Genomic DNA, 281340 nt, shown 5'->3' with positions numbered 1-281340 from the left:
GGGAGGGAGGGAGGGAGGGAGGGAGGGAGGGAGGGAGGGAGGGAGGGAGGGAGGGAGGGAGGGAGGGAGGGGCAAACTGGGATGGATGGAGGTACCAGTGAGGGTGTGGGGAGGGAGGGAGGGTGTGGGGAGGGAGGGAGGGTGTGGGGAGGGAGGGATTAGGGTTTATTAGTGGAATGCTGCACACTCTGTAAGTGCTCTCTTGTGTCCTTACTGTAAATGAAGGGTTCCACCTTAGGCTGGTTCAATCTCAGGCTGGCTGGGGACCTGTGCTGCTGGGTGGTACGCCCAACGCTCAAAACAGATATACTTTCATTACTTGTCCATGTTTGTTTGCTCTTTGCTGTGTCGCAAGCGCTTGTGTTGTCCACAATGTCTGTTGTATTTTTTCCAATGGATTTACGTGTGGATCACTGTGGAAGGATGCTTTATCAACCCTCTGTGATTTTCAATGTGAAACTTTAAGTACAAATAGATCCTCCTACGCACATTTTATATGAATCCAGATTAGCCATTTCAAATGAATGCTCAAAGACTGAGAACATGCAAACCACAATTTAAAGGCAAGTTGTCAAAACAAATGGTAAAGTCCTGACAGGTACAATATCTCTCTCTCTCCCACTCTCTCTCACACAAGCAAATCACTTAGGTTAGGGGAGCCGTGTGTTTGAAGTGACAAACTACTAGTACTTTCCTGTCATCTGACCAGTGACAGTAATCTGTCAGGAAGACATTGGCCTAAACTGACATGGACTGTACAGTTTGTGAGATGACTTTAAACTGGCCCAAAATGATGGCTGTTGAACGTTTGAATGAACACAGACTGAACACAACCAAAGCTCTTAAGTAAACATGGCTTCCATGTAGTTTATCCCTGCAACACTGAAAGCAAGCTAAGCTTATTGTGAGGGCTTTTTGTATGAGCTGCTATGGTTGTTGTTACTGGTCTAAGCTTTTTGCCCTGCTTTTTACAAACATGAGCAGTGTCAAGCTGGTTAGAACAAGATTACAGGAACAAGTGTACACAGACATACAGACTGCTTATCACCTCAATGCCCCTGTCAAATGTTTTCCCTGTCAAACTAGTTTCACAGTGATAAGAGAATAAAAAAGCAGGGGAAATGGATTAAAGAGACTTTTCCATGTGGATTTATGCGTCCTTTTTCAGTGGTATTTAGCTATTTATTTGTTTTCATTGTTTCATAAGCCCTGTTATATTAAGTCTAACTCTCCTGTAACCAAGGGAGATAATGTTTATATCCGATGTTGGTTCTTTGAAAAAAGACTAAACTGAGAAGACAAAGCGTTGTCGAGATCAGTAGGAGTCATACATATTTTTCAGAATTAAATATTTAACTTAATATAACTTTGTGTCTGTTCCTCCCCTTCCATTTTCTCTTTACCTTTTATGTTGCCTTCAACTGTCAGGTCGAGGCACATACTGTAATTTGATGTGAATATACACAGTTGAAGGTTTAATGACCGATGTGTATGTCATAAGGCTGGAAAGTAAAGCACGGAAGGCTGCATGTATGTTTTGATTAGGGTGACCTACTTGGTAATTGACTTGAAATGGTGTAGAAACACTGTAATACCTAAGTAAACTCTGCTTTGGATTAAACTTCATGGAAACAGAGAGATGGAGAGTTCACAGTCATTATGTCATGATGTTGTTATCGAGTCGGGAGTGATTTTCTATGGGAAGTAAAACGAATTCTGCCTGATCTGGCCCTAATGCATCTTGAAAATCGGTCGACTTAAATTTAATGGGCTTAAGTATTTTGAGAAATGGAGAGAGGGAGAGAGAGAGAGAGAGAGAGAGAGAGAGAGAGAGAGAGAGAGAGAGAGAGAGAGAGAGAGAGAGAGAGAGAAAGAAAGAAAGAAAGAAAGAAAGAAAGAAAGAAAGAAAGAAAGAAAGAAAGAAAGAGAAGGTAGGGTGGCCGAGACAAGCTGATTGAGAAAGAGCCAGATTGAGACAGACAGAGAGACAGGTATCTGCAGATGTGTGTGTAATGGCTGGAGATGGACATGTTAGTGTACCATCCATTCTCATCCCAGTCAATGGTCTCAATGAATCAGCATGCAGCTCAATAATGAGCGCTGAGGTCATCTAACTGGGCCTCCCCTCATGATCCCAGCCCCCAACCCCCTGTCCTCCACCCCCTCAGCCCCTTCCTGGCCTCACCACACCACTTACTGACCGGAACCTTCTAGGTGAGCCTGTCCTCACCTATGGTCTGATATCACCCTCCTGTCCAGTCCTAACAGAGATAGATGAAGTCAGGCCTATCTCGCCACTGAATCTTTTTTGTTGTTGTCTGATCGACAATAGACCAATTTAACACCCAGTGTTTTTGGAGACGCAGAGGTTAGAGCAAAACTGACTTTTGATCGAAGTGTTGTGGAATCTGGCGTAAGTGTGTGTGTGTGTGCGAGTGTCATACAGGGCTTTGGGTCGATGAGGTATTGCACCACAAGACCTCACGCACACCCACACAGATACACACTCGAGTTTCGCATTCATTCATAGAACACAAATATGCCGACAGTGTGGTAAGAAAAGTTGCAGATGTCTCCACTGTTGACAGGTGGAAGTGGAGGTCATTAGTCCACATAGAGCAGCTGTGATGAGAGGTACTGAGAGAGCTACACAATCCTCCTTTCTCATTCTCTTTCTCTGTCTCTCTCTCTTTCTATCACTCTCTCCCTCTCTCTTACACATTCTCTCTTACAGTTGGTTTCTCTCTCTCCCAGCTCTGTCCAGCCAGTGTGTGTGTGTGTGTGTGTGTGTGTGTGTGTGTGTGTGTGTGGCAGGGGGGGAGGGGTTAAGGCAGAAGATGGCTTACCCTCCTCAGGGGTTATTGAACGTATCAATGACAGATCCTCTCATCCCCACACCTCCTAACTACTCCCCCCCCCCCCCACCCACACACACACACACTATTAAGCTGTGTGAGAGGTGCTCGACTGGACATCAGGCAGTTTGTTACGAGGTCAGCTCCAAATCACCTCTGTACCAAGTACACTGTCAAAATTAAATCTGAAGCTCAAACAGGCAAAGACTTGATGCTGATTAAATTGTATCAAAAGCCCATTCAAAGTGAAATAACTCTGAATCTAATGAGTACGATCGTCTGTCAGTGATTCAAGATATAAGACCTTACCAGTGCTTCATCCACGCTGCTCTCGGTGCTTGATCACCACCAACACGTGCTTTACTGTAAATGCTCCCCCACTAAAACTGTCACATGTGTACCGGGAACTGGGTTCCTACCCCCTTGAGAAAACTACAGACGGCCATGCTAGAAGAGAGTGGGCTTCAACCGAATCAGTGGGAGAGAACTTACTGGTGTTGTGTTACATGTGTCACCGCGGAGACCGACACAACCAAAACAATAACAACAAACAACTGTGTTTCCCCCACGCCCCTCCATCCACCACTACCCCAAGGGTTTCATAGCTGTGAATGCTACCAGTCAATTGACCAGTCCCTTTCCATGGCCACCTGGCAGTCGGTCAGGCAGGAGAGCGGCTGATGTAATATCCTTAATGTAGCCATAAATCCTATTATTGCTGTTTGGGACACTTTGCCTCGCTGGCGATGGGCGAAGTGCAGAGCGACTCTTGCCCCTTGACCCGAAGCTAAATGGTCACACACATACACACACAGTCACGCCCTCCCCCACACACATGCACTTACAAAGTTCGCACACTTGAACACACACACATGACACAAAGCTGTAGTTACATAACAGTGGTGACAGATGTGGTTATTCATCATATTTAACATTTATCATATTTAGGCCTGTGTTTATTGTCTTACATACTGTATTCATATCCTCTAATACTATGGAGAGGGGAGATAGACTATTGGCTACTCCATATGTCTGTGTATTGTATAATCTAGGGGGTTTTGCTGATTGAAATCTTGAGTGTTTGCACTCCTTCCGGGGTCAGATATGAATCCTATTGTTGTCATGCAAATGTTCCGGAGAGCTTTGTCCCAGAAAATTTTTTATCTGACTCATATCATTCCGTGACATTAAATTCAAGGAGGCAATCAGTTTCAAATGACCCACGTTGTAGGAGTGTGTTGTTCACCGATCAGACCCGTCTTTAGTTCTCCCCCTCTCTGACTCCGTATCCCTCCGTCCATCTCTCCTTTCACTCTCTCCATCCTTCTCTCTCTATTTCTCTCTTTTTATCATTTTTGTCACTCTTATCTCTCTCTCTCTTTCTCACTCCCTCGCTGTTCCCTCCTCCTCGTCCCCCACTTCCATCTCTCCATGTGGTAATGAGTGACAGTGACTGGATGGGTGATTTGCTGCATGGCTGATGGCAGCTGGAGCTGGAGTTGTATCAGAGGATGGTCTGTCTGTCAGCGGGGCGTCGGCCGGACAGGGACGCCTGGATAGCGATGTGTTTGTGTCGCCTACAGGTCTGTTCTGTCATAACTGGGGTCTTTCCTGATCGAAAGTAATCTCCCAAACTTTTCCAAGCTGTAGCTTTAGCCAAACTGTATATTCTTATAAGGCTACGTCATGGTAGTCCGTGGGGGGAAACCCAGGATTCAAAAGTGACATGGAAGAGGAGGAGAGAAACGGGAGCAGAGAAGAAGAGGAGGAGAGGCGGACAAGGGAGAGGAGAAGAAGAGGGAGAGGGGAGGAAGGTTACACATATGCCGATAGTGCATGTCCATCTCCACAGCAGAGTGTGATCAGGGAGAGCTGACATTCGGGAGACAGACATCTTTATCCCTACATCTCTCCAGGAAGACAGGAGGAGAGAGCAGCAGTCTGCTTCTCCTAATCCTCAGCTCCAACCTCTGGTTTGATGGGAGGGAGGTTTTCTCCTTCACACCTAATTTGTTTGATGGAAATAGAGACAAGAGCTCCATGCCTGTCAGTTCCATATATGATTTACACACACACACACGCACACACACACACACACACCAACCAACTCTGTCAAAGAGCACACCGGTGCTTAAGCAGGGCTTTGTGGCCTGTGGCTACGGTGGCCTAGAGGGCCCATATCCCTGCTTATCGCTGTTCGGGGCAGAGACCTGGTGGCCACAACACACTGAGGTGTGGTGAATAGAATCGCTCCCTGACAGATGTCTTGTGGGTCCCTGACCGCTCTGTCATCTCCAGCCCTGCAGGAGGCGGTGTGTACGCGTTGGAGGGCCATGTCCAGAGCCTGCTGCTGTCAGGGGATTTCACTGTGTCCACGTCGTTTGTTCGAGCAAGGTTACATGTACATGCGTGGTATGAGGCTAAGACAACATATGGGCCACACCACAGTGGGAAATGACAGGTTTGATTTCGGAGGGCTGCACAAAGACCCAGACCCAGGGCAGCGTGCCAGGTGAACAGTGCCAGTACAAAATCACATTGCATAGTGCAGAATTTTTGTCTAAAGGCCATGGTTGTTTTTCACGTTGGACGAGGGAATAAAGATAGCATGTTGTTAGTGGCAACTGTCATCTCTCCTCCATCTCTCTCTCCTCCATCTCTCTCTCTCTCTCTCTCTCTCTCTCTCTCTCTCTCTCTCTCTCTCTCTCTCTCTCTCTCTCTCCCTCTCTCTCTCCCCATCTGTGGTCTGCTGTGATGAATGGTAGTCATTCATTAGCTTGATCAACCACTTGAGCTTCTCAGGGAGATTCTTAATCAGATGCTTATTTAAATGTCAGCAGGCAGCCTCTGAGAGAAAACGATGCCGCTGGGAAATGCAGCTTTCTGTGGCACATGCATGTGCAATGGATCCCCTCCCACACTGTCTCATGCCACCTCTGTAATGAGTGTGTCTTTATACCTAAAGCAGGTGAATTCTGGGTAGGTTAATCATCTAATGTCCTATTCTGTATGGGACATATTGTTTATTCTTTGTGAGTGTGCGAGTCATGGGAACATATTGTTTGTCTTCTCAATAAAACATGTTGTTTATGCCTCACACAATACAAGTGTGATGCAATCGTGATTCATACCATGGAGACTGCACACTTATTAGAAATTTAAGTGTCTGTTTGCAGATTCATAAAATGTGTATTCTACTTGTGTCTGCAGTGTGAATTGTATATGTTGCATCAAATGTCTGTAGAATTTCATTGTTTACGTGTTTATGTTGAGGTGCTTGAGCACTGTAGAACAGTTTGTTTGCCTGCATATAAGCTAAGTTGTCCTTTAAGACTATATTCTGTCTGGCTGTGAACTCGACATTCAGGGCCTCATTTACTGACATTGCGACCGCAGCTTAATCTGCGCCTTTGCCCAACCGCAAATAGCGGACGGTGTATGTCCGCATTTTGCGTGGTATTTATTAAACCAGATCCTCGTCGGGCAATCAGCGGCCATTAGTGTTAAATAGGGCGCCTTTTAAAAGACGGGGAGAATCGCCTGCATTTTACTGCCATCATGGGTGATTAGAGAGAAAAAAAAAAAAAAGTTCAGCGAACAGGAGCTACACTCTCTTTCCCTTATACCCTCCCAGCAGCGGTAATCTGCGTATTTACTCAAGTGCGCTGCCTTTGTAAATACGGTGTTTTGTCTTTACCCGCTATTTCACGACTGAAATGCGCGCAATCCTGTTAGTAAATGAGGCCCTCAGTGTTGTAAAGGGTAAAATTGCAGCATGATCTGACAATTACCCTCCAAGTCTGCGTCTACAGTAGAAGCTGAGCTATAGGAGGTTGGGCTCAGAATTCAGCTCACACGTGAAAGCCGTTTATGCCATGATGAACAGAGCAGAAATACAATATAGTACTCCAGAACTCCTTCTGTGTTTTAACTCAGAATACAAGACCCAAAGAGTCGTTGACATTCCTTCCTTGCATCTTGTCCTCACTGGCATTTGTCAGTGAAGAATGATGAAAGGTATGTTTTCTAACAGACAGCATACAGGTGACAGACTCTGAAATATGCTCTGGTGGAAATGAAATCATCTTGTAATGTATTACGATTCCCGGGTTACACCCCTTGCAATTGATGACACTGTAACTGCGTTTATGAATTATCAAATGGAATCACGCCGATCAATCAAGAAGAGGAGATGTGGAGAGGAAAAGGGGGGATTCATGGCGTCTGGCATGGAGCACATCTGCTTGGGATTCAACAGGAAGTCTAGAGAGGTCGACATGAGGCAAGGGGGTTACATGTCTATGGGGATGTCATACCCTAGATACTGTGACATGTTGGTGTTTACAGGTAGAGGGAGAAAGACACTATTGTTGGCATGGAAATGGTGATGTTTCGGAAATAGATTCATGGATAGATAGATGGATGGAATATATGGACAGGTGGAAGGGTCAATGGAAGAATGGATGGATGAATGGGGAAAAGAGAAGTTCAAACTGAAATGCCCTTCTATTTTCTCATCCTTCCCAGATCACAAACAGGTGCAGTGACCTGGCTTGTTACCATGTTGTTAAGACAGCACCCTTCCTTGCCCTCTGCAGTGTTTCCTTCAACTACAAAGAGAATGCGCGTTGACTAATGACCCTTGAGCTTGAAACAGGGTGTGTGTGTGTGTGTGTGGGTGTGTGTGTGTGTGTGTGTGAGTCCTTGCGGCAGCATGGCCTTGTGTTTGGATGTTAGGTTAATTGATGCCAAAGCCCAAGAATAAATCTCAGCTGTAACCAGCTCACTCTGACCCGAAGGTTGCTCTTTCATTAACTGTCTTGACACTTTGATTCCACTATTCCCCCTTACCCAGGTACAACACACATGTCAGAATGGTTCAACAAGGAAGCACACACGCACACACACACACGGTGAATACATCCACTCTTATCGATTCCTTCCCTGATTACATTTTTCCATTGACGTACTGGACATCTTAATCACAGCTGTCACGGCAGTTGTTTTATCATTCAACGCTGAGTGGTGGTTGTATCCCTCATTTGACCTTCATCTGAGCATCCTCCTCTTCTCCTCCTCACCTTCGCTCCATCGGCTCGGATATGACAATGTTGGGATGGGAAAAATCAAGATGGCCTATTTGGCTGGTTCAGCTCAAATCCCTTTAGAGCCTTAAGAGGGCAGATTAAGCTACTCCTCAATCAAAGTCTGGTCAAGGCTGTTTAAAAAAACCTCCCTGCTCTCTCAAAGGGCTGCCAGTGTCACACACACACACACACACACCAATACATCTGATAAAGGCTGCACTAGACTTTTTTCTTTGTGAGCGGACAGAATGTTCACACCCCAGACCTCTGATGCAATCTGGGATATGAGAGGAGGGTGCGTGACCCTGATAAGACGGACATCTGGGTCCACGGTCAAGCCCCTCTCAGAGTAGAATCAGGGCACTACAATTTGTGCTCCCGGGGGGGGGGGGGGGCTGTTGACACATTTCGCCATACATAGGACACCGGATGTGCTAGGACCGGTACTGCTGTAGACTCATTCAAACATCACAGCTGATTCTAGGTCAGCTCCTGGACTCTTGAACCAGTCCTGGTCTCCGTACAGTGGCGATGATCTGTTCTGGCCAGAGCATTGGCTCATTTAGCTCAATCTCCTGACTGTTTAAATCTGCCAACCTGTGTGATGGTCAGAGACATGACCTGCCTCATAGTCCATCTCTGCCTTAGTTTAAAGCAGGTCAAGGAAGTTGGACAGTGTGTAAGTGTGTGCCTGGGTATTCCTGAGCATGTGAGTGTGCTTGTGTCTACTACATGTCCATCTATGTCTGTCTGTGTACACACTCGTCTGTGTTTGTGCGTTCATTGTGAATGCAAATATGGAACTCCTGTCCCACTACACTCTCCCCTCTATTCTTTAATCAGCGATCATATCCCCTGTCTGCCAGCTACTACCGTTTGATGTCAATCAAATCAAATTATATTTTTATAGTCCACTAAGCAATGTCACAGAGGGCTTCACATATGCTCATAAAACTGTCCCTCAACCACCCTAAACCCCTCAATGAAGACAAGGAAAAACTCCCATAAAAACTCACTTGAGGAGAAAAAATGAAAGAAACCTTGGGAAGGGCAATTCAGTGAGGGAACCCCTCCTCCAGAGACGGTTAGTGAAAGAGAGGAGAAGAACAACTTGGGTTAGTTGGTCAGTGTCAGTATACGCAGAGGTAGCCACAGGGCTGGGGATCGGCACAGCATCACAGGCCGGGGGGTGAAGAAAGGGATGTAGCAAGTTAGTAAGCTCTGTCTTCCTGCCTCTCTCTCTCTCTCTCTCTCTCTCTCTCTCTCTCTCTCTCTCTCTCTCTCTCTATCTCTCTCTCTCTCTCTCTCTCTCTCTCTCTCTCTCTCTCTCTCTCTCTCTCTCTCTCTCTCTCTCTCTCTCTCTCTCCATCTCTCTTTCTGATACATCCTGGTTTCTATGAAAATGACGAAATGCAGAAAAAAAGACAAAGAAAAATGTTACCAAGGTCAGATGCTCACGCTGTGCAATCAATCCCGTTTTCAGCAGACCTAGCAGCCAGTGTCTGGTTGGCTGGCTGTAGTACTGGCCAATCAGGACCATGTCCTCGCTGCAAGCGGGCTCTCTGCACATCCTTGAGAAAAGAAACACGGTGTCATCAGCCAAAACAGGATAGAAGAAAAGGTTGTGTTTCTCGTGTAGCTGGCACAAAAAAAAGAAGAAAGAATGTCACAGTAAGAACCAACACCATGGTGATGTGAGGTCACATTTTGAGTATGACTAAAGATAACTTGTAACACTTCCTCTTGAAAGTCCAGTGGGGAAGAACACGGATAGCCGGAAGCTATGCTGGATGACTCTGATGTCCCTGTCCTTACCTAGCCTTGGCATGGTGACTCGGACAAAAGGATTTGTATTCCAAAGTGCTCGCCGAAGGAAATGTCACATCAATATGTACTTTTTCATTGATTGGATTATCAGTGCGGTTTTCACATCTTGTTTTTGATCTTTGCTATCATATTTGCGTATGTTCATTTCAGTTCTAAAAGGATGAACTGGAGTGAGGCACTGTGGGGCAAAGCAACATTATTTTCTTCGTTTGCACTATGAAACTGAAACTCAGTTAGTTGTAAAGTTGTTGGCAGCAGGCCAAGATCTGAAGGAGTACATTTGTACAAACAAACATTTTGTACTAGAAACAAACTATGAATTACATCAATAAGTAAGTCTCCCTCTCTTTATCTCTCGCAGACGTGTATGACAATTCACACATACACACGTGGGCCCACACACACACGTAAAAAAAAAGTGATAGAGTGGTATTGTTTCAAGAATCCATTTCAGCAGCCTGTGGAGTTAACTGAGGAGTGTGATTGAGTCAGTAACGGTGTGCAGTCTGGGGCTCAGCACAGTGTGACACCAGCCCCCCACACACAGCTAACCAAGACTCCAGCTCCACCTACAACCATCCACACACCCACACCCACAATGGTCCCCATTTAAATGACTGATTCCAAGTGTTTGCATCTCCCTCCCTCCCTCCCTCCCTCCCTCCCTCCCTCCCTCCCTCCCTCCCTCCCTCCCTCCCTCCCTCCCTCCCTCCCTCCCTCCCTCCCTCCCTCCCTCCCTCCCTCCCTCCCTCCCTCCCTCCCTCCCTCCCTCCCTCCCTCCCTCCCTCCCTCCCTCCCTCCCTCCCTCCCTCCCTCCCTCTCTCTCAGAGGATTTCACTTTAGCTTGAGGAAGATAATGGAATGTCTGAGTATTGGACGTTTTTTTTTGCTTTGGTTGTGAAGACATGGTGTTTAGTTCTGTATGAAAAATAAATAAGCCCCCCTCTGTTGTCTTTCTCTTCCCAGATCCGGACTTTGCAGACCAGGGAGTACCTGCACCTCTACCCTGTAGGTATACTCCCTCCCTCCCTCTCTCCTCCTTTTCCCCCTCAGTTTCTCTTTACCCCTACTTTTCTTTCCCTTCTGTATCTCTTTTTTCTCTCGCTTTTTCTCTCCCCATGTCATTTTTTCATTCTTCCCTTCTCACTCCCCCACCTCTCTCCCTATCTTAGTCTCTCCTTTTCTCTCTCCTCTCTCCCTCTTTTCCTGTCTCCCTTCTATCTCTCTCTATCCATCGTTCAATCATTCTCTTGGATTGTGCTGTGTCATGTCTGCTATATGTTTTGCGGATGTCTTTCATCCTACCAAATGTACACACTTGTGTTGAACGCTGCTCACGTGCGTGTCGTCACTCCAGTCTGTGAGTTCAACATGGGCGGACCGGAGGGCATCGTGGAGTCTCACCAGATCGTGAGAGACGGTAAAGCCCTAGCTTCGGAAGCCGTGGACTGCAAATGGTACATCCGCGCTCCGCCGCGCTCCAAGGTTAGTGACAATCACACACACCCACACCAACATTCTTGATCAAGTTCAAGTCTTTTATTGTCAGATGCACAGAACAACACAGGGTCGGACTGGGCACTGAAATTCTTGTCACAAGACAACGCAAAGCAACCTGGCATAACATGACATATAAGTACACAGAACATATATTACATCTATGATAAGATAAAATATAGTAAACTTAATATACAAATAAAATACAATATTCAATACAGTATACTAAACCTCTCAATATCAATGTCAATTCAGAGGCCTGTTGGCCCTTGGGTAGATACTGTTGTCCTGTCTGCGTGTGCGAGACCGAATGCTTTGGTATCGCCTGCCAGAAGGCAACGGGGTAAAAAGACTGAAGGATGGGTGGTAACAGTCTCTTAGAACCCTGTCAGCTTTCTTGAGGCATCGTGTGTGGTAGGTGTCCTGTAGGGCTGGGAGCTTCCTGCCGATGATGAACTCAGGAGAACGGACCACACTACGTAGGGCCTTGCAGTCACACTTTACTATGCACATTCACACATCATTATAAAAAAGCACACACCAATATTAAAACACACACTCCACCTTAGTAACACTAACCAATACACAATACACAAACACCACTCATAATCCTCAGTGTGTTATGATCAAACCTATTTCTGTTGCATGGTAGCACACTCCAACCCTTTCATACAAATTATCCTCTCACCCCGTTCTGCTATAGACTGCAGCACCTGTACACTGATTCGAGACCCTTGTTCAGTGTGTGTGCATGTAGGTGTGTGTGTGTGTTCCTGAATTGCCTTGTTATTGTTGTTGTCAGTGTGGTAGAGTTATGACTTCTCCTCCGGCCCACAGCAGGTCTGTGGTTCCTATCTGGAACCCTGCATTACGTCCTCTCACCACACCTAAACAAAGATAGCTGCGGGACACAGACTCACACACACACACACACCGCCACCTCAGGTTGTAGACAGATGTGTGCTCTGGTAATGGCGAGGGGGGGGGGGTAGAGAGACTGGAATGAGAGGGGGGGAAGAGGAATCATAGAGAGGGGGGTGGAGGCATATAGAGAGATAGAGAGAGTAATCAGAGAGAGACAGAGAGAGAGAGTAGGGTCCTGGCAAAGGTCAGTCATAGAGCAGTAGGGTTTATTTGGGGTCAAGCCCATTTTTTAATCAGCGAGTTGTTGCCAAGGGAGATAAGGAAAGGAGGGGGGCAGAGGTAGAGAGAGAGAAAGTAAGAGAGGGAGGAGGGAGGGAGGGATACACTGAAAGCTTTAGTGCTGATGAAATAGTGCTGCTGTGTAGTTTGACCCTGAGGCCTGCAACAGCCCACATTTGTTTTCTTTGCCAGTGTTCTCTACACTTCCCTGCAAAACTCTCACACACATTCACACACACACACGCACACACACACACACAGGTACACACACACACACAGGTACAAACACACACACACAGGTACAAACACAGGCACACATCACACCGCATACACAAACTCAGAATGCCACACATACATACATGCATTTAGAACAGCGCACAGTACGTCAGCACCATCAAAATGCCAAATTGAGTCCATAATGTCTCTTCCGGTTCTGTTTGGCGGTTAAGCCTGCATGTCCAGCCCATAACAAGACCAGAATACTTGTGCTATTCCTCAGAGACACAGACGCGACACGGTACTAACGACATCACCATTTGCCTCTCTAAATGAGCTCCCCTTAGCGTCACTGTCCACAGGAGAGGACTGTCCTACTGCAGACCATGTGGCCACTGGACAGCTTTCTGGGTTAGGAGACCATTCAACCGAGTACCATCACTGATGAAAAGCACTGGTTGGTTGGCGGTACTTACGATCCTATCTGTTCTGCCTAGAAAGAGCTGTTAACGGTCTTTTCACACAGCCTGACTTCGGCTAGGCCGGGGTCTTACACAATGTACACACACACACACACCCTCGCATGCATGCAAACTCCCTCCCATGTGTGGGTAATGAATGCTGGGCACGCCTTTCGTTCTGGAGCAGTGTGATTATGGCATGGCTGGCTGGTGATATGTGTGCTAAACGTGATTCATCGCCACGGCAATTGATTTGGGTGTTATCTGATGTCCTCCAAGACTCGCAAATCAGAAGCGTATGTCCTTGTCTCCCGTCAAACGCCCTTTTTCGGACTCAGACACTAAACCAGGTCATAACTGCACCGGCTACTCCATCCAGATCCAGTTCAGGGAGTGGCGCACTGGACCTCTTATCCACTGTTTCCTGTGTAACCTTATAGGAGAGGTGTTATGGAGAAATGTGCCCTCTTTTAAACGCTTTTCTCTGTTCAACACAGCTTCATTGATTTCCTCCATTCTCTGTGAGTGGAACACTGCCTGCAAGCACCGCAGTGCTTCCAAGGAGAACTCTAAGTCACCGTGAGAGCAGGATGGCGTGTGTTTTCACGTAATTGTGTATTTGTGTTTGGGCACATGCATGTTTGCCTGTGTGTGTGTGTGTGTGTGTGTGTATGGATGTGTGTCAAGGGGATTGAGGGGGGGTGGGGGGAATAGAGAGCGAGGGAGAGACATGTATCTAGCTTGCTTCAAGTCCATGTCATATTTCTCTCTGCGGGACTGCCTTACAAGGCAGGTCATAGGCTGACAGCTGTTGACATTGACAGACAGGCCACCAGTTAGATCAGCTATGGCACCAATCTGTCGACCTCCCACATAAATACACCCACTTACATTTTATACTCTCCAGCTTTCCTTTACCCTCACGCACCCACATCAACACCCCCCCAACCCTTCCACACAAACACACTCTCTTGTTCTTCCTCTCTCTCTGTTTCTCTCTATACTGTAACATGCTAACACATACACACACACCCTACACACATACACACACTTGAACACACACAGAGACAAGGGGAAAGTGGCATGGTTGTACGGGGATGGTTAGCGTGTGGGTGTGTGTGTGTGTGGGGGGGGGGTTGTGTGAGGGTAACGTAAAATACCTAAAACTCTATAGATAGTCTTCTATAGTTAAATAGTGTTAGCACCTGGTGCGGTATTTTAATTGTTTAATAAAACCTTAGTGGAACCACACATTTAATCTCCTACTTGATTGCTTTGGCCTTCTCATTAATAGCATATTCAGTGTGGGACTCTGGCTCCTCTATCCTGTTCTGGTCCTGCTTCACTTGGTCAGACTAAAAGCTCTCTTGCCCATGTGCTGGACATGTCTGGAACACGTGTGTTGTCTGGAACACGTGTGTTGTCTGGAACACGTGTGTTGTCTGGAACACGTGTGTTGTCTGGAACACGTGTGTTGTCTGGAACATGTGTGTTGTCTGGGCATAACACAATGCCTCTTTCCATGGCCAAAATGGCAGAACAATAAGCATTCATTCACGTTCAAATGTCTGGAGGTATAGAGGCAGGGGGTGGGGGGGGCTGTGACTGTGGGGTTCTGATGCTCCGCCCCTTCCCTCCGGCAGAGTAGCCCAGTGATGGATGCAGTGTCTTTAACAGGTGCTGCGGAATCGATGAGGTTCCATTTTTCCGCCACGGGAGCTTTCCCTGATTGTATCAGCCTGATCTACGTCTCCCGCTTGGTTTCACAATGCGGCCCATTGACTCATACCTCTTCCCCATAGGCTGTTCAGTGAGATACCTGCTATTGTTATTCTGTGTGTGTGTGTGTGTGTGTGTGTGTGTGTGTGTGTGTGTGTGCGTGTGCATGTCAGTAATAAATGCTCATCCACGGAACGTTCACACAGACATGCAGATAGCCAGAAGATCCACAATAGACACACTGCACAGCTTCAGTGTTTAATAAACCTTTCCACCCGGGATGTTCCTAGACACCAGGCGATTGAACCGATTCCTGAAAATGAGGGTAACAGGAAGTGCTGTAGGACAGTGACGGAGGTGGATGTGCGGAGTTCGCTTCCTCATTTGGCATCATCCGCATGTCTTCCTGTCGGGGCCGTGCTGACATTGCAAGGTCCATTAGGCACCTCTCCCTGCTGCATGGGTGCTCTGCAGTTTAGGTGTCACTGTCTCCACGTCAGGGAGCTGAGCAGGCCAGCTCGTTAGCAGTGAGGATGGCATGTGTCAGCATGCAGATCGGAACATGAATGGGCCAAACTCAGCTTGATGAACGAGTGACAAGCCCCGGTGTTTGAAGCGAGTGTCCGTTTCACTGGGAGAGCCTGCTGGGAGAGAGAGTGAAAATGTGGTCGATTTTTTTAAAGGTTGAGTATATAACTAATGTTAACATGTGGTTGAGCTGTTTTAAAATGTACATGTAAAAAAGGTATAGTGTAAAATGCCCTCTGGTTAACACACTGATTAACAAACTCCTTATGTGTCAGGCCAAACCCCCTCAGCCTTCAATGAAAGCAGTTTACTTAGACCCTGTTTTGATAGTACATGTAGATAAGCGTTTTATCTCCCAGACAACAGCAGAAGGGAATGATCAGTGAGCAAACTCAACAGCCTCTCTCTCCTTTCCCCTTCTGTTCCAGTGAGTCATCTTTTCATACGTTTCCTGTAATGGCTTTGTACACATGTTGTCGCCAGCATAGCACTGCTGTTCCTTATTGGTGAATCAGAGGCTGAGGAGCTGACAGAGATATCCACACAGTCATGATGAATGACTAAAAAAGCTCCTCTCCCTCTCTTTTCTTCATCGTTCATTCAATCGTTTCCCCGCTGCCATCCTCACTGCTCCGTTTCCCATCGATCACATGTCCGTCTCTTTCCCTCCTTATCCTTCCTGACTCCCTATTCCTCCCTGCTTTTCTTTCCGCCATCTTGCCTTTTCCCCCGCTCTCTCCCTCGCCCACCGTATCCCTCCTCTCCCTCTCTTGAACTCCTCTCCATCACCCCCCCCCCCCTCCCGCGCCTCCTATCGTACAACCTCACCCCGCAGATCTACCTGCGTTTCCTGGACTACGAGATGGCCAACTCCAATGAGTGCAAGCGGAACTTTGTGGCGGTGTACGACGGCAGCAGCTCCGTGGAGGACCTGAAGAACAAGTTCTGCTCCACGGTGGCCAACGACGTGATGCTGGTGTCCACGCTGGGCGTGGTCCGGATGTGGGCCGACGAGGGCAGCCGCAGGAGTCGCTTCCGCATCCTCTTCACCACCTACCAAGAACGTGAGGGGCCGCTGCCACTTCACTCACACGCACGCACACCACATTTACATGTATTCATTTAGCAGACGCTTTCATCCAAAGCGACTTCCAAGAGAGAGCTTTACAAAGTGCACAGGTCACTGATAACAACAAGATTGCCCCAAAAACATTGCGGGTAGCCAAAACATGAAGCACACATTGTGAACAACCAAAATAAGTGCCAAAGGGAAGAACCATAAGAGTAGTTAAAGATGTGGTTAAACAAGTTACAATTAAACAACATGAATCACTATAAGTGCAAGTGTATCTGTGGAAAAGCAAGTAACAGTAAAATAAAATATTTCACAGCGAGTACAACAATTGAAATCGTTTACCACTAACCAACAAGAGTAACAAGTCTCTAAGCAAGAGTCATTGTGATCCTTGAGGAATCTAAAATCGGGTCCAGCAAACCATTCCTAAGTACCGTTGTTCTCCCAGAACAAGTGCGTCTTTTCTTGAAGGTGTGGAGACAGTCACACTAACACCCAAAACACCCAAAACACACACACATACACACACTCGCACACACACAGTCAACAACGTGGAATTCCAGTACACATACGTGAACTCACACATATCCCCAGATTTGATGTACACACATGCATATCAGTGAGCCTAACGATCATGAAGAGAAGAACGGGCATGGGGAGTCAGGTGGCTGAGCGGTGAGGGAGTCGGGCTAGTAATCAGAAGGTTGCCGGATCGATTCCCAGCCGTGCCAAATGACGTTGTGTGCTTGGGCAAGGCGCTTCACCCTACTTGCCTCAGGGGAAATGTCCCTGTACTTACTGTAAGTTGCTCTGGATAAGAGCGTCTGCTAACTAAATGTAAGGTTCCAGCAACACTGGATACGCCAACCTAGCTTAGAGCCCAGCTGTAAACACATTTATTGGAACATGACCTGTCTAGTGAGGGGTACAGATGGGGTACATTAACACCTCTTCCCCCCTTCCCCCGTCCTGCCCCTGCCTAACATGACCACCCAGCCTTAAAGGGAAAATAAAAACAACCCAGCCGGAAGGTTCTCTTTAGAGGTGGCCATTAAAGAAATCTGGGGCGGGCCCCGACGGTTCATTGGTGCCGGTTTACGGCTCGGAGACGTAGCAAGTGTGCCGGTGGCGAGGGGGTGGCCTCGGGATCACATTGAATTTTACAGCCATTTAAATGATTACTGGTGACAGGAAACAAGGTTTCCATTAGAGGAGAGTGCACCCCCCAACAGTGCATACTTACTAGGTTAGTCATGCAGCTCTACAAACCTGTCTCCATCGTGTTACAGTACAATGGCTATTAAATCACTTTTTGACTTCAGAAGCAACCATTTGTTGAAGGGAACCGTTCCCAACATCAACACCAATCCACCAGCACTAGAGTGTTGCTGTAGAACAAGAATAGAAAATCAAGACCATTTTAAGATGTACTCGTTTCCCCAGAGACTAATGTGTTCACGCACTCCAATTCTCTTGAGGACTGTCACACCAGAGAAGGAAAGAAAGGGAGAAGGAAAGAGAGAAATGGTGAAAAAGTGAGGGGAGACAAAGGAAAAAGGGGGAAAGAAACAGAAAAGAAGGAGAAAGCGAGTGACGGACTGGCAGAAATAGAGACAAAGAAAGAAGGAGGGCGAGATAGTGTAGATGCATAATCGCACATGCTCCCATTGGACGGAGTGGTTGGGGGCTGACAGAGATGGGAGGTTTGCACCCAGCGAGGAGGGTGAGTCTGCAGAGGATCAGAGAGAGCGTCTGGGGAGAGGATACTCAGTAGCTCAGGGTGAATGAAACACATTCAATATTAATCTCCTGTCAAAGCTACACACACGCACATACACACATACTGTTAGCCACCAACCAGTCAATAGGAGTATAAGGGGAGGTGTGTATAACTTGAATGTATGTGTTTGTGAATGTGTACATGTCTGTTTGTGCTGGAATGTGCAAGTGCTTCCCTGCCACTCTCCTAAGATGCGTGAGTGTGTCTGTGCATGTATACGTGAGCGTGCGTGCACTTGCATGCAAAGGAGAGAGTACTGTAGGAGGGTCTGTGTGCACGCTCTCTTGAATAGACAGCAGTTGTTTGTGTTGAAGTCAGTGTCGTCTTTGTGAGGCCTATCCAGTGAATGAAGCCTGGATGTGCTGTTGCCCGGGCAACACTCTTGCCTAAGTCACTAAGGCGATACCCAGCTAGACCCTACGCCTTTTGAGCTGCGCTTACAACCGCCATCACCACACTGCAGCATCCCTGTCAACACAGCCGCAAACATGCACATTCACCCAGAAGATCTACATAAAGCCCCACAGAGCGACAAGAACAGTGTTACTGGGTCACTGTTTGGACTGGGGGTAGATTTGAACTGAGCATAGAGATCTGAACATGATCTAAACTCGGGCACACTCATTTTCACACACGCATGCACCCTCAAAGGCAGGCGAACAGAACAGACCCTAGCAGCATTGTGAGTGACAACAGACAAAGCTCTATCATAACCCAGAATGCAATTATGGCCCGAGTGCTTGAGTGACACCTCAGCTGCCAGGAAGTCGCCGCACCTCGTCAATACCCCTGTTCCCTCGGGTCGGACATTGAAGTCGTCCATGACTCCACTTCACGCAATCCATACAGAGATTTCCTGTATGGATCCACCCTGTCTTGTTAACTGTCTTGTTAGCTATGAGGGCCATATGGATTGTGGTTGTGCCTGGGTATCTGAGGTTATCTGTGGGCTATCAGCTTTAATATGCAAGGCATATAAGTTCTCTAGTTGCATTTTCGCCGGGTGGATTATTTGTGCGCGCTAGCAGCTGTGTGGAGCTCGTTAGGTATGCTGGTGGGTTTAGATGTGTTGGTTCTCATTTGTGCTCAAGTCAATACTGAATATTAGCATTTTTTTACGAGGGGAAATTGTGCATGTACTGTATAGACATGAGCTTTAGCCTGATTTAATACAGTTTCGCCGCAGTAGACTTCATAGAGAAGTCATCACTGTCTGTTTAAAATCCAGAGTATCTAAGCCAGTCTAGCAAGAGAGGGAGACAGAGAAAGAGAGTGTCTGTCTGTATACAGGTCTGTGTGGGAAAAAGGGCACTTTATTACCAAATGTCCCAAAATTAATTTAGCTGGAGATTAATGTGGATCTAGCTCTTAATAAAGTCTGTGGCACTCTGGTGTTCTGACTGGAGACAAGAGACTGCTTTCCCTCTTAGCCTGACGAGGAGGAACAAGAGCTCTCTCCGGTGGCGAATACCGGAACAGCATCCAAAGACAGAGGACAAGAAAGGTGAGATGAGCAGAAGAGAAGAGAGAGGGGGCAGGGCGAGTAGAGTGATAGGGAAGAGAGGGAAGTGGGGAAGTGGTGGGGGGAGGAGGTAGGTTTGTAGGGAGGGAGAGTGAGGAAAGAGAAAATGATACAGAAGGAGAGAAGGAAAGGAGAGAAAGAGGGGGTGTAGATAGATGGAGAGTGGGAGAGAGAGAGACAGAGAGAGATAAGTCATTCTAATTCAGGCTTTTATTATTCACCTGGGATGAGTGCAGAGATGAAAACAGTCATACATCATTGAGGTAATGCTGCCCAAGCCTGGCCACTGGGCTCTCCCTGGCAGCTGGCTCTGTAAACCAGGAAATGTGAAACCTGTGTGTGGGGGTGTGTCTGTGGTTGTGTGGGTAGGGAACATTCCCTTAACAACTACTGTAAATGACCATTATTATCATTATTGACTAACCACCAGTCCTTAAATACTGTCATCCATTATGTTCCCTTGTCCAACAGCATAATTATAACGTTTGACAGAGTTTGAATTGTCTACTAGTCTTAATTTCAAAATGTAAAATTTCTACTGTACATTCCATAATATAGTATGTCCTTAAAATTCATAATGTATTATCAAATCAAATGAAATGTCATTCAAACTCAAGCTGGTTTTGTCTATGTGGGTGGTTGCTCATTTACTCAAATTTGATTGGTCATTGATAGCTGAGCTGTAGTTGGTCAGTAGGCCAGTTAAGTACATTAGTCTGATTGGTTACAGAGGAGATGAGCCTGTTTCTGTGGAAGTCACCTTGGTTTTTAATGAGTTCTCTATGGCTGGGCTACCTACATTACCACAGGGTTTTTAATTGGATAACTTCCTACTATACCACCCTGTTCCAACATCTGTCACTTATATGACCTTGTCACTATCGTCATTCCTTCAAGCTTATGATTGGCTTCTGGAGATCTGGCTTGTTCAAGGCCTTTCTTGGGTTGGAACGAGATCTTTTTTTTCTGGTAAACAAAGGGCTTTGGAGTGTGGCTTGTGTGGCTTACAATATTGACTGGGTTTTATGGTTGTGTAAATAACATCAATATTGTCTATGTTCTGGTCTCCCTGAGCCCGGAAGTGGTTTAGGCAGAGGAGAAGTGCTCTCCTAACCATTCCCTCACAAGGCCCTGCAGTCTAGGCAAATGTTTGAAGAGGACGATGAAAATTCATGAGCAGATGGGGGCAGGCCAGAAGTCTGATTTGAGTAATGCTCTTCCAAATTCAAATCTGTAGCAGCACAACAGCTCTTCAGATTTGTCTCAAACATTGGGTCATGTCGCCTCATATTTTGATGTTTGCCTGGTGCGTCGGATTTCCGACCACGGGAACACACATTGCCTGGGCGGTCAGCTTGTCGGTTCAACAGAAATAATCCCATTTCATGTTTGATGTATTACCTTTTGTTGAGTTTTGTGTTTATTGAAGTTTCTGTCTGTTTCAGCTCCGTGTGAAGCAGACACGTTTTTCTGCCACAGCAACATGTGCATCAACAACACACTGGTGTGTAACGGGATGCAGAACTGTGTCTATCCCTGGGACGAGAACCACTGCAAAGGTGAGAGGTCAAATCCCAGCTCAGACATGCCCCATACTTAGCTAGATTTATCTTCTTAATCTAAGTCATACTCAACATGTATATAGTCCATATCATCAAACCAGATCATGTTTCGTCTCATGTTTTCATCCAATAGTGACCTTTCCTGACCTGGTCAATTTTCTTCATTACCTCTTTCGGAGTCTTGTGTTTATATCTGTAAATCCCTGTCCAATTATCCTGTCACGTGATTTCAACCATCACCGGCTAAACAGCCCTCTTACTGCGATGCTCATTCAGGCCTTCCCCAGACTCTCAGCTCCAGGGTCAATCAATAAAGCCTGTGTTTCCACTGACGACTGCGAGGAGTGTGTGTAGTTGTGTTTTCTAGACCAGATCACAGATGCCATACATAGACAAGCTGGAGGAATAAAGACTCGGCCCTCTCTGGTCACTCTCCATGTGCCCTTGTACATCTGTTCCTCAGGTTAAACTCTGGGCTCTACTGGCCTCTACTCAAATATTGGCTTCCACTTCTGCTCAAACACTTGCCTCCCCAGACTCCCCATGATTGAAAACAACCTGTAACTTTAATTAGCATTGATGACCATTTCCAAGAAAAGGTAGTGGCTTTCTCCCCAGAAATGTGTAGGTGTTTGATAAGCAATCAAGGCGAAATGCTTCAAAATACCTCTACCTCTTTCTTCTGCCTGCACTCAATAATTAGTAATGACCCTTAAGGTAACAACACCACAACTGGGTCAGTGCATGCAAGGAGAAGGAAAGACAAGGCAGTTATACGTTTGTCTAAAATGACCTAACCGATGATAAATGACAGCCAGTAAGTTTGCCGTGTGTGGGCTTATTCCTCAGCCATGCTAAGCCACTTGTACCTTTCCCATCAACAAGCTAGGGTTGAGAACCTGCATTTGTGTACTTCTGCTGCTCAGCTTGTTTGCAGCGTCTTCTCCTCGTCTGGCAATGCACGGAGATTCCGCAGTGGCTACATCTGTCCTCATTAGTGGTGGAAATGTCTTTTAGTTTTTTTTGTTCCTCCACACACTTCTCTTCCGTTCTCATCTCTCTGAGCGTTAGCGCTGGCTGCTGGAGGGAGGAGACAGCAATGGAGCAACAGAGCTCCGGCTACATCCACACCCGGTGTTTAAATGCCAGATTTCTCCCTGTAGGCAGGTCCTGTACACACTGCTAGTTCTCTCTGCTCTTTGTGACTTCCCCAGTGAAAGAGCTGTAATTCATGGTGACCTTTGGATACCAGATGCTGTGTATCCCTGGACTAATGGAACAACATCCTGCTCATGACAGTTTTTTTTACATGTTAGGAATCATCTTTACACACAAACTGTATTTCGCCCATCTGTTTGAGGTACACAAGTGTCACTGTAGCAATACGCTAGGATCTTTGGTTGAATCTGTGCATCTGTTTCCTGCGTTTGTGTTCTTTGGAAGACAGCACCACAAAGTGGCGGAACTTGAGAACTGCAGAACGTCTGATATTTACCAAATTAAGTTTCTCCACAGCACTTACTTACTCACCACCTATCTCTCTTTCTCTGGCTCCTCTTCTCTGTTCTGTCTCTCCCTTGCTCTGAGCAGAGAAGAGGAAAGCCAACATACTGGACAACCTGAACAACACCAACGGCACCATCATCGGTGTCACGTGCTGCATCGTCCTCCTCCTCCTCATCGTCTCCGTCATTGTCCAGATCAAACAGCCCAGGAAGAAGTACATCCTGCGTCGCGAGGACTTCGACCCCACCATGTTCCAGGAGGTCTTCGAGCCCCCCCACTATGAGCTGTGCACCTTGCGGAGCGCCACGGCCGCCGCGGCCTCGGCCGACCTTGTCGACCTGGCGGAGGACTTTGAGAACTACCACGCCCTGCGGCGTTCCTCATCCCGCTGCGTGCACGACCACCACTGCGGCTCAGCCTCAAACCCGGGCTCCGCCCACCTGTCCCAGCTGTCGCTGAGCGGGCGGGGCAGCCGGGGCAACCTCAGCGCGCGGGAGGCCGCCGCCCTCCTCACAGACCTCCCCCCACAGCAGCCAATGGCGGTGCGGCCGCTGCTCCCGACAAGTGGCAACCGTCGCAGTATCCTAGTGATGAAGCACAGCTACTCGCAGGAGGCGGCGGACAACGGCTGTGACCTGGACGATGACCTGGATGAAGTTCCAACCACCAGCCACCGGCTAGCACGCCACGAGAAGGCAGTACAGCGGTCAGTATCCATAGATTTCTGAGGGAAGACAACCTTAGGTTTTTGGGGAAGGTTCCGGGGAGTTCTTTTGTCACCAAAACATTAATTAATTTATTTTTAGTCTTTTTTTTTACCCCAATTTTTTTTTTTTGCTATGTCATTCGTCTGATGATTTATTATCCTTAGCTTCCTCTTCCTCTTCTTCTTTGCTTTGATATTTGATATTTGTCCTCCTCCTATCACTGAAATCTCTGTGATTGTTCTGCAAGGGCTATGATAGTGAGGCCTAACCATGACCCCCCAGCCTCTACCTCCACCCAACCATGCATGCATAGTCCCCATGAACACCCCACGAAAATATCCAGTTAGATGCCTGGCTAGGTCATCTAAAACCCCTACTGGTTGATGGTCTGCTACCACATATAGAACTATGCATTGCTTGAGGTTTGTTGTACTTGAGACTTTCATACAGACCTCTTTTTTTGTAGAGGTTTCTATGTTTCCTATTAGTCTATTTAAGGACTTAAAAAAGGGCTGAACTTGGTGCCTGCCACTGATGAAGAGAAAATATTTCATCAATATGAATGCAAATGCAGTAATTCTAAGTAATTTTACCAACTCAAAATGCTAGTTTTAAATTTTAGCAATCAACATTCACTGGGACATTTGATAATGTTCAATGTTTTGGCATGAACAAGAACAAAAAAATACAATTTTATTATGTACCTGCACCTTGACTGCTTGAATTAAATGTTTACACGAAACACTGAGGTATTAAAATATACACTTTTGGAAATATACCTCCATTATATACGTCCTTTATGTGCATGCACTATGTGCTTGATTCAGAATGTCCTGTATACCAGGTTTGACTATTAATACCAACATCAGCAATTTTTTATCTAAGTCTGCATGCAAGACTCCCAGAGCAACAATTTGCTCTGTTTACATGAAATTAGGTTTGATGTAGCACATACTACAATACAAATATGCATTACAAATTACGAAACAAATATGCATTATATGACTTCTCTATGCAAAAGTTTGATATTAAACGAAAGAGCGATGACATTGCAGGTTCTGCCTCATTGGCTCATTGAGCAAACATGAATCAGAGTACAACACAACTAGGGTCTAAAAGGCAATCTCAAGGTAAGCACCCTTATCCGACAATAAACATGTTTCCATGTATTTGTGTAGTTATCGTTTGCCCATGTAAGTCAGTGTATCAGCCATGAAAAATGTATTGTGAATTACTTTCTCGTGAATTTTGCTCTTGGTTTTCTGTTTGTTTTGACTTTTTACTTTGGTCATTTTCATCAAGATGGTAGCCCTTGCTTGCGTCCATCTTGCCCTTGTGGTGGATTTCTGTGAAGTGTGTCTGTGTTTTTTTGACACAAGTTATGTCCTCTTATTCCTGAGAACATAACGTGATTCACTAGTATTCATTAAAGCATGGACTTCAATCATATTTTGTTGAAACTTTGATGAATAAGAATGTGTCTAACCTTATGACCTTTTATCTCTTCTAGCCTCAGAGCACAAACATGTACCTCATGTTTACAGTATTAACTTCATCATGAAAACACACTGATAGGTTTTGTTCAAAGCACATATATTATGGAGATACTGTAGTATAAATTACACGTAAATATCATGAGTTACGGTAATTCCCAGAGTAAGATACTTGTAATATTATTGGCATAGGCATTTTTGGGATTGTACTCAACTTGAACTGAATTAGTCTGAATCTAACTGACCCAGGATTTTCAATTGTAGTCATTTGTTTTATGTTGTGTTAAATGTAAAGCATATTATTTCTTGTCTCTGTGGTGTAGCGCTTTATTTGAATGTTCAACCATCATGCCAACGCAAAGTCTGCCATAGTACAACGACACTTCAATTACTGACACTGTTTAAGGGTTAAAGTTGCAGACCATTATGGCAACCCTAAAGAGGTATTATGAGAGAGCATTCAAATGCTACAGCTGCAAATGCTTTTGAGAAATATGGTGTTCTGTTGTTTGTTTGTGTGTTTGCTTATGTTCTGCGTTATGTTGCATTGTTTCCATCATGTAGACTTCTTGAGAATAGTGCAATCCTGGATCAGTACGAACGGGCTTCAATGAAATATGAAAATACGGAGCTGAAATTTACACCAGCATGATTCTGAGGGGGGTGAACGGACAATGTGACAAAAGGATAACGGATAATGTTTTCACACACAAAGAACAATGTGTACATGGATACACTATAGCAGCATTGCAACATACTGACTGTCTTTGATTAATGTCTACGATGATTCAGAAGTATTGAACCTTGAATTCTAGCTGGCTACTTTCCACAGATGTTGTCAAGAAGGACATTTAGAGTGAACATTATCATTGGAATTTAAATTTTGTCACAAAGCACCTTTACTACTTAGATACATCAGCCTTCACCAAGGATTAAATTGATCAAATGTTTTTAATTACATTATCCCAGCATGCTGTTGGTGCTTGCATTATGTGATAGTAAATAAATAACAATTAGCTTAATTTTTAGTTACTAACACCGGCTAAAAATATATATTTTCGAATAAACCAAAGCAGATTATTTTCTATGACAATTGATGATACTATGGTATGACTTGTGCATGCTTTTCAATAGCCACTGAAACATTACAGTAACTAACATCTGAATTGAATATGAATTATCCACTAATGCATTCATTATATACCCTTGAACTGGTACAAAGAAATCCCATAATATTGTCCTTGCAGTATTAATTGATTAATTTGTTAAATGCATGTTAGCTTGACTAAATTAATAGGCAGATTCTATGCTACATTTTGGCATTTACATTTTCAAGATTGTTCCCTTTCACAACGTTAATTAAATACTTTTTTGTTTGTCACAACCTCTCTTATAGTAGCCTAAAATCTTTGTACAAAACTGATTTTCTAACCATAATGTTGACAGGAGGGGCATTTTTAAAGACATTGTGGAATATCTTTCAAGGCAGATTTTATTGATGCTTTGTAAGAGAAAAGTAACAATAAAGCAAAAACTTTTTTTTCCTTTGAAAGTTTAAATCAATGTTCCCTCTCTTCATCTATGCTCAATCAAATGATTAATGATACCAGTGAGGAGAACAATGTAAGTCCTGCACACAAAGGTAAACACATGGCCATGGATACACACATTGAAAGCACAGTTTGGAGGACCACTGTCTGTTTAGATCAGACACAGTATAGCAACAGTATGAAACAATTATTTTATTTTACATATACTGTATAAACAGTAAATATACTATATATATACTATATACTATATACTGTATTTTGTATTGATATATATATATATATATATATATATATATATTATTATACAAATTCTTATGAAGATGTAAAAACACAAGCACTGGGTAAAAATGACTGAGTTATTGACTACACACATACACACCGAGTTATATCATCCACTACAACCACAATAATTATTGTCAAATGTATTGTATTTAATGGATATGTCTGATCATATCTTATATTCAGCTTCTTTTTCGCTTTAGTTATTGTTCATTTGTTTGTCTTTTTATTTACAATATGCAAATCTGTGTCCAGTCATATTCCATATTGTACTTATTATTTAATTAATTTGATGCTGCAGTATACCCACCTAGTCACCTTCATGTTTAACACACACACGCACATACCCACACACGTTATACATTTATAAACAGCACAGTGCACATCCTAGTTTCATCATGCTGCAGAAAAATGTTGGGGGGAAGAATGTCTGGGTCTCCCAACCTGAACTAATGGTGTTTTCATCTCTCTACAGATACACCAGACAGAAGCATCCCTCCTCTACATTTTGCCAGGTCTGACAACATTCGGAACGCAGTATTTCTCTCCCCCATGCATCCCAAGAGAACTCTTGCACTGAGAAACATTATCAACATAGAGTGGTGTGATGAGTTTTTTCCTGTGCACGCATTTTTTTATTTATTTTTTTGTTGTGGATTACTAAGGTGCCCTCTACTGCTGTTCCTTAAGAGACTTGGATTATGAAGCCATGGAACAGATAGACTTATCTCAGATACTGGACTGGGACACTTTTTGAAAAAGATTAAAATAAATACCTTTAATGTACATTTGTTTGTAGAATGAAAAACCATTTGTCGTTTAAACCTTTTAATTGACATAATACGTGAGGATGCAATTTTGCTTGCCAGGATCATCTTTAAGCCTCGATGCTTGTTAATTAGCATCCCATCCTCTATGGAATTTTACAAATTCCTGAATATCACAAACGTATTTGAGGGTGCAAGGTGGTGCACGCACCAAGTAAATAAAAGCATTATTAGTCTCAAAGCCAGGCTAGTTCAATGTCCCAGGAGCAGCTGCAATCCCTTTAACCATGAGGTTGGTTATCCACATCAATATTATACATTATATCAAACCAGTAAAAAAAAAACCCAAAGATTAAAAAAGAAAACTTAAACCATATATTGGAAATAAGTCTGTCTGCAATTGAACCAAAGACAGAGTTGTCGTTTATTATATTTGATATTTGGCATATCATAGTGAACATACATTGAGTTCCACATTAACTCTTGTATTTTTATTTGTCTGTCAAAACTCAACGTGTATGTCTGACACCCCTGTTTGTTGAAATATATTTTCTTTGGTAACAACAAATTAAGAAAATACCGTTAAAAAAAATACTGTATGTTTTCAATAAACTTTAAACTACTGATTCTGTGTTTATTGCTCATTTTTGTACTGTAGGTTCTCTATGCATATCAATGCATGAATTCAAAGCATAAGGTTGTAAGGTTGCTGCTGTAGTTGTTCTCAACTTCTTCCAGAGGCAATTTCGTTTTCTATCAAAACATATTCTTACGTTTTAACCACTTGGATAACGGCGTTAAGTTGAACGCTCAAGTCCACCAATCACGTTTTGGCACTTCCCACTGTACGCAATGACGAACATGGCGTGCGCCACTTCGCTCAGACAGGCTTTTAAGTAGCTTGCAAAATCATTAGCTATTTGCGTGTGATGTTGCAGATAGCTAAATGTTTAGCTTAAGTCACACATTTATGTTGTATCATATTTAAAGTTCTTCATAACGCGGAAGGTTGTACCATTACTGCATTAAAGTTATTACAAAATATCTGCAGCATACGTTAGCTGCAAAGAGGTAAACGAGACTGGAGACTAGTCACGTATCTTATAATCTAGCTAGCAACCATTGACTTACCAGCTTTAATAGAGGACATCATGATCTATTCGTTCGTACTAAAAAGTATGCATCGCAATTTGCAACAGGCAGTATGGATTTATAACCCTCTGCAAATCTGCAAACGCACACAGAGCAACTTGATTATGCAGAGACGGTGCAACTTTGTGTCGACATCCACACCTTTTTTTCACGGTATTGAGGGTCAATCTTCGATTCAAGGGATTGTCTTGTGTACACAAAAACGAAATATTTATTTCCACACAAGCCTAAGAAATAAAATCAAACCTGAAGAAACGGAGAGTGGACAGCTGTCAACCTCGAGGCTGGGAACAGCGCCGAATCTCTCGGCAGCTCAAAAAGGTAAACCCTTGCCAGTATCTGTTTTACCCAGCTCGAGGTAGCGAGGCATATCCAACAGCATCATATCAGACTGGTAATACGATTTATAATTCTAAAACACAAAATGGTGCAGGCAATTTAAAGTGTTTTATGTTGTTTTGTTCTTGCACAGTGAAAGAGGCAGGCAAAGATTTCACCTACTTGATCGTTGTGCTCATTGGACTTGGGGTGACAGGTAACATTACTCAATTGTCTAAATCAATCTATCATGCCCAATAAGATCACACTATTAACATACATGTTTTTATTATTATCAGGGGGGTTGTTATATGTGGTGTTCCAAGAGTTGTTCTCCACCTCAAGTCCAAGCAAAATATATGGGAAAGCTTTTGACAAAACCAGGTTGAACCCAGAGGTAAGCTGGAAGGAAGTACTGTAACTGTGGTGATATTTGTGCAATGAGAAAATGTATCAGTCTTTTGCTCTTTCTGTAAACGTATAGATCAGTTGACTTATTTAAAATCACTGGACAACATTTGGTTCTAGTCTCTGGATATTATTTCCCACTCCTTATTTATATCGCAGGTGATAGGGGCATTTGGGGAGCCAATCAAATGCTACGGTGAGACCACTCGCAGAGGCAGGAGACAGCAAGTCAGGTCAGCTTAATGTTCTTTCTACAGGAATAACTTCTATCTAATGACCATCTGTAAACTGAAAGGGTAAAATAGTAACGTATGTGTCACTATGTTTTCATTCACCAGCCATGCTGAGTTTATGAAGGATGGACTGAAACATATGAGACTGAAGTTTTACATTGAGGGGGACGAGCCTGGACGGAAAGGGACTGTTCATTCAGAATCAAAAGAGGTCATTCTTTTAACTTCACTTTCCCTAGTCATCTTGTTGATGTCATTGTGTTTACTGAAACAGGATTTCCACTGGGAACTAGTTTTGGAGACTGAGGCGAAACCACGTGTTATGTACTCAGATGTACTATCTCACTTTTGGCAGAAGTAATTGTTGTCTCAGTGGAGGGTTTAACACTAAAGTGTATACATATTATATATTTTTTGTTCTTTTAACAGAACCCTGAAACTGGGAAGTATGAGTTCCGTTACATATTTGTGGAGGTCGACACCTACCCAAGGAGAACCATCGTCGTAGAAGATAACAGATAATATGGTGTATTTCTGTCTGACGAAGTGGAACTTCACAGACAATGGCCAAATACGTGTGGTAATTTTCCCTGATCACTAATAATGTTTTCAGGGAGTGTGAATGTTTTTTTGCCATGTCCTTAGACTGATGAAAGGTTGAATGGGGTTACCTATTCGTAGGAGAAATGGCAGCATTTTGACACAAGGTGCAATATTTTAGTAAGTATTACAACGGATAATTGAAAGCAAGCAGCATTTCTATGCTCCATAGATCAGTACAACAAATGTATGGTTGCTTTGATGAGATGTATGTGTTGGCCGTTTACTGGAATAGGCCAATAAGCACTTACTACTGGTGAACGGTGATTGTTCAACTTTGCTGCTTTTACTATATTATACAGTGTTGTAACAGTAAACATTACGGTAACATACTTTTTGGGGATGTCTGACTTGAACATGAGATGGCCCAATGTCGATTGCAGTTTAACATTTTAAACAATTATGGAATATTACTGTATATTAAGTGAAGATGCTACTGCAGTGTTTCAATAATGTTTACTTAACAAATTCTGTAGATTCTGCTATTTCTCTGCAACTTCCCTAAGAACATTGTTGGTAAAAGTTTTTTTCTAATAAATTTAACAAGATCAGAAATATTGTGTTATGCTAAACTTATCTCTATTCAGAGGCGTTGCTTTGCAACTTCTGCAGTATGCTCCTCCGAGATTGGATATGTACAGTATCTGCATATTTTAAGATGATTGAAGATGTCACAGTTTTACATTCTAGATCGATTTAGTCCAATTACTAAAAGGAAACGGGCAACAATGTATATGGAATCTCAAGACCTGTATCCTTGGTTGATGCAAAAACTATAATTGTCGCTAGATGGAGACAAACGCGTGTCGTAAATACAGTTTGTATACTGGGTATATTTGTGGAAAACCGAAACCCCACACTTTCTAAAGAACGTATACAAATCAATGTGGAGCATGTGTTCATACCAGAGGAGTATGCTTTGCAATTCATAGGATTCCAAGATTTTCTCAGCACGTAGGCTACCACTAGTGGGTTCCCTGAGCGCGCCGCAGTGAGATTTAGGGCTGCAAACATAGGTAGCGCTCACCAGGAAAACGAGCTCAACGTGAACATTTAGCTACGGAAGTCAAACACACTGCTGCTTCCAGACTCGAGGTGTTGAGCTCCTTGACCAGACTGAAACAAAAGCCATTCCGTCTCGAGGATTTGGTAGCGTGAGCAAGCGTAAATGCTCTGTTACAATACAGTAAATCGAAATTATTAAACGGAGATAGTATCGAATTATTTCAGCGCAATTTGTACGTTGAGTCTGACGCTAAGCGTATTTTGTTTACAGTTTAGCTAGCATTGCTTGTATAAGTTGCTATATAGCTAACGTGCTATCTCTAAACAGCCTGCTTGCATGCTAGCAACATTTTAGCTTGCTAGTAATACAAGTAGCCCAGCGAACATATAACCTGGAAGAGTAAATATAATGACAGGTTTGGCAGACGGTTCCATATGACATTCCTCGTCGACACGGTAAGTTAGCTAGCTACCATATTGTCTTTGTTACCCAACTTGCTATATTTATAGTTGGCGTCTGTTACTAACTTGGGTAGTCTAGTTTACCTGTAATTAACTCGTGCTAGTTGCTATAGTTGCTTGTTTAAACTCTTGTGAAAACGTTTTTGTTATGTTACCATGCAAAACAGATCACCTAATGTTAGGTGGATAGACTACCAACAACCTGACATGTGGTGGATTTTTAAGTATGGATTGTAGTAGCCAGATACGAGGTAGCCAGACACCCATGTCTGTATGCATTCTAGACAGGTGCTGTTCAGTCAACTTTACGAGTTACAACATGGTAGCCAGCAGTGGGGTTTACCCTAGGCCAGTCTGCCAATGCAATGGATCTGTCCTATTGTTTTACAGGGACGATTTGCCATACTATGAGATATTTCCTCAAGTAGTATCTCACAATGGAATTATACTGGTACATGTAAGTTAAAGTCTACCCTTGGAAATGTTATGCAATTGAGTCTGAATGTCACTCAACCCATTTGTTGGAATCCCCCACCCTCTCCGAACACGACCTAATTGTGTCTTGTCTCTGGTGTTGTAGAGTCGTCATCATCTTCATTATCATCAAGATCTTCTTCTATGTGTGCTGGTACCGCTCACGTCAGAGACAGCTGGCTGCCTACCTTAGTAACCCTCGCAACGCACAGATCGTCATCGTTGGAGGAAGGGCCTACCTCCATCAGATGTGCGAGCGACAAAATGTAAGCACATGCATGCCTCCCGTCTAGCCACACTTTAAGTTGTTTTAGCCATCAATCATTTGGGGTCCTAGATTGAAATGAAGCTTTCTTTTAAACAACTTCATTGCAAGAGACAAGCTATGCTTTTTCGTTGTGAAAAAGGAAGGATGTAGGAAAGCCACTGACTCACAATTTCAACAGAACGCCACACAACAAGAACCTTGTCACCCTGGCTTTGTTCCTAGTCATGCATAAAAGAAAGACACAGAATGACTCGTTTTGGCAAAAGACCCAGGAGAGTGTCGGTCAACAGTGGCCTTTCAGAGGTCCGTGGAGGTGATTTCCCTCCTGAGGGTGATTCAGCAGTTGTTTAGTCAGTTTGAAAGGAATTGTCCAATCACGTTAAGTTATTCAATGTTGTGCCTCAACACTAGAATTCAGGTATCATGTTTTGGGATAAATTGGCCTTTTCTTTGCTTGTGTGGGGTAGTTAGGGGACCTGTCTGTGTTTATGTGCATCAACCGCGATACCTAGTATGCAGGTTTCCTTTATACACGTGTGTGACCTTCATAGCATCAGTGCTGTCGGAGACTCTTACTAAACAGAAGTCATGTGTGAGCGACCCAGCGTCGGGCCTAACTGGGAGTATCCCCTACTTGTCAAATCTAACCCATGCTTGTGAAAGCCTCTGAGCCAAAAGGAAGAACCCAAACGGACAACAGAGCATGAATAACTCTCTTGAGAGACTACAATCCTCACCCTTCTTTTGGAGAGTGTAAAAATGACATCTACACAGTAGGTTTCATCTCCCATACTTCTGTTCCAGGTTGTTTGTGCACTGGCAGGCCCCGTTAGCTAGTGTCGAACGGTCTGCTCCATAGCTTTGATCAGTGACTTGCCAATGTTTCCATTGACAAGGTGAGGTGTATTTTTTCTTTTTATGCTTCCCCATGGGGCTGCTGTTCCTGTAGCCTTCAAAGTCTTGAGTCACCCCTCCAATATCTGCCTCCTCTGAGTTCCATAGCCACTCCTACAACACCTGGAAACAATCTCCCCAAATCAAAACTTCAAGCTCTTCAGAAATCATTCAGTTATTGAGATTCTTAGGCTATTATATCCTCCTTCTTTCCACCCAACTTCACTCTTCTATATACTTTAATATATATTAATACAATCTAATGTCTAATATTTTTTCTTTGAATTCTATAAATACTCTCTTGTCCAGTAGCTTACCATGTTCCCCTATGATGAAATAAACAGTCTGCTCTTTGCATGGAATACTGCATGGCTGAATGTGCTTGCACGCCCAGATGAGCATCTCTCTTTTTCTCCTTTTATTTGTATTTTTTACTGCCACACAGACCCAACTCCCAGAGCGCTCTGCTAACGAGCTGGCCATGGCAACTCCACCCCCCTAATGAATACTCTTTACATTCCCTGCCCACAACCCCCTCCTCACACTTCCAAGTACTATGAGTCTCCCTTGTTTTCCAGATGTGCAGTCCTGAGAAAAAAAGGTTTATATTTAACTCTTGTGAGGGGACTGTTGCTCAACAGGAAAGGCTGTCAGTTTTGGCAGCCGTCCTCTGGAGATTCCAGTCCAAGAGAGATTCCAATTCTGTGCTCTCAACAGTGAAGTGCTCTTTATCAAAACTACAATTGTCAGTTAGCTTTTGTATCAGACTTTTTGATCAAAACAAGGAATTCATTTTGATGTGCATGGATAAGACTATTTTGAACAAGCTTTTCTGGAAACTTGAGTGTTAAGTGTAGTTAAATACCAGTTCACACAAAGATCTCCTCTCCCCACCTGGTCAGTCTCAGCCACACCCTAACCTTTGAGGCTGATGACCGCCCAGACCCCACACCCCTAACCCACCAGCCCCGTTCTGCTCCGCCAGTCAGCTGCTCGCCTGGATCTCCTCCACCTCCCTTCTCTCTGTCTCGTTATCTATACTGAACATCTCTCTCTAACCCACGGTTCCTGTCCTCTCTCCCACCCTGTGGTCCATGATGATTCGTGTATAAATGTGAGTGGAATGTGCTTCAACGAGACCCCCGAGCCATCCATAACCCAGGGCTGGCTGTCTGTCTTTAAGATCTCTGGAGGGAGGCCAAGAGCAGGCCGGCTTGACGGGGAAGTACACAGGGTGGGGGGCAGTGAAAGGGGTGATGCTGGAGATATAGGCCAGCGGGGGCAAAGATTCTGTTTGCTTCCGTTGTTACTCTTGAGAGAGTGCCAGGGGGGGTTGTTGTCTTTGCACTGTAGGATTATGGGTAACGTAGTCATGGCTCTCAGACATTTTAGTTGGTGTCATAAAAGAGCTCCAGTCATAAAAGACCTGGAGACACTGACAGCTGACAGAATGATTCCATTTGACGCAACTTTATTAGTTCCCCCATGGCTGTCCCGTTGGTCCAGCAGTCTGCAGATCCTAAATCCTGTGCAGACTGGTTTCTGCTGGTTAATACAGGAGCAAGTAGAGTCAAGAGCAGAAATCACTGAAGCAGGCCTGTTTCCATGACACTCACTGTGTCTGAACCCGCAGCTCACCGTGTGTGTGTGTGTGTGTGTGTGCACGCGCGCACGGACACGTACTAATCCCCCTCACCTGTTCACAGCAATGTGCCCAGTCGTTATGTTGTGTGTGTGTGTGTGTGCGTGTGTGTAGGCTACAGCCTTGCTGTTGGTGTAGTAAGGTCATGGTCCAAAATCCAGTTCCTCTTTAAATTGTTCTCTTGCTCCCAACACCACCCCACCACACCGCTCCCTCAAGTTCCTCCTGACGCGTGTGTTCCTCTTCCACAGTCCTCCTCCATCTGGCCCAGTTGGTACGGCGTCCAGGATGAGGGCTCTGTTGGGGAGCCCTCCGCCTCCCTCCCCCCAGCCGCCTCCTTCTCTCAACTGGACATGCCCCCTCCCTATGAGGCGGTCTCTGGAGGTAAGGCACACTTCCTCACGCACAACCTTGTACACATGCTCTCTCCCCCTCACATTTCCTTTCTCACACGTGTACGTGCATCACCATTGTCTCGATATAGACATCAGGAGGATGCGGTGAGCCCAGCGCTTCTGACTGCAGAACAGAGTATGTGACCTATAGACGTGTCACTCTGTCTAGTCTAGATCATGAACTTAGATGACCTAGCTTAGACACTGCAACATGAACCTAATACCCCAAAGTGGAATGATCATAAAATAAATATCACAGCCTAGGTACTGAAACAAAACAATGTGCAGCCTGTTCAGCACTTCTCCCCTGACACCCCCCCCCCCCCCTCCCATGGTACAATACGAGCCCTTGGCAGCCTGTCAAACCTCTAGTCTATGCCTATGCCTATCCCCATTCCAACAACACCACCAATACTGCCACCCCGCTCCCCCACTGCCAACTTGTGTAGTGGGGTCCACCAGTGTGACACCACCACTCTAAAGCCATGAGAATCAGTGGTGGAGCTTGCAGGGAGTTTAAAGGTTCTGAGAAACAGCCCCACAGATCCCTGCTCTGACAGGCTTATTCATCCGATATGTGCTTCTGGTGTGAGATTCCCCTCGTTCCACAGCGGTGACCCGTCTGATCGGCACATTGTCATTCATATTTCGACACAATAGCTCAAAAGTTAAATGAATCAAAGGGTTGTCGCGAGTTTCCTTGGAAACATCGGAAGTGACGACATGTGGCGTGTGCGCGAGTTCGCGCCACATGTGATCGTGGAAACTTGTCGTGTACAGGATGTGGTTGTCAGGGACGGTGCAGCTACCATGAGTCACAACCTCCCACTGGGTTCTTCCCGCCTCCAGACAACTTTGTCATAAAAACACCAGTTTCTCTATTCAATCAAGGTCTATTATTGTTAAGGACTCATTTTGACGACAATGTTTCAGCCATCGTCAATAAAAAAGGATCAGTGGTGGCGAGCATGATCTGAAGTAGGCACGTCTGAGGCCGATGTTTCCTTATACTGCTTCACTGACCCTCTGACCTCCCTCCCCCAGCGGATGACCTGAAGCCACCTCCGTACAGCGAGTGTGCCCACATCAATGAGACCGACGCCCCCCACTCTTCCCGCCACGCCCCCCCGGCGCTCGATGAGGGAGAGGACTCCGGCAGCATGAGTGAAGCCCCGCCCCCCTACACGCCCAGCCCCCTCACACTGCCTAGCCAGCGAGAGGGTACTGTCCGCCTCAACCAATCGCAGCCCTCCGAGGGCAGATCCATGTAGAACAGTAGCGACTTACCAACACGCCTTTTCAAATGTTGCCTTCCTCCCCTTGACCTCAGCGATCACTGCCGATCACATCTCTCTCTCATCTGAGGGGAGAGGATGAGGTATATATATATATGTGTGTGTGTGTGTGTGTTTGTTGGTTTTCTAACCACACTTTTTTCTATTTTGTACTGAGGAGTGGTTTCTGTTGAGTCATGATAACAGATGATTGCATGGAGCCTGTGTGCCTCTGGATCACTTCCACACCTGTAGCGTCCAAACCAATCAGACAGTGAAGGAGGGTGATTTACACACACACACACACACACACATACAGTAGGCCAGTGGACGGGAGCTAGCGCTCCAATGATGGCCTCTTTTATTACTGCTATGACTAGTCCACTATTATTAAGTTCATTTATATACTATACAGATGATCCACCTGATTTTAAAGGTGTTCATTTTCTTCCACACCCAACAGAAAGGCTTTTTTAGACCGAGGTGGAGTCAAGGTCTGAAATGGGAATGGTGATGTGATTTCTAAGAAAGTCCTTCATATGAAATGTAGCTTGAAACAGCCAGAGGCTGGTAACACATTAATGTACAACCTTTAACAGTTTTTTAACATTGGCCTGTGCCATGCAAAACCTCACCCTTCTCTCACTCGTCTCAGGCTGCTATTGGAAGTCAGCTATATTTGTTTATAATCTTAAATTTGTAATTGTATGGTTGTATTGTGTCATCTCTACATATTGGAGACTGGCATAGATGTTGTTCCATTGTTAATGTCTCTCAGAATCCCCCCTCCCTCACATGTAGGGGAATGGTCCCCAATGTTTGGTCCCCACTGTATGGATGACCTGATACACTTGTTGAGTTTCTGTGTGGAGATGTCCCCAAAGAGTATATAAGAAGTATGGGGTCAAAATATGTGTTTGTGGACGGTGGAGAAAATATATGAATCCAAACTATAGAGAGACTCAGTCATTACCCTCAAGTAGAAAATAGGCTGGGGGTTCTGCGAATCATGTTACTATTGCGTCCTCCATTTTGTGATGACAAATCCCAGGTCTTCTTCGTCAAGTGGGATGTGTACTGACGAGCCCTCGCTTAGTCACAACTCAGAGTCCTGCTTCAAGTAAACCAGCTAATGAGCATCACAACAAAATGGTTCAGGTTGTTGATGTGGCCATGTTTATTCCCATGTCTTAAATGCTTGACACATCAAACCACTCAAATCAAGGCCTTATGCATTCTGTGGATTGAATTGTTTATTTTGTTGCGTTCATATTTTTAGCAGTTGGGGTTACTTCTTCAATAAACACATGTTCATAATTTTGTCTGAATTATTTGTTTGATATTTTTCCCACGCGACTTGGCAAAAATAAAATATTGTGTCAAGTTTCACAAATATGTTTTGCTCTTATTGTAGATACTGACAAGAAACTGCAAAACTTCCAGAAAAAGTTTGTTGAGAAAATGTTAATTTAAAAAAAGAGAACCAGTGATTACTTCTCTGTAAGGCATAACACCATCTACATTATTTTATTTTGTTCAGAAGTTAGCCAACCTATGTGTGCTTGTTAATAACATCAAAATGACAACCTGAGGTCAGTTGTATCCTTTTAATTAGTATTCGCCTGTAGTGTTAGCCTGTAGTATTCGCCTGTAGCGTTAGCCTGTAGTATTAGCCTGTAGTGTTAGCCTGCAGTATTAGCCTGTAGTGTTAGCCTGTAATGTAAGCCTGCAGTGTCAGACTGTAGTATTAGCCTGTAGTGTTAACCTGTAGTGTATCTGTCAGCCACTTGGGGGAACTGTTGCTCTGTTTTATAACTTCTCATTCTAAGGTACAGGCATCACATGTTGCTGATCATGTACTTTTGATTTGTTTATACAACCGCAGGCCTACATTATCATTGTTTTCCTTCACAATCAGGCATCGTTTTCCTAAAGTGGTGTTGAGCAGGAGGCTATTGATGTTTATAGTCAAACTTGCAGCTTGGTTTTGTTATTGAGGAGTAAACATAATTGGGTTTGTAAAGACTCCAAATCAATATGTGCCGTCATGTTTTGGAATGAGTAGTGAGGTCTCAGGGCCATCCGTTTCCTGTGTCTGTGGTTTTGTCTCATACTCTGCAACTTTTAAGATACATTTACTTCCATTACAAGGAGAACTGAAATGTAGATTGTAGAACTGTTTTTGCCTCAGGGCTTCTACCAAGCCTTAGGTAAGACTAAAATGTCAAGTATCCTTGAAGTGGTATGTGAGATGGAAAATATCACTACTTGTGTTTTTCAGGTCAGCAAAAAAGCACATTCCAGTGTTGGGTGAAGATGGATTAGGTGTCAATATTTCTGCTATTTTCCCCACCCCAGAGTCATTTAAGTTGGGGACGCCCTTTTAAACTATGACTAAAGACATTATTCTAATTGTTTTAAGACTTTATCATACTTCAAATTAATGTTGTCCTTGTGTAATAACAGTATACTATTTCACCTCTCATAACAAACCGAAATTATAGTTAATGACTAGTGTTTAGATCAGGTAACTGCTTTCTTGCCAAATGAGTACCTTACTGTTCAAACAGGCAGTTCAACTGGATTTCTGGCTTGTCTTCACCAGATGTAAGGTACAGCACTACAGTATGTAGGTCTTTTTTTTTCTTCAAATATACACACACATTTACACTGCTTAGAGCTGAAATGGATTGTCATCTGTCCCTTTATCTCGTAGAGTTGTTTTAACAGCTTCAGCGGTTTATCAGAGTCTGCACACAGACTTATCTGGTCACTATTATCGTGTGTTCATTAGGGGTGCCGCTACCGGATTAAACATGAAAGTCAGAGTTTCTCCATGGAGGGTGTGGCACTGGGGGGTGCAGATGAGATAGGAAACACCGTCTGGGGATTCAATCTTAATTACTTTTGGGGCGTATGTGTTAATGGGTCCAAAATAAATGTAAAAAAAGTACTGAAAATATCAGAAAGAGAGAGCTAGAGACATGGTTGGGTAGAATAAGAACAATTTAATTGAGCAAGAAAAAGTTAAAGACAGGCTGAGGTGGAGATTGATGTGTTATTCTGTTCCAGTATATTTTGGAAAACCTTTGTTTGCCATTCACTGAACATGTCACATGCAGATGTATACACTCACACACCCTGTTGTCTGACCAGGGGTTTGGAAACGCCACTGGTGAGCAGTAGCTTAATAGATCTTTTAATAACCGGTTTCATCTCAACCAATGACAGAGTAGATAATAGCTGGGAAGCAGGATAAGGAGTGTCGCATTGGCTTATGAGTGACAACAGAAGTGACTTGTAAGGAAGGGCTTTGGAAAAAGTAGACAGAGCCCAATGCGACAAAAGGAGGGACTATAAAAAATGGAAATTCCGTTTTTGAAGCAGCATCTTGAGAAGAGATCATCAAAGTGTTTCATGAGAAGACAGACGCAGTTTTTTCCGAGAAGGATCAATGATCTTCGCCGGTTTTCTCTCCAAGCTAGTTGAGCATTCCGGCTGCTCTTCAACAATAAGACAGGCTGTCTGAACCACATGCTAATCACTGAGATGAGAACAGACCCTTCCGTGAAAGCACATAGGGACCAGGGACTTGGCAGAGTTCACTTAATTGATCCTTTTATGTGATCATTAGATGCTATCTATTCTCATCAGCCCTGTCCTCTGATCTCCCAGGTAGCACGGTTTGATGAAAGGCTTCGCTGAGAACGCCTGCCTATGTGTTGTCATACAGGCGGTGCTGTAAGCTATATAAACCCTAAAGCAATTTGTTGGCCAGTGTAGTCCATGTAAATCACTTGAATGCATCCTCAAAAAAATCCTCAAAATGGGGAGTCAATTGAATCCCAACCGATTCAATTGAGGATATTCCTGAGTTGCAGACAACCTCTTTCGCATGCCAGGAGTGTACTTTCATCCCTACTGCAGCCTCCCCGAATAGGGTAGGACACTGACGGGGGTCTAGAGACTGACTGTAAAAGGTCCAAGGACATCTCTCAGATAGGCATGAAAGTGACCACATGTGAGAGCTGGATGTCAGAGTGCTGGCCGTGCACACGAGTACCCAAACGTCAGGTCGAAGACGGCACCTGCTCTGCCGCCGTTCTCTCCAGACCACATCCAAACAACATTCATGCTCAATCGTTTTGTGTTGTCGCCGGGCTGCCCGCAGTCAGACAAAGAACTCTGTCGACTCAGAACTGCGCCTGACGATAAGACTTTCTGAACGGGGAGAGAAGCGACCTGGAAAATAGCAGAGGGCCAAAGATCACCTGCTAATTCAAGGGAACACTCATATCTGGGCTCTGCAATCCCCCCCCCTCCCTCCACCTCTTCCTGAATGCCAACAACGCCTGACCTTATGCAAATGTAACCTTTGCTGAGGGGATCTCAGTGTTCACCTCCACCGCTACAGAATGGCGTCTGTAAAACACACCTCCCTGTCCGTCCCTCCTCCAGCTGAACTCAAGAGACGTTGTTTTCAGTTATCGGCGGAATGTGAATATCCATCTTAATTGAACCATGATGGTTGGAGTCAAACTACACTTTGTGCGTAAGCTCCAGGAGCTCCAGAGAGAACCTTCTAGAGACTCATAGCAGTGGAGCAGTGAGGTTGACAGGCAGGGAGCCCAACTCTCATTACCCATGCAGAAAACACATTTGCCAAAAGCACTCATGCCAGGATCACTTACACCATCCCTGGAATGTGAGGATAAGATAATAACAACATCACAGAATACTGTGTGTATGGGTGTGGTTTTGTTATGCGCTTGCACTGTATTTATGTGTGGTGTGTACAGATTGTTTGGGAACTCTTGCATAAGCATCTTGATATACTATGTGTGGGGGTGGGGGGAGGTGACCTCAGATTCCTTCTCATACATCAGCTGCCGGACATTTGATTGACACAGAAGCATCCACTCCTACTGTCTTTGATCACCCATCTCAATAGGTTCTGCTGATGTGAAAGATTGCTGTAATAAGATGCAAGATGAGATAAAAAGATCTGATTTGTCAGCATCGATGTCTGGTTGCATTGAGTTGACAGCCTTGTCTGAAATTAAACACGCATACATACATACACACACACACACACTGAGGGAGGGCCCTCTGTTGACTTCCCAAATCCCATTTGGTGAGTCAGCACTCTAGCTGCTACTATACTTGTTTTGGGAGTTGTGGAAGATGTCTATGTGATTTGAATGCACAGCAAGGAGAGTTTAAGTGCTACAGTTGATTTGTGTTCCATCTTTAATCATGTGTCTGGACTATTGATTTAAATTCCCTTTGAAACTTTAGTTAGAGAATGTATCCAAATTATTTTAAAAGGGAGCCACACTGGTCTAGTCTAGTCTTTGAAGGTGCCAGCCTCGGGCTATCTGCCTCCATCCAGCCCAGTTGCCTCTCTGCCTCCATCCAGCCTAGTTACCTCTCTGCCTCCATCCAGCCTAGTTACCTCTCTGCCTCCATCCGGCCCAGTTGCCTCTCTGCCTCCATTCTGCTTCTCCACCTCGCAGTCAGTGTTCTAACCAGTCTCAAAAAACAGCTGTTTCCACTGCCTCATCTGACGACCACAGATGGAGCCAGATTCAGTTCTGCTCTGCCGTTGATTGGCTGAATGCTGATAGCTGCTGTTGGAACCTGAATGGATAATTGTTGGAATGAGGTAAATAAAATGTGAGCCATGAACAGAAGCACTCTTGCACCGCAGGACCAGGGATGGCAAAAGGGGTTTATTCCTTTTTCCCCCTAAGAAGGAGCGATGTTGATGAAACTCACTCAGGCGGAAATAAAGAAAGGGAGAGTTTTGTGTGAGAGAGTATGTGTGTGTGTGTGAGAGAGTATGTGTGTGTTTGTGTGTCCATAGGCACGTGGCCTATTCAGCTTAAGTCAAAGCAAGAATTGACGTAAAATGAAGGCCACCTATGCCACAGACACCTCTATTTCAATATGGTCATTACGATTCTCAGTAAGTAGATCCTGACATTCAACACTCATAACTTCAACCAGAACTAACCTTTACACTGTCCTCAATGTGGACCTAATGATGGATGTTTGGTTGTTAATGGCAGCACTGGTACATGAATTGAACTGAAGTAGATTACAGTTATTTTTCACTTTTAAAGGTGTTATTATTGTTGCATCGTTGCAGATAGCAGTTAATTAACTGATAATGTGCTTCCATTCTGCAAGATAAAAGACAATGAATGCAAGCAAAAGGGCGAGAATGAAAGAGAAAAATTGACAGTTGGGAATTCAAAGAGCGTCCGTTCAATTAAACCCCATGATTGACATTCTGCATGGCTGCCCCCACTACAATGAGCCTAACTCGCGGTGTGAATTTTAATGTGTCCACCCTGATGGAAGTCAAACAAGTTCCTGGAAATATCTACATGTTGGCTCCTTGATCCTTTGACCTCAGTCAGTCATGTTCTCCCTTGAAAGTTCACAGAACAGAAGCAACAGAAAAAAGGAAATTATGTTCTATTTAAGTTAAACAATTTGTCTGTGAGTGGAAGAAAAGCAGCTTGTGTTTCCTGTATGTAATGCTTTTGATCCTCTTTCCAGTCAGATGAGCAGGCGTTTTAGCGTTTTGTTGCACCTCTCACACACCGAAACAATGAGCTTTATTCCGTGACACTGTAAATCCAATCTCATGCTTCATGGTCTGCAGAAGAGTCCTTGAGAGGGGAACAAATGAGAAGGCGGAGATGGGGAGAATATTGACGCAAAGCCCACAATCCCTTGGGTGGCACCCACAGGCCACTGGGGCACAGATCAGGGATTCCAAGCAATTAGCTAATCAATGAAGGAGTTAATAGAAAGCAGAACTATTAGGGTAATATGTGCTTTGGGACTGATGTAACAAGCCTACTGGCCAATCAGTGCAGACATGTTTTTTTTTTATGAGAAAGAGCTTGAAAAGAACATTCCTACTTTAACTGAAAGCAACGCTCAAACTCTAACCCTAACTCAGAACACAGGACCACGTACAATATTTGCTGCAAAGATAAAATATTTAAGTAGTGAACTGTCCTGTGTTTTGACTGTCTATAAACATTCTGGAACCAGTCATGAATATTGTTTGGTTATTTCACAAGCCAAGCGATGACAGAGATACAATGTTTTTATGAAAAAATTAAGTTTTGTCAGTTGGCTTATGGAATCTACTTCCATCTCCAGCCTGCTTAGCCTACAGCTAACTATTCTCTAACGAGGATGTTGACTCTTATGGAAAACTGTTGAATACATGAATTAATCATGAACAAATAAACATTTAATTCATGTGTTCCAATTAAAATAAAAAACATGTGAATTAAATTAATAAATCTTTACAGGTCAGGACCGAAGCATATTCAAGCCCTCATTGTTGGCAACGTGTTGTTGTTGTATCTGCATCTTGCTCCCTGCTTACACCATTACAGACCTGTTTCACACACAGCCCTGGACATGAGAGAATTGACTGCTATGTAAAGGCAACTTCTCAAATTAGCACTTATTATTAGCTATAAACCCCAGTGGTTGATAATGGGACACTGAATCTAACCAACAACCAATTTACATCCCCTTAACTCTAACCATATTCCATGTCTACTTTACTGCTATGTGAGCCCTTTGGGTTTCAGTTCATCTTCTAAAGCTTCTTAGACAAAATGTCATTTTTATAGCAGAGCTGAAAACCAATTACTATGGTCTGTCTCTGGTAACCATTGGTTTTTTATAACAGCATATCTTACACTTTTGCACATCATTCTTTCACAGTCTTCTCGTCCTTGTTAAAAAGATTTAATGGCAGCCCTTGTGGCCCGCCAATCGTGTAGGTTACAGTTATATTACGAGGAAACTGGTAATGCTTCTGCCAAGTACCCTAAGTGCACTATTGAAGAAGCATGTGTTACCAGTTGAATGTGGTTGCGAACTGTTTTACCTATGACCTGCAGCCACAATTGATATGTGAGGGTCTGTCCAATATAAACATAGCAGCTAGCCTCAGACTAGATTCAGTATAACGATCAGAGACTCTCGTTGATAATGCCAGATACAAGCGACAACAAACCGTAATCCATTTCTAGTTCCGTCTGGTCCGACGCTCCCCATGACCTTGAGCGAAGGGACGCCACTAATTAAAATGAATTAACTTGTCTGCAGAGAAGAAAAAAACAATTATCTGAGTCCTCGCTCGCTTGTCAACAAAGTGTTTTGCTTGGCAAGAGGTATGGCCAGCTTGTTAAAGCACTGTGCAGTTGGCCCCTGCTGGAGAGAGATGATGGATGTCTGCTTCCGCAACAGACCCTTACTTTTAATGAGTTCCTCCACTATATTGCTGGACATTACTGGAGATGATAAGATATGATAATATCCTCATAATGACTGTGATTATTATCAGTTTGTGCTGTTTTGGCGTTTGCCGCTTAATATTTGTAGTCTTCTAAGGATAGGTCACAGTATTGTTTTTAGGAAAGTAAATGACTTCATGAAAATAATGATGGATATTTATGATGAAAATAATATTTATTGTGAAATAACTGCTGCTTAAAAACCCTTTTCCACCATCTCAAAGGACAGCTAAAGCACCCATAACATCATTTTTGTGTGCCTCCCCAGACTCCCCAAATCCCCATAAATCTATTTGTTAAACTACAAGCTACAAACTCAGTGCAGAGGAAGGCTCTGTCTTGATTTGCTTTGAACAACTGCTCAAGGAGCATCAGGGTTCAGACACAGACACACCATCACACACAGACACACAAACATACAGAAATCACATACAAAGGCTAGTACACGTGTGTGTGTGTGTGTGTGTGTGTGTGTGTGTGTGCGTGCGTGCGTGCATGTGTGTTGCACGCCCCTCAGAGCCACAGAGGACACAGGCTTGTGAGTGTTAGGGACCACAATAAGAACTGGTGAAAACCAAGAGTGCAGGGCAGGGAGAGGCCAGGGATGACTCCCTGAAACACAAGATGATGTTGAGAGAAACACCATGGTGTTTGATGGTGTTGAGTTGAGGGGGAAGGATGAATGCAGGATATCCATGTTGTCTTTAGTACGTGACAATAAGAAAACACTAACTCTGTGTGGTCTGTCTCAGGAAACTGAAACCTTATTGGCTCGGGCATAATTTGAGGCATGCATTAAGTATGAGTTGTATGTTAATGCTGTAAGGAATTTTAAAGATTTTGGAGATTTGATGGACTGTAAATTATTGCCACATGAAAATGAAATCCTACACAGTCCATTCACGGATGTATTCAAGTCAGGTGCAAATTACTAGAGGACAGCTTCCATCACCCTGGAAAGTCATATAGATAATCGTATAGCTTTGACCATTGGCTATGACATTAATTAGTTTGCAGTCATTTCCAGGCACTCCACATTGAGACCTCACGCCTCCAAAGCTTCAACTCTCATGATTACATTTCATGAAGTTCATCTCAATGGCTCTTAACTTTTCCACATCACTAACGCTGACAAAAATAAAATAAAAAGACTCGGAAAAGGCAGACTATGAGCTTTATTCTCATTGCCATCCATCATGTGGGATACAGGGGAGGACAGTGACAAATACAGTGAGCTGCTATCTGAGACGAGGCGAGAGAGATGACCCCATGGACTTCACAGTGCACTTCATTATCTCCTTCTGTCCATTCATTCTCGGTCTGCTAATCTCTCTGGGGCTGCAGACTCTCCATCTCGGGATATGCTGGCCCCTGGTTCCTGGTCCTTGATTTGTAGCCCCTGGTCACTGGACCATGGTCCTTGGCCATTTCATAACGGTGTATGTTGTTATTAGCAATTGGGATTCAGGTATATGGTACAATGTGATTGGTCCAGTAGATGGGTATCAGATTTGTGGAACTAGGACATTGGCTCGTGGAAGTTGTTGTTGGTATGGTCTTCTCTAAACCTATGTTATTTCAAACTCCATTAAGTGCTTTTGCTGTTGACATTATATGTATATATATATATATATATATATATATATATATATATATATATATATATATATATATATATATATATATATATATATATATATATATATATATATATATATATATATATATATATATATATACAGAGAGAGAGAGAGAGAGAGAGAGAGAGAGAGAGAGAGAGAGTGAGAGAGAGAGATGCCTCAGGTGTGTAGCCCATCAGGGACTCACAAGGTCCACTCGCCTCACTGGCTTCCACTCTCTTTGGCTTCCTCTGCAGAAATACTTCCTGGATTATTGTGACAGATGATCAATCCCCCTTCCTGCCGACCATGTCATTTATGGTGGACGTACTGGTGATGTAGAGCTACAGGGTCCACCACTCGTTCCCAGCAGGGGCCCTGCAAGCCTGAGTGAGTGTGAGGAATGACCTGGCCCCAGCCCCAGTGCTGCGTGGTACACCTCATGGTGCCTATAGGTACAGTGCACAGGGTGTGGGATGACTGCAGTCTCTCTCTCTATTTATCTCTCTCTCTATCTCTCACTCTGCCCTCCCACATCCCTCAGTTTTCTCTACCACTCTTTAACTTCCTTCCTTTTGGGAACTGGCTCATCACACCTCACACACCGCCACTTCCTCACTTTTGACCTATTCCAGCTGAAACTATATGTTTCAGCTGGAACATATATATATATATATATATATATATATGCATGCATATATATAAAACATGTGCAAACACATACGACCCCTCACCACTGTCTGCTGATGTTGACTGAGTCAAATATGTGTGTGTGTTTGTGTGTGTACTTAGGCTCCCAGTGGCTAGCTGGTCTGGGCCTGTGCTGACCTCAGGCAATGTAAATTGACAGTATGACAAATCACTTGTTGAACCAAATGGATTTGTGAGCTCTGCTCTGCTTGTGGTGACTCTCCTGTTGATTGTTACTATAACACACAGGGGGTGATTCCTCATCACCCCGCCCCTAACCAACACACATACATGCTCGGACACACACACACACACATACATTCCAACCACTCCTCCCTGTCACACACACACCTACACCATAAACAAAGTTATTTCTGGTGAAGAGACCCTAAACCCCATCAACTGAATTTTTGATGTTGGTTGCTTGGCAACTTGGGGTTATTAGGCTGACTTCTGCTCTCGAGGAGAGGAACAGAGGAGGGACATGCACACACATTCTCACCCACACACACTCAGGCACAAAGGACCAAACACACAAGGACACACATCTAGAATTGGAATGCCACCAGGTCTGGTTCATACCCCCCCCCCCCCCCTAATTTACTAATGAGCATCCATCATCATTATGATTTTTTTCATCAAAGACTCATTTTAACCTCTAATGAATCGGATTTAAAGCACAGAAGCAGCTTAAACAGCTTTCTCCCTCCGTCTGGTGGTTTGGTTGTGGTCCAGTAGTTGGAGGACAGCCTCAATCCAATGGCATGTCTAATCACGTTGACGGGGAGTGCAGAGATAATCCTTTATAGGATTTGGATGTCATACACATTACCATGTCACATAGATGTCTTCAACTGTGGATTCAACTATAGGGCTATTTGCTCCATTGTCTCGTTGCAATTGCTTTGTTCAAAACTTCAACGAACTTCGAATGGCATTTTTAGTACAATCGTATAATCCAATACCATATTTATTGTCAAACTCCGTGCAGGCAAGCCGTCTACGACCAACCTGACACATTGCGTTGTTTTCTCAACTTCACGGTGTGAGTTTCGCTGCTCAGTCTGCCTCCCCCTGGGAACAGGAAAGGCCACGTTTCGCAGATCAATGCCGACCGAGAATTTTGCTTTCGTCCATTGTGGGCGTTTTTTTTTACTGCGTTTTTACACGAAAATCTGATCTGTATGTAGATGTGGGTGCCAGGATCTTTGCAGTCAGCCTTCCACCTTTCTGAAAATGCAGAGGCGCATTATCAGTGTTTTGTTGACTCAACTAAATGCATCTGTCAAAGTGTTGACACATACACTCTGTTACAGTGCCTTTAGGCAATGTTTTGAGTTTAGAATTTGACAGCTAGCTATGTTCCACTGGTCAGGGACAAACAAGTGATGTTCACAATGACAAGTTTGACTTGACATATACAGGATGGCATTTTTTGTTCGAAAAATCGAATGAAGACCATAAGTAGAAGCCTGTATTGTTCTTCAACTGTATGATTGTGCTTTTTAAAATTCCGTCTCTTAGCTGTTAAAGATGTTTTTGGTCACAGAATACATTTTGGGCTTCAGCCTGGTCTTCATTAGTTATGACCACCCCAACTCACACACACACATACACACTCAAAACTATAAGAAAAAACAACATGTATAAACATCCAAACAAATGTTGAGATGGTGTAAATAGTTCTAATGCTGTGCCTAGCCATGAGGTCAGACATTTCTTATGGTGGTTTATGGGGACTCAGGTGCCGTATGGCTTCCAGCTGGACAGATGTGCTGTGCTGCCACGTTCGGCACATCGGTGATGCTGCTGCCATGGACAAGTGAAAAGCGCTGTGAAGTGGGGGCGCACTCCTCCTACTTCAGATTAAAAAACTGCTGCTAACCCAATACACCACTATCAGCGGGTGCTTGCAAGCTGCAATTCACAGAGATCTTAACTTCGGCGCTTGCTTCATCTCATTGTTATTTCACCAGTTTTAGCAAAGTTTTAAAGCTGTCCTTGCACACTTGTCCGTTTCTGAGCGACAGGAGCCATTGTCTGCGGTACAGCGCGACTGTGAGGTGTCCTATTACAGCCCGTGCGCTTCACAGGCTCAGGGACAGAAATATTTAACTCCGAAGGGACCCCGGCGAGAGTAAAGAGGAGAACTGAGAAATCGGTTCCGAGATATAGGCTGTGCGGACTTACTGACAGTTCACTGGTTGTGGATGGTACATGAGCTGGAAATACTTTATATATTTGTCCTGGTCTTGCGTTTGTTTTGAGCAACATTCTCACTGGATAAGACTTGAGGCTTCGTTCCCGCTAGATGAACGGGAGTTGGACATTTCACTTAGTAAGTGCATTCTTTCTCCAATACCTGACTGAACACCTAAGCAGTCAGTTCTCTTCTAAGCAGCACATTTTAACACGTAAAATGTCTGAATCTGAATGTTATGAAGAACTATTTTATTTATGTTGCTAACATGACCAATATGGTTGTTTTGGGTGCGTGCCGCTGTGCCAACACATACAAATAAATAATAAAAAACATTAAATTATAATTAACATTTTAGGAGGTGTATAGTGATGTTTATCTGTCTGTTATTTTGTTATTTAGGCTACACGGTGAAGGAAAATCGTATGCTTCCGAAGTTTTGGGGGGTATTTAGAATTCCACTTGGTGGTGCTGACACAGACAGAGACCGGTCACTGTTTCTTCCACATATCATTATGCAGCTTTCTATTAATTCATATACATTTAAATGACTTCCCTTTCCGATGTCGAGCAGTCTTTCCCCTGTTGGTCTTAAATTATTCCCAAAGCATATACTTCTCTTTTCAGGTGCGTGAAAGCAATTACGCACTAAAAAGAGATGCGATACAGAACGATGCTGAACTCCCCACACCTTCACCATTAATTAAATCTGTCGGAACCCAGATGAGGAACCACATTCGTAATTAACAGTGTGATCTTCAAGGAACAGCAATCTTGATTGAAATTCAATATGTGCAACAAGCTTAAATGCATGCACTACGCTACAATAACTTTTGACCCCTTTGCAATACCTTTATCTACTATATTTGTGGTTGGATGGATCTACCAAACCAAATAATACTTGGACATATTATATAAGTCCATGTACATCCCCGCTGGTGACCGGCCATGCTTGAGGGTTAGTTTGTATTATTGGCTGTGTGAATCTCAGGGGAATACTGTCCTCCCTGGAACCCACTAATATCAACAACACATCAGCATCAATTCCAAGGATGAAAACCATTCTCACTGGTACATTTTCGAGGGATAAAAGTCTATTTTCATTTCTTAAAAGCTAGGGGTTTATTTCTCCACATGCCATGTAATATAATTTACAAAAAATAACTAATAACAAAAAAGCTAAATGATTGATCTGCCTCAAATGTCTTCAGCGGCCTATCTCAGGGAGCTAGTATCACATTCTCCGTTTATCAATACTCCTGGCATCCTTTGGTATCCTTGACTGGAGATCGGTTGAGTCTTAAATGCCAGTTATCACTGCCTTGAATGGGAAATGATTACCCCTTCAAGATACTGCCTCATTCGCTAACTTATCCTCAAAGGTGTTTACATGCCTGTGATGATGAACATCACAAGCCCTTTCAAAGAATCACTTAGCCATGCATGAAAATGACTAACCAGATCTTATATCTGTTCGTTTCTCAAGCAATTCAGAGTGGGTGGAATCTTCTAGATTTTGCCCCACTGAGTTTTTGGTTTTGTCCTTCTATAATCTATGTGCATTCTAGCCATCTCTGGATGCACAGCATGTGCCCCCCCACCCCCATACTGTGTGTCCCCCTGTGGAAGAAAGTGACCCCATCCAGATGGTTAGATTACTGTGAGCTTCCAGCAGACTCAGTTCTCTGACTTCATCCTGCTCCAGAGCTCCGTCCGTGACGATCCCTGAGGGACAAGAAGGAAAGAGAGCGATGGAAGGGAAGAACACAGAGAGGGATGAGCGTGAGGAAAAAGTGCTGAATTGAGAAACGGCATGACGTGATGACTTACGGCAAAGAAACTGATTAATGCTACGGCTGAACTTCAATAAAGGCATTTTACTGCATAGATTGAGAAAAAAAAAACAACAACAGCAGAATGAGAATGACCTCTACATTCAAAAACATCAGGACAGAGATGACAAATAAAACGTGAAGTCTTTACTAATGAATGAATAGGATAGGCCAAGCAGATTCCCTCATTGTCTGACCGATAAAACATTCCGGGACTAGCTGCGTATAATTAGTGTGATTGATATTTGGGTTGTGTTGGGAATTTGCCCGTGCAGTGACACGGAACACCAGCACAAACACAGCAATTAGTCCAAGCCTGGAGAATTCTGGAATGAAAGTGACCCTAATGGCCCCTGCGATCTCTATGGTCACCATGGTGACAGATTGAGTGACAAGCCCATTGTTGACCAGCTTTGTGATTCTGCGTCCCCGCTTGAGACCGTGGGGTGGAATGCTGTTGGGACTCAAACCGCTATTGTCATGCGCGTGTAACTAAACAGCCATTAGCCCTGTCCCCCAGCACTCTTAAAAAGCCTTTAGTTACTCATTTGACACAGGCCAGATCGGGCTTAGAGAATGTTTACCCTCACATAGTAAACCTCTCACCAGACAATACATGCTCTTATATTCATGGGTTTCCAGTCAGTTTTGAAAGTCAGAAGGAAATTGTCTAAGCTGTTTGATTTACTGCATACAAGAGATAAACATTCAAATCCAAACAGTTGAGTTGTCATCACTTCCTGGGTTAGGGTTTTCTTCCGAGGGTGTCCAGATCTGCTATTTATACCTTCTTTCTTTCTTTCTTTCTTTCTTTCTGTCTTTCTCTTTCCTCCCTTTTGGAGGGGTTGACACCTCTCCCAAGAGAAGTACTGCAGACTTTAGTCGGATGAGTAGACAATATCAAATCTGACCTAACTGTCTGGTGGTCCTAAATACCTGACGTTTGTAAGGATGTTAAACAGTTTATGTGAAATTGACTGTGCACAGTTTTTACGTTCTTACAGAAATCCTACAGTTTGTGTTTGATGGGGAAGTTATCTGACGTTGGAAAGTGGGTGTTATTTTCCCTCTTTCTCTGCCTCTTCTCCCTCACACATTCCCTCTCTTTCTCTCTTTCTCTTCATCCCCTTTCTTCCCTTTTCTTCACTTCAATCTTGCCTGGGTTATTTATCTAGATGGGGATGTTGCCATAGTGACTCCTGCATTGCCAAGAGCCCGCTGAAGTGTCGGTCAGATACGACGCAAAGGCAAAACGAAACTTTATCATCCGGCATTCGTCAGTGGCCGGGGGTTGTCGGCCGGGTTGCCATAGCGACCGGAGCAGCAATGCAGAACGCTGTGTCTTCTTGGAAAAGGTTTCCATTGTCGAAATCCTGGCGGTGTAACGTATTGTGCAAACACATCAATATTTGTTCAGCGTTTGCATTTTATGCTTTGCAGCTGTTGTCAAATGGAGGGAATGTTGTCAGATGTCCCCTACAGTCAGGTTCTGTTTGTCCCAGGTTCAGAGAGTCACTTGAGATGACAAGCTTGTCAAGCTGTACTTACAGATAGAGGGTCGTTGATTACAAATTCTCTCGGGCCCTTTTCTATGCTAAGTATAATATAGTCCACTGTCTCTAACAAGGAATACTAACACACACACACACACACAAACACTCTCCCAAGACAGATGGTTGTTAAAGAAGCAGCAGGCTGTATTACTGTAATTTCACACTGCATGCCAAACAGCAGCAGCGTCACACGGGAGGGATGTACAGGGAGCTGTTTGAGGTGATGTGAAATCACACCAGAGAGGCGGAGCCCAGACTTATTACTGCATCTCTTCTTATTCTCTGCTCTGTTCTCCTCTCAGAGAGAATGCCTGTGGGTGCCGTGCCATGTCCGCACGTCAAGCGGAATTAGAACCGGCAAATCGGCGTTCCGTCACCAGCACGGCTACGGCACATTAGCTGTCCTCTGCCTCTTCCCTGTACCCAAACCTCAAATCACATACACACACACACACACACACATACACACGCACACAAACACATACGGCACACCAGTAATCCATCTTCAAACCAGGACTCCCAAACGGAATGCTGAGTAAATCTGAAACTTAATTCAGAAATCCCTCAAGCCTGCATCCTCAGTTGGTACGTCATCAGTGGATGTAGAATAAATAAAGATGAGCAGACAGGCTGGAGTGTGGAGACTGTAGTAAAGCTTGCTTGCATTGGAATGAGTCCGATGATGGTTAGCCATAGGAATGGAGAGAGAAGGTTAGAGAGAAGCAAATAAATAGAGAGAGGGAGTGTTGGCACAATATGTGACATGATCAAGGATGGAGGACTGAGGCGTATGAATGTGAGATGACTTGAGGGGATCGTCTCAGACAGGTGATCAACAAGTCATGTCTGCTCATGGTTTCAGAGTTCACCCCCCCCACACACACATCAGAGTTCACCCCCCACACACACACTTCCCTATGCTACCTCCAATCTAGTTCTCGAAAATTGTTTTTACTGAAGCTAATTTCCTTGCTTCTCTCATCGTATATTTCCCTCCTCTCTTTCTCTCTGTCTCTCTCTCTTTCTCTCTCTCTTTCTCTCTCTCCCTCCTTCTCTCTCTCTGTCTCTCTCTCTCTTTCTCTCAGCTGTCTGGGCTTTTAAAGAATCATCTAGAAAGGAGATCTCCGTGTTCACCATCACTAACAACTAAATACATTTGAATCAGCCCACAATTGTTTACGTATTATGGGTTACAAATTATTCTTATTCCCCAGAGATATGGTATTTACATATCACAGAACAGTGTTCTGAGATAAATTACATTAATGGCAGTCGTTTGGGTTCATAAGCCTCCATGGATTCTAGATGTACCATTCCCCAAAGACAGACTCTTAATTTGATCAGTGAGTAGATGTGAATATGGAGACTCCTCTGTGACTAAAGACATTCTTATCTGTTCTGTTTTATCTGTGGGTAGGTGGGGGAGTGGGGATTATCTTCACAATGACTGCTGAAGAAAATTGCTTTAAATTGTAATGATTTCCTATTTCTAATATAGATGCAATAGTGCAGATAATATATTCTGTCCTAGGGTTTATGAAATCATATGATAATATCTAATATGTAAAGCCCTACTACTTGTGGAGTGCTCAAACAAAAAGTAGAAAAGACGAAATAAATAGGGAGAGAAAACTTACTGACGATGGGAGATAAAAAAAAAAATGCTGAGAAAAACACTGATAAATGGTCAAGGCTTTGCATGGTGAGTAAAAAAAACGACAAACCAATATAATGAAAAAAGATAAGAAGAAAAGATAAGGATAAGGGATGGGGACAAAGTGAGTTGGGAGAGAGAGATGAAAAGAAAGGGGGAGAGAGAGAGTTCATGTGAGTGTAATGCTGTGATGGCCAGAAATACAGAGTGATAGACAGACGGAAACAAGAGGTAGGAGAAGGAGTTTCGAAGGCCAGTGGAGAGAGGACAAGAGGAAGAGAGGAATGGAGGGTAGAAGACAAACTCATTCATTTGAGAGAGCGAGGGAGGACGGCAGGGGAGGAAGGGAGAGGTGGAGGAAAGTATGAAGTGTTTAATAAGGGACCTTGGTAGGTGGTCCTCTGACTATAGTCTTCACACACTTCTCATTTAAACGGTGCAAGCTCATTGCGACACGCACACACAAACCCCCCCACACACACACACACACACACTCACACACATAGGCAGACTGAGGCTCCCTTGAGTCATGCCCTTTATTGGTCTTTGTCTGCACACAGCACAGTGTGTGTGCGTGCGTGTGTGTGTGTGCACGTGTGCCACAGACACAATGCTGTCTCAGTTTTAAAGGTGCACCACGCAGAGGATGTGCGGTTTGAGCCATTGGCCCTGAATAACACAGGCTCTCTATCCTGCCCTCGCTGCACCAGCAGGAAGAATACCCCTCTCATTCAGCAGCCCATGTGGTCAGTGGGTTAACAGTGGAGAAACACACGGTGCTGAACGCACCTTTTGCTGACTGTGTGTGTGGCCATGATAAATGACCATTTGGAGTTGAATGCTGTTATTGTATGAGTGGGTTTGAAGTTACTCGCTCAGTCGTGCTGTTTCCTAGGATATTTTGTTATGGGACAGTAGAAAGGGCTCCCTTCCTTATTATACCTCCCTCTAGTGTTTTGTGTTTAAAGGTTGTTCTGACTCTATTGAGGTGGGAGGTATCAGGTGTCCTTAAAGACAACTGAGAAACAGTATTGTTTTGGCTAGGAGTGTCCTTTTTGCAGACACTATTAGTTACAGATGCAGCATTCTGGTTCTGCCCTTTGTAAAAACAAGAAAATAGGATATCTCCCCCCCCCCCCCCACCAGGACTCTCCACTCCCCAGTCCTGTTGGCCATGAGGGATGACGTGAGTAAAGCACACAGTTTTAGACTCTATTCAAATGCAAACACACACAAAAAATAAGCTGTTTTGTGGACTGGTGAAGGCATCAAACGTCTTTTCAACAAGAGGATGCAGGCTGAGATCTGAAAGAGAAGGTGTGGGAGGGGGTGGGGGGGGTGGGGGCGTTGAAGGGAAACAAAGTGAGACAGCCAAAGAGAGAGATTAAGAGATAGACACAAGGATGGGGGGGGGGTGTTGACGAAAAGCAGACTATTTATAGTTCATTTGTTTCCCACAGGCCTGCAGTTTCAGAAGTATGTTGGCTTTGCAGGGGTCACACAGCCAATGGAAACACAGGCTCAGGTTTCATCAGGCCATGTTTTCCTTCCGGAGGCTGACACACTCTCCATCCTTCCCCATTCTCACAGCGCTGACCCTGACCCTTGCCCTAAGCCCAACCCTGATCCTGACCCTAACCCTCAGTTGCCCTGGTAAACAGGTGGCAGTGTGCCCAAGCACCGTGTGTGATTTCATCGTCAAGCTACACCATCACCCATAAAGATGGAAATACAACCCAAATAACTACACAAATAACTACTATCAGGACAAGGCCCATGAACGTATTCAACTTCGGATTCAGCTGATGGTAATTTGGGGATTGCTGTCCTACTTGAACACAGTCCTCACAGAACAAAGAAGGGTGCACCGTCAGCAGATAAACATCTGCAGGGATGTGGGGGGGGTTGCCACCTGGACGTGTCACTAGAAATGGCGGCCGGGCCCGATGACCAGCCCTGTGTCTCACCTGGCTGCTGGCTGCTGGCTGCTGGGTTTCTCCTTTGTTCTTTTGTCTTCTTGTGGTCGGGCATGTGTGATCGCGCTCCACCCTGCTCCTCCTCCCCCCCCCCCTCCCTCACACACACCTCAGCCCCCCTGAGGTTAAGGAGAGGAAGCGTTTTTTGTTCACTTCCTAACATCTTTCTATTGACTTAAGAACAGAGAGATTAGAAAAGGGAGAGAGCAATATCAGACTGACACACCATGCAGCTTGGGGCTATCGCTGATGAAGCTGATAATCAAGTTGCCCATCATGTACTGTATAGGGTTATTGTGTTGGTAAAGGACTCTATATTACTTAATATCTCCTCATGGGGAGATTAGATAAGAATTTGTGTAAGGAATATTCCCCTAATAGTTTCTGGACAGCCAAGATTTTGAGCCTTGAGTAAAGCTTATAAAAGTCATTTTAAAGATGACTCTTCCTGTCTCTCTCTACCCGTCTGTTACCTCCCCCTATCACTGTGTCTGTGCCCCCCCCCCCCCTCCAACCCCTTGAAGGGTGTAGGGTAATTAAAGACAACCCCACAGGTCAAACGTCAGAGGCAGTAGCGGTCATGATGTGCTCTGCCCTCACCAGCGAGGTTGGCCCCCCCGGTCTTCTCATGCTGGCAGGCTGCCTAACCCTGGTTTCAGTATCATCAGTGGATCGAGAGACAGGGAGAGAGAGTCGCACCCTGCTCATCGTAATTATAACGTATTTGCCCAGGCAAATACAGGTTCCACTGTACCCCTGTCCTTGTTTGATGAAAGAGAGACCTTTGGGACCAATGGATAGCTTTTATTAGGTTGGTGGTGTCTTTGTGAGTCACTCCATCAAAAAGAAGACGCTTGTCTGGGTTACTGTGGGTAATTGCTGTAATCAGTGAGTTTGGCTTCTCGCACTCTCCACTGCTGATGCTTGATACTTTTGTACTTGTTGCTCCCCGTTGATCTCTGAATATAATAGGCATCTTGAGCATGCACGTTCTATGGAGTGAAATTTCCCAAATGACGGGCTGTTGGGAGAACCTTTCCTGTAGGATTGGTGTTAACGAGTGCTCGTCCAAGAAGTGGTGGAAGCAATTATGATAGTTCTGGAGAGTCCTGGACTGCAGACTGTTAATTAGGTGGGCGGGGCAGAGAGGGGCTATGGGCTCGAGGTGGGGGGCTTGGAAGGGTGCTAACGAGGGTGAGAGAGGTAACAGGGGTTGAGTTCACAATGGCTGCCTTTGTACCAGGTCAATGGAGACAGGAGTTGTGCCGTTTGGGAAGTAGTCACTGTTATTTCTGCTCCAGCAGTCCTGGTTGGTGCCAAGGTATGTTTTAGACTTTACAGTGAACACAGATCTGGTGGACAAGAGCTGACTGGGTAGGAAGGATAGACAGGAGCGGAGCGCACCTGGCAAACACATGTTCCCCCCCCCCCCCCCCATGCATACCCACCCAACTCGCCTTACAACCCCTGCCCCCTTGCTGGGCCTACTGAAAGTGCATGTGGAAACTCTGCCTTCATCAGTAACAAGCAGGGTGGAGTGGCTCATGAGGCTGATATTGAGGTTCCCTCTGCAGGTTTATTGATCATCTCCAGACCTACGGCTACAGCCCAGTTTAGACTCCACATACACCACTGGAGCAGAAGATTTTATTCAGGCGCTGGTGCCACCTCCCCAAATCCACTGATAGATATACTTTGGGTGTTGATTATACCAGCTTTTTGTTTATGTCTGCTGTTAATGCCTGCAACCAAATTAACGCCCTGCCATCCACCTAAAATTGGGTAGAATTACATACACAGCAGCCACTCGCAAAGTTTTACAGCCCATTTCCTCATTATAAGGCTCGCTGTTTGATTAGCGCCGAGACCAGTCCAAAACAGACGGCTGTGAATGCTGGCTCACAACTCAATATGGGGTGTTTCATCCCGTTGGTTCCAGCCCTTATGAGAGACAGAATGGTTTAGCGCTTTCACAGCTAAATGCTTTCTTATTGAGACAAAATTGAACAGACACAGCCTGTTTTAATGAGGGCACTAGTTCACTTTGCTTACATTTTTGGAGGACAATTGGATTATTACTGACGCGTCCTATTAGGGATTAGGTATTATACATTTCTTGGGATGTTTGTTTCTGTAAATTTAGAATATTTACCCCTTTGTTGGAACATTTCAGATCTTTTCAACGTGAAAAAACTGAAGAAATAGACTCATGGAGGAGCCCTGGAGAGTCAGGGACTGTGATCGTCCTGGGGTTTAAGCGTCCCAGGTCAAGCCTTTTCCAAAGTCTCCTTTCTCCCCTGGAGGTTTTCCATTCCCTTGAGCCAAGACATTTGTGCTTTTCCAGCTGCTTCTGTCCACCTCAATCCTTGCTCTGCTATGTTTTCCTCTCCCGATTCAATTACCACGTGGACGGATGTTAGGTGACCACACTTTGACACGTACATGCACACACAAGCGCACACACACATACCCTCGTGGGGAGGTTTGAGGGGCTTGTGTTATGGCATGTGTTCTTTGTAATTTTATGGGCGTCCCAGGTGCTCTTTATAGGAAGGCCACCTCTCCCAGCCTCTCCTCTCCCTCTCCCAGCCTCCCCTCACACTCCCCTCTCCCTCTCCCTCTCTTCTCCTCTCCCATACTCTCCTCTATCCTCCTCCCCTCTCCCTCTCCCTCCCCTCCCCTCCCCTCCCCTCTCCTCTCCTCTCCTCTCCTCTCCTCTCCTCTCCTCTCCTCTCCTCTCCTCTCCCTCTCCCTCTCCCTCTCCTCTCCTCTCCTCTCCTCTCCTCTCCCTCTCCCTCTCCCTCTCCCTCTCCCTCTCCCTCTCCCTCTCCCTCTCCCTCTCCGTCTCCCTCTCCTCACCCTCTCCTCTCCTCTCCCTCTCCGTCTCCGTCTCCGTCTCCGTCTCCGTCTCCGTCTCCCTCTCCCTCTCCTCTCCTTTCCTTTCCTTTCCTCTCCTCTCCTCTCCTCTCCTCTCCTCTCCTCTCCTCTCCCTCTCCTCTCCTCTCCTCTCCTCTCCTCCCCTCCCTTCCCCTCCCCTCTCCTCTCCTCTCCTCTCCTCTCCTCTCCTCTCTTTTCCTCTCGTCTCCTCTCCCTCTCCCTCTTCCTCCCCTCTCCTCTCCTCTCCTCTTTTTCTTCTCCTCTCCCTCACCTCTCCCTCTCCTAACCTCTCCCTCTCCCAGCCTCTCCTCTCCCAGCCTCTCCTCTCCCTCTTCACATCATTAAGCTCTCTTCTCCTTTCACCTCTTCTGTTTCTTTCTCTCACCATTCTCTCAACTTTCTTCCCTCTTCCCCTTCTCACCCCTCCTTTCTTCTCCACTCACCTCTCCCCCTTCCATCTCCTCAACTTTCTGCTCTTTTTTTACACTTCTTTTAATTCCCACACTCCTTTTCTTCTCATCGAACCTCTTTATTCTCCACCTCTGCCTTCCACACACCCCTTTCTTTTTAATTACCCTGTATGGCCCTTGCCCTCTCTTCATCTTCTCCTCCTTTCCCCTGGCCCTCCCTCTCTACTCTGCCCTCCTCCCTTCTCTCCGGAGTTGGACGGAAAGAAAGCAAGAGAAAAGCAGAGAGAGAGAGTGGGTCAACGTGTGTCTGTAAGTCATTACTCCGTATAATGTCTGCCCAGACAGCCCGACCGTCACGGCAGCTCCTAAAATACAGCCCCAGACGTGCGGCAGGTCGCAGCTTGTGAATCACCCTGCAGCAGCGCAGCAGTTACGAGACATGGCCGGGCTCACGCACTCATAAATCTCCTCCACGTCTTTGTCCCTGTGCCTTTTAAGAGTACAGTACAGCTCGGAGCCGTCACCCTCCTGTATTCATTACTGTCACGGCATGTGGAACACCTTGATGGTCTGTTCTAGCTTTTGGTAATATCATAATGACCTGCATCTGTGCTTGGTTAATGTCAGTATGTCTTCATTTACATGTAGGTTGTTGCCATCTATAGCTATAGGGAAGGGGGGAGTAGATCACTTTAGTATCAATTGAATCACAGTGATACAATTGATACTAAAGTGATCTACTCCCCCCTGCCACACACACACACACACACAACACACACACACACACACTCCAGGGTTGTTGAATACTGACAAAGAGGAAGACGCACACACACGGCAGAAACATCTGCTCCAGATGGACTTAGTACTGTAGCCGACAGGAGAAGAGGGACCACACATCCAGACAGGTCAGAGGTGAAGGGGTTAACAGAACAGGCCGACCCATAATCATTATCATAAGGCGGCACTGTGAACAACAAATTAATTTATGGCATAATTTAGGCCTATTTAGGTCAGTCGAACAGGCAGGGTTGGCAGAATCTTGAGACTTACTTAGGTGTGTTGTTGCTAGATGAATATGCATTGTCGGTTGGAAAATTGTTGTTTTTCTACGTTTTCTCCAAGGGAATATAGGGCATGGAGAGCTAAAGATAGCTGGTGAATTAATCCTTCAAAGTTAAAAGTGATGGCATCCTCCTTTGAAGCAAGCCCATCAAAGACATAGCTGATTAGGTCAGCTGGACAGTTCTGTATATTTAGCTGGGAGCCCAATTTAGACATGTCAGACTATATAGAAACCCCCCCCCACACACACACACACACACACATACATATACGCACCCACACAGCACGCCAACATAGTTGTTCTGTTCGGTGAAATTCTGTTGATGTACTGTGGAGTGACTGAGTAATAGGATTAGACCATGTGTTTCTGTATGTGTGTGAACGCGTGCGCACCCCAACGCCTGGAGACTGCTATGGGGCACGGCCTATCAAATGCATCTGTCGGATGTGGATCCTCAGCGAGGAAGTTGTTCGCTGCCCACCTGATCCCAGACTGCTCCGGGTGACTGGCCTGCAGCTCAGAGTCCTGGTGTGGCTTTACACACTGCTGTCTGGTAGGTCAGAGGAAGAGACCCTTCACAGCCTATAAGCTGGGATGCTCCACCCTGTCATTAAAGCAGGACCCAAGCCTGCAGCTGCCCAAACCTGGAGTGTGCCTCCGCACCTTGTAACATGCTGTAGCGCATGTCTGTGTAAGTTGTCGGACCATAAATGTCTGTGTGTGCGTGTGGATGTGCGTGTGTGGGCATGTCTGTGTGTGTTTGATCCATCATCGAGCAGCCTTTGTTGTCTGCCGTTGTTGCCGGAATGTAAAACACACACTAACAGTCAGGGGTAGTTCTTCCCAGTCATCCACAGCTGTACGGTCTGGCTTGATACGACTCTGTGGCAGGTCCCCCCTCGGCAGATAGAGTGCCTGTCATCCGTTTTGTTCAGGTCTTAGTGGAGCTTGTTATTCTGACAGACAGACAGGGAGGCAAAACAAACGCCCAGCCTGTCTTCCCTCTCCTCCCTGTTGACTTGTCTCAGTGTCAGACGGAACATTACCACCGAGCTCTGTTTCTGATAAAAGCTCATTTTGGTTCAATTAGTATCGTCTCGTTTCCTCTGCCTGCGTTTTGGGGAAGGAGCACTTCACCCCTGAAGACTAACAATTAGTTGTCTGTTGTTTAAAAAAGGTTTAATATTCACAAACGATGTGATTTTGAAAGCACTGAATGAAGGCACAGTCATATTTTGTACGCTGTCTGTATGCATGTGTCTGTCTATCTACCTCACTGTCTCCCTATGTGATATACGGTACTGTATGTTTAATACACTGTATGAAATAAAGACAACATAGTCTTTACAGAGTAGAAACCAAAGAGGAGTCCAGCTAGTGTGGCTGTGAGGAACTAAAACCTGTTTGTGGTAAAAAACGTAAGTACACTCAGTGCTAAAGTCTCCTCCAGGGCATAGACCCCCACTGCAGGCATGTTAAACCCCATTCCAACCTCCCCGGCTTCCCTGTCACCTCGTTTACTTCCGAAACCCCTCCACGCTCCCCAATAACCCCCCACCCTCCTCTATTGACCTTCTCTCTGACATTTCCAATGACACACCTGCTGGCTAACCAGGACGACCTTCTCCCACACCACCAGCTCTGCGGCACTGAGCCCCTAATGAGCTCTGTAAGGAACATGTCATTATAGCCTGGGTCCTGGACCTGTCACTAATGACAGCTATTAATGAAGCATGTGTGTGTGGTGCAGCTTTCAGCTTCCGACCACCAATAACTGCCTGGATGGATGGATGGAAGGATGGATGTGGGGTGTCAGTCGTGATATAGACTGTTGAAGGGGCTAATCAGCTTGACTGTAGAGCCAAGCAAGGATAAACTCAGCCATTAGGTTCTATATCGATGTTTGGGGCCTGAGAAGAATCTCTCAGAGAGGATTAAAGACACCATGTCTGGAGGAAATACTGAGATGGATCACAGCTCGACGTGGTGGTACATTAATACCAAGTCCACCAAAGCAGTTATCAGGACTCGGATGTATGAGTGGAACCCATTCATCTGGACCTATGTGCACACCGTTCCTTAGAGACCTTCTTCCCCTCCATGTTCTCCTGTGTAGTCTTTATTCTCCCCAGCATTGGTGGAAGAAGAAACATTGGGTTGTTGTGCTACTTCAAACACAGCTTTTCCTCTCCCTCCTGGGGAAAAATCGCAGATGCAATTTACTGCTTCTCAACAGAAGCCTAATCACCCGGTCCTGCCATTAAAGAAGACGCTGTTTAAATGGGTTGAATTTCAAAGATGCTGCACGAATGATCTAGTTAGCTTCACTCTTCCCTGCCTTGCTAGATGTAAATAAGCCCAACAGTCGGTCATTTTTTATGTGAAAAATCATAGACCATGGATGAAACAGAGGAAAAATAATTGGTTTCGTTATTTGGATGAAGTAGGCTATCTACTGATGACATAGTGTACATTTGTGTCAGGAGAAACATTGTACTGCAGACCCATCTTTTCTGCCAAAGAAAAGACCAGTAAGCAAAAGTGAAAAAAATCTTGCTTGAATGAGAGGGACTCAAGAGAATGTGTGTGTGAGACACGCAGAGAAGGACAGACACGGAGAGACAGTGACACTGAAGGAGAGAGAGAGACAGAGTGAGAGAGAGAGATAGAGCCCCACATCTGTTTGGTCTAGTTGGGACCTGATCATATCGGATGCCTTCAGGCTCTGTCTGGTTTCACCAGAACCAGCCCTCTTCATCTGTTGTTCTAACGAGCCCTTGGGACACAAACACACGCACAATCACCACTTTTTCTGTGCTTTTCTGTCCTGTTAAGACAGCGCCCATCCCTACTCTCCCTCTCATTACAGCCATAACTCTCTGCCATTGTACACAGACATCCTGAGGTGATTAATTGGTTCCAGAGGAGCCAAGTGCTTATTTACGATCCCACTCTCGCGTCGCCTGGAACTCGATGCGATGGCTCTTCTCAGGTTTTCAGAGTCTGCCTCCCAGGCCGTCTGCGGGTCCTGAGGGCTCAGAGAGGCTGCCGTGGACACGCGTCATTAATGCATATAGGAGTTGGGATTGGTTTGTTTTTTGTCTGTGTATGTGTATGTTTTCTTCATATCCTGGGAACTCCTACGATCCTAAGATCACCTACGTTTTTGGGATTGGTTGTTTCAGATACAAACAATGCCAAAAGCACACAACAGATTCTGGTCTAGTATTGGGAATGAAGTATCTTCCCTTTGTTGTAGGGCAGACATGGAGCTCACATCCTGCAAAAAGGGCAAAATTACTTTGAGGTCCTTCGACTTGCAATGTGTGTTCAGGCCAAATTTAAATATAGCTAAATCCAGAAGGAATTCCTTGCCTTCCGGGATCATTCATGAATCACTTAGATTGCCCCTCTAATCTCAACCTTTACACTTCCAATTATTGACCAGACTCTTGGCCTCTGGTCTTATCCTACTTGTATCTTCTCATTTCGACAGCAGGCTTGGTGGCAGGCAGGATCTCATGGAGGGAAAGAGCAGGGGGATCTGGTCGGAAGCTACTTCCTGTATGCAGCTGCGGCCTGTGATAATGTAATTTCCTGCTGTGGAGACACTCGGAACACGCTAGCCAAGCATGTAATTAAAGCTTTTAAAATGTCACCATCCCTCCACACCGGGGTTTACAGCCCTTATCACTGTATGACCAGGTGTGTGTGGGTGCCTTCATGTGTGTGTGTGAGTGTTTGTGTGTGTTTGTTTGATAGCTTTGTCCAAGTTATGGACTCTTCACGTCAAGCTTTAATTGGCAAATGATTTGGTACGCAAGACAATCTTTACGGTGTGTGTGCGTAGCTCCTCCTTGATCAGATGTCTGTCACTCTCCTGGTGTCACATTGTTTCAACACCCCACAGAGAACACAAGTCTTTGATGTACCAGAAATCTTTTGATACTTTGGGCATTAGCATCCTAATGTTAGTGAAACGCCAAAAAGATGGGGAATTTGACTTCAAACCCAAGTCAGACATAATTTTGAGCTTTTTCTCGCAGCCAAAGCATGACACATTGAATCAATGCAATTGTTGTTTCACTTTTATCCCTCGATAACGATCCCTTGATATATTAAGATGGTTTCATTATTTAACACATGAAACACAAACCCAACAAAAACGAAAAAAAAAATCTATAACCCATATTCGTGATCACCCCCAGAGAACCTTAAACGTGTTTGAAAGTTCACACCTTCTGCCCGAGGCTGTCCTTTTGTACCGTACTTCCCGGTCCTCCCTGTGTTTTCTGTCTCACCTTGAACTGGTGTGGAGGCCTGATCCTGAGCCTGGTGTCGTTCAGCATGGATCGTTATTCAGCCAACAGCTCCTGCAGGGCCTGCTGTAATGGGTTTGAGTCCCGCCTTGTGTTGGAGCAACTCCAGTCACCTTGGAGGTAGGGAGCGAGGGCAAGGTTACTGTGGTAATTGCTTACACTGTATCGCATTTAGAGCGCGCGTGTCAATGTTTTGGCAGAATGGGATTTCTGTGTCTTGTGACAGTGATGTTTTTTTCTGTCATTTTAACATGCATGCAGACACACACAGGTGCTGTTTATACACACACACTGTACACGCACACAAACACAGGCACTGTAAGCGAAAAATAACAGCTGGATTTTGGGAACCTCTGGAGAGTTAGGGTGGGACAGCTCTGAAATTGCTATTTGTGTGTCTCTGCATGTGTGTGTGTGCATGTGTGTGTGTGTGTGTGTGTGTGTGCGCGCGCGTGTGTGTGCTCGCTCCAATGTAACCAAAGTTGTGGTTGTGGTCAAGAAACCCAAGGTTGGTCCAGAAAAGCCCTTCAAGTCCTCAGTCTCAGTACACAGGCTACAGCTCTACAATATGTGTGTTAGAATACATTAGTTTTACCCATCAAGAAAATGAAGGAAAAATGTCAGCAGAGATCTGCCCCAAAATGTGAAAAGTGTTTTTACTGCAAGTGTTGAGTGAAATGTTCCATATATTTGACCAAACATAAGCATTTTTTCTCTATATCTAGACCCCCATCCATCTCAACATGTTTGCACACACATGCATATACCTGCACACACACACACATGTTCATTCCGAGTTTTCCTACATTGTCCCTCTCCGCCCACACACCCAGAGCAGAGCAAAATCAGCCCAGTGTCTCAGTGCCAGAGACTGGAGCGTAGCGGGCGCAAGCCAAACAGATTGGAATCTGGGAGCCATCCTGAGAGTGGGCCGTCACTTCGCGTCCGCTCCCATGTTTATTCCGCCCCGGCGCTGTTTGTGGAACAGATTGAGAACCGGCGGCCCTGAAAGTCAGCATTAGAAAATGTTATGGGAAGTATTCAATCTCACAGTGGGGATATATCCACACATACACAAACATATACACATGAGCACACACAGGGACACAGTGTAAACACACCCACATATTTGCAGCATACACAGGCACGGCGTTCTGTCTGAGCAAGTATACACCTTAGCTGGGGATAAAGAGTTTGGTAGCAGTGAAATATATTCTGGGCCAGAGGACCAGTAAATGTTTACTCTGTGACACCAACGCAGAACACCTGGGTAAGGATGCTGGGATGGATGTTTACTTAACGCACTGAAGATCACTTTAACGGTGTGTGTATGTGTACGTGCCTGTGTGTGCGTTTGTATAATCCATGCTACCGGCTATTGTGTTCAGATCCAAATTGAAATGACTGTTTCTGTGTACCAGAGTTGTGATGAGAATCTGCCCTCTCCACTCTGAACAGGCTTTTGGAAAAGGCAGGTTGGTATTGTCCGACAAATTCTTCTACAAAGCAAAGTCTGGTCTTGTTTTACAGACAGTCTGGTCAACCAGAGTGGACAGAGTAGATGTGTGTGTGTGTGTGTGTGTGTGTTTGAACAGATGGAGTAGTGTTATGCTGCTCACATTTGACTGATGAGCATTTGTGTGTGTGTGTGGGGGGGGGGGAGTGGGAGCAGTGTGTGTGTGTGAATACAAAGTCGTTGCTTGTTTCAGAGCCAATTCATTGTAGAGTGTGATGCAGTCATCATGGAGTTCTCCTCAGACACAATCAATAGCAGTGTTAATATGATCCTCTCTCTTTATTTCTGAAGGGACACTTCCATTGATTAGCTTACTGACACCAAAGACCACCCTCAATGAAGAAAAGTGGATGGCTCTGTGTGTGTGTGTGTGTGTTTGTGTGTGTGTGTGTGTGTGTGTGTGCATTTATACATTTGTTTGTGTATGTGTATGTTTACTTTGTCTGTGCTTGTTGATGTAGTACATGTACAGTACTGTGTGTTGACAGGGTGACCAGCCTCTCCACTCTACTCTGCGTTATTCATGCGTGTAGCGTCATGTCATAGACACAGTAGTACATTCATTGAGACACTGTGTCTGCTTGCTGGAGATGGGCCCCCACATTTATACACGGACTGTGAACACAGTTAAGTGACAGTATTGTTTAGAGCCATGTTTAGTTTGGGAACACTGTGTGTGGTATGGTGTCCATGTCTGGCTAATGGCTTGTTATAGTAGATGTTGCTATTGAAACCATGAGGGAGTATTGGTGTGTCTGTGGTTCAAAAAGAGAGAAAGACGGAGAGTAATATACAACATAAAGAGAGATTGTTGAGGGAGCGCGCGAGAAAGGGAGCGAGGGAGGAAAATAGAAAAAGAAAGAGAGAGAGGTGTGACAGTGTGTGAGACAGAGTGGTGGTGATTCACCTTCAGTGTTGATGCAGACTGACAGACTCTCCTCTCTCTGTACCTGCTCTCGCCGCCCTGCCTGGGCCTCCTGCACTGCAAGCCAAATACCAAAGTTAGGAACCTGGGCACACCCTGGCAGCAGACCGTGGGGATCTTGGGCTGGTGGTCTCTTGGGCGGGGAGGTCGCGGGGTGTGGGGGTGAGGCAGGGTGGTGGGGGGCTAGTTTGACAGGAGGTCACGGGTGGAGCAGCCAGCAGTGGGAGTACGGTCAGTAGCAGGGGCTCAATTTGACGGCCTTGGCTCCGGACCCTGTCTGCTATGCTGGTGTGTGTGTGTGTGTGTACGTTTGTGAGTGTGCTCAAAATATCCGGTGGGACCATGGTATGCTGCCATTAGGATATCTGTGTGCATGCCTCAGACATAAGTCTCCACCCAACCGATACCATCTAAGCACAGACACACACAGAGATACAGTCAGCTCACACAGACTGTCATGGCAGAATAGAGCCATGGCAATAATCAATATTCTGTCTACATGCTGATTTTCCACGGCATGCTGCCTCTGTGTGTTTCAGTAGAAAGACTTGGCTGGGAGATAATTACATTCAGACATGCAGTTCTCAATGCATGTGCCTGATAAACAACATACCGATTGTCAGAATAATAACAATACTGAGATAAAACAATAACTCAACGGCCTTCATACAAGGGAGGCAAGCCCCCTTTGGAAGCACAAAGACTGTCAGACAGAATAGCAAGGTCGGAGATAAACAGCAGGCGAAACTGTCAACTTCATGAAAGAGCGAGAAGAGTGGGAGAGAAGACTGACATGTGGCAAGTCATGCAGAAGTAAAAGGAGAGGAAGGTTGTGCGAGATGACAGGTGCTTTCCATTACACAGAGAGGAGCTCTCTTTCTGTTTGGTGCCTGGGTCGACGCCAAACACATCCAATCGTTTTGCAGCACAGAGTCAGGGAATTCCTGCTTTTATGAGCTCCACGTTTTTCAGTGGCCCCATGAGGACAAGCGTGTGTGACTGTACACACCCGCGCGTGCGCACACGCGCAGATGTGTGTTGCAAGTGTGGGAATGCGGAGACCAGTTTGATTCATGTGCGTGGGTTCAAAGGGGAGAGGTGTGAGGTGAGGGTGGGTCATCGGGAGGTAGACGGCAGCTGCACCAGCTCAACATGAGCTCTAACCATCTCTCTCTCTTTTCCCTCTCCCTATCTCTCTCTAGGTGTGTCTCTCTTGGCCTCTGGCCTGAGGAGGAGTGAGTGAAGCCCACCCCTCCCCCCATGGTACGCCCCCTTACCCAGCATGCACTGCTGCTGCTGCAGTGCATGCTGGTCCTGCGGGCTGGAGGCGTTGCTGGCAGGAGAGGGCCGGTGCTGCTGCCTGAGTCGCCCTGCCACAAAGCAGAACACCCGCTCATCTCCCACTCAGGTGAGTGTCCTCACACACACACACACACACACATCCTCACAAACACAGCTCCATGTCCTCACACACATGCAAGAACACAAGCACATCCTCACAAACACAGGGGTCAGTCATCACAAAAACACACACACACACATACAGCACACTCTTACCCATCTGGACCTCCTCAGTGTACTGCTGGTGTGGACTGTCTCACTGACTCTCCTTCAAGGCCCTTTCATGGCATAAACAGACAAACTCCTCCTCTACAGTTTTTTCATTCCACTTAATTTTGAGAAGATTCTGAAGTCTTCCATCATATCCAGAGGCCCTGTAATCAATATCTTGCTTTGAAGTCACTGTTTATTTATTGTATTGATCAGTTAAGCTACAATGTCACTCTGAAAATCTCACCAAAAATAAAAAGTCAATAGTTAATCCATGCCATTCTCTCCACCAGCAACAAAGCTTAATTCACAGAGACCATCCCTGATACCACCACCTCCGCCCCCTGGAGCTTAAGTCACCTAATCATATAGCACTCTGTCTGGGGTGTAATTGAGTGGAAGGGCAAGGTCACTGCACACACACACACACACACACACACTTACACACACTTACACATATGGGTGTGTCTTCACAGGCTCACAGACACACAGGCGCACACACACTCACAGTCCTGTTAGATCATGGCTAGTTGGGTTACCCTCTGCAAAGTCTATTGAGCGTGGTGATGTTCACTAACTGGCCGGGTAAGGCCTAACACGCACTCCACGCTCCAGATGATAGGACGGCACCCCACCAACCGCATCATCTGCAGCCCACCGCTTCCCTTCCTCCTCGCTTCATTAGGCTCCACTAGCCAGAGCATGGTTGGAAGTCCAGGACAGTTAATTAAGTGCAGATAAGACATTTTGGGGACTGATCAGCCATGCAAAGGGATCACAGAGCGAGGAGATTACGATAAATCTCAGACTGGAGAGTATGTCTTCAAAAAAAAAGTATCTTCATTAGATGTACTTGTTCATCATAACAATGTGAACTCAGTTTACCACAGAAAGACAGCTCTCTGGTTTCTCTGAGATATTGTATTGCACAAGTATTGAGGTCCTAACCTCCTTGCCAATGTTTTAATAAGTCAGCTATTATGACGGAGTGTTAGAGCAGCTGGAGTCTCCCAGCTTAGGCGAGCATAATGTACACTAAGGCCTTGTTATCCGAGCTGTATTTAAAGCTGAAGATTTTCATTACCAGCCAGACTCAGCCTTTTTTCTTGAGATAATGAACACTGAATCCATGAGTCATCGTTTGGATGCCGCCGCTGGACACAGACGTACACACAGTCCTGCACAACCACACGAGCATGCACACACCCACCATCAGGCACGCACACATCAAGTATACAAACACAGACATGCATAGGCTCATACAGACCCCCCCCCCGAGGCATCGTACCGCCACCCACCTTCCCCTACCATCCTTCCCCCACCCACCATCCTTCCCCCACCATCCTTCCCCCACCATCCTTCCCCCACCATCCTTCCCCCACCATCCTTCCCCCACCATTCTTCCCCATCATCCTTCCCCCACCATCCTTCCCCCACCTTCCCCCACCCACCATCTCCCACCATCCTTCCCCCACCATCCTTCCCCATCATCCTTCCCCCACCCACCATCTCCCACCATCCTTCCCCCATCATCCTTCCCCATCATCCTTCCCCAACTTTCTCCCACCTGCCTCATGGCTTTAAGGTTGCATTATTGTCTGTTTTAGACCAAAATGACTATTTTTGAACAATCCTGTTAATAAATAGCTTCTGGACTTGGAGTGAACAGGTCCCCGATAGTGTGCAATACCACTGACACACACAGTGCAACACCGCTAGGCCCCGGCCCCCCTCTCCCCCTTCTCGCCCAGCCTCTCCCCTTAGAAGGCGCTGCCTGTGGCCTAGGTCAGGGAAGGGTGTGCCCCACATGAGGCTGAGCCCAGCGAGGGTGGTGGTTTTCAGACTGGGCTGAAATAACTGCCACTATACAGTACCACCGCGTGTCGTACTGTACTTCGTATTCTACAAAGCTCAGACTCTGAGGCTCCTGCTGCTTTGTCAGCGTGTGGTCCACAGAAGGTTGCTCTTTAGAATAAGTACATGCTCTGTAGCTGCAGAGCGCCCTCAAGTCACAGTCAGGGTAGAATTTATGCCTGTGGAAAAACAATATAACGTATGTTCACGCATAAAACCAGTCGACAGTAAAACATTTTACAAACAGGACCTAATCCCTGTATCTGAGATGCTTTTAACGTTGTTGGATCTGAACGGGGAATAGTCAAGTTATCCAAGGCACAAATCTCCGGAGAGAACTGAAGAAAGTCTATTTAACAGCCATTCCTGTGTGTGTGTGTGTTTTTCAGTAGTGTTTAACGTGGGTGTGAACACTGTTATCACACAGGCGTGTGAGTGAGAATGAGACAGGAGGTCTGGTCTCCGAGGACCCCGGCCAATCAGGCGCTCTGCTTCTAGAGCACCAAGCAGACTTAAACTTTCATCGTCCCTGACGGACAGCCACATCATTAGAGAGAGGCAGCAGTGAGAGGAGGAGGAACATAAACAAATGGCCACATCAAAAAGACCGCTAGCTGATAACATCTGCTCGATGAGACCGTGGTGCTTTAATTGGTCCTGTGGGGGCTTGTTTTTCATAGCCTCGCTAAGTCCATTGTTAAATGCCTACGTAAACATCAGCATTTTGTGTGCCTAGTCCTCGGCTCCTTGTCGAGTAACTCCTGTGTCCCTGGCTCTGTTGTGTTTTAGAATGTATTTTGTTCACCTCCGCAATTTAAAGCTCTTCCTGTGCTTTCTCCGGGACGCTTTTATCCCTTCTCCTACACTGCAAACTGAGAACATTAGGTCATCTTGTTAAATGTTTGTCTTTTTCCCTCTTAAACGGTAAAGCTCTTAAGTGCACGTTACATTTAAATATTTTATTGCATACTTATTTGCGGCTTCGGAGTGGCTTGTCTCTCATGGTTCTCTCTCTGCCTTGAGGTCTTTCTCTGCCACAACACTGTCATTTGAGTCACTGGACCAGGACAATAAAATATGCTTTTTTTTCCATTTCTCAAAATAACCCAAAAGGGCACAGCCTTCAAGTCAGGAAAACCTCACCCCATCTAGTCAACATGGTTTCCATTTCACAGCTAGTTTGCCCAGTTGAACAGGTGTTTATTTTCTGAGCAAACAACCAAATCATTTCCTCCAATCAACTTGACAGAATAGCTGTCATTCTTACTTTCTCTTTTTTTAACCACAAGGCTACATTTAGACTACAGGCTATACATGTATGCGTGCACACCCTGTGGTACTCTCTATTTAATCCTGAAAGTTCAGTCACAGCTCACAATTGGTACCACATGTTACCATTGTCCCCGCTCTGACTGTACTGTAGTATACTGTTCTGCTTTCTTTGAGGGCTCTTACAGTACAGAGGGATGTGGGCTCCGATGCCTGGTGTAAATATTTATGTATGCTGTCTTTTTGTGTTTGTGTCAAACTCAGTGTCGAAACCCTGAAAAAACAACGCAAGCCTGAGTGATGAGGCCAGACAAGGAAGAAAACCTGTTTCTATTTTAGTGGGGGGTTGAGGTGGTGTAGGGCGGGGGGCGGGGCGGGGGTGGCTTCTGCTGTGTGGGTTTAAACTTGGCACTCTGCCACACAACCACACACCTAACTCCTTGATTCTCTCCTCCAAGTGTGTGTGTGTGTGTGTGTGTGTGTGTGTGTGTGTGTGTGTGTGTGAGCCACCCCTTGTCCCCCCATTGCACTTTATCCCTGGCCAAGCCCCCCTCACCCAGGCCTCAGTACAAGCATGATTAGGATTACTCAAGCGTACACGCATTCAAGTCATGAGGGATACGCACTATTAAAAGGCAGGAGAGAGACATGAGGAGAGTGAGACATACTGTACTCAAGAGATACTGTACTCAAGAGTTTTTTCTTAAGCCCATTTATGACATAGTAAAACTGGAACTAGTCTCAATGGTGTTTTTAATGGAGGTTAAAAGGAAGGTTTATTTCAGAGCTGACAGTCCTAAAATCCTTCTTAAATGTTATTTCTCATCCCCCACAATGTTGCCCCTCAACAGAAAAATCGGAAATTAGAACATTCTCAGGTGACCCGTGAAGCCTCCTGTATTTCACAATCCTCCTTTATACAAACTCTTACTGTTCTACCAAAGCAGCCTTCCTATGGGCTGTTCTCTGTGTCACCAAAGCTGACCGAACGTTCCCGCTGTCCTCCTTATTCAACTCAAGCTGTTTCTCATTAAAGCCACGGAGCCTTGGGAAAGTCATCTGTCCCAGGTATGAATGAATATGACTGCGTCCTAGTCCTTTGTCTCAGTATAGCTGCCATCAATTCTCTCAGTGGGTTGGCTTCACTTCACAAAATTTGCCTTACTCCCTGTCATAACCTTGTCTTACTCCTGTCATAACCCTGCCTTAGCTCTGTCATAACCCTGCCTTAGCTCTGTCATAACCCTGGATTAGCCCCTGTCATAACCCTGCCTTAGCCCCTGTCATAACCCTGCCTTACCCCTGTCATAACCCTGCCTTAGCCCCTGTCATAACCCTGCCTTAGCCCATGTCATGACCCTGCCTTGCCCCTGTCATAACCCAGCCATTAAGCAAAATGCAATCAGAGGGGTGAAATTTATCCTGATCCCCCCCCAAATATATTTTTCACTGAGGCTGATGAAAATGAATAAGCTGTGAACCTGAGAGTCAGAATGTTTTTTTTAACTTAAACTTGTTCTTTTGGTTAATCCCTTGAAAGTGAGGATAGAAGAGGAGGAGAGAGAAAGGCCTTGTCAGGCCGGAGAGCTCCTGAGCTGTTCTCTAACATAGCCACACACAGCGATGATAGTCCTGTTTGTTCCATGATGAAATTGAGCTGCGGAGCCCGGCTCTTCGCTCTGCAGGGGTGCAGTCCCCATAGCTTTACCCTCAGAGCCTGTGTTTGCAGGAGAAAAATCATTGCTCTCTCTTTAATGTGGTCAAGGGAGCATGTGGTTTGTCATATAAGAAGACTTTCTGACGGCTGGATATCTCTTTGTTTGACAGTTTGGGTTTGGGGGAAGTGTGTGTGTGTTTGTTTGTGTGTGTGTGTGTGTGGGGGGGGGTTCTGACTCGGGCCTACCTAGAAGTTCTCTGATGTGTGATATATTTAGGGAAGACCTTTAACAGAACAACACGATCTAACCAAACATGCCTGCGAGGGGAAAGCTCTGGAAGTATTAAGGGTTTTAGACTTCCAAAACTGAACACCATTGAAGTCTCAAATTTGTTTTGAAACTAAAGAGCAGGTATGTGTTGCATAGTAGAGAATATGCATCCCCGTAACAATTCACTAGCCTGACCTATCAGATAACTGAAGAGAAAACTCATCGTCGCTCAGCAACCCTAGAGGCTTACGATTCTATTGGTCAAGGGTTAATAGGTAGGGCGCAATGGCGACAGGCATTTTGAGTGTATGTACAGTAAGTGGATATTTTTAAGGTTAGGGGCAAAGTCATGGCACCGACACCCCCTAGCTCCATCAATCACTGCCGACAACCCTCACATTTTGACATTTAAGCACAGACACACACTCCCAGACACACACGCACACAATCACCCAGAACCCCTCTAAAGCAAACATTCTCGTAAGTGTGTTCCACTCTCACCCACCCTAAGTGGACCAGACACATCAATGGGAGCTACAGAAGTGATTAAGGAAATGGGCCGGAAGGGCGCTGCTTGAAAGCGCAGGTGGAGCGTAACATCACTGTGCCCTTCAGATGAGCATTTAACTGCAGACACCCGACGAGCACACCTCCATCTGAGGACAGGCAGCCACGAGGTCACCGCCAGCTGTGTACGCGTGTGTGAGCAGAGTTCTAAGTCAAATTCATTTCTCCAGTCGACACTTCCAGGATCATCCACTCCAAATATCCATGCAACCTCTTCCCCAGGTTAACACCACTGGGAAACACAACAGTACATTACCAGATTCAACAGGTCTCATGTCTATTCAACACGCTCAAATATTTAAAAAAATTGACATTTATAACATGTTTGGCTTTTTTACAACAGGTCTCTTTTAGCTTCCGTTAATCATTGACTTTGTTACTAATGCTTTACTGTTAGAGACTATAAGAATGCCCCAGTCACTGATTGGCTAACATGTGTTTTGCTGTCCTCTGATTGGCAGAGATGGAGCCGTGGCTGTTCCGGTTCAAGGCAGAAGGCACGGTGGATTATTCCCAGCTAGCATTTGACCCAGGACAGAATGAACTGATAGTGGGAGCCAGGTAAGGTTGGACCTCCATCTCTCTTCCCCTCTGTCTTGCTCTCTCTCTCTCTCTCTCTCTCTCTCTCTCTCTCTCTCTCTCTCTCTCTCTCTCTCTCTCTCTCTCTCTCTCTTTCTCTTTCTCTCTCTCTCTCTCTCTCTCTCTATCTCTTTCTCTTTCTCTCTCTTTCTCTCTCTCTTTCTCTCTCCTTCTTTTCTCTCTTTCTTTCACTCACTCACTCTCTTTCTCCTTTTCGCACATGCTCATCTCTGAGCTTAGAAAGTGACCAGAGATTTTATTTGTTCCCCACTTCTGCTAATGGCCCTGGTTGTCAATACAAACTCTCCACTTAAAAGAGACAAGCTGAGAGAGCAGGCTGGAGGGACAAGGCTGAGAGAGGAGGAGAGCAGAGCTTTGGGAGTGTCCTAATGCAGCTGGGAGAGAGGAGATGGAGGGAGAGGAGAACCGGGAACACTGACAGATGAGAAGATGAAAAACGATCTGAACTGCGTGTGTGTGTGTGTGTGTGTGAGAGAGAGAGTTTGTGTGTGTGTGTGCACGCATCATCACCTAGTGTCCTTAGCAGTGTTCCTGCCCGCGAGCCTTAGTCTTATGATCCTGTCCAGACTGATTGCATTTATGTGGCATTACAGCACTCAGAAATCAGACAGAGTGTCCGGGTGACGCTTCTAGAAATCCTGTTAAATCCAGTTTGCCAGAGCTCACGTATGGAGGGCTGTGGTCTGGGACAGAGTTGTGAGGGGGTGATTGAAGGAAGAGGAGATCGATAAGAATGTCAATAACATAAAGTGTCCTTGCTGGATAGAGCTCTGTGTGATAGGCACTTTTCAGAAGATAGATCGGCACATTGCACGTCTGTGTGTCTGTGTGTTGTCTGTCGGTCTGTCTGTATTCATGTGGCCTTCTGTCCATGCATTCATTGTATTGCATTTAACGCTTTCCTCAGATAACCCCCGGTTAGCTCAGGATGTCGCTCTGCCCTGAACAGCTCCAGCTGGCCCCATGTGACCAGACCCTTCACGCTGAACAGATTATATATGAGCCAGAGGATGCTGTTTCGGTGATGTCTGGAACTTCCTCAGAAGTCTGAACCACTGTTTCAGACAAGGTCTCTGCAGTTCATTACAGAGATGAATCATTGTCAGGCACTATCAGATTTTTGCCCCAAATCCATGTCTTGCTTAAAAATGTAAAAAAAATAGTCACCTGAATCAAAGATGTACTGCTGAAATATGTTTGTCAGACATTGCAGGATTGAGACTTTAAGTCTAGTCTTAAGATTTGTATTCCCATAGTAGATGTTCATGTTTCATGTTCTACTCCACAATGATTGAGGCTAGACTGATACAAGGGCATCTTGGAGAGTATAGATGTTTATGGTGATGTAGGCTAACACGTTGTATCTGAAAGGTTTGTTGTATCTGAAAGGTTTTCAAAGTCATCAGAGAGGACGTCTGCTGTTTTTGTTAAGTATTGGAACCTAATATATGTACTTGGGGGTTCAGGTTTCAGCAGCCTTGAAGGGTAAGAAAACATGAAAGAACAGAAGATGGAAAGAAAATGACAAAAGTGGAGTCCAAATGACGCAGAGACAGCTCTGGACAGCTCCTGGCCACAGTGCTCATCTGTTCACTCCTCATCTTCTCAAGCTTGTCCTTTTACAGAAAATGCTCCCATCAACACCTTCATATGTCCTCTCTTTCTCTTCCCTCTCTTTCAGAAATCACCTATTCAGGCTCAATTTGGAAGACCTCACCTTGATACAGGTGAGTCTTTAGCAGTCAATCTCTCCTCCACTCATTCCCACTCCTTACCTCCACTATCCTCACCGTCTTTCTCTCCTCATCTCGCTCTCTCGCTCTCCTCCTCACCTTCATCTCACAATCTCTCTCTCTCTCCATACCCCCTGCCCATCGCTTATCTCTTCTGTCCTCCTTGGTGTGTCTGAATCACTGTTTGTTGGAAGTGAAGCCACAGTCATGTGCTGCAAGATTTGTCTGCAGATGCAGCAATAACAGAAACACTGGAACAGCACCGATTGCATAAACTCCATCCCAAACACCTGACACAGCACCAGTCACAGGGCACCGTGACAACACAGCCCTTGACTCAAGCCTTCCTAGTTAAAGAAGTTTATTGTTACAATTACTCGCATCATGACACTCTAAACTGATGCTAAAAGCAACAAAGTGCATGTGTGTCAACTCTTGCTATCATCAATGCAGGTTGGCAAAGGATTGGGAATTGGCTACCCTTGCCAACCAATTTATTCGTGAAAATAGTGAAATTGTTTAGTATTAGCTTCATTATTACCTACAAGGCTGGCTTCCCGCTGCAATGTTCTGTAACAGCCGAGAGCAAGCCCTATGGACTAGTGCTGTCGGCTACAGAGGTAGGGTAAGAGCAAGCCCTATGGACTAGTGCTGTCGGCTACAGAGGTAGGGTAAGAGCAAGCCCTATGGACTAGCGCTGTCGGCTATAGAGGTAGGGTAAGCAGCAAACAGCTAGCCGCAGCCAGCATTAATGCATGATCCTAAGTTCGGCCAGCCTTAGCAAAAGCGCATGTGACATTCCCCTTGGCTGTGTGTGACATTCCTGTGGTCCACAGCCCCTGGTATTTCTCTGCGGTTATTTTATTTCACAGGCTATTTACACCTCGAGTTCCTTGTTCATCCAGGGGAAAAGAAGACAATCATGTCTTATCTGCAACTTAACACTGAATCAAATCAAGAGCCTTGAACTGGAACATTCTATAAGCTGGATTGTGATGGAGCAGATCCACGCTATTGAATATGTACATACAGAAAACTGTTAAACAGAAAACTCCTCTCATCTAGAATTAGCACAATATATACTAGTGTAAGATTGTACAATATATATTCAGTATTTTTTCCTCCTCCCGCTCCATCCTTTCTCACTTGTCACTTTAAGTCATACAGGAGTGACAGTTATGCAGCATTGGCTCCTTGCTTCTTCTTTTTCTTCGTCCATGAATGTGTGTATATCCTCCCCGCGAAGCCAAGCATCTTGCAGCCCAGTGAGTAACCAGGCAAACACTGACACCTTGGGGGGTTTGTCTTGAGCTTTTTCCTGGAGAGAAGCAGCGAGCTCCTCTTTGATAGCTGGGACGAGGCCTGTTCGACACAGGCAGTCAATACCAAAGAAGACCAGATAAGAGAGCCAAAACAAGGGTGAGAGAGGGAAAAGATAGGGGGAAGGAGGGAGGGAGTACGGAGGGCGGGAGGGAGTGAAGGAGGGTACTGAAGATTGAGGAGAAAGGGAGAGAGAATAAAAAGATTGATTGTCGGGAGGAAAGAGATTCCCACATTGAAGGATGTGTAAGAGAGATGAAATGAAGGAATAAATGAAAGGAGAGAGAGGTAGAGAGAGAGAGAGGAAGACCCCCATAGAGAGAAACTGGGCTCCATGGGGAGTCTCCCCTTTGTCTGGGTTTAGCGGGACAGAGCAGGTTATTAAAAGATCTCGTCCTCTCATCCCCCTCATCCAATCACCCCATTCTCTTTTTTTCTCCTCATCCCTCGCTCCACTACCGCCGTAGAATCGGAGGCTAGATTCTTCTGTTCAAGTCAACCCCCCAGGCCTTAGCCCCCCACTCTGGGAAGATTAGGTCCTGGTAATCTCTAAAACAGCCACCCGCCAATTGAACCTGTCCCCGGGCCCTGGGCTTCCGCCCTGCTTTGCATCTCACAGGGCTTGGGCCTGGTACCATGGAGCTGAATCCTAGCTCCAAGGACTGGGCTGGTAAAGGGTCTGTCCACAACATTTCCAATGTAGATGGGGGTGGTGTGTGTGTGTGTGTGTGTGTGTGTGTGTGTGTGTGTGTGTGTGTGTGTGTGTGTGTGTGTGTGTGTGTGTGTGTGTGTGTGTGTGTGTGTGTGTGGTGGTGAGGGGGGAGTAATTACAGTGAGAGGTGGTTGCTATCGGAGTTGTTTTATGTTTTTCATTTTCTTCTTGTTTTCCTTTCTTAAACTCCCATGACATTACTGCTCAGCTTCAATTAAGAGCATCACTCACAGATCAAGCTGGTTTGGAGTGGGACTACTTTTCTCTTGTTTGCTTTTTTTAAATCTGTGAAAGAACAGTGTGAACAAAGACAGTTTAAGTCTTTACAGGCATCCAGATTAGGGTGAGGCTTTTTTCCAGGCTGCCTAGATGTTGAAAAGAGAAGCGTTTACTCAAGGAATCATTCCCCGGAGCGTGAAAAACCTACAAACCACACCCACGCACACATCTAAACCATACCACACTGCCGTTACACCGCACGGCGCGGCTGGCGCACGCCCTTCGGGCTGTGATTTATTTCGTATCACACGCGGCGTTAGCATAAATAACAGATGATAAAAGAAAGTGTTTGTGTGGTTTGTTTTCGATGAGGCAGAGTGCTGGGAGCTCTTCTGGTCCTGTACAAGGCTGAACTAATAAACGAGTGTGGGGGTTATAATTACCATATGATCGATGCCTCTGCTCAGTCCCGTATGCACACAATACATAAAACATTTATGCAAACGGCATAACAGCCCACCAAGGTCACGCAGGGAGAAATCAAATGGATCTGGCTTTTTGTGCACTTTCAATCATACTTTTTACTTGAAAGTGGCCAGACTGAAACCTGGAGAGTCTAGTGGAATCCTGACATTGTTGTGGAACTTGAAGAGGGAGCAGTTGGGCTTGTAGCGGCAGCTAAATGCCCTCAGTCTATCCTGGGCTATAGCGGATATCATGTTCAGCCCCAGCGATCGATGCAGGCTAAGCCTTGGTATAATAATCTCCATGGTAGATTCCCCTGCAAGACTGCCAGTAATGAAAACATTTGAAAACTGTAGAACAAGAAAAGATGAAGTTCCCTGTAAGAGGATGAGATGAAGTTTTAACCGCCCCTGAACTCTTTTTGGCGTCTCTCAGTGCATCTCTTCTCTGGATTTCGCACCGATTGTTCTACTCCAGACGTTGCCATAGACCCGAGATATAGGATTGTGTCTGTGAAAATGTTTACAGCACACAAAAAGAAGACAATGTGAGATTGTTCAAGAGGATTTGGAAGTGAAAAGTACCAGTGCAGTTTCAATGGTATCCTGTGGAGTTAGAACTTCAAGGACAGATGATGTCACTCTCTAAAAGCGGAAGTGAATTGTGAAAGACTTGGCTGAGACAGTGTCGGTACCTCAGCGTCGCTTGGCTGCATCAGAATTTTTGAAGGAGCTCTCTCTCCTTGTAACCCCCCGCCCCCTTCCATTAAAGCTTAAAAAACAACAGGTCTTCGTAGAGATGCATTTAGATAACTATCTACATATCGATGTTCCGCCTGTATCCAGTCCGCTTCACCCCCACCTCTTTGCTCTCTCACCCTCTCATTCCCAATCATTCTCACCCTCACTCCTTCACCCCTTTACTCCCCTAAAACATATGTCACCTCCCTCCACCCCCTTGCCAAACCGCACTCAGCTGAATCATCCTTGGCACAGGCTCAGTCAGACTCCCATGAGCCTTTGCACACCATACCCACTGTAGCGTGAGACATTGATTAATTGTCTCCCGGCTATTTGCATTGTGTTCACATCCCATTGTGTTGCTGTGCGTGATAAATGATCACCTGGGCTTGGCGCCTGGCGTTGCTTCCCGTCACCCTGTGAGCCCGCTCTGTGGTTTATAGAGCTCCTCGCAAAAAAACACCCTGCTTATAGATCCATCATCATGGAGCCGTTTCCTCCGACACAGGAAGTGGGAATCGGACTACAAAGAGAGGCTTGATGGTTCGACGGGGGCTTTTGATCATAGTATCTGGAGCTTATTGTTGAAAGTGGTGGCTATACGCCTCAGTGTTTGTTTTTGAATGGGACTGCAGAGGCTGATATAACAGTTTACCCCTCCTGCTAACAGCAAGTTACTGTCACAGGGTTTTGGACTCAACACCTGTCAATGCGAACAGTTGTGCTATGGTGTTTCGATGGATCTCGCACCCCCATGTCATCCGTCTCCACAGGGCTGTGGTTTTGTGTGTGGCAGATAGACCAGACAGGAAGTAATCAGGCTTGGTGCTAGAGGCTCCCGGACCCATTCTATTCGACTCTGTTCCATTAGCTTGTCTCTGACAATTAAGCTCTGTCAGAGAGACAATTACCCTCCGCTAATCAGTGGCTAACGAAACACTGCCGCTAATACCGGAAGCAGTGGTTAATTCAGTTAGTGAATGGGAATAACAGGGCTATTTAAATGCATAGAATACAGAGTTTGTTTGGAATGGGGACACACTGAGGTCCCACTTGATTGCAAGGTGTAGATCATCAAAGGCCTTGGGAGTTTAATCCAATGGCACGCCTTCCCACAGGGGTTGGTAGCATGGATAGAGCTTTGTTTCTGTCATGTATTTCATGTGTCTGTGCCTTATCCTGGTGTGAGGTTCTTGTTTGTGGGGATTTTGATTGACAAGTGTGCTGTTTTCCCTTATCAGAAATGACTGGAAACAGACACAGATTTTGAAAGTGACACAAAGACCTAATTTTGTGTCGAAACCTTTCAACACCTCGCGTCAGCAGACATCAGTGTGAATTTGAAATGTCGAAGAGCTCATCAAAAGGCCAGTTATTCAGGGCAGGTGACATTGATCTGTAGCCTAATCTGTCCCTCTGTTTCTGCAAAATCAGAGAGGGAAAAATGCCCCTGCATCGTCTTTTAAGCAAGTTTCTCACTAGCCAGTGTTTTCTAACCCTCTTTATACAACATATTCCCTGTCATTTCTGTGGACAACAATGTTTTTGAATGCTCCAGTCTCAACCCTCTGCCCACTCTTCTCCCTCACTCTCTGTGAACCCTCTCTGTCTCTGCCTCCGTCTGCCTCCGTCTGCCTCTGTCTGCCTCCGTCTGCCTCTGTCATTTTGCCCTCCTTGTTATTCTGTCTCTCCCCTCCTCTCTCTTCCTGCCCACACTCTCTCCTTCCCCTCCGTCTCTCTCCTGACCACCCCCACCCCCCACCCCCCTGGCGTTGGCTTGACAATAGCCCCTCAGTGGGTAAAGGCAGATACACACTCGCTTATACAATGGACCATCTCTGGGATTCCAGGAATAGTCAGACCCAGTGGAGAGAGCGTGGACACATGGAACACTTACACTTCAAGATTTTATTCAAAACTCTCTATGCTGTACATGAGCAGAACTTGTCAAAGGTTTTCTATGAATGTCTTTATAACCTGATTCCCGAGGAACCATCCCCTTCCCCAAGGACATTTTTGAGAATGTCAGCACATCATGGACATTACATTTAAATTTAGCACCCATTCATCCTAGAAGTACATTGAGACTGACAGTTAATATTAAAATTGTCTTTTAATGTGTTTTAATGACACTGATGGCTTTGGAAGGCGTTGAAATGACAGTTAGCTTAGTATTATGCTCCATTTGACATCCTGCTAGCTGTTAGAGACTATGGCTTTAACTGGTAAATGATGCTAGCACTTAACAGCCAACGAGATTATGAATATCCATTCAATATCTTCTGCATCTGGAACAATCATTTCTCTTTCGAACAATGTTGCACATTATAGCAATAAGCTCATGCTGCTGAATGATGGCATGATTTATCTCGCACTCTTGCAAACGCACTTCTTTGAATTGATGACATTTATAGCACTGTTCATTTCACATAATTTACAGTTGTGGCTTTCCCACTGGGAGGGGGTGATATTTTTCCAGGTGCTCTAACCTGGTGTGTCACCCTGTGTGCATGTTGAGCGAGCGCGCACACACTTCTCCAGCAGGGCAGGCAGGCATGTTGAGGAGGTGGGGGAGCTTACTGTGTCTTCAGGCTGCGCTCGCAGTGACGGCTCCCTAAAATAGCCAGCTTTGCCCTGGCATGTGAACTGGCACCCTGACAGACAGAAAAAGAGGGGCAGGGTGTGTGGCGAGGGGGGGGGGGGGTGGAGGGGTCGCAATTGGAGAAAGACATAAAGCTGATGGTGGTTGCCAACCCCTGCCATCCCACCTCTCTGTGCCAGTACAGTAGATTGCAGCCATAGGCGATACCCCTCATCTCTTCCTCTCATGCACTTATGTATGTGTGTGTGTGCTTGTGTGACGGTTGTTTCATTGTGTGCATATATGTGTGTGTGTGTGTGTGCTTGTGCCAATGTGTACAGTCTGTGTGTGTTGGTGTGTGTGCTTACGTGAGTTTGATAGCACGATTTTCTGCCCCTCCTCAGGGCCATTGAGACTAATTTAAGGAAGCCTCATAAAGCAGACTAAACAGTCTCTCTGTGCCTTCCCTCAAAGGAAATGAAAGGAACTTTCTCCTGAGCACTGAAGGGGATTTAACTCACTTTGTCTGCTGAGAAACACCAGTTAGAACTTAGAGTTAGAACTTGAAATTGAATGTTAGGTTTTTCAGAGAGATTCATAACCCTGTATTCACTGCTCAGCCATTTTTAAGCTATTAGTTAAATAAGTAATTGTTGACAAATAGAAGTCTCTTGAAATTACTCACATTTAAATAATCAAAGTTTCATAGTTGGGACAAAAACATGTACCATGGGAAGAAGCACATGGTAGTAGACCGTTCCATGCTGTAGACGTTTAGAGGTTACTGTGCAGTAGCACATACACTGTTACAGTGGACTGTGTTCTGGGAGTGGGAGAGAGAGACTCTGGCTTTGAGCCACCAACCTGGTCATGAACAGCAAACTTCCATCAATGAGCTCCTGTGGAGGTGGAGTTGAAATAAACAACAACAATTGAAGTGTACTCGGTCCTGCCAGTTCTGCTCTTTTCGGAGGACAGCCCCAGCGTTGCAGTGTCTCCTAATTCTTCTCAGGCAGCAAAAATCTAAAAGCATCCCTCCCTTTCCCTCCATGTAAATCACTTTGGCATTCAGCTCTGTGCTCGCCTTTCATGTCTAAAGATCCCTAATTTTTGCTCATATGAATCACTTTGGCATTCAGCTCTGTGCTTGCCTCATGTCTAGAACCCTGGTTGAGGTGCTCCTTAATTGGCATCTGTATCCAAATTTAGCATGACTTGTAGACCAACGCGTCTGTGTAATCATGCAGACAGTGTCTTCACTCTGGTCCAGTTCACTTAGCTTCTGTGTCAATCGATCCAACCTCAAGCAAATGAATGGGAAACATAGTAGTCAATACTACCACTGACAACTGATGTGACAAAACAGCGCTTTCTTGCCGATGAGAATCTCACTCTCTCTCTCGTCACGTTTCAGTCGGTCCAGTCGGTTGATGTTTGCACCCCCCCTCCTTCAAGCAAAGCGTTAAAGGTTACAGTATGTGTAGGACACACAACACTGCTAGCTGCCGGTGCTCTTTCAGTGTCTTATTGCTTGGTGCAATCTGTGAGATTGAGGGTTTCGAACATGGTTTCCTTCTGTTTGTGACGCTGGGTTCATTGTGTGTTTAACGCTGTTCTCTCCTTCTCCGCAATCTCTCCCTACATCTTCCCCTCTGTCTTGCTCTCTCTCTCTCTCTCTCTCTCTCTCTCTCTCTCTCTCTCTCTCTCTCTCTCTCTCTCTCTCTCTCTCTCTCTCTCTCTCTCTCTCTCTCGTTCTCCCTTTATCTTTCTGTCTCTCTCTGTCAGGAGGCAGAGTGGCACTGTGATGAATTCACCAAGGGAGCCTGCTTCAGCCGGGGCAAGTCTGAGGTAAGTAAAGAGGCCTAAGAAAACACATACCAACGTAAGACTCACCAAGCCCAACACACTGTGTACAAAACTGTGTGCAACTCCCCAACTCGCCAAACTCAAATCCCTAGATGTTGTCAATATGTGATTCATGGAACAGGTAGGATTGAGGTCTTCTAAGGAAGGATCCCTTGGTAAGGCAGTAGTCCTACCTCCACCTGTGCTGATTTCCTTCAGCCCTTTCTCAACCAGCTGGCTTATAAAGGAACCTGACCCTTCTCTGAACTGCAAGGGCCACGGTGGACATTTGGGCTTGTGGTTTGAAAGTGTGTGTGTGTGGACCTCTCTGTTATGGTCCCCATGAAAAAGGTGGTTAGAGCTCCATAATAGGCGGGCTGGCCGATGGATGATTGTCATTGTGAATTACAGGCTGAAGCTACCTTAGTCCTGGGGAGTTGGACCAGGCAAGCGGGGTGGTGTTTTTGTAGGCAGTTCTCTACAGAGGATCAGCTAGTGTGATGCACGCTAAGAATAACATTTAAAGCCTTCATTATTCTCTCTCTCCCTCTCTCTCACTCTTTCTATTTCTCACAACACTCTCTCTCTTTCCCTCGCTCTCACTCTCTGTCTATCTTTCCCAGAAGACAAACTGGGTGTTTTATTACGTAGCTCAGCACAGAGCAATAACGCTGTTCCTTAACTTATTTCACAGAAACACTGTCCTCGGCCCTGAGCGAATTTACAAGCGATTGTGTTCTTTAATGCAGCCGTCTGCCTTTCCTACTGCCTTTAATTTATTTCCCAATGGAAAAGAAACAAAGGACTAAATTGACATGACTATATTGGATTGGTTCTTCTCTTCGGTTAAAATGTGCTAGCCATGCATAACATCAACCACACATTACTATGCAATTCCGGAATATTTGTCCGAAATATTTGTCAGAAAGTTTACATAAACTGTGTCAACATTATGTTGAAAGGACACATTAATCTGCCTTTATTTACTAACTAAAAAAACATGACGAGCTGACTTACACTCACACCGCCATACACGAGGACAAACGCTCACATGGAACAGCCACACACACACTCACAAACTGTGCTTAGCACAGGGAAATGAATCGTTTTACGAGTTAACCTCCATCTTGATAGGGGGAAATAAAACTGGCCCCCTGACGGGCCCAGCAACACCCCTAAATCAGCCTGGCCGTGAGACAACAGAAAGAGGGAGAAGAAGGAAGGAGAGAGAGAAGGTTGAAAAGAGAGAGAGAGAGAAAGAGGACTGAAGCACCTCAAGTGGCCCAGACAAAGGCTGATTTAATGGGCCCTAAATCTCAATGAGGGCCCCTCACCAGTACAAGTGCTGGATCACAGTCTGAAGAGAACTTATGAGAGCTTTACGACCCCAGCCAGTCCAAAAACCAACACGGCACTCAGACACGACAACTAAACAGCTTCTACTTCTGATGAAGAACATCTACCGTCTGCCGATAATAGTGTTTGGAAACACAAAGAAATCTTGTTGTTCCACTGTTGGGATCGTTCAATCAATTTGGCACGTTTATTTGTTTATTTTTCTATGTTATTTTACTAATCGATTTGTCGAGGGTCCTGGATGTGACTAGCCTTGGTAACAACTAACAACCAAGGCCACAGCAGTGTTGATGCTCCCCTCACTATTTCTGTCCCTGCATGTGTTCCTCCAAAATGTGACAGCTCTAACATTACCACCAGTATTGGTACTATCAGTAGCTCTGATTTCCATCTCCTTGTCAAGCTTCCCTACTGGGGACAGGTGCTGTTAGATAGCTGAATGGAGATAAATGCCAGTTTCTAACTATTATCTCTCCATCTCTATCTCTTTGTCTGTCTCTCACACACGCTCACCCTACCTCTTTCTTTTTCTCTCTTTCTCTCCCGTTCTCTGTCTTTTTTTAAAATTCTGCCTGTCACTCTTGCTCTTTCTTGTTCTGTGTAAACAGGAGGAGTGCCAGAACTACATCCGCGTGCTCCTGGTGAACGGAAACAGGCTGTTCACCTGCGGCACCAATGCCTTCACACCGATCTGCACCAACCGCACGGTGAGAACCCACAACTCTCACACTCATTCACTTGAGCACACACTCACGCTTGCTGACACGCTGATGGACTCACCAAAGGACTGAGTCAGAACACCAGAAAAAAAAAAGAAGACAAAAAAAAACACTGAGCTCAGTAGCTCAGCAAGTCTGCCCCTCCACCCCCACCCTTCCCCGTGGCCCCCGTTCTGCAGACATAAGCTGAGCAGTGAGGGAGGGTTATTCCTGGTGTGTGTTTGTGTTGCTGGGTGTGTGTGTGTGTGGGGGGGGGGGGTTCTGCAGAGCCAGCTTGTATTGCCGGTGAGCTCACCTTTGTAGCGATATTTGTTTTTCTCAAAAAGGCACGGAATTCAAAGGTCACTACCTCATAAGAACTGTTTATCTCCGCGGAAATACATATAGTTTAAATGTCAAGACATTATTATGGGGAGTGCTTCATCAGTCTTGTCACATTTACGCTGTGGCGGGGTAGGGGTTGGGGGTTCATCTGAAATTTTCCCTCCCTGTAACAACAGCCCACACTGGGGTGTGTCGCTCCCTGTCAGCAGAGATGTATGAGCTAATAACAAGAGGAATGGCCCTTTAATTACCTAGCCACTATCCCAACAGGCAGGTGCTTCTAATAGACTAGGGGTTTCTAATTAAAGTTTTGTCCTATGACGGTATAAGGTTCCATGTCAATTCCATTAATGATGATGAAGAGAATGATGCTGGTAATGACAATAGACGGAATGAAGAAGATGATGATGACAATGTTCAGCCTTTCTGGTCCGTCTGTCCTTGATCACGTGGGTTTCGTCTGAAAAAAAAAAGGAAATGCACGAAACCGAAACGTGAAAGATCCAAAAGAACGTTGAACGAGGTTGGCCAATCCGCCCAGGTGCACAGCGGTCAGCTGGCCTCAGCAGCGGCCAGGGTGGCCTCGGAGACACGTCTTCCTGTCAGGTGGCTATCAGGGCTCTCAGGTCCAGACCCAGCTGCTGGGCTGCCCACAGAGAGAGGCTTTCACGCCCTGAACTTAGTATGCTACACGCTCATCCTGGCCTGTCTGGTCTCTCTCCTCTCCAGCTTCTCATAATGGAACCCGAATGATCCTAAACACAGATGCCTCGGAACCGCAGAATGAGTTCTGTCAATACCGTCCTTTCATCCTGGGCCAGACAGAGACAAGGCTGCTCTGTTGGGTTCTGAGCAGAGGTAGCTCCGCCAAACGGAACCATTGATCCACTTCGACCCGTTGTGAAGAACTCTGGGCCTCGGTAGCCAGTTTCTCAGTGTTCTCGTTCAATACACCCGACGGATGCGTGGCCTTAGGAGAAGAAGGTTGCTTAGGAAACCTCGAATAGGGATCCAAATGGAAACGATTAATTTATAATGGGGTTAATCAAACTCGGAAGTAAGTAGAGAGGCATTCTCACATTCACTAACCTGGAAACTGAACACTTGAGACCTGACTGCTTCAGAGTGTATTGAGAAGGCCCTGACTAGGAGGCCATGACGACTGATAGTCTTGACAGTGTTATGGTGTAAAGGTTAATGATGAGTTCAAATCGATACACCTTAAATATGGTGCTGGGTCTACTTCAAGATTTTAATTGAGAGAAAGAACGTTTTTACTTTTGTATTTTCTCAAAATACTGTATTCCCAAATTTTCTGCTCATACTTCATGAGTTATAATTACATTTTGGCCCGAATATGCGAATTACAGTTCTGGAACATATTCCCAACTGACTTAGTTTATGTTGTGTGTTGTTGTTTTTTTTGTCATCAGAAACAAGTGTATGGTTCGTGTGCCAAGTAGTCCGGCTGTAAAGTATTTATAAAAGCAGCGAGCTGCATTTGGACCCTCTTCTGAGGGACCCAGGCTTAGCGTCAAGCCTCCAATGAAAACAGAGAAGCCCAGCACTATGATGTGGGTTGATAATGGTTTAGCCAGGGGAACAGATGGACTGGAGTCCACTACAGCGGTTCTATTGGAAGTGCTTGAGTTGTGCGTATGTGGTGTGCGTGTGCGTGTGTGAGATCTGCATATTTATTGTTCAACTCTCCCTTCCTCTTTCCGTCCCATCTCTCCTTATCCTAACTCCACCTTCTTTCTTCCCTCCACCCCTCCCTTCCTCCAGCTCACGAACCTGACGGAGATTCACGACCAGATCAGTGGCATGGCTCGTTGTCCCTACAACCCGCTCCACAACTCCACGGCGCTCATCACCTCCAGCGGCGAGCTGTACGCCGCCACTGCCATGGACTTCTCGGGGCGCGACCCGGCCATCTACCGCAGTCTGGGCGGGCTGCCGCCCCTACGCACCGCCCAGTACAACTCCAAATGGCTCAACGGTGGGCGTGGCCTCAGTGTGGGGGAGGGACAGGGAGTACAGGGGGTCATGGGAGTTTTGGGGAAAGAGTTTTGGTTTGTCTTCACAGCCTGCCAAGCTGTGTATACGGTCTGTCTATGTGACAGTGGTTACAAGTTGGCGAAGGTTTGTGAAAAAGGGTCAAGAAAAGAAAAGAAGAAACTGTCCAAGCTGTCTTTGTGATGTTTCTATTCTCCTGTGTACAGTAAAGTCAGGTTAAAAACATCAAATAGTTTCCTCACTTTCAGACCTCAGTCCCAGTTTGAAAAGTACCTGGAAGATGCGTGCTTATTGAATGTCAAGCTTTAATCGTTCAAACTCCAGGAGCAGGTCACTCACTATCTTGTCACTGACAGGTTTTATCTGATTCACATTAAAGCAAAAAATTGAAAACATAAATGAAAAGCCATCACATACTCATACTGCCCCACCTCTGAGAAAAGGTTTAATAACTAATTTTATGGCAAATCGATTTTTTTCCTCCTCTCCTCCTGTGAAGTTGTACAAAGGAGCAGAGGGGTGAGAGAATGGGAAAAAAAAAGAAGTTTAATTTAAAAGTGAATTAAATCACTGTCAGAGAAAATAGACGTGCACAGGTTAAGTCCTATCATGTCATACATAAAAATGAACACTTTCACGGTGACAACCCTGTGCTGTTCCTAGCTTAAGATGAGGGGAGTTTTATTGCCGTAGGCCCGTTTGGCACTTTCCTCACGCCAACCTTTTCGTTTTGAGAATGAATAATGGCTTTTCCTAATAGAGCACAAAGCCATTAATATAAATGGCACCAGTTATTAATACTGGTCACCTGCTGGTGCCCCTAACACTCGCCCCCATGGGCTCCAAGTCAATCAGTCATTGTCGCTCATTGTCTTATCCCCCCTCCATCCTCTCTCCTCCTCTGTCTTTTTTTCCTCCCTCTCTCTGTCTCCCTCTGTCTCTCTGTCTCCCCTCTAACCTTCCCTCTCTTTCAATCACTTTCTCCACATATCTCTCCCTACATATCCCTCCCTCCCCGTCCCCTCCTCCCTATCTCCATCGCCCTCGCAGAGCCCAACTTTGTGTCGTCCTATGACATCGGCAACTTCACCTACTTCTTCTTCCGAGAGAACGCCGTGGAGCACGACTGCGGCAGGACGGTGTTCTCCCGCGCCGGCCGCGTCTGCAAGAACGACATCGGGGGGCGCTTCCTGCTGGAGGACACTTGGACCACCTTCATGAAGGCCCGGCTCAACTGCTCCAGGCCTGGGGAGATCCCCTTCAACTACAACGAACTGCAGGGGACCTTCTACCTGCCTGAGCTGGAGCTGCTCTACGGGATCTTCACCACCAACGTGTGAGTGGCAGGTGCATGCTCTGGACTGGACACACACACACACGCTCTGTACTGGACACACACACACACTCTGTACTGGACACACAAACACACTCTGTACTGGACACACACACACACACTCTGTACTGGACACACAAACACACTCTGTACTGGACACACACACACACACACACATGCAATGCAAGTAGAAATACACAAATGCATGCATACAAGCACATATATACACAAACAGTATATGGACTTGCATGCACACACACATACTGTATATACTGTGTATATATATACTGTGCACACAAACACACAAAGTTATCTCTCACATGCTGTAGTCTAAAAGGTATTATTCTTGACCAAAGAACATTTTAAACCCACATGCACAAGAAATGCCCACACATAAAAAATAACAATTTATCGTCAGTGGTACATGGTTGTTAATATATAGTGCCCTCAGGCTGTCCGGTTGTAACAAGGAGAAGCATTACATGAACATTCCCACCAGTTCAGTTTCACCCTTTCAGCCTTTCATATCAGTCCTCTCATCTGTTATTTTGTTCTCTGCATAGAGGAGAAACATGTTTAATCAAGCCAAATACAGATGATCTAGTCAAGAAGGATGAGCTTTGTGATGGCAACCCAGTTGTAGATGTATTACACTTTGACCACTATCATTCATAGTGTAATGTCTGTGTGTATCAAAATATGATATAGATATATTTGTTCTTGTCTGGTGTTTCTACTACAATGTACAGTACGCTCCTCCACTCCGTTTGGTTCATTTTGTCTCTCTCTCTTTCTTTCACCTTCCAGGAACAGCATTGCTGCCTCAGCTGTGTGTGCCTTCAACCTCAGTGCTGTCACCCAGGTGTTTAGCGGCCCCTTCAAGTACCAGGAGAACTCCCGCTCCGCCTGGCTGCCCTACCCCAACCCCAACCCTGACTTCCAGGTAATAGCCCTACCCCAACCCTGACTTACAGGTAATAGCCCTACCCCAACCCTGACTTCCAGGTGATTGCCCTACCCCAACCCTGACTTCCAGGTAATAGCCCTACCCCAACCCTGACTTCCAGGTAATAGCCCTACCCCAACCCTGACAGTGTGACCATGTCAATTGAAAGTAATCCAATACATTTGCAGCCGGACAATAGGTTTTACATAGGCATTGTTTTCTAAGGCAGATGTTACCTGAAGTGACTCTCCAGGCCAGTAACCTCAGGCTGTAATGACCTGGAGGATTTATAGCTGCTGTTTTCCTCCGGGCTAGACTAAAGTAAACATGCAAGGTTAGGTTTTATCACCTCAACACTGGCTAATCAACCCTACCACACAAAACTGTGTGTTTGTGTGTCTGCAAATGTTCCCAGATTCCCAGCACACTGTCTACTCTCATTAAACCTCCCTGTTCCTCCTCCACCTCTCAGACGTATTCCTAATGACCTCTCGTTATTAGGACCGGCGACGGGGCATTAAACAGTGGTACAATCAGGCCCTTCGAGGGAAACGCCAGCACATTCCTTGAGACCGTTCCTGCTCCTAATAAAGCACTAAGGTCTTCTTAGTGTCACTTAATCTTTTGCTCTCCTCCCTAACACCCCTTGGCCAGCCAACACAGGGGGGTGGGGGGGTGGGGGGGTGGTTAGTGAGGTGGAATGGGGGGCGGGGGCTCGGAAGAAGGCCCCACAGAAACGCTTCATGACTGAGAGCACCGGCAGTCATCGGTGGGCAGCTTAGAAGATAGCAGGCTTGGCAGGTTAATCCACAATACAGCGTGACTGGGATTTCATACCCTGCGAGGTCGAGTTGCAGAACAGAGGAAATACACACACACCTTTACACACACGCATCTTTACACACACACACACACACTTTTACACACACACGTTCCTCATGACGGGGTCTCTGCTCTTATTACAGTATGAGCCTCAGGTGGAGTGGAGTCAGCTTTCTACATTCCATATCACACACACACACACTGACTCACAACAACTCAACCAACAACCAAACAATCAACCAAAATCAGCATTTTCGAGAGAGAGAGAGAGAGAGAGAGAGAGAGAGAGAGAGAGAGAGAGTGAAATTTCAAGACATGAAATAAGATGACTAAAAGCCCAATTCCCTCTCAGTGGTAAGATTGGACCGTAGTCGGCAGGTTTCTGAGAGGGGATCAACATGGCCCGCCAGCCCGTCTCCCCAGCCCCTCTCCTGGGGAGTCACACGGAGCGGCCACTCCTCACCGCTGGAGCGGAGAACACTTTATCTAGGTCGCAGTGACATCTTCATCAAGCATTTGTCAATGTTGGAGGATTAGATTTATGAGCCAGGGATTTATGGTGCCGCTGCATTGATGCAAAATGGCTCGCTCGTACGGCCAGTTCTTCCCACCTAAAGGGGCGCGCGCACACATTCACACACACACACACGCGTGCTGTGTCTCTCATCTATTTTTTGCTCTCTCACACACACATACGCACGTGCTGTCTCTCACTCTATTTTAGCCCTCTGGCTCTTTCTCTCTCTCTCACAAACATGTGTCTCTGCCCTTCCACTTTGTGCCCATGGAATCATCACTCACACTCTCTGGTCCATTGATCGAGTGCTGAATTCTCTATCTGTCTGGAAACCCCCCACCCCCCATTTCTTAAACCCTATGGATCGATCTAGCTGGGTTTGTTCAGGAAATGAATCACAGCCGCGTATTAGCAGCTAATACCACCTGTGCAGGAGGGGGGTGTCCTCAAGAAGGTTCCCTGCTGTTCTCATGCATGAGTCATGTGACCACCCCTGACGTCACAGTGCACACACAAAGATGATGACACCAACATGTCATCACTATCTTCCGGTTCATGGTTTCAGTAGGATGTGCCGAGAAGAAATTTGACACGTTGCGAGTGTTCAGTATTCAATGTTGGCTGAATGTTTGCCTGCTACAGTATAGTAGGCCATGTTGCTGAGAGAGACAGCAGAGTGTCTCTGGGCCCCTTGCCAAATGATTGCTCTGTCCTTAACCTTCACTCCTCAGAGGAAATCACACGTCAATCATTGAAATGGCCAATGCAACTCCATGTAACATATACTGTCACATTCACACACCCTTGCATCCACGGCATACACGCATGCACACGCATGCGCGTGCACATTCATGCACACTGGAACATACGTTTTTCTCAATCTTTCACAAACACACACAGAGAGGGAGAAGCCCCGTCTCCCTGTCCTTCAGGGGGCTTGATTTTCCCATCTCCCTCGGCAGAGAAGGTTCTGATCCAGCCCGCGTATCAGGGAAGCGTTCCATACAGCGATGCTGTCACTTGCAGAAGGCCAGGGATTGATTCGTATAAAGCGTGTGTGTGCTGAAGGAAATCCATCCCGAGACGGCACAGCCCCCAGCATGCAGCCAACCCCAACCTCCTCCCTCCCAACACTGCAGCCGGCAGCCATGACAAGAGATAAGAGAGAGAGGAGGAGGATAGAGGAAGAGGGAGATGGGTTCTTTATCGCTTTGTCGATCACCTTGGTGAAAAGTGATGTTTTTTCTCCCCCCTAGCAGTATTGATGTCCTGCCTGCGTGGTAATGGACACTAATGGTCAACATTAGCTCTGTGGAGTTTTAATATTTAACAATGTCTGATCCACTCTCGCTCTCTTTTTTTTTCTCTCGCCCCCTTTCTATTTGGTGTTCTCTATTTCCATTTCTGTGTCTTTGTTTCTCTCTTTGTATCTCTCTCTCTTCCTCCCTCTATCCCTCTGTCCCTCTCTACTTTTCTTTATCTCAACTCTCTCTCTCTCTCTCTCTCTCTCTCTCTCTCTCTCTCTCTCTCTCTCTCTCTCTCTCTCTCTCTCTCTCTCTCTCTCTCTCTCTCTCTCTCTCTCTCTCTCTCTCTCTCTCTCTCTCTCTCTCTCTCTGTCTCCCCCTCCCCGCAGTGTGGCACCATAGACTACGGCTCCTACGTAAACCTGACTGAGAGGAACCTGCAGGACGCCCAGAAGTTCCTGCTGATGCACGAGGTGGTCCAGCCGCTGGTCCCCGTGCCGTACTTCATGGAGGACAACGTCCGCTTCTCCCACCTGGCTGTGGACGTGGTGCAGGGCAAAGACATGCTCTTCCACATCATCTACCTGGCAACTGGTACGCCCTGTCACGGTCTGGGGGGGGGGGGGGGGGGGGGTGAGAGAGAGTGCATCTGCATGTGTGTGCTTTGGGGAGAGGGTATAGGTGGCTTTCTGTGTATTTGTGCGTGTACGGTGTGTCTGTTTGTGTGTGTGTCTGTCTGCTTTACCCCCCTTGGACTCCCACAGTAAAGTGGGACAGGAAGGCGACTGAAGCCATTGAGTCTGTAGCCATGAGAAGACATCAAAGCATTCTGCTGATGAATGCGATTTCAGCGACCCACTCCATGTGCCCTCCATATGCCAACATACACACGCACACTATCCCTCGCTCACACGCACACTATCCCTCGCTCACACGCACACTATTAGTCCCTCTCACGCACACACATGCACACACATACTCCCAATCCCTCTTCCACACACACACAGACACACTATCAGTCCCTCTCTCGCACACACATACACACACACAAACACAGACACACAATCCCCCCCTCTCTCTCTCACACACACACACACACACAAACATGCCACACTTGGACAGACACACACCTCACAGGCAGTCCCTGAGTGATGCATGGTAAACACCATGAAATTGCAGCCAGCGGGCTGTCAAAGCAAGGCAGACAGGTAATGAAAAACACACAGGGTACAGTATGTACCATAACAGCTCCACGCTCTGTCAGTTTCGGTTTCCTGGTAATGTTTCTGGTTACGCCCACCTTTTCCAGATCACCAGTTTGAGCCTTTGCGTGCCTAAAATAATTCCTCTCTCATTGTTTGCAAGTGAGTGTGAGTAATGCGGCTTAGAGGCCGAGCCGTCCACAACCAAGAGCTCTGGATGCTAACCAGACACTAATGAAAACACCTGAAACAATGCCAAGGCCATTAGCGTCGGCTAGCGCACATGGCTAATCACAGCCTATTAGCTTTTAAGTGCACTCCACTGATTGCGGTCATTTCGTGGTACCTGTTAGCTTTACTTAAAGGTCAGAGATGGCAAGGCTCTATAGCGCCTGTGTTTCAGACATCTCTCCCAAACCCACACGTGTTCACCAGACTCCTTCCCCTTCTCAGTAACCCCAAGCAGAGCAGGCATTTTTTTGTCCTCAGAAAAGTACTGGTTCCCACAACAACTTCAGGAACTTGAGCACAACAGTTCAACTTCCAGGAAGCCAGAATGTTGTCATCAGTACTGCTCTACCTATCTGCATTGCCTCTGTGTCCACAGGGTCTCATTCCAAGCTTTATCAATATGCTATCATGCAATTAGACCCCAAATCCATCGGAGGCAAAACCAAGCTCCCTCTGGTCAACACTGTTCTGAGTGAACCACCCTGAAACAGTAATAACTGTCAATGTTATTGCACCTTCCTGTCTTATAGTGCTGTTTCCGGGAGACTAATTTTTTCCTCGCCGAGGGGGTGGACATGTATAATTGATGACGTTTGTCGAGTTTCATCCCAAAACATCTCTTGTTACCTCCTCGCATCAGGGCCCATGCTACTGTAGCATGAGATGAACTGTGAGGCGTCTGGCAGGGTGTCACCGATACTCTCCGTTGATGTCATGTCCCTCAGGGCGACCCTATCTGTGGCTCAGAGCTCTGTCCCATGGTAGAATGACCGTGGAGAAAGCAGCCTGTCACACGGTCTGATGATGGTCTGCTTGAGGCGTCAGGCCGCCTGTCTATCTCAAGTTCCTGTTTGGAGCAGTAGTTTTACGTGTCTGCGTTGCTGTTGGCGGGACGTTTCACGTAGATGTGTTGTGTGTGTCTGGGTTTGTGAGCTGTAACTGCCTTCTTTGATTAACATTCTTCTTCATCATCCTCTCGGCTTATTCGTCATCCCATCCACTGCTGTCAACCTCCTCTCTTCCTCTCCATCCTCTTTTCCCCTCTTCCTCATCCTTCCTTTACCGGCACCCCAGACCCCCTCAATCCCTCTCTCCTCTCTTACCAGTCCTTGTTCCCCACTTCCCTCCTATAGACTATGGAACCATCCGGAAGGTCCTGTCTCCAATGAACCAGACCATGGGCAGCTGCCTATTGGAGGAGATTGAGTTGTTCCCCCCCAGGAAGAGGCAGCCTATCAGGAGCCTGTTGATCCTCCACAGCCGCAGTGAGCTGTACGTGGGCGTCAGGGATCAGGTCATCAAGATCCCTCTGATGAGATGTAACTTCCACAAGACCAGAGAGTGAGTACTGAGCACGCACATACACACAAGTACACACACGCACACATGCTTGTGCACACACGTACACACACGCACACACACAATGACAGACTTTTGCCAAAGGTTCTCCCCTTAGTGTGTGTGCGAGTGCGTTCTTCACGATGTATTGAGTTTCCTTATCAGCAGACAATGACTCTCAACCTCTTGTGCGTGTGTGTGTCTTGTGTGTGTCTTCCTGTATGGGGGTGTGTGCGTGCATGTAAAGAGAACGATGAAATGATCTCGTTAATCTCAGAGCAGAGAACAGGGATCATTCACAGCTGTGTCTGTCCCGCCTCGACACCTGGGACACCTCCCAGACTCCCAGCACCTGGAGAGATGACACCAAGCCTGAGGATTATTACTGCCCCAAATCTATCTGGGCCTGACGACTGGTCTGCTCACCTGTTGTCTCATTCATCATTCATTCATAGTATAGTTTTATTTAGATGAGCTTCACTTGGGCTAGAGGTTACTCACCTTTGCCCCCAGTGTTTGGGTCCTGTGTGGCTGTGTTGAGAGTGATAGGCAGAGTCTGTTGTGCTGTGTGTCTCTAGGATATATTACAGCCTGGTGCTTCTTTCTCTCTAATTCTTTCCTGAAGTCAGTACAGACGGCTCATAACCCCAAGACTATTGTCTCTCTTCCAGACATCACGTCATTGTGTGTGTGCGTGTGTCTGTTTTTTTGTGTGTTTGTGTGTGTTGGAAGTGCGTGTGGGTGTGTGGGACACGTGTGTGTTGGATAATTCTGGGCTGGGCGTGCATAATGATGCACTGGGGGCATGCAAGGTTGTCTGTGTGGCTCTGAGATTTGTCTCGGTTTCAAGCTGTTCTCATTTGCACTAAAGAGGAGCAACATCAGGGGCTTTTTTCTGGGTGTACAAAAACTCCAAACACAAACCGATCCAAGGGAGAAACGCAGGTATTGATCTAGTCCCGCGGTCAACATTTGTTGTGAGAAGACAGTAAGCTTTTATTGAAAACACAAAAATGCAAACATCCAGGTGGTTGGCAGAGGAAGGGCTGATGTTTGTGCTCCCTGCTCATTTCAGGTCAGTCCCCCAGAGGAGGGAGGGGTGTGTGGGGGGGGGGGGGGTTGTCGGTGGGTTAGACCACTGATACTGTAAACATGGCAACACTACACCAAAGGCAGCTGCATGCATCATTGTACAGTATACTTAGAAATGCATCATCTCTCTCCCTGCTCCTTCCCGCCTTATTTTCCCTCCCCCCCCCCCCCGGCCAGGGCATGCGTGGGGGCCAGGGACCCCTACTGTGGCTGGGACATGGTGCTGAAGAAGTGCACCACCCTGGAGGAGAGCCTGAGCATGAGCCAGTGGGAGCAGAGCATAACAAAGTGTCCCGTGAGTACTGTCACCATTGAACCCCCTACGGTCACCATTGAACCCCCTACGGTCACCATTGAACCCCCTACGGTCACCATTGAACCCCCTACGGTCACCATTGAACCCCCTACGGTCACCATTGAACCCCCTACTGTCACCATTGAACCCCCTACGGTCACCATTGAACCCCCTACGGTCACCATTGAACCCTCTCCCTGATCCACACAAAAATACAGGTGTGACAGTCTGTCAATCAATCTTCCCTCTCTGTTTGATCACCAGCACTATCTGTCCTTTCAGTTAATTCCCTCGTCTTAGTTTGTGGAGTGTAGCAAGGGGCTCAGTTTCAAGGCTAAATCAAACAGTAACTGTTTAGTTTCTGACAGAGAGCCTTTCTAGGTCAGTGGCCAGAAGCAGTGTTAAAAGTGTTGAAAAGTTGCCATATCCTTTTATGCGGTTTCATGTTCAACAGGTTATTTGGCAGTACGAGACACCCCACGGCATCTGTCACTGTACCCAAAAAACACACACAGACACACACAGAGAGACTGTCACACGCACACAAATATGTCACAATGCAGCGTTAACAATGACTTATGCACCTTATGAAGCTCACTATCCATAGACATATATCTATGTCACTATCCACCTAAGTGGTAGTCTGGGATCAGAGTGCTGTTGGATGACATCACTGTAAACACAAGGCTTGTTAAGAGTTCCTAGTTGTTATGTACTCTTTCTCCTGGTTGTTTGCTACTGCATGGTGCAAAATAGCCAAATTGTATTTGATCTGAGCTTCATCCAGTCTGGTTATAATCATTGTAAATGAGAATAAATCTATTTTACAATAACAACCTTAAGGCTAAGAGGACAATGTTGCCAGAAAAGCAACACTGAATCAATTCTTCACGACGGTGCTTTGCCCTGACTGCTAAACAGTCTGATGTCTGACTGTGCAGACCCACTCAGCTTGGAGTGGAACACTCGAAAGGTCAAAGTCATCGCTGGTTGTTAGGTTGTTGCGGGTCCATCGCATAGCTATGGCTCCTTTTCTGAGGTCAGAGAGAAGGTAAAGTCTGTTGTTTTCAGAAAAGTTAAAGTCCAGGTTGAAAGTGTTAGGCATGTTATACTCCGCCTAATGTGTGGGTGGACACAAGATGCCATCTGGAACTTGCAAATGAAAATAAGCAAAGAAGGAAAGTTTCGTTTTTTTTAAGGTGTATTCAAGGTGAAACTGAACCGCCTTATTCACGGTATGTTTTTGTTAAGACTTCCACTAAGGTAATATGTAACTTAATCAGCTCCTAAATATACTTTTGCTGAGGATTCTACTGATTAAAATTGGTCCGTGTGTAGCTTTTCAGTCTCACCGTCTTCCATTTAGGAAATCCATGTGCTTGAACAAGAGGAGTCTGCTGTTAGATAAAAAGCAGCTTGTGAAATGAAGACTGATTGTTGAGATGCCACTTTTCATCTGACAAAAACATTCTCTGTCAGAAACATTGTCCCCCTGTTTGTCTGTCTCTCTATACCATCATGTAATTAACTCATATTATTCTCCATCTCATTTTGAATGAAAGAAAATATGAAAGCAAAGTAAAATATTTTTTTAAGCCTGTGTTTCTTTTCTTCTGTCACCTTGTCACTGCATTCATAAGAACATTGGTCCCTTGGCAAAGTTCTTCAATTTGAATATGTGACAAGGTTTAATTATCTATGAGAGATGGCCAGTTTAGAGGGCGAGTTTATTTCTACCCCCGTCGAATCAGTAACAGAGTTTTCCTCTTTTGTTGATAAAATGCTTATTGCATTTTGAAATTACCCTGAAATATAACTGTTCGGTGAGTCGAATCACCTCCAGTTTGGAATTTCACGCTATTGCTTTTTCATATTAGTCTGTCTGGACATCAGAGGTAATGTATTGCTTCCATGAAACAGAACCCATTTTCTGTTTTGTTAGAGATTTTAGTAGATATTCACTTCTTGTTTATTTATGCTTATGGCTTAGGCTTTTATCATCTTTTGTATTCTTATAATGCACATAGAGGGCACAGTTTTTTTTCTTTCAACCACGTTCTGTCTCTTTATATCCTGCATTTTTGTTAAAGTTATCTTTTTTTAATATTGATGACATCACCATACATTTTTTGTTAAATCACTTCCTGTTTGCGTCCAGTTCCGAGCTCGTCTACCCCTTCCTGTGTTGTCACCAGGTGCGTAACGTGACTGTGGATGGAGGCTTTGGAGTCTGGTCAGGCTGGGGGACTTGTAGCCATAACGACGGGGGCAGTGCTGGGTCATGTTTGTGCCGAACGCGAGCCTGCGACAGCCCTGCCCCGCAGTGTGGAGGTCAGCAGTGTCATGGCATCAGCGTTGAGGTCGCCAACTGCTCCAGGTATCCATCTTTCCATCCATCCATCCATCCAGCACCTTCTAGGCTGTAACCACGGTAACCCTGTGATGTGTGTTTCCATAGGAACGGGGCATGGACCCCCTGGACCTCCTGGTCTCCCTGCAGCACCAGCTGTGGGATTGGGTTCCAGGTCCGCCAGCGTTCCTGCAGCAACCCAACCCCTCGCCACGGGGGGCGTGTGTGTGTGGGGCAGAACCGGGAGGAGAGGTAGGCCCATACAGGGATGTACACATCAACACACACTTTCTACACAACATTAGCATGAGCCTAAAACTCTGAGGGGGAACAAAAAAAAACTTCAAAAATATCGAACCACATCCACAAGGACAAACTGGACTCAGACAGACATGTATTCATGCAAACACACCTTCTCACAGTGTCACTGCAGACCTGGTCTCTCACCATTTAAAACCTTGGGAGTTGGGAAATATTTCTTTGTATTCTAAATTGCTCCAGCACAACTACACAACTCCCCATTAAGAACAAGTGGGGAGCCCGGGCTCAGTAATTATCTGGCTTTAACACATAGACCAGCCAGCGTTTTGAAGCTTTGCAGCTTTAGCAGAAATAATCACCTCTAAAAGATGTTTGTATGGTTCCCAAGCAACATCAAAAGCCCTCAATTTGGTAATGTGAAAAGAAAGTGAAAGGAGAAAAGGAATACCACATGAAAAGCTCAGGTAGAGGAAGGTCAGCATCTGTTAGAAGGGTTTTCATCTTACCAAGTTCACTTTTCTGCAAAGTTGTTCTGTGACGATGCCCGAGTCCTTCATGTCTATGAATCGACTGCAGCTTTTAAAACGTACTTCTGTGGCGAGAGATCTTAACGGAGCTGGACATTCTTTATCTGCGTCTTGGCTGTGTCTTGGTTACACAGATGTCATGCTGTCATCACTTCAATTCACCCCCTGTGGTCGGTGATGGAGGGAGGGAGGGAGGGAGGGAGGGAGGGAGGGAGGGAGGGAGGGAGGGAGGGAGGGAGGGAGGGAGGGAGGGAGGGAGGGAGGGAGGGAGGGAGGGAGGGAGGGAGGGAGGGAGGGAGGGAGGGAGGGAGGGAGGGAGGGAGGGAGGGAGGGAGGGAGGGAGGGGGTGTGATGGAATGAAAGGTAGGGAGGTATAGATATATGTTAAGATGGCAAGCATTGAAGATGGACAGAAAGAGAGACGGCTAACTGGCTTTTCCGTGGGTTTCCGTGGCAACGGAGCCGGCATGTTCAATTTTAGGGTTTAAAACTAACTTTGCTGTCTCTCTGACTTTCTCTCACTCGCTCTGCCTCTCTCTATCAATCTCTCTCTCTCTCACGGTCTCTTTCTTTCTCTCACTGTTTGTTTCTCTCTCTGTGTCAGCCCCTCTCGTATTCCCACCCCCCCTCCCCCTCTTTTTTCAAACCGTTCACTCGTTACAGGAGTCCGGATGACCCTAGCAGGTCTGAGCAGGCCTGCACAGGAATCTGTCTTTCTCTCCAGCTCCTCTTCCACACTATCTCACCCTTCATGTTTTCAGCTCCCCACACACCTCTGACAGGCCCCGTGGCTGAGCACAGGGCTGTGTGGAGGCTGCCAGGGGATGGCCTTGGTTGGTTGGCAGGGTTTTGTAAGGGAGGTTGGACGCCAACTGCACCATAGTAAACACAGAGTCTATATTAGGGTACAAGTGTGCTTGTGTAATCTGTTCCGTTTGCACATCCTCGACATTTCTGAGCATGCATCTACTGTACAGGCTTTGATCCTCAATAAAAAGGCCTGGCATTCTTAGTAAGGTTTAGGAGAAGGAATCTTTCCTTTAATGTTGGGAGTGTCCCTTTAATGGCTGGAGATGGACTGGGCCCCTGCTCCTGTCCTGCAGCACGCTTCACACTTTGTTCTGGCATCCTCCCTCCCTGCGTGCAGTGCTGATGCCAGATGGCTGTGGTTACAGCTATGGAGAGGCCTCACACACACACACACACATATTCATTCCAAGGCCAGCAAGTCCAGTACTTTTCACACCTAACTTTTTGGAGTGCTTGGCTGGAAGTACTTTAGAAGTCTGGCCTTCATTGTTCGCTGGAGGAAAAGAAGTTAAATGTTGATCTCAACCAGGCGATGCTTCGAAGCTGAAAATCCGTCTGGCAAATGCACGGCTTACATTTATGTTCTCCATGTACAGCGTTCTCCAGAGCACATTAACACTGGACCCTTGCTTAGTCAGCCTTTAGGAAGTAATTAGCAGCATTTTGCTTTTGATATTCAGGCCAGGCTTGTGAGATTGTGGGGTGGGGGTAGTACTGTAGAGCGACGGTGCATTAAACAAAGGCTAATCTCATCTGGACCAAAGCAATTTGCATGCATGGATTGACAACAAGTTTAGCCTGGCTGTAAATCTCTTTACTATGGATCTGTACAGGTTGGCTCCCCACTCTGGCACAGTGGGGGGGGGATGCAAAATGTCAGTCAATGTGTATGTGGCTTTCTCACAGTCCCCCCCCCCCTCTCTCTCTCTCTCTCTCTCTCTCTCTCTCTCTCTCTCTCTCTCTCTCTCTCTCTCTCTCTCTCTCTCTCTCTAAGGAATGTCCATCATATCCCATTACCACCTCTCTCCTTTCCTCCCTTCATCGACCCCTTTCTCCCCCTCCATCAAACCCTCCTCCCTCCCCTCCCCTCTCCCTCCATCGCCCCCCCCCTTCCCTCATCGGCTGACAAAGCACAGGCGATGTAATGCATAAGGACTCAAAAATGCACCACAGTTATTTCTCAAGTTACTGATATGCTTCGAACAATAACACAAAAATATTTTATAAATGGTCCCTTATCCCTGCCAAGTTTCAGAGAACATGGAGTAGACTATCTTTATATATAGAACTCAACAAAGGACTGCTCTGCTTTTTCTTTCCACAAAAAGCAGTTTTTATGCCTCAAAAACAACAGAAAAACCCCATAGCAGTTGGGGCCGAGGTACTTTTATCATGTGTAAAAGCTCTAAATAAATGATAGTCTCCAATAAGACTGTCTATAGAATATTGCTTTGGATAATAAGCTCTGAGTAATTAACCAATGGTGCCATGCAGTAATCCTGTCTTGTAAATGATCTAATTAAAGATGATAAATGTGACCGCATGGCTGCTTCATAGACTGTGTCGTTAAGATACGTAGAGTGCCCACACACACACACACAGAGACTCATTAAGATCTGAGATGAAGTTGTCATAGATGGGATTTCCATGCCCGCCCATGCCCACGTTGTCCCTTGTGTTGTGATTCCATCAATAAGTCTTCTTTCATGATGTGTCATGCCTGCTGACAGATGCATAAAAGAGATGTATCTGCTGTGTAAATGGCTGCATAAACGGGCCGCTCCCACCCAAACTGTCATCTCTGTGAAGGAGGTTCAGCCCGTCTCCTGGCATGATCCCAACTTCTTTGATGCTATTTCAGGCCAATGCCAAAGATCCAAATATGATCAGTCCTGGGAAGCCTTGGGGTATACATTGAGCCCTGTCTGTATCTCAAGTCCAAGAAACCACTCATTTACTGCAGACCAGTGAGAAACTAGACGGAGATGGTGCTGCCAGTGCTCCGCTAATTTAATATTTCCCCTTCAATAGACACACACAGACACACACGCTCACACACATTCTCCCTCTATCTAATCTCAGTCCGTCTCCTTCTTTCACACACTCAAATACTCACACAACCTCTCCTTCTCTCTGTCTCCTCACACACGGATACACACTCACGCTCTGCGGCCTGTGTCTTTCCCAGGTACTGTAACGAGCACCTGCCCTGTCCCCCTCATGTTTATTGGTCAGCCTGGTCGTCATGGGAACGCTGCACCGTGCCCTGTGGAGGTGGCATCCAATCACGACACAGGACCTGTGAGAACGGCAACGAGTGTCCCGGGTGTGGCCAGGTAGGACGTTCGAGTAACAACATGCCATGTACATCCTCTCTCTCCCCAACTCTCTTCACCTCCGTCCTCTCTCCCTTACTCTCACTACACCCTCCTCCATCTCTCTCTCTCTTTCTCCATGTCCCTCCTTCTCTCTCCTTCCCCTCTCTCCTTGACTCTTTCACTATAACCCCCCCCCCCCCCCCTCCATTTAATTTACAGCATGTTGGCCTTTTAAGGTCCTGAGTCTAAAATACTGCCCTGAATGCCAGAGGGCCGCTCCACACTCTTGTCTATAATAACCTTTACCAGGCAGATCCATTACTGAGGCCTATCTATGTCCACAAGTACAGTCATCCTTCCATGTATGAATGTACAGGACACTTTGATGGCGTAAGGACAAGGATGGAACGTGAGTCACACGGAAATGATAGTTGTGATCATGTTGTTCCCCCTCTATTTTCAACCACACGCGCCTGTCCGCAACGCTGGTGTATAAAAGGAAAGCGCTTGATGTCTTCCAGGAAATGAATTATGGGATGTAAGTCAGGGAGTATCCGATGCACAGAATATATTTTCTTAATTGAAGTTTGTGTGCGTGTGTGTGTGTGTGTCCCTGTGTCGGGAGCTGTAGTTGTCATGCCCTTCAGTAACCCACATCCAGGCATCAGCAGCCTCACTGCATGTGAGTGAACTAGATGTGCAGCAGCAGTTCAATGGAAGAGACTGTCACCCCACAGTGAGGGCAGGACACATGACAAGATGAGCGACCTGGTCATCTGAGAGAGTGGGCCTCCCTCACAGGAGCAGCCACACAGCGGGTCTGAGTCATCTGGCCACTGGGCCGTCCTGGGCCCTGTTCTAAGAGGGAACCCACGGCTCCCGTCTGGATATGAAAGGGATCTTCAAGAGCTCTTTAGATTCCATGGCTATAGTGGAAGCCAGCCTTTTCCTGTTGTGTGTGTGTGTGTGTGTGTGTCTGTGTGTCTGTGTGTGATAGAGAGGTGTGTGTGTGGTAAAGCTGTCTCTTGGAAGTCGCTCTGGATAAAAGTGTCTGCTAAATGAATAAATGTAAATGTATCCTCTAGGTGTATTCCCAGTGTGGGGTTAGGGGGTGGTGGGTTATAGCACTGGGTTAGGTACTGTGCTGTAGGGGACTATTTTTACCAGCATTGGGGTGAAGTGCTACCCAGAGGAGATTACAGACAAGGAAGTAACAAATTAGAGGGGTAAGAGGTCAATTACACCACTCTCTCTTTCTCTCGATCTCTCTTCCTCTCTCTCCCCTTGGCTGCATTATTTTCTTCTCATCTTAAACCTTTATCTTTCTTTCTCATCCGTTTCTCACTCCCTACCCCCTCCCGCACACACACACACACACACACACACTGCCCCAGGTAAATTGGATCCTACAGCCTTTTCATTGACTCGTAATCTTTCAGCAGCACAACAAAAGGATAATCACAGATTTCTCGCAGCCAGCTGTGTTGTGAATGTGTCTTTACCAGGACACCAGACACCCCCTGCTCCCTGAGCTGTCACCTGGAGGCTTCCGGAAGAACAACTTAGTTAATTAGTGTCACTGCGACATCTGAACCCTAATCACAGAAGCATTTATTTTAGTTCTTCAGTAACTCGGAACAGTTCTTTTAGCACTGCTACTACAAATTGCCATTGAGTTGTAGTAGGAGTGTATTTAATATGCGACTGTCTCAGCTGCAGTAAGTTGGATGTCTCATGTCCTAGTTTTCTCATGCTTTCTATTTCAAGAAAAGTTGTGGAAACATGTCAGGTATTGTGGCATTTGTACTCACCACCACAGAGAAGGGCTGTGGATGATGAGAATATCTATCACCTTTATTCTGGCGAAGCCTAGAAAGTCTTACCGGTGATGGAGTGCGGTTTTATGAGCCATCTGTCAGTGTTTTCTCCCCCGGATAGACCCATGTTTAATTAAGACAGGCAGGGACACAACAGTGTCATCAGCTCACATACAGTACACACACACACACACACACACACACACACACACACACACACACACACATACATTTGTACTCAGCACCCCAGCACCCCCGTATTCCATTTGCCCCCCTGTGGGGCCAATTGAACACAAACATGTGTGTGTGTGTTTGTGTAATGCATCTCTCCTTGCATGTGTGTCTCTGTGTGTGTGTGTGTGTGTGTGTTATGTAGGCACCATGCTGTGTATCTCCCTCTGTCTTAGCGTGTTTTCGCCCTAGTCTTTGTCTGCTAGAATTGATATTGCTCTGACCACCTGTGGTCCGTCACCAGCATTAGTTAGACATTAATCGACAGCGCAGCGCAAGCATCTGTTAGCTGCTTCGGAGACTTAATTCTCTCCGAGGAGAGATTTCACTAGGACCTGCAAGAGTCTGGCTTCGTTAAGATGGCTACGTTTCAAGTCCTCATCCCTCCCCTTCTCTGGGAAAAGTGTTCACACAGAACCTGTTGTCAAGGCTCCATGGTGCTAGTCTCCAACTCAGTTTACCTATTTCCTGAATGGAATTCCGTTTGCAAGGCATGATTATTTCTACAGTGACTTAGTTGGCTAATCCATTCCAGTCAATAATAATAATTATAGTGACATCAATAGCAGTAACTTTCTTTGTGCTAAGCTTTGCATATATTTCACTCACTAAAGCATTTATCTAAAGCTTAGTGGAGCGAGGGGGTGGGATGGCGGAGGTAATTGTGTCAAGTCTGTGATCAAGCAGGTCTTATCTATCTGGAGCATGTGTGGTCTATTTCTATGATGCATCATTTGGCTAATTCTTTTAGCCATTTATGCCTGTTATTCAGTTCATCCTTTGTAGCTTGTTGATGTGTAAGCCAAATCCTGGGACCGTTGTCTTTGTGTGTCTCTTGTCTTGTCATACGTTACAAGTGTGTGTTGAGGTCAAGTGTGTGTCGTGGTTGGGTTCCGTACTAGACCTACTTTATGTGGTTGACAGAGTCAGCTGTGAACGGCTCCTGAGTATAGTCTAATAACTTGAGTGCTCTTTTCTTCGAGAAACTTCAATAATGCAGCAACATTGGATGATCTTGTTTGAGAGAACCCACACGTGTGTGCATTTGTCCAGCCTAAGTGTGTGTGTGCATGTGTGTGTGTGTGTGTGTGTGTGTGTGTGTGTGTGTGTGTGTTTGAGTCTCCGGAGGCGCAGTGAGATCTCCAGTACAGGCTGACAGCAGGCCCCATTACAGGGGCAGAGAGGCTGAGTGGGCTGGAGAGAGAGGCGGCCATGGGCCTTGCCTTGACAGAGTGTGGCTGGGCCCACGCTGCTAATTGAACTGATTTGTCATGGAGTCCCATAGTGCATTAGGCTTCTGTCTCCGTTGACTCAGCTAAGATAGATGGAGAGCTTTGGGATTACTGCTTAGCTGCGTACACACACACTCATAATTACAGAGACACACACTTAAACTAGCCTGTTTGCACTTACAGAGAGAGAGTGTGTTTGATTATATGCACACATTGCAAACACACACACACACACGCACACAACCCTCACAGTTCTCTCAGCCACACAAGAACACATATTGATCAACAACACAAACACATAAAAATACATACAAAAATACAAAACATTCATTTCTACACACATAGTGTACAACTTTGTGCCGTTCTTTGGACAGGAAGAATAACATTTCAAGTAATTAACACTAATGTAGCCCTCTGACATTGCACATCAAAAGTTTTTTATCACTGCAGCATTTGATAACTCAATTACAGGCATACTGGAGAACACAAAACACACTTACACAACCACACTCACATGCACGCACATAATCATCTAGAGATCCTTGAAGTATATTAACGGCTGACTGAGTCTAGTGATGTAGTAATCCTCCAGAGACCAACCCTGTTGTATATATGGGTTCTGTGCCAGCTTGTGACTGCCTCCACACACACAATCATAAAAAAGAGGCAAGGTTTAGTGTCATGGTTTAGGTGATCTTTTCCTAAGGCAGTATAACACTCCCTAGACAAACACCCCCTTCCTGTTCCCCACCTGCACCCCTCCAATTCTCTACTGCACCCCTCACCCCCTGCCTGCACCCCTCACCCCCTGCCTGCATCCCTCTCACCCCCCACCTGCACCCCTCTCACCCCCCACCTGCACCCCTCTCACCCCCCACCTGCACCCCTCTCACCCCCCACCTGGACCCCTCTCAACCCTCCGCATGCACCCCCCCAAGCCCCAATCCACCCCCCTCATGTCCCTCTCCTACCATCCCTCCACCCTGCCTGCCCCTCCCACCCCCCTGCTGCACCCCCACCCTCCCGACCCTGCCCAGACTGAAACACTCACAAAAATAAACAGTGTCGTCTGGGGATGGAGAATGAATGACACCCCCCAGTTCCATTGCTCACACACACACACACACACACAAACATGCAGACACACACACTGACAGACAGACATAAACACTCTGTGGAAACCTGGCCTGTGTAGATCCCCAACTCTGTGTTGAGGTAGTCAGGTTTGTAGTATACCAAACAGCACATTCTCCAGCCCAGACGCTGAGGCAGGAACACATTACTTTGCTCCCCTTCCATGGGCAGCTGCCTAATCGAGGTGTTGTGTGTAAACAAGGTTCTCAGCAGAAATGCTTCTCCGTCGTTCGTAATGCATATGGATGGGAACGGCAGGGTGGCCGCGTCGCATCCAGTGCCTAATTGAATCCAATTTTGAGTTCCACATGCTACTTGTCACGTCTGGCTGCGTTCTGCTGCGGTTTCACTTTCACTTAATTTTCCTGGAATAGAGACGTGGAGCTCCTCTGTCGCTGGGCTGGAGACGAGGAGCCGAGGAGACGAGGCGATGATTCCTGTTTTTCATCACTAATGTTGCAATTAGCTTGTCGCGCTCTGGACGTAGACAAACTCTAAGTCACAGGGGTGCATCAGCGTTGATTTCAGATCTTTCCATCTCTCTGTTCAGACCTCTGGATCTGGGTACTAATCCAAGCAATGATTATGGATTATACATTTCCAGTTTGTACCAGTTTTATTGATTTGTTTTGACCTTCTGGCCTGTGGTCACATTGCCTTATCAAAGTGAGATCTCCAAAGTTCACTTTGTGGTATTCTAAGTGGCTCTCTTACTAGCATGTACAGGATGAATAGGACTAGCCTGCATAGGCAGCTTCATTTTAAACAAGAGATTTGCCAGTGGAAACACTGTGAGGCTTAGGTTTAAACCTTGCCAAGATCTCCTCTGCCCTGTGCAAAAAAAAACACCTGTGCAGAAACACTCGCGTGCAGAAACACTCCAGTGCAGAAACACTCATGTGCACAAACACTCCTGTGCGGAAACTCTCGGGTGCAGAAACACTCCTGTGAGGAGAGGAAACGCTTACTAGACACTCATGAAGTATTGACTGTGTTTGGCCACGGCTCCGCCACATCAAACACCCCTTACCGTTCACAGACGGCCTCTGGGTGTTGATTTCATCATTGTGGCGTGGGGGTGTGGAGGAAGTCCTGTTGGTTGGCATCCTTTTTTTGGACTGGGCCAGTCGCTCCTCCAACGCGTAGCGGCGTTAAATATTAACGCGGCGGAATGATCACCAAGCGAGGCGTGAGTTGGGGGTGTAGGGTGTGAGGGACTAGGATGACACCCTCATTCATCATCTCTGTAACTCAATCTGAATCTGTCCAGTGTCTTTAACCTTGGCCACCTGCTTTGGGAAACAAGTGAGTGGAAGGGGAGAGAGATAAGAGGGGAGGGGGGGGGGAATACACAGACTCAAAGAGAGAGATGGGTTGACTTTAAGCCTAAAGCCTAAACTCCCCTGTCCTAAGCCCGAGGGCGTGTGACAAGCTGACGGATGACGGATGAACAAAAGGAATTTTTATCTTATTTCGTCAAGGTCTGGCAGTCCCTCAAGCCCTACTCAGCATGAATAACTAAGAGGGGAGAGAATGGAGTTTGTATCGCCTTCCCTCCTCAATTACAGTGTCATTTACCCTTGTTCACATCGCTATTCAGTCTCCTCTCTGTTTGTTTGGCTTGTCATAAGCCGCAGCTAGAGTGAGCAGCCTGCTTGTTGCACACGGTGAAGTCTTGTCCATACATCATCACAAACTGCCCACCGGAAAGCATATATTTAACTCTGGCTCTCTCAGTCCAAGACGAGAGACGGCACGAGAGAAGAGAGGCGTTAGTTTAAGGGAGGCGAACAGAACGGCAGAATTGAAACACTAACACATGAGCCAACCAGACGGGGGTAGAGAGGTGCTCAACGCCCGTGGCTTGTTTCTCAACGTCTAACACCCATGCAATAGCAAGGTGTCAAACTGAAATGTCACTGTGAGTTATGCATCCCCACTGTTGCGTTTTGTCTACATATCACACTATCCCTCTTTCTCCCTCATCCACGCTCTGACCTCATCCCCCCCCCCTCCACCCCTCTCTTTTGCTTTCCCACCTCTCATCATTGGTCTTGCCATGCACGTCCTCACACCCTCCTCCTCCTCCTGGGTCTCCATCCATCCTTCCTTCGCCTCTTCCCTCTCCTCCCTCAGTTCAAACTCTAACTTGATCAATGACCTTTCTTGCCTGGCTTATTTGCCTCATGTCCGGTTCAGCGTTTGGCCTAATGGGAATGTTCCCTGTTTGATGGGTTCCATTCGCCTGGCAGGCAGGAAGGATGGGACAGGGGAGGGAGGAAGAGGGAGGAACAGAGGAATTATGACCTCGTATTGACAGTGATCGGATTTACTGAAGACTTTCATTGTCGTTATTGTGTGGACTGATTGTATTGACTGCTTGTTCCAACTGATATGGAAATCTAAATATAGCTGGTAGTGGCTCCTTTCAACTCACACTCCCAACAACAGAGACAGCTCTTCAATGATTGTAAAACCCAGTTTTAGTGGGTGGTCTCTTAATATAGCCCTGTGGCTACGTTGTAGCTAGCTGTTGAGTGGTTGTGTTTGCTAAGTGGCTGTTGTAATCACCCTGTATGCTCCTGTGTGTCTGCAGGAGTACCAGTCCTGTAACACCCTCCCATGCCCTGACCTGAAGAAGACCACACCCTGGACCCCCTGGACGCCCGTCAACATCTCCGACAACGGCGGCCACTACGAGCAGCGCTTCCGCTACACGTGCAAGGCCCGCGTGCCGGACCCCGCCCTCCTGGAGGTGGGCCGTCAGAGGATCGAGATGCGCTACTGCTCCAGCGACGGCTCCACCGGCTGCTCCACAGATGGTGAGGAGCGAGCCTGTCACACCTGCCCTCTGCGTCTCTCGCTGACGACCGTTTGGTTTCTCCGTTTTTCTTGTCTCTTGTTTTGTATCTCTCCCTCTCTCCCCGCCTTTCTATCCCTGCAGGCTCTTTTGTCAGGCTGCAAATTCCCTTCAATTGAATCTCTCTCTCTTTCACGCTTCTCTTTCTCTTTTTTTTCTCACTCCTTCTTAAACTCCGTCCACAACGACTGCTCGAATTGCCTGGAGATCCTCCCAGTAGCACCACTTAAGAGCCACAGAAAGCAACGTATTTGGTGTCAATTTGACACGTCTGGCCTACAGAACGACACCTAGATGGTTCTCGCTCCCAGATCCCTGTTCCCTGCCCCTCCGGCCCCATCTACTGTACCCCATACGTCCACCAGAACCAGACACAACCCCGCTACAGGCTGTTAACAGTCAAACAAACAGGCCACTAATTGACATGTTGTTTGTGTTGCTGAGTGGGAGGTGCTGGTGGGTTTGTGGGACTGAGGGGGGTGGCAGAGGAGGAGGTGATAAAAGGGTTGTGGACACAGATGTAGCTGTTAAATATGTTTATTGAGTCGCTTGCAGGTCGAGAGAGAGACAGTTTCTTGTTACGAAGCATTAGCCTGATCTGCCAATCCTTTGAGGGTCTGGTATCTCTGGGTGGGCCTCGAGAGCTCAGCCCGTGCCAAGCTAAGAGCTAGATGAGGGCTTCTCTTTGGTCTCTCTCAACTTTCTTTCTCTCTTTTACTTTTGCTCTCTCCCGCTCGGTCACTCTCTGCTTGTTTGGTTGCTCTCTCTCTCTCTCTCTCTCTCTCTCTCTCTCTCTCTCTCTCTCTCTCTCTCTCTCTCTCTCTCTCTCTCTCTCTCTCTCACTCTCTCTCTCGGTTCTTTGTACTGACAGAGATTGGAGGTGGTATCAGAAACAAAGTGTTTCATTAAAGACTTGGCACTGCCACCCTGAAGTGAGACTAGCTCCTGTTACGTGTTAATTAAATAGTTTCAAAGGGACCAAACATGTGCTTTCACACAGTTGTAAAGAAAGGTCTCTGTTGTAGAGAAAAGTGATGTAAAAACAGCAGATGGTAAAGTTGTGCTGGTTGGCTTGTTAACTGCTAACTGTGTTCCTGCTGTATTTCTGCTTTAAAGCCAGCCTCAAACATGGTCAAACTTCACCCTTTCCCTCCTCCACCAGTGCTGAGAGTTTAAGCTTCTTAGTTTAAGACCTAGTAGACACTGCACTAGTAAAAGTGACAGAGAGAGGCTGGCGTCATGTGGCTGTCTCCAGAGATAACCCCTGTCCTCTGCAGGCTGTTCGTCACAGTCCTGGAGAGAGAGGCAGGGATGCCAGGAGTGGGGTATCATAACAGGCAGAGAGGATCTGCGTCTTTGTATCTATTGTTAGCACTCGGGCTGTCCAAAGAGTGGTGTGTGTGTGTGTGTGACACCCCCCCCCCCCCCGATCCCCAGCAGCCAACCCAGTGATAGATACTTTCACAGGCCCTGCACAGGGACAGCAGTTAACTTATATCAAACCAAGAGGCTATTCCAAGATAATTACCACCTCTCTGAAGGTGTGTATTGATGTCCACGATCGGGGGAAAAGTCCTGGATATCTTCCTGAGATGATGAGCGCCCAGAAGGAATGGTCTGTCACCTGATGAAGATTTAGAGTTAGCATCGGCCTGCTCACCATTGATCCAGCCTACATGACCGGCCAACCCCCTCCCCCCCCCCCCAGCCTCCTCCCAACCCACCTCCTTCTGAAGAAGGCAGTAAAGCAGGGCAGCACATTGTGTGTGTGTGTGCGTGTTCATTTTTGTGCATCCACACATTTTGTGTGCCCACGAGTGTGTGTGTTTGTGGGCGAGTTTGTGCGTGTGTGTGTGTGTGCCTGTATCCCAGCAGTGACTCTGATCAGCACGGTAAACCATACCGCAAGATTGTGTGTCACTGGAGATGGCAGATAGACACAGTGCTTTACACTTGCACAAAGCAACTAATAAACTACGACACTCCTCACCGTCTGCAAACCAGATAACGACATCAATAAACACACACTGCGTGTTTCTGCACGTTTACACAAGGTAAGCTGCTCCTAAGGCACATTTAAAAGGCCCTTTTCGAAAACGGACTCGGTTCCTCAACAGTCCTTGATAGCAGAAAGTATATTTTGTCAGCCTCTTGAGGCGTTGTCCTCCTCTGTTGCAGACTGTCAACAGACCGGTAGCTGGTCCCCAAGTCTCCAGGTATGGTTGACAGTTTCATGATTTTCAATTCCCTTCTCGAGATAGATCCTTCTCCCCGGTGGACGTGATTGACAACGTGTGAGACGGTGTGGATTCGTCGGTCTCTGGGTAGCTGTTTTTCTGTATTTGCTGAAATAAATCATGCAGATCTGATTTATCTGAGCAGTGAGGTGGAGCCGTCATGGACATGCAGAGCCGATTCCTTCCAGCGATCCAAGTTTAATGGCGGTGATTAGCTAACGACTCAGGACCCAAAGTGATTAAGAGATGTATCTTGTCTTTAATACGCAGTGATTGTTCTTGTCATCTTTTTGCCGCTCACATCTCTCTCCAGAAACGCTTCTTTTTACAACATCGTTTCACCTTGCTGTGGACACAGACAGATCTAGGTCTAGCTCTTCCTCTTTTTGTCTGTGTGTAGGCCCATGCTTCGATTTGACAAAGAAAAATGCTGAGAACTTTCTTTTCTCCGATGTTCAATGAAATATCTCCTTTCCCATAGTATGTCCACAGGACACATTCCCTTCATTACATGTTGTATAGAACAGACAGGTAATAATGTTGTTGGAGCAATGCAGTGCGTGAAATGCACTGGAATGGTCACAGTAACACCCAGTAAATTCTCAGCACAGGAGGAAAATGAGAAAAGGGTGCAGGAGTGGGTTTTTATGATTTGGAATGACGCCAGTCTGTCAAAATGGAGGATTGAAAGCCATCTATACTTGAGGTTTATTTGACTACACATTAAACAGAAAGAGATGGGGATGGAGGGAGAAAGTGTTTACTATACCATTTTGTACATGTTGATTAGAATGGTCTCTACTTTTCTGTCCTCTGTTCCAATGGCAATGTTAAAGAGGGAAGAGAGAGAGAAATCGGATATATAGTGTGAGGATAGTGTGAGTGTGTAGTTCTCTTTTGAGAGTTATGGCTCCATTTCTCTTAAAAGAGCCAGTGAAATGTCAGGTTGGGTGATGTGTTTCATCACAGATACACTCTGTGCAAGGCCAGGCCCTCTTATAGACCATGCATTATATTCCTCTTACCGAGCACACATCACTAGCCGACAACCCACCGCTCATATGAACCTGAGCCACGTGTCTGATGAATGAGAACATAACTGTATCCTTGTCCCTTTCTCTCTCTCTCTCTCTCTCTCTCTCTCTCTCTCTCTCTCTCTCTCTCTCTCTCTCTCTCTCTCTCTCTCTCTCTCTCTCTCTCTCTCTCTCTCTCTCTCTCTCTCTCTCTCTCTCTCTCTCTCTCTCTCTCTCTCTCTCTCATTATCTGTCTCCATCACTACCTCTCTCTAACATTCTCTTTCTCCCTCTTCCTCCCTCGCTCTCTCTTCCTCCCCCGTGTTGATTAATCCCTGTCTATGTAAGACCTTGTCCACTTCTCCGGCCCTGCTCGTGATGGTTGTCACTAGATGATATACATGGTGTAAACACAGATCAGCGGGATTCTAACAAAACAAAATGGTTTCCGAACAGCAAGAGGCTTCCCCTCAGTCAACCTAAACCTCCCTATAGGCAGCATCTCTTCTTAATCACCACTTTGTTCATGTGCGTGTAAGAGACCGTGTGTTTACGGATGCGTGTGTGTTCTGTGTGGAATTTTTAATTGCCCTCGCTCTAACTTTTAATAAGCGGATCCCAGAGCGGGTCCCTGGAGCTGGAGGCTTGACAGGTTTGATGACAGCTCCGGGAATAGACCCTCGGTCACAGCCCTGCTCCCTAATCCAGCAGAGCTACTCCGTCTCTGGATTATATATGGATTTACACACGCACACACACACAGACATACTACAAACAAGTCACACAGACACAAACACACACACCTCATGCAGACTTGTGCTCACACACACGTACTATTTCCCCAAACTAACACTCCTTATAGCTCCTCTGATGGAAGACAGGAGTTACCCGGATGTGTTTATCTCTGGGGTTGGGGGACTTGTCAGAGAATCTAGGCTAGAGGAGAGAAACATCCCCCCTTCCCTGTTCTGCTCTCCCTCTCTCCTCTCTCTTTCTGTTTTGGGACTTGACATGGCAATTATTAGCCAACAGTTTCACTCTCTCTGTCTTTGTGTGTCTCTCTCTTTTGGGGGGGGGGGGGGGGGGTTCAAGGATGTTGTCTGCCTCTGTTAACACATCTCCTGCATCTATTTGTTGTTCCTATTTGTTGTTGTTTATCCTGCGCCTCACTTCCTATCAAAGTTCTGTTTTCCAACTTGACTATATGTACTTCAGACCCCAGTCTGTGTTCCTGCAGTACTAGCTGTTGGGATTGCATTTTTGCCCGTCTGTTCTGGCCCAGATTGTTGGTGGCTGGGGTCTCCAGAGACGTCATTCTCTCCGGTTGTGCGTGTTCTTTCACCGAATCGATAGAACCAGTCAGCCCTCATTTGAAAGAGGGAACTGCTCCGTGTTGGTTTTGGCGACCACCGTGGCTTCTGTGATCCTGAATGTACACACGGGCACACACACTCATAGTGGAGCGCATACGCACTCCCGCACACGCATATACGCTCTCTCTGTCTTGCCCACGCACAAAGGGCAGGGCAGAGTTGTGAGTAGCCTACAAAACTGGGCTGCCTTCGGAGAGCAGTCGGCATCGCCCTGGGCGTGAGCGGGCCTTGATAAAGAGTACAGGTCACATTGGCAGCCAGAGCTGTTCGTGGCACTGCCTGCTCAGAATCGATAAAGAGTGGGGGCCTCAGCGGACCTGTCAGGGGCCCTGGCAGCTCGGGGTAGAGGGAGCCGCCGTGTCGGCTCCCAAGGTCGTCGCTCGCTCAGAGGATGTGCGATGAGCGAGGGAGACACGCCGTGTTTCCGCTGAGGGCTGCATACCAAGCGAACCACTGAAGGATCAGCGCCCGTCCACCGCACTCTCAGAACAAAGAACGAGAGGAAGAAGGAAAAGCGGTCAAGAAAGAAACAAACAACAAAGACTGAAATAGGCATACAGTGTTGTGAGTCAAATGGCTCATAACAGCACAATGGGTTGAGTGACTGAATAATCTCAAAAGTGTGTGTAGCCACATTATTATTTGATTTGAGGTGATTTTTTCTCCCTCAAAGAGAGTTCTACAATCTCTTGAACTGTAAAAGCCAGCAATCAAAAAGTCTTATTTTCACAGCTGCATTGATTAATGTCCTCTGTAATTGGAGTTTAATTGAAATGACTGTTTCATATTTCATTAGGAGTCATCAACTAACACGTTTCTGATGAGAGAGCACAGTTTAGTCCAACACTGGTGTAGTACTTAATGATAGAGGCGTGTGTGCGCACGCGCATGTGTTTGTGTGCATGCGTGCGTGTGTAGGATGGATGTAGGATCTCCTCAGCTCTCAGCAAGCCCCATTCATGATGAAGATTAAACCTTTTAGCGCCCCATGTAAAGAGCTTCTGGTTCCAGCCTGACCCCCCTCTCTCTCCCCGCTCTCCCCAGGGGAGCTGCTCCGGTCGGGCAGAGTGTCGGGCCACACGGTGAATGGAGGCTGGTCGTCCTGGAGCTCGTGGTCCCAGTGCAGCAGGGACTGCAGCCGGGGGGTCCGGAGCCGCAAGCGCACCTGCACCAGCCCGGAGCCTCGCTACGGGGGCCAGGCCTGCCTGGGGCCCCCGCAGGAGTACCAGGAGTGCAACGTCACCCCCTGTCCAGGTCACGCATTTACATTTACATTTACATTTATTATGTATTCATTTAGCAGATACTTTCTCCCAAAGCCACTTACGAGAAAGAGCTTTAAAATAAGTGCCTAGGTCAATGATCATCAACAACGAGATAGCCCCAAAAACATTGCGGGTAGCCAAAACATGAAGCATACATCGTGAAAAGCAAATAAGTGCCAATGGGTAGAACCAGAAGAACATTACCATTAAACAACATGATCCTCGAGAGTGCTGGAGTGTACCTGGAGGAAAGCAAGCAACAATAATATAATCACAGCGAGTACAAGTTGTTAAATCAGTTAGAACTAATCAACAAGTGCAACAAGTCCCTCAATAAGTGTCATTGTGTCCCTGAGTGACAGACACAAACACACACACACGCACACACACCCTGCAACGCGGACACCCAAGCACACACACACACTCAACATTTCGCACGGTGTGTATATATATATTACACACAGACACTCACCTCCTTCACTTACCTGTCGTGCACACACATCCGGTTTCAACGAGCGAGCTATTAAGAGAATTGCTCTGATGCAGCCGTTTTCCTTCATATCTGTGGCGACATCACAGGGCGGCAGCAAGAAACAAGGGAAAGAAAGCAGGAACGTCTGCGTGAGCTCAAAGCAGAGATAGACACAAAGGAAATCAGCCTCAGATGCACTGCGTGACAAACGGCCCCAATTTGCAGCTGGAATATCGGGCGTCATCCCCCGGGTGTCTGACTGTGTAATTACATCGTAGGGTAATTATTCTGGCAGCTATTGGGAGCCGAGCTCTGTTGTGAAGAAAGAGACACACGGAACGAGAGAGTCAGAGAACGAGGGGGGAGAGAGAGAGAGGCTGAGACAATGTGTCCCCTTCTCTGTTCTGTTGCTAGCGGTGGGAGGAAGCATTCTAATTAAATCAGTGTTCCTGTCTGACAAGGTAAGTAATGTGCTGTCTAAATGGAAATCTGACGCTTACCTCCTTACAAAGCACACCTGATTGCCCCCCATCAGCCCCCAAACACATAAAGAGGATTATTCCATGATTTTGATTCATCCACAGGCTGTTTGTGAAGGAGTGGGTCATTTTAGTTAGCTCTTAATCTTCTGGTGTCATACGCAAGCTGCCACTGCAGCAGACCAGGGGAGGGTAAAGGTGGGATGTTTCTGCAGCCTGCTGGATCCTGTGGTGGAGGAACTTTGAGAACTAGAACGTGGAGGTAGCTACGTAGTGTATGAGGAGTCAGGTGGCTGAGCGGTTACGCTACGTTGTCTATGCTATGTCGTTAATTTAGAGTATGTTTATGTTTATTTAATTAAAGGAGAGAAAATGCACATTAATTAACTTGAGCACTTGTGTCCATCATATAAATGTGCTCGATTTATGGCCATACAGGCTCATTTTCATCTGCAGTACCCTGTGGCAGGTTAATGGCAAATAAAACATGAACATGTACATAAGCATAGACAAATAATAAAACAATGGCATACACTTTAGCTGCTGTAGCTACACTGGCCAGGCCCTAGCAGTGTCCGCTCAGTCTCACACTCAGTCTCTGCAGTATCTTGGAGTGACCTGCACTGGAGGGTATTTTATCTTCATTTGCCAGATTCCATTATCGTTCACTTCCATTTGTACAAAGGCTGGATTTGAAGAGATGAACGCAAAAGTAGCATATCATCGTCTGAGACTGTTGATGCAGACAATTGGCTTAACTCCGTCACTTGACATCTCGACTTTTCATCTCGACTTTGCATGTATGAATACTTATGAATGGTGATGCAGCCTAAATTAGAACTTGCCAAGAGAGATGTGGTGGGGTTATTTTGACGCCGGTTCTAGTTCTCTGAGACGTAATCCATCTGCTGTGTGAGGCACTGCTTTTAAATTGCATCAGTGTGCAGTGAGAAGGAGGGATGAAGAGGAAGAAGGGTAGACGGGGGGGGGGGGGGGGCGGGGGGGGCGGGGTAGAAGGAAAGGTTGCCATGTCTGCTGTCCGTCTGGTTTGGAAGTAAATTAATCGTTCCCAGTTTTCGTGACCACGCGCTATGATGAGTCGATTCGTCATCGAGGGCCAGGTATCGACTGCTCCGTCATTCTGCAATAGAGAAATTACACCAGGACTGGGTAGGGGGGTAATTCCCAGCTCTACTGGCCGACCTCACTAATTAAAAGAAATTCTGAAATGAAAGGACGTTGTGAAGCTGGTTTGATTGTAATGATTTGCGATCCCCCCTCTCTCACTTTTTGTAATGCCAGCAGCCTGGTATTACTAAAATAATAGAAAATAAGGAGAATGCGTGTTTTGACTGCAAGTGTGTCTGTGTGTGTTGGGGGGGAGGTTAAAGCAACTGTATACATTAGAGCAGGGAGGTCAAACAGGACGTGAAGCAGGCGAGATATAAAATGTTTATTCTAAAACCAATACAGGTGAATGTTTGCCCTCAGCATGACAAGCAGATGGATACCTAACCCATTTCATGATTCAAAAACAAACACGTTATGTAGTATTGTCTTTACTACCTATTGTCTCAAAGCCCATGAATGCAAAGACAACTTGAGATAACTGTATATCCACACGACACAGAGATGCAGCTAAACGTGACCTCTTTCCTGCGCTCGAAAGCAGATCAAATCACCTGGATAGATGATATCACACAGTACATGCTTTGACCCAGATGAATTGAGGCGTCCTGTGCTGACCCTCTGTGGACGTGTTGCCTTGCAGTGGACGGCGGCTGGTCGTGCTGGTCGTCCTGGTCCAAGTGCTCCGCGACCTGTGGAGGAGGACACTACATGAGGACACGCACCTGCAACAACCCTCTACCTGCCCACGGAGGAGACATCTGCCTGGGTCTGCACACTGAGGAAGCCCTCTGTCACACCCAGCTCTGTCCAGGTACACACACACACTCAAAGAACACAACTATTTGCGTTTTTTTTTCTTCTGTTTTTGAGCTGGAATTTCCACCCACGGTTGACTGGAATGTTTCCGTGTGGTGTGGTTGTGTTGACAGAGAGCTGGTCAAGCTGGTCTGAATGGTCCCAGTGCGACTCCTCGGGCTCCCAGATGCGTGTGCGACACTGTGATGTGCTCTTTCCCACTGGGAACCAGTGCTCTGGGAACAGCACCGAGAACAGGCCCTGTCCTCCAGACTCCAACTTTATACCAGGTATAAACTCACACACATACATACAGTCAGCAACCTACTTAAACATACATGTCACACACAGTCGCTCAACCACACACACACGCACACTGTCCTGACCACCACGCACACAGTCACTCACCCACATTGTTTGCCCCAGACAAAGATATCCCCCATTGACAGACAAGTAATGTGAGTCAGACCACAACATTGATCTGGGCCACGCCAGGATAATGGGCATCTCCTCCTATCGGTCTATTACAGTAAGTGGCTGACTCATTTAAGCCCTCTTTATTGATGTCTTCCACATGGTGTCAATGGACCATCACCTGGGCTCTGAAATATAAGTATTTCTATATAGTTTGACTCTATGACAGACCCTTAATCCAGTTAAATACCGCTTTTACATTGTTACACAAAAAACGAATACATAAACACTAGATTTGAAATTGATGTAACTACCATATCCCCATTAACGAATAATGTCGGTACTAGACTATGTGAAAATACTAACAATATTTTTTTTCTGAAAACAGCAGCTATACTTTCTGCCTTCTGGCTCAAAAGGTTTTTATGGAGCTCGATAGTTCATTAAGGTTCATTACACAAGCGGTGTTCTTCATTTTCTTTAATTAGCCCAGATACTTATCATAAAGCTCTTCAGGTGCCATGCTTCTGATTAACAGCGCTAGTTTTATGATCATCTGTTTCTCTTTGAATACAGCCATCGTCCTCGTTCACCTCCTAGGACGCCATTTATCAGAGTAACGAGTCTACGCTTTCTTTGTCTTTTCTCTCCTTCCCCCATCCCTTCTTTCTCTTTCTTAGAAGTCTCAGTTGCTCACTCCAGTCAGGAGGAAAGGCGCTGTGGAGGTAATGCGGGAGTGTGTGTGTGTGTGTGTGAGAGAGTCAGTGTGTGTGTGTGGGAGAGCCAGTGTGTGTGTGTGGACATGCATACATGCAGTCCCCTTGTTCAGTTGTTAATCATGAAAGAGAACATGTGAGTGATACATTTTCTCTCTCTCTTTGTGTCGTGCTCTCTCCCTCCCTCTCGTTTTCCTCCTCTCTTCCAGATTTTAACTTGTTCCACATGATGGCTGTGGGCCTGAGCAGCTCTATCCTGGGCTGCCTGGTCACCCTGCTGGTCTACACCTACTGCCAACGTTACCAGCAGCAGTCCCACGATGCCACCGTCATCCATCCCATCTCCGCCGCGCCACTCAACACCAGCATCACCAACCACATCAACAAACTGGACAAATACGACTCTGTGGAAGCCATCAAGGTATGGATACAACATCAGAACTAATACGCATAGACCCACTGATGGACAGGAGAAAAAAGAATTGCTGGAAGTTTCTGGGGTTTAAAAGCCCAAAGCAATGTTTTCCTTAAATGCTGTGAGATTAAGGATATTAGATATTGAGATTAATTTGTTTAACTTAAAACGCTGCCTCTTTCACAGATTGATGAATATGTTTTGGCCTTAACCCCAGCAACCTTCCAGACAACAGTTTTGACCAAACAGGTCTTTCTTATCTGAATGCATGACATGAAGCGCCATCTGTTCTTGTTGTTGTTGTTGTTGTTGTTTACTTACTCTCTGAGGACCCTGGCTGCTCTCTAAGGCCTAATGTGCGTCTCATCTTTGTGACACGACACTGTTCTGTCTCAGCTCCCATACACTGCTTTCTCATCAAGTTACTACTGACCCTCTATCAAGTGTTCATTGTAGTTCAGACAGATAAGTGCTTGTGGATTGTTTTGTTGAGTATTGTAGATTAGGTTTGCGTTTTAGGTCTTACATCATTGAGAGTAGATCAAGTAAGGTGTCACGAGATTGCTCATAGCCACCTTTTTGAAATTGGATACTGGCTAGGCTGGTGTTGCTGCTGTAAATTACAGACCAGACACATCAATAGCATGGACTCTTTGGCTCAGGACGGACTTCTTTGAGTGAAATAGTCTTCATCTATAATGTAATTAGAGTCTAAAGTGAGAATATAATCCAGTTCTTCCATTGGGGGAGAGGCAGATATGAATTTAGACCAACCTCAGACGGGGAAACATGAATCCTGTCTTATTTCCCAAAGCACAATCTGCCAAACTCCTTTGTTTTGTTTAATTATGCAGATATTTCATCCAGATGTTACAGCTAGTGAATGAATCTAGTTCAAATCCTTCTGAATTGTACAGACAGGAGTGAAGAAGAACACCTGCTGTCATAACTTGCTCAGATCCCAAACAGCTTTGTCTTTCAGCACAGCTCTAATAAACTAGGGAGAGGGACTGAAATTGTCGTTAACAGATTAGCTGTTGTTATTCCTCACCTAGTGTCCCCATGTTATTGGAGCTGTGTTGGAAGCTACCTTCAGCTATTATGGTCCTTTGTGGTCAGTAGCAAAGTTGTCATTTTTAGTGGTACACAACTACTGTAGACAACATATCCTACAGAGAGAGCCTCCATTTCGGTTCCTAGGTGCTTCTACAGTTGCATGCATCTCTAGTCTGGTTAGATTGTACAATAGGGCAATAGGGCTCCATTTAGGCTCCTGTGAGGATGACTGTTGCTCGTTCCTCCCCTTCTGCAGCCCGATGTGTCGGTCCTCTTGCCCCTGGACGACCCCGACATGTGTCCGCCACTGTCTACCAGCAGGGGCGTTTCCATGCGTGGCCTGGAGATTTTCTACTAACTCTGACCTCTGCTACTACCACAACCATCCAGGCTCTTGAATCTCCACCTATCCCAACAACCTCTTCCTCTTCCCCCACCGACACACTCCCCCCCACTTCCTGTGGCTCTTCCTGTTTGATGCAGGTCGGAGTTCTGACTCACTTTGTCTTTGCTTGGAATCCCCCCATGCTCCATTCCCCTCATCCCATAACAAGCACCTTTCAGGCTTGTGAGAAGGCAGTGTATTCCTCCCCTTTCTTTGAGTCTTCCCATCCAGCATGTACTTTTCTTTTACAACTCTTTTTCATGTTTGTCCTCCTTGTTTTCATGGCATGTGTTTAACTCAATGGTACAGTATTGTGGGTTGGGATAGTGACAGAATATACTGTGGCTCCAAACTCAACATCACCATCAGCTGTCACCACAGACCCATGGAAATCCATCAATCAGGCCCATAAAAGCAACATCAAATTACCCCCCCCCACCCCCCCCCCACCCCCGAAGTACACACGTACAATTTGTCCATAAACTGCTGATGTTGCACGAGGCTACTCAAGGAACTGTATTTTCAACAAAAGCATCTTCAACCCAGAGCTGCGCCATTTCTCATAGCGGTCTCATGATTGTTTAACACCCCCCCCCCCCCCCCATCCATCCCACTCCTTCCTCCCACCCCCCACTCCCTCCCCCACCCACCCAAGTTCTGACAACCGTACAAACCTGATGGAGGGCATTAGAGAGGGCTGCAGTGGGTAGACAGGCGCTCATCATCACTCCGCTTCACTTCGTTTTTTCTTTGTTGTTAATGGTTTGACCTTGATCTTTAAATGTTATGCTTCCTGCACACAGAGACCTCCCATTGATTTATGTGTTTTTCTTTGAAACCTCAAAAGGCATGTTTTTTCTTCTGTTAGACATATTCCCTTTACCATACCATCTGGTCTGAGTTAGAACTTGTTCTGTGTGTAACAATGCAATCAACGCTGACTGCACACTCACTCTCTCTCGCACTCCCTCTCTCTCTTTCTTCCCGTCTCTCGCTTTCTCTCTTCCCTTCTCTCTCCCTCCCTTTTCACTGTCTGTCCTTTCCTCTGTCTCTTACCTGCTGTCTCTCACAGGCCTTCAACAAGAACAACCTGATCCTGGAGGAAAGAAACAAGTACTTTAACCCTCAGCTGGCCGGGAAGACTTACACCAATGCCTACTTCACCGATCTCAACACCTACGATGACTATTAAAACTTTGTTGGGCATTTTATCTCCTCCCTTTGTGCAGACAGCCAACCCCCAACTCCTTCTCCACCCGCCTTCTCCCCCACAAGCCACACAACTGGTTACGACCACTTTGTTATTTCTTTGTTGTTTCTCATGCCGTATGTGACATCACCAGGGGCCCTGCCCCCCCCCCCCCCCCCATGCTGAGACTCTCAGGCAGCTGCCCTCCAACCCAAGAGAGATCTCTCCTCAGCAGTCCCCCTCAGGTGCCCAGGGGGTTTCTGGGAAGGTCTGGAGGTGTTTAGGAGGGGGGATGAGTGGAGGGTTCTTGACTCTCACAAAAAAGGACGACTGGAATACTATACAATACCATCATGGACAACAAAAGGAAAAGGTTTTTAAATAAAAAGCGAAGAAAAAAAGAAACTTGATACCTTGCTGGATTTGAATTCAAATCCTATTTTATGCTTCTTCCCTCTGAAGCCTCTCGATCCAGCCCTGCAGTGACGTGGCGGGAGAGATCCACCCAACTGCTCTGCATGACTTCACCTCATGTGTTTTGATCTGTCTCTCAGCTTGCATGGTTGATGGTGGCCGTCCAGAGGTTACGGTCTTACAGGCATCCTATCATACCTGTGATCTTTAGACGGCTGTGTCTGTGTCAGAGGGTCCCTTCTGAGGACCCAAAAGAAGGTGACCTTTGAGATTCCTGATATCACCAACTACCACCAAACCCCTCTTATGGAGAAGGGCATCTACCCAGTCGCAGACTTGGCATGTATTCAGGATGTAGATAGTCGAGGAGACATGTTTGTGTTTTTTTCTGTTTTGGGGCTTTCATGGGTCTAGTGGTTAAAATACAATATCAATGTCAAATATTTTGCTTTAGCTGTTGTTATTGTACAGTCATTTCTGTTTTTTGAAGCTGATGTTCTCTGTAGATTTTATACGCTCATTTACTCTATGTCTGTTGAAAAGTGCAAATGTTTTTGTTTGGCAAAGAAGAAGTGATTCATGTAAGTTGAGAAGAAGCATCTTTTTTTGGCACAGTAAATTTTATATCGTTTTTTGTTTTGAAATTCAGAATTTTTGATAGTATGTGTTCAGTGTTCTTTTGGCTTTTTGGATTAGTTAGACATGCATTGTGAAGGCATAAGTCTCTAACCAAATCTTGAGCATAGCTATTATACAGCAATTCTTCTCAAGGTGATGCCTTTCTGTTAAAGATGAACGTCCTAACTGAGTGAAACACTCAGCTAGTTCTTTATTTCCCCTCAATGTTTCAACTGTAACTAACTCTTTTTACATGTTTGCTTGTTTTATTGTGCACAAATTAAAACGATTGCTTCATATACTTCAGAGTTGTCAGAGTCTGCAACTGAAAATACTTTTATACCTTCTGCCATTCATCATCTGTGAGGCGTTGCTTCTTGCTTGTAGTTAAATGTAATTAATCACACAGAACATCATCATTTGGCCCAGTGGCCCATATATATCTGCGACAGTAGGGCACTGTGAGGAAGGTAGTAACTACCAGTTTACCCTTTGTTAAGAATCTTGAGCAGGGGCTTTGGAAATGAATAGAACTTTTAGCTGTGGAAGGATACGTGAAGGATACAGATTAGAGAAAAGGGAGCGTTTAGGTATAAGGGATCTATATGAAGTGATGAAGCGCACCTGCGTTTTTCTCCATCAACCTTCAACCTGACGGGCCATCTGTGAGCAGAGGGTAATGGTTGGGAGGGGGTTGTTATTAGTCACCTTCAGCATTTTGCCTCAGACATGGGGTGTGTGTGTGTGTGGGGGGGGTGCTGATACAGCCGAATCACAGGGGCCAAACTCCTCCACCAGAATCAATCTCTCTTTACCTGACTCCTCTGTAACCCACAGAGGGATGAACCAATGGACCCAGAAACACACAGTGCAGCTGGGGTGTCTCCATGGGGGAAATGGGATGTGAGACAGAGAGGGGGGGTGGAGAGAGAGGGAAAGAGAGGAAGATAGAAAAAGGAGAGAGGAGGAAGAGAGAGAAGGGAAATAGAAAGAGGAAGAGAGTTAGAGAAAATAGAGGGAGTGTTTGTATGTGAGTGCTAATATGTTTGCTTCTAATCAAAATGACATTGCCGATGTTAGAACAGTCTATGCTGCTAAGTGAACGTTGTAAAAAGCATTATCCTGGATTGAGGATTCATGACTTGATGTACATATACACACATGCACACATCCAAAGGCATATCAAATACAGTCTAGGCTTTTCTTGGCACTTCCATTTGTCACTGTAGAGTGTATATTCCTTGGCGCTCCAGCAGAATGATCTATGTTGCACTTAGTCACAGAGACACATGTGACATTCCACTTCTCAACCAGTGACATTGGACTGGGGGACAACAAATTACTTTTTGGACCCTATAGATTAAAGAAAAAGGTTCGAAATATCAGGAGTTTTTTGTAATGTAACCTACAGGGGCTGCATCGGACTGGTGCAGTTCATAAAGGAATGCGTGTGTGTGTGTGTGTGTGTGTGTGTGCATATACATGTGTCCATCTCCCTGTTCGTACTGTGTCTTGACGCTCTGTAGGATTTGCTAATTGAGACATCTACAGAGGCCTGTGAGTGACAAACAAGGCGAGTGTATGATGTTGTACCTGTCAGGGGAGTGACAGAGTGTGGCTGTTCCATTATAGCCCAGCCCCCTCTCCCATGAGTCAGTGTCCCTCATTCACGGTGACGTCAGAATATTCCGGAATGTCATTTTAGAACTCTGACAGAATCCATTGTATTAACCCAGGCATGTTGGCTGTTAGCCATGGGGTTCTATAGAACCATGACAAATATTTTTGAGAATTCAATGTAACACTCAAGCTTTTTCAAAAGCAACTGATATATTTCAGGCACATTGAAGGGTTGTCAAGTATGGAGGACTAAATGTGCCAAAATTAAATAAATAAATAAATAAATACTTAAATAAATAAATACTTAAATAAATAAATACTTAAATAAATAAATAGACATCTCTTAAGTGATGTTATTGTTAACATGTGGCCTGTTCACAGTCACGTTTATTGAAGCAAGCGCATAATCAGGTAGAGGGTCAGAGAAGTGTGTGCGTCTTGGTTGTGCCAGGCTGCCAGCACCGTTCTACAGCTCCACACCAGGCATAAACCATTACAGGTTAAGTTTTAGGGCCATTTAAACATGTTCAGGAAAAAACTGTGTTTTATAAAGCCTAAAACACTGCAGTTCCATGAGGACAGTTCTATCGGGCGGGACATAAGCAGACTTATCAAAGTCCCGCCTCTTTACATTTAAAATGAAATGCGCATTTCATTTTAAATGTAAAGAGGCGGGACATAACCAGTTGCACAGACCTGTCCTTATTGGACTGCAATGTTTTACTCATGGAGCACCGTGATTGGACACTGTGTTTGATAGCAAACTGTCAGACCTGAGCTGTCAATCAAGGAGCAGACATATTCAATCTTATTGAAACGCAAATGGTCCACTTTGAAAACGATTGAACCAGATATGTTCTTGTTAACATGTAGCTTGTTCTCAGTCACGTTCATTGAAGCAAGCGCATGATCAGGTAGAAGGTCAGAGAAGTGTGTGTGTTTTGGTTGTGCCAGCACCGTTCTACAGCTCAACACCAGGCATAAACCTTGACAAGTTACGTTTTAGGGCCATTTAAACATGTTCAGGAAAAACTGTGTTTTATAAAGCCTAAAACACTGCAGTTCCATGAGGACAGTTCTATCAAATGGCTTAGGCCTATGTCCCACCTCTTTACATTTAAAATGAAATGCGCATTTCATTTTAAATGTAAAGAGGCGGGACATAAGCAGAAAAGAGGCGGGACTTTGATAAAACTGCTTATGTCCCGCCTCTTTACATTTAAAATGAAATGCGCATTTCATTTTAAATGTAAAGAGGCGGGACATAAGCCATTTGATAGAACTGTCCTCATGTTTTTTCCTGAAAATGTTTAAATGGCCCTAAAACGTAACCTGTAATGGTTTATGCCTGGTGTGGAGCTGTAGAACGGTGCTGGCAGCCTGGCACAACCAAAACGCACACACTTCTCTGACCCTCTACCTGATCATGCGCTTGCTTCAATAAACGTGACTGTGAACAGGCCACATGTTAACAATAACATCACTTAAGAGATTTCTATTTATTTATTTAAGTATTTATTTATTTAAGTATTTATTTATTTAAGTATTTATTTATTTATGTATTTATTTATTTATGTATTTAATTTTGGCACATTTAGTCCTCCATAGTCAAGTTATATTAAATTGAAATAAATATACATCACAAATCATCAGAAATTAAATGAATACAATTCTAAGCCTGTTGGGCAACATCATGTAGAGCTCTTTGAAGCTGTATTTTGAGCGGGTGAAACAAAAGAGTTATTCCAACGTCTTTTCCAGTGACGTCTCAAGGCTGGAGTTGGTGTTACCCTTTAACTTGGGAGAGGTTACACATATACATGCAACCCCACACACACTACGTTTGATATAAACTCAAGAGGTTGTGTAATAGATTCTGTCAGGAAAAATAGCCACAGGAACAGAAGTCTGCATCTCAATTGAGAGCCTATTCGTGACGTGAAGTGGGTACTTTAGTTCTATAGAACCCCCAATTACACAGTTAATGTGTCGACTGTAACAGAGCCAGTTAGAGACCCCGCTAATTGGTTGTGTGTCAGATTGACGAGGTTGATGAAACAGTAAACCTCAGAGCTTTTTGGAAAGTGCCATCCCACACCTTGCATACAGATGAGCGTTCCATCTCATTTCATTTCCCAGTTTACTTCTTTGAGCAGTGAAAAGTGTGTGTATGTGTGTGCTTTTCTTCTTGTTACCAACTAAAAAAAAGGAATTGCCATTAAGAAAACCGGGACATGACAAACTTTCTCCAGTAGCTTGTACACCAGCCTGTACACCACAAACTGATTTTGCTTCAGCAACTTTCCAAGGTGCCCCACGGGATGACCGCAATCCAAGTTTCTGTGGCCACCATTGAGCCCTCCTGTGTTCCTGCTGACCCTGGTCTCTCTCCACCTCTCAGGGCAGGCACGAGTGAGCCGGCTCGTCTGTGCGAGAAGATAGCACGCTGGCACATCTCAATGGCTTCTTAATGCCAGCCAGGGAACAGATATCACCATAGACACCCGTGCCAGCGGGAAAATAGATGCCACCATAGATGCCCGCCCAAGACATCTGGCACCCCAGGTGCCCTTGCATGCAGCCCCGGGATTCAGCTGCAGGAAGCCAGCGGTGTGGGTCCTGCCAGGATGACCCCCCCCCACACACACACACACACCCACCACCCCCCAGCAAAGCTCTTATTGAAGCTTATTAAGGTCAGTAGGTCCCTTAGGATCCCATTCACCTCTCTAAAGCCTTTTGGTGGTAGAGGATGCGAGGGTGTTCCAGACGGCAGTTCCATCTCCTCCTCTATCCTTCTGTGCCAACTTCCCCCACAAACAAGCTCTGATCCTGGACATCTGTCCCAGCTTGGTCCCTGGTCTCCGGCCCCCTTCCTGGGTACCTCAACTGAGGGACGTGTACCAGCACACTGGGATGAGCGATACCAGTCAGAATGAGCTTATTGATTGCGGCTGTGATGCTGATCCAGATATGGTAATGGAGAAGGCACATACACACACACAGCTGCAGGGGGTCTTCTTGGGTGGTTCAGCTACAGAATAACAGAATAACTCTCTCAGGTAAAGTATGTTATAGTAACTAGTGGGATTTTTTGGTTTGTTTACATCTGCATTGGTTCCTGTGGCACCTACTGTACAGCAGGAACACAAACTGTGGTGTACTTCTAAACATCTAGAGGAGAGTTGGTAAGCTGAATCTAGAAGATTAAAATACTCCCACTTGGATTCAAATATGACTCCTTTGCACATCCAAAAATACATGATTTCTTATTATGCCAACATATTTTGTGTCAGGTTACTTTTGTTGCACTTGTAGCTCACTGTTCTCCTGGCACGCTGGATGCAGACCCCAGACTTTATCTTCAGATCACCATCAAGAGATAATCAGTGGATTGTCCCTGTTTACGTCACGGTTGGAGGTTGTTTATGTGTGGCTTGTTCTTTGTCTTTCTAACATTTTCTCTGCCTTTGTCAGTCTGTGTTGGTCCATTCACTATGGTTGGTGACAGTGCTTGGAGAGAAAGTGAGAGATGCCTTAAGGGAATTAAATAGTCAGGTGAAAAATTGAGATAAAGAAGGAACACATCAATGCTACGAATCAAGCACCAGTTTTGAAATGTGAAGTAACTTTTAATTTGTTTTTTTTTACAGGCATTATTTGTGTGTGTGTGGGGGGGGGGGGGTTGTATGTGTGTGTGTGTGGGGGGGGGTGTATGTGTGTGTGTGTGTGTGTGTGTGTGTGCGTTCATGAATAGACCGTCTCTCCAAGGTATGGTTTGTCTGTTTGATTAATGATAGAGCTCACACCAGACACTAAAACACTTAAGGGATTTGTGCTTCATATGAAAAATTGATTACCTTTAACAAGAGAAAGATGGAGGCTGAAGGAAGAATAATGATTGGGCACCTGTTTTGCTCCACAATCATTATACTTTACTGAAGTAATCATTGGTTCCTGGTCTGACTAAATTATCCAATATTAATGTCACCTAGAACCAGCAATTTTGAGAGTCATAAGTTTGTTTATTTCCAAGTCCCCCAGCTACACTGCATTTGATTGCGGTTCGTATACAACATGTGTACTTTAGGAGTTAATAAAACACAGTTCAGATTATTGTTCAAACTGCAGAAGAATCCTAATAATCCTTTACAATGTCCAATTTTTTTCTGTTAATCACAAAAGTGTGTTTCGTAACTTTGGTCAAAGATACATCAGAGGTTTCACTTTATTCTCTGTCTCTTTCAAAAACTGGAACAAACCCATTTTTGGGATTGTACTGTAAAACCACTTAGCTCACCCGGCTAATGACCCACCACAGCTCATGAAGAAACCGATGTCAACCATACTTCATAGATGATTCTCCACATCTACTTCCTGTTCCTCCACTCCAGGGCCTCTTATTGAATCCCTGGCCCTGCTCTAATGAGCCCTGTGATGAGGTATGGATCCACATCCTGTTTACTTCAGGAAGACCTACTTTACCATGAACAAATAAATATTTTGGGGGCATCCATTTTAAAGTGTTTATATTTCAACATCTCGTATTTACTTTCTAATCTATTTCTCTGATAGTCCCTGACCTTGCCATGATCACATTTCATTTGTGACGTTAGCCCTCCATATTTAGCTGAGCTGGAGAGTATTCCAGCCCCCCACCCCCACCAGTCTGGGCACAACTAGACAGATGAACTTAAAGGTCACTCACAGAGCCACTAACCCTCCTAAATGAGTGTCAATCCATCATTACCCTCCCAACCCGGAGGCTGGTTTGGCAACACGCCCTGTTTTCCCAGCTGCCCACTAAGGGTCCCCATCCACCTCTGGAGACTTTCATGGAACTAAAAATGTAAAACTTTAGATGAAACACACAAGAGCGTGTGTGCTTGAGTGTGATGGGGTTCTGTCCCACGCAAGGGAAAATCCTCACCAGCAAAGAGATACTGTATCTCTCATTAGCGATGCCATCCTCCATTTTCAGAGGGTGATCAGATAGGGAAGAGTATGAGTGATGGTGGTAATTAATACTGAGGTCATCCTGTCTCTCCCGCTCACTTCAACCTTCTCCGCGTCTGTCAAAAGGGCAAAACAGCTGAATCATAGATAAATGACCTTCAATCACCAGCTCTCTCTGAAAACGTTGCCCATAGTTTTGTGTTAAGCCTTTCATCAGGAGCCTGTCTGTCTTTGGTCTGCTCTCATTCAGTGGTTGACTCACCTGCGTGTTCATGTACTTAGACCCCATTCGCACACTCTCCATCCGACACATACTTTGTTCATCGGGCTGTTTTCCTGTCTGCGGGAGAGATCTGCCAGGTGGTAGAATTTGATCCTCCTTTTCTCAACCACTGGGGATGTGCTGCAGGAGTGTTGAGCACAGTGGTGCAGGACTCCTGCTGCTTGGAGAGCGTGCTGTGCTGACTCAACTGGCGTTCACCTCACTGACGCAAACTCAACAACGGACCTTTGTTCATGAAAGCACAAGCTGCAAATAGTGCTCATGGAGGTTTGAGTGGTGTGTGTGTGCACGTGTGTGTGTGCATGTGTGCGTAAAGCACTTGAGAAACAGCAGGCACTGGAAACACATCTCTCAAAGATTATTTTCCTCAGTGAAGGAGTGACAGGTAGGATGATTCTGGACAAAAATGCTCAGAGTTAGGGTCTTCTGAGTTCACAAGATTGACACTCTCCTTCTCTGTTCTTGTCCCACTCTCCCTCCCTCTCAGTCACTTTTTCTCTCTTTGTCTCCATCTTTACCTCTCAGTGAGATTGACTGGTTTTGTTTTGGGCCGAGCAGCTTGAGGCTAGAGAACCACTCTGGGGGAGAATTGGCTTTAGATGAGATGAGGTTTGTCTCTGTGAGCTGTCAAGCCCTGTTTTTTTTAAATTGGGGGATGAGGAAGCAGGGGAGGGTGGATTATTCAGTCACCAAAGCATCTGTCTGGAATTTCTTTGGCGACCAGCCAACAAGGGCAAATCACTCTCTGCTCTGACTCTGTTCACCTTTATTTGTTTTAGACCCAGCATCCCAATAACGCTCAGAGACACTAGGTTTCTCAGAGCAAACAGTGTGTAGGCGGACTACATCGCGTTCTGACTTACACAGCCCTGCTCTGAGCTCTCGAAACGAGAAGAAAACGATCGTTTCCCAATTGAATATTGAGGATGAATGTTTGATAGGGAGTTGTAGTTCTGTGTGTGCTGCAGCAGAGGGTTGTCCTCCAACACCAGCTCAGCCAGGGGGTGTCATCATGACCATCATCATCGGGAGGCATGATCGAGGCCATGGAGTGCAGAGCACTGCGGTATGTCACTGGAGTTATGCTTACGGTCGCCCAGTTGTAATACAAGCACAGTTTTCTCTCCTTCTCCGTCTCTGGTTCATATCCATTTCTCCTCATTTCCCTCTCCTCCACCTCCAGTCATGGTGTGAAAGAGGAGATGAGGTGGATGGGGAGGGGAGAGATTGGGGGAGGAGAGGAAGGGAGGTGAGGGAGGGAGGGAGGGAGGGAGGGAGGGAGGGAGGGAGGGAGGGAGGGAGGGAGGGAGGGAGGGAGGGAGGGAGGGAGGGAGGGAGGGAGGGAGGGAGGGAGGGAGGGAGGGAGGGAGGGAGGGAGGGAGGGAGGGAGGGAGGGAGGGAGGGAGGGAGGGAGGGTGGTTTCAGAGAAACAGAAAGCTACCCAGATGAGGTGGGAGGAGGTGGGTGGCCCTAAGCCACGTGGAGCCCTATTCCTGAGAGGGGAAGACGAATGACACTGACACCATTAGGGGGGGACATTAACATATCATGTAACATAATATTAACAAGGGAATGCAAGATAATTGTCACCCAAACCAATGCTTATTGCAGAATGTTTTACATTTCATAGACGCAGTAAGAATGAGTCTATTAGACTTTATGTTGTTGAACTGAAGTTGCACTGAATTTGGTGATGGATTAAATTGGCTATGAGAAACTGCCATGTATGTGGAATATTGATTGTGGACACTCAAAAGCGACTGTTAACTGAAGCAAGCCTCCTATTTGCACGCAGTGTGGAAATGGCTCTGGAAATGGAAAACACTTCCGGCCACTAAATGTGTTAATTTAAACATGGGATATTTTGGACGGTGGAAACGAGGTCATACTGCATCATAGTGGAGTCATTACCATTACCAATTAGTGTGCGTAGCATGTAAACTAGCATGATGTCCTGGTTAAGGGTTTTGATGTGCGCCGGGTTGTGTAGCCTTTGTGGGTTGTAGTTTGTATCAATGGATATGACCCTAAGGAGAAACGAGAAAGGAAGCCAGAGAGCGAGAGGAGGTGACTCAAAGCCCTTGATACAATCAACCCCCATGGGCTTTCGTTCAGCAGTGTTTATTCTATAGACGCATTTTAATTAGCCCCTAACGAAGCTCTAGGAGACAAACATGATCTGATTATGTATAGAGATTCACAGCGAACAAAATCAAATTTCACAACTAAACATCATTTGGATCAAGCCAGGAGGACACCACCCCCCCTGTCTTTTGAGAAGGACTTCCATCCACACCTGTAGCTTTACCATGTATACCATAGACCGTAGAATAACGTAGCCTACCTCAACTTTATGAAAGGTGAAACACGTGTTAACTTTGCCTTCCGACGACATGATAGCTCGCCCCCATTTGCATACAGACAAGATTAGAGTACCCGGCGACTGCCGTCGACTGCTTAATGTCTGCAGGGTGTAAACACAAGCCGATGTTTTATTCAGATCTAGGTGAGGAGGTGTCTGTAGGTGTCGGTTGATGTGATAACTCTGACACCTCGCATCTGCTGCCTAATGAGGCCGTCCGCGCCCCGCGTCAAGGACATCAGGCGTCTAGCTGCGGCATGCTGGAGAGAAAGACTCGGAGTGTGAACGATGTTCTGATGCAGCAGGGAGGGAGGCAGGAACCTCACCGTCAGGAGTAGAGATGGCCTTCAGATCCACACATCACTCAGGGCAACCAAAGAGAAAGGGCATTACATAGGACGAACGCGTCAAAGAATATTTGCACAGCTGACCACATCTTAAAGACGGAAGCTGGAGCGGGTCCACCACCAGAACAACCACTTGGCATGGTTGGTCATGTGACATCTGTTTTCAAAACCAAGGAAAGGGTCATAAGATTGGACTCTCAAACCTTTACCTTTAATACGTTTTCAGAACGAGCGGGGCTATGAGGAGTGGGGAGGAGAGAACGGGGTATAGAGAGGAGAGAGATTAGAGCAGAGAAGAATGAGGGAGGAGCGGAGAGGGTGAAGCTGAGAGGAGATGGAGAAGAATTCTTTGGAGGACAGAGGAGCGTGGGGCAGGACATGATGAATGAAGGCAAAGCTTCTGTGATTGAGAAGGAGGAGGGTGAGCCTTGCAGAGAGTTTTCTTCCATGGTCGTTGATTCCTTGTGACCCAGGGTTAATGTGGCGGCACAAGGCCCCCTACAGGTCACAGTCATATTTCAGCTCTTTATTAAGCCTGCCTCTCAGTCCAATGGTGTTTCTGCTTAATTACTCTGTCCAGTGTTTGGGCAATACTAACTCACATATTACTGCAACCACAGGCATGAATAAAGATATTAACTTTATGTCTCTCTATTGCACCCCCCCTCTCTCTTTCATTCTCTGTCTTTTTCTTTCTCACACCCACATATGCAAAACATCTCTTAGCACCCCGCGTGGAGTCTATTGTCCTTACTAGTTCCCTTAGTCATACATCAAATGTTCAATTTGGCTATTATGAGCCTCTGGGGAAAATAAACACCCAATTTTCCGCAACTCTCCAAACAGTATTAGAGAAGGAACACATGCAAATCAGCACCCAATTTATCAACACCCCTATGATGCACACTGGTGGGTGGCTATCACTGTCAAAGGGCCAATTAGCACGAAGCCCATTGCGATCGCACGTCCCCAGGAGAGGCTAGCCATTATTACAGATTCATCGTTAGCGGAGACCAGGACAGGATAGGAAGGAGTCCCCACCGCCTCTGGCTCTGTCAGGAAAGTTCTAGGCCTTGTGGTACAATGTGTACGGTGACAGCAATGATTTGTAGGCCATGGGTGTATTTATATCAAGCTTTTTTTAAACATTTCAACAAACCAAATCCAAACCATTACAATCTGAAGCTCCTGGTGGTAGGCAGGAAAAAGTGAGGTTGATAAACCCAAGGACTAAGGTTTTTAGTCCTGCAGCATCTGGTTGCCTCCAACAGCTTTTTGATGATGGTGGACAGGCGTCAAGGGACTGTACATGTTCCCTTTGACCCTGGAAAGGTGGTGTCCTCACATCAATTGAACTCACAGAGGAGGGAGGGGGGGGGGGGGGTAGTCTTCTGCAGCGGGATGTCAATACAACACAGAGAGAATATCAGAGAGACATAGACTCCTCATGTGTCTGAGAGTAGTATCTCCTTCGTGGGGAGACAACACTGTCTTTGTAGCTTGATGAAACATTGACAGCAATGATGTGTTGACGACCTTGGGAAAACCTTAAAGCAACTGTTTTAGCCCTGACTTGTGGAAGCCGCTTGCATCATATGGTATCGATTGTAAGTGAGTTGACATGGTTCCCTCATCTCACCTAACATTCTATACAGTAGCCGTTTTTTTCAGCAGGTTATTTAACATTTGAAAGCCTCACTTGTTATTTAACAAGTGAAAGGCACTTTCACTCACCTCCACAGTCCTCTGCTTTTGCATTGTCAAATTCCCAAATGGACATAGAGATTGCTTGATTAACAGTGAAACGTGAGGTGAACAATAGCATTTTGATCTCAGGTTCTAATTAGTCAGGTTTGGTTTAGTATCTTCCTGTACGGCATTCTATTGTTAGGTCTTAATTGTCCTTCAATGAATGAGCTTGATCTGAAAGTGGCCTGTCGGGGTATGAAAGCCTCATAGCAGCTCTCAGTCAACAGCCTGAGCGGGCTTGTTTCCGCAACTTCTGAAGGTCGTAAGATGATGATCTGTCAGTCAGCATGGTGTGGGTGATGGCATCTGGGTACTGCAGATCAATATAGAGGGGATGTGTGTGTGTGAGGGGGGGGGCACCGGACAAAGATCGTGCAGGGAGGGGTAACAAGGGCAAGCAAGAACAGACCAGAGTGGCTCTAGAATTTGTAAATAAATGTGACTCAATGTAAAATTGCCTTTCTTCCATTCCAGAATGGAATGTCATTTAGAATCTGTATACATTCATTAAATGTCCAATAGTATAATTCAAAGAATTTGGTATATTTCCTTACGATGTAGAAGATGTAAGACAACCAAGGTTTTATTTTCAGAGTGTCACACTAACACAGTATTGGGAGTTAGAAACACACACACACACACACAGTAGTACTACCTCATTATCTCTTGTTTATTTATCATTTCCCTCAAGTGCTGGCCAAATGAAGACAGCACAAATAGACCAATACCTGTATACACAAACACACACACATAAACATACACACACAGGGACAGTTCAGAGGTTCTCAAAGTTAACTAAAGTAATTGCCTGTTTAAAACAGTTTGCTCTCCTCAATGGAAGTTAGAGACTGTAAACTCGTGGTATATGGAATATCATTCTGAGCCAGCATGTTATTTTACCAGGTCACTGTGTGATTTGTAGTTGGGCTATTCCACATATCAATTCACAATCCCATGTACAAAAATGTAATTTCTCAGGAATCATGGTATTCCATGGGTCAGATGAAAGGTGCTGAACCTTGCTTGACACTACCTTTCCCAGCATGGAGTGTGTCAAGTGCATTTAAGGATGTGGTAATAATCCTCACTGGTGTGCCAAATGCGTAAATTAATAATTACTTTTTGAATTATGCACTCTTTTTTTTTCAACAGGGCCTCACCTCCAGTACGACTTATCATTGTGAATTTAGGCCCCTCTCACTAAAGAGTCGTACAAGTGCGTGCGCTTTTTGTTCTGCTCTGGCATTTACGTCATCAATTATGAAAGTCTTCTATTGCATATTCCTTTTCATCACATAATTGCGAGTATCAAAATCTCTGAATACTAACTGATCAAATGAAATATTTAAACATAGATGAAAAATGCAATTGACAGGAATTATGAATATTGACATTGCCGTGGGGTGTGTTTTGTCTGGGAAACAGAGCTCTTTTTACAGTCCCAACACACAGGGAAGTGGGTTTAGGAAAGAGAAGGAAGCAAAAGCATTACCATTTTGATTTATTCACCAGATTACAAGCAGAGGTGTGCAGAGGCGGGTTGGCTAGCTGAGAGACAATTACAATGTTCTGGAATGTGGGCAAGCCTCTCATAACGAGGTACATTGATATGAGTTAGGGGGGGGTGTTATTGGTGCATGGAGGGACAATTTTAACGCCACTGAAGTGGAAAGGTAGTGTGCCAGCGGTGGAATAGGTGATGAATAGGTTCACCGTCAATTTTGACGCAGTTCTCAGAGAGACTGAATGATAAAAGGCAGAGTTCATTATTTCATGCCAACCTATAACGGCAACATTTCAGAGCAGGAATTCAATACAGGTGCAGGTGTTGTTTTGTTGTATCACCATTTGAAAAAAAAATTATACTGTTCTTATTTTTTTAACTGTCAAAATCAGCGCAGCTGCACAATCTTCAGGACATCTGTAATGTTTCTGAATAGGTCTTCTTTATTCTTGTAGCACATGCACTTTGTTACCTTCTATTGTCAGAAGGTTGACATGAGGTTATGTGTTTCTCGCCAAACGCTGTCCACCTGAAATAGAACACACCATGGAATACTACTAATCTTGTCCACCGTTGTAGCTAGGTTGACAGCCCTTCTGACCAATGAATTATGGCCGTGCTGTTGCTTTGGCCAATCAGACTGGCACTGTTCCACGCAGCGTTGGCTATTACAGTGCTGTGTCATCACCTCTGCTGCCCACCAGCAGATAAGGAGTTAGAGAAATAACAAGTTGAGCACAAGTTGAGTTCCGTTCTGCCCTCCACCAACCTCTCATGGAGACTGAGCAGATGAGTGATGACCCGAGTGAAAGAAAGACTGAGACTGAGACTGAGAGGGAGAGAGAGAGAGAGAGAGAGAGAGAGAGAGAGAGAGAGAGAGAGAGAGAGAGAGAGAGAGAGAGGGAGGGAGAGAGAGAGAGAGAGAGAGAGAAGAGTAATCTGGTTAGAGCTACACACTGTCCTAGTAAATGGTGGTGAAGATGGTACACCCAGACAGTGTCCTACTTTTCTACAGGCCTTGGGAACTCTAAACCAATCTTCATATTTTAAAGGCTTATTAAGGGAGGTCTGATTTATGATGTTTTTCAGACTTCAAATGAAACTTTTTGCCCAGCTTGCATCCCTTACACCCACACACACACACCACACTCATGCATACATACACCGTGTTGCCTTCTGTGATGCAGTGGAGCTGAGGAGTGCCAGTTTACCAATGACACCAGCTGCTAATTAGAGCCATGGCTCATTAGTTTTCCGGTCTCCATCTTTGGCCTCAACAATTATCCCTCTGTGGACCTCCACTGGCCTCTCAGAAGCCTTCCCCTCATCCGTCAAGATACTGGACATCATGATGTGTGTGTGTACATATGCAAAGCTGTTTGGGGAGGCTGGGGTAAGAGAGGCCAAAGGGGAGCGAGAGCAAGTGTGTGTGTGTGCATGTGCACATGTGTCCCTTTGTCTGCACAAGTCTACGTGCCGTGTGTGTGAACACAGAATACAACATGGAGAGAAGATGTGATGCGTGCGCTCGTGTGCGCGTGTGTGCTGTGTCTATGCTAAGTACACGACAGGACAGTCGTCTGGATCCAAGCTTTTGATTTCTTCATTGATAAAGATGAGATATCCCAGGAAGACTGGGTCGTGAGCTCGCATCAGACACGGTGGACAAGCCCATCAGGAGGCGTGACAGATCAGGGCTGGAGTGCGGGCACAAGAACAGACAGGAGCTGGGAGGCGCCTGGGGCCAGAACAGGAGTATGCCACGCAGAAGCTCTCTGTCACTGAGCTAAACCACCTCCTGTCTGACAGCAGCACAATCCGTGAAGCCACATGGGGAGAGGGGTTAATGGCTGTGCTGAGCATGTAAACATGAGCACGGATCCTCGTACCACATCACGGTGCTTTAATAACCAGACACCCTCCTTCCTGAGGGGCTGGAAAAGCGAACACGTTCCTCGGCTCCCGCTGACGAGGCTATTGCCCCCAGCGCCGGTGTTCGGCACTGAACGCGTGGCACTTACAGTTTTTTGTTGAAATTTGTTTCCGCATGTAATATAGATTTTCCAATGAAACAGTAATTACTGAGTAAAATCCCCAAGGTCGTATCTGACGCACACACTCTATCACTTTATATGTGCCATGATTTACAACACGTAAACAAAGAATCAATTTTTAAACCCATCCTTGACATATTCTCTTTACTCCTCTGTGTACCACAGCCCTCCACCCACCCCCCTTCTCCCTCCTCGGTGTGTGTAAGGTGAACCAAAACTCTCCGACATGCCGGTACCTGGTACTGCCTGGGTAGAGCAGAGGAACTCTGGGTTCATTTAGGCTTCTCCAGACATCACAACACAGCTGGCCAGCTGACAGCTAACCCAATGCTACGGTAACCATCTGTTTCCAACTCTGACACCACACCCCCTGTGTGACACACTGCATGAGAAACCGAGCAGTGTGTGTGCATGAGCATGTTTGTGTATCTGAATGTGATTTTGTGTGATTCTGATGTTTGTGTGTGTGTATGTGTTTGTCGTTATGTGTTGGTGTGGATGGTGTGTTTGATTGTGTGTTAGAGAGGGCATGTAGTGTTCAGATAGGCACAGCAGGGGTGAACAACGATAAGTTAGGGCTGAAACGCAGTCAGCTTTCCCTCCTGTGGTCTGGTCAAGTGCTTGATGATGTATTTGAAGACCTCACCTTCTGCTTCCTTCATCTGTACCTACAACTCACACTTGCTTTACCACACTCTCCTACTCCATCCCTCTCTCCATACAACATTTTCAACCTTCACTTTGTCCTAATCTCTCCCTGTTGCATCCTACTCTAATATCACACCATTCCTCCCAGCAGGGTAGATGACATTAAGCTGCTTCTAATGAGTTGTATCGTATCGAGTTGATGTATCTCTCACCAGAAGTCAGTTGGCTGCTTATGTGGACATAGTTGGGATTAAAACTGTCCGGCCTATAAGGCTACTTAGAAACTTCCCCTGAGAGTCAACGGTCACATCTAAGGAGTTTAAACATCTTAAATGACAGTGTGTGATTAGCTAGGCCTACAGATGCACTTTGGCCTTCTGAGAACACATTTAGTTAACTTTCCAAAATAAACGTAATACTAACGTAATAATGTGTCATAAGACAAAGTGGAAAAGATTTATTAAGGGAAAGATGAGTGTCAAGAACACTTTCCCTGAGCACAGGAAACACATGATTTTAACACACACACACACTCCATCCTTCAGTCAGAACACGTCCGTTACTGCCCAACACACTCATCTCCAGGAAAACCAATTAATCATTAATTTGCATAAGCCATTATGGCTGTCGGAACAGAGGAAGTCGTAAATCCTGAAAAGTGCGCAATTGTTGTGGGAAGTTTAGAGACGCTAACTATTGATGTGTTTTTTGTTGCTGTTAATGTGTTGTCTTTGACTGATGACGATTGAGATTCAGGGCTGAAGCGATGTTGAAAGTTGTACTTGCTGACGATGGAGTTTTGTTTTCATTTTTAAGTAATAAATTCACTGTAATGTAGAGAATTTAGCTTTGAGTTTCTTCAACAGACTTTGTTATTGCAAGGACCGTTATCAAATGTATTGTATTGTTCTACAGTATGTTAACTCCCAGGCCCACTAAATAAAGATAGATTGTTTAAAAGCTTGGGAGTGTTAAGGTCAGTGTTATTCAATTACTTCTTTCCACGTTTCATTCACATTTCTGCAAATATTCACTTTACTCACTGGACCAGAGGTATCTGTCCATCAATAAACATGATGAACCAAAACACTTTTTTTTTTTGCAATGAGAAGAAACTATTTCAAAACAACCTCCATGTTTGGAAAACATGTCTGTCTCTGGACCTGGAGTGTGCCTAGCAGGGTTCCTCTGTGGAGTAGATGTGGCTGGCTCTGGCACAGTTATTCTGTTGACTTAAGATGCTGGATTTGATAAGAGCCCCTTTGTCCTACGGAAATGTGGGGTACTGTAGGCCTATTTGTGTCTTTGGGCTTCATTTAGGCCATTCAATAACAAGGGAATACTGTTGTAAAGTCTATCCTCCATTGCACTTTCGATGCCCTGATTTATTCAGATTACCTCTTCGGTCTTCGGTTGGCACTGTGTGGTAAAAAAGGCACCTTGAGCTTTCTTAATTAAGAAACCGTAATTTAAAATGTCATCACCCCTTCCAATTCAGTGACCATGGCGACTGAGAGAAGCTGCAAGGCTCTTCATCTTCGGGCGATGGTCGTTACTCAGATTAGGTGAGGTGAGCTCACGCTAATAGCCAAGGTAAACAAGGAAGGGAGAAATGACGGATGCTTTCGTGTTCTGAAACCACTCACCTTCCCAAGGGGTGTTGCTTTGTCAAAGACAAGGCCAAAGCTGATGGGACTTTTCCTCATGTTGATTACTCTGGTTGAGTTTCCAGTCATATATCAAACTTTAATGTGTGCGTGTGTGTCTATTTGAGAGTCTAAAAGCTATTGAAAACTTCTTCAATCCCACAGGAGTATTTAACTTGTTGTCCATCCATCACCGTTGTCTGATTTGACTCATTATTTTCTATTAAACAAAGTTTTGTGGTGGTAAATTGTAAGATGTCTAGTGCTTGTACTGGATAGGCCGTATTGTGATTTGTTTTCTGTACCCCAGATTTCATTTTTATCCTTTTCACAGATAGGCCTACCTTCTGAAATAATTGAATTCAATAACCCTCCTGAATCATCTGAACCCCAATTTGAGTGGATACAACAGCTATAGTGTTCTCAGCCTCACAAATTAAAGGTCCAGATAGAGAACTTGGCTATGGCTAAAGGCTATAGTAAAACACATCCCATGCCCATGTTCACTATTAACAATACCATATTATTACATATTCTTATTCCTCTCAATGTACGTTTCACGTTCAAATATTAAGAAGTACATTTCATCTTGTGACCTTTTATTTTTAAACTTAATTTATGAAATCCCCCAGAAATGAGATTGAGGCTAGCTTCCCTCCGCTGTATGCATCAAAGGTTTAAGAGGTTCTCTCTGAGATACTCCAGACTAGTAGAAAGCCCATAGCAAAGATCTTTCAAATAGTAAGCTTCATCTTCTGAGGAAAGTCACCTTGAACAATAAAATCATCCTCTAATTAAAATAATAATTGTAATCAATAAAAACATATTATCTTGGAACCTTTCCATGGTCCCAAGATGACCCCACCCATGCCTACACACTGTAGCTTTAACACCCCAGCACATCATGGTCAAAGCTTCTAGACTGAAGCACAAGGTAAGCAGCTTGAATATTGTTTCACACCCAAACACACACACACACACACACACACACAAAAGACAATAGACAATTAAAATCTGCAAGAATTCTCATCTCATGATACAAGGCACAATTTCACGTGGGTTTTGCACGTACCCCAAAAAAACGGCCTGTCTAACTCCTCTGTCTTCTCTTCAGCTGTGTTAGCCTCAAGTACAATGTGTGTAGGCAGCATGCTGTGCATCCTATTGCCCTTTCCTGCAGGATACGATGAGTCAACATGAGAGTTCCGCTTGGCTCCGTCTCCCTACTTTTTAAAACTACTGATCCCATGGTTGGTATGCAATGAGAATGTCAAGATCAACAGAGGTATGTGTGTGTAGCTGGCAGTGCTTTAGCCTTGCATACATCCATAATAAAACACCTGATCAAAATGTGTGGGCAGCTTGTATGAGGGAGGAAAAACATAACTTCATCTGCGTGGTCGACCATTAGCACGTAGCTGTGAAGACAAAACAAGTAAAAGCCAATCCCCCCAGGAGTCCATCTCAGTGCTTCCACCTGACCACTCCTCGTCTCCTGCAAGGAGGAGAGGAGACACGAGGAGGCAGCTGATCTAGACTATTGGGACACGTCCTCGTCTGGTGCCTCCTCAGCTCCATATGTCCTGGAGGTAGCGTTTCTCCTCCCGCAGGGAGGCCAGCCTCTTCATGGCCTCCATCTTATCCAGGTGCAGCTCTGCTGCAACCAAGTCTATCAGGGTGTCGTTGACATCTTTAGCCATGTTCTTAGCATCCCTGGTGGGGGGGCAGGAGAAGAGAAACCATAAGGGGAGCATAGGGCCAGCGCTTTCAGTAAACAGAGATCCTTGTTACATGTTGCCTAGGGATACCCTTGGTCCGTAATGGGACCATTTCCTAAAACAACGAGATCCAGACTATGATCTTGTTATTGTCAACAATCCACGTCGCCATTATCCTCACCATATCGTTATCAAAAATAGATTGTTGTGCTGAGCTTACCCGCAGACATATAGGCGGCCATTTTGTTGAAGGAGTATGTTGCAGATGTCCTTGGCATGCAGCAGCAGGTTGTGCTGGACGTATCTGGGCCCTGCCTGGTCCTGGCTGTCCCTCGAGAAGCACACCTTTAGATGGGTCAGGGAGCCGTTACCCACAAACCCCTGCAGTTCCTCTCTGTGGAACAGACAGAGACAATAGAGAAACCCGATCAGACTTCTCAGCCATCTTGGTCTGAAGAAAGATGGATTCCGTTTCATGTGAACAGGAAGTGTTTACCACAAGGTTGCTCTTTGTTATTCATCAGAGGTTTTAAAACGTCTCTCAGGTTATCTAAAAGTTTTTTCTCCATAGCAGCAAAACAAAACTAACACTGAAACTGTCAAGTGAGAATATGTCTGTGCACCATCTAAATGATACATAGTATGTACTACAGGAGAAATGGAAAATATGGATTTTATAAGCAAGGCTGAGTCTCCCGCCATGGGCACTTAAAAAAAAAAAAAAGAATTCTATCCTCTCAGGCATAACCCCCAGTAAAACCTTGCTTTTTGAGTAGGGGTCCACTGGCTGCTTTCTGTCCTTCGAAGAAATAGACCTCGTAGGCCAGTCCAGGAGAACCATATTTAAAGTTAAGCAGTCAGAGCTCAAGACAAACCCAGTATAGCCTGTTCGTGAGCAGGGGTTGAGGATTGTTTGGGTGGGGGATGTACCTGGGGGTTGGGCAGTCAGCATTGCACAGTCAGTTGGTGAACAAGTTAAGAAAGCTTTATTGCTTGCATTGTGCTACAAAGTTTGTCCTTGACAGTGATTGGCTAAAACAATGCATGCAACTGTCCCATGGCTCTTCTTTCATTGGCTCCCTTGCATAGACCTGGCGCGCGTGTGCGTGCATGTTTACGTGTGTGCGTCTTTACGACATCAACCCTGATTACAACAGCAGAATCTCCGGTCCTGATGTCGTAAAAGCTACTTCACATAGGTGTCAAGCAAAAGGTCACCGGACCTCAGTCTTCATCGAGCCCTTGTCAAACAGTATTTCTTTGAAGCAAACAAACTAACCTCCCTTATCTTAGTCCTCAGCCCCAAGATAAGGGTTTGTATCTTTACCCAGAGTTCAGATTTGGGGGTAGGCCTCTCTGCACACAAAGCTAAACACGGTACCATTTTATACAGAATAAAAGTGGTACATCTTCAATTTTTCTGACAGAGTGCTTTATAAGAATGATAAAGGGAAATATGAGTCTCAATAAAACATTGCGTACATGATCCTGAATACTGAGCGGGGTGAGAAAATAAGCTACAGTCCTACACTGGCTCCACATTGGACTGTCTCTCTCTCTGTCTCACCTGAATGCTCTTTGTTCATCGTAAATAATATGTTTTTGTTGAGTTAGTTTAGTTCCCAAGTGTGTGGGAACAATAGAAAAGAAAACAAGAGAGAGAAGTTAAATTGACCAAAGAACCACAACCCGGGACTACAAATCCCACGTATCACAATATGGAGAAGTGATAGTTCACTTCCTGGTTTTTAAAAGAGTTCCTCTGACCTCTTCTAACTTACCTTCTCCCATAGTACCAGATACTGGTGTTTACACAGAAAACAACCCTGGTGATACTCTGACCCCAAATAAGAATCCTGCGATCCCAGCTCTCCTCTGAGGTGAAATAGGAATCCATTGAAAGAGGGAGAAAGAAAGAGAACAAGTGGGGCAGAAGGGCAAGCAGCAGGGGAGGGACTGGGTTGCATGTCTTGTTGAGTGCAGCTGACTGAAGGTCCTGGGGTTGATTACGCCCAATCACCCAACTTGTTTCTGTTCTAGAGCATTCTGTATGGAGTTCCATTTGTCACATCCTGACTTTGGAGGGATACTACCTTAAGCTATTGATCATTTACGCTACCAAAAGGTCAATATTTCCACTAAATATTCACATAGCACTTGAATGACAAAATGAGGTCAAGTATTTTCGACTTTTGAAAATGTGCATGGCTTTGTTAAATCTAAATGGGTTTATTTATGCCTTGGATAAAACAAAAATAAAAACCCTTCAATCACAGCTAGAAAGCATTTTCCAAATTGCCATGATTCAGCCCTGCTTCCACCCGTTTCAGTTCAAGTGGTGATGACGTGACAAGTTCAGACCGATCACCAGTCTTCCTCTGCAGAATCAGACCAGACCACTACAGGGTGTGTGATCACGGCTGTGATGCAAACACACAGGACTGACTCCTGGCTGGGAGACCATGTTTATCCAAGGGATAACCAAGGGATAAAGAGACAAGCTAAAGCAGACAGGAAATCCCTTTGATGTGTTCAACTGTGATTACAAAAGACAAATCCTTCGTTTTACACCCTAATCCTCTCACACAACCTGATTGGTAAGCTATTGGTGATTCTGTATTGTTGTGGTATGGTAAACCTGGCTAATGGAGTTGGTAAAGTTGGTCAAATTCCAAACTCAGCCAGCTGAATAAAGGACAACAAGGTCCTAATCATCCATTCTGTACCTACAGAGGTTATAGACTTTTGGGGCCTTTGGGACCTAAAAACCCTAAGTCATACTTCTACGCTAAATGACCTATGACCCCCCCGCCATCATTAAAGGCTGGTGAAGAAAACTGGGTGTTTACCAAAGTAAGGCGCTCTGATTAAAGCATACACCCAGTCGGGGGGGAAGGGCATTGCGGATGATATGGTTGGGTTTTGCCGTCACCCGTCAGATGAGAGGCTATCCCATTTCACGCATGCTTGTCAGAACACACCTAAACAGGAAGTACTCACCTAAACAGGAAATCTTTGTCTCTGTGACGGCAGCCATAGAAGAGCCAGGTCTCGCCAAACACGACCTCAGGATGTTCCCCCCTCTCCTTCTCTCTGAAAGAAGGAAAAAAGAAAGGATGAAGAGAACTTAGAGCTCTGTCAACATCCACAAATCAAAAAGACAAGCCGGGATGCAAAGTCCTTCCTTCCCCACTCACACAGCCAAGGTTAAAAGCCGCAGAGACATCATTATCTATTTCAACAGCAATACAGTAAGTACCACAATCTGCTAATGCACTGGAATGAGTGAGGAGCACAATGGGGACAATTACACTCAACAAAAAGATGAATCATGCTTTGGTACACGGCAACTGAAACTTAACCTGCTTGTGTTATCACACTGCATGTGTGTGTGTGTGTGTGTATCTATCTATCTATCTATTTATCAATCTATCTATGTAGGTGTGTGTGGCACCACTGCTGTCAAAAATTCTCTCTCTGGCAGGGCTCCCAGAATCCTTTGCAGCAAGGGCTCAAGGGCACGAGCTGTGTTGTTATCTACACAGCACACCTGCTAGGAGGTGACAGGTAAGACACGCGACCCCTGACCTCTACAGTGGCGTCAGTCAGGTGACCCTCCAAAACACAAAGCATCATCTACAGCTGCCCATCTGGACGGAGCGAGGGTGGGAGGCCAAAGGAGGCGACGCCTTTACAAGGGACTAGAGAGGAGACCGAGGAAGGAGGGAGAGCCTGTCTTTGAGCCCAGAGGAAGGAGAGAGAGCCTGTCTTTGAGCCCAGAGGAAGGAGAGAGAGCCTGTCTTTGAGCCCAGAGGAAGGAGAGAGAGAGAGCCTGTCTTTGAGCCCAGAGGAAGGAGAGAGTGAGCCTGTCTTTATGCCAAGGACTGCAGTCACGCTCCCGAGGCGCCCTCTAACAGGACACGCCACTTCCCCCCGTGCCGCACCGACCCGTTTATTCATATCCACGGACTGAGCCGCACTGACAGCGTCTCTTGAATTCCATCAGGACGAGGACATTCTCTCCCGCGGCTAAATGGAGACTATCTGCTCTGTGGGATCAGTCACCAGCCAGGCCAGCCAGTACGCTCTGCTGGAGGAGCTGCCAGATGCTTCACTACTGACGTCTTATTTACAACCAAAAAGATGATGATGCTGAATGCTGTGTAACTGAATTCAATTATGTGCCATTGTCCAAATGCTAAATATAATGGGAGTCTCTGCCTGTTTGTGGCTCTATTATCTTGTGAACCGAGGACAATAAGAAGTATGGAATGTTTATATGATTAACTGTATGAAATGTGTACATGATTAACTGTATACAATTTGGCAGGTGACTTGCTCTGGACCCAAGTAGGTGCAGTGTCGAGTGTGCAAAGCTGTTTGGTTGAGCGGTTTCACGAGTAATAAACATAAAGGCGTTTACTGCCAGCTGCACCAAGCGATGGAGCCATGGATCCCTCCGATATGGTGTCCTTCTGCATGGCAGGATGCGCTCTGAGACCCACTCATTTGACAGATCACAAAATGTTTTATTCCAACCGGCACCGCACTAGTGCATCGAATAAGAGAACAGACAAAGGAGATAAAAGCAGGTATGAATGTCTGGCTGGGCTCACATAGTGATGGGGGGTGATTTGAGTGGATGTTGGACGGGCAGATACACATTTTTGTACTGTTGGCACCCAGGATCTTCTTTTACTGATCTGCCTCCAGTAAACTCATTTTAGTGGCCCTCTCTCTCTTCTCCCTGCCTGCCCTGAAGAGATCAATACCAATATGAAAAAGCTGCATTCCATTACAGCGGAGCAGACCATACCGGCGCCTTGCTTGAATACTAATGACGCCTGTCCAGCCCAGCCCGTCCCAGGATGCATTGTTCTGGGACGCAGCGCCGGGCCACCTCGCTCCGCACAGGGTTGGAACACAGGCCCCCCGTTACTCCCCCTCAACCCCACCTCCCTGAAAAACAGAGGGGGGGCTTGTGAAACTACAGGTTGTGATGTACCTGCAGGTTAAAGGGTGACTATATTTCGGCCTAGCCTGCCTCCTTAGGGATCAATAGCACCCCTGGTCTATCTCCTCCTTATACATAGGGCCATATCTATGTCCTGGAGCTATCTAGTTCCATTACTTATCCTTAAATCCAGGCCTTAGTAATCAATAGCAGGAAGTCTGGGACCTTCTATGACTCGGAAGGCTTTGACCGTTCAACTGCTTCTCTTTCATCTGTTTGTACAGGCAGCCATATAGTACATTTAAAAACATCTACTGACCTGCAGAAGAACAAAGTGTCCCAATGTTGTTTTTGTTGCTAAAAGGCAGCCCTTCAGGCTTTGTGGCAGATACAGCATTGTGCTGACAAAATGGAGATGGTTATCTTGTATCAAACTGCTGCATCTGGGCTGGGTGTCTTGTGATGAATCTAAAGGGTAGGCTCTGCACAATGTTCTCCCCATGACAGGCTTTTATACTGGCACAATACCACAGCCCACCGAACAGGGGAGGGGGACTGGTAAGGAGAAAGAGAGGAAAAGGGGGAAGAAACACAGAGTGTGATAAAAGCAAATCAAAGAAATGGGGCTTGGGGTTGAGAGTTGAGAAAAAGAGAGAAAGAAAAAGGAGACAGGTGCACAGCTTCCCAAAGCTTTCCCCTCCTCTGGAAAAGAGCTTTATCTCACGAAAAAAAGCCTTCTATACTGGAACACAATGAATGAGAGGATTGCTGTATCAGAGCCGGGAGCTCTCAGGAGGAAGGCCCTTGAGCAGACGCCAGCCCCATACATGACGTTATGGAACCAGCTGTGTTTGAGTCCAAATAAACCCTGGAAGGAATTATTAGGTTGTAGCTTCACATGGACTTGCATGGGATTAAAGATTCCACTCACATGTAAATAAATATACAGTGACGGTCAAACATTTATTCATCCGTTTAGGCAACCTGGGAGATCGTGCAGCCCGTTTGTCGTAACCCACAGATCTCCAGAGATGTGCGCTACATGTTTGCCAACATTACATAAACAGCCGTCTATGTCCAAATCAAACCCTCTGACTAGAAAGGTCCCTTTTGAATTTCAAACTTTCAGGGAACGCGAGGCCTACTGTCGGACACTGACATTTTGTGATGAGTAAATAAACCCTTGGCAGCAGCCAGAGCTAGCCACCTGTGTCACTGAACAGCCGAAGCGGAACCCTCTGCCACGACCTTGACAGTACGCCATTGACGCCGCTCGCCATTTATCAGCGGCGTGGTATCCCACGGATGCGTCCCCCCCCCCCCCCCTTCCCCATAGGTCTCATTCCGGAACATTCATCACAGCGGCAAGAGGGTCCGACACGCATGTTGGAGATCACCCATCACTGCTGTGTCACCTCCGAATAACGCAACATAACGTGACCAGGCCATATGACCTCCCCCCCCGCCCCCAGCAGACAGTGCGAGCTGACTGAAGCCCTTCCTGGTAGACCTTCTGCCTCTCCCAGGGCTCTGAACATGACCGTATCCCGGATACGGCCTACTGCTTACATAACATGACCCACAATAGGAAAAATCTCATTCCATCAATCAATTCCTGATCCTTTTCCATCAACCACTATAAATCTAATCGCAGCGACCAGTGTGCATTCACAAGCAAGCAGGTACTTCACAGCAGGGGAATACAGCAGAGACCGACAAGGTCCAGGGCAGCACAGGGTAGCTTACATCCAGCCGGTAGAGCAGCAGCCAGTCAATAGCTCACTCACACCTCCACTGCAATTACAGGCCAACATTTACATCAACAGCCTGGGCACATCCCGGGAGCCTCTTTATTATGGGATCGATTGGTCTCCATGCTCCCATGTGACCCCATGCAGTTCATTACAATCCCCCCTCGTAAACGCAGGGCTTGAGAGAGTCCTGGAGAAGGTGGATGGTGGGGGGGGTCTGGGTGCGGGTAAACGGCGAGTGCCTGGATTAATCTCCAACATGATAGATCTGTCCACGCTTCTACTACCCACACCACCATGCACAGACAGCGCGTTGACAATCCTTGGACGAGAACACTTAAAAATAATTATGCAGATTACCACCAAAAAAGTGTGGTTTGCCCGCACTTGACTCCACTTAGTGTTTTTAATATTTGTACCGGTGGTAAAATCGTGTGGTGGAAAGGAAACCTCATCAAACTTAAATATTCCATGGCTTGGTTGTTAGGGAGCTTGATAATCTGAGCTACGTAGTTTAGTCCACTTAACAACCATACTGCATTTTTCAAATGTTAGTTTAAAAAAACATGCTGTAATAGGCCAAAAAATTTAGTTAGTTGGTTTAAAAAGGAATAAAGCCATGACAACAAAGCCATTCTTCACCGTACCTTTGCTGGAGGAAGCCGATGAAAGGGGCAAGGCCTGTGCCAGGGCCCACCATGACGAGGGGGGCTGAGGGGTCAGAGGGCGGGCGGAAGGACACATTGGGCCGCAGACTCACACGGACCTGAATCAGGTCAAGGGTCAGACAAACATGTACAGCGATGTTTACATTTAGTCATTTAGCAAACGCTCTTATCCAGAGCGACTTACAGTAGGTACAGGGCCATTCGCCCCGAGGCAAGTAGGGTGAAGTGCCTTGCCCAAGGACATAATGTCCTTTTTGCACGGCCGGGAATTGAACCAGCGACCTTTTGATTACTAGCCCGATTCCCTAACAGCCTCAGCTCAGCTCAGCCATCTGACTCCCTCTATGTTGGAACGTTCATTCATCCGTTTTGCCACCTGAAAGATCACGCAGCCTGTTTGTTGCGACACAAAGCTGTCAGGGTCATTGATTGACAGGTGATGTTGTATGCCACTTAGTGGGGGGCAGATGAGGTGAGGGGGCTCATGTTTAAATGCACCCCTGCCAGACCTGAGGGTCAAACAGAACAGGAGCCTGCAGAGCCGTCCTCACCTTAGGGGCCTCCAGGACACTCGAGGAGTCAGCTTTCCCATGGTGCACCAGCATGGGGTCGACCAGGTCGTACAGCCAGCCTGTGCACAGGCCTCGCCTGCCTGCAGGCCACCAGGAGCATGCGGGGAACTCCACCACGTTGAAGACAAAGTGCAGCTTCCCAGGGTGCCGGAGGCTGGAGCTGTGGAGGGTAAGAGAACGAAGACAACAGATGAGAACGCAACCCTGCCTACTAGACATGCTGCCTACACTCTGTTCCGCAGGCCACTGGAGACCTCGATTGACCACAGCATCAATAATGCAGAACACAAATGCTTCTGTAGCAACTCATAAACTACTGTCCCTAATACACGCACAGACACAGGATGAGAAGAGCACTAATGAGAACGGTGGCCTGTTTTGACATTCGCTCAAATACTTGTGTGCCGCACACGCTCTGGAGTGATCCTAATGGAAGCTGGAGGAGGTGGTGGATGCTGCTCTGGGCCCAACCCCACAGTCCCCGGGGAGGGCCACTCATCCTACTCTCAAAACAACAAGCACTCTGCAAATGACCTTGGACTAATGTGTCTGAATGGAATCCCAGTGGCGAGTGGGCCATTGGGGACCTAGATGCAGTGTACTGTGGAGTGCTTACCTGGCCACAGAGTAGGGCCTCGGCTGCAGTTTGGGTACTTGTTCTGTACAGGAAGACACACGTGGGTCAAGCATGAGTAGGAGGCGGTGGGAGGAGGTTAGGTCATTTGAGCTTATCGAGATGCGCCCCAGGTCTTCTTCGAGGCCACACTTCTATATTCATGAAATCACACAGAGGGTTCTGAAACCCTCAGGTCCCAGGTGAGGCAGGATGTCGACTTTGGCAAATGCAGACCTGTTTTCAATGTCAGCTGAGAAGGTGCCCTCGTTCGGGTAATTTGGCACCTGAAGCGAGACTCTACTGTCAAAATATGGTGCAAAAGAAGTTATGACGCGACTACTTCCCTACCTTGGGGACACCTCCTTGTTTAGTCAAAGTAACTTGAAGGTCCACATCAACTCAACCCAGTAGAGTCTAACACAATTCGCCCAACAAGAGCATTTTGTGTACGAGGTAAAAGGCGTTACACAGATAGATCGTCCAGAACTGAGCCATATGGACAAGCTGGGACCAGACAATAACAGCCATTATTTTGATGGGGCCACTAGCAGGACACCCAGCTGGGCTGGTTGAGGCTGTTTCCTCCTCTGCTGTCTGGTGGAGCCATCCGTCCTGCCCAGAGCCTCAGTGGAACAGACACAACACTCCATCACTCTGGGATGTGCTGGAACACGCAAACGTTAGGATTATTCCCACATGACCACAATGCAGTGCACACACAATTCAGCTTAGTTCAGTAAAACTACAGCCGACAGTATATCTGGATGTCCTGAGATAGACAGGTATGGTCTCTCTATCCCCTGTCCCTAGTGGAGGGGCACCAGTTCCCTAGGAGGTTACTGTCATAACCCCCCTCCCAAACACAGCTTTATCTCCTGAGGTTGCTGTCCAGTCCATTTGCTGACACAGATCCAGTGAGTCTTGGCAGTGTTGGTGTATTGTAGGCAGTAGGCTACCCTGAGGGGAGAGGAAAGGACAACAACCAGCTGCTAGCTGTGCAAAAAAAGGCTTAGCTTGCTTTTCCCCAGGGTTCAACAAGAAATGACTGGTGTGGGCCGGCCACCTCACAACCTGCCAAGGCTGTTCTGACGGTAGCCCTCCGCCGGTGGCGGGAGGTTCCTGGATGTTAACAACATAGTCCCCCTTTCGGTGCAGGCGTACAAAGGTTCTGCGCCCCGACGGACGGCGCTCATTCATGCGCCATGACAGCACGTCAGAAACACAGGGGGACCCATCCATCACTACAAATTACCGCAGCGTGATACACAGGCTTCATTTCCAACGTGCCGTTAACCCTTTCAGGAAGCACTTCTGATATTTTTCCAACCGACAGCTTGAAATAGCACAGAAATGTTGCGGGTTTTCCCTAAGATTTTAACTGACTGAATGACAGGGAAACATTTTAAACTTTCAAAGTCTACGTTGGCTCGTTTCCACAGTGGCCCTAAACACTTCAGTAAGTTCTCTCTGGTCCATCCTCTGCCAGCCAGGGAGACAAATAGGAAAAGGTGACAGACCCCCCGGAGCAGAGATGGACGTGAGCCCCTGACCCCGCTTGGCCCTCGGACAGCCCCGCCCCCACCCGAAACGGGGACGACCAATGACAGGACCTCTCGCAACAGCTGTCACCCCAAAGTGCTTCCAGAGACACATTTTTTACTGAGCGCAGATGCCCTGATTGGCCATTTCTGCATGGGTTCACCACGGAAAAGGGTGCTGCGCTCTGCACCAAGGGCCAAAAATAACTGTGACATTGGATAGGCCTGGGACTGTGACACAGCATTTTTCCTACCTTTCTAGAGGAAACAGCAGCTTGCAAGTGCTAGTGTTACTCTAGTCCCCATTGGAATGGAAAAAAGATAATGTCTCAGCATTTCTAATCAATGTCTCAGTAGTGTACTTATGCTGAAAGCTAATAAAACATGTCCATTCAACACTTAGAACAAACCGCTATAAGGGACCGGCTGACACCTAACGATCGATACCAATCCCATTAGAATCTCCCAATCATATGATAATCCAAGGAACGGCAAAAGTTCCCATCTGCCCATGAAACCATGAATTATTCTTTGCGCTGTCATTTTGGGGGTTCTTGTCAGAACAGTCCGTTTCACTGTGACACAAATGAACTAAGCCTCTACTGACCCCTGGTGGTTGAAGACTGTCTGTACACTATGCATAGAAAATGGTACAGAAAATCAGAATCTGGTTGATATCATCGGCCTTTGCTATTTGAGTTGTATAACTTGGAGAGGAAAAGGCTGTCCAAAAATGACATTAAACCGTTGTAGATGCAGATGCGCTTTGATAGCACTGACAGACAGGCAAGTGAGGGTAATCTGACCTATGAGGAGGCTGAGAGGAGGTGAGCAGGAGGGAAATGCAGTAAGCAAGTCCAATAAGCCGAGGCTGGAGTCTCTGACATACAGGTTGTAGTCAGCAGAGCCCTGTTTGCTGCACAGCTCCTGTAGCCTCCTCTTCTGTCCACTGTCAGCTGTGCACTCCACCAAAGCTCTGAGGAACGCCTGAGAGAGAGAGAGGGAAACACAAACACATAGGGAGAGAGACTCAGTGCCGGAAATAGATTTATGTAGTCTTAGCTAATAGTCCAGTGTCCCAGAAGGAATGTGACAGTCGAGTGTACCTTCTTGGGGACACTTCTGATCTCCATGCACCAGGTGAACAGATAACGCAGGGTGGAGTTTTCAGGGATATAGGAAGGGAGCTGAGCAGCTGAAAGAAAGGACCGGAAGTCATAAACAGAACATAGCACTAGCAGATAACACCTGGCCTCATTCACAACACATCACATTTGTATACAGTATCGGGTCCTGACGTCGCAGCAGACTTTAACCTTTCTTCTTGGTGTCCTTGCGCAGTGAGAGCTGGACCTGAAAGCTCCGCCGGTCCTGCAGGCCCAGTCTCTGGAGCAGCTCCTCCACCTCGGAGTCTCGATTTGGGCAGAGCACGTCAAAGGAGTCCCCTGGCTGGTAGGCCATCGGGTGGTCCTGCGCACATACAAATATACAAGCATTCATGGCAGAACAAAAGCGCCATTGCTGGGTGATTTAGGGAAACCCTACAGAGTTGCCATGATTGTGAGAGGTGTGAGGTAAGAATGTATGGTGGGACTGCCACACTTACTGAGATGTCCAGCTCTAGCAGAAGAGCAGTTTTGACTGAGTCATCACTGGTCAGTCGGACCGCACTAGAAATGGGCACCTCATGTACGGTCTCTTTACTGAGCGGAGAACTGGCCTGGAGAAGAAAGAACAACAGGGATGAGCATGAGAGAGGAAGTTCGATTCGGACCATGGTTATTATATGGCACTGTTCTTGAAGTCAGGTTCAGGCATGTCCATGCTAAATAAAGCAACACATTAAATGACATCAAGACTTACTTCTTCTTCTGTGGTGGCCTCCTGGAGCTTGACCTCCAGGTAGGGAGGGGGCAGTGTGGGGACATTAAGGGAGGTCTCAGAGAGCGGAGGCACGGAGCAGGTCAGGGAGGCCTCTAAAACAGCAGGGGGAGCTACAGCATCTCCACTCTGTATCTCTGACAAAGATGAGGATTCTGCTTTGGTGACGCTCTGCTCTGAGACTGCTCCGGGTAAGTCTGAGCTTTGGGCCTTAGCGTTGCTAAGACTCAGAAGGCTCAGTTTGACGCTCGCTGTTGGAGAACCTGAGGGTTTGTTGATGGAGTCTCTCAGGTCTGGTGTTTGGGAGTCTCTAAGAGAGCCACTGCTCTCTGTAGGCAGGGAAGCCATCTTTGAGTAGGCTGCTTTAATAGCGTCCCACAGTCCCTCTAACCAGGGGTCCACCACTAACTCCAGCCTAGACACACAGAGCAAAGTCTAAATGGTGATGATGGGAGAGAGGTCCAATAGGTTATGTGACACAACAGATAGAGTCCTAATGTTGGTTAAAGGATTACTACTCCTGTAAGCGACAATGGAGTTCATTCAAAAGAAGCCAAATTAAAACATGTATGTCGAAAGGTTATGCCCCATCCAACGGACTCTCATATCGACTGTTCAAAATAGAACGTCAGTATTGTCAAGTCTAGGCCTTACCCTACTCCGTCATCTGCATGCCCCGTGGCATAGAAATGTTTTCCTCCAAGCTCTTGAAGGCGCTTGTCAATTGTCTTCCCACAGTTGCAGAAATTTGCATAATTTGTATCACCTAGACCTGTACAAAACAAAAGAAGTCCTCAGATTTAATTCAACAGAACGTATGAGGGGCAAATCCATAAAACTGAACTATTAACAAAACTATCACCGAACATTAAATGATGAGGTGAACTTGATTTATCCATATTCCTCACCTAAGAGTGCATAGTGGAGGTGTGCATAGTGGTCGGCAGCCAGTGTTTTCTTCTTGATATTCTTTACGAATTTCAGGGAAGTGTCTGGTGGCTCCCCATCCCCAGTCGTTGATACAACAAAGACAACAGGGTCTCTTTGCCTTTCCAGGTTATACTAGATACAATGACAGGAGCAATTATCCATTATATTCCAAATATACATTCAGCCTTTCACACTGTCAGCATTCAGCTAAAGAGGGGGATTAAGAACTAGACTAGACTTCGGTTTTTGAACGAGGCATTGAGTAAAGATTGTACAAGGGACAAAGGGAGTTGCTTACTTTATCCTGTTGGCTTAAGCAGAAGATGTCAGCGACGAGTCCTTGTTCCCCTGCCTCGTCGGCTATTCCTTCCGCTATGGACTGGGCTTGACCGAGCTGCGATCCGTACAGCACCAAGAACCGGCGATTTACTTCACAAGGCATTCTAGAGAACGGATTAATGCGTGTTTTAATGGCTTAATTTGTAGTTCTGCATTGATAATTTTGACAAGCACCACAATGGTCTTATCTTAAATCACGGTCAAATTATCCTATTGACGACTTCCCTTTAACTCTTGCTGAAGCTTCGTAGTCTTACCTATAAAGTCTGAGACATAAGTAAAATTCAAAAAGAAAAGTATTTGCAACATTATAGAGCACACTTTGGCACACTTTCCCCACTATGTAAACTATCCGGACATTGCGTCAGTTCTGACACTGGCTGCTACGGTCACAGCTGTACGTGCACATGGAAATGAATCTAGCCTGTCTGTGTTGAACATTAATATCAGACAGAACCACCAAAGTTGGCTCCTTCACAACACAAGTCCACAGAGATTGTACATACAATGGAGTTTGTCAAATAACGTTAGGCTACTTTGATGGGATGCCAGTCCTTTATAACTGGTTAGAAGCTGCTCCATTCTCTCATAGCCAAGTTATTTAACCCTAATATGAATTCCATATAAGTACTTGCTATATGTATACAAAACGCCAAAAAAGCAAATTAGAAGCTATATGGAACGTTTACATTTATACCCATAAACACTTACGAGAATTCTCTCCAGAGCCAGTGATGATAAAGCCTATCGCGAGATCTACTGCTGTTTTGCACGAGATTAGAATAAACTATTATTAGGATTAGAGAGGAATGTTACAGAGTGAAATAAGGTTATATATAACACATATTTATTTGATCTTATTGATACTATCTTGTAAACAAACATTTTATGTGGATTAATTTTTTTTTTCATATCTGAGAATTGTCAACAACAAAAAAAGAATCTTCACTCATTCTACTGTACTTGGTCTCGCCCTCCCCGCCCCGAGAGCCTTCCAGAAGTCGCCAGCAGATCAGTGAGACTTAACAGCGCAGCTGCACTCCGTCTTTTCAACTTTAAAAGTCGTAATTTCATCTGCAGACACTTATTGAGTGTCCCCGTCCTTCAGTCAACATGTCCTCAATGGGGACTCTAGCTTTTGATGAATATGGAAGGCCTTTCATAATCATAAAAGATCAGGACAAGAAGACACGGTTGTCGGGCCTTGATGCACTGAAGGTACAATGGGCTAGCTTTGCAAGCTAACGGCTTGTGTCGCACGCTGCTTCACCCATGTGTTAGGGTGTTGTCAGTTAGTATCTCTTAGGATGGCTTCCTTGTTCAATGATTACATATGCAGTGCGTTCTATATTGGCTTTTTTTGTCCACTCCAAATATACGTGTAAATGTTTTTTTTTTATGAATTAGCTGACGCATTCCTCCGATAGGGTCCATGTGCTTCCGTTTTTCTAACGCATCATGTTGTACTGAAGTGAAGGCCGGTAGAAAGCGCTAACAGTGCCTAACAAGCTTTCCAGCTGTAACTAGCTGCGCACCTAACATTTGCACCGTCATGTGAATGATTTCTTGCCTTCATTTATAAACTATTATTTATTTTCAAAGTCGGAAAGCTGACGCAGGCTAATCTATTTGTTTGTGTTCTGCAGTCTCACATTATGGCAGCGAAGGCGGTTGCTTCGACGCTTAGAACGTCTATAGGACCAAACGGTAAGTCCAAACAAATGCAGTCCTGCATACTTGTTGCGTGTCCCATTCTGCTTCAGAAATAAAACGGCCGCCTTTTATTCCCTCTTCCCAGGCCTTGACAAGATGATGGTTGACAGGGATGGTGAGGTGACAGTCACCAATGATGGTGCCACCATTCTTAGCATGATGGACGTGGATCATCAGATTGCCAAGCTAATGGTGGAGCTTTCAAAATCCCAGGACGACGAAATTGGTGATGGGACCACAGGAGTTGTTGGTGAGCAGAAGTTCCCCCTCATACCCCAGTCACTCGAACTCAGTTGGGTGCTGTAGCAGCAAATACACAGATAAAATGTATGTATGTGACAGTTATTGATGATTACAAATAAACGTTAAGCACATTTAAAATGGCTCAGTTGAAATTGTTAATGATGTCACCTCTGGCTTCTGAAGATTTTTGGAACTGGACACGGTGCTTCTTAATGATTCCCCTGTCCTTCACCTTCCAGTGCTGGCTGGGGCTCTCCTGGAGCAAGCAGAGCAGCTGCTGGACCGGGGGATCCACCCCATCCGTATCTCCGATGGTTATGACCAGGCAGCTCGCATCGCCATCGACAAGCTCGACTTGATTAGTGAGACCTTCCCTTTCGACCCGAACAACAGAGAACCCCTCGTCCAGACCGCCATGACAACGCTGGGCTCCAAAGTGTGAGTGCACTCCTCCTGTCCATGAGTTTGGTGGCACTGTGAAAGAGCTTTATTTTCTATTCTAGATGTTGTCCTTTTTTTGGAAATGGTCCTTTTTTTGGAAATGGTCTATCTGGTCGAATTCTGTGATTAAGTGTTTTATTTAAATCAGTTTTGCCTTCTCTTCACTTTCACAGAATCAACCGTTGCCACAGACAGATGGCAGAGATTGCAGTGAACGCAATTCTCACTGTGGCAGACATGAACAGGAAAGATGTGGACTTTGAGCTCATCAAGATGGAGGGCAAGGTGGGGGGCAAGCTGGAGGACACACAGCTCATCAAGGGAGTCATCGTGGACAAGGAGTTCAGCCACCCTCAGATGCCCAAGGTAGGAGCACAGTCTTTATGTGCTATCTCTTGTCCTAACTGTCTCATGGGCCTCGCAGGGTTAACATGTCTTTGGGTTTCTTTGAATATTTATAATTCTCATGGCATGCCATGTTGGCCCGTTTCTCTTGCAGGTTCTGAAGGACACAAAGATCGCCATCCTCACCTGTCCGTTTGAGCCCCCCAAGCCTAAAACCAAGCACAAGCTGGACGTGACCTGCGTGGAGGACTACAGAGCTCTGCAGAAGTACGAGAAGGACAAGTTCCTGGAGATGATCCGCCAGGTGGGTGGCAGCGCAGGTCCTCTCTGTTCAGACCAAGCAACCAGTCATTGTCCAACTACCTTGAGCACAAGGCAGAGATCTCCAGCATGACTCCCAACTTACCTGTGATTCCTTGTCGTTTGTGCCAGATCAAAGACAACGGTGCCAACCTGGCCATCTGCCAGTGGGGCTTTGATGACGAGGCCAACCACCTGCTGCTGCAGAACGAGCTGCCGGCCGTGCGCTGGGTGGGAGGCCCTGAGATCGAGGTGAGAGGAAGACCCTCCGTCTGTCCACCCCCCCTCCCTTGCATTTCACTGTAGCCTGCTGTGCTTCCCAAACCCGTATGCGCCGGTCATTCATTCTCTGCGCGTGTTCTATTTAAAGTTGATTGCCATAGCGACAGGCGGGCGCATCGTGCCTCGCTTCAGCGAGCTGACCCCCGAGAAGCTGGGCTCGGCCGGCGTCGTCAAGGAGATCTGCTTTGGGACCACCAAGGACCGCATGCTGGTCATCGAGGAATGCAAGAACTCCCGGGCCGTCACCATCTTCATCCGCGGGGGCAACAAGATGGTGAGGGCTTCACCGCAACATGGATGCCATGTTCCGCTTATCCACTTATGCAGCGTCGTGTTTTAAGAAACTGAAGTGTGTTGCTATGCATTTGTTTTCCTCCCAGATTATTGAGGAGGCAAAGCGTGCCCTCCACGACGCCCTGTGTGTCATCCGTAACCTGGTCAGGGACAACCGCGTCGTCTACGGGGGCGGGGCCTCCGAGATTGCCTGCGCCCTGGCTGTCAACAAGGCAGCAGATAAGGTCAGGAGCCTCATTCCCTCCGAGACATTATGACGGCGGCACTCTGAGTGACTGGTCTAGAAGTTCTCATGGGAGTCATGTTCTCTGGCTCACTCTCTCCATTCCTCTCTTCCAGTGCCCCTCATTGGAGCAGTATGCCATGCGGGCGTTTGCTGATGCGCTGGAGGTCATCCCCATGGCTCTGGCTGAGAACAGTGGGCTGAACCCCATCCAGACCATGACCGAGATCCGGGCCAAGCAGGTCACAGAGAACAACCCAGCCCTGGGCATCGACTGCATGCACCTCAACAACAACGGTGAGCTGCTAGCTCATTATACACAGGAGCTAGGGCTAGTTTAGGGGAGGTTCACCTTTCAGCATTACCTCAGTTCGTAGTTCTGTACATGAGGATACCAAGTTGTCTGAGACCGTGTGAAATGACATGCATGTCCTTTCTCCTGTCCTCAGACATGAAGCAGCAGCACGTGATCGAGACTCTGATCGGGAAGAAACAGCAGATCTCTCTGGCCACCCAGGTGGTCAAGATGATCCTGAAGATCGATGACATCAGGAGCCCCGGGGAGTCTGAGGACTGAGTGACCTTCTGCGAGGCTCTGCAGATGGCAGCGTTATGAGAAACTGTTCTAGAACAGTCTCAGGCACTTCCCAGGCACTCTGTACCAACCTGCGTACTGTTATTTATCATTTGATACGAAACCCTCCCTTCAAACTGTTGTAGTTGTGAAGATGTCATTAAAATGTTGGTCTGTGACACTCCTGGATGATCTCATACTTTTCACTTGCACCCAAGTACAGGAACATGATATTGCATGATTTATTTTGTTTCATTAGATAAGCTATGCAGTTAGATTGATTTCAAATATACGGTTTCATAAGTAAAATAATACATACATTAAAAAAAAGGCATTTGATTTGCATGCACTAGTATGCATATTATTTAGTGTTTGATATTTTAATTGGACACTTATACTGATGTTACTAGATTGTAACCTGAGGATTAATACCTGATTATGATGGTCACTAATGTAAAGCTTACATCTACATTAGCTAAAGCTTCTTGATAAGCTTTTGGTTCTGTACACTACATTTCTGTGGGTAAGTAGAGGCAATCTACATGTATTTGGCCAGCCAGTTGAACATATCCATCCTGGCCTCTTGGATGCTAGGTTTGTCTGTTGGGTTGATGTCCTCTCTCTTGCGGTGCACGAAACCATGCGTCTGACCTTGAAAGATCTTCACCTGGTAATCCACTGGGCATTTCTCCTGCAGGCTCTTCTCAAGAGCGCTCACCTAGTGAGAGGACAAGCGAAAAGCTGAATAAACGAATGTTATGGGGAAATGTTTCAACTGAATTATGTATTACATTTCATTGGCACTATGGTTACAAAGAAGCTATTGTGTTACTGCTGTTCTGAATCATGATTATTGATGTTTAATTTGAAAGTGCAAATCCACACCAAATACATTGAATTCTGTGTAGTCTATGCTGACTACTATCCCATACAACTACTACTCCCTCTAATGTTAAGATTACATTGAGATTTTACAGTACCTGTATGCTCTGTAATTCCCTTAACCCACTCATAGTACTGTCATGGTGACCAACAAACCTGATCCGATGGGATCACCGCATCATTCTCCGCAAATATGAACAGAGTTGGACTCTTCAGCTCATACCTGTCCTCCCTCTCTCGAATGATGCCTATAAGCAGGGTTCCATGAGACACCATGGTGGAGTTATAACAACACAATACTACATTTTACCTGATTAGAGAGGACAAATTAGAAACATAAGTACACTTTTGCCCTTCATCATCCTCTCACCATAAAGAGAGACTCCAGCTTTGAGCTCTGCGTACTGCAAGGACAGGTAGTGCACAGCCACCCCTCCCCAGCAGAAGCCCACCGCTCCAATCTGTTTAGCCCCACACTGGTCCTTCAGGAATCTTAACACAGCATCCACTTCCCTGCAGGTGGACAACCAGTAGAAGGTGGCAGCACACAGAAAGAGGAGGCACTGTGTTAGAATAACCAGATAACAGGTAAACAATCCCTTACAGTACTAGCCGAGACTGGGTTTCTGAGACTACTGACACATGGGATGTGAACCCACTTTTTTATGTTGGTTGGCTTCCTGTCCTCCAGCCACTGCTGAAAGGTGGACCAGTCGTCTGTTGGACTCCATGGCTCCTTCCCAACAAAAAAGTCTGGACAGATAGCACTGAATATCACAGAGGTCAGAATACAACCAGTGTAAAATTCGTTTTTTTCTTTCTGGTAAAAACAAAGATGTTTTACTGGTCACCTAACCTAGACTAAAGTAGCTACCCTAACTTTATGGTACAGTGCTTTTGTCTAGGTGAGTGTTAAAAATGATTTAGGAAGCATTAGAAACTAGACATTTTTTTTTACATGTATCCATTGGAGGCCAGCATGTCAGCCATGTATCTGGTGTTGGGGAGGTGCCAGCCAAAGATGTCTTGAATGACGATGACAGCTTTGTTTGAGGCTGAGGAGGGCTTTACAACATAAGCTTTGATGTGCTCTATTTGGATCTCCTGTCCTTGTCCCCCATACTCCAACTTGTCACCAAGATCACATGGGCATGGCATTGCTTCATTTGCCATCTGGGAGGAATTGAAATACAAAATGAAAAAAGGTGGGGTAGGGTGGGGTTAATGCTGTGTGTGTTTTGTGCATGCACAACTTCTTGTGACACCCGTACATAACTCGTCATTTTGATTTCCCAACGTGTTGTGTACCTTTAAAATGCAACACCAGTCACTTTAACGTAATGCTTTAACTTTCATCAAATAGCAACCACATAACACAGTTATAAACGTATTACTGAAAACGTAACATTTTCTTTTCTGGTAGTGGCTATGAGTTGAATTCCTAGAAGTTGTCCATGGCATTTATCTGACATGCAGAAAAAGCAATATTACCTTACCTTTATTTGTCAGCTCAGTAGATGTCAGGCGGTAAACACAATCCGTTTTGGAAGACTTGAAGGGCCAATTTGATTAATACAGCAGAAGTTATGAAATTCGGTGAAAGGCCATCAAACGCCACCGTCCAAAGTTTACTACCAATCATATTGAGTTGAGATTTTTTGAACGTCAAACGCGCTCCTTAAAATTGCAGGTTTTATTTGCGCTTCAAAGTTACTGAATCACAATGACCGTGCTGAGACAGATTCCATACTATTGGGTTTGACCAAATCATAAATTCAGTCTATGTACCAAATATGCGAAAAATAACCTATTAACCATTTAAAATGATTATACTACTTGAATAACATTCCTTATGTGTTTATCGTTCCTCATCATCAATAAAGAAAATACGCTTTAATAAAAGTTTTTGGAAGGTCATTTTACTGAGGTGGATGGATCTCGTTCAGAATGTCTTTTGGTTTGTTTATTTTAATTCGGCTATTTGATTGAGCGTGCGGAGAGTGAATCAAAGTAATAGCCTAATATCTGGTCCTCCGGACTACCTTCGGCCATTGGTTTTTGAGAATTTTTAGAAATAAAGAAGCTGATAACTCAACTCGGTTTTTTGGGGGGGGTTTTTTATAAAGAAGCTAAACTCGTTCGTACGTTTAAATATAGCTTACAATTGTAAGCTATATTACAAGCTAAGAGTTGTTATTTCATTTTTTACTGAAAAATCACCCACTCATAACATCGACAAACGGTTCTTCTTTTTTTTATATAAAGGCTTTAGTTCCTCATTAATCCGAAAATGGAAAGGATTGCACCCCCAACAACGTACATCCAGAGAATGTCTACATCTCAGGCCATTTTTTTAAGGGAGAGTGTCGGCAGATGCCAGGTTTAATGTAAACCTCTGAAGAACGTATGAGGGCACAACTACTCTAAATACCTATTCTAATGTCACAAAAATAGATTAATTCATCAGGAATGTATAAAGGAAGTCCAGACCTGGTAGTATTTGGTCTGTACTCTGCCCAGTAAAAAATGTGAAGACAAATTAGTGATGTGTGGTTTATTCAAAAACCTGGCAACCTGGCTGTCGCAAAGTGACAATGTTGTCGTGTATGGTTAGCTGCTTTAGCCAACCAGTTAGCAAGGTTGTAATTCTGAATGTTTCGTTGATCTTTTTGCAAGAGGAGGTGCTTGTATCAGATCGTGGGGTCGATCAAAACCTCAATGCAATAATCTACCGGTTCAACATACAATTAAGAAACGAACGTTATTTAAAGGATCCTAACAGATACTGGTGTTCTAGTAGTGGACACCATTTTATGTTAGTAAATGTATCCGACCCCAAGGATATTCCTACTACCTAGCTAGCTAGCTAGCTGGCTAAATGGACGTCTACAGTTGCTAGCTAGCAAACTAAAACTTCGTCATTCGAGGGGTGGATGGGTTTACAATATCGTGCTACAAAATACTGCTAAAAAGAGCAGTTCAGGATTGATCAAGATGGATACTGCCGAAGAAGGTAGCTAGCTCTAATGTTGTGAGCCTTTCACCTGCTGCCAGTGCCACACTGTTGGTGACAAGCTAACGCAATAATAACGACATGGTGGTATGGATGTGTTTCTCGTGGCTATGCAGGCCAGCAATATTCATATGAAATTGCAGTGTGGCTTTGTTACGATTCTGTTAGATATTGGTAGTTTAGAAAGAAAGATAACGTTTGCTAAATATATACTGGAGGCCAGTGTAGGTAGAATAATATTATTGTCATGTGAAATCGCAGTATCTTGCTAGGTCGCATTAATGTTTAGGAACCCCAACATGAGATGTTGCTCTCATTTTGTCAGCGGATATATGTCGGGTGTGCCGCTCCGAGGGAACCCCAGACAAGCCTCTCTACCATCCTTGTGTATGTACCGGGAGTATTAAATTCATCCACCAAGAATGGTGAGTGAATCTAAGTCTTCTTTGTGACATGAACAATAGCACACAAGCACGATAAAGAGGAGCAAATCATTCTAGCAGCGTAATTGATACGTGTATCAAGTTCTGTAAATGTTAGGGTGGTATATAAAACCATAGATATATATATATACACATCTATGTATAAAACGATGGAGACCTTATGTGTGACCGTACAATGGTGAATAGAAGAATGCTTTTCGAATGTTGTTTGCACTGCATATTCAATGCTGCATACTGGTTAACTGACCGGACCTAAGTTGATTCTAGAACCTCCCACCCTTTACAAAGTTGGGGTTATTGTCTGTTTTTCTGTCTATGATAATTACACTCTAGAAAGATGAGCCATTGTGTGACAGGCCTCAAGTAGCCTATTGAAAAAAAAAAAAAAACATTGCAAAAGTTGTAGAAGTCTCTGGAATGCCCTGATCAATTGTTGTATTGACGATACCCTTATTTTTCTATCGTCAAATAAATTGGTTACTTAAAATACTTACATTTACATGTATTATTACAAATTCATTCAAAGCGAAGTTTACATTGACTTTGTTCTGCATTTACTATATGTACAATGACAGGCATAGAACCGATTGAATTCCTTCAGTGTTTCAGTTGAGTTTGCTGGTATGGCTACAGCCCTAATTATGCCTTACTGCTCAGATGGTTTTGAACACATAGTCAGACCATGTGAGACATAATTAGCCAGGCTTTTAATAGGTGTAACTATATACAGGAAATCAGTTTTTCTTTCTGTAATATAATAATAGTTTTTTGGTAGACTTGTAATTTGCAGACTAATCTAGTCACAGTACTGTTAGTGTTTTACTACATGTAACTTGATAAGCTGGTTGTATAGACTATTGTGGGGTTGCTCCTGAGTCCAGAAGTGCAGGAGATGTCATTGGACTAGCTCATCATCATCACCCCACTTTTCTGAAGAAAAAAAATAAAAAAATGGAAAAGAAAGCATGCTCTCAAATGTTGACTCTCAGGTAAAGCTTTCTGCTGGCACAGGTGAAATGGGACATCATTGCACGATAGCATTCTACAACAGCATCCTTGTTTTGTTATTACACACAGCTGTTTTATCGGTCAAAGGGATTCTGTTTCTGTTGCATACGCATACAAACACACACGCGCGAGCGCATACATACATACATGAGATGGAATGACTGCTCTGCTGTCTACGGCTGCTGCTGGATTCCACGTCATGGTTGATGTCTGCTCCACAGCTTGGTGCAGTGGCTGAAGCACAGCAGGAAGGAGTACTGTGAATTATGCAAGCACAGATTTGCTTTCACACCAAGTAAGTCAACGTGGCTCAGATGAATTGGCCCCTTGAATGGATTCCCTTACACCAAGCACCCCCATCATGCATCACTGTCTGGGTGATTGTTTCGGACACTTGGTCCGAATGTCCAATGTGTTTCTGTGTCAGCATGTCTTTCTCGCTTCTCTCCCTCGCTCCCGTTCCGTCTCTCTCCTCTCTCTGTAGTCTATTCCCCAGATATGCCCTCACGCCTGCCTATCCAGGACATCTGTGCGGGGCTCCTGACCAGCGTTGGCACTGCGATCCGCTACTGGTTCCATTACACCCTGGTGGCGTTTGCCTGGCTAGGAGTGGTCCCTCTCACAGCATGTGAGTTCAGGCCAGAAGAAACTGTCCTCACACACAGGATCCATGTCTAAGCACACACAACTCTTCATGGGTCACCCTGGGCTGACCTGCAGGATGCGGACACCTTACGTTACACGCATACACATAACACGTGCTGCTACCGCTTGCATTCTGATGGTTTTAAAGGTTCATAGGATGTAGGAACACAGAAAACTCTTTTGTAAGAGCTAATGTTGGGATTTCCTAGAATTGTGTATGAATGAGGAACGGAATGCACTACTACATTTGGCCTCTAGAGTTATTTTGGTCACATATTTGTTTGGTTTTTCAGTTTAGTTGCCTTGCCTACTCCTGGTGTTGAACCAGGTGTGTGATTGACACACTCTCCTCCCGTCCCTACATCCAAGTTGTTATTCTGTCAGAATTCATGTAGGTTTTTCATTTCTCTTTGACCCCCGAGTCCCTGATAGTTTGGTCTCATCTTTCCTGCCCAGGTCGCATCTACAAGTGTCTCTTTACCGGCTCCGTGAGCTCGCTCCTCACTCTGCCATTGGACATGCTCTCAACGTGAGTGGTCATGATCATCAAACTTCATTAAGAGTTCATATGATGCCAGGTGTTTAAATCGCCCGGGCCGTTGTTGACTTAGAATCTATTTACTCTTCCTGGGTCTTCCTAAATGTTAACTTCAAGCACGTGCGTCTTTGTCTATTTGATTCACTCCTTTCCAGAGACAACTTGCTTGCGGATTGTCTTCAGGGTTGTTTTGTAGTGACGTGCACCCTGTGTGCGTTCATCAGCCTGGTCTGGCTGAGGGAACAGATCGTCCACGGTGGCGCCCCTCAGTGGCTGGAACAGCACCAGCAGCAGCCGCCGCCCAACGCAGCCGGACAACCCAACGAGGTACAACACACACACACACACACACACAGTCATAGGCACAGTCAGACACCAACCACACACACCAATGCTCTCTAATGTCACCTCGTGACATCTTGCTGTCTTTGTCTTGATTGGATGACGTGTGTCCATGGTCCGCCCCCTCTCCTCCCCCCAGAACCAGGGAGCAGGCCAGGGAGCTGCCGACGACCCTCCAGCTGCCCCGCCCGCCCCGGCTGACCCTCCTGCCCAGAACGAGGCAGAGCCCGAGCCCCCCGATGCCCCACCGGAGCCGGGAGACGACCCTGAGCTGGACAACGAGGAGGAGGAGGGGGCGGCCGCCGAGGACGCCGACGCTAATAACGGGGCACAAGGTGGGAGGAGCTTATAATGGAGCTCATCAGCTGACCACACACAGCATTTGTGGTTGGATTCCTGTGATCTGTCGTATTCTGTCTGAATAAAATAATGACGGTGCTTTGAAACGATTTTGTTGAAGCGCTACTGGATATGTTACATAGGTTCCATTACGTGTGTTTGTGTGTGTGTGTCTGCAGATGATATGAACTGGAATGCTCTGGAGTGGGACCGTGCAGCTGAGGAGCTCACCTGGGAGAGGGTCAGCCAGCCAATCACCTGTCTTACCAGCCAGTCTGGCCTCACACACACCTCATCCACCAACACAGGACAGACTTCTCATACAGCCAACCTCCAAAACTCACCACAATTGATTAATATCTCATCCATGAATTAATCTCATACATATGTAGTTGTATAATGACAGTATATAGACTATATATTTAAATTATGTAAATGAATTGATCTGTAAATGAATTTATTACTAATTCATATGACTTCTCTAAACACGTCTTCAACTATTTTTACATTTCATTTTAATTATCAGACGCTGTTATCCAAAGAAAAATCCAAATACTCTATATCACTAAATTAAACTGCTCTCTGTATTCCGTAGATGCTTGGACTGGATGGCTCCCTGGTGTTCCTGGTGAGTCAGGGTTTTCCTACATCAGCCTATTTTTGTGTTGATGTGTAGGAGTTGCATGTTTATTATGCACATATGTGATTTATCAACTGAAGCTACTGTTGATCTCTTCCAGGAGCATGTATTCTGGGTGGTGTCTTTAAACACCCTCTTCATCCTCGTTTTCGGTGAGTAGAACATCAAATCGCTCTTATGAAACAGCCCTTTGTTGTCCCATAATCCACTTTTCAATATAGACAATGGGTTGGGCCATTGTGAGAGAGCCTGTGAGGTCACTGACTTATTCATCTCCTCTCAGCGTTTTGCCCCTACCACATTGGACACTTCTCCGTGGTGGGCCTTGGCTTTGAGGAATATGTAAGAAACCTTCCTTTCCCTTTCATTATTATAATTGATTTTATAGATATGATTTCTAGATATTTGCGTAAATGTCAATAGGATTTAGTTTAGATTTACTAATGGTTGTTAAATGCCCCGGGTCAGTTTTATAATTGAATTAGCTTATTAACTAATTTGTCCATGGAGATAGATCTATCTTATATTTAATTGGTAATCTACCCTCCCTTATATGTGATGATGTGATTATCTTCTTCCCAAGGTCCAAGCCTCCCACTTTGAGGGCCTAATCACAACCATCGTAGGCTACATACTGCTGGCCATGACGCTCATCCTCTGCCATGTATCCTTTCGCCTACCGACCTCTCATCTGGTAGCCAGGCAGTGTTGCTATAGAGACACAGTAACTTTGTAGATAATAATGGACCGACGGGGCTGCCCAGTAATCCATGGACAGCAGGGTTGCAGAATGGCACGCATTCATGGACACAGCTCTCCGCTATAACATGAATCAGTCAATATAAGAGCGTGTGTATTCGAAAACCCTTTGACGACCATAACTATGTATTATCATATGACCACCTGGTGAGTTCCGACAGAGATACAGTTAAAAGTATGTTTGTCTGTGCTAGTGCTGCAGTGTGGTAGTGGTGGTGGTGGTGTTGTTCCTTAGTGTGTGGGCCTCAGGGACTGGCCGCTCTAGTCAGGTTCCAGCGCTCCCGACGTCTGCTCGGAGTCTGCTACATCGTTGTCAAGGTAACAACTGCATGGTTTCACCTAATTCTCGGCCTGCTGTAATCCACTCGCTGAAAAAGAAAAACAGATCCTCTGTTATTATGACCAGGAAGTTATGAACAGTTAGTAAGGCATATTTGTTTTAGGTCTCTCTGCTGGTTGTCGTGGAAATTGGAGTTTTCCCGCTCATCTGTGGCTGGTGGCTTGACATCTGCTCTTTAGTAAGTGAAGACATTAGATTGTGCTCCATTGCTGTGAAAGTACCAAGTCAATGAAGTGAATAGCTAAGTACAAGTTCAAGACAAAATCAACGTAGTTATTACACATATGTAAGGTGCAGGTGATACACTCAAGTTGAGTATCACAGAACACTGGACAAAGAATACAGGAACTCAAGGGAGTTAATGGTATCACAATATGGGAGGATACAAGACTATTAGAATAGCCTTCGCAAGCACAGAAAAGGGACACTGCCTGCTCGATGGCCTGTGTTGATGTCTTTAGATAGAGCTCCTAGATATGGCCTGGACTCTCCTGATATTTTCCTCATTCAAAGGTGCATGGCATTATACTCTTTGGTGATATTGTGTCACATGCCTTTTCTAGTTGTACCTTACAAATAACTAACTTATGGCTATTCAGGCATAAAAAAACGGCATAATGACAGTTGATCAATAATACAAAAAACATCATTAATAGATAGGCATGTTTCTCTCCTAACCAGTTATATTTAATTGGTTCTAATCTCCTAACTCTCCTAGTTAGTGTATAATGCCATTCAACTTTGAATGAGGAAAATATCAGGAGAGTCCAGGCCATTTCAAGGAGCCCTATCTAAAGACATAAACAAAAGCTGTCTAGCAGTGTCCTTTTTCTGTGCTTGCGAAGGCTATTCTCATCGTCTCGTATCCTCCCATTTTGTGATACCATTAACTCCCCTGATTTCTCTTGAGTTCTCATGAGCTTCGTGTAGCAGGGTATAGATCAAACATTGTACATCATATTCAGAGCATTTCAAACAGTGTAAAAGTAATAAAGTCATCTTAAATTATTGTTAACTGATCAGTTTTTTAAGGACAGACCTCTTCATAACTTATAATTTTATATTTATTGTAACAAATTACTTGAGTGAAATGTTTCTTTTATGTGTGTCTGTCGGCTGGATCCAAGGTCAGCTCCTAACATTGAGCCTCCCTTGTAGGAAATGTTTGACGCTTCACTGAAGGACAGAGAGCTGAGCTTCAAATCTGCTCCAGGAACTACCATGTTCCTGCACTGGCTTGTGGGAATGGTCTACGTCTTCTACTTTGCCTCCTTCATCCTCCTCCTGAGAGAGGTAGGAACCAGGGCCAGCAATCCATCGCAGACCACCATCCCTGGACACCACTACCTCAATTATCCATTGAAGAATAAGCCCTGTAGATAACCTAAAAAGAATACAGTATCTTCTCGATGGCTATTATTATCTGCTAAGCCGTATGGACTGAAAAGTATTCACTGCAGAGTTGTTGGTTACCACTTTGACTCAGCACACACTTTTTTGGCCTGTTTTATGGGCCAGGTGCTGAGACCAGGCGTCCTGTGGTTTCTGAGAAACCTGAACGATCCGGACTTCAACCCTGTCCAGGAGATGATCCACCTGCCCATCTATAGACACCTGCGCAGGTTCATCCTCTCAGTGGTGCGTCTCCACAATGCTGTGTACTTCTTGGTGTCTTGGTAGATGTGATTCATGAGATGCCTTCTCTGTCCCAAAACTTAACACCCCACAGAAACATAAGGAAGCCATAAGGAATAGAAAAAGGGGCAAACTCAACGTTAGTCCCTTATCAAATACTGACATAAAGTAGATGGTACAACAGTTCTAGAGAGTGATCATGTCACGGTGGTAAGGCTATGGGTATTCAAAATGTCCATCCTGTCCTCAGGTGGTGTTTGGCTCCATCGTGCTCCTCATGCTGTGGCTTCCCATCAGGATGATCAAGCTGCTCCTGCCCACCTTCCTCCCCTACAACGTCATGCTGTACAGGTAACCACAACAGGATGTGACATCACGCCCAGGAAGCAACTGTCAAGGAGCTGTCTGTGCCAAAGGTCTCACTCTGATTCTTCTTGTGCCCTCCAACCCCAGTGATGCCCCAGTCAGTGAGCTCTCTCTGGAGCTGCTGCTGCTCCAGGTGGTCCTTCCTGCCCTCCTGGAGCAAGGTCACACCCGCCAGTGGCTCAAAGGCCTGGTCAGGGCCTGGACCGTCAGTGCTGGCTACCTGCTGTGAGTGACCACCATATGTAGACTTCCTTTAACTATTACAATGGGCCTTGACTGGATCACTTTTCCATTTGCTACTTATTCAAATTCAATGCCCCTCTACAGAGACCTCCACTCCTACCTGCTGGGAGAACAAGATGACAACGAGGCCAATCAGCCTGTCAACAACAACAACAACCCACCACAGGGTCACCATAACAACAACAACGCCAACCCCGCCCCTGCGGTCGGAGAGGGGCTCCATGCGGCCCACCAGGCTATCCTACAGCAGGGGGGTCCTGTGGGATTCCAGCCTTACCATCGACCCCTCCGGTTCCCTTTCAGGGTGAGTTAGTCACCCCCCCCTTACACCCTTATACCCTGCTCCCTTAGACACTACACCCTTATACACAACACTTTAACACACTTCACCCCGACACATCCCCTGCAAACATTCCCTCGGGCGGTGAAGAACTCTCCTTCATATCTCCAACCAAGATGTCTGTCCTTCTGTCCACAGATTGTGCTGCTGATAGCGTTCATGTGTGCCACCCTGCTGGTGGCCAGTCTGCTGTGCCTCACCCTGCCAGGTAGGACACCCCCCACACTCCACACTATCATGTGTCCACCAGCCTCAGCTGTCCTGGAAACATCTGACTTACCTGCATGTGATGGTGGGGAGTCTATATCTACCCGTGTGTGTGTGTGTTTGCATTGCAGTGTTTGCGGGGCGCTGGTTGATGTCCTTCTGGACCGGAAGCTCCAAGATCCACGAGCTGTACACGGCGGCGTGCGGCCTGTACGTGTGCTGGCTGTCCATCCGCGGCGTGACCGTCCTGCTGGCCTGGATGCCTCAGGGACGCACCATCATCATGCTCAAGGTCCAGGAGTGGACCTTCATGGTACGCCTCCAAACCACCCCGTTACTGTGTGACTTTGTCCCACAGCGACAGGCAGTGAGACGAGAGTCTGTCTGGTATCAGAGAATACAGCAGCTTTGGATGTTCTCTCATGCATCTCTGGAAACTCTAACGTGTGTGTGTGTGTGTGTGTGTGTGTAGATCTTAAAGACTGTGGTGGTGGCGTTGCTGGTGGCAGGGGTCATTCCCCTCCTGCTGGGCCTGCTGTTTGAACTGGTCATTGTGGCTCCTCTGCGTGTTCCTCTGGACCAGACACCGCTCTTCTACCCCTGGCAGGTGTGTATGACCACATGTCCCTCCCCCCCCCCCCCCCCCATGTTTGATGTGCATTCTAAATCCAGTGCATTTCCCCCTGTTATCCCTCATCTTTCCCAATCCTAGGACTGGGCTCTTGGAGTGCTCCATGCCAAAATCATTGCTGCGATCACCCTCATGGGCCCCCAGTGGTGGCTGAAGACTGTCATCGAGCAGGTGGGTCATAGGGCTTCAGCACGCGCTCAGTGGCGTCATTTCGCCTCAATAGGATCCCAGTGCGAGATCACGATGGCACAGTGCTTGACGTGCAAGAAGCCATGTTAACATGCACAATCTCCCCCTCAGGTGTACGCAAACGGGATCCGCAACATCGACCTCCACTTTATCATCCGCAAACTGGCAGCGCCCGTCATCTCAGTGCTGCTGCTGTCCCTGTGTGTGCCCTACATCATTGCTGCAGGGGTGGTGCCTATTGTTGGTGAGTTGTGTGTGTGTGTGTGTGTGGGGGAGGGGGGGGGCTACCATGTGTGTCTCTGTCTGTAACATCTATGTTCTTGTCTCAGGCATGACCCCTGAGATGCAGATCCTGATGCAGAGGAGGATCTACCCGTTCCTGTTGATGGTCGTCTCTCTCATAGGCATCCTCTCCTTCCAGATCCGCCAGTTCAAACGCCTTTACGAACATATTAAGAATGATAAGTAAGTAGCCCTCTCTGTCCACCCCCCCCCCCCCCCCCCCACTGCTCCTCTGAAAGACTGAGCACCACCTCAACCTTTTCTAGCTGTTTTTCTTTGGTTTGAGTTTAAACTGATTGGCGTGAACAACCTGGTGATCAGTCCCTCTCTCTTCCCCTAAAGGTATCTGGTTGGCCAGAGGCTTGTCAACTACGAACGCAAAGCGAGAGCGAGCTCAGTCCCGCCTCTGAATCCTGTCCCTGAGTAGTCAAGTTTGTATGAGAGGTTGTCACGTTGGTAATCCCACACCTTGCTTTTTCTAAATTACAAATCAACTATCTCCTAGCCTCTTTAGGACTGAGTGGAGTGGATATATGTAGGCAGTAATTGACCCATCTTATATTCTGATTGGCTGCTGGATAGAGATTTGGCAACAGTATCGCTGACACCTATCAAATCATCTCTGCCCAGCTGGAGTGGAGAAGAGGTAGGGTCTAGCAGCTGATATGGACTTCAGCCATTTGTCTTGTTCTTGCCTTGCTTTGTAAAGTGCTGCCTGAGAATTGTACATGTGTAAATACTTTGAATGCAGACTTTGTTGTCGCAAATCTTGGATTAATGCAATGACCATTGTACATCTTAAGAAATGTATGTAAATTAATTTATTAAATCAACTGACAATTTATCCTGTGTCTTTTTGTCATGTTACATACTATACATTAATGGTGTGTAATTGTTAAAAGTATAAATTTTTTAATTCAATAAATAACAGGGGGGGGTGTAATATCTTCATCCTTTGGGATGAGGGGAGATTCAAGCACTATTCCGAACTCTTCCTTAAGGATGTCAGGGATCTCCTCGTGCCTTAGCTCCCTGGTGGTCTTGGTTATATTATCTCCATCCTTGGAAGGGAACTGACTGGTGATGAGTTTGTACCCCATGTAGGTAAGCCTTCCAGTTGGTTTTGAGATAGAACAGAGGGACTTGCGAAAGAAGATGGAACTTGGAGAATTCTGATGGTAGTCGCACATGGCAGTGAAGTCTTCTCTACATCGTGCCTCAAGTGTGAATTTGTAAATCTCTGACCACATTCCAGCTAGCCCCACATTTTCTTCGTCTTGCCATTCAAGAAAATGCATATTCTGGTCTTTCCTGATCCGATACACTCGGTGACCCTGAACTTGAGGCTCACTGGTCTCTAATGAAATGGGAAACTCGAAACCTGCGGCGCCAAAGCCGACATCACACAGCCAACGCTTTCTATCAACGTTTACCATGGAAATACAGTGGTCAAACGGCGGGCCGTAACAACCGGTGATGGAGTTCCTGACCTGCCCTGAGAGCAGAGTGACCTCGAAACCTATTTCCGACAAAAGCCAAGAGAAAATCCCATTGTTCTCAAAGCAGAATCCACCGCGGCGCTGGTTAACAATCTTGTTGTAAAGCAGTGGAAGCTCCAGCCTCACTCGCCCACCACTGTGCACAGTGAGGTTCTCGAACGGTACTGTCATTAGGTGACAGCGATGAACGCACCTGAGAACGTCCAGGGTTGCAACAGCAGGGTTTTCATATCCAATGCGATGCAAATATTTATGTTTATCCATCTGATAGTGTGATCTGAATTTAACGAGAGCTTTTCGGCGCATTCAAATCCTAACTTTGTGAAGCTCTAGATACGTAAACAGCTGCCTAAATTCATGTGTGCAAATAGCTGCAGTGTTCTTTCTCTTTCACTTTTCCATGATGGCTTTGTGTGATGAGTTCGCCTCCTGGCGGCCTATTACCACATGTTTTTTTTCACGATTTAAGGCTTTGAGAAAAAAACTTTGTTGTCCACGTATCTCATCTAAATTATAACATATCTACAGGCGTATTGACTATTCACGTTTGATCATTTAATAGTATTGTGTAAGTGTAAAGTTTGTAACAATTATACCAAGTTAGAAACAAGGTAGCTTATTCCACATTCTCAATTAATCGAATCGCGGTTGTGGAGGAGCTAAAACTTCTTCTTGACGTCACATCAGCGCTCACCCTTACATTTTGGTCACAGTAAAGATGGCGCCCACCCATGTACTGAGATGCTGTCAACGGGGCTTAGCCTGGATACCTGTTATTTTTATCGCCCTGGTTGTCTGCTGGTCCTATTATGCATATGTTGTGGAACTTTGCATTTGTAAGTACAACACCTGTTAGTTCATAAAAGTGTATGTTTTAGCGTCGAGGCTAAGCGTGCGGTATTTTGGATAGCTGTATCAGCCTGACAGCTGGACAGGAAGTAAGAAGGAAATTATTGCAGCTCGACAACTAGCTAACAATGGATTGCTAAACTAAAATACCCACTACATTTGATTGCGAATAATTTTTTTCAAATGTTATTGTAATTGCAATGTTTTTGTAAAACCTTTTTCATAATTGAGTATGGCCCCGTTGTCACTACTCCCAGTCCCAACATGGTCGTTATTTTCCTAGGCAGAATGTAACTGCAATGAAATTAGCTAGCCACCTAGTAGCTAGTTTTCTTGTTGTTTATTCACGTTAACACCTGATTCAGGTAGGTAGCAACCTGGCGAGCTATCATAAATGACTGAGACGTGTTACACGTCTACAGTAGACTAACCGGTGTGCATATAAGATATCTTATGGGCGTGGCATCATTTATCCTCTGTAATTTTGTGCATTCATTGTCAAAATTGACGAATACACAAGTGCATTTTAGAGGATCCAAATTATGAGAAAGGTGACGACGCTTGATTCTTGATCCTGTCTAATAAAGTTTATTATTTTCCTGTAGATCAAGCTGCCATTGAGGCAGCGTTTAAGACTAACGTTTTATCAATACCCTTTGTTTTCCCTCTTGTCTTTTGCAGTCACCATCCCCAGCATAGGAGAAAAGAGTAAGTGGAGTGTGGTTTGGACAGGATTGATGTTTCACAGGGAGGATGGCTTTTATTGAAATGAGCCCATTTGTTGCTCATTGGGATCCTTGTCTGGGCAAGGGGCTGTAGGTCTTTAGTCCACTGAAATGTAGTCTATTTGCACTGGCAGGACCAGACACATTTTGGCACAGGCTTAACTCTTGTGGCATTAAGAGTCCACTAGAGTGAGTGGGTATCCAAATGAGAGTGGACTCACAAAACACATCTATAAATTGTAGGGGGTCAAGGACAACATCATTGTACTCATCAACTGAGAGTGGACGCACACACAAACACATCTGTAAGATTTAGGGGCTCTGGAACAAAGTCATACTTCTCATCAACTGAGAGATTAATCAACTGAGAGGATACACACACACACACACACAGTTCTACAGAGCTTAGAGGCTCAGCATAGTGTCAGTGGCTGTAGGACAGCTCTGTTTAGTGGTGGTGCTAAGATTGGACCTGAACCGTGGGCAGTTCTGGGTAACACTGCGTCAGTAGGCACACACCACAGATACACAACCTCAGCTGTGTCAGTCTGCTAGCCCAGATAAGACCCACTGTGTCCTCAGTTGATTTGTTTTTACTTAAGGTTGGTCTGCTCTAGGGCTAGATACAGGAAGACTGAGCTAAGGAAGGGAGAATGAGAACCAAATGAAATAAATATTCTGACATTAAAGATAGCACCAGCTAGTGTAGACAAGAGCAGTTGTTCATGCGTGGCTGGTTTTGACTGGCTGTTTTTTCGACAGTAATCTACCTGGTGTTCTTTCACCTCTTCTTCATCATGTTTGTGTGGTCGTACTGGAAGACCATCTTCTCCAGACCTGCAAACCCTTCCAAAGAGGTATCCCCACTAATCCAGCACATTACTGTGTGTGTGTGTGTGTGTGTGTGTTTAATGTTTGACTCTGCATATGTTTATATTTCTCTGTCCTCCCATCCTCCCTGTGTCTCTCAGTTCTGCTTGCCCAAAGCAGAGAAGGAGCAGTATGAGAAGGAGGAGAGGCCTGAGTCGCAGCAGGAGATCCTGTGGCGAGCTGCCACCAACCTGCCGCTCTACACACGCACTGGGGCCGGAGGTGTGTACAACGTGTGTGTGTGTGGGTGTTTGGGCGTGTGTGTGTGTGTGTGTGCGTGCGTGCGTGAGATCATGCCCTTTTGTACTTCTTGATACTGGCCCAGTGGAGAGTTCCGCTGATCTGGTGTGTGTTCTGTGCAGCTGTCCGATACTGCGATCGCTGTCAGGTGATCAAGCCAGACAGGTGCCACCATTGCTCTGCCTGTGACATGTGAGTCTCATGCCTTTTCATCTCTTCCAAAATAAAATAAAAAATATAGTTCCCCTGTCGTGTATTCCTTAACACGTCTTCTGTCCTCTCATCTTTCTCGTTCTACCTGTGAAGGTGTGTGCTAAAGATGGATCACCATTGTCCTTGGTATGTACCCTGTGGTCACCGAACACTGAAATACAAAACTGTTAAAATAGTGTGGATTTGTAGTCCTTTGGTTGGTTCTTGTGAATGAGGAAGTGGAGTACTAACTGAACTTCCTGTGTGTATGTGTATCTCTCTGTTGGTGTATATGTGTGTGTCTCTCAGGGTGAACAACTGCGTGGGATTCTCCAACTACAAGTTCTTCATCCTCTTCCTGGCCTACTCGCTGGTGTACTGTTTGTTCATTGCAGCCACCGTTCTGCAGTATTTCATCAAGTTCTGGACAGTGAGTACAGACGCCAGGCCCATCTTTAGCCTCGCTCTGCCACCCATCCCTCTAACACAGAGCAGGGCTCCGCATCTACTGCTTTGGTCTGGTACAGGTCGCCTGTGCGCGTGTGCCTGTCCCACAGTGAGCTGACCAGTCTCCTAACTGTGCTTCTTCTCTGTTGTAGAGAGCCCTCTCTCTCCTTTCATTCCTCCACTAACTTCACTCTGTCTCCTTCCTCTCCTCCACACAAACAGGGTCATTGTGCAAAGTCTCTGTCTCTCCCTCTCTCTCTTTCTCTCCCTTTGGTTGTTCACCCCTTCACAGCCCGCTCCACAATCGATGCCATCAGTCCCACCACCCAGCCGCCACCCCTACTCCTCCTTGCTCACTTGTCCTTCTCTCCCTCTCCTCCTCTCACTTTGTTCCCTCTCAATAGATAATACCATTGTCTTCTCGGCTATCCCTTGTATCTTATCTCTCTTTCTCTCCTTTTCTCTCCCCATACTCTCTCATTCCTTCCCTCACCCCACATCTGGCCTTGCCCCCTTTTCACCCCCTGTCCTTCCCTGAACTGTCCCCCCCCCTCTCTCTCTGTACCCTCGTCTAACCATTCTGTCTCTGTTTGTACTAAAGCTTTGCCGGAGGAAATCGGCAGAGAACTGCCCCAAGGTAACCCACCCTTCCAAAGCCTTAGCGTGCTGTTCCTGTCAGCGTGCTCTTATGCCTGCCGATGCTGTCATAGTGTGTGTGCCGTGATGTGTCGTACCGTTGTGACGTGGTTGCTGTGAAGACCAGTGTCACTCACTCACTTTCTCTCTCTCTCTCGCTCTCGGTCTCGCTCTCGCTCTCCTTCCTGTGTGGTTTAGATGTTGACACGTTGTCTCTCTCTCTCCTCCCGTCTCCTCCCCAGAATGAGCTGCCAGACACTCACGCCAAATTCCATGTCTTGTTTCTCTTTTTTGTGGCGGCCATGTTCTGCATCAGCATTCTGTCTCTCTTCAGCTACCACCTGTGGCTGGTAGGGAAGAACAGGTCCACCATAGGTAACGCACTCTCTCACACACCACTTACCAGACATGTACACTCTCTCTCTCTCACACACACATGAAAACACAGACATTCACCTTCCCAGATATACAAGCACTGTCCCCCAAACTTGTAAACACAGTCCTACTCCCCAGCACTCCTTAACTATCCTCCACCTAAACCCCCACCAATTGCTCTTCCACTCATGCCAGAACACAGGCCTTTCAGCTCCTAGTTGTCTGTTGCCTAGTTGCCAAACTATCTCTTTCCTTCCCTTTTGCTCTCTCTTTGTGTCTCCCTCTTTCTGGTTGTCTCTGTTTTAGAGGCATTCAGAGCGCCCGTGTTCAGGACCGGCTCTGACAAGAACGGTTTCTCCCTGGGCTTCCGCAAGAACATCGGCCAGGTGTTTGGAGACCAGAAGAAGTACTGGCTGCTACCAATCTTCACTGGGTGAGATGGACACTGTCAGGGCTGGAACCCCCAGTCAACCATTGGCTAGAAACTGTGGATTTTTAGCCTTAGAATGAGCTATTTGTCAATGACCAGTGTTTTAACAATGAGTCTGTCCTCCTTTGGTGTGTCCAGTCAAGGAGATGGTCAGACGTTCCCCACGCGATTGGTCAGTTTGGACCCAGAGCAGGCCACAGTCACCCTGCAGCGACCAGGGGCCAATAAAAGGTGATCCTGGAACACTAATAATACGTCAATGTTATTAGCGGTCTCTCAGTGGTTTGTGGCAATAACTGTATCACTGGAGCCGTGTGACAGACAGTTGTGTTTGTTACAGTGTTGAGGATGTTCCAGCAAGTCCACTCAGCGACTCCCAAAACCGGCTCCTGAGCAACGACCAGCACGCTAACAACATTGCCGAGGAGCACCTGGAGAAGGACACCCTGGAACCAGGTGGGTTCCAGGGTGCCCTGTTACTATGGCAACAGGTTTTCACCTTCCCCACTTACTTCATTCTTGTTCTTTGTCCTAGCATCTGACTTTTGACTTGTGTTTCAGCTGAGAGTGACACAATCACGATATCCATGGAGAGCGAGTCATAACCAGGTGAGCCAATCACTCAGATCTGGACCGCATTGTTATTTATTGGCTGACTTGAGGACGCAGGAAGTTGTGTATACTTGACTTAGGTTGTTAATCTGTCCCTCTCTTGTCCCCTTCCCCTCCCCCAGGAGAAAACGCCAGCCATTTTTATATAACGCCTTAAGCAATGCTACACTTCAGTTGGTTGCCATGGAAACAACCTCCTCCTAGCGCCACTCATCACTACAGACATGACCCCACTCGGCATAGCCCTGGACACGCATGCCTTATACTCATCCACCGGGGAGACAGCAGACAGACAGCCTTGTTAATTAAACATCAGCAGCTTGGCCACACACACGTCACCCCCCCCCCTCCCCCATACAGGCGCTCCATCACACCCACAAACACACTTTTGTATACACAGTCTAAATCATGCACACTGTCTTTTCTTTACCTTGATCAAAAGCTGATCGTTATTGCAACTCGCATTGATCTTAGACTGTTAATGAATGCAAGCATCACAAGATGATGGCAGGAATAATTATCAATCACGATGTTACTGTGCCAAAATCTGATTGGAAGTCACAGGAAGCAGAAAAGGATAGGAACCAGTCAGTACTGGGAACCGGACATTGGGACTGGAGTGTTTTCTACTCGGTGGTTATAGAAGGGGTGCATGAATGGCACCCTGACTGGTAGCACTACATTGAAGATACTTTTTTGTGTTTGAGCTAGTTCTTGGATCACACCATAGATAGATTTCATGGCTAGGAACTGAAATCTGGACTGTACCCCAAAAGCACCCCTCGTGTATGAAATGCTGGACTGAACCATGCTGAGGTGAAAGGGGGGCACAGACCCCAGTTTGATATCAGAGCACAAGATGGCGCTTTTGCACTTTCTAGATTTAAGTTTTGACGTCCATCGGATCAAATGTGCTGCTTTTTATCATGCCCAAAAAAGATTAGGGATGTTTGTGTGTTCTTTTAGGATGGAGAGCGTGTGTGTGTGTGTGTGTGTGTTTACCTCTGTGTGTGGGGACAGGGATAAGCGCTTGTTGTTGTTGGAAACTAGAATGATCAGCTTTATGTGTTCATCTGTTAGCTTGGTTTAGTTCAGTGTCATCGGCATTGATAAATGATTGTTTTTACATATCAGACTACAACCTCCTCACCTACAAAGCCCACCTTTGGTTGCCAAATAAAGGGCTGACCTACCTGAAACTCTTACTTCTGAACAGTGAAGTGTTTACAACATATGAGCGATGATACCTCTGATTTCACCTCATTAGCCAGTGTCATAGAAACCAAATGAAGATATATTTTATTTTTCCTCACAAGGTTTACCTGTGCACAGCTCTGGTTGCTGCAGGTGGAGCTCCCTGCAGTACTTGTGCTAGCCAGCAGGGGGCCCTACCACACTCCTAGCTGTTAGGACTCCTCCAGCTGCAGGTCGTGTGATTTACTTGTCAACTGTTCAGAATTTGTTGTTCAACCAAAAAGTAGTGCCTCACTGCTTATGGTCACCTCTGGCAGTCCACATAACCATTTTGTACGTGGAAATTAATCCTGTGTCTTTGCAGCCCAGCTTGGCTTGTGTAAAGTGTCATTGTTTAACATCTGTGACTGAGATGATGTGAATGACTGAACAGGGTCATTAAAGGCTGGATGTCATCAAATGACAGATAAAGGTTTTGGATACCAACAGAATTCAGTATCGAACCAAATACTTAAACATGGCTGTACTGTGTTGAGGTCAAAGGCTGAAATGTATATAAAGAAAGGCCTGTGTGGACATCTTTTAAGCCCTGGTCATGTCCAATTCTACAACCTGCTGTTCCTGTGCTGTGGAGTTACAGTAGTGATGTGTGTTTGTGTGTGTCAGTGGAAATTGTGACATCATACTGAATGTACTGCAAAGGGACAATGCTAGTTTGTGGGCACAGCCTTTTTTGTACTGCATTGTTTTTCATATTTTACTCAAGCCTTTCCTGTTCCTGATCCTTGAGAGACCCCCTGACCTGCAAGTTTGAGATGTTTCCCTCTTCCAACACACCTGGTTGAAATGAATGGGTTGTTATCAGGCTTCTGCTGAGCTTGACCCATTCATTTGAATCAAGTGTGTTGGAAGAGAGAAACATCTAAGACATGCAGGGCAGGGGATTGAGAAGATTGGAAACCACTTTTACTTTTCAATTTCCTTTTGACCCAGACAATATCTGTTTGTCCAGCCCTTTCTCCCGCTAGCTGATAGAGCAGAGACAACCTTGTGGAGGTTCCAGTTCCAGCCACAGCCAGCGTGTTCTTTAGTGTACTAGAAGTATAAGATTCAAGATGGGCTATGTTTAGTTGTGAATTACACTAATCATCATTCCTTTTTTCCTATAAAAATGCAGTAAAAGTGCAGTAAAAATGCGTTAAAAAAAAGCAAAGTACCCCTCTCCGCTCTCTTGGTAAGGGTTTTCATGCATATCTGTTATGATATGCTGCTCTCCAGTCTAGCCAGTTATTTCTATGCTTCAAATGGACCTATTTATGTTGCTAGCGCATTGCCCGAGACACTACCTGTGTCAAACTTCAACTTGAGTGCTCTTTTATAATGTTTCTTCTGAATGGCGACACATATCACAGATTTTTTATGAACACATTACTTATGTACATACCACTACTCCTGTTTAACGCATGAGGCTTAGCTGTTTGTGGTTTTTGTGGGGGGGGGGGGGGGGGGGGCTTAACGCTGTTTAAAACAATCATAATTTCTTATTTTTAGCTTTCAGCAGACTTATCTAACTTTCAGGCTCATACTTATGTTCCACACATATAACCATATAACTGAAGCCATAGTGATTCCTTTTAACAAAGGGAATGTCAAATGTCCATAATGTTGGACTGTTTTGTTGATGATTTTACTAACCCACATCCTCTCTCTGCATGCACAGTGCAGGTGTATTTGTATTTTGCTTATCGCAAGCTTAATATTTTCCTTTGTTACAATGTCATGTTTTACAATGTGTGTGTGTGTGTATATAAATATATTGATTATGTAAAAACAATGCGTATATATTTTTCTTGTCTAATTAATTTTACCGTTACTATTTTGTGAATGAAGTAATTGCTTATATACAGTTAACATGGAGAAATAACAATAAATGTTTTTTTTAATCTTTCTGAGATTCCAGTCTTTTTATTTCATGGATTCATTGATATCCTGATGAACCAGAAAACGAAATAAAAAATATTATGATCGATCAGGATGAAAACAAAGAAAAAGTGAAATCATTTTAAATGTAGAATCCATCCAGTAACAATGAAACCTTCCCCTGACCTTTGAACTCACACCTGCAAAAAGCCTTTATTCATTTGAACTTTGAATCCATGCTTTTTGCTAGTGAGGTATGTGTCCTGCACTCTTACTATCACAGCAAAACATACATGCACATACACATCCACAGATTTGTTTGAAGTTGGGCCCATCCCCAATGAGACTCCTGCTGGACCTGTTGAATCCTGCAACTGGCTTCTGATGTCATTAGCCAGTGCAGATAAACATCAACTGAGAAACACTGAGTTCAAACACCAAAAGGGATGTGAGGAAACATGATTAATCCCAAACTGTTATTTCTGACTAGACTTATAAGTGGCTCTGTCTCACTGTATGTGTGTGTGTGGGGATATGTACAGTTTCCTGTGTGGAAAGAAACTGATGTGTACCCTGGAGTTGAACAACCTCTGTGTTTCTGATCTGGGTGACATACAGGCTCTGAGAGCAAACAGCACCCTATCTGTAAAGTTAACGTCCCACAAGGCCATCACTGAAACCACTCTGGGTTAACCTGCGTTACAATGGATAAAAGATCTTAACATCATTTCCTCTCAGCCTACATTCTGTTTAATATTTTTTATTTCTCCTGTAAACTAAACTCTCTGTTAGTCCTTGAAATTATCCACTTGTATAGATTACATAACATTGGATTTGATTAAATTTAACTTTGTGTCACCGAAAGGAAATTCTGATGTGGCAGCTTCTATTAAATGAACATCAGAAGTATCAACGCAAATATAAAAAATAAACGACAGGATATATCTGTTGCTGAAAGTGCTCCTATCCTCAGCCATAATGTCATGTTGTGGATGTGCTGTGTTGTCTTAAGTATCAAAAGTTTGGTCATCATTCTCCTTTCTGCCACTTTTGACAGTCAGGGTTGGCCTCTAAAACAAAGCCTGCCCTATCATTTGTTTAGTAGTCTACCTCTCTGATGGTGCTGCCCCAGCAGACAACCATGTATAAGATAATACCATCCACAACCCACAGGGTCCATCAAATTTCAAAGGACCCAAGCCTCCTTAGAGTGGGCTCTGACCCTTCTTTTATACATTCTGGGTGTTACCAGTTCACTCCAGTCTGGGTTTTGTCCAGGGTGTTTTAGGAGTATCCAAGTTAGGTGTGCCAGGTACACATCTGTCTGGACTTGAACATTGTGATGCAGAGATTCAGTCTGATAAATGTACAATTCACTTTCATATTTAAAAGCGTGTGGGTGCCTGTGTGTGTGTATGTTTATGTGTGTGTGTGTGTGTGTGTGTGTGTGATAGAGAGCCAAAGAGATCTACAGAGAGAGTTTGTACTGTCTTCCAGTACCAGTCCAATGTGTTTGAACATGCCACAGGTAGAGAGAGAAGTTTTTATTCCTTTTTCAAGAAACAAAAGCAGATGTTATGTCATCCGAGGTCGTGATTGGGGAGGGGATGACCAGGTCGTGGGCAACTGTATTAGAACAACGATGTTTTTTATCAAGGTCAAATCATGAAATCAGATCCCAACTCGAGCACAAGAAAAAGCATGGAGGCAACTCTGAGAGGATTACTCAGATTATGAACTAATAAGTGTCCACTGACACACTGACACTCACATGAGGTTGTTTTGTTATTTTCGTGAATGTGTTCATCAAAGATAGGCCTCTGCATGTAGTCTGATGTTAAAGAGGGGAAGTCAGGCAAGCCTTGTAAAAGCCTCACATGATGACGCCTCTAGCTGCTGTTTCCATGGCAGTGCAGGACATGTGATGGGGAACGCGCTTATGTCAGGCTCACCCAGGATCCTGAGGAATGCCTCTCTGCAGCCCCCGCCCCCCCGCCCCCCCCACACACATCCTTTTATCCGATCTCTAGGCTACCCTTTTGTGTTTTTGTAAGTGTATATAACGAAATACAAAACACAAAAGCATCCTTTCTTTTTATTTGGGCCATAACTTTTCCTAATTGATAATCACGCTGGCCGTTAATTATTGGATCGCTTATGCACTTTTTACTATAGACGCCCAAAAAGAACAACGCAGAGGGAGGGTTTGAGCTGATTCACGACGCTTGAGCGACTGTCGTGATTTGCACAATTGGCCCCTCGAATTGTAGGTAACCTTACGTCGGATGTAAACCCAGCAGTGATTTGTCAAGGGTCTACCATCCGTTACTTAACAGAAGGCGGGTTCTATTTCAACAACAATTTGGATACCGGTAACCGTCCTTCGTTCGCCCACGGTAGTGAAGTTCATCGGGAAAGGTAAAAGTTTCAGAGAGGCTGATGTCAGTGACAGAAAGCTCGATCACCGACCATCGTTGACTTTTCGCTCTATCGAAACCACGAGGATGGACCCGTCTAACCGAACCATCGACCCCAGCTGCAGGGACAGACCTCCACTCGCCATCGACATTATTGTCCGTAAGTAACTGTCTTTCTATAGATTTTTAAGAAGTTTAGTGCGCTTTGACACACTCAATTCAATCATAATATTTTTCCGTCCAGTTATCGCGCACCTGTCGCAGCATATATAATATATAATATCTATTCATGTCCATCTATCCTGTAGGCTATTTCACACACAACTACACTTTGTGTAGTTTACAATTTGTTAGGAAATTACTGTAAATCCATAATCAGACATTTGATCATTATCCTGGCGTGTTTACAAGTGTAATTCATATTCTCGCTGTCAGTGAACATTTAAACTTCTTAGATCAATTCTGCTTTCAGCCATTGGGTGTGTAGACCCACTCGGATTAACATGCAATAATTGGAATTTTAAGGGATGGATTTATGGAAGGGCTCAGGGTTAATAAATCACTTTGCCAACGTATTTAAGGTATTTAGAGACACACTACTATTGGTACATTTTATAGGTTACAACAGAGATGGAGTGCTTATGAAATCTTCTTGGAATGAATGAGTGTGTTGTTTGAAAATTGGCAGATGTCTAATGAGCTGAGAAAAATACATTTTGAAGAGTTTTATTGTGTGACCTTGGGCGAAGTTTGTTTTCCAATGAATTTCAAGGGAGAAGATCAATAAGCAGAGTGACATGAAGAAAGATATGATAAAGAGATGTAAAACCATACATTGGAGAGATCATGTCATTCAACTCTGTTAAACCACATGATATTCTCAATAACCTGAAATGCATGCATGCACATGCGCACACATACGTTCAAATGAGAGAACTCGGACTTAGACTAGTAAATAATTTTCATGCCATCTAAGGGCAATGAGAGTGAGATGAATTGCATCTTTATGAAATTAGGATTGAAAAGGGTGTTGAATGGATTTGGGAGGCCGCAACCAATGCAGTATTGTTTGTGTTGGAGTTTGTTCTCTTTAAGAAGTCAAAGGCTGTAGAATGGTATGAGGATTTTTTTGTCTCCCTGGGCAAGGTTTTTCCAGGACCCAATCAGTTCGAGTGGTATAATCAGGAGGATCTGAGAGGGAACTTAACAACTGAAGGTGGACATACAAGAAGTGGAATGGAGATAGTTTTGTTTTTTGTGTGAGTCAATATGGTGGGTCATACAACCCAGAAGCTATGTAATTTAGTTGACACACATTTTACTGTCAGCATTAGTAACTGTCGCCACACAGCAAAAAAAAGCACATTTGTGCTCTGTAAGAATAATTGACAGATCATTTTGATGATTTGGTATACTGTGACTTATGGTTTGACGAACTGGTGACTGGCTGGTGGACCCAAATGCACGACTCAAGACGAAGGTAAGCTTGACAGGTTTAATAAGAAAGCCCAAGTGGGTACGAAGGAGGTCTGTGGGGGGGCAGCCAGACAGACGGACAGGCAAAAGTGTGTGGCATGGGTCTGAAACAGGCAGAGAGAAAGCACAATATGTGTACATTTTCAAAGATGCTCAGCCTGAGGACATTGCATCACATCCTGTTCATCAGAAATGAATCAAGAAACCCACAAATGATGACACATCGTGACCTTCCTGTCCTTCAACCACACTTTCTTTTTGGGAACGAAAACAGCTGTTGGGATGAAGTGGATAATTATAGCCATATGTTAGCGTTCGCCCGACCTTATTTCAACCGAACTGACACATTTCCCAGAAACAGAAACAGGCTCATTATGTCTCATACACTCTCATTAGATACGTTTTTTTTTTTTTGGTGTTTGCCTGTTTGCATGCAAGAATGTCTTCTGTGGGAAGTGCTGGTTTTGGCCCATTACGGGTTTCTTGTTTGTTATTTTCATAGACCTGGATCACTCACAGCCGCAGGTTTCCCGGAACACAGAACCCATTACCAGTTAATTCCATCTGTTCCTTATTCTCAAAAACAGTCATATCACACTTATTAGAAAACCTATAGTACCATGGCTCAATATAGATATACCTTGTTGTCATACCAAGCCTACCATGCCTTCACCAGACTTTCAGACACCAGATTCTTGTCTTCTTTTCTTACGTTCAGAAGAACATTTACACGTAAAAAACCCTAATCCATTCTAAGGATCGTCTCCTCAGTGTGTCAGGTGGCTTTTTGAAAATATCATTTTGGGTTTCAGCTCAGCTATGTGTGTATGTGTTCCTCCCCCAGAGCTGGACATCTTTGGGATCATCCTGTACTCAGTTTTGACCTTCATGGCGACAGCATCCATGCTGGTCTATCTAGAGGAATGCGTTTACATCTACAAAAAGGTGCCTTCCAACAAGAAGAGTATTATCATCTGGGTCAATGGGGCAGCACCGGTAAGACAATGGGACCACACAGCTGGTAAAGAACAGAATAGAACAGAAATAAACCTCCATAGTAATGTGTGTGTGTGTGTGTTTTCAGGTGATTGGGACCATGTCATGTCTGGGGATGTGGATTCCAAGAGCCACTATGTTTACTGACATGACCTCTGCAACGTAAGTCACACTTACCGCAGAGCTCTGCACCTCCTCTCCTCTCCTTCGTGTTGTTTCAGTCTGGAAGCCCTATGGAGAGGGAGGTGAAAGAGCAGGGAAACCTACACTGTGTATCAAAACAGTGTCAAAATACAGTCAGTGTGTTTTTTCACTCAAGTATTCCTGTATAGCATTGTTTCTCTCTTAAAACCCCTTTTGACGAACTCTCTCTCCCCTTCTACTTAGCTACTTTGCAATCGTGGTGTTCAAGTTCCTGATCCTGATGATCGAGGAGGTGGGGGGCGACGAGGCTTTTCTTCTGCGTTCCAAGACCAAGACCCTGAGAATCAGCACCGGCCCCTGCTGCTGCTGCTGCCCCTGTCTGCCTCACGTCGCCATAACCCGGTAACCCACGGCAACTTCTGGGTGGGGAGGGTCAAGGGGTGGGCCAGGTGGGTTAGGGTAGCTCAACACATGGTCTGGATCTGACAAAACTATACTCCTTTTATATTCAGGGCATGTTATTAAAAGGCTTTTCTTGTACAGCTGAAAATCTTGGGTTAGGATCGATCCATCGAGCCCTTTTGTTTGTTGAAGTGAAGCTTGACTATGTGAGGCCTCAGAGCAGGTTAATCACCGGTAGGACACTCACCCTCTCAATGTGTATGACCCTCCAAACACTCCCCCTGCTGGGCATGCCCTTGTACTACAGGTCTGCTCAGGACTACTCTGAAAAGCATGCATCCTCAAGTTCAAAGAGCAAAGCTGGTATACTTACTTAGCTATTACCTTGTGTAAGGTTTACTCAGGAGTCAAATGAATGTTTCATTTGATCCTTACAGGCGGACTTTGTTCTTGCTGAAGCTGGGCTCCTTCCAGTTTGCTGTGCTGAAGGTGGTCTTCACCATCCTGTCAATAATTCTCTGGACAAATGGCAACTTTGAGCTGACTGATGTGAGTTGGGATCATGGGAACACATACCCAATGGAAGATTAGGGTTTGGAGACTCAGTCAGTCATCTGTGTGTGTATGTGTGTGTCCCAGTTGTCCATAACAGGTTCTGCTATCTGGATCAACCCGTTTGTGGGTGTCCTCACCATCATTGCCCTGTGGCCCGTGGCCATCATGTTCATGCACCTCAGGACCACCCTGCGTAGCCTCAAGATCATCCCCAAATATGCCATGTACCAGGTCAGTCCCAACAGACACCCTGATAACCCCTCAGCTTATGGTTACAGTACCTTGTACACATACATTGTGTGTGTTTGTGTAGTTGGTACTGGTCCTGAGCCAGCTGCAGTCAGCCATCATCAACATCCTGGCCATGAATGGGACCATAGCCTGTGCCCCTCCGTATTCCTCCCAGGCCCGCGGTTACTGTGAGTTACTAACCCACCCTCTGGATCCTCCATCCTGCACACAGCAATATTGATCTATATAAAATATGCTATAGATTCCCAGGTATCAATGGGCCAACTGGACTGTCTTGGCCCTTCTCTCTCTCTCTCTCTCTCTCTCTCTCTCTCTCTCTCTCTCTCTCTCTCTCTCTCTCTCTCTCTCTCTCTATCTATCTATCTATCTATCTATCTATATATATATATATATATATATATATATATATATATATATATATATATATATATTTCTCCCTCTTTCTATCTGTAGTGATGAGTCAGCAGTTGTTGATCCTGGAGATGTTCATCATCACCTTGGTAACTCGTTTACTGTACCGTCGCCAGTACGACCCCCTTCCTGACGACAGCCAAGATGATGAGAACACCAAGATGGTTCCTGCGCTCGCCAATACTCCGAGCACTGCTTGAGCTGTGTTGGTATTTGTGTGTTTGAACGCTTTATACAGTGTGTGTTTGTGTCTGTGTGTGTGCTTGTGTTTTTTCAATACAAAATCCCCTCTATAATATCCAACCCATGGAGTATACCCCAAGTTAGGGGAAGCTGTTTTGTATGGAACGAATGCCATTTTAAAAATGACAACTGTCTGGTGAACTGCTTCTACTGATACTGGACACTGATGAAAAACTGTTATGCAGCTGAATATAGAAACAAAACAATACATCAGTGTATTATATGATTTCAGAAATATATTTGTATCCCACTTTGTACTTTTGACAATATGCATGATCATGATGGACAATCAATTTATAATATACATTTTATCAAGATGAATGTGTTGTGTTTTTTTCTGCCGGTTGTGTTGCATGCTCTCTCTCTTTCAACAGATATTGCAACTGTGAAACAATGCGTCATTGCGCACAGACAGATCAGTAGCCAACAGGAGAAAAACTTTGTTCTCAACTTTATTTGAGAGGTAGCTGCCTTATGAATCCACGTTTCCCGTGTGACATTCTTCTAAATCACGTGTACTTTCATAGTAAGTGTACATGTGAAAATATTAAGGAATTGGCCCCAACATGCCTTTTAAGGCAATCATCTTCTATTCAACACTCCTGTTCCATAGGTGTTTGTGTATGTGTTGCCCTAGTAGTCTAATCTATATATTTTCATCCATTTTTATCTATTTCAGCGGTAGATAATCATGTTTATTATAGTTAGTGAAACTGTTTCCGTTTCAATTGATACAGGGTTGCAATACAAATCGTTTTTGTACAGGACAGGCCACATATCCAATCACTATTCAATATTTAGTCACATGTAGGTTTAGCATTTCTGTAAACCAATCATAATACAGTATCAACAGTCGCCGTCAAGTGCGGTTGACTCTGAATTTGAGAACGTTCTCTACGTGCAGTCTCGCGCAACAATTCGGAGACGGAAACCATTCAGGAGAACCATTGTTTTTATATTAGTTTTCCTATCAGAAACGTATCTAATTGATTGCAAACTTATTAATACCGGTGCAGTACTTTACAATTTTTGGTGTTGACAATTTGGTTGGTATGATACGCGGTCACTGTTATTGTAGGCTAGTATGTGGACACTCGGTGTTTATAATTTTGCTATAATTCTTATGCATATAGGAGAGACAAAATCATTATAGTACAATGAGGATTTTTACAACACTTTTGAAAATAAGCAATCCAAAAATAGAATATTATTCTCGGTTTTCTCCGTCACCACTCTCAATAAAGCAATTTTTGGAATTTGGTAAGTAGCCTTATTGACTGAACTGTCATCTTCCTCTCAGTCAGTGCCCTCTTCTTCACTGACGTAAAGACTAAATTGTTGGGACTATCTATAGGCCTACATGCTTTTAAAATCACGATTTTTTTCGTGCGGAATCATGGCAGTGACACAATAACATTGTGCATGTAGTCTGGGTTTGTTCACTGGCAATATCAATAATTTTACATTATACTTAGTAGGCATAGCTTTCACTTGAATTGCCACATGGTATGTTGATGTGGGAGATTTGATGCAACTTGACACTGGTCACGTCCTAGAGCGCCATGTTAACAGCTTAATCCCGTCCCCGTCTAAAGCTAAGTGTGGACATACAGTGGTCTGCCAATAACATTAGGCGCCACAATTATTAATAATAAAATATTCAGTCATGACTTGTACAGGATGATCTTAGCCAGCTGTAACTTATTAACTTTCAACAGAGCCAAACATGCAGTCAGAATGTAGGCTACTCACTGGCTAGTGTGCCTGTACACTTCTTGGTTCAACCAGTCTCCTGTTAAACAGTTGGATGCCTATTTGGTTTTAGGCTTTCACAATTCAGTATAAAAAAAAAAGAAGAAATTTAGACACTCAGGTAACCATTCTCATTCTGCCTCAGACTTCTGACACAGCAAGGTGTTTGTACCTGTGTGTGTGTGTGTGTGTTTGTTTGGACTGGGTTGTCTAGACTGTAGAGTAAATAGGCAGCCCTCAATGTTGTTGTTGTGGACATAAAATTGATGTGCTTGGGCAAAGATAAGGATAAGAAGACTAAACTCTCATCTCTTTCTCTCGCTCACACACTCACACATTTTGCCTCCCAATCATAGATCAGGATAAGTCAATAGAATGATCTGGTTCCAACTTCCAGTAATGAAGTGTAGTTGTGGTGTAGTGCCACAGTCATGGGGCCTCTATATACATGAGGTAGTCTGCATGTCTGTCCCCTAGAGATGATATCCCTGCAGACAGTAAGAGTCGCCATCTCTCTATCCCAGGAAGGGACAATGCCTGTGAGAAGACATCCTACATGTTCCTGCGTAAGGAGCTGCCGGTGCGACTGGCCAACACCATGAGGGAAGTCAACCTACTGCCTGACAACCTGCTCAGCCAGCCCTCAGTCAAACTGGTGCAGAAATGGTGAGACACACACTGTACACACACCCTACACACACAGCCCCGAAGCAGTACACGCACCATACACAGTACCCAACTCTACTCACACGTCAGACACATGGAGCTGGATGCATACAGTATGTATGTTTACACAGAGATTCCTTTAAAGATGAGACCACTCACCCATGGCATTACTGACAATGTTACTCACTGTGTAAATGTACGTGTGTATGTGCACATGCGTGCGTCTGGGTTTCCTCAGGTATATGCAGAGCTTTGTGGAGCTGTTGGGGTATGAGAACAGAAAACCAGAGGACCCTCATGCCCTGAATGAGTAAGTAAAAACAGCTCAACTTTAAACTAATCATTCCCAATCAGTGACCTTTATTCCACTTGATAGTGTGTTCAAGGGTGATGTAATGCTGTATGTATACTTCTGGAGTTAATCCTGTGTGGTAAATATAGCAGTCTTGCTGACTGGATAGATAGAGGGGAGAGTAGACCATAACAAAGTGATGAAAAGCTCTGACTGAGGAAGTTAGGTACTAGGTCAGATATGAACCCCAGTTTATCACTGTGGATTTTACTGAAAGTGTGATTCCACAGACAGATGTGAAAGCCAATTTGATGGACATGGTCTCAAATGAAACAACTGACAGTGATTGGTCAGCATGAACTGGCAAAGAGGGGTTTGATTGACCCATGTCTAAGCGAGTTGAATTGGTTAAACTCACTCAGTTGAAATAGCCCATCCATGTTATATCGAATGGCTAGCTTTTTGGTGTGTTACCTGGCTAAACCAGGGTTTATCAAAGGAGGTTGTTGCATGTCAGTGGACTCTAGTTTGATCTTTGGAGTTGGCAAAGTGAGGAAGCGCTGCCAACAGCAATGATGTCACCTGATCCACTCTCGCTGCGTTCCCAGCTTCCTGGAGCTGCTGATTGAGATCCGTAACCGTCATAACGATGTGGTTCCCACCATGGCGCAGGGCGTGGTGGAGTACAAGGACAAGTTTGGATTTGACCCCTTCATCAGCAGCAGCATTCAGTACTTCCTGGATCGCTTCTACACAAACCGCATCTCCTTCCGCATGCTCATCAACCAGCACAGTGAGACATACACACACACACTGGGGGATAGGGATTTTACAACACACACATACACACTCTCTCCCAGACACAAACATACTCCGTCCTACATGTCAAATATCAATGTCTAGACTCAATGTCTAGACTGTTACCACCTTCACTTTGTGGGATCCAGTAGGTTGGTCTTTTTTTCTTTTGCAAATGGTGATGTGTTTCTGTTCCTGTTCTCCTGAAGCTCTTCTGTTTGGCAACGACACAAACCCTGCTCACCCCAAACACATCGGCAGTATTGACCCCACCTGCAATGTGGCTGAGGTCGTAAAAGGTGAACACCAGTCCGGGGCTATGTCTCAAACGATTTACAGGAAGTATCCAGGATGTGACATCATACACTAACTCACCAGAGTTGTTTCAAGAAAGGGAGATATTCCAATTCTGTCAGAGCAGGTATATAATGTGTGCAGGTACTGACACAGGAAGTTGAATAGCTACCATCATAGAAATAGTGTCACATTCTGGAATCTACCTTTAATATATGACATTGTGTTTCTAAAATGCCATTATAACACATGTATTATTCTAGATGTTACATCCTTATGAAATAATGTAACTTCCTTTGGGACATGACCTCACTTCCTCCTCCAGATGCCTATGAAACAGCAAAGATGTTGTGTGAGCAGCAGTACCTCGACGCTCCTCAACTCAAGATAGAGGAGTTTCACAGTAAGAATTCTTACATGTTTTATAACTTCTCAGTTTTCTGTCTCTGTACTCTTACACATTCTTAAACTCACATCATCCATCCATTCAGCCATTGGAGGAGAATTTGGTCTCCAGGCCGTACCGAGAAGTGAACTAGTTTCACTTTTGTTTTGTTAGGGGGGTTTCTATTAAAAGCTTCTTTACTGAGAAGGCCAGATTAAGTCCTGCTGAGATTGCAATGGGCAGAATGTTTCTCATTAACTTCAAAGGGAAAGCGAAAGAGTTGTCTGTATGTATGTGTTACAGTACATTTGTTTGGTGTGTTTGGGTGTGCTTGTGTGTGTGAATGCGTATGCATGTATGTGGGGTGTACTGTGTGTGCTCCTGAATCTTAACACCCTCTCCCTCCTCCTCCTAGTGAAGCATCCAGGCCAGCCCATCCAGGCGGTCTATGTCCCTTCTCACCTGTTCCACATGCTGTTTGAGCTCTTTAAGGTGAGCACTGCTCCCTCCGTCACTCTGAGGACATAAATTGGTAGTACTGGAGCTGGAAATCAAACGTGTGTGTGTGTGTGTGGGTGGGCAGAATTCGATGCGGGCCACAGTTGAGCTTCATGAGAACAGCAAGGAAGGTTTACCTCCAGTGAAGGCCAAAGTCACTCTGGGTAAAGAGGACCTCTCCATAAAGGTATGCTGTATCACACACAAACACACAGACAGACTTATTCAATTGCCATTATGCTTTCTAAAACTATTTATATCTCTCCCTCTCTCTTCTCCTTTATTTCTCTCCCCTCCCTCTCTTCCTCTCTGTGGGTCCCTCACTTTCTCTCTCTCTCTCTCTCTCTCTCTCTCTCTCTCTCTCTCTCTCTCTCTTTCTCTCTTTCTTAGATCAGTGATAGAGGAGGGGGCGTTCCTCTCAGGAAGATTGACCGCCTGTTCAACTACATGTACTCTACAGCCCCCACCCCCAGCTTTGAGCCCTCCAGTGCTGTTCCAATGGTACGCACACACACTGACACGCTGTATACACGCTGTGTGTGTGAACTTCGTCTCACTCTTTGTGCTTGACATCTCCCTATTTAACTATACTATACCCTGGACTCTCTCTCCTCTTTCCAGGCTGGTTTTGGCTACGGTCTGCCCATCTCCAGGCTCTATGCTCGGTACTTTCAGGGCGACCTGAAGCTGTACTCTATGGAGGGGGTGGGGACGGATGCTGTTATTTACTTGAAGGTAGGAGGAGCCATTATGACATGTCCAATCCAGGTAGCCTATTGCAGAGCTGAAGGGCCCGGGTGTGCAATCAAATACACCGCCCTAAAACGAATGAGTCACTTTGAGAATGAAACTTTTGATTAATCAGTGTTGGAAAACGTTGCGTTGTCTAGTTCCTCTTTCAGTTCCCCTTACCCATGTGAGGTCAAATCTGTGTTTTCATGTCATTGTCACCCCCACCCGTCCCCTCAGGCACTGTCCAGCGAGTCCTTTGAGCGCCTGCCCGTCTTCAACAAGTCGGCATGGCGACACTACCAGACGAGCCCCGAGGCAGACGACTGGAGCAACCCAAGCAGAGAGCCACGCGACACCAGCAAGTCCAACTACAAGGCCAAAAGATAACTCTTGCCTTCCACCTCCACCAGAATGGAACCCATCGCTCCCTCTCCCCTCGCTCCAGTAGGATCAGTGTGACCTCTACACAGGCCTTGTTCAGAGCTGTCTTAGGGAAACTATCAGTCTAGTTTTGGTTGTCAGCATCAATGTCAGCATCATGCGATGGCTATGCCTGCCAAGCGCTTTCAATGTTTTGTTTTTTCTTTTACTGTTTTGTTTGTTTTCTAAATGTATCCCCCCTAAGGACACCTCCGAATAACCCTGATTGGATGGCTTCTCTGGTCAGCTGAGTTCTTCTCGGATCTATTTTAATTATGGATAGTTTGTCTTCCTTTGGACGGTTTAAATTTAGTTTCAAGACATTATTGCTTGGTTTGCACCTCCCTCTCTCTCTCTCTCTCTCTCTCTGTCTCTCTCTCTCTCTGTCCCCCTTTCTCCTAGCTTCACTGACCACTGCCATCTAGCGTCTATTTTTCACAGCTCCATGTCTCTGCTGGAGGTAACTGCCTTTTGCGGTTCTGTCTTGAATAATAGGACCCCTGTTTTTGCCCCTGCAACAGCTCGAAACAGAGAAGGAGACAGAGGGCTTGTGTTTCACATGAAAAGGAGTGTTCACATCCCTCCTTTGGTCATTTCTGTGATCGGGTAAAAAAAGGAAGAAAAAAAAGGTCCACTGGGCCGCTGTCATGGTAACAGCACCTGCCTGTGTTGCTGAAGTGACTGAAGCTTTGATAAAGGGAGAGAACATACTTAGTCATGTGTAAAAACCATGGGAACAAAGCAGATACACAGATTATGCATTCGGACTTTGTTTTATTTTTATTTATAATTCAGAAAGATGAGAAAAAGTAATATATTTATTTTGCTATGTTTAAATATGAAGCCTTCGATAGATTATACATATTCAAAGGGAGAAGGTTAGGATTGAATTTTATATGTGTAAATGTGATATATGTAGGGATTTGAGAAGAAGGGTTGGACTCAGTAGTAGACCACATAATCCTCTTTTCCTGTCAGCAATACTATTGACCTTTTGCGGTACACTACCGCTACAACAACTACGCAACAGACACAAACCTTGCGTAGCTCCGCCCACTATAGTGATGTTCACTGAAGGACCAAAGGGTCGTTGTCAAGTGGCTGTACCATTTCAGCCTTGTCTTTCCTGTAGCTTCTAGATCACCCCAGCATTAAAACATGTGTATAATTACTCCTTCTCGCTAATTCTCTATGAACCTTTGTAGAGAATGGATATACTGGGAATGCAGTAATCAAGTTAGTTGGGTAGGGCTAACAGCATGACATGTCTGTCAGCTATGTGTATCTCCATCAAAACCTTTAAGAGATACATATATACATACATATATATATATATATATATTATATATGTATATATATATACCTTGCATACAGGACCTTTGACCTTCGCTAATACAGATAATGCCAACAGCACAGGAGAGGGCCTGTGTCTCAGTAGCAGCAGTTATACCCATTTCTCTGTCATATGAGCATTTAATAAGCTTGAGGTTGAGGTTGAGAGCTCTTGTTTTGCTGTTAAAGGGTTTGAGTGAATGTTAATATAATAGGGTTTCTTTTGGATACTTTTTAGGTGAATCATTTAATCATTTCTTTTGTCAGCCTTTTCATGTTCTGGATCTGCCTGATGTTCATGTTGGGGCGTCTTCCAGGAGCCCCCTCTGCTGTGCTCACGTGGTCAGATGCAGACCAGACTGCGCACACTCCTCTGAATCCTCCCTGGGATGACAAGGGATTTTTTTTCTGTGTTTCTTGTTGTGAGTGCCTAGTTGATTGACCAGTTAGATATGGGTCGGACAGAAGTCCTTCAATTTCATCTAAACTCCCACCTGTCCTTGTCTCCTACCTTCTACCATGTTTATTGGAGACTGAGACAAAGAATAAATAGGAAGTATATAGGATAACCTAAAATACGTTCTGTCTCTCTTGATCGCCATCTAATCCTAATCTGTGTCAGCACTGCCAAGCCTTCACAGCTTGCCAACAAGCAGTATACTTACTTCAGTTTGGCCCTGCACAGCTTCCCTAATGTGATCAAAATGTTATTTTAGCATTGATGTCTGGAGTCAGGTAGAACTGTGTTGTTGAAACTAGCAAGGGGCCTGAGGGCTCTGTTTCAGGACCAGTTCAGTTTCTTTTATATAATTCTTACACTCCTCTTTTTGTTGACAGCAGCCATATTCAGTCATTTGAGGTCAGTGTTGACCTCAAAGAAGGATGCAAGGCTGCACTCAAAGGGTTGGAACTCTGCCCGAGTGTTTAGGGAATCGGAGGTTTCCAATCGTCTACAGAGAGTTAGAGGCTTTTGTTCGTTTTTTTTTGTTTACCTCCACGGTATTGATTGGTTAGTATATTGGATATACTGTATTATCTCCATGGAGTGACCCCTCATGTACTCCTACTGTATCTGCTGTTAGGACATGTCTGAGCACTTTGTATGCATGACCTCCTCCTGGTACAGAGAAAGGTATGCAACATCATGTTACCGCTATCCAAACAGTCATTCGAATATAATACATGTTGCACTCTCTTACAGTAATGATTAACAGGTCTGTTCAGCATGGCAGAAATCGTAGAATGTGTGCTGTCAAATATCAAATCCTACAATAAAGAGAACTCCCAACGAACAAACAGTCTGTGTGAGGGTGTTTGTGCTCAAAAGGTTTCAAAGATACAGAACAATTACAAGGTTGTTCCTTCCTTAATTATACATGTTCTATTTATTTACATATCAAGCCATTTTGAATTACCCATTAGAAAATCAGACAAAAACACACACACACACACAAAAAAAAAAAAAAAAAATCTAGATTTTTGACATCCAGTGCAGGCTACATGTAGTGCATACACAACACTGCTGCGTCTACGGTCTGTAGGACCAGGAAAGAGGTGCTTCATTCTGGCTCAATGGGGATCACTGGTGTGGATCAGCTGTGGCCGAGTGAGAAATCTACTATGTTAGTGCAGAACTGGTCAGACAATGCTGCAAGGGCTTGATTGTGTTTTTCTGACAAGTGGGGGACTGCAATAACATGTCTGCTACTCTAGGGAGCAGTGTTTTACATTTGCAAAAAATGTTTCATAGCCTGATCTTTTTGATAAAAAATGACTATAAGTCAGTCCCTATAAGGATTGTTCTGTAACTGCTTACATAAGACATCACTAGTCACACCAACTGTATAGTAGAGAAAAATAACAAATTGCTTTAACACAAACTATCTTAAACCTAGCATTACACGTTTTGCACCATTGCTCCTCTAAAAGAGGTGACTTGGATAGTAAGAAGAGAAGAAAAAGCAAAAGATAAAAAGCTGAAAGGAAAGAGGACCACAAACGGTGAGGTGACGTTATTGACAGGCTTCATGACAGTCCCGTCAGCCCTGAACAATCAAAAGCTGATCAGTCACTCTCTTCCCATCATCCACCTCACACTTCTGTCTGCTCCGTTGTCACAGCAACGGAGTCTGTGATGGCTTCTTTGTGTTATTATTGTTTTGCCTGCAACACAAAACTACACTTCCCATGATGGCCCTCTCTACCTTGTGTATACTTCCTGGAAGATACAGTTTAATCCAGTCAATGCTGCCGGTGTGTGTGAGAAAGGGAACGTGGTGTGGGTGTGGCATGTGTGTGTTTGAGTTTGTGTGTTAAAGTGTACTTTTTTTGCAAGAACACTTTTCAAGAAGTGTGTATGGCTGTGAGAGGTTGTGTGTGTGTGTGAGGGTACGTGTGTTTTAAAGTCCGGGGCCCTACTTCTCATCCTCGTCCCCCTCGCTCATGCTACTGAAGGAGGCGGATGCTCCTTTGGGAGATGCGGGGGGAGAGGGTCGGGCGTGGTGCCAGCGGGAGGGGGGAGATGGGGAGCGTGACGGGGACAGCTCCCGGGGAGGGCTGTTGGTCGGGGACCCGCGAGGGGAGAGGGCGTAGGAGATCATCCGTCCACTGCGCTCCTGGAACACCTGTTTCTTTAGATTCAAGAAGTTAGAGAGAGGGGAAGAGGTGGCAGAGAAAGAGGGGGTGGGGGGAAGAGTGATAGGGGGGAGGGCAGAGAGAAGGGGGGGATAGGGGGGAGAAGGCAGAGAGAGAGGGGGGGGGCAGAGGGAGCAGAAAGGAAGAGGGGAAAGAGAAAGAGACAGAGGCAATGAGAAAATACCAGAATCCAACACAAGACTCCAAGAAGAAGAGTTGGAGTAACTGGAAGCACGTGTATCAGTACATTCCATGCACTGTGCGGTTTTGGGCTGGGGTCCTACGATCCCTGAGGCAGCCATGATGACTTACCCAGGTTCCATCGGGGCCGAACAGTTCCAGGAAGTTACCGATGAACTCCCGGGACTTCTCCTCCCACTTCTGGATGAGGTCATGGCTCTTCTCCTCCACGCGGTAAACAAAGTGTTTACTCTTCTCCTCCACCGTGCGCACTTTCTCCTTCATGCGGTCCACCTGGTTCTGAAGACGGTACTTCTTCTCCTGGCGGGAGGCGGAAATATTGGGAGAACGATGAAAGAAAGTTGTGGGGACAGAACCGAAACGTTTCAACGACGTTGCTTGGGGGGGCACATTTCGGTGGAAAGCATTTGATGGTGGGAGGGATTTGTTTTGAGGGTTACTGGGAGCACGAGTTACGTTGATGTAGCTGACGTTGAGCTCTTTGGCGGTGTAGCCCCGCTGCAGGTTACGCCTGGCGTAGACGTCATAGTCCCGGACGATACGAGTGATTAGGTCAGAGGTCGAGATACCCTCTGTTCGCTGGGTGGGTACAAACATGCCTGTGGCACGCACACGCACACGCACACACACACACACACACACCACAAACACACAGAATACACAGACAAATGCACAGGTTTTAGTTCAAAGGAAAACACACCTGAGCTAACTGGTGTGAGACATGGTTAATGACAGTATGCCACTCCAAAGTCATGTAAACAAACATGCATAACATCCATGCACAAACACAGACACACACACTCACCTGCCTCCTTGATGTGTTTGTACACGTCCTCACTTCCTGCTGAGGAGTATGGGATATCGTCATGAGCCACAAAATCGATCTGAGAAGTAACCAGAGAACATGTATGACAGAACAAACAGCACAGCACTAAATCCACACTTGCATGATAGGCAAGACAACGCCAACAAAAAGGTCTACTGTAGAGAATGTACACACACAAACATGCAGGCAAAGTCAACTGTCTGTCCTGTAATAGCCGGATGTAACAGCTTTATACAATTAGTTTGTGCCTGTATGTATGCACACACTCTCAGGAACACACACACCCTCACAAACACACCTTGTGTTTCTCCAGGAAGTCTTGTGTGAGCGTCCAGGGCGCATCCCTGACCACCTCGTCGACATAGCGACAGTGTCGGAGGGCCTCGTACCGCTCGTCCTCTGTCATCACAGTGAAGCCCTTGTACTTATGAGTCAGCTCGTCGCTGCACACTGTCACACACACACACACACACACACAATAAATACCATGTTGCTGATGACTCCAAGTCTGTTCTGTGAGCATAGATACTGTACATGCAGGCGAGTGAGTGTGTTCATACCTCCCACTATCAGGTAGGTGTTGGGGAAGAGGTTCTTGGCCTGCATGAGAGCCCGGGCATGGCCGGAGTGGAACAGGTCAAAGATACCATCAGCATACACCCTGACGGGCCGGTCCACTACACACACACACACATGCACACACACATACACACACCACACACACACACACACACGCACACACACACCACACACACGCACACACACCACACACACACACAGCAGGGTGAAACGACCGGGAACGGCATGGTTTAGCATTGAGCACCTATAATATTGCGATCTTTTTATCTTGATCATTATTATCATCATGTGCACTCATCAAAACCAATCTCAAGTCCACATGGAAACATATCATCTTTGATTTAGAAATGTTCTCTTGGGGGTGAATAAAGTACCTATCTATGGAGCTGGTGATCGGTGGAGCAAGGAGAAGAGAGGAGGGGAGAGTCAGGAGGAGGAGTACCTGGAGTGCCCCTGCGGGCCTGGGCAATGGTGAGTCTCTCATGAGGGGCGCGGCAGTCACAGCTGGTCTCCCTGGCAAAGATGGCAGGCTCAGTCAGAGTCTGAGAGGGAAGGAGAAGGTCTGTTAGCTGGAAAGCCTTGCACCAGCATCTTACAGGACTTACATTATATTTCAAGATTTTATATTTGTCACGGTGAAAAAAAAAAAATAGCATCTTAGTAACCACAGTGCAACAATATTATAACAGATAGTTTAATTGCAGACGTGCATACAGTGCAGCAACACCATGAAACACTTTTGTGGGTGTGGTCTCTCGCCAGATAGTGGAACAACAGGATCTCAAATACAACTTCTAGAAAACGACTCATTTGTAGAAATATCACAAGATGTCAAGTACTGCTAGGTGACCTCAGCTCATTCTGGTTCAAACATTCTCATGATCCTAAACACAATACGGGATCAAACCAAAAAGAAAAACACCTGATAAAGAGAGGAATGGAGCAGAGTGAAGGTGAATAACAGGCCTATATCCTGGGCCTGACCAGTAAAGGCTATTAATTGATCAGAGCAGATGTTCCTTCCTTATCAGAACAATCGATCCTGTGACAGACAAAGCTGCTTTCACTGTCATTGATCTGCGCGGGTGTGCTATTGCATGTGCATACATGCAAACAGGAACAGCTGCAGAAGGTATCTCTTTTATAAAGATGTGCAGATGTCTGCATGTGTGTAAGTGGTCCATGGTATTGATCTGGATCCATCAAGCCTCTCAGGACAGCACAGAGGGAGGGGGAGGAGAGAGAGCAGAGGAAGAGGAGGCCAGCACAATCTGACTTCCTGTCCTATTCCCACCAGTGACTTACCCCCTCACACACACACACACACACACACACACCTTGTATCAGTACAGTGTTCTGTAACATACCCTGCTCCCTGACTCAAAGCTTCACCCACTAGGAGAACAAGCCTGAGAAAGACAGCCTGAATAGAATCAGACTGGTATGACCTACTTGAACATGCAATGTCAGCACTTGAGCTGAATGGTTGCGTGGGAGGAGCAGGAGGTGGAGGAGGAAGAGGAGGACGAGACAAGTGGGAAGTTCTCGACTCCGGTCCACACCCAAACACGCTACTAGAAAGGACTCTGTTACAGAGACGCACTGAAGCACCATCTGTCAAGCAACAGGGACGTACTACAGAGACTCATTCACAGACAGGAAAACAGATAGCGAAAGAGAGAAGGTTAGAATGGGATGAGTTAGAGGAGAGATAGAAGAAATGGAAGTGCAGTAAGAGAGGGAGGAGAATGCATGTTATGCAGTCAAGGAGGAAAAAAACAAACACATGACAGATCCACTAAGAAAAGAACCCTTTGTAACCTAACTTGATGTGGTTGCTTTTCTGAAAACAGGAGTGCCATTCAGACGTATAGAGCAGGGATAGGGCAGAGAAGACAAGGACAAAATGACAACAAATGTCCGAGGGGTCTGCTGTACTGTCCCCTCCCCCAGAGCTAATATCTCCATGACAACAGATGGGGAGGAACTGTACAGTAAGGACATGGTGAGGTAACATTTCCCATGGTTCTCTGGGCAAGGTGATACGGGGGAGGAGCTGAGAGCCAACAAAGGGCAGACGGCAGCTTTAGGCTGAGCCAGGACGGCCGGACGGCCAATCAGGATGACCGCAGCGGGCTTGCTCAGTAAAGCCCTTATATTTTGGCCCAGGCAGTAAACATCTGGCATAAGCAGGATTATCAACAGAAAAAAAAGAAAAATACTCCAAGTATCAGCTGGAAAAAAGACAGCAAAGAAGCGAAAGAGGAGGAGAGGGAGGAGGAGAGGGGGATGATAAATGGAAAGAAGGACGAGAGAGGAAAAAAAAGATGGATGGAGATACAGGCATAAGAATGAAGGGAGAGGGAGTCACAGACATGGAGATGGAGGGAAAGAGAGGCACAGATAGATGGGGAGGAAAGGAGAAAGAGAGACACAGAATGGCTGACTGTTATGAAGAGGGAGAGAGCCGGATTGAGGCCGGCATCGCCTTTTCTCAACCCTGCCTCAAATGTGTCTTTTGAGGGAGATCTGTACCAGGATGACATTCCCACAGGGAGACGAGGCACCCCCCATCCTTTGTACAAAAAAATACATAAATACACCCGAGCCCAAGGCAGTGTTTTCCCAATACCTCAACCACCCCGTCTCTCCGCTAACAAACACTGTCCACTCAGCGCTCCACGATCACACAGACAGGTTTATAAGAGCAAAGCAGATCTCTTTGTCCCGCCATACACACTCCCATGCATACACCCCTGAGAAGAAACCCTGCTCTTGTTCCCCCCCAAAACAAACACACCCATGGATACACACATCCTACCGTTCGTGGCTGGGGACAGGTATGCTCAAGCTCCTCCATTTTTCCCAGAGGCTCATGGGATACAGTCCCCCTGTCTGTGACTCAGCATCAGTGAGACGATGCCTCTCTCTCTTCCTCTCTCTCTTCCTCTCTCTCTAACGCTCTATAGCTCACTCGGTCTCTTTCTCCTCCCCCTTCACCTCCCCCTGTGCACCCGCCTCCACTCCCCTTAGCCTATCCCCCTTCACTCCCCCCTCCCTTCCTCCCCCTCCCTTTGGCAGTGATCCCTCATTGAAAGACCAGCAGCCAAGCCCCTCGGAACTCTCGCCATGGCGACGACAAAGAGGAGAGAGCTCCAGAAAGGGAGGCTGATAGTGTCCAATCAGAGCACAGCTTGTAGTGTTTTATTTACATAAGGGGCCAGGATTGGTTGAGCAGCCTATAGCACCATCAGTGATAAAGGAAAGTGAGCATCGCTAGATAGATGGGGAAAATGACTGAACATGCTTACTTTCCTGAAGGGTTGAAATGAAATTATTCAACTCAATTTGTATTTGTGTCTGCTCCTCCCTCTCCTCGTATATCAGAAGTTTACAGAATGATGGCTGACACTTATCCAGGCTTTTATCTGTGGCCATAGAGTTTGAGGATGCAAGCTCACTCATCTGATAGCATAGATACTGATGTGTGTTCCCTAATGAAATGATCACTTTGTTAAGACTGGGGCTTCGGGATATGAATATCATGTGAACAACACTCTTTCTGCCTCCCTCTCCATAGGCTACTCCTCTTGAACTCAAAGCATTATGCCCGGTTCACACGGATGTAGGCTATTTATGTGTAGGCTATTATAGGCCTATGTGCCTTTTTTTCCAAATGAACTAAGTTTTTAAGGGTAGAACTCAAAGTTATGAACAAAAACCGACGTGTCACTAGGCCTACTATAAAACAACCACTACTATGAAACAACCACAACAAAACGAATATCCTCCTCATATTGTCCAATAACAAATTTTTCATCGCCTAGTGCATGCAAGACTTACCGTATGCGGCCCTTTTCTGCGTTCAGACGCACCTGCGCAATTGCCCTTTGCTCTGTTGCATCGCTGTCCTACCATGGTAAGTGACTTTAGGTGTGGCTGGTGCAGGAGATGAGCCGGGAAACCCGACTCTATTCCCCCTGATTCCCGGTCCGTCCGTCCCACTGTCTCAGTCCTGCCCAATGTGCTAAGTGCAGCAGAGCAAGACAAGCGCGTCTGTTTAAAGCAACCGAGGGGCAAAAATGAACCGAGTGGGCACCGAGTTCACATTAAGTCAGTTTGTGGTTTGCGTGCAAGTATGCTAAATGAACAACTGTGTGACCATAGGTCACAGACGATGGTGACACAAACTCATCGGATGATAAATCTGGCGCAACACGCTGACTGGAGGCAAAACGCGTTGACCTTTGCTGTTGCTAATAAAATGTAACTTTGAAGACTAGGCTATATTGATAAAAAAAGAAATCCACCGTTTTTAGAAGTCGCAGCATTTGGGAACCTAAAACGCCGTTATCCTACTAGTTCAGACTGTTGAACAAAGTGACAGATGGGCTGTCTCACCCATGCAGCCTATATGCTGGGCCATCGACTTTGAGATGTTGAGGGGAATAACATTTATAAGAGTAGGCTGGTGAAAATGGTCATGGTCACTGAAGACAAATGACAAAATGATTTGACATTTGATTTGTCCTGATTTTCCAATATTTTCGCAGGGTCAGCAATGATTGCATACACCCACTGCCCCCCCCCCTCCCCCTCCCGAGACAGTACGCCTGGGCGAGCTTTCGTCCTTCAATCTGGGACAGAAATCTTTTGTGCTCTCCTCTTAGTCCCCGCCAGGTCACCATGGAAACGATTCTTTGGGGTAAACAGTTTGTGCACTGTCAAAGCATCCCTGAACGCAAACAGATACCCTTTCAAAAACCTGTCCTACTTTTAGGAATTGTAGATGGGTGGAGTCTGGGGCACCGAGACTATAACGGCTTGTGATATAATCATATGGCAAATATATTTAAACTATTAAAAACTGCAGTATGTGGCCCACAGTGAATTTTAGAATTCAAAACTTTCTAGGACTACATTTTTATGTGAAACAACATCGCCATCGTGTGGACATTGAACACGTCTCGCATTATTCTAAATGGTGGCGCACTTTGTGTTGTCATTTCCTGTACTTTTCCCCGGGAAGATAAGTTGGCGCGCGGAAACCTCTGTTGTGTTGACATTGCGAGAGAGCAAAATATTGCATTTAAATTGTTAGAAATAAATATACCCATGGCTCCGGTGTCAAACCCAGAAAAGGACATGGACAACCCGGACGGCGGTGAGTGTTCAAACCTTGGCAACTATATTTATAGAATAGAAAGGAAAAGACGTCAGTTGAATAGTTAACTAACCTAGCTGTTTGGATGCAAGCTCCTATAGTCAGACACTAGTGCTTGCTGGAAAGTAAGCGCGTCGTTTAAGTCTGACTCTGCGACAAAATGTTAATTTTAGTTTAGTACGTTTGTACGAAATTGTGTTCCAGTGTATGAGTTAAGGGGTGTCCAGTCTCAACCCTATCTCCTTGTGCCCATCTCCGCCTGTCTTGCTTCCACAGCAGCAGGTGACGACTGTGGTCTGGCGATGTCTCGCTCCAGAAGGGAAAAGAAAGAGAAGGTTGGGAGGAAATCGGCTCTGGAGCAGCTCAGGAAAGCCAAGAGGGGGGAGAAGGTTAAATATGAGGTGAGGGACTCAGACGTGTGAGTGTATTCGTGTGTGTGTGGAGATGAGTGTGTGCGCTTGGAGCTAGGTAGCTACATCCTATAATATGAACGAGTGAGCCTCAAATATGTACGTGCCTGTACAAGGTGGAAGACTTTTCCAGTGTGTATGAGGAGGTGGACGAGGAGCAGTACTGTCGGATGGTGCGGGAGAGACAGGACGACGACTGGATCATTGACGATGGTGAGTGTAAAGTTCCTGACACAAACTCCAGTTCTGTCCTTCTGAAAGTATCTGTAGGCCCTTCCTGACGGTGTCTCTCTCTCTCCGCCTTGTTTCAGACGGGACAGGTTACGTGGAGGACGGCAGGGAAATCTTTGATGAGGAATTGGCAGATGACATCGTAGAGAAAGGCAAAAAAGGTAAGAGGGATCTTAGAGACTTTATGCAGCTTTTAAATCAGCTTTTTACTGGGGGTGGTCGTTAGGTTTAGTTAGTTCATCAGGACCCAACTCTGTGTGTATGTGTATGCAGGTAAAGCTGGAGCCAAAGGAGCAAACTCCCAAAATAATGTGAAGAAAGCAGCTGTCACCAAACCCAACAGCATCAAGAGTCTCTTCATGAACAGCAATGTCAAGAAGCCTGCAGAGGTGTGTGTGTGCGTGTGTGTATGTGTGCGCACGCACACGTGCAGGCGTGTGCAGCAACGGTGTATATTTGTCTCTCTCAGTATTTAGTTATGCCATGCCCAACCAAACACTGATGTTTTCCTTGTGTGTTGGACCATATGTTCTTGTGATCTACAGAAAGATGTTGACCTGTCCAAAGATGACCTACTAGGGGACCTTCTGCAGGACTTGCATTCGGAGGTCTGTCCACACAATATAGATGTACCATATGCACTAGCATTCAGGGGAAGTAAACACCGCACAATGAAATACTTTAAGTTAGTGCTCTTCCTCCCCTTGACATCTTGACCCTAAATGAACACGTCTTCAACCTTTGTCCTTAACCCCTCCCACTCCCCTCTTCAGAAAGCATCAATTCTGTCACCCCCGCCGATCGTCACACTGAAGAAAAAAAAGTCACTCGGTTCTCCCATGAACCCTTTCTCTGTCAAACCTCAAACCCCAAAGGTACCTTTATAACCACGGCTCTTTTTAAACATTAAACCCTGCTGTGTCACTTCCTGGCCTAGTTCCTGTTCCAACGTGTCACTTCCTCAATGATAGGAGTCACCCTCCGGCTTGGGGTCAAAGGTAAAGATGTGTCGTCCGGCTCCCACTCGCTTGGCAGCTAAGGTGCCCTCCCACCCCCCACCCTCTGCAGCTGCCCCCGTGGAGAAAAGAGGAAAGATGGAGGAGGAGGAAGAGGAGGGTGAGTCTTCTCGGTTCTACTGTTTGTCTCTCTCTTTGACCCTTTCTTTTCTCTCGCTCTCGCTCTCTCTTGCTCTCTCTTGCTCTCTCTTGCTCTCTCTTGCTCTCTCTCCCGCTCTGTTTGTTAGCCAGTCCTGCTAGGTAACAGTGATTGTGTTTGTGTTATTATTTAGTGGAAGCCAGTTTGCAGTTTGATGAGGTAGACTTTGATGAGCCAATGGAGATGGGAGCAGAGGCGTTGTCAGTCAAAGAGGAGGCGGAGCCCGAGACCATGGCTCAGGTCAAAGTTGAGGTGAAGGCGGAGCCTCAGGACCCGATCCCACTGTGAGTGTGTGTTTGAACCTGTGTGCCGATGTATCTGAGAGAGGAAGTCCAGGAAGAAAGACGGCTCCTATTTGTTTGAACATTTTGAAATCCTCCCTATCCCAGGTCAAGCCTGACGGGGGGGTCGTGGGGTCAAGAGGAAGAGGGCGAGGCCCCAGCGGAGGTGCAGGTCGACCCCAGCAGCCTCCCATTGGTCGAGGGGCCAGAGGGAGAGCTCATGTTCCGTTTCTATTGGCTGGACGCCTTCGAGGACCAATACAGCCAACCAGGTGAAGTTGTCTCAGTCGAAGCAGTTCAGCTAATTCAGAATAACCTGTACAAACCTTAAGACTTAATCCTCAGTAACATGGTTCCATTCCATGTGTTCTGTCAGTGCTATCTGTGGTCATCTTATTGTGATGCGGTGCTGTTTCAGGCGTGGTCTACCTGTTTGGGAAGGTCTGGATCCAGTCAGCCAAGGCCTACGTCAGCTGCTGCGTGGCCGTCAAGAACATTGAGAGGACTATGTACTTCCTGCCCCGAGAATATGTGAGTTTCCTGTCACATGACCACGTCCTTTTTTTTTTTTTTTTTTTGGACTATGGACTTGGTCTATGTAGTCCTACCCCCTTGGATGTTGCCTGGTCATGACTGGGTTGGTGTGGTTGTGCTGCGGTTGACAGAAGGTGAACACCAAGACGGGGGAGGTGTCGGACACTCCGGTCGGGATGATGGACGTGTACCAGGAGTTCAACGAGCTCTCTGAAAAATTCAAAATCATGAAGTTCAAGTCCAAGGTATCGAAACACCGTAGAGACTTTACCGTACTGTTACTTTACTGTGCTGTTACTTTACTGTACTGTTACTGAGATGTTCAGCTCTGGCACGTGTTTGTGGGAGACTGACGACTATCCGTCGCCCTCTGTAGAAAGTAGAGAAGAGCTACGCTTTTGAGATTCCTGACGTGCCTACGCAGAGCGAGTACCTGGAAGTCCGCTACTCTGTAAGTGCACACACACAGCCCTAACCCCACGGCCCTAACCCCATAACCCTAACCCTATACATGTACACACACATCATTAGATAAACACACTTGTGCTCTCCTCCTCCCTATCTCCCTGTCTCTGCTGTGTCTAACTGGGTTTATTTTGCAGGCTGAGTCACCAGCTCTGCCCTCCGACCTGAAGGGGGCGACGTTCTCCCAGGTGTTTGGCACAAACACCTCCAGCCTGGAGCACTTTCTCCTCAACAGGAAGATCAGAGGACCCTGCTGGCTGGATGTCAAGACCCCACGTGAGTGCTGTTTTTACACACACACACACACACACACACACACACACACACACACACTGGGTATTGCCCTGACTAATGTCATTCTCACATGTTATCCTATGGCGTCATCTCCCCCTCTGTGCTGTGTAGAGCTGAACAGCCAATCAGTGAGCTGGTGCAAGGTGGAGGCGCTGGCCATTAGGTGTGACCTGGTCTGCGTGGTCAAAGATCTGGCCCCGCCCCCACTCACCATCATGTCCATCAGCCTGAAGACCGTGCAGAACCCCAAGACCCACCACAACGAGGTGTGTGTGTGTGTGTTCATACTTACAGGATCTTCAAAAATGTATTGTCTGTCAATATTCAGTTTGACTGCTTCTTAAGTCTGGCTCTTACTGTGTTGAGTGAAGTCTTTACTTCCTGTCCGTCCCCAGATTGTGTCCCTGGCTGCCCTGGTGCACCATAACTTCCATCTGGACAAGGCCCCCCCGCGCCCCCCATTCCAGACACACTTCTGTGGTGAGTGGACCTTGACGCAGAGAAGGGAGGGAGGCAGAACGTAGAAAATAAGGGAATGCAAGAAGGATGAAGGAGGGAGAGGATGCCTGTCATGAGACGGCGTGCCAGGGCCTCTTCTCCAGCCTTATGATGGTTGTGTGTGTGTGTTACAGTGGTCAGTAAACCCAGCGACTGCATCTTCCCTTACGACTTCAAAGAAGCTATCAAGAAGAAGGTGAGGAACCGCTCTGTTGTCTATCCTCCAAAACTCTCCCGTTTAGTCAGGGATTTAATGTGGGGTGTGTGTGTGTTCTCCTGCCTTTGCCAGAACGGTAAGGTGGAGATCGCCGCCACTGAGAGGACTCTGCTGGGTTTCTTCCTGGCGAAGATGCACAAGATTGACCCGGACGTGCTGGTGGTGAGGAGCAGAGCGCTCAAACAGCCAGCAGGACACACCCGAGCTTGATGTTCCGAATCCACCTGTTTAAATAGAAGAAGCCACCAGAGGCAGTGTCTGTAATGCTGCATGGGAGCATTCAGAGTCTGTAACAACATGCACCCTCCCTGGTCTCTCCTCCCATAGAAACAAATCACAGATCTGAACATGGAATGAGTAGCAGCTTTATTAGAGAGAACCATGTTTGCACCTGTCGACATGTTAGATCTGAGATCTAGGAGAGCTGGAGGGAAGGCTGCAGTTCCAGGCTTCTAGCCAGGTGAAACAGGGCCTTGTTGTGTTGTTGCGTTTCAAGCCCAGCTGACCTGTTCACCTGCTCCCCCCCTCCCCCCGCAGGGTCACGACATCTTTGGCTTCGACCTGGAGGTGCTGCTCCAGAGGATCGCCTTCTGCAAGGTCCCCCACTGGTCCAAGATGGGCCGGCTGAGGAGGGCCAACATGCCCAAACTGGGGGTGAGCAGAAGCCCCTTCCTGCAATGCCCCAAGAACTGTCTGGAGAAGCCCCTCAGCATTCCTCCAGGAAGGACGTTTCTTTTAGCGTCATGTTTTTAGCTGATTGCATTTATCCTGAGTGACATTCAGGAGGGGTTTGAACCTGGGACCTTTTTGATCCCTTGTCAAATGCTCCAAAAATGTACAAACCCCCAGCCGCCCCACCCAGGAGAGCTGGCCCCCAGCCTGGGGGGCTTGTTTGGCTCGCCTCTGATCACATCGTCTTGTCTCCACAGGGCCGCAGTGGCTTCGCTGAGAAGAGCGCCACCTGTGGCCGGCTGGTGTGTGACGTGGAGATCTCAGCCAAGGAGCTGATTCGCTGCAAGAGCTACCACCTGACCGAGCTGGCTGCACAGGTGCTGAAGACTGAGAGGGCCACCATCGCCCCGGAGAACATCAAGAATCTCTACAGGTGTGTGTGTGTGGATAGATGCTGAGAATGCTTTTTTGACTACAGCCACACCATGAATTGTGTTAGCCCCACCATGAAACAAGCAGGCACATGGTGTATTGTGTGTGTGTGTTCCGGCCCCCACAGTGACTCTCCCCACCTGCTGTACCTGCTGGAGCTGACCTGGACAGATGCTCGTCTCATCCTGCAGATCATGTGTGAGCTCAACGTGCTGCCTCTGGCCCTGCAGATCACCAGCATCGCCGGCAACGTCCTGGTGAGACCCCCACACACACACACACACACACAGATACACACACACACACCTCTAAGGAACATGTATTCCGTCCTCCTTTCAGTCTGGCCTGATTCTCCCTCTCTCTCCCCCTCCATCCCTCCCTCAGTCTCGTACGCTGATGGGGGGGCGTGCAGAGAGGAACGAGTTTCTGCTGCTGCACGCCTTCCACGAGAAAAACTACATTGTTCCTGACAAGCCCTCCTTTAAGAAGGCCCAGCAAGACCTGGTACTCTCACACTCAACAACCGCATTTGCCCCCCCCCCCCACACACACGCACTTGAAATGCCTTATGTAGCTCCTAGACACTCAGTCACATCTCCTCCCACTCGTTCTCCTCCCTCTCCCCCCTCTCTCTCGTTCTCTCTCTCAGATTGAGGGAGAGGAGGATGGAAGCGCAGGGAAAGGGAAGCGAAGGAAGAAGGCAGCCTACGCTGGTGGTCTGGTGCTGGACCCCAAAGTTGGTGAGTGAACTGTGTGTGTGTGCACGCATGTGTGTGTGTGTGTGTGCTTGTTCTAACGGTTGGCTTACCCTCTCTCTCTCTCTGTGTAGGTTTCTATGACAGGTTTGTGTTGCTGCTGGACTTCAACAGTCTGTACCCGTCCATCATCCAGGAGTTCAACATCTGCTTCACCACAGTCACCCGAGAGGCCCAGAGCTCTCGCAACAAGACAGAGGTGTGTGTGTGTGTGTGTGTGTGTGTGTGTGCGTGTGTGTGGCCGTGGGTTGTATCAATGGGTGCTTGATGAAGCTGCTGCTGTGGTGGTGACAGGAGGAGCAGGAGGAGATCCCAGAGATCCCAGATCAGGGCCTGGAGATGGGCATCCTGCCCCGGGAGATCAGGAAGCTGGTGGAGCGCAGGAAGCAGGTGAAGGGGCTGATGAAGCAACAGGACCTCAACCCTGACCTCTACATGCAGGTTAGCACACACACATTCTCTCTGTGTCTCTATTTCTCTCTGTCTCTCTCTCTGTCTCTCTCTCTCTCTCTCTCTCTCTCTCTCTCTCTCTCTCTCTCTCTCTCTCTCTCTCTCTCTCTCTCTCTCTCTCTCTCTCTCTCTCTCTCTCTCTCTGTCTCTCTCTATCTCTCTATCTCTCTATCTCTCTATCTCTCTATCTCTCTGTCTCTCTATCTCTCTGTCTCTCTCTCTCTCTCTCTCTGTGTCTGTGTCTGTCTGTCTCTGTCTCTGTCTCTCTCTCACGTTTCCCCCCCCGGCTGGTAACATCAGGTGTGTGTTCTGTGTGTCTCCAGTATGACATCAGACAGAAGGCTCTGAAGCTAACTGCTAACAGCATGTATGGCTGCCTGGGGTTCAGCTATAGTCGCTTCTACGCCAAACCACTGGCCGCCCTGGTCACACACAAGGGCAGAGAGGTAAGTCACACACGCACGCACGCATGCCTGGCTCCCTAGCCACATTCGTCAACAAATGGTGGCTGGTCAACAAGCATACAGCCACCAGAGGGCACTCTAAGATCAACTGACTTCACACACGACACGTTTCTCCCTCACAAACAGCTTTCCTCTCGTTCACTCCCTGTCTGTTTCTCTCACTCTCTCTCTCGCTCTCTCTCTCCCTCATTTATCAACCCTCTAATTTTCTCTCTTTCTCATGTTCTATCTACAATTTCTGGAGGACTGTTAAACACCCCTTGACATTGATAGTCCTGATTCACAGTCGTGCCATTAAGCTGACACGCCACACACGGGCTGGCGTCCGTGTATTGAGCTCTATCAACACACACATGCCATTACAGTCATACACCCTTGACAGGTAGGATGGCGTGTGCGCCGGACGACACACAGGTTTGATTTGAGGCGTGCGGTGCCACGGTGTTGTACGAGGAACAGAACGCCGCACGCTCGTTCCCCAGAGCGGTCTAGGTTCTAATGAGGCTCCAGGCACTGTCGGCTCTGCTATGTTAGCCCCGGGCCTTAGGGAGCTCTTCATGACGCTGTCCTTCCACTGGCATTGTGCTCTCTAGTAGATGGCAGGGCTTACGGGGTGGGTGTCAGCTTTCTCCCGGACACAGTAGCTCACACGTCTTTTGGACGAACTCGCTTGTTTGTACGGATCTGAGAGATCTGACACACACATGTTGTTTGGGTGCTTGTTTGATAGAAAGTCATCCAACAATGATCCATGTATCTTTCCCCCACGTCATGAGTTGGGCTAGGGCTAGGGCCTGGGCAGGCACATAGCTCTGAACCAGCGCTCTCCTGGACACGACCAGCCCCCAAACATCCCCGCACTTTCCACTCTTAATACGTTAATGAACCGCGAGTTAGCTAGCATCATCTATGCTACAGTACGAGGCGGGTATATTTAGTTGCGGTTGGTAACACTAGATTAAATTCATCATTGACTTCAGTTTCCTGACGGCCAAGTAGTTCCGAGTAGTGGGCCATAGAAATCCGCTAAAGTCAGCTGGTGTGTGTTTTGTCATGTATTTATACAGATGAAATGTCAAAGCTACGCTAGCCCTCTCCCCCCCTCATAATTTTAATCGTCACATGCGCCCTCTACTTTTATAATCTGATTTAGTGGCATTATTTATTTATAAATGAAACGTAGACCCCCCCTGCCACCGACTGGTTGGGCTCACCAGGGTAATATAAAAGGCCTTGTGCCTTTGGTGCAGACTCATCTTACTCGCACCCTTGTCTAAGCTTGAGGCCCAGCCCCATCTGGGAGACGGGGTCGGCCCAGGGGCCACAGTGATTTCTTAGCCCAGGAAGGGGTTAAGATGCCTGGGATTAGGAGGGGATGACAGACCCTTGGCCGTGGCTCCTCTGATGTGATTTGCCAAGTTAGGAGGGGAAAGCCCCCAGTTATCTCCAGTCATCAGCCAAGTCTTGATGGTGTGTGTGCGTGCAAGATGGGAGAGGGGCGACTACTAGCCGAACTCTGCCCTTTGTGGGGAAACATTTGTTGTCCCCTTGCCCCCCCGCAGTGTCGGTATGTGGGGGTATTAAGTGGGGTGGGGAGGATGAGGGGGAAGGTGGAGGTTTAGGGTTACAACACCCAGGGTCCGGCATAGATTGATGTCCCCCAATGTTTTATTTTTAGTTCCTTTGTATGCGGAGCCCTGCAAGGGTAGGGAGCACACATACACTTGTTTGTATACACACACACACACACACACACACACAGCAAGATCAAACAGTGACAGCACTGATTACTGTGTTTTCAATGGGTGGACCAACTGGAAGGCTGATTGGAATAAGCCTGTGAAGTGTGTGTGTGTGTGTGTGTGTGTGTGTGTGTGTGTGCGTTCATGCGTACATGCACGGCCTCAAACGTGGTCCTGTGCTCTGCTAATCGACCGATGTTAACGACACATGTCCGTGGAAGCTGCTGATTGTTCCGGAACGCTGGTTAGTTTGACCCCTGACCCCTGCCTTCCCTGTCAGCTAGCATCTCTGACGCCCCGGAGCAGGTGTGTGTATGTTGTGTGTATGTTGTGTGTGTGTCATATTTCAGGGTGACAGGGCACACTCCAGTGCCATTCTCCTGTAATTGATTCCTTGTCCTTGTGTTTAAAAACAGTTTCACAGAACCTGGTAGATGCTGGTTAGGGAAGGAGGGGGAAGGAGTGGGGGTGATGATGAGGTAGATACTGCCCCCCCCCCGCCCTCTCCAGCTCAGGTCCTTTGTCCCAGTTGTCTAAGAATCACAAAAGTCATTTTTAAACTTCCCAGAATAATATTTGTAACCATGCTTAAGCTAGCCCTCTCTTCGTCAACACCATTGCTCTCGTTTCTGTGTGTGTGTGTGTGTGTGTGTGTGGGGGGGGGGGGGGGGGGGGGGGGGGGGGGTCACAGCCAGCATAGCTGCACGCGCTCCTCATTCTCCTCAAAGAGTCGGATTGACTCCTGATATTAAGTGGACTTAACAAATAGTCACATGAGGACGGACGGTTATTCTAGTCCCCTTCTCTCACTGCACAGTGAGCCGACGGTCGCTAAAGGGTTGAACTAAGGTTATATTAGGGTTAGTCAGGGCTTGGGCTTGTTTGGACTGTTAAGCTGGGTTTCATTGGAAGCGAGGTGGAAGTGGTCAAGTAGAGGTTGTCTTTAATTGGGACTCCAGAGTGTTGGGTGTTGGTGATTTGAAGCGGTCGTGTTAAATCAGAGCAGTCTACTGCTAGATTAACCCCTCATACAGCAGACATGACAGCACAGCTTTGGCATCTGCAAGGACAGGTGTGTGTGTGTGTGTGTCTTCAGTTATATAGCACACAATGTGCTACACTCGCTAGAACTTGGTACACATTTCTCTTGAGAGACAAGCCGGGTGTGTGTGTGTTTGTGTGTGACACTGCGCTCTCGACAGTCGTGCTCCTCTGATGCTATTTCAGGGAGAGGACTGTCATCCCCAGAATGCTTTTCAGCTGGGCGCTTTTCAAAACAATCGTCACCGGAGCCCCGCTCTCTTTTACTGGTCCAGTGTGCCGCTGTGGAGCTTAGCATGCCTGCTCTCATCTGCCTGCCTGCCTGCCTGCCTGCCTGCCTTCCTGACTGAACAAATCACTGCCATCTTGTGTCTTCCTTCTTTCTCATCCTAATGTTTCCTTCTCACTATCTTTCTAAACTTGATTCCCTTGTTCCCTCTCTCCCTGTGTGAGGCATGTTGTCTTCAGGGGCTCCACCTTCTGCCCCCAGCTCTCTGTATCGCTGGGTGATAGTTTGACCTGTGACCCCAACCTGGCAGACACTCGCTGAACCCCCGAACCCTGACCCATGGCAGGCAGGCAGGCAGGCAGGCATGTGAAGGATGAGGATGTCTCCCACACAGCAGTGTGTGTGTGTTTCTCCTTGCCCCGGGCTCTACAGGAGGCGCCGTCAGTGCTAGCCGCTAATTTGCTGACCTGCCTAATTACACAGCTCTGACAGGGGGGGAGGGGGGGGTTAGGGTTTGGGCAGGCAGGGACACTTCACAGGGACAGAGAGGAACAAGTGAAATGGAGAAGGTACAGTGGTCAAAGAGAGAGAGAAAAAGAACAAGTTTGAGTTTGCCTTAATCTCTGAAAGGGATGAAACCATCAGGACATGCATGGGCTGAGAGACTGGGGAGGGGGGGGGGGGGAGCCCAGAGCCAGGGACAGACGCGTCCAGTAAAGGCGCTGGGCGGTGCTTGAGTTGAGTCGACTCAATATGCCGGCGTGTCTGGAGCAGTAACAGGAGTCCTCCCTGTGCTTTTTCAGTTGTTTGTGGTGGATATGTCCGGTATGTACGCTGCTGAGTGCACAACACACACACACACACACACACACCCTCCACCTCCTGCGGCCCTGTGTTTGGATTGATCCATATTTTGGGGGGTATGTGTTTAAAGATGAGCTGTCCAACAGACACACACACACACATTCACATACCGCAGTCATGGTCAAACGACTTGTCTTTCACTGGGGTCATTCCTTAAGCAGTCCATCCTGTTGGAACTGACAGCACATGGAAAACTAGGCTAAATGAGTCCACACATGAATTACATCGACACATCCTCACCTCGCTCTCCTTCACACCTTGCTACCATCTCTCCTTCCCTCTCGTTCTTTCCCTCCTCCCTCCCTCTATCCTCCCTCCCTCTATCCTCCCTCCGTCTATCCTCCCTCCGTCTATCCTCCCTCCCTTTATCCTCCCTCCCTTTATCCTCCCTCCCTTTATCCTCCCTCCCTCTATCCTCCCTCCCTCTATCCTCCCTCCCTCTATCCTCCCTCCCTTTATCCTCCCTCCCTTTATCCTCCCTCCGTCTATCCTCCCTCCCTTTATCCTCCCTCCCTTTATCCTCCCTCCCTCTATCCTCCCTCCCTCTATCCTCCCTCCCTCTATCCTCCCTCCCTCTATCCTCCCTCCCTCTATCCTCCCTCCCTCTATCCTCCCTCCGTCTATCCTCCCTCCGTCTATCCTCCCTCCCTCTATCCTCTATCGTCTATTAATTCTGTGGTAATGTTGAAAGCATGTGATAACAAGAGTTGCTGCTCTGCACAGTGAAGACGCCTATAAAGCTGGAAAAAGGCCATTTAGGTCTAAACATAGGCCCACCTCTCTGTTTCTCCTCTCCCTCCCTCTCTCCCTCTCCTCTCCCTCTGCTGTCTCCTCTCCCTCTCTGTCTCTCCTCCCTCTCTCCCTCTCCTCTCCCTCTGCTGTCTCCTCTCCCTCTCTGTCTCCTCTCCCTCTCTGTCTCTCCTCCCTCTCTGCCTCTCCTCCCTCTCTCCTCTCTGTCTCTCCTGTCTCCTCTCTCCTCTCCCTCTCTGTCTCTCCTCTCCCTCTCTGTCTCTCCTCTCTCCTTTCCCTCTCTGTCTCTGCTGTTTCACTTCACCCGTTCGTTCCTCCTTCTTTCACTCATTCCTCCTTTATTTAGCTAACTTTGTTTCCTTTCTTTCTACTCCTTATCGCTCCTTCAACCTCCCACATCCATAGGGAGAAAATATGTGTGTGCGTGCGCAGGCACGTGTAAGTGAGTGAGATGACCTTGGCGATGGTCACTAATGGGAGAGGCTGTTCTGTCATTACTCAAACTTCTCCTCCGCCCCCTCCCCTGCACCGCCCCCCACCCCCCCCCAACCAGAGGTATGTAACAGCCCATAAAGCATGCTTAAGACCCACTCTGGTTTCAGGGAGTGGAACCCCCCTCCACCACCACCTCTCACTCTCTGAAATAGCCCTGTCCTTGTCCCTATGGAGGAGTGTGTGTGTGTGCTGGTGTGAGAGAGACCTGGATGTGTAGGGGAGGTTGATTGAGGAGCATATTGCTGGTGACAGGTCACACTGCGTCCAGCCTCTTTCACCCCCCCAGATTAGCCCTTCACCCACACCCCTGGACCCCTGGACCCCCCCCCCCCCCCACCTGCTAGGATCCCTCAGCTGCAGAGGACGCGCGCACGCCTGCACACACACACACACACACACACAGCCCTGTGTTAACACAATTCTCTTTTGTTCATCTCGGGACAAATCCTCTTCTCCGTCTCTCCCTGCTTGGGATGGCTTCATGGCTGTGAAGAGGGGCTGCTTCTCTCTCATCTCTCTCCTTTCTGAACGCCTCTTTATCCTCCGTCCTGCTTCCACTCTGCCGCTCTCTCTTTCGTCCTCTCCTCCATTTGAATTCGCCTCCCTTCCTTCGCACGTTCCCGTTGTCTGTTTTTGCCTTCCCTCGCTTTTTTGTTGTTGTTCGTCACTCACTCTACAGGTGACTGAGGCCATTAGGAGTTGTTTGTGTGTGAGTGTGTGTGTGTGCGGGGGGGGGGGGGGGGCGGTAGGTCCATCACAGCAAGCCTCTAATAGACCTCTTAGCCAATTATCTGCCATTTAATTACAGATTACCTACGCTTTAACACACACATGGACCACATCAAGGGCAATAAATCCTCTAATTAGTCTTTCATTGCTTAGTTCATTTCAGTTTTTTCCCTCTTTTCCCTCAGATTCTGATGCACACCAAAGATATGGTCCAGAAGGTAAGCTACTGACTTGCAATCAGTTTACTCATTGACCAGGATCAATAGAGGTTGTAGGTCACTTCCTGTGACCCCTGACTTCCTGTCCACTCTTTTCAGATGAACCTGGAAGTGATCTACGGAGACACTGACTCCATCATGATCAACACCAACAGCAACACTCTGGAGGAGGTGTACAAGCTGGGCAACAAGGTGAGGAGAAGGGATGGGGGGGGTAGAACGAGGGAGGGAGACAGGGTAATAGACATGGAAAGGGATGAGATGGAAAGATGAAGTGACTTTGGAGGGGAAGAGAGAAGCAATGGGGGACAGAGAGAGGGAAGTGGAGGGTGGGTTAGAGGCCAACAGCCAGCACAGACCCTGTGAGGACTAGCTCAAATAAATCATCAAAACCACGGTGCTTAGCCCAGCGCTAACAGATGTCTGTGTGAACTCAGGTTAATCCAGTGCCAGCCAGGCTATCTTTAGCCCAGGGATACATGCAGTGGATGGTCTGATATAGCTGTGGGTTTCATGCCTCGGGTGTTTAAACAGTATTTTAATCTCGGTATAGTGTGTGTGTGTGTGTGTGTGTGTGTTAACTGTGTATTTTAACTGTGTGGGTGCATTAACCGCTCATGTTTACTTTGTGTGTGGGCATAAACTGTATATGGCATTTAGTGCTTGTGTGTGTGTTTGTGTTAACTGTGTGTGTGCGTGTGTGTGTCACGCTCAGGTGAAGGCGGAGGTGAACAAGCTGTACAAGCTGCTGGAGATTGACATTGACGGCGTGTTCAAGTCCCTGCTGCTGCTGAAGAAGAAGAAGTACGCCGCCCTGGTGGTGGAGCCGCAGGCCGACGGCCGCTACAGCACCAAGCAGGAGCTGAAGGGCCTGGACATCGTGCGCAGGGACTGGTGCGACCTGGCCAAGGAGTGTGGCAAGTCAGTGACCCCCCCCCCCCTTCATCTGATCTCATTCTTCTCAAAGCCCCTTTCCTCCTCTGGGTTCTTTCCTTCAAACGTCCCCCTTACGGTGTCCCCTCTCCCCCTTCCGCCTCCTCAGCTACGTGATTGGTCAGATCCTGTCGGACCAGAGCCGCGACGTCATCGTGGAGAACATCCAGCGTCACCTGGTGGAGGTGGGGGAGAAGGTGGCCAGCGGGGCCGTGGCCCTCAGCCAGTACGAGATCCACAAGGTGGGGTCACACAGCCACCAGAGCCCACCTTTTACTGTTACCGTGTTGCTGAGTGCTCTCTCACTGAGTCTCCCTTTCTGTCTCTCTGTCTCCGTCCAACAAAATTGCATTAAATACATTTTGCCCCCCCCGCCTCCAACACACACACACACACACACACACACGCATACACTAGGCCCTGACCAAGGACCCCCAGGACTACCCAGATAAGAAGAGTCTCCCTCATGTCCACGTTGCCCTGTGGATCAACACCCAGGAGGGGCGGCGCGTCAAAGCCGGAGACACCGTCTCCTATGTCATTTGCCAGGTGTGTGTGTGTCTGCAAAGACACCTGAACCTGTCAGTCGAGGTGCCTGGATCAGTCAAATACAAAGGGCCTATATTTACAGGTACCTCTTTCTCTCTCTCTCCCTTCTCCTTCCCTCCCCCCCAGGATGGCTCGTCCCTGGGGCCCAGCCAGAGGGCCTACGCCCTGGAGCAGCTCCAGAAGCAGGCCGGCCTCAGCCTGGACACACAGTACTACCTGGCCCAGCAGGTGCACCCCGTGGTGGGCCGCATCTGCGAGCCCATCGAGGGCATCGACGGGGTCCTCATCGCCACCTGGCTGGGTGAGAGCAGTCTGGGGTTCCCAACACTCTGCCGGCTCCACACATCTTCACTCTGGGGTGTGGGGGCTGCTTCTCATCAGTTCCAGGTCGGGAGCAGAGGGTGCAGAGAGGTTTATTTTCACTGTGTGTGTGTGTGTGCGTGCGTGGCAGGCCTGGACCCGTCCCAGTTCCGGAACCAGGTGCAGCACCAGAGGGAGGAGGAGGGGGAGGGCTTTGTGGGCGCGGCCGCCCAGCTGACAGATGAGGAGCGATACAGGGACTGCGAGAGGTTCACCCTGGCCTGCCCGCGCTGCGGCGCCGACAACGTCTACGACAACGTGTTCGACGGAGCGGTGAGTCCCGGAGCGCTCACACACACACACACACACACACGTGTGCTGGAACACAAACCGTCAGACTGATGTGCACACACAAAACCAGTTATATAATGAGCATTTGAGCCAAAACAACCATCGATGGGGTGGATTGTGTCACTGATAAACGTAAATATTTATGATCTTATTGTTGATCTTTTATACATGTTATCTCAATAGAAAACAGCCATAAATATCAAGAGACCGTGTGTGTGCGTGTGTGTGTGTAAGGTTGAGCCACTCCTAAGCCCTAGTGAGGTAGGATTCTATGTTACAGCTCTCCCTATATTTTTAGACATTGGGTCATCTCAGATAAAGACTCTGGTTTTCATTGGCATAGTTTAGACTTAGACTTCAAACGGCATCCCCTCCACACACACACACACACTCTCAGGCCAAGGCCGTTGGAAAGAGGATAATTATTTGTTTGTGTGTGTTTCTCACCAAATGAGGAGCTGCCTTGCAGCCTTGTCTCATCTCAGGGAAAACTCATCAAACTGACAACAGGCCTCACTCGTCTTCTACTGGCCCAGACTACTCCCACTCCCACGGCACACACACACACACTCTCTCTCACGTACACACAGGCTGTCCTGGGCAGTGCGGATAAGGCAGTTAGGTAATTAGGCTGGTGAACAGGGTCTAAATACTCCGGAGAGGAGGAGAGGACAGACAGGCCTTGACTCTGCTCTGCAAACACACCCCAAAGAGAAGCAGGGAGGAGAGCGAGAGATGGACAGTGCGTCGCTGTCAGGGAGTTAGAGAAGGGGGGGGGACACGTCCAAGAGGAAGGGAGGGAGTGGAGGACGAATGCAGCTATCAAAACCAACGCTTGAAGAGACGCAAGGATTCTTCTGGTCGTGGAGGAGAGGGAGATGGGGGGAGGGTGGTGGGAGATGGAAGGAGGCCACTTTCATCCTAACCGGGCCAAAGGAGGAACATGAAGTCGAAGAAAAAGAGGGAGAGAGGAAAGATGGGGGGGGGGGGCAACAGATAAGAGAGGCATATCATTGCATGTCCTGCTTCTCGTAGTCCCCCTGCGATCCAGGACTTACCAGAAATGTGTGTGTGCGCTTGCGTGGGGGGGCTCCCGTGTTTGTGTGTGATGTTGAGATGGTTGTCAGGACAGTTGAAGACAGGCTCACACACACTGAATAACGATGACAAAAGGATAGGACCCTCACCTCACAGACAGGTCCAGTCCATGCCTCCTCAGTGGGCCTGCTCTCTCAGTGGGCCTGCTCTCTCAGTGGGCCTGCTCTCTCAGTGGGCCTGCTCTCTCAGTGGGCCTGCTCTCTCAGTGGGCCTGCTCTCTCAGTGGGCCTGCTCTCTCAGTGGGCCTGCTCTCTCAGTGGGCCTGCTCTCTCAGTGGGCCTGCTCTCTCAGTGGGCCTGCTCTCTCAGTGGGCCTGCTCTCTCAGTGGGCCTGCTCTCTCAGTGGGCCTTCTCGCTCAGACAGCTGAGGAAGTAATGACCTTGTACAACGGAGGAACTTTAGTGAGATATCACGTGTGTGTGTGTGTGTGTGTGGCCTGGGCTTCTGGTGACTTCACTCACATTCTTACTGAAAAGTCTGCGACGACTCACACAAGCACGCTGCACAAACGTTCTCCTTCGAGCCCCGCCGTGGAACACAGGCGTCAAAGTATGTATGGGCAAGTGTTTGCGCTCTGTTGGAACCTGCCACTGAACATGGAACTAATGGAGAAGGGACGCAGCTTGGCCTGTTTAAAGGTGTTCTGCTGCCATAATTGTTGGTGTAGGCTGACATTTTTATTGTGTCAAGAGCCCATTTCGTTAACTGAAAGCCAGAGCTGTCAAGAGGCTGCATGGCCTGGCACCAGCCTCTCTGACCGGCCGTCAGCGCTCACAAAAGCTCCATTGCTGCCTCCCTGTCTTCCCCCTCCCCTCCTACCTGAGAGGCTGCTAGTTTAGATCACTTGGTTTAAGTAGGATTTGGGTTTGAGTGTGTGTGTATGTGTGTGCGTGCGTGTGAGTGTTCTTTTGTGTCCCGTGCGTGTGTGTCCTTGTCTCAGCTGTGTGCGTGCGTGTGTGTATGTGTGTGTGTGACCCTGTAGCTGATGTCATATTTGTGTTCCAGGATGTGAGAGCAGAGCCGAGCCTGCTGCGGTGCTGCCACGTGCCCTGTGAGGGGCGCCCTATTAACCACCCCGTCAACATCTGCAACAAACTGCTGCTCGACATCCGGCGATACGTCAAGAAGTACTATAGTGTGAGTGGAGGGAGGGAGGGAGGGAGGGAGGGAGGGAGGGAGGGAGGGAGGGAGGGAGGGAGGGAGGGAGGGAGGGAGGGAGGGAGGGAGGGAGGGAGGGAGGGAGGGAGGGAGGGAGGGAGGGAGGGAGGGAGGGAGGGAGGGAGGGAGGGAGGGAGGGAGGGAGGGAGGGAGGGAGGGAGCTTTTTTAGTGGCAAAACTTTTATGGTGGGATCAGCTCAGAACAGTTGTTTGTTTGTCTTCTCTGCTGAATGCCAAACACTCTCCCACTGTTCTCTCTCACACTCATTCACCTTTTGCCCACCTGCAGGGTTGCAAATGGATTTGATTTAAAGCTCTTTTATACTATAATACTATGGCTGGAGCACAAACTCAGGCCAGGCAGCCAGCTGGCAAATCTGGTTCAGCTTTATCTCCCAGAGTAGCATACATTCTTTCCATGCTGGAGCTGGGGCTGAGGCTGGGGCTGGGGCTGGAGCTGAAGCTGGTGTACTAATAGGTGTAGGTAAATGTTCTAGAACTCTCCCAGGGGTTCAGTGACTCTGCATTGCAGTGGTTCTAGAGACAGTGGAATGCGCTAGAGTGTCCGATTTGAAGGAGTTTTCTGGTGGTGTGTGAGGCTTTAAGGAGTGTTTAGTTGAGGGGGGAGTGTAATTTTTGTCTGTGTGTGCGTGTACAGGGAGGGGGGCTGGGGGGGTGGGGGGGTGTTACTCTCCCACAGGGCTGAGCAGAAATCAATTAGAGTGGTGAATGTGGGGGGGAACAAGCCCCTCTCCCCCTTTGTCACAACGTGTGAAACAGCTGCTACCACTGAATACTTACCACACACACATACACACACACACACACACACACACACACACACACTGGCAGCCCAAACTACAGTGGGCAGAGCACACACACAGGGGGCGATGAAGAGGGGTAATATTGTGTAATTAAGGATTCCTTTCAGTCCGGGGAAGAGCTCAAATAGAGCTGTTTGTCTGGGCAGATAGAGTGAAAGCCTGGCTTGTGTGTGTGTATGTGTGAGCCTCCTACCTTGGACCACAGGGACATTAATCATTAGTGAAATTACCTCCAGCCCCCCCACTATTATCAATAAACCGTCTCTCCAAGACTGGGCAAACACTCGTTCTCTCTCCATCCCTCCATTCTGCCCTCTCTCTCTTTCTCTCTCTCCAGTCTCCGTTTGTCATCCTTTCCCCCCTCTTTCTCCTGCTGTCTCTGGCAAAATGAGAGTCACTCGCTACAACCCCCCCCCCCTCCCACCACCTATTTGCCCTCGTCTAACCACCGTTGCCATGGCGTTTAACAAATTATTGCAATTACCCTCGTCATGTGGGTCGCCCCTGGAAACAGGCAGAGGGGCAGAAGAGGAGGGGAGGGTGGGTTGAACAGAAAGAGTGAATAAAAGGGAAGAAGGTGATAATCCTATTTTGAACAAAAGGTCAAATTGCTGAATAGAGAAGCTTTGATTAAGCGTCGGAGGTACAAAGTGGACTGGTTGGAGCCCTATTCACTGTGTCCGTGTGTGTGTTCCTATGTGTGTGAATGACTGTCTACAGAAAGGACTGGTTTGTACCCTTGTGTGTGAGTGTGTGTGTGTGAGTTAAGTGGACTGGGTTCAAACCTATTCGGTTTTGTGGGAGTGTTGATTACCAAACCTCAAAGCCAGCTAGATGCCCCTCTCTGATCCTCCAAACAATTGTGTATGCATTGAGAAGGGGGACAGGGTTTGTGCAGGTGAAGACGACTTTGTGGAATTCCGTAGTAGGTCACCATGCCAACCAGATCACCAATAGGTAAAAATGGATGTGCAGATGAACAGCTGTGATCGAGGTGGAGAGAGAGAGAAGGAGACACTGCATGGGTGATCAGAGGGACAGTGGAATCATTTGAAAGGGGGGGTGGGGGCGGGGGGGGGGGGGAGGAGGGGTGATGGGTCACGGGGAGAGGGTGGTGGAGAGAGGAAGAGGGGAAGCGGAGAGAGAGGGGGAAGTGTTTCTGTCTGAGGCTTGTCATGGCCTGGTCCTGGCTCTGTTTGGTTAAATGATGTGGAACTCATTTGACGTCTGCATTCAGTGTGTCAGGTATCCACTGGTGTAATTATGCAATTATGAGCCTTTATTCTCCATCTGTCTCCCTCCCTCATGCGCTCTCTCTCTGTCTCCCACTCCCCCTCTCAGTTTCTGCAACTTAATGCTTCAATTAGATGGTTTTTTTGTTTTTTTTTGCTCCCTATTTTCTCTCACGTTTTTAGCTTGCTCCGATTCGGGACTTCTTTTTTCTTAAACTCTACCCTTGGGTGGGATCGAGAGAGGATATATTTCATCTCTTCTGATGGACAGATGGTCATTGGGCAGAGCGAGTAGAGGAGAGGGACACTGTGGGGAGTGGAGGTGTGTCTGGAGCAATGTGGTATGCAGGTTTCTGCGTGCGTGCGTGCGTGCGTGTGTGTGTGGTTCCAGCTCTCTCCCATGGGAATATTGGTGTGTGCTTAGTCTGATGTCCTTCCAAACATAAAGGGCCAGGGGATCAAACACTCATACATTGATACCACACACACACACACCTCGTCGGTCCCCATCCTCACCAAATGAAAACCAAACATGCACATATGTCTCAATTCAATTACCATCTCCCAGAGTTCACAGCTTTACCCACAAGCCTTTGGGCCTGAACTAAATTATCTAAACAACACCAGAGGTACTACACAAAGGGCTGAGGATCATGGGAAATGCGTCTCTGTTAGTTGTGATACTGGCCAGACACAATGCTGGGGGGTTTCACCCTGGTTGCTCACACACACCTGGGAGATAAGGGTGTGTGTGTGTGGGTGTGTGTGTGTGTGTGTGTTAACACAGGCTAATAAGACTGATAAGCATATAAAGACCCTTCAGTTAATCAGACTGCTTGAAATAATTGTAATTGAGAAGAGATGGGGAAAGAGCTGTCCAGTGCTCTTCCCTCACTTCCTTTTGCAGGAAACCTTGTGTGTGTGTGCGTGTGTTATTGAGGGTTTATGTGTGTTGTTGTTGAGTGTGTTTGTTGGGGTAGATGGTGGCACGTATGCTGGTAATTAGGATGTGTGTGTCTGGGGGATGGGATGGGTGTGACGAGGGGACGGTGGGGACGGGATGTTTGTGTGGAAGACAGAGAGAGACAGGTGCAGTACAGGCTCCAGCCAGCCTATGGATGGATGGATAGAAGCAAAGAGAAAAGAGAAGGCCATGGTGCTGGGGTCTGTTATTAGATGGGTATTAACCCCCTCCTAACCCCCAAGATCCCCTGTAATGACTAGGCTGGAGATGGAGGCAGAGAGGAGGGGGGGGGGGGTGCACTGCACCTGTCTTGGGGCACTGACTCATCCTGGGGGGTCCTAATCACTTGGGCGTCCAGGGCCGTACCTGAAAAGAATACAAGCCTAATGCAGATGTGTGTATCATGTTAAAGTGATTTGGGGTGGGTGCTAAATGTGCTGTAGGATGTGTGTAATGCGTCTGTCTGTCTGTCCCAGGGCTGGCTGGTGTGTGAGGACCAGGCCTGTCAGAACCGGACCAGGAGGCTTCCCATCTCCTTCTCCCGCCACGGGCCCATCTGCCCTGCCTGCACCAAAGCTACTCTCCGACCCGAGGTAGCGCACACACATGCACACACACACACACACACACACACACACACGAGTTGCCATGTGTTGCAGACGGTTTGTCCAGGTGATGGTGCTATGGAGTCAGTTAAGGAGCCCAGCTGGTCTCTTCTCCTTCCCTCTCCCCTCCTCTCTTCTGCTACTTTTCATCCTCTCCTCTCACACACTCTATCCACACTGTTTTGGTCATTCAATATTTGTATACAAACACACCCAATGATAAGAGTATCCTCTGCCAGTGTCCGTGTTAACAGTGGCTCACTGATACATTCAGCCATAAACCCGCCATGCTGACCTCACAGACGCTCTATGAACACTTTGTTAAACTGCTCAGGGATCCGAAAGAGATTCTCCCCTTGAGATTTTCAGTGATTTTTTCCCTTCTGTTCCAGTCCTACATGCCTCCCTTCTTCCCCTCTCCTGCTCCTCTGCCTTCCCTCCCTTTTTTCCTCCCACCTGTCCCTCCCCATCTCCCTCTCCCTTCATTTTCCCATCCCATTCTTCTCATCTCATCTGGCTCTCAACCCGTGTCTTCTTCTTTTCCTTTCCCTGTCTGTCCCTGTCTCTCTCTCCCTGTCTCTCTCTCTCTCTCTCTCTCTGCTTATCTGTGTGTCTGGTTATGTGGCGACAGGTTGAAAACCAAAAGGCCAATTTCTCTTGTCACCATAGCCACTTAGTCTTCGCTCTCTGTGCCTGAAGACCCTGGCACTTTAAACTGCTGACTGAATAAAACATTTAACTCACCCCTACACATCCCCTGCAACTGGCCTTCCCTTTCATCCCAGGTCCTGGATTTCTGTTCCCTCTGGTTTCCTCTTCTCTCCATCCCCGGCAGTGTTCTCCTTTTGTCTCTGCTTGTTCCCCCAGTATTTATCTCCTCCCCTTATTACTGCATTGCTGTTTTTCTAGCCTCCCCTTCCTCTCCCTTCTTTCTTCACTCTCTCCTCTCAGTCTAACTCCTCTCAGTCTAACTCATGGCCTATCTTTCTCCCTTCATCTGCCTTCGTTCTCTCTTTGTCAATCTCTCTCTCTCTCCCTCTCCCCCCCTCTCTTGGACAAATTCTGAGAGTGATCTGATCTCCATGTAATGGGGGAGTAATAGGCACTCTGCATTGATTGGTAAGTAATTTGGGGGAGTTATGCACAGGTGCAATTTGTAATATTTTCAGTAAATTAAATTTCTCTTTCTCTCCCTCTTTTCCTCCCTTCTCTCTTACTCTATCTATCTCTAACACGCTCCCCTTCCTGTCAGCACGAATGTGGGGTGCAGCATCTCTCTCTCTCTCTCTCTCTCTCTCTCTCTCTCTCTCTCTCTCTCTCTCTCTCTCTCTCTCTCTCTCTCTCTCTCTCTCTCTCTCTCTCTCTCTCTCTCTCTCTCTCTCTCTCTCTCTCTCTCTCTCTCTCTCTCTCTCTCTCTCTCTCTCTCTCTCTCTCTCTCTCTCTCTCTCTCTCTCTCTCTCTCTCTCTCTCTCTCTCTCTCTCTCTCTCTCTCTCTCTCTCTCTCTCTCTCTCTCTGACACACACATTCACACATGCTGTATTTCTCTCCTGTCTTTTCATTTTCCCTTTATTCCATTCTGTCCCTCGTATCTTTTCCTTTCTTTCTCTTCCCTTCCCTCCTTGTGCTCTCCTTCACTTTGTATCCCACCCTTTCCCTCTTCTCTCCCTCCCTCCTCTCACTCTCTACCTCGCACGCTTTCCTTTTCTTCTCTCTATCTTCCCCCTCTCTATCTCTTCCTCAGTCTCTGTCTCCCTCGCGCTCTCTCTCTCGCTCTCTCTCTCTATCTCTCTCTCCCTCTGTCTCTCCCTCTCTCTCCCCCAGTTTTATTGATGTACGCTCAGGCACCCATTAGAGCTCTTTTTTCCCTCTAGTGGAAATTGCAGCATGTTAATTTTCACACAAATTACGGCAATAGCAGGTATCTCTATTTGATACATTATAGCGGGAGCAATCAGAGATAATTGAGTGCCTTTCAGACAGAGACGGCTGCATTCACTCCCGGCTCAAAGCCGGCCCATTATCGCCTAATCGCTCTTTAAACACTGAATTTTCGCCGAACAAAAATTCTTGTCATAATTTTGCTTAAGTGTATTTGGAAATCACAGTCCTTTGAGCGAGGATAATTGAAATCAAATCCCTTTCACTGGAGCTGACATTTCTACATTTCCCCCCAATTGAAATTAATTTCAAAAATTGAGCATGAATATCTTCAAATAGCAGGCAATTATGCATTTCAATGGGGAGAAATTACCGGAGCTGAATCGGCAGAGGCAGCGGGCGCGGGCTCCAGTTAAATGGCTTTGTTTCCCGCCGTGTTTGCCGAGTAAAGATTTACATATATTGACTCATTATGGTGGCTTGTGAAGCTGATCGCCGTGACTACTCGAACCAGCGGCAGCGATTACGCTGCTGGTATGTACACCCCCCCTCCCCACTCCCCGCCTCCGTTCAAACCGCTAACGAGGGACGGGATGTTTTCTATCCCTTACTCTCCTCTATCACACATTCTCCCTCCTATATCACCCTGTCTCTCTCTCTCTCTCTCTGCCTTTCCTTCTCTGCCTATCTCTCTGCATCCCTCTCTCCCTGTCTCGTTCAGTCTCTCCCTCTCCACATTTCTCCGTCCACTTCTTTCCCCATGTTATTCTCTCTCTCTCTCTCTCTCTCTCTCTCTCTCCACCTTTCTTAACTGCAGCTGCTGCAGTTGTGTGTGTGTGTGTGTGTGTGTGTGTGTCTGTGAGAGTGTGTTGGTGGGGTGGGGTGTGTGATTAGGTCAGGGTGGGGGAGAGCTGGTACTGTTAGGAGAGGAAAGTATAGGTATACTTCTATGGCTCTCAGAAGTGACATTTTGACCCAGCGCCATCAGAAGTTGGATAGTTGCTATGTTTGTGAGCACACATATTTTATGACCTACAGGACTACACGCACACACACACCTGACTATTACAGTGCCCTTATCCGAAATAGAATGCGACCATCTGGTACTTTAGTGTTTAGAGATTGGTGAGTGTGTGTGTAGGAGATTGAATTTATTAAATGTATAGTGTGTCTGTTTGTGTGTGTGTGTGTGTGTTTGAATCTGAGGGAGAATCTTGAGTGCTGAGTCTATTGTCTGAACAGCAGTGGGCCATTTTAGACTGTTGACTGTGGTTTAGTGATTTAGACCAATTTATATTCTTTATCTCCTTCTTTCTCTCTCTGTTTCTTACACACTTGCTGTCTCTGGTCCCTTTCTCTCCCTCCCCCCCTTTGCCCCTGTAGTCTTCAGGTTCACCCCGCATGGCAAAGGGAAGTGCACATTCTCTATGGACGTGTGTGTGTACGCTGGGTGAGGCGGTAGCTAGTTAGGGAAGAAGGGAGGTGTGGAGGGGGGGGGGGGGGGCAGCGAGGGGGTGGGGGGGTCCAAAGCTCCCGAGAGAGAGGCAATTTCACAGCTGGTTTGCTCTTTAGGCAGCCAGCCTGAAAATGCTGCAGATTTGTGGTGCAAATTGAAACGGTGTCAGTACTGGAACAAAGCAGTGAGCCGAGTGACGAAGCTCACTGTGTGTGTGTGTACGGGGGGGGGTTGGTGTGGGGGCTCTAAATTCAATAACGACCTGTAACATCTTAGCCACGCCTTTTTGACACCTGTCAGTCAAAGCCTGCAAGTTCTCTAGCCCACCCACAATCAGACACACAGAGAGAGAGAGAGAGAGAGAGAGAGAGAGAGAGAGAGAGAGAGAGAGAGAGAGAGAGAGAGAGAGAGAGAGAGAGAGAGAGAGAGAGAGAGAGAGAGAGAGAGAGAGAGAGAGAGAGAGAGAGAGAGAGAGAGAGAGAGAGAGAGAGAGAGAGAGAGAGAGAGAGAGAGAGAGAGAGAGAGAGAGAGAGAGAGAGAGAGAGAGAGAGAGAGAGAGAGAGAGAGAGAGAGAGAGAGAGAGAGAGAGAGAGAGAGAGAGAGAGAGAGAGAGAGTGTGTCTGTTGTTTGTGCCTGAACAGCTTTGCATTGGCAGCGGTAACCATTGCTCCATTATGGGATGCATCACTTAGTCGTTGACCAGGCAGTGCATCGTGGGTCAACAGCTGTGCGGTCTACATGGACAGCCATAGAGGGCCATTAAACACACACACACACACCCCCAGTACACACACAGACTCATCACACAACGGTGCCAAAACGCACACACACATTCCATTCCTGTCTTCAGTCATCGCCATACACGCATTGCATGTGGCAACGGCACACACACACACATGGGGAAATGGCATCATAATAATGGCATCCTCCACACACACTCACACCTGACGTGTGTGTGGGGTTGGGGCGTCTCATGGCCTCTTCAGTTGAACAGGGGGAAATGACGACCCGATAGCTGCAATTAAACATGCAGTATAATGGCTAATCAAATTGACAGCAACTGCTGTTCTGCTGCCGCTCTCACAATGGCTTATCACAACAAACTATTACGAAGGAGGTAATTTTAGGGCTGATCCCATTCTCTTTAACACTCTCCCTCTTTTTTATCTCGCTCTCGCTCTCTCTTACTCACCCTCTGCTCTCTCTCTCTGTTTGTGTCTCACGCCTTCTGCTCACTCCTCTCTCTCCCTCGCTCGTTGTCTCTCACCCATTCCTCTGTCTCTTTCCCTTTGTCTCTCTCTCTCTCTCTCTCTCTCTCTCTCTCTCTCTCTCTGGCAGGCAGTTGTGTGGCTAGAGTTAATTGCCGCAGAGATTAACAAACCAAACAAATTTGTATCCTGCTTTATTATGTCAGAGAGGGGGAGGGAATTAGAGGGAAGGGGGGGGGGGGGGGAGTAGGGACAATATATGAAGGAAGAGGAAACAAAAAAGGGTTAGAAGAATGGAGGATGAGTAGGAAGGCTTGTGCTTTTTTCATCTCTGTAGAGAAGTGAAACAGTCATTTAACCTGCTTAAAGATTATTTGCTTCTGTCACATGTTTAGTTGTTACCTTTGCTTGCAATGCGATGAAACGGGTCTTGTAATTGGTCTAAACGTGTTGTTCTGATAATATTGTTTGTGATAATAAAGGCGCGCACGCGTGTTCTGTCTCTACAGTATTCTGAGAAGGCCCTCTACAACCAGCTGTGCTTCTACAGATTCATCTTCGACTGGGATCACGCGCTCGCCAGTGGGAAGGGTGAGGCCACACGCACAAGCACTGGCAATCAGGGCCACAATTGCCGCACGCCTTACCTTTTATAAACATATCACATTAATATTAACATTCTCACAATCATACACACACACACACACACACACACACACACAGTAAGGCATGGGGGGGAGGAAGGGGGTGTTAAGGCTCGGCTCCTCCAGTCGACAGCCCTAATTTAGGAGACGGATTCAATCACACACACACGGAATGCAAAACGCTCCAATCGCTCCAATCACCGAGAGAAAGAAGGAGAGGGCCCTCCATCCGTCTGCTCTCCTTCTCCTTCCTGCCCGCACTGTCCAGCTCTACCTCCGCAGCCCACCCCCACCCCCCTCCACCCCACTTCGACAGGCACTCGTTTGGCAGTGTTGATTGAAAACAGGTTTTAGATTTGGGGAAATGATAGGGGGAGTAATAGGAGCGCGGGCGAAAGGATAGCCCTTCTCCCGTAATGGGACATGGAGCGTATATTCCACCCCACCCCCCCTGCTACAAATAGACGCAAAGCCACGTTCTGAGCATGCTCAGTAGCCACCCGCCACAAGGCCTCTTCCCCACAGTCTTCTCTGATGGATGTCACTTGATTAGAAAGGGCCTCTCTGTGAACTGGTTTATTTATTTGATTAAATATTTATGTATGTATGCCTGAGTGTGTGTAAGCGCTGGCCGGAGTGAGACAGCGGAGGTAAATATAACGTGTAATCAACAGATGACCACTCTGGAGATGGAGGGAGCCGAAATAGGGGGACTGGGATGGAGAAGGGGAGGGGGGGTGCTAACATGATTATAGCCTTCCTTATCCTCGCACTTTCTTTGTGATGTGAGAAATCAAGGCCAATCTGTTCTTGACTTCCTTCCGCCGTCCTCCCCTCGGCCATTCTTTTTCTCTCTTTCCCTTGTTTCCATGTTTCTTCCTTGTTGTTTTAGAGTTTAGTCTCTTTAGGGAGTAACCTTCAGTCTGTGTCTGTCTCCATGTCAGTGTGTCTCCATGTCTGTCTCCATGTCAGTGTGTCTCCATGTCAGTGTGTCTCCATGTCTGTCTCCATGTCTGTGTGTCTCCATGTCAGTGTGTCTCCATGTCAGTGTGTCTCCATGTCAGTGTGTCTCCATGTCTGTCTCCATGTCAGTGTGTCTCCATGTCAGTGTGTCTCCATGTCAGTGTGTCTCCATGTCTGTCTCCATGTCAGTGTGTCTCCATGTCAGTGTGTCTCCATGTCAGTGTGTCTCCATGTCTGTCTCCATGTCAGTGTGTCTCCATGTCAGTGTGTCTCCATGTCAGTGTGTCTCCATGTCAGTGTGTCTCCATGTCAGTGTGTCTCCCTGTCAGTGTCTCCCTGTCTGTCTCCAGGTCTCTGTGTCTCCCTGTCAGTGTGTCTCCCTGTCTGTCTCCCCGTCTGTGTCCCTGTCAGTGTCTCCCTGTCTGTCTCCATGTCAGTGTGTCTCCATGTTAGTGTGTCTCCTTGTCACTGTGTCTCCATGTCAGTCTGTCTCCCTGTCAGTGTGTCTCCCTGTCTGTCTCCCTGTCAGTGTGTCTCCCTGTCAGTGTCTCCCTGTCAGTGTCTCCCTGTCAGTGTGTCTCCCTGTCTGTCTCCCTGTCAGTGTGTCTTCCTGTCAGTGTGTCTCCCTGTCTGTCTCCCTGTCAGTGTGTCTCCCTGTCAGTGTGTCTCCCTGTCAGTGTGTCTCCCTGTCAGTGTCTCCCTGTCAGTGTGTCTCCCTGTCAGTGTCTCCCTGTCAGTGTGTCTCCCTGTCTGTCTCCCCGTCTGTGTCCCTGTCAGTGTCTCCCTGTCTGTCTCCATGTCAGTGTGTCTCCATGTTAGTGTGTCTCCTTGTCACTGTGTCTCCATGTCAGTCTGTCTCCCTGTCAGTGTCTCCCTGTCTGTCTCCCTGTCAGTGTCTCCCTGTCAGTGTCTCCCTGTCAGTGTCTCCCTGTCAGTGTGTCTCCCTGTCTGTCTCCCTGTCAGTGTGTCTTCCTGTCAGTGTGTCTCCCTGTCTGTCTCCCTGTCAGTGTGTCTCCCTGTCAGTGTCTCCCTGTCAGTGTGTCTCCCTGTCAGTGTCTCCCTGTCAGTGTGTCTCCCTGTCAGTGTGTCTCCCTGTCAGTGTCTCCCTGTCAGTGTGTCTCCCTGTCAGTGTGTCTCCCTGTCAGTGTCTCCCTGTCAGTGTGTCTCCCTGTCAGTGTCTCCCTGTCAGTGTGTCTCCCTGTCTGTCTCCCTGTCAGTGTCTCCATGTCAGTCTGTCTCCCTGTCAGTGTGTCTCCCTGTCAGTGTGTCTCCCTGTCTGTGTGTCTCCCTGTCAGTGTGTCTCCCTGTCAGTGTCTCCCTGTCAGTGTGTCTCCCTGTCAGTGTCTCCCTGTCAGTGTCTCCCTGTCAGTGTCTCCCTGTCAGTGTGTCTCCCTGTCAGTGTGTCTCCCTGTCAGTGTCTCCCTGTCAGTGTCTCCCTGTCAGTGTCTCCCTGTCAGTGTGTCTCCCTGTCAGTGTGTCTCCCTGTCAGTGTGTCTCCATGTCAGTGTGTCTCCCTGTCAGTGTGTCTCCCTGTCAGTGTGTCTCCCTGTCAGTGTGTCTCCCTGTCAGTGTGTCTCCATGTCAGTGTGTCTCCATGTCAGTGTGTCTCCATGTCAGTGTGTGTGTATCAGTCTGTGTCCATGTCAGTGTGTGTGTTTGTGTCTGTGATAATACACATTAAAGGATCATGTTCAAAGACACCCTCCTATCACTTTGCACTTAGGTCTCCATTTGAAAACCCCAAATCCTGATGAGTCTTTAGGACTAAGTCTTTCAAACAAGCACATGCTAACACACATGCTGCCATAAAGTATAGGATTCAAGTGTCATCACCTGGTCCTGGGGCAGTAATATCCCATATTACTGTATTACACACCTAGGGGATACAGTGCTTAGATTACCGGGCTGAACCCATGTCCTGTACACGCTCTGCATGGTGGGGGGTGGAACTTCTCACAGCTCTCTGTGACCTTTGCTGTTATCACAAGCTTTCCCTCTCTTAATAAAAATAAATTTAAAAAATACTGCTCGTTCTCAACGATGACAAAAACCGGCACACTTGCTAAACTTATCTGAGAAGTCTTCTCTAGTGCCCCTTCAAACCATTGTGTGTGATTGTTTATGTTGGAATGCATGTGTCTGTATGTGTGAGAGAATGGGTATGTACCGTGTGTATATATCATGGCTGTCAAGCGATGACATTTTTTTATTAAATTAATGACATGCTTTGTAATGAATTTATCTAGATTACTCGCATATCAATATCTAAATTAACACATTATTTTGCAACCCTATACACACGCACACTGCAAGTGAATGAGAGACAATGTGAATGTACTGGATATATATATATACACACACACACACACATGCTACTATACAACGTGTATGTGTGTATATATATATATATATATATATATATATATATATATATACACACACACACACACACATGCTACTATACAACGTGTATGTGTGTATATACACACACTCTAACTGTATATATGTGTGTGTGAAAGATTGAGGGGAAAGTGACTGATCTACATGTATATCACATTGTGCCTGATTGCTGCGACTGAGTAAAACATGGAGGTAATTTCATCCACGGCAGGAGAGCTCTAATGGAATACACAGACATATACACACACACACACACACACACAGACATTCACACACACACACAGACATACACACTGCAGAAAAAACACTTGCTCATTTTTTTGGGAAAGAAACATCCCATATCAGTGTTGTTCAAATCATTCCACGTTGTAAGGTTTCTGTCTCTCTTTCTCCCCCTTCCTCTCCGTCTATCTGTTGCCTTTTCTTCTCTCGCTCGCTCGCTCCGCCCCTCCCTCCCTCTCTCCCTGTGTCTCAGTCTTGAGTGTGGGCAGTATGATTGCGTGTGTGAGCAATAATGTAATTTTGCCGCATTGATAAAATATAAATTGTCCTTGAGCTACGCTTTTCTAATGATCCATTTACCCACATCGTCCCTGACACCTCTCTTCACCACGGCACACTAGCCCTCCTCCTCCTCTCTCTCGACCCCCCCCTCTCTCTCTCTGTCATCCTCCTTCACCCCATCCTCCGCTTTCGTCCCTCTCTCTCTCCTCTCTCTCTGTCTCATCACCTCCCTCCTTCCCTTCCTACAAACCCAAAATGGGGTGGCAAATCTGCGGGTGCGATTGTCAAATCAATTATTCATTCTGTGCAATTACACTCACACAAAGAAGTTTCCCTGTGCTCTGAGTGGTGATTAAATTAACTGCTATTGCAGCTGCCCGCTACCAGCTAATAGAATATTCATGTCTGCGGCGGACGGAATGGCCGATCTCCATTAACTTCATCATGCTCACTTAATTACAGGCTTGTTATTGTATTTACACCTAGTTAGGGCATACAGAGCCCCCGATACACTCGCCGCTACGGCAGCACACACGCATGCACGCGTGTGGGAGAGTGTGTGTGTGTGTGTGTGTGTGTGTGTCACCCACCTTTAGAGTACAGTGATTGTTGAACATCATTTGCGCGTGTTTCACCTTTCTTGCCGTTTCTTTCTCTTTTCTTTTCCCTCGCCTGCATCGCCGCCACCTCTCTTCTGTCCTTCTCCTGCTCTTTCCCTCTCCCTCTCTCTTTCTGTCTCTTTCCCTCTCTCTTTTTGTCTCTCCTTCCCTCTCCCCTCCGCTCTTTCCTTCCCTCTCCCTCTTTTTGAGGTAGGCCATTTGAACTGCCAACCCCTACTGAGCAGAGACTTACTCGGGGACCGTCTCTCCCTCCCTCCCTCTCTCTCTCCCTCTCTGACTCTTAAATCATTCTTTTATCCGCTCCACACACAGTGATTGAGGTGGAAAAGAAAACGAAGAAAAGGAGGAGAGGGAGAAAAAAAAGAGAATTATTTTCTCCTACCTTTCAGAAATGATGACATGATTGCTTTCGCTTGATCATGCATCATCTTCCTTCTGCCTCCCCTCTCTCTATTCCTCTGATAAATAGTCCCCCCCCCCCATCTCTTGCTCGTACTCTCCGCTCTCTCTCCCTCCCTCTTCTATCACTCCTAGTCTCTCTCTCCTAGTCTCTCTCTCCCTCCCGCCCTCTATCTCTCGTTTTTCTAGAGGTGAGTATTATCTGGTAATAGTTGCTGGTGGTGATTGTGTCACTGTATGTGTGTGTGTGTGTTATTGCTATGTGTGGTGCTGCTAGTGTGTATGGTGTGGCTGTAGGTGCATATCTAGTTGCCTATGTGCATGTATCAGCCAGTTTTGTACGCGTGTGTGTTACCCTCTCCATCCATCTGGTGTTTAACCTTTGTTCTCTTGGGCCAGTCAGTCCCTCCGTATTTATACAACAGCCACTAATGCACCAGCCAGGAAGACAGCCGAGCTGATCGAAGTGCACAACTGTAGTGGCAGATGGATGAATGGCCAAACGGCTGATCTTGCCCCGATAACGCACAAACACACATACGCACATTCCTGGTGTAGAGAGACATGTCACTGTCCTAACTGCCATGGATGTTGCCGGCAGAGGGCCACTGCTCCCCAGGCCCTCCTGAGGGGATAAGAGAGGGCCAGTATCGACAACCCCACCACCACCATCCTGGTGGGTCCTGGGATCGATCCCATGGCCCTGTGTGTGGGAGCGCGCAGGCTTGTGTGTTGCCATCGACCAGCGGAGGGACCATCACCTCAGAGTGATCGTCCTACTGCTGTTATGGATCTGTGAAGTGTCCAGTTCAGAGGGAAATACATCTCACAGCTTTCATTACAGCACATAGAGGGACCTTTTTTCTCCTCGTCCTCTCCTCACCTAGTTCTGAGAGGCCAACACACTGCCCCAATGTGTGAACTGGTGGGATTGTCGCATTTTGTGGACGTGATACCTTAACAAGACTAGATGTCAATGATTAACATTTCTCTCCCTTTCTCTTTATCCCAAGGAAAGTCTATGAATGCTCATGATGCGGCGAAGGACGTTTATAAGAAGTTAAAAGAGGTTCCAGACCGCGCCCTGGCTGCCAGTGGCTACTCCGATGTCAACCTGGCCAAGCTGTTCCAGGCCTTCGCCTCCCTCAAGTAAAGTCCCTCACCAACACCCACCACCCTCATTGGTCGCTGGGGATCTCAAGACACCTAACTGGTTTCCCAAGCGTCCTACTGGTATCTTGGTAGGGAAAAGGTCCCGCCCTCTGGTCTGATGTTATCGGTCATTTCACTTGGGTTTCATTTCATGTCCTCATGCCTTCATTGAGTGGCGTAATGACTCAGGTGATGTTTGTAGATATATATTAGACAAGTTTGGCATTCGTGTTTGTAATATAATGTGATGGCTGGTTTGGTCAGCAGTGCCATGTTAGACAAGCCTGACTTTTGGGGCCTTGGGTTGGAAGTGTGTGTGTGCATACATTTCTAGTAACTCCAGGTGTTTACTCTTGCACTCATATAAGATCCCCTTGTCTCATCTGCCGATTATGAAACCATTATAAGGATAAAGACCCCATCACATCTTTACCCTCCTCCACACACACAGTCATTCTGTCACTCACTCACTCATCCCCTGACCCCCCTCACCCCTATTGGCCCACGCAAAGGGGGGTAGCAATCAGACCTCAATGGCTGGTGGGAAGATTGAGTCCTGGGTTATGGTGGTGATGTGTGTGTGTGTGTGTGTGTGCGTGTTATTTGGCAAGGATAGTGTGTAGCAGAGGCGAGGGCAGTCCCGATATCTTTGCTCTGATAGGGCTTCTCAACAGCGCTCCCTGGCTACTCCACAGCACGGCAATTAGCCAATGATACGCACCCTGGCCTCCGATTCCACTGAACTCCTGTAGCGATTGGACACTTGTTTTGATCACCTCCCAATTCAGACACTGTATACGAGAGAAAGAGAGGGAGAGGAACGGGGAAAGAGGACAATGGTGGGTGAGATGGGGTTAGAGAGGGCGTTAGCTCTCTTGTCTCCATATCAAACTTTTTTTTTATCTAAGCCCTGTTTAAGTGACGTCATTAGATCTGTTCATTCCAACCTATTCCTGGTCACTGTTTTTATTGTATGTACTGTAATTGTTTTTTTTCTTTCTTTTTCATTGTTTGTCATGATTTGTGTACTTTCAATCAAGTGTTTTGATATTGATACGTCATTTAATAGAGAAATATCAATAAAACTTAAATTAGAAATCTGTGTTATTCCATCTGTTTTCCATGTCCATGATATGCTTGTTGCCCACACTAGTGTATTTACTCACTATAACTCGATTCAATCAGAATGCATACACAGTAAAGGGCCCATCGCTGGACCTTTTAGTCAATGGTCTAAAAACCAGAATTCATTTGTGTTCAGGAAAGTTAGGTGATTGATGATTTCTGCTCTCAACCCCAATGCCAATTTCCATAAATACTAGTGCATTAGAAATCACTTACGGCCCACACCAGCAACTTGTAGAATCGACTTTAAGTGGGCTGCACTTATTCAGCAACCATAGTGTTTGCTTGTGTCTGTGCAGGGAGGGGGGGGCCACATTTACATAAACACACTATTTATAACATCACTTTCAATTTGAAGGTGTAAAAAATACTCATTGGAGTCTTTGGAGAGGACAGGTCTACACTATACCTTGTATTTCCAAGATTACAGTACAGAATAATTATGGTTGTGCCAAGCTCCATGATGCCCGTCTCAATGAATGAACGTGGGCTTTTTGTGTAACTACCAACCCAAGCCTTCGCGTTAATTCGACCTGGCTAAGCTAATAAGAGCGAATGAGTCTCTTTTTTTGTTATGTTAAGCTTTATTGCCTGTCTTTTTGACCAGAATGGCGTTGTTGAGCAAAGCGGCAGACAAGGTATTCTTTGATGAGGGAATTAGTGGTCTATTCTGTCCCTATTATTCATAGCGCGGTGGAACATGTAAGTACCAGAAAGGGTGTCAAAAGGAGAGCTGGTCCTATTGCAAAGTATCCCCCTTGTTCGGCCTGAAAGGGCGGCTATGAGACGATAAACCGCTTAATACACTGAGCTAATTGGATGAGAGCGAAAGAGACGGGAATTAAGGGGCGATCTAAAAGAGACCCGAGTGCCAGGGCCGCTATTCAGGTCTTTCATTGCACGATCTCCTCCGCTCCTCCGAGGGAGGCGAGGCAGTTCATCAAAGCGCCTTTTAGAGCCTCTCTCCCGGGGACTGAGAGAGGAGTGAGTCGGGTGAGTCGCAAAGTGATTGGGCCTATTCTCTATGAGGGACCTGGTGGGGGAGACGAAGCCCTGGAGAATCGGAAATCAGCGGTCAAATCAGTCGCAAATAGAGCAAGGCAGGAATAGCAATGATGAAAATGGGAGCGCCATTGTGGAACTATTTTTTATATAGACACCTGTAGGCCGCAGACAATAACGTAAGAATGAAGCCATACTCATGGGAATTAGGTGCAAGTCATGTCATTTTTCTCTCCTCCAATGACCCCTTTTAAACTTTAAATGTGATCATTTAGACATTTCATATGCTGACAACATTTATTATCCAACTCGCGCATATGGCGTCTGAGGCAATGACCATATGGCAATTCCGGGAAGGAACAAATGTTCAAAATATTCAATTTCCCGTGTAATGTCTATGAATGTGCTTTTATTATTGCTTGGACGACACCATTTCAATTTTCTCGCCTCTTTTTTTTGCCCTGGAAAGAAGTTTAAGCCTGGCGCGCAGCAGGTCATCCGCCTCCCGGATCGTGCCCGGCATTCCCGAGATATTAGGGACAAATTGGTTTGCTATTCATTAGTTATATTCACAATAAGATTAAAGCGCCCTGGACAATCTCATAAAAACATGTGGCCCTATACAGAAAACATGCTCTGATAGTTTTTATATAAAGAGATTTCAAAAACACTCAGAGTTCATGTTGCGCTGAGGATTTTGGCCCACAAGAGAAAATTGTTTTCTTTCTCTCTTTGCATAACTATAGATCAGAGTTCATTTTGTCATGCATGACATGTCAGATTGAGTTGGTCTGTTGGGCCAATGTCATTCACAAGAGAAGAGGCGTATACACAGGCTTAATATGTATTAGAACAAAACGTATCCAAAATTTATATATAACGCCCACACACACACACACACACACACACACGCGCGGTCACACTTTATCCAACTGCACTTCCATCCATCCCATAGGCCTAGAAGATTTCTGTTGAAATGTAATGCTTGTTAGCAGCATTAGAATGAATACGGAGATTAGGAGGAAGGCTGATAAAACAAGACTACTGAAAGGTTTTTCACCGAAGCAACCAATAAATGAGTAGACGCTGCTAAATTAATCCACGGGGTAATTTCACGCGATTTGGTGCGGTACCATGAACGGGTCAAACGAGCGAGAATGACTTCACTGAAAGGCGCGCATTGATTGCTGTAATAGGGCTGCTTCGCGCGTGAGATTCAGAGGAGGGGATTTGGGAATTAACCGAGGGAGGTGGAAGATGGGGAGACTATGGAGGACTCCAGAGAAAGACTTTGATAAAGTGGTTTGTTACTTCATTAATGACAAAGGAACCCGCTTCCATCGACATGGTATTACAGATGTTAAGACCAATTTAGGGCCTTTAAAGGATGTTAAAGCGAGTTTCGTGAAGGAGCGCGGATAAAGTGGACGCTCTAATTGAAAACCCTCGCCTTTGTAGCGCGTTCACATGTAGGGATTACCTCATGAATATATGGGTCTTTATTTTGTCAACTGAACTGAAGAGACCAGACGCACGCAGCGGCACTGAATTATTTGCCATTAGCCTCCCAATTCATTTTCTCTTTCATTTATTCAAGATGGCCATCGAGCCGATTGCTAAATACCTTTGAATTTTTGAGCGGTTTGCCTCTCAACTTTTTTTCTTTCATTGTCCTGCATTTTAGACGCAATGAAATCTGGCATTTCCAAAGGACAATTGTTATTTGAAATGCAAGGGAATGCATTTTTCTAATCTAAATTTTACAGGACTTATCCCAGTAGATGCTAAATAATCCTATACATTAAAATAGTTGAATATCAAATCACATTTGAATAAAATAATTTAAATCAATTTAATTTGAAAGATTACTATCCATGTAATGCGAACATTTTCAATTTATACTTATATTATTGAAGACAGAAAACATCAGTTATTTTATTAACATTTTATTAATATTTCTATAGTTCTATTTTACAGGTTTGATTTCTGGTTCAGACCTATTTCAATTCTATGATGGTTGGAAATAATAAAAGATAATTCATTTTATCAGCGTCATTTATTCAAATATGTTCTCCTCTTCAATACTAAACCAGAAATGTACAATCACAAATAACTCCTGTCCTTCACTCAATCCCTTGGGACACAGGTTTGACATAAATAATGATCTAAAACCTAATATTTCATTAACACAGGTGAAATTCTACACAGGGCAACATTCATACAACACTACACCAAGTGCAACTGCTCAAAACAGAGTCTCCTTGAAATATACAGGACTCTGTTATGAAAATTAACATTTTTTGCCTTTTCCCAAAAATGTACAATAGTATTAACAGTATCCTCTCCAACAGTGCAGCCATGGGTGTCTGGTACAGCCTAACTTAACTTTGTTTGTCCTGGAATCAAATGAACTCCGTTGGCCAATATGACATTGAGTGGTATTTGTTTGGCTCATGATCCCTTTATTGAAATCACTACTGCAAACTGCATTTCAAATGGAGGCTCTTGCTCACGTGTCAAGTGCCAACAGAGAACAAACTAGATGCCGGTTATATTGGACCAGGCTGCAGAGAAGTCTAAGGTCTATTGACTATTTCCTTTGGCATGGCGACCTTTTGACGAGTGGGTTCATGATCCGTACTATCATTCCAGCATGATCAGCATGGATCAAGGAGCAAGGTTCTGAGCACTGCATGATGTTGTCCAGGTTCAACAGAATCCATGTCCTTCCAGTTCTTGTTCCTCTCATGATCTTCTGTCCATCCTCTTGTGTGTGTGTGTGTGTGGTTCTGGCCTTAGTTTTCAAGTACCAGTATCCACCTAGCGGGAGCAGCAGGTGTGGTTGATCCGACTTAGTCTGTGGATGCAGCATCGCACAGCAGGATTAACACAAGCAGGATGGGAACCTAGTGAACCAGGAAGTAGCGCTGTGTTTGGTGGTGTGGTTAGTGGATTATAATTGATAGTGGTATGTGTGTGTGCACCCACACAGCGCTCCAGTTAGCCAGTACTCTTTGAATTTGGTCGTGCTTTTTGTTGGGGGGGTGGGGGGGGGGGCGCTTTTGAGGTATGGAAGGTGAGGGATGTCAGTGTGAGCAAACTGCTCCTGAGGTATGAGGGGGCAGGGATTGGACTGTAAGCCCAGGAGAGAAGGCCCCTGCTCGGGTAAGAGCGCGTCTCAGCACACCTCCTTGCCTGGAGCTCCAGTTGGCAGGATGTTGAGCTGAGTGAGCTGAGCTGAGTGTTCCTTAGCCTTGAGGCGCAGCGCGGCGATGCTGGATGCCCTGCGGTCTGCTGCGGCCGAGGAAGAGGGGGAGGAGGAGGAAGGGTCAGACAGCACCGGGGCGGGGTGGGAGGGGCTCTCCACTGGCGGTGCTGGCTGACGGAGGAGTGCGGCGGCGGTGGAAGCGCTGGTCAGTGGACCCATACTGGAGAACAGCCTGAGGGAAAAGATGAATGGATGGATGAAAACAAAAAAGAAGATTGAATTATAAAGACATGAAACACTTAAAATACGATTGACAAAATACACTTGGAAGATTCAAACATATTATTCCTGTTACAAGTGTCTCAAACATACAAACATATGGTGACAGCGATTAAAATGCTGTTTCTATGCTATTTCCATCCAAGCGTTATCAGAGCAGATGAATATCATAAGTAGGGGGATGCCCAGAGTTTCCAGTGAAGGAGGGGGTGGATTCTGGCTCCAGACCTCCCTTCACAGCTTGGGGGCTGCAGCATGAGACTGGGGCCTAATTAGTGACACTGACAGGCAAAGTGACAGTGTGACTGGGGAGCTAGCTAACACAATGATTCTCATTAGCATACACACACACAGAGTGTGTTAGAACAAAACATATCCAAAACGTATAGATAACCCCCCCCCCCCAACACACACACACATAGGGGAAGTTGCATGATAATTGTCAGGGTGGAGGTACCTAGGTGCTCACCTGCCGAAGGTGGGTCCAATGAATGCCGGGTGGCGAAACATGGCCGCAGTGCCCAGGAAGGTGCCCAGGCCCAGGGGTGTGGCCAGGGGCGGGGCCGAACCATTGTGGGGTGGAGCCAGTCCCGGGAAGGCGGCGGCAGCAGCGGCGGCAGTCCAGGCAGACTCCAAGGCGGGGTGGGGGTGGGGGGGGAAGGGCCCCCCCTCCAGGTAGTGGCTGAGAGGGTGTGCTGCAGCCAGGGGACTGTGGAAGGGGAGCCCTGAGGGGTGGGCCTGGACCCCGGCCTTCTCTCGCTTCCTCCACTTGGCCCGGCGGTTCTGAAACCACACCTGAGGAATAGGAGGAAGGTTGGAGGTCAGAGAGGGGGAAGATTTGAAGGAACATGACCGGAGAGAGTGAAAGGGAAAAACTACTAAATAATTTATAGTATGAAAGTTTCAATTTGACCCCTTTATATTTTATAATAATGAAAATGGTTGATCATATGATAACATTTGGACCTCACAGTGATTCATCATTAAGGTCTGGGTTATTTTTCCACGAGGGCTCTTGTCAGATGGCTCTAAATGCTATTCTGCCAATGTATGCATGAAAGAAATCTCAGAGCCCATCGCTCCATGGTTCAGAAGGTGGCAAATAGGCGGAAAGTCAACAGTAATTACTATCGCACTAAACCCCGCGCACTCACGGTCCGTTAGTCTAAGTTTGCTAATTAAAATCCGGTTCTAGCAGACCAAGATTGGGGGTGGGGCGTGATAATTAAGAGTCGTGTTAACAAAAGATTGAGAAAATAACCGCAGAACAGAGTCCAATAACAATTAATGCGCTTTAAATTAAATTCTTTAAAATGTAGAACCAGTAGGCCTACACTAAAGTGTATTTAACTTTCCCACGCATCCACTGTGCTCAGTTTGCGCTGCTGAAATACGGGCTCTGACAATGGGAAAATGTCAACATAAGAAAGTGATTGAATTGGTGTGTTTGATCGACAGTGGCACACACGCAAGTCATTCCCGAAGCTGTTTAGCATTACATGGCCCCTCGGGAATTTATGAGTTTTTATCACCTCCTGATGGCGCCCCTTAAGTGATTTGTTCACCTACGGTCCCCAAAGAGACATCTGTTGTTTTACATCGGCCATAACCCCGGAGCTTCCACCGTGTTTGAACGGTCTCTTTGGTTATGAGCCCGGGGCTTCGACATGCACGACACGCTCTCAACGGAGGGGAAGGGAGGGGGCGACGCAAACACTTTTAATGGTCCCTCATTCGCTCCAAGTGCAAAGCATCGGATCAATGCAGGTCTATTGCAATCACATAATGGGAAATCAAATAGCATTATCCCGCCACCCTATATCTATCCACTCCCCGTCACTCTCTTTCATTCTCTCTTTCATTCTCTCTTTCATTCTCTCTTTCATTCTCTCTCTCTCTCTCTCTCTCTCTCTCTCTCTCTCTCTCTCTCTCTCTCTCTCTCTCTCTCTCTCTCTCTCTCTCTCTCTCTCTCTCCCTCTCAATTTTTTTCTCTCTCCCCACTTTGCCCAGTGATGGGAATTCAAACACCAGCATATTCCAGAAATAGCCCGTGTTTGCTCTTGCACTAAGTGAGCTTTTATGAATCGTCTGCGTTCGCTTAATTGCCACTAAAATGTCCCCAATCGCATGTAATAACTTTCAATAACAGGAAGGTCCTTCCCTGCGCAGCAATTGGGGCCATTTAACACATTTTAGAGTAATACATCATTGTCTCAAATAGCCCTCTCTAGCCGCCTCAATTCTGTGCAATTGGTTTGCATTAGGAAAAGCCCTCACAAACAACCGGTACCTGTAAAATTGGTTTAATGAAAGAACTATAAGCTGTAAATCGCAAGACGATCTAGCTTCTGTTTAATTGTAATTTGTGTATCACAATTAATAAAAGTTGGCCTATATGGTTGAAAATAAAGTGTAGGCCCTTTTTGGAAACTGTTTTGTAGGTCCACACAAATAATTCGCTTGGAGATGCCATAGTCAGAAATGTGTATGTGTAGAAATTCCTAGGCCTACTAAAGAGAACAATCAATCATCCTTGAAACTGCAATGATATGCGGCAATAATCCGCTTCCATCTGGGCAAGTGTGAAACAAAACGAAAAACATTAAGGTCAACATTTAGCAATACATAAATAGAGGTTACTTACTTGAACGCGTGCCTCGGTGAGATCCAGACGCATTGCGAGTTCCTCTCTGAAAAGGCAAAAAGGGTTACGGGTCAATTTTAGTTACTCGATGCTTTTCGATGTTTTGTTTTTTTGTCTCCTCTTCACCGTCAACAATAGACAACCATTATTTTTTTTCTTCCAAGGCGGAAAACCTTAAAACCGAGTTAGATTAAGCTATTTTCTCAGTGGTTGGAGGGTAATCAGAATAGACTACTGATGATCAATTATTGTCTCTTGTACATGCTATATAGCCATTATTTACTTGTTCAAAACAATAGGCTACTGACAAAAATTGTGTCAACATTTTACTGAAATTGATGCCCATGCAGACCCAGACAAATTACAATTCGCTGTACGTGCAATGTTTATTTTGTATTTGACTTTATTATTATTAGATTTGTTTTAATAAACTCTCAAAAAAGAAATCCAATAAGCCAACATGTGAAGTAGCCTATCATGTAATCCGTCCCGTTCGAGGTGAGGCCTGTAACCTAGTTTGAAGTTGAACATTCTGTGCCTGCAGACATATGCAGGAACACATCCGACCAATGTGTCTGTCAATGCTGTATTATCTTACAGCCATATCCTTGATCAGAAACTTGGAATCCTATTTCTTACCTGAATTGTATCCTATTTAATTAAATAATATAATATCACAGACTATAATCATAATGTAGGTATCTGCCATTTGATAGTAGGCAATTAATAATGTGCCTATTGTAATTGGAAGTTATATTCTGCTACTCGCAAAATGTACTGCAATTTCTTGAAATAGCAGACATATTTGCATGGCGCAGCATACAACCAAATAATTGACTATATTGTTACAATTTTTTTTTATTAGAATTGAAGTACAGATATTAAGCCATTTAGGCATCATTATTGTCATATAAATGATAGCTGATATTGCATCAGCGTGTCTGTGTGTGTGTGGGTGTGTTTGAGCTCGCGTCTTAAACCCTTGAGCTTGGAAAGCCCTATAAACGTAAAAGCAGGTCTACATTTTGGTTGAATGCATTCAACCAAAGACATGGGACCTATCATCTAATTCTCTTTAGACCTGTGGCAGTGATATCAATATCATGCGGAACAATATGCTAAGGTAGCCTAGCCTACATTCATAACACAATCCTTTAAGTGCTACCATGTTACCTTATTGTTGGCTTACGCCGGATTGCATTGCCTCAAACACAAATCTCTATTTATAGAGAGTATAGTCATTCATGTTATTAAATACCCTATAACCTCAGGCCAATATGCAATTCTTATTGGCCTGATTATAGCAGATGTGCACAGGTGGTTGATTGTTTCATAGGCTAGGCCCAGGCTATTCATTCAAGCAAATTCCATGCTGTGTTTGAGATGCGTTATTAGGTCAAATACTAAAAACAATGTAAGCATAATAATAATAATAGGCCTAATAACTACAATAATACAATTCATGTAAATAATTATAAAAAATAAATAAAAAGGCAGCGGCGTACCAATAGCCAACATGTTTTCGCTGAGTTTTAATTAGACAAAATCCGTTTTGGTAGCTTACTAGGTTACTACCATACTAAAAGCTTATATGATATGCATGTCAACTCTTCCTCGTATTTCAATAGACAAAAACAATTAATTTTAAGTAGGCTATAGGCTATATATTTATGCGCACCTTTCCAAAAATAATTTGCTCCTTACCTGGTGAACACATCAGGATAGTGCGTCTTCTGGAAAGCTCTTTCTAGTTCTTCAAGCTGGTAACTGGTAAATGTAGTCCTGTATCTTCTCTGCTTCCGTTTCAGCATCCCTTCCTCCGAGTCGCTGCCTGCGGACAGACACACGCTGTCCTCCCCGTCTCTCACGTCCCCATCCCCGGCGTGGCTCTCCCTCTCTTCGTCCTTGGGGGAGAGACCTGATGTGTCCCCGCACGCCTCATCCTCTTTTCCTGCATCCTCTTCGAACTTCAAAGGGCCCAGTTCCACCAATCCCAGACTGCCGTCGTCGGACCCTTCTCCAGGGCTCTGGCCTCCCTCACCCCGGTTTAGGGATGCATTCTCCCGGTAGGATTTGCTGCGGCTGATGCTCACCTGCGGCGCCTGGCTGATTTTGAGGCTATCACAGGCTTGATCCAACAGGAGCCGCTCCCTGTCAAACTTCTCCCCGTGATCGTGAAGGTACTTTCCCCCAGGCCCGTATAGCCGTCGCAGCTTAGGTGGCAGGTGCATGTCGGTGTCGAGAGACAGGGGATCTTTAGTTGAACCTATGAGATGCCAAAGGGCAAAGATGTTGGAGCAATGCGCGAGTAAAGAGAAATAAATTAAACAGCAATGAAAAGCGTAAGGTTGAGTGTCAATAACGAAGGCTATTTTCTACACTTTTCAATTACCAACTGAAAATATATTTATGAGCAGATTGACAAAAACCTATGACTATGTTCGACACATCAAAAGGTCTTGTCTGTTTAACAAGGTAATGTGAGTCTAAATAATAATAGCCTGATAACCCTTATGCCAGAGTTGAAATTAACTTAAACTAACTTAACAGAATGGTTTGTCGTTCATCATGCCAGTTTCATTAGATTACCGTGAACTGTTATTTTGCCCAATAACTGTACAATTACCCACAGAGAAGGCTAGACTAGGCCTACTGACAAATCACAGAGTGTCTATAGGCGTTTTGCGGAGGATAGCTTACCTTCTGTTGGCTTGTTGATTTCCCCTCTGCTTGGCAGGGCTGTCAAACTTTGCGCCCCTATCAGCCTTACTTTGCAGGGACTCCGTCGGCCCAGTATACTATCTATACAATACGAAGAAAGTAGAGTGGGCGATTTACTCTTTCGTTCGCTCCGATCGTGGAAATCTTCCTCAAACTGACCACTCATTTTGATCTGTTGCGATTCTTATTCGACAGAGCGTGCGTTCAAAGTGTTAGCTTACTGTCCCTCTCTCTCTCTCTCTATCTCTCTCTCTCTCTCTCCCTCTCTCGGTCTGAGATCGTTCCTCTTCTCCCTCAACTGTCGTTAATGACAGACACTGTTTGCTGGCTCGGGCTCTGCTCTCTGCGCGCTCTCATCTACACGTATTATCGCGCGCCTGATTGGTTCGTGTGGAGGAAAAGAGTGACTTTATATATTTTTGCCTTAAAGATAATTTGAGAGAAACGGACAAAAGCTTGGAATGGAGCTCTGATCTCGTGGACTGAACTCACTTCGCTGAACTACAACACATTTTTAGGGGATTAATTAACATATTTGCTAGGCAAATATTTTTTACAGAATTTAGGCCTAAAACTAAATACAAGCGACACGAAATTAAAACGTCCTCGATATAAATATAATAGAACCACAACCACTATGATGATTAGGAAATTAGGAGTAACGTAATAATTATAAAAATGTCAACAGCAACTAGCCTATACAACATCCATCCAGTGTGTAAACATTTTTAAACCAAAATCTAAACATTTTGACTTCTTAAACAGCCTATTCAGGCTTTAAGACTATAGTCTACAGCTGTATTAAATACCATAAACCTTGTATTACGTGGACTAGCCTACATTTCGAAGAGAAGTCTGGCCCGGGGTTTGCTGGGAACCTTGCCTCGGATCACTCAGAACACTTATTGCTGAGATTAACGTGTTCCTTCAATATAAATTGGATCAATATAACCACGAATAAAAAAAACTGCAATCACACATTAGGTCCAGTTAACATTAATAAGGGTTGCATTTTTTACATAAAATATAACTGTGTAACAACTATGGTGCAATTCTACTGAGAATACATGAACAGTGTGATGCAGCCTAAATCAATGCTTTTAGTGCAATGTTGAAACATTTGTCCCAGTGGGGAATCCCACTATGGTTCAAGATAGCCCACAAGTCCTTCAGATCAAAACCGTTAAAGATTCTTGATAACACTTTATGCAGTCTGACAGTTCGGGAAGTTTACACTGCGAGTCTAAATTGATACCCATAACAAAATAAAAAAAGTTCCCTCCTTCATACTCTCTCTCTTTCCTTCACTATCACAGACACACACACGCACACACACACATACACAACCCAACACACACACACACACACACTCACACTAATTGCCTCGTCTCTGGGATTTGTCGAGGCGATCAAATGGTCGCGCGCGTATGATTGACTTAAAAAGTGAAGGTGGTTGATGATGAAACGCCGCGCATTGAGCCGGGACACCAAGCAGGCTCGCGCTGAAGAGGGGGAGATGGATCTAGAATGTAATTTTAAATGAAAGTCTATTTAACCTGCTGAGAATGGGGTGACCCTACCCTCGCCTCCAAACCCATCACTGTTAAAAGGATCGTTTTCAGAATTCAATCCCAAAACTTCAACAAGCTGCAATTTACTCTTTCTTCTGCCCCTTTATGTCCATGCTCAGTAACTCTGCAGAGCTGCTGCAAAAAATGAAAAATAACAATAGAAATATGTTCAACATTTTAAAACTTTTAAAACGTGATGGTCTTATAACTCGTTTCACATCAGCTCGTGCTAGAATTCTAAGTGCACTGACTTGTGTGAATTGAACATAGTGGTTAGGCCTATATACGGTTGCCTAACTCTCTGCCCAATAGTCAACACGGAATTAAACGTATTCCCTTTTTAAAATGATGCTGCCATGTTGGTACACACTACAACAAGTTATTGTTGGCGCGAGTGCACCTAATTTAACTTTCTTTTTATGTAAGAGAGGGACTTTGGCTTAACCGATGGTCCTTATTTACAATTAATTCACATGTTTAGGGTGTCAGAAAGTTCTGAACCCCGCTTTTGCACTCAGATCAACACTGTAATGAGAATAATAACAATATAAAATGTTTTTTTTTTTTTTACCCCTGCGTGGTCACAAACAGACGTGCGTAATACAGACGGGTATTTAAAGTGGCTATGTAATTTGGGGGCCACACTTTGATTCATTTATCCACGCACTGTTATTAACCCTGGAAAACGAGATGTCAGCCGCCATTTCAGCCAGCAGGACATCAGTGCTTTGTTTAAATGCACTAATTACGCGCATACATTAGCAAGGGACAAAATAAGCGCAATTTTCACATTTTCAATTTTTGGTCTATTTAGCGCGCCACATGCGGGTGAAGAGTTGGTGGAAAGAGGCAGTGCTCGTGGCTCGCACTCTTCTCGTTTGTCCTCTTCACCCGTTGCCACATGCCTGTTGTATTTTCAAAACATTCTAACCTGATAATTTTGATAATAGCCTACGTTCAGTGTATGTTCAGGCACTTCTGGTCTGTGTGTCCAAGCAGGTAGCCTACATGGTTATTTGCATGACCTATGGGTCATGCCAATGTGTTGCACTCAATTGCACCCTTACATAAGATTAGGTCTTCCAGAGACAACACAATCCGATCCAGTGAGTTGATCAGTAGCCACGTGCCATTGTGCAGGTGTAGCAATAGGACAGTCTCCTGAGCCCATGGAGCACCTGCAGCACGCGATGCAAGGTGGCCTCTTGTAAAGATCTAGGCCTACTCTGAACAGTTAGATAAAACAAGATGAGTCTGAGTAATTGATTTAAGTAAATAGCATGATCAGGTTTGAAACAGAAATCGTGTGGTTATTTTTTGTGTTTATTTTGTGGGTCACGTGTTGGTGGACTCATCCGACCATTTCCCCTTTCAATCATTCAACTGGCGCCATCTCCTGGATTCATTATCCCCTTCCTTTCACTGAATACCACTGATAACAAATGATGACAACATGGACCATCAGTGTGTCCAAACCGGCCTTAAAACTCAAGCATAAACTGCTTTTCCTCAGAGCATATTCACGTATAAGTGATTAATCGGTATAGTCTAACACTAGGGTTGTAACAATATATTGTGGCACAATATATCGCAATGCAAAAATATTACAATGTCATAGAGTTATGGCAATATTTTTACAATATGTTGACACAACCTACTCTGCACTTGCATAACATGTGCATTTCTCTGCATTTACAGAAACCGCTTGAACTAAGTTGTATGTACTACAACAAAGAATGTTGTTTAAATATTTTTGAAAAAATCTGATAACTTAATTTCAGTTTCATTTAAAATGTTTAAAATATCGTGATACGTATTGTATTGTGAACCCAGTACATATCGAATCATGAGCTGAGTGTATCGTTACACCTCTATCTAATATACTATGTTTATATTGTCGACCTCTGACAACTAAGAACATTAATTTATATTTTGGCCACAACTAATGTCAGCTCTCAGTCGGTATGTACAAGTCAGCAAAGCACATCTGCAACACCTCAACGATGTTTAGGCTGTGCTAGGTGGCCGACAGTAGCAATATTCTAGACCAAGAACCGGCGCTTCAGCTTGGGAGCGCACTGAAAAACTGCAAGTGTGTGTGTTAGTGTGCGTGCGCGCGCGTATGTGTGTGACTAATTGGCTGAGTGAATAATTGATTGATTTCAATCTTCACGATAGACGAGTGACATTTGGACACCTGTGAGCGAGGTTTAATCTGACAGTTTGAGCGGTTAACGGAAAATCAGTGCAACACCGGCACTCTCGTGGCCTTGGTGCCTGTGACTTGTCTTCATCCTTCGCTGTGACATAATTGGATGCTGCTCTGCTTGAGAGGGCGAGCAGGAAAAAGAGAGAGGAGAGGAGGGGGCTTTTAAGGCGCGCGTAAGCAAAGTTAATTAGCGGTTATTAACAGCCCGCATAATGAGAGCGCGAGGGAGTCAATTTAATGACTTTGTTAGCGCGAGTTCAGAACGACAGGCGATGATCGGAACAACAAAGGCAATCGCGCACGCAGTCATCATCCGTAATTTCCAACGGTAATGCGGTCTGATAAAAAACAAAGGGCTCTAATTTCGCTCAACTGACTCGATAATTTGCCCTTATGTAAGGAAAATAATTGATGACTTGAATATTTCAACCCAAGATTAGTCTTCATTCCACTCAATGATTAAGTAAAAATAAGCTTATCTGATGAGGCCTGCACCAAGGCCTTGAAAGTAAGTGCATGGACAGCAGCTCTGCCTTTTACAATTGCAAATAATGTTTTCTACGATGCTATTTAACGCCATCCTGCATAGTCAGACATAACCTTCTAATGTTTGGGTTTGTTTAGTCATTTAGCACGAAGCTGCAGGTACACAGGTTGTAAATTGAAAGAAAATAAAGAGGACAAAATCATAAAAATCCATACTTTTTTTTACTTCAAAATCAGCGTTAACAACTGAGCAAACGTCCCAACAGCTCTTCCCTTTCCTTCGTTGTCGCAAAAATGATCTTCACAGAATGTGACTCGAATTGTTTTTAAGGTTATGCCAGGATTTATCAACAGTTGATGGCTATGGCCACACTGAATACACACGCGTAATTTTGCGCATCGTTTCACCATTAGGCTACACAGATGTAGTGCGTGGACAGATACTTATTTATGATCGATTCATGAAACACGCTCTTATATTCACTGCAGGTGGATAGGTCTTGAACGCCAGCAGCAGCAATTTCGCGGCCTCATTGTCTCCACTGATTACTGCTTTGATCACAAGAGGAATCGAGAGCTCGCAACACTTGTGAGCCGTTGCTATCGTCACCAACAAAATGTGAGCTTTAACCACGGGTTGACCGCACGAGACTGTTCAGGCCTGTGTGTCTACTGGTACATTTGCCCTTTTATTGATTGCGGGCTTCCATTTAATTCAACTGCGCCACTGTTGAAAATCCCGTAAGAATCATCCGAGTAATGAGATAATCAGAGTAATGTATTCAAATCAATTATCTGGCAAGCTTATCAAAACGGGCATGCCCCCCTTGAATCTGAAGAAGTCCATTTATTCAGTTAGTGGCAATAACGCGCGCAAATAGCGCAATGCAAATGAAAGTTGATTAAGCTAAATTAAGGACCTCGTTGCTATCTGACCTTGTCTACGTTTTATGTAAATCCCTTTGTCCTAATGTAATAAAAAAATCATTTTTTTTTTTACTAATCAGTTAAAATCTTCCAGGGAGATCAAAACAGGCTATGCAGTTATCAAGACACTCAAAGTGATTGAGTTAGTGAAGTTACCATGAAGCTTTTACTCAATACCCTGGTGAATATAACAGGTAACTCACCTCAATGAAAACCTGTAGAAAATGGTCCACTGAGGATCCCAAACTTTCATACTACAAAATATGCAGTGTTTTGGTGCAATGGTGGCCCTGTTTGTATTATTCCTCTGGTGGTTCACTGGCAACCTTTCACTTACTGTCACTGGCTCTGCTGTGTGAATAAACTGGATAATGAGTAGAGATGGATGTTGCATTGTTTTGATTTGTGTTCATGACTATCTGGTGGTTAAGAGTGCCATGAAAATTATATCCCAAAATTCCCTTGGTAGCATGTTAAGGAAGGAATTGGATCACTAAATATTTATGTACAGCTCTCTCATGGCCTATGTTTTTAACTACTTTATAAATTCAAGCGCTACATATTCAATCCAGTGAGTTGGTAAAGATGCATGTGGAGTATCCATGTCTTACTTAAAGGTAGTTGACTTGCACCAGCTTGGGACCCTGATCACAGTGTCTGGCTCAGTGACACCAGACACTTCATCTTAAATAGAATCAGCTCCCTGGCCAGAGTCAAAATGGAGTCCGGCAGGTGTTTTTTGGTGGCACTGTAATGTCTCTGAAGCTCCTGGGGTCTCTCTGTTACGCCAAAAAAGGGTGGGTGGTGGTGGTGGTGGTGGGGGAACTGAGCAACGTAGTGTAATGCCACGTTATTCTATTCCTCCTCTCTCTCTCTCTCTCTCTCTCTCTCTCTCTCTCTCTCTCTCTCTCTCTCTCTCTCTCTCTCTCTCTCTATCTCTCTCTCTCTCTCTCTCTCTCTCTCTCTCTCTCTCTCTCTCTCTCTCTCTCTCCGTAGGCCTTATCTATCCAGTGCTCCAAAGTTATCATATCTGTTTTGTTTTCTCCATAGATGGTGAGTATAGGGTGTGATAAGAGTGTGTTAGGACTTTGTGTGCATGAGCGAGGAGACTAAGATGGTGCAGGGTATTGGTATTCTATCAGGTGGGACTGCAGTTAAGGAGTGAGGTGGGATGAGTAGCTGTGAAGTGAGCGTTGAGGGGAACAGGGGAGTCTAAATTGGTCCTGACTGAAGAGGCAGTGTGTGGACAGTGTGTTTACGTGAATGTGTGTGTCTACTAGTGTGTGAGTATATGTATCTGAGTGCGTGTGTCCCCAGCACCATCATTAGGTCTTCGGTAGTCCCAGTGTGGGGGTGGTGGCCTGGCTGTTCCCAAGGTCCTTTTGGGGCAATTTGACGAGAGAAAAGTACTTAGATCCTGGGATGCAGGTCTGAGGGTCCCCAGTGGGGGGCAGCGCAGCCCTGCAATCTATATTGGATTTATTCCTGTACCATCTCCAGGCCCACACCCACCCCCGCTAAGAGGAAGTCATAGCTGTACTCGCTCTCATATGACATACACAAACACGCATGCAGATACACACACACACCTAGACCGAGTCCATCTTCTGGACCCAATCCTATCAGCCCATAGCTGAAGTAGATGGTTCCTCTTTGTTGGATGCAAGGCCCAGGGTAAAGGAGGAGTGGGTTAGAAAAGACGCGTCTCTACCTAGAGATCATGGTGCAGCAGTTCATCGCAACTTATTATTCTTGTTTTTTTCTCCATCTTCCTACGTGTATCCTCCTCCTTTCCTTCCCATATGCCTTTCCTGCATCTTGAGGTTTTCTCCACCTTTTTTTCTTCTCTTTCAGCCCTCTGACACATGCTTCTCTCCTCTTCTCCTTTATACTTTCTGTCAAATCCTCCTCTTGACATCCTCTCCTCACGCTCCTCCAGTTTCTGCTCTATCGTTTCATCTTTCTGTTATCCCTGATGAGTTGGTTTCACATGCACGCATGAGCATGCAAACACAGACACGCACACACACACACTAAATCTCCTCTGACTTTAATAATTGGTAAATCCTCTGATTAACTCCAGGAATAAGGATTGTCCGTTGAGCGCTTTAAGTAATTTTGTTTGTGTGTGTGTCTGTTTTTTTGTATTCTTACCCCCCATCCCCCATCCCCAAAGCACATCTTTATAACCAAGCAATTCCAAAGCAATTTTCTCTGTGGGAGGAGAGAGTGTAATTTTCTATTCTGTGACACTGTGATGTGTAAGAAACTGGGAGCCAGTGCTAAAAGCTGGCTGTAGTGTGTATTAGTGTAGGTGTGAGGAGCTTTAATGGCCAATGCGGGCCAGGGAGGGGGGCCTGGTGAGGGGGTGCATGTCAGCAAGGGCATCATTTAATGACTCCCAAATAATGCCCTCCTTGTTAGAACTATCGTTGTGGAAACTGGAGGGCATGAACCTGGCGAGTGCAACGCGCTGCAACAGTCTTTATCTTCATATTAAACCATTTGCATAACATTAGTGGGATATAGCTCAGGAGAGACTCAACTCACGCAGAGAAAGAGACAGAGAATGTATGTGTGTGTGTGTGGGAGTGTGTGGGAGAGAGAGACAGAGGGATGTTGCACTTAATTTAAAAACCGGAGAGAGGGTATACGAGATGTCCTTGCAAATCTAATCAGAGTTAAGTGAAGCAATGAGTGTGAGTGTGTATCTGCGTGTGCCTCTGAGTTTGTGTGTTGTCTTTCTTCCACAGCATATTATAATCCATCCAAATCACCAGTTATATTATAATCCATAAACATAATCAGTTATGTATTTACATGTATTCATTTAGCATACACTTTTATCCAAAGCAACTTCCAAGAGGGAGCTTTACACAAATGCATAGGTCACTGATCATAACAACGAGATGACAAAACATGAAGCATACATTGTGGAAACCAAGTGCCAATGCGAAGAACCATAAGAACATGCAGTTACAATTAAACAACATGAACCTCCAAGTGCAAGAATGTACCTGTATATATACAGTAAGCAATGTTTTAATGTCAAATGCACAAATTGACTGACCACAAAGTCAACGACATCTTTGACCAGTTTTGGTGGTGTATCTCTTTATTTCCTGTCCTTTGCCATCTCTGATGTCATCACTGCCATATTTACCAGGTCAAAGGTTTCCCTGGGAAAAACAGGGACGATTTGCAGTTTGAATAGATAGAAGTGGATATGGTCCATGCCTGCGCGTCCTTCTGTGTGTTTATGTATAAGAATGAATTGTGAACTAGGTGAAGGGAAGCTATTTACTATCAAGTCGTTGAGTCCAGCAGGCATCTAATGACAAACGATTTCTACCTCTCTCAGTCATGCATAGATATAACCATCAGTATGCCATATAGGCTCCCTTTTCTCATCTTCAAGCATTTTGACCGCTCTTATAACACACGGGGCCTTCCAGGAGAGGACACAAATACTCTAGAATTCTATCATCAAAATCGGAGGCGAAATTAAAATCACTCATTTTCTTCCTCCATCCAAGGAGCAGATCAATTTCCGCAGACTGGGTCGTGATATTTTCCGCCATCGGGTTTTCTCGTCTTTGGCACAGCACCTTAACTGCTTAGCAGCGGGGAGCCCGGGGCTTGGCTACACGCTTCGCCGGAGAACAGTTACTTCTGCCGCGCCGAGTTTATTTGCGCCTCGCTATGAGAATTGCCATCATTTACCCTATACCCGACACCTCCCAAAAAGAAAAGAAATAGACAAGAAGGGAATCTAGAGAAGAATGAGAAAGGGAAATTGATTCTTTTTGATACTGCTGGGGACATTAGGTACCCAGTTTGGCCATCTTTGAAAAAAAGGGACTGAATAAATTGAGTCTAAATAAGTGTTTTGAAGGCCTGTTGTTCATATGGGACTTCTATCGACACAGGCCTTCAGCATCTATGATGATGTACGATTTGCTTTTAAACAGATCAAATGATACCCTTAATTGTCCACATCGTTACAAAGCCCATACAAATTCATAGCTCCACACCACACCTGCTCCATTCGAATCTGAACTGAGAAGAGATTGACCCACTGTCTGTGGGACTCTGGGACATTGTATGATCTTCTCACACCTTTTGGTCCCTGAAGGTTCATCCCCCCACCCCCCCACCGCCCCTGCCCCCTCCCCCTCTCCCTTCCCCAGTACCCCTCACCCATTCGGAGCAGGACAACCCTGCTGCTTGCGTGACGGAGCGGGTCTGGTCTTAATTAAACCCATATTGAGAAACAGTGTATATATCCAGCCCCCTTTTTCTCATATTCCCCACTCACTCCATCACGGGACGAAAGAGTTGTGCGGTAGGCTAGATGTAGGTTGAGGAAGTCAGAAAGTCCAACAGCAGTTAGTAAAGTATAACCTGCGCGTCTGGAGTTGACATTCTTTCAGTTGAAGCGTTTCCAATAAATAACGCCATGGCAGGATTGAAGGTAAGCGGTCATATCCTCTATTACAGTGAAATACACTTTCATGAAATGACATGTATTTATTTGAATTTAGGTGCAAAAACAGCTTATGCTCTTAAAGCCTAGACTACTGAACAAATATGCTTCTTTGCATTTTAACTTCGTTATTCACAATTAATATATACTCCGGCACACAAGTCAAATGTATTGATCTTTGAGGATACTAGAGTCATATCTGCAATGTGTGCTAGAGCGGCATACTTCAAGGGGCGTTCCCTTCAAACCAATCAGAATGCTTGATTTAGCAGCTGCCCAGATGTGATCCAATAGCTCCTGGCAGTTAAGCTTAAACCAAAGTTATGACGGTCAGTAAGTTGATAAATAACATGTTATGTGTAAAAACGTTAATTATGTTCCATGAAAGCAGATAGTATATATTTGTCCCTTCTATAACTTTACGGTCTTTTAGGTGGTTAGCGCACATCGTCACTCGTGCGTTTCTGCAAAACCACAATGACTCAGCAAAATGCCTTTATTTTTTTCATAAACAGAGGAATAAAGGGGGTTGTTCCATGGCATCAGAATCTGCAAAGAAATCCAAGCTGTAAAAAAATACAATTACTGGGAATTACTGTAGGTTACATGGTGATTGTGAACACGTTTGACATACCCAGAGGGGGGGATATAATATAATCTAAACATGTTTGCGGATGGGAATAACCCAAAACATACTAATGTTGGGAGGCAAATGAATGTAAGATCCCCAAATTTGACCAGCTGTTTTCTCATTTGTGTGACATCAGTACATGAGTGGGTTTGGGAACGAATTTTCCTCCGAGGACTCTCGCTGTCCAGGATCCCTACCTGAAGGACAGGTGACACAAACCAGTGCTCTAAATGCCACAATAAAGGCTTTAATATCACAACAGTTTAACACCACATTCCATATTTACACATACCACACAGATGTCTTCAACTACCTGTCTTGTGCCCCTGCAGAACAACCCTCAGGTATGTCCATATGGCCTATATGCTGAGCAACTCTCTGGCTCCGCCTTCACCTGCCCACGGCCAGCCAATAAAAGGAGGTATCTGTTCTTACACTGTGACTGACACTGTGACTTTTCCATCCTTCTCTGTTGTAGCATCTGCCCAATGTTTTAATAAAAAACGCATCTAATGTAAGGTTGACTAACGTGCACTCTCAAACACTCATCCTTGTCTCTTGTTACTGTTCTCCAGCTGGCTCTATCGTATTTTGCCGTCCGTCCGACACAAGCCGTATGCTGCAATGGACTGTGGAGACCTGACGGAAAACTGGAACGAAGTGGAACCTGATCCCAACCAGGTAGAAAGAGTTACACATAGTCATGAAGAGAGACAGAGAAAGAGATAGTAATATTCCAAAATGTCTTCCATAGATGAGGTGGCTTCCATTCACCATACCAAAATTCTCAGAGAAGAAAGTGGACTTTGTGATGGTAAAGTTGAATTTGTTATTATATATATTGTTGACTGCTGTTTGTTTTTTTCCGTAATGGAAATGGATCCTTTAGCAAAGCATTTGCTTGCGCTTCATAGTGATTGGTCCGTGTGTGTGTGGCAGGGTCTACACACGGTGTGTGGTGCTGGAGATGCCAAGTCTCGTAACGGGATCGCCATCCACATGTTCACCTGCAACACCTCCATGATGGACAGGTGTGCCTATCTGGGACACTATCATTGACACCATAACATACATTCTTTTCTTCATTTCTACATTCTTTATTATAAGATATCCACAGTCACTATGATTGTAGATAGACAGGGCTGTCTACAATTTGACCTTCTCGGTTTTGTCTCCATTTTTTAGATGTTTCAACAACTCTGATGGAGACTTTCTTATTGGTGAGTCAAATTTCCTTTAGATTGTTTTGATCTGTAGTTAAAAACCGAAAGATTTCTGTGGTTGGTACTATTTCTCTTATCTCTCTCCCTCATTCTTGACCTCTGTCTTCCAATGTATCTCAGTGCAATGCCCTAATCATAATACATATTGCTTGGGGGACCCCCCCCCCATATTTAAAGTAATTTGTCCCCCCCAATGTTGACTCCATGGCTACGGCCTTGTCTTAGTGCCCCAGCAGGGAGAGATCCTTGTCACCACAGAGTTTGGGAAGATGACGGTCGAGCCAAACGAGATCTGTGTTGTTCAGGTGAGCTTCTAATCCGTTCTCCACCCTCTGCTCTTCCATATCGTCATGTACCTGTCCTTCTCATCCTCACTCCCAATCTCCCTCTGTGTGTTCCAGCAAGGGATGCGCTTCAGTGTGGATGTGTTTGGGGAGACCAGAGGCTATGTGCTTGAGGTGTACGGGGTCCACTATGAGCTCCCAGATCTGGGACCTATAGGTGGGTGCATCACCCCCTTACCTCCATTCCTCTAACTTGATATATCTTTTAACATACTTTACGCCGCTCTTCTGACACCATCTGCTCTTATTCGCTTATATTCCATCATTTCCATTACCCCTTACCAATCATGTTTGTAGGAGCCAACGGGCTGGCCAATCCCAGGGACTTCCTGGTCCCTGTCGCATGGTATGAGGATCGCACAGTGGCCACAGGTTACACAGTCATCAACAAGTACCAGGGCAAGCTGTTCTCTAGCCAACAGGTGGGTGGGCTTGTGTGTGTCTGTGTGTCTGCTACTGTGGCACATGCAAACTACTACTCATGCGGCTTTGAATGATACAATAAGGCACTTTTTACACATAAACTTAAAATGTTGCCTGTCACTAGCTAGAAGTTCATACACTGCATGGGTCCTCTAATGCCCTGTGTTTGCATTTTTCCGAAGCATTAGCTAGTCACCAGGACCTACATTTCAGAATAACATGACAGACCTGCTACTTGCTAGCTGCATTCTTCTATTCGACTGCCATCCCCGATGATTTATTATAAAATGTCTAACTGTTCTTGGATCAGCAGGCTTCCATCTCAGCTCCCTTACCAGCCTTAATCACTCATAATTAGTTAACACATCCTGGAGTTACAGCCAGATACCTGCCTATCTGTTCATAGGAAGAAAAACGTTTCTTGAGTTAAGCGTTAATTTCAGCATATTTCACTCTGGAATGATTTCCCCCCCTGAAATGTCCTGTCGGGCGGGTAATTGGATCGACTCGTTATGTCTGTCAGGAGTTTTTTTTTCCACCGAGACAAAAATGGAAGGGTGGGGTGACGGGGGTAACCGTGGAAACAGTGTCCGCATTTGTGCTCAGTGACATTACTCATTGCCGGAAAAGCATAGGCTACGGTCTAACACAACCCCCACCCCTTCTCCGTAATTCCCCTTTCCTGTCTTTTTTCCTTCCATTCATCACCCCTCTATCTTTCCTCTGGGTTAGCTGGGTGTAGGGGCTTGCACCTGACACCCCGTCCTGTGAGATACCCCGCCTAGAGAGACAGGAGGGTGGGGGGCAGGGGTAAATGCAAGGTGGGAGGGGCGGGGGCTGGGGTAAGCAGACTTCATCTGGGGAAAGGGCCTGCCGTCATCTTGTCCTGCTGTTTGTTCCCCCTGCAGGGAAACTAAATTGCTCAAATTAACTTATTATTTGCTTGACTGGGCCAACATGTTTGTGTTTTGTGTTGTGTGTGTGAGAGAGACAGTGTGTGTGTGTGACTGTTTTTCTCTCTCATCCAGTTTTAATCAAGTCTGTTGGAGTTATCATAAGAACTATAATGTCCAAGAGATTACCTGCCTTGGGGACCCCAAGCTCCCACAATGCCTTGTGACATTATGTATGTGTGTGTGTGTGTGTGTGTGAGAGAGAGAGAGAGGTGAGTGCTTTTATATATACTAGTGTGTACTTGTAACTAGTGTGTCAGTGCATGTGTGTTTTTGTGTGTGATGGAAGATAGAGGTCAATGCTGAAGGCAACAAGAGCTGTAATGAATTATATTGATTTTCGAGCTGCCATTGAATGTCTCTTTCACAGTGACATTATCAGAACAGAAGAGCTATATAAAATTGCTGTGGTTTTAACAATCAAGATATAGAAATATCTCTACACTGTAACTGTCCCTCCCTCCCATCTCTCCCTAAGTCACAGCACAGAAAGCTGAAAGTTTGGGAAAGTTTGATTGTGAAGCCAATTACAGTAAAATACCTGGAATGGAGTATTTCAAAGAACAGGGTAAATAAAAAAACTGAGAAAAAGATAGGAGACACGTTGTGTTTCACAATCAACCCTTATCATCCTCTTGAGTTTTTCTTTGTGTCACAAAGTGCGTTGTCTGAAATTTTAAGATTACAAAATACTTTTTTTTTCTTCCATTGTTCGTTTTTCTCCCTCCCTCATTCTCTCTCACAGGTGCCAAATTTAAACCATTTCATCTGAGAGCAGCCTTCCTGACGTGATTTGTGTTTGTGTGCTTTTAGGGTTTCTCTCCCTTTAACGTGGTGGCATGGCATGGTAACTACACACCTTACAAATATAACCTGGACAACTTCATGGTCATTAACTGTGTTGCCTTCGATCATGCGGTGAGTTGTTGTGATCACACACTTGTGTGTCACACACTGTGGGTTGTCGCTTCACAAACACACTCACCCTTCCCTTCTGTCTGCACACATCAGGATCCTTCTATCTTCACCGTGCTTACAGCCAAGTCCAATCGCCCGGGAGTAGCCATCGCTGACTTTGTCATCTTCCCTCCGCGCTGGGGTGTGGCTGATCGCACCTTCCGCCCCCCCTACTATCACCGTAAGACGAGTCAAACCCCTCTTCTGTTCCATATACTAAGATTTAGTTGAGGGTTTAGGTTGGTTGAGGGGCAGTTCTATGGGCGTATGTGAAGCCCTCTGTGACATGCGTGCGTGTAAAAGGGCTATACAAATAAATTGTATTTGATTTAGTCACAGTACTTGCTCAACAGGCTCAGACAAGTCATTCTATACCATTCCGACTAACATGGCCATCTAGTGACAGCTTGAGATACTTTCGCAGTGATGTCAGAGCTCCCCCTGCCTCACGTTTCAGGTAACTGCATGAGTGAGTTCATGGGGCTGATCAAGGGTCACTATGAGGCCAAGGAGGAGGGCTTCCAACCAGGAGGGGGCAGTCTCCACAGCATGATGACCCCACACGGGCCAGACGGAGACTGTTTCGAGAAGAGCAGCACGGCTGCTCTCAAACCAGAGAGGGTGGCTGAGGGGACCATGGTAACACGCATACACTTTGTTCGAGCTCAGTGCCAGTATATGGTGGGAGCATATTCAACGTATTAGTTTTGTACGTGTGATGTTTTCTCCCAAATCTCCAGGCAATCACATGTATATATCTCCCTCATCCTGCCAGGCCTTCATGTTTGAGTCCTCCTTCAGCATGGCGGTGACTAAGTGGGGTCTGGAGACATGCCAGAGGCTGGACAAGAGCTACTACCAGTGTTGGGAAACCCTCCGCAGTCACTTCAACCCAAACTGGAGGCCCAGCAAACAGTAGAAAAATATAAGAGTATACTGTCACAGTGGTTGGCTGCCATCAATAAGGTTTGCAGCTAATTGGTAAATGTGTACTGATATGTTTAATAGATGGCCACAATTCCAAAATGTTTTGATGAATTTAAGCCTTGTGATCATATGTTGATAGATCTTTCATGAACCACTCAGTAAATGTTCTATAATACAGAGAATTTTAAATAAATCAATTTGAATCCCACCTTTTGAAAAATGCATGTATAAGCCAGACATGCTTTACATTTACATTACATTTAGTCATGTAGCAGATGCTCTTATCCAGAGCTTTACTTCGTTGGTCAACCGTGGTGTACTTTTGATTCAAGACTGCTTTTTCATTTTAAACAATATATTTAATTCCATCTTTTAATATTAGTTACATAGGTTTGACAATTTCTATAACACTACATTGGAAGGACGTGAATTGCCCTGACTTAGTATGACAGGCTGAACTTGGATTGGTTGTGGGTCCCAGCCTTAATCGCCGCCTCCTTGTTGTCCTGGAAACAGAGGTTTAGCGTTAGCACAGTTACCATGACAACACTGTAACATCCCCTTCTCTGCAGCCTGACTCTCAGCGTGTTTATAATATGAATGAATGTCTTTGTCCTGATTTCCCTGGTGTCTTTTTCTCCCAGTTGGCTATAAGACAGTTCGACACGTTATATCCTGCCCAAACAATAGTACTCAGCAGGTCTTGCTGACATTTTCCCTGAGTACAGATTCAGGGGGCAAATTTCAATAACAATTGAGAGAAAATGAGAGGATGTGAAATGTTCAACTCCAAGTCAAAAGGAGGGGCGATGGGGCACCATGGCAAATTAGTTCAGATGGTACAAGGGGAGATAATACAGTCTACATTTGTACTAGAAGGTCTGAGAACCATGTGTTGGTATCAGGATACTGGAAACTCATTGTACATAAACAGAACAAGCCTGGATAGCTTTCATTTACTTTGGTCCAGCGTATGGACATATCACTTCAATTGATTCAATATAAGCTTTCAACACAGCACGCATGAACAGTATATTGGTTCTATTAGCATGTAGAACAGCACGTAAACCACGCAACAGGTCTATTACTCTCAGTACATTTACATGAGCACCTGACACGGAGTATAGCTACAACTGAAGGGTCAAGCAAGGTCGAGTACAATGTATGTTTACCCTGTCCGTCTTGAACACATAATAAAGGATGAAGAGCGGCGCCACTCCGAACAGAGCCCCCAGAAGCGACGTCTTTTTTGTGGGTTTGAAGTAGTTATAGGGGTTGGCGCGAGCATACACCCAGCGGTTTAAGGCTGGGTCTTCCTAAATATAAGAAATGGGGAGGAAAAGGGTGAGATAAGTCAACAACAGGCGATGATGAGAGTACATGTAAAGCGCTGTACTAGGCCTACGTGGACAATGGTGTTATTCGGCACATAGGTAAAACAGCTGTGCAATGATAAGCGAGAAGGGCTTGATTTACAAGGGTGCATATAATGTGAATCCTAGCTGCCGATTATTCAACACAAAGTCAAGCGTGTGCCGCTAGCCAGCCTGGCATTCGTTGTAAACAGTTAGCTGCTTGCAATGAATGTCTGACATTAGCTTTAAAGGTTGGAAACATACATAGTTGGAAGCATACATACATACGGCATTATTGCATTAGACGTACAATACTGACATATTTAAGACAAAACACGTTAGTCAAATGTTCTGCAATCAACGTAATTCAATAAATCAGTGACTGAACTGACTGACATTAGATAGCAAGCTAACGTAATGCTAGCTAGTGTTAGCATGTCTCCTCTGACCAACTTACAATTAGCTCTTTTCTGTGAGGGTTATTCAGTTGTGTCTGGTATTGTCTCTTCAGTTGTGCTCTCAGTGTTGCCCTTTGTTCCTCGGCACGTCGCTGGTCCGGCGAAAGGTTAAAATATTCAGCCGGATCCAATGATTTTGGCCGAGTGGCCAAGGGCGCCTCTCTGTAGTTCGCCATTTTTGGGGATTTCGAAGGGCAGGCAACGCGAGTTTGATATCTCGCGAGAGTCCGTCGATCGGTTTCTCCTTGTATCTATGGCAACATTCTGTCTAGACGCTAAACTTGAGATACAAAAATGACCACTGACCCTTATCAGCAACCCGAAACGGATTCATATTTTATCGAAAGTCTTACAATACCAGCAGACTCCGACGATGGTTTTCAATATGATGAAGTTACTTTTGAAGAACACTGTAGTCTGACTGAAGGAGAGGAGGATTTGGAGGCAACGGTAAGGGCTATCCAAGAACGTTTGGATGACACTACCTCAGTTGCTCTAAACCTCGATGCATCCCAGCCCCGTGTTTCTCACGTTCCCGAAGTGTTGGACGACTTCCTCCGCAATTTTCTTGTTAAAATGGGAATGAAAAAAACATTAGATTGTTTTCAAACCGAATGGACCGAGCTATCACACAAAGGTCTATGGAACACAAACAAAATTGAGTTGGTCCCAGAAGTGTACACGCAAAATCAACTTCTGGACAGCCAGTTGAAGAATGCTCAAAGGGAACGAGACGAGTACAAGCATGCGGCCTTAGCAGCGGCAGATACACTGGTCAAGCTCCAGAAAGCCAGAGATTTTCATCGTCTACAGCACAAACGTGTGATGCAAGAGAAAAACAGACTGATAGAAGATATTAGAAAACTAAAGACTTACTGTTCCTCCTATGAACCTGTTCTGAGGCAGATGAATGAGAAATACCAAGTAGCTTTGAAGGAGAAGATGCTGGCCAGTTTAGAGAGGGACAGGGCCTTAGGGCAGGCAAACAGTCTAGAAGCCAGCCTCCACAACACTCAACTTCTGTCAGCCACTGAGGATCGTGTGGAAGACCTGAGCCAGGAAGCAAGCTCTAAACCTGACGTCAAGCTGGGTAGGGAAACCAAGCCCCAGATGGTCAAGGTTAGCCGCAGTGATCCCTCCAAAGACCTAACCAAGAACCCCAACATGTCCAAAGACATAAAGGACTCAGAGTTCCCGGTGGACATGCGTGTCAACCCCTGTCTGGCTCACATGAAAGATCTGTCCATATCAACTCAAGACTCAGTCAAGGCCAACAGCTTCCACCTTACAAACACCTTCAAGGTTAGATAGCTAACCGCAGACTGCTTAGTCTTGAATCCAAAATGTAGATATCCGTCTTTAGATTTCCCCCAAATGTCTTCTCTATATATTTTGTGAAAAACATATATTATAGGCTGAGTTTTGCCATTTTTGTCCAATGCTTGTTTACCTGTTGTCCTAACCCTCCCTCCAGGCCCACAGCCTGGCTGTCAGCTGCCTGGCTCTGCACCCCTGTAAGCCAGTGTTGGCATGTGGAGGTGACGATCTGGTCTGGAGGCTCTGGGGGCTTCCTGAAGGAGAGCTCATCGCCACAGGGGAGGGCCACTCCGACTGGCTGTCTGGGATCAGCTTCCACCCTGATGGATCCAGGTTGGCCACCACCTCTGGGGATACCAGTGTCCGTGTATGGGACCTGGCACAGGGCCACTGTGTGCTGACCCTGGAGGGGCACACGGGGGCCACCTGGGGGTGCACCTTTCACTCATGTGGGGATTTCCTGGCCTCCTGTTCCCTGGATTACACTGTGAAGGTAGGACAGTAGTTTTAAGGTGATCTTTTAAAAGCATGTTTAAATCAATAATATTGAGCTCTATTTCACTCCCTAGTGTACTTGCATGTACCTTGTACGGGATATGCTTTGTATCTGTGCAGGTGTGGGACCTCCAGAGTGAGAGATGCCGCTACACCCTTCGTGGACACACAGGCTCTGTCAACAGTGTTGAGTTCCTGCCCTTCTCCAACACCCTCCTGACCTCTTCTGCTGACAGGACCCTCTCTCTGTGGGACGCCCGGACCGGGCTGTGTGCCCTGTCCCTCTACGGCCACCGTAGCTCCTGCAACCACGCAACCTTCACCGCAGCCGGTGACATGGTGGCTTCCTGCGATGCTCTTGGCTTCGTCATGATCTGGGACGTGAGGAATCCGCCGGCTCCTACGGTCACCGTGGAGACAGGGCCGCTTCCTAGCAACCAGGTGGCCTTCAGCCCATCAGACCAGACGTTGGCGGTTGCCGGGGACGATGGTGATGTGAGGCTGATGGATCTGGCTGTGTCCCAGGTGGCCCGTGTTCTCAAACATGAGGATGCAGTGCAGAGTGTCATCTTTGACCACAAGGGGGAGTACTTACTGTCAGGGGTGTCAGACGGGCAGATATATGTTTGGTCATAGCAGAGATATTTATATTTAAACAATTTACATAATCCACCATACAATTTACATAATCCACCAAGTGATTTAATCACTTTATGTCCATTAATGCGGCTTGTCATTATTAATAAAATTGTAAGTTCCTCGTACTCATTGTGTCCTGGCACACATATGTTTGAACAACTTTTTAACTCACATTCCTAAGAGTTTTGTAGCTCTAAATACTGTCTGTAACATTTATCATTAGAAATATGTTATGAAAAGCACCAATTCAGTCATCCAGTCAAGAATGCGTAATGTCTAACCTTAACCACAAGAGGGCAATGTTGTCCCACACGTTCACTGCCTAGCAAGCTGTTGTGTAGAGCCTGTTCACCTGTTTGTAGCAGTTCAGCTGTGTGATTGTGGTTTAATGAGATACTTTGGCTCTGAAGTTCCTGCTGCGAAAGCTGTTTAAGGTAGGGCCAAAGCTGATGGATTGAAACAGATGGACTTTTAAAACACCATCCACCCAATGCTGTACAAACATTCCAAATTCAATACAGGTCAACTAGCCAACCAGCCTCCTTCTCAACCTTACTCAGTGAGCCATATGCAAAATCAATGTGTTCCTGATACCTTAAAGTTTTAGAGTTGAACTTGTGAGGGAAAGGTTCTGTCAGGCACCACAGAGAGCTACATGATCGATCAACATTGTCGCCACCCCCTCTACCAATCTCTTGATGACGTCCACCATCAGGTTTGCTTCACACCACTGTGAGCTGTCACATGTGCAGGACAAAATGGGGCTGGATAGGTGTGGGGGTGCTGACAAATAATAACTTAAGAGAATACAAAAAGCGTATCAGAGAAAGAGAGATAGACAATACATCTCCTGTATCTAGTGTGCTCTGTATCTACTCCAGGTCTGTAACTAGCTACAGCAATCTCAGGTGGTGGTCCCCTCTTTTCTGTAAAATGCCTCTAAGACTGGGGAAGTGCAGGCAATATTGATTAATCCTGTCCCTCTTCTGTTCCTGTTCTCTACTAATGGTTGTCCACTTTGACTCATTTGACTACAAGTTTTAAATGTCTTTTTTTTTATTTGTTTAGTGTCTTTGGACTTGGCTTACCATGAGTGCCTGGCTCTTCCTCAAGCTTCCCTGACCCTTCCCAACCCGACCTCTCTCCACCCCATCGGAGCAGCCACTGTAATCTCCCTCCACAACGGTGCCATAAAACATGTCTTACCTCCCTCTCCCCCTCCTGACAGACTGGGCTTATTAGGATTCGGAGCTGGCCTGCCTACCTCTGCTGCTCTTTCCTCTCTCCTCTGACAGCAATGTGTGCCTCCCAGTCAGCAACGACCTTGACATCACACAGCACGGGAAAGAATGAAAGAGAGAAAACTCATGCTCTGCCTCACTCTGCTCTGCTCTGCTCTCCCTCGCTCTGTGTCTGTCAGAGAGCAGGCTGGTAAACTGCAGCCCACTTGAGCAGTTCTATCAGCTGTGAGACAAGGTATCTCTTTTGTAGTCGTGTCTAGCTGGATCAAGTTGTCAGCGTGACAAGAAACTAACCATAGGTCTGTGTGTGCATGTGGATATGCTCTCGTACATTGAAATGTGTAACCATGACCACGGGTGACCTGCATGTGTGTGGTTTAGTCAGACTTGTAGCACTGTCTAACAGCACCATTATCTTCCTCTGAGGTCTGCTGTTCTCAAGTAATGCATTCCTTTTAGTTCTTGATTTTCACAGAGTGTAATTTGAATACTATTAGCATGTCGTACTTAGCCGTTCTTCTTGCTCCAATGTCCTGCTGGATTCTGATTGGCCGAGCAGTAACACATCATCTTCAAAGTCAGCCAATGGTGTTAAGTCCGTAAAGATGACAGGGCCCAAAGCTTTCTGTTAATCATGGTGATAGTCATAGTGCTCATACCACTAACATGTACGGTTTATCTTAACATTTCTATTACACATTTACCATTAATCTAGTGAATAGTTTATTGGTGGGATAAATTATATGGACTTTATGAAATCAGGATTTATGCCACATTGTAAGGTCATAAAAAAAAAGACTTTAGTATGACGAGTTATGTGGTCCAAATGCTGCTGCATGTGGAATATGGTATGGTATTGAGGATGATGATGAGAATGATCAGTCTTGACACAGACATTTTAAAATATCATAATATATTATAAATTGTACTACTTTTTGTAGTACAATTTGTACAAGTTGTGTATACTGCTGACATCTAGAGGTCATGTTGCAAGCTGCAGTAAATTGTGAAAATGATAACCAAGGCAATCAATCACATGTGACCTGGGGTCTAGTAAAGAACAACGGATCATTGCCAACAAAAAGGTGAGACCCAACTCCCCCAACAACACAACCACAATCAGCCATTACACAGATCAACGTCTACGTTCAAACAACAGGCTTTTACTGGGTTAGAGTGAGAAACAAAGAACGGAGTCTGTTAGAAAGGAAAGGTCACTGATATCCCTCCCATGTCAAATCAACCACACACACACACACACACGTGCATGCAGCACGTTCACACACACACACACATGTACACACACAGACACGCACAAGCAGCCTGGTCCTGTCTGAACCCACCAGAGGGAGAAGGAGATGCGTCCTCCAGGGCAGGTGTGTCTCCTGCACCCAGCACAGTGATATGATGGGAGAGTCTGTGCTGCTGAGGTGTGTGTGTGTGTGTGTGTGTGTGTGGGAGGGAGGAGGGACCGGGGGGCATATTGACAAGACAGCAGAGCGGGCGAGCGTTACCGAGGTTACTGGGTGGTGGAGTGAGTGTTGGCAGGAGCCAGGACATCCTATGGGGGTTCTGTGGGTGACAGCCGGCAGCACAACCCCCCTCGTCTGATCTAATGGGAGGAGACAGGGAGGTTGGGAGGGACGAGGTCAATTCAGTGTGACACGCTGACACGGCTGAGGCCAGTCTGACGTGGACAGGGAGGGGCTCTACTGGAATACTGAACGGGCAATATCTCAGCTGTCAGTCACGACAGAGGGAGAAACATCTCAGCACAGAGGCTTGAGTCTGGGAGAAACATACCCTGGATCAGGTCATCACAGTTCCCAGAGCTCTGCCCTCTCTGCATGCCCCTTGGCACCAACAAACAACCAAACCCTGACTAGATCAAGTACATAAAGATCTGATCAGGGTTGGAGTTGTGACACTGGGGACTCAAGCCCGTTGTCCATCAAGCTAAGAGAGAGACAGATCATGAATGCCTGATTCCATCAGTGTGGATATTGTACTCTGCTGTCCATCTCAACAAGAGCGCGTGGTTTTGCGTGTGCTCTTGTGTGTTCATGCTGTTTGTGTGCACACCTGTGTGTTTATGCTTTTTGTGTGTGCACCTGTGTATTTATGTTGTTTGTATGTGCTATTTGTGTGCCAGAATGTGGGCTGGCATGCATCATGTTATTGCTTTTGATTGCTGCCACTGTAGGGGAGTGTAGGCGAAGTAGAGGCTGTCCGGCTGGTACCCTCACTGCCCTGCTGCTCTGAGCCTGAAAGCCCAGAGACAACATGTCTCTCTGACACCTTCTACAGCCATTCAGATAAATCTCATTCAAAAATCCAGGCGTCCTGGAGAAAGCTTTCTCGGCACAGAGAAACCCAACTCCCTCCAACCCCCCCCCCCCCCCCCTCCTCCCCCAAACCTCTTGGGTTGGGATCACCTGCAAACACACGTCCACCTCGGTCCCCCGTGATTCTCCATCATTTCTACCTGATCCATTCCCCCTGTGTCCCACTGCAAGGGTCAATAAATAGCATGAAGTATAGAAGGCATCCGAGATGCTAAGTGGACATAAATAATGCATTTGGTTATTATGTTCATCCTCAGCTATTGAAGAGATGAGGTTCTATTGTGAGATGTCGTAACAATGGGAACATCTTCATTCCAAAGGCAGAGGGGTTTTCATCCTTGTTAGTACAGGATGAGTCATAGGTCAGTCTATTTATCTTGCGATTGTTATCTCATTGAGTTCTGCGGTTACTTCAGTAGTGCCCAAGCATATACCCTGCATTTTCACAGTAGCTTTGCAGGATTAAGCATGGCTATTCGATACTCCATCACTGCAAATGAAGACCTGACTCGATGAAACTGTGGATATGGCTGACACAGCGGTAAAAAGGTATTTTATCCGCCAATCCAGATGTCAATTAATTAATTAAGACAATTCATGTTGTGAGGTCCCATCTTTGGCCAAATGAATTCATAATCAAGTGTTTTTTTTCTGTTGAGTAAATTGAGTTTGACTCCTAAAACAGAAGGCTCTGTCTACATCTAGATGATTCTTTCCCCACAGCAGTTGGCTGCACGCCCACACATTTAAATAGATTAACCAGGCTGGTCTGGGGTGGATGCTGTGCCCCTTTCCGCCTTGCCAGCACTGCATTGGGCATTCAGTACCCAAAGCTCAGTGCTATTTTCCCCCTAATCCGCAATTTCGGAATGAACTGTTGGCAGCTTCACAGTCCTTTGCATGGGAAATGAAGGTGTTACACAAAGAGAAAGGGAGGGGGAGAGGCAGACGAAAGGTTTATGTAACTTTTTGTGAAAAATAAGAAATGCTAACTAAATGGTAATGTTTATTTCATAGATTTACGATGAGCACAGAATATGTTGCCAATTCTACTGTAGTCATTCAGTATTTGATCCACTCTACAAAGGCTCCTATTACGTAAACCATCGCTAACGATTATGTTCGATTTTCTGTAATCAAAATATATGTTAATTTTAAACAAGGGATTCATCTAGAAGTATTTGACAGGGTTCTAAAGGACACAGCATATTGAACCAGTACTGTATATTTAGCTGATGTATATATTAGTAACTTGAACAATTTACACAGAATCAAGATATTGACTCACACAAACTGTGTAGCACACAGTAATATGTTAGGCACTCGATTGATGTATATTTCGTATTCTATTTATGAACTATTTACTTGGGATTCTTCCTTTTCTGTGCGCTCCTCTTGGGTCTTTCAATCACTGCATCCCCCTGAGGACCAATATCAAGTATCAAGTGTCAGAATCAAACAAGGGTTAACATACTAATATGATATATGCCATGGTTCTGTGAAGACATCAGTTTCAGAGTGTTTTCCATCATGAATGGTGGATAGTCACCAGGACTGAGTAGGCCCCAGAGCGCCCAGTCTTCCCCTTCTTCGGTGGCTCCTGCAGCTGCCGTCTGACTCTCGTCACCTGGCGACACATCTCAGAGTTAGAGCCCCATAGCACACCTCACATTCTGGTTGAGCAGGGAGCCAAACTCTTTAGAGAAGCTGAATCAATGGAAGCTGAAAACGCCTCGAGCAATTGTTTAATGGAATCCGACACGTTGCGTTGACAGTTGAGGAACCATGGTGACCGCAGTGGGGTCTGGATTGGTCTTGTCTAGTCTTGTTGTCATGGAGACCCACCTGGAGGGGTGAGGAGGAGTCATGGACGATGAGAGAGTAGGAGCCGACACGGGATTTGACCTTGTTCTTCTTCTTTGTACCAGTGTGACCCAGATGTCTCCTGGCACGCTCCGCCTGTTGGCCAGACAGCCACAGGCGGTCAGACACAGTCAGGGAAGCAGCACTACCATGGCAGGGTGACAGATTGGTGCTGTGACAACATTCTTCAATCCCACAGAAAGGTCACTTAATGTTTCTGTGGGGATGAATGATTCATGTGGTCGTAATTAGCTGTTTGCAACCTTAAACAATTTAACTTCCTTATTGTGTGTGCAGTTACTATGTGGTTTACAGTTAATTGTTTCTCAGTCACAGTGTCAATCTCTTTCTTTCTTCCTACCCCTCTCTCTCTCTCTCTCTCTCTCTCTCTCTCTCTCTCTCTCTCTCTCTCTCTCTCTCTCTCTCTCTCTCTCTCTCTCTCTCTCTCTCTCTCTCTCTCTCTCTCTCTCTCTCTCTCTCTCTCTCTCTCTCTCTCTCTCTCTCTCTCTCTCTCTCTCTCTCTCTCTCTCTCTCTCTCTCTCTCTCTCTCTCTCTGTTGTAATGGTACCTGGATGAGCATGTTGGGGAAGCCCTTGACGGAGACGGCCCCAGGCAGGCTGGCTGGGCCCAGGTGTGTTGGACCACTCCTCTCCAGCTGCCTCTTCTGTCTGCTCAACACCTAGCACGACGACACAAAGCACACTCTTCAAGGAGCTGGCCGCATCTGTCCTTGCACATCCAATCCTTTTGACATCTCTCTCTCTATGCTAGACAAGCTAGATGTACTCGGTTACAGAACCGCAGTGTGAATCATTCTATAATCCATCGCAAGAATATATGCCAAAAATGCTATATAAATATGCACACAGATAGATTACAGAGACTCTTAAGATCTGAATATAATGTCTCTGAGACATTATTCTATTATTCGATCAATCAAGTACTTTTACCTGTAACTGTTGTAGAATTTCGGTGTGGCTTACGCTCTGTGGAGACATCACAGTGTGGTTATCAGAGATTGATCATCTGCATGCATCATCATCAATTTCTATGTGATGGACTGAAGGCTGGTTATTGATCAGCTCTGGCCACTCTTAATGAATGCATTGGTACTTGGAGGATAGATAAGCCAGTACCAGTCAGTCAGTCTGACTGAAGCAGAAATGAGGATGGTAGGGGGATTTCAGCGGAATCAATAGAAGAATGTTTCTCAGGTTGTGTAATTGGCAGGATTTTTACTTACACCAATTGCCCCTCTTGACCCAGGTCTTGTAATCTGGAAACAACAAGGACGAAATGTTAATAAGATTAGAGGGTTGGTGATGAAGTGGGATGCTTTGATTAAGTAAAATGCTCTTTACGAGGTTGTCATGTGACTCTGTGAAATCAATGGTGCTGTCTGCTGCTAAGCTAATTTCCCAGGTTGCTGTTCAACGCCTGCTACATTAGCACACTGGTATTGTGTTGTGTATATGGTGACTGCAGCATTAACTGTAGTTATGTGTTACGACAGAACAGTCAGAACAGTTGGTATGTTAGCCTCCCTGGAGAGATCCCATAATGCAGGCATATGTTGAAGACTTGTGCACACACACACGCACACACACACACACACACACACACACACACACACACACACACACACACACACACACACACACACCCACACACACACACACACACACACACACACACACACACACACACACACACACACACACACACACACTGGAGGAGAGACCTCTCAGCCTGCTGCTCTCTGTGTGGAGCGTAGCAGCTGGATGCCCTTGTGGATGGTGTGTATGCGTGTTTGTAGGAAGGAGGGTGATGATACACATACCGGCCGTGTTCTCCCAATGTTGCTTCCTTGTAGCCCTGCACCCCTCAGCTACAAAATGTCAATAATATAAAAAAGGTAAAAAATTAAATGAATGTGAATTATAATAGCTGTATTACTGTGCAATTTAAGAAACAGTTTAAGATTCCATTTTTTTCCAAAAGTACATTAAAGTTTAAATGTTTTGGGAATCGGGAAAACTGTCTGGAAAACCATAAAAACTGTCCACGACCAATTTCAACCTATTTCTTCTGCTCTTGCAAGCATTGTTGGCTAGTAGCATAAATAACCAATTTTATTTTCCATCATTCAAAACAACCTTGGTGGGAAATAACACAGACAAATAAAACTGAGCACAAAATTAAATCTAACCTTTTTAAAAAAGCTTCAGAAACCGTGTTGCCAAGGTCAACACAGGAGGTGACCACATCAGTAGTATGTGAATGCACATGGGCCCAGTATAATTACACAAAACACATTATGCCCCTAAAAGCCCAGACGGATAAATTATTCTCGACTTTCATGTTTGAGAGTAAATTCACATTTTAAAACTTCCAGCTGCTGTATCCATTGCCTGATCCGGTTGAGGGTGATTACATTGGACAGAACACGAAGACTGTCCGCCGAAAATGTTGACCGCAAGTATGGAAAGTCTAACTGCCCTGCAGCCACATGAAGGTTCTGTGAGAATTGAGGGTTTTCTGTCTACGGCTGTGTTTTTGCTTAAGGCACGGGCTCACTGTGAAATCCATAACAATGAGACTTCTGCCCCCTGACGAAAATAAACACATATCCCCACCAGGTTAATGACACGTTAACCTAGCTATGTATTTATATTACATCCTGAGATGACACACTTGACCACCACACCACAGTCACAGAGACCTAAATTTAGTGTTACTGTGTGGAAAATGAGTGAGAGGATCCTGCCTCAGTTATTACTGGCTTCCAGTGGCCTCAGTCTAAACCCTGCTAAGTAGCGACCAAGACTTGTTTGTGAAATCAAAAGAACTGTAAGGAAAGCAGCTGTCCTCTGACCATTCCAATTCACACATCAACAACAACCATGTCGTTTGTAACGATAACAACCCTTCCAAGCTTCTACATCTGAATGTCCACATACAGCTCCCGCATATTCTGTAACCTCAGCTGGAATCCATCCGCCCATCAACCCCCCCCCACACACACACACACCTCCACCCCTGGTCTTACCTGTCCTCCTGCGCAGCCTGCAGTCTGGGAGGAGCAGTCCAGGGCATGTGAGAGCATGCCAGCCGTCAGACAGAGCAGGCACACCCAGGCAGTCCGCTCCATGGTCCCCGCACTGAGCTCCAGCCCCTAGCCGATCCCTGCTATATACCCTCTGCTCTTAATGAGGACCAGATGCTGGGGCTTGGAGGTCCTGCCAGCTTCGCACAGACAAACAGCCCACCGCAGCTCTACGCTCCACGGCAACTAGCGGCCTGCGGTCCTGCTGAAACATGTCAGACATGTGGAGGGCCTCCCCCTGAAACCACCCCCTCTCCCCCACCGATCTGGGCCTGCTCCATGAAGGCCATTTTCCACTGCGGAAAAGAGAGACAGAGTGAGAAAGGAAACAGCCTCAACCTCTGTTGAAGATACACTTGAAAGATTTTTTTCATTAAGAGAAAAATCCATAAAAAACATTGAGGGGCCGAGGGAGTTGAGCTTGCTGGTTGTCTGATTGGTTCACTAGAAATGGGTTCAACTCCAGAACAAAATAGACCCTTTCTGTTCTGTTCTGCTTTCTCTTAATTATTATTCTGCCTATGTAATCATTCCATTTACAAAAATCATTACAATTTGACGAAATCGTCTGTAGCGTTTCTTTGGTGGGCTACTGCTTCCAAATCAGTCAGGGCCATATACTGTACATTAGGACAAGTTACATTGAGTTACTGCGTGGAAATGGAGTCATGGCAAAATCACAAGAATCTTAATAGCATGAATACTTAATTGTTTTCAAATTCTATATTTATCAGGATTTTGTTTATTCTTCACTCAAACTTGTGAGTTTCACAGCTGCGAAGCAGAGCTGACCTCTTGACAGATGTTTAATTTGGTCAATAAAGCCTAGCATGCTGAGGATGTTGGATGGATGAATGGATGAATGGACAGATGTTCTGTGACGTGGAAACCACAGATGAACAGGGGTGTGGTATGAAGGTGTGTAGAGCATGGAGGGATAGAAAGGGTAGGTGAAAGACGTGTTATGTCTTCAAGCCTCCAGCTCAGGGGCCGTGTAGGCTATCTCCGGAATGGAAACATCTAGTGTTTCAAACTAAAAAACAACAACAACTGCACAGTATGGGCATTTAGGATGTGTTGCATCCATCCGTTTTACTATTGTGATGTGTTATGTCTGAGCCTTACCGAAAAACATTCAGTGCAGATCGAGTTCTCTGGCTTGAACCCCTGGAAGGGCTGCTGCCCTACAAAGAAGTTTGGGTGTTTCAAACATTTCGGGGTGTGTGGTAAATATAAGTTGTGTCGTCAAGTGTAGCATTTCCAAATAGGGCTAAGGGGGAACAGGCAGTCAGGTGTGAGCAGAAAACTGGTGGTGGAAACTTTTAGATTAAAGATCAGTATCGCCTTTCTGACAACTTACACTTGCCTAACATCATTTCAAAATGAACT

At 46.0% G+C, this 281340-nt stretch overlaps 19 protein-coding genes and 1 long non-coding RNA gene across 30 annotated transcripts; 12 read left to right on the top strand and 8 right to left on the bottom strand.

Annotated features, from left to right (window-relative positions):
- The first annotated feature begins 10631 nt into the window (after positions 1-10631).
- Positions 10632-27593, top strand: LOC146274984 (neuropilin and tolloid-like protein 1). Its single transcript, XM_084703822.1, has 6 exons — positions 10632-10777; positions 11127-11254; positions 16169-16397; positions 21156-21269; positions 22863-23484; positions 27283-27593. Exons 2-6 carry the CDS (start codon positions 11141-11143, stop codon positions 27326-27328), a joined length of 1125 nt encoding a protein of 374 aa, XP_084559948.1. The 5' UTR covers positions 10632-10777; positions 11127-11140; the 3' UTR covers positions 27329-27593.
- Positions 27594-28432: 839 nt separating this feature from the next.
- Positions 28433-30834, top strand: timm21 (translocase of inner mitochondrial membrane 21). The gene is made up of 6 exons (XM_084703256.1): positions 28433-29047; positions 29199-29261; positions 29344-29441; positions 29612-29685; positions 29791-29896; positions 30115-30834. Exons 1-6 carry the CDS (start codon positions 28726-28728, stop codon positions 30205-30207), a joined length of 756 nt encoding a protein of 251 aa, XP_084559382.1. The 5' UTR covers positions 28433-28725; the 3' UTR covers positions 30208-30834.
- Positions 30835-31104: 270 nt separating this feature from the next.
- Positions 31105-38016, top strand: LOC146274982 (uncharacterized). Its single transcript, XM_084703852.1, has 5 exons — positions 31105-31746; positions 32143-32209; positions 32333-32492; positions 35282-35414; positions 36470-38016. The coding sequence occupies exons 2-5, from the start codon at positions 32190-32192 to the stop codon at positions 36694-36696; spliced, it is 540 nt and encodes a 179-aa protein (XP_084559978.1). The 5' UTR covers positions 31105-31746; positions 32143-32189; the 3' UTR covers positions 36697-38016.
- An 11333-nt stretch (positions 38017-49349) lies between these two features.
- Positions 49350-126304, top strand: sema5a (sema domain, seven thrombospondin repeats (type 1 and type 1-like), transmembrane domain (TM) and short cytoplasmic domain, (semaphorin) 5A). 2 transcript variants are annotated; one of them, XM_084703743.1, is made up of 22 exons: positions 49350-49682; positions 68872-69077; positions 75300-75399; positions 77120-77165; positions 84994-85056; positions 87018-87116; positions 89238-89451; positions 90519-90804; positions 91609-91744; positions 94720-94924; positions 96897-97104; positions 98371-98488; positions 100684-100865; positions 100947-101090; positions 104625-104772; positions 111765-111990; positions 117696-117905; positions 120639-120809; positions 120928-121083; positions 121888-121932; positions 122133-122344; positions 124852-125096. In XM_084703743.1, the coding sequence occupies exons 2-22, from the start codon at positions 68930-68932 to the stop codon at positions 124969-124971; spliced, it is 3237 nt and encodes a 1078-aa protein (XP_084559869.1). In that variant the 5' UTR covers positions 49350-49682; positions 68872-68929; the 3' UTR covers positions 124972-125096. The 2 variants fall into 2 exon arrangements, with proteins under 2 accessions (XP_084559869.1, XP_084559870.1); XM_084703744.1 differs by lacking the exons at positions 49350-49682; positions 68872-69077; positions 75300-75399 and adding an exon at positions 76346-76507 and having other exon boundaries at positions 76905-77165; positions 124852-126304.
- A 17447-nt stretch (positions 126305-143751) lies between these two features.
- mtrr (5-methyltetrahydrofolate-homocysteine methyltransferase reductase) lies at positions 143752-160713 on the bottom strand. Of its 4 annotated transcripts, XM_084703048.1 has the most exons (16): positions 160261-160713; positions 158848-160149; positions 158096-158240; positions 157776-157929; positions 157522-157639; positions 156850-157282; positions 156593-156706; positions 156303-156456; positions 156093-156181; positions 155793-155973; positions 153449-153491; positions 152812-152992; positions 152240-152358; positions 147888-147980; positions 145108-145281; positions 143752-144882 (listed from the first exon to the last, which is right to left on the bottom strand). In XM_084703048.1, exons 3-16 carry the CDS (start codon positions 158237-158239, stop codon positions 144738-144740), a joined length of 2142 nt encoding a protein of 713 aa, XP_084559174.1. In that variant the 5' UTR covers position 158240; positions 158848-160149; positions 160261-160713; the 3' UTR covers positions 143752-144737. The 4 variants fall into 4 exon arrangements, with proteins under 4 accessions (XP_084559174.1, XP_084559176.1, XP_084559175.1 ...); XM_084703050.1 differs by lacking the exons at positions 158848-160149; positions 160261-160713 and adding an exon at positions 158394-158811; XM_084703049.1 differs by lacking the exons at positions 158848-160149; positions 160261-160713 and having other exon boundaries at positions 158096-158387.
- cct5 (chaperonin containing TCP1, subunit 5 (epsilon)) lies at positions 159123-162735 on the top strand. The gene is made up of 11 exons (XM_084703052.1): positions 159123-159354; positions 159783-159843; positions 159935-160099; positions 160332-160530; positions 160707-160899; positions 161033-161182; positions 161311-161430; positions 161549-161734; positions 161841-161978; positions 162094-162274; positions 162427-162735. The coding sequence occupies exons 1-11, from the start codon at positions 159250-159252 to the stop codon at positions 162552-162554; spliced, it is 1626 nt and encodes a 541-aa protein (XP_084559178.1). The 5' UTR covers positions 159123-159249; the 3' UTR covers positions 162555-162735.
- Positions 162736-162779: 44 nt separating this feature from the next.
- cmbl (carboxymethylenebutenolidase homolog (Pseudomonas)) lies at positions 162780-165232 on the bottom strand. Its single transcript, XM_084703056.1, has 6 exons — positions 164930-165232; positions 164392-164606; positions 164093-164200; positions 163804-163946; positions 163590-163681; positions 162780-163269 (listed from the first exon to the last, which is right to left on the bottom strand). The coding sequence occupies exons 2-6, from the start codon at positions 164604-164606 to the stop codon at positions 163090-163092; spliced, it is 738 nt and encodes a 245-aa protein (XP_084559182.1). The 5' UTR covers positions 164930-165232; the 3' UTR covers positions 162780-163089.
- Positions 165233-166037: 805 nt separating this feature from the next.
- LOC146274977 (E3 ubiquitin-protein ligase MARCHF6-like) lies at positions 166038-176237 on the top strand. Of its 3 annotated transcripts, XM_084703045.1 has the most exons (26): positions 166038-166446; positions 166772-166871; positions 168119-168192; positions 168382-168525; positions 168999-169071; positions 169236-169407; positions 169562-169757; positions 169941-170002; positions 170357-170389; positions 170502-170553; positions 170685-170743; positions 170985-171065; positions 171410-171478; positions 171604-171678; positions 172659-172793; positions 173019-173138; positions 173386-173486; positions 173589-173726; positions 173829-174048; positions 174223-174292; positions 174423-174604; positions 174764-174898; positions 175004-175093; positions 175223-175355; positions 175441-175576; positions 175736-176237. In XM_084703045.1, the coding sequence occupies exons 1-26, from the start codon at positions 166428-166430 to the stop codon at positions 175818-175820; spliced, it is 2754 nt and encodes a 917-aa protein (XP_084559171.1). In that variant the 5' UTR covers positions 166038-166427; the 3' UTR covers positions 175821-176237. The 3 variants fall into 3 exon arrangements, with proteins under 3 accessions (XP_084559171.1, XP_084559172.1, XP_084559173.1); XM_084703046.1 differs by lacking the exon at positions 166772-166871 and having other exon boundaries at positions 166039-166446; XM_084703047.1 differs by lacking the exon at positions 166772-166871 and having other exon boundaries at positions 166039-166446; positions 168119-168525.
- LOC146274976 (arylamine N-acetyltransferase 2-like) lies at positions 176192-177289 on the bottom strand. The gene has a single exon (XM_084703055.1). The coding sequence runs from the start codon at positions 177196-177198 to the stop codon at positions 176311-176313; it is 888 nt and encodes a 295-aa protein (XP_084559181.1). The 5' UTR covers positions 177199-177289; the 3' UTR covers positions 176192-176310.
- Positions 177290-177444: 155 nt separating this feature from the next.
- Positions 177445-184048, top strand: LOC146274975 (palmitoyltransferase ZDHHC20-B-like). 2 transcript variants are annotated; one of them, XM_084703054.1, is made up of 14 exons: positions 177445-177728; positions 178423-178449; positions 179229-179323; positions 179438-179558; positions 179699-179768; positions 179883-179915; positions 180078-180198; positions 180817-180852; positions 181094-181226; positions 181533-181659; positions 181795-181887; positions 181997-182112; positions 182218-182265; positions 182391-184048. In XM_084703054.1, the coding sequence occupies exons 1-13, from the start codon at positions 177611-177613 to the stop codon at positions 182259-182261; spliced, it is 1134 nt and encodes a 377-aa protein (XP_084559180.1). In that variant the 5' UTR covers positions 177445-177610; the 3' UTR covers positions 182262-182265; positions 182391-184048. The 2 variants fall into 2 exon arrangements, with proteins under 2 accessions (XP_084559180.1, XP_084559179.1); XM_084703053.1 differs by lacking the exon at positions 180817-180852.
- A 3479-nt stretch (positions 184049-187527) lies between these two features.
- slc51a (solute carrier family 51 member A) lies at positions 187528-192595 on the top strand. Its single transcript, XM_084703096.1, has 8 exons — positions 187528-187959; positions 190120-190271; positions 190360-190433; positions 190659-190817; positions 191255-191366; positions 191457-191603; positions 191686-191791; positions 192078-192595. The coding sequence occupies exons 1-8, from the start codon at positions 187887-187889 to the stop codon at positions 192233-192235; spliced, it is 981 nt and encodes a 326-aa protein (XP_084559222.1). The 5' UTR covers positions 187528-187886; the 3' UTR covers positions 192236-192595.
- On the bottom strand, positions 189301-190833 carry LOC146274974 (uncharacterized). Of its 2 annotated transcripts, none has more exons than XR_014766319.1 (3): positions 190663-190833; positions 190449-190539; positions 189301-189379 (listed from the first exon to the last, which is right to left on the bottom strand). It is a non-coding gene; the product is annotated as an uncharacterized LOC146274974 (long non-coding RNA). The 2 variants fall into 2 exon arrangements; XR_014766320.1 differs by having other exon boundaries at positions 190449-190502.
- Positions 192596-193172: 577 nt separating the features above from the next.
- On the top strand, positions 193173-200743 carry LOC146274972 (pyruvate dehydrogenase (acetyl-transferring) kinase isozyme 3, mitochondrial-like). The gene is made up of 11 exons (XM_084703140.1): positions 193173-193538; positions 194555-194696; positions 194935-195006; positions 195597-195781; positions 195996-196085; positions 196406-196483; positions 196881-196957; positions 197049-197150; positions 197354-197464; positions 197585-197698; positions 197933-200743. Exons 1-11 carry the CDS (start codon positions 193436-193438, stop codon positions 198080-198082), a joined length of 1224 nt encoding a protein of 407 aa, XP_084559266.1. The 5' UTR covers positions 193173-193435; the 3' UTR covers positions 198083-200743.
- A 70-nt stretch (positions 200744-200813) lies between these two features.
- Positions 200814-208220, bottom strand: LOC146274971 (choline-phosphate cytidylyltransferase B-like). Of its 2 annotated transcripts, none has more exons than XM_084702828.1 (8): positions 207531-208220; positions 204130-204229; positions 203669-203785; positions 203407-203558; positions 203088-203166; positions 202739-202881; positions 202394-202582; positions 200814-202077 (listed from the first exon to the last, which is right to left on the bottom strand). In XM_084702828.1, the coding sequence occupies exons 1-8, from the start codon at positions 207603-207605 to the stop codon at positions 201862-201864; spliced, it is 1071 nt and encodes a 356-aa protein (XP_084558954.1). In that variant the 5' UTR covers positions 207606-208220; the 3' UTR covers positions 200814-201861. The 2 variants fall into 2 exon arrangements, with proteins under 2 accessions (XP_084558954.1, XP_084558955.1); XM_084702829.1 differs by lacking the exon at positions 207531-208220 and adding an exon at positions 206509-206623.
- A 474-nt stretch (positions 208221-208694) lies between these two features.
- pola1 (polymerase (DNA directed), alpha 1) lies at positions 208695-242114 on the top strand. 2 transcript variants are annotated; one of them, XM_084702827.1, is made up of 37 exons: positions 208695-208851; positions 209131-209252; positions 209378-209474; positions 209573-209653; positions 209766-209881; positions 210038-210100; positions 210266-210367; positions 210464-210608; positions 210781-210931; positions 211037-211200; positions 211347-211459; positions 211594-211707; positions 211839-211913; positions 212065-212203; positions 212333-212487; positions 212617-212701; positions 212854-212915; positions 213009-213098; positions 213474-213590; positions 213866-214041; positions 214168-214297; positions 214425-214544; positions 214690-214780; positions 214870-214994; positions 215090-215236; positions 215569-215691; positions 221745-221777; positions 221877-221969; positions 222493-222698; positions 222820-222952; positions 223128-223259; positions 223386-223560; positions 223711-223892; positions 226014-226145; positions 229663-229779; positions 234844-234925; positions 240878-242114. In XM_084702827.1, the coding sequence occupies exons 1-37, from the start codon at positions 208803-208805 to the stop codon at positions 241015-241017; spliced, it is 4377 nt and encodes a 1458-aa protein (XP_084558953.1). In that variant the 5' UTR covers positions 208695-208802; the 3' UTR covers positions 241018-242114. The 2 variants fall into 2 exon arrangements, with proteins under 2 accessions (XP_084558953.1, XP_084558952.1); XM_084702826.1 differs by having other exon boundaries at positions 208696-208851; positions 209128-209252.
- Positions 242115-246208: 4094 nt separating this feature from the next.
- arxa (aristaless related homeobox a) lies at positions 246209-252287 on the bottom strand. Its single transcript, XM_084703217.1, has 5 exons — positions 251975-252287; positions 250979-251540; positions 249275-249320; positions 247100-247425; positions 246209-246583 (listed from the first exon to the last, which is right to left on the bottom strand). Exons 1-5 carry the CDS (start codon positions 252159-252161, stop codon positions 246322-246324), a joined length of 1383 nt encoding a protein of 460 aa, XP_084559343.1. The 5' UTR covers positions 252162-252287; the 3' UTR covers positions 246209-246321.
- Positions 252288-261498: 9211 nt separating this feature from the next.
- On the top strand, positions 261499-267340 carry hgd (homogentisate 1,2-dioxygenase). Its single transcript, XM_084702914.1, has 14 exons — positions 261499-261662; positions 262442-262513; positions 262638-262726; positions 262881-262986; positions 263060-263119; positions 263245-263336; positions 263491-263525; positions 263754-263833; positions 263930-264029; positions 264170-264294; positions 266062-266166; positions 266260-266386; positions 266663-266844; positions 266981-267340. The coding sequence occupies exons 1-14, from the start codon at positions 261648-261650 to the stop codon at positions 267122-267124; spliced, it is 1332 nt and encodes a 443-aa protein (XP_084559040.1). The 5' UTR covers positions 261499-261647; the 3' UTR covers positions 267125-267340.
- Positions 267341-267469: 129 nt separating this feature from the next.
- ndufb4 (NADH:ubiquinone oxidoreductase subunit B4) lies at positions 267470-269145 on the bottom strand. Its single transcript, XM_084702918.1, has 3 exons — positions 268945-269145; positions 268305-268448; positions 267470-267638 (listed from the first exon to the last, which is right to left on the bottom strand). The coding sequence occupies exons 1-3, from the start codon at positions 269119-269121 to the stop codon at positions 267573-267575; spliced, it is 387 nt and encodes a 128-aa protein (XP_084559044.1). The 5' UTR covers positions 269122-269145; the 3' UTR covers positions 267470-267572.
- A 36-nt stretch (positions 269146-269181) lies between these two features.
- spag16 (sperm associated antigen 16) lies at positions 269182-271748 on the top strand. The gene is made up of 3 exons (XM_084702913.1): positions 269182-270247; positions 270420-270755; positions 270878-271748. The coding sequence occupies exons 1-3, from the start codon at positions 269240-269242 to the stop codon at positions 271391-271393; spliced, it is 1860 nt and encodes a 619-aa protein (XP_084559039.1). The 5' UTR covers positions 269182-269239; the 3' UTR covers positions 271394-271748.
- Positions 271749-275975: 4227 nt separating this feature from the next.
- Positions 275976-280129, bottom strand: LOC146274965 (uncharacterized). The gene is made up of 8 exons (XM_084702917.1): positions 279895-280129; positions 278686-278733; positions 278089-278121; positions 277796-277831; positions 277414-277524; positions 276828-276941; positions 276532-276609; positions 275976-276403 (listed from the first exon to the last, which is right to left on the bottom strand). Exons 1-8 carry the CDS (start codon positions 279994-279996, stop codon positions 276344-276346), a joined length of 582 nt encoding a protein of 193 aa, XP_084559043.1. The 5' UTR covers positions 279997-280129; the 3' UTR covers positions 275976-276343.
- Between the last annotated feature and the right edge of the window lie 1211 nt (positions 280130-281340).

This window comes from Hypomesus nipponensis, chromosome 8 (genome assembly GCF_054491055.1).
Source record: "Hypomesus nipponensis isolate SF chromosome 8, ASM5449105v1, whole genome shotgun sequence".
In the NCBI taxonomy this organism is placed as follows: domain Eukaryota; kingdom Metazoa; phylum Chordata; class Actinopteri; order Osmeriformes; family Osmeridae; genus Hypomesus; species Hypomesus nipponensis.
This window is presented reverse-complemented; position numbering and strand designations above follow the sequence as displayed.

Coding starts and splice junctions, on each gene's coding strand:
- LOC146274965 (XM_084702917.1), bottom strand. CDS start 279,996: ATGGAGCGGACTGCCTGGGTGTGCCTGCTCTGTCTGACGGCTGGCATG. Junction 277,525..277,795: donor AAATTCTACAACAGTTACAG/GTAAAAGTACTT, acceptor TCGTCGTGCTAG/GTGTTGAGCAGACAGAAGAG. Junction 276,610..276,827: donor ACTCCTCCTCACCCCTCCAG/GTGGGTCTCCAT, acceptor ATGTGTCGCCAG/GTGACGAGAGTCAGACGGCA.
- cct5 (XM_084703052.1), top strand. CDS start 159,250: ATGTCCTCAATGGGGACTCTAGCTTTTGATGAATATGGAAGGCCTTTC. Junction 160,531..160,706: donor ACAACGCTGGGCTCCAAAGT/GTGAGTGCACTC, acceptor TCACTTTCACAG/AATCAACCGTTGCCACAGAC. Junction 160,900..161,032: donor GCCACCCTCAGATGCCCAAG/GTAGGAGCACAG, acceptor TTTCTCTTGCAG/GTTCTGAAGGACACAAAGAT.
- pola1 (XM_084702826.1), top strand. CDS start 208,803: ATGGCTCCGGTGTCAAACCCAGAAAAGGACATGGACAACCCGGACGGC. Junction 209,654..209,765: donor CGTAGAGAAAGGCAAAAAAG/GTAAGAGGGATC, acceptor ATGTGTATGCAG/GTAAAGCTGGAGCCAAAGGA. Junction 210,368..210,463: donor TCAAACCTCAAACCCCAAAG/GTACCTTTATAA, acceptor CCTCAATGATAG/GAGTCACCCTCCGGCTTGGG.
- mtrr (XM_084703048.1), bottom strand. CDS start 158,239: ATGCCTTGTGAAGTAAATCGCCGGTTCTTGGTGCTGTACGGATCGCAG. Junction 157,640..157,775: donor CCTCCACTATGCACTCTTAG/GTGAGGAATATG, acceptor TGTTTTGTACAG/GTCTAGGTGATACAAATTAT. Junction 156,182..156,302: donor CAAGGACACCAAGAAGAAAG/GTTAAAGTCTGC, acceptor CCTTTCTTTCAG/CTGCTCAGCTCCCTTCCTAT.
- slc51a (XM_084703096.1), top strand. CDS start 187,887: ATGGACCCGTCTAACCGAACCATCGACCCCAGCTGCAGGGACAGACCT. Junction 191,367..191,456: donor GCAACTTTGAGCTGACTGAT/GTGAGTTGGGAT, acceptor TGTGTGTCCCAG/TTGTCCATAACAGGTTCTGC. Junction 191,792..192,077: donor CTCCCAGGCCCGCGGTTACT/GTGAGTTACTAA, acceptor TTCTATCTGTAG/TGATGAGTCAGCAGTTGTTG.
- LOC146274972 (XM_084703140.1), top strand. CDS start 193,436: ATGAGGATTTTTACAACACTTTTGAAAATAAGCAATCCAAAAATAGAA. Junction 195,782..195,995: donor CATGCTCATCAACCAGCACA/GTGAGACATACA, acceptor GTTCTCCTGAAG/CTCTTCTGTTTGGCAACGAC. Junction 197,465..197,584: donor CCTCCAGTGCTGTTCCAATG/GTACGCACACAC, acceptor TCCTCTTTCCAG/GCTGGTTTTGGCTACGGTCT.
- ndufb4 (XM_084702918.1), bottom strand. CDS start 269,121: ATGGCGAACTACAGAGAGGCGCCCTTGGCCACTCGGCCAAAATCATTG. Junction 268,449..268,944: donor CTCACAGAAAAGAGCTAATT/GTAAGTTGGTCA, acceptor TCTTATATTTAG/GAAGACCCAGCCTTAAACCG. Junction 267,639..268,304: donor ATGTGTTCAAGACGGACAGG/GTAAACATACAT, acceptor CTCTGTTTCCAG/GACAACAAGGAGGCGGCGAT.
- timm21 (XM_084703256.1), top strand. CDS start 28,726: ATGATCTATTCGTTCGTACTAAAAAGTATGCATCGCAATTTGCAACAG. Junction 29,048..29,198: donor TCTCTCGGCAGCTCAAAAAG/GTAAACCCTTGC, acceptor GTTCTTGCACAG/TGAAAGAGGCAGGCAAAGAT. Junction 29,686..29,790: donor GGCAGGAGACAGCAAGTCAG/GTCAGCTTAATG, acceptor TTCATTCACCAG/CCATGCTGAGTTTATGAAGG.
- LOC146274984 (XM_084703822.1), top strand. CDS start 11,141: ATGGGCGGACCGGAGGGCATCGTGGAGTCTCACCAGATCGTGAGAGAC. Junction 11,255..16,168: donor GCGCTCCGCCGCGCTCCAAG/GTTAGTGACAAT, acceptor CTCACCCCGCAG/ATCTACCTGCGTTTCCTGGA. Junction 21,270..22,862: donor GGACGAGAACCACTGCAAAG/GTGAGAGGTCAA, acceptor TGCTCTGAGCAG/AGAAGAGGAAAGCCAACATA.
- hgd (XM_084702914.1), top strand. Junction 263,120..263,244: donor AGAAAGTGGACTTTGTGATG/GTAAAGTTGAAT, acceptor TGTGTGTGGCAG/GGTCTACACACGGTGTGTGG. Junction 266,387..266,662: donor CCGCCCCCCCTACTATCACC/GTAAGACGAGTC, acceptor CTCACGTTTCAG/GTAACTGCATGAGTGAGTTC.
- LOC146274976 (XM_084703055.1), bottom strand. CDS start 177,198: ATGCGCCGAAAAGCTCTCGTTAAATTCAGATCACACTATCAGATGGAT.
- sema5a (XM_084703743.1), top strand. CDS start 68,930: ATGGTACGCCCCCTTACCCAGCATGCACTGCTGCTGCTGCAGTGCATG. Junction 101,091..104,624: donor GGGCAGAACCGGGAGGAGAG/GTAGGCCCATAC, acceptor TGTCTTTCCCAG/GTACTGTAACGAGCACCTGC. Junction 104,773..111,764: donor AGTGTCCCGGGTGTGGCCAG/GTAGGACGTTCG, acceptor GTGTGTCTGCAG/GAGTACCAGTCCTGTAACAC.
- cmbl (XM_084703056.1), bottom strand. CDS start 164,606: ATGGCAAATGAAGCAATGCCATGCCCATGTGATCTTGGTGACAAGTTG. Junction 164,201..164,391: donor CTGGCCTCCAATGGATACAT/GTAAAAAAAAAT, acceptor TGTGATATTCAG/TGCTATCTGTCCAGACTTTT. Junction 163,682..163,803: donor AGCTGGAGTCTCTCTTTATG/GTGAGAGGATGA, acceptor CCCTGCTTATAG/GCATCATTCGAGAGAGGGAG.
- spag16 (XM_084702913.1), top strand. CDS start 269,240: ATGACCACTGACCCTTATCAGCAACCCGAAACGGATTCATATTTTATC. Junction 270,248..270,419: donor ACCTTACAAACACCTTCAAG/GTTAGATAGCTA, acceptor CCCTCCCTCCAG/GCCCACAGCCTGGCTGTCAG. Junction 270,756..270,877: donor CCCTGGATTACACTGTGAAG/GTAGGACAGTAG, acceptor GTATCTGTGCAG/GTGTGGGACCTCCAGAGTGA.
- LOC146274977 (XM_084703045.1), top strand. Junction 169,072..169,235: donor CCATTGGACATGCTCTCAAC/GTGAGTGGTCAT, acceptor ACTCCTTTCCAG/AGACAACTTGCTTGCGGATT. Junction 174,605..174,763: donor TCCAGGAGTGGACCTTCATG/GTACGCCTCCAA, acceptor GTGTGTGTGTAG/ATCTTAAAGACTGTGGTGGT.
- LOC146274971 (XM_084702828.1), bottom strand. CDS start 207,605: ATGGTAGGACAGCGATGCAACAGAGCAAAGGGCAATTGCGCAGGTGCG. Junction 203,786..204,129: donor GGCCCGCAGGGGCACTCCAG/GTACTCCTCCTC, acceptor GTGTGTGTGTAG/TGGACCGGCCCGTCAGGGTG. Junction 202,583..202,738: donor TCAACGTCAGCTACATCAAC/GTAACTCGTGCT, acceptor GCCTCCCGCCAG/GAGAAGAAGTACCGTCTTCA.
- LOC146274975 (XM_084703054.1), top strand. CDS start 177,611: ATGGCGCCCACCCATGTACTGAGATGCTGTCAACGGGGCTTAGCCTGG. Junction 180,853..181,093: donor CGGCAGAGAACTGCCCCAAG/GTAACCCACCCT, acceptor TCTCCTCCCCAG/AATGAGCTGCCAGACACTCA. Junction 181,227..181,532: donor GAAGAACAGGTCCACCATAG/GTAACGCACTCT, acceptor TCTCTGTTTTAG/AGGCATTCAGAGCGCCCGTG.
- LOC146274982 (XM_084703852.1), top strand. CDS start 32,190: ATGGAATTATACTGGTACAT. Junction 32,210..32,332: donor ATGGAATTATACTGGTACAT/GTAAGTTAAAGT, acceptor CTGGTGTTGTAG/AGTCGTCATCATCTTCATTA. Junction 35,415..36,469: donor CTATGAGGCGGTCTCTGGAG/GTAAGGCACACT, acceptor TCCCTCCCCCAG/CGGATGACCTGAAGCCACCT.
- arxa (XM_084703217.1), bottom strand. CDS start 252,161: ATGAGTGGTCAGTTTGAGGAAGATTTCCACGATCGGAGCGAACGAAAG. Junction 251,541..251,974: donor AATCAACAAGCCAACAGAAG/GTAAGCTATCCT, acceptor GGCATCTCATAG/GTTCAACTAAAGATCCCCTG. Junction 246,584..247,099: donor ATTGGACCCACCTTCGGCAG/GTGAGCACCTAG, acceptor CTTTTCCCTCAG/GCTGTTCTCCAGTATGGGTC.